Genomic DNA, 288,358 nt, shown 5'->3' with positions numbered 1-288,358 from the left:
CTTGAGACCAATCTAATTTTACTATTCGCACTGCAGATTTTTGAGGCTGAACATTTAACTTAGCACAAACTGTCCTAGGCAAAATGTTAGATGAAGCACCAGAATCAACTAAACAGTTGTGTAAGTTCTTATTAAAGACTTCAAAAGTAAGGAGAAACGACGGAGTATGGGATTTAGATCTTCCACCAATTAGAGCGATGTCGGTTGGATCAATTTTTCTTGAAGAAGTGCTAGGGGGTCTTCCCATTTCTTAAGCAGCCTGTGATATTACTGCGGCAGGAAGTGGTGTAGTGGGTACTACTTTGAGTTCTTTCAGAAGTAGCTTCTGCTGATGTTTTAATTTACTAAGCTCATGAAAGGTGACGTTTTCCCTAGTTTTCTTCATATCATCAATAATGTTGTATTCCACTTCATAAAAAACTATCAGAGTTTTAGATGAATGTGAAGAATCCAAATGGGTAGGGTTTGTTTGAGTGGATTTCGGTGAAGATTTCTTTCCGACGACTTTATCTCTGGGAGGTGGCATTGAAGTTTTTTGTTTTGAATTTGATTGGGGTGGGTCAAGTTGATTTCTACTTCTAGTAGCAACAGGGAGTGCTTCATGATTTTCCTCGTTGGGAAGGATAAAATCCCACATCCCTTGTAATTTTGCTACTTCTTCATCGTTCATTTGTTCTTCATTTGAAACCTCTTCCTCATCTTCATTTGATTCAGAGTTTGATATAGCATTCGGAGGTTTAGGATCGGTTGGGGAGTTCCTTTTAAATGGTCTAAAAGGTTTTTTGGAGGAAGTTTTTGCTACTTGTTTTTTTATGTCAACCATTTCATTAGACATGGTCTTGAGGACTTTCTGTAATCCTTCTAGATCAAAAGGATCCTTTGGTGGTTTCTTCCTAGAGTCATCTCTGAAGGTTACTTTCTTAGATTTTCTTTCTTCTAATGCATTTTTCTTTTCTATGGCTAGAATGTGTTTTTCCACAACTATTGCCTCTTTCATATTTTCTGCTAACGTTGGTTTGGCAGCTCTATCAACGAAGATGGTTGTGTTTGAAGGTAGAGCAGAAATGTACCATTCATTTTGGACCTCATCGCTAGGCTTGGATGCCGTAGGTATCTTATTTAATAACTTATTGAAGCGAGAGTTGAATTCCTTAATGGGTTCTTTAGGTTCGGCTTTCAAATTGGAGAGATCATTGATCAGAGTTGTTGTAGATCTATCATCTCCAAATTTAGTTAAAAATTGCTCTTGAAAAGCATCCCAGCTATTAATAGAGCCTGATGGTAACGAAAAGTACCATGATCCTGCTGCTCCTTGTAGAGTATATGGGAATAATCTTACAACTGCGTCTTCTTCTGCTACTCCATTCAAATTAATGGACAACATGAAATTATTTATATGTTCTTCAACTAGCAGGCCATTATCAGGATTGAATTTAGGTAACCATTTCTCTAGATGTGCTGGCAATTGGGATAAAGGTCTAGCCATTCTAACAACTCCTGGGTTGGTCCATGCCCTGGGAGGATTTTGTGCCATTGTTGGGATGTGAGCAAAAGAAGGTGTAGCAGTGGTTGAAGGTGATTGGGTAGAGGAAGGTGTAGCTCTTGTACTTGTGTGAATCATGATCTCGAGTTGGGAGGCGAATATGTGACCTTGTGATGTTATAGATGGAATGGACGTAGATGATGAAAGAACCTCGCCGTGAGATTCTGATGGTGTTTTCTTAGCTTTCTTACGACTTGGTAGAGGGAATTAAAATGGTGGGATTCTAAGTTTTTCCCTCTATGCTCTAGTTAGTCATTGAGATGGGGTAAATTGAGAAGTGACACTGCCTTGGGATAACTCAGATTCTTCTTGAGATACTGAAATCCCCTCCAATTTATGAATCAAAGATTGTACTTCAAGGGGTTCGAAAGAAGAATTGTCTGGCTTGTTTAGGATTTCAGCAGTGGGCTGTGTATTTTTCTTTGCAACTTCTCGCTTGGAATTAGGAGATTTAGAATGCGAACGAGAAGTTGGAGGTGATGGTGAGGGAAGTTTACTCTTAGAATGGCTTGTACATTTAGATTTACTTGCCATTCACAGTTAGGCCCTCCTTCTAGCGCCAAAAATGTTGAAGGCTCGAAAATTGTTGCCTCAACAATGGGGGATAACCACTCGGTCCGGACCTTGTTTGACAGCTCCTTTTCCATTTGGAGTAGTGGCTCCAACTAGGGATGATGGGACCAGTTTCCCAATCTATTTTTATGATTGTGCAAATGGGGTGATGTTTGAGATTTGGAATAATGCTTATCCTAAAACTAATATAATTTAAACTAACAAACATGTGCAGTTTATTCTAATCTAAAACATTATCTAAATATAACTATCCTCATGATATATACGATCTACAATAATGTTTGAAAGAAATTGATAATAAATATTATTCAATTGCGATGAGAAGTGAATCCATTTAACAATAATCGTTTCATATAAAAAGTTAGCCGAAACGAGTGTGAGAGATATATCGCATAAAAATTATTCATGTACTCAACATAAATTATAGATCATCATCATACAAAAGTGCAATAATGGCAATCAACAATTCAAATTTTCATATATAAACAACTTGAAGATAAGTTATTGCTTGACCCATAAGTAAAAAGAATTAAGAGATAAGAGTACCATTTATAACACGTCCTACTCATATGCTCCAGCAATATTGATCTACTTTCAAGTTACCCAACATCATCTAGGAGTACAGAAGTGAAATTTCAGTAGAAGATGTTAAATCAAGTAGAAAATAAATCATGTTCCATTAATTCAACCAGAACTTCCTCAAAGGGACATAAGTGCATGTTCTGAAGAATGTTTCTATTAAAATTTCTAAACCCCTCTCTAAATGCATGAGAGGGGTTTAAATACTAAAACTATAATGCTAAAAATAGATTATTACAAAAATAGTTGAGGAGGTTTAAACGACCTGCCTCAATTTATGCAAAAATAAAATCAAAATTAAAGAAAACAGGGTGACTAACTATGCTCCATTCGATCCTTCAGGTCACAGATATCCACCATAGGCTTCAGTTGTGTAGGCCGGCCGACTTCAGCTTTCAACTGTCCATCGAATACGGCATCGGTTAGTGTTGGCGCCATTTTCTCGGCAGAGGTGGTTAGGCATCGCAAGGTCATCCATTGGTTGTGAGGCTTGACCAAATGTTGCCAATATGCCTCCTAGTCTAGCCTGGTCATCTGCCTTATCACTTCTGCTTTGTCTTCTGTTGCCTATTTCCATTGTTGTTCGAGCTGTTTTGCATCTGGAAGGAACCCTGGAATGGACTCTGCTACTAGATTGGCACCATGCAAATTCTCATTTATATTTTCTATGATAATGTTTGTTGCTGCCGCCACGTCCGTTGTTGCCTTTCTGCTTCTTTTAGCTGAGAATCCCAGCTTGCAAACATAATTTCCTTATGTGATTCTTCTAGTTTGGGTAGGTCGGCTTTTCTCCCCTCCTCTGTATTTTGCTAGGCGATGTGATCAAAGACCTTTTTAAAGATCTCATCATATTCAAGTCGCATTTCTACGATTTGACTTGTCATTTTATCACTTGTTTCGCAATAAGATTTCTAGTGTGAAATCTTCTGGCACATTAATTCTTTCTTATGTGTCAACTAGGAATTAAGTGTGAGTGCTTCGGTGATAAATTGATCAAGTTTTGGATCGTCTTTATGAAGATCAGTTATCGCCTGCACTTATGCTTCCTTCTCGGCTAAGTTGATTCGATGTTCTATTTGCATCTTTTCAAATTCCTGTTGAAGCTTGGCCAACTATATCCCTGCCTGTTGGTCGGATTTAACTTGCTGTAACTATTGCTCGAGCGACATTATTTTATTTTCCTTTTCTCTGAGCAACGTTTGGACTTCTATTGCTTTGTCTATGGTTGTTGTAGCATAAGCGCCTACAAACTACGAGAGTCTAGTTAAGTTGGCGGATGGATCAACAGGCGAGCCCTTTCATAGAACATCCATTAGATCATTTTTGGGGGTAGTAGCAGCTATAGAGTCCAATTTTATTTTCTTTCTTTGCCTTTTCACCACGGCCTTATGCTGTGGGCTATAGAATACATCCAGGGGGGTATTTCTTCAATCTTCAGCATTATCTCGGAGGTGGGGGTAGCAGGGGTATGCTCTACTTCTGGTTCATTTGCAGTTTCTTCCACTGTAATTTCCAAAGTTGTCTTATGTTGTAGCGTTTGTAGCTCTGGCACCTATTCCTCTATATTAAGACTTTTATTAAAATTATCCCACTCTTCCTCTAAATCAATTACCGTGGGTTTTATTGGTTGTGAAGAGGTAGTAGGGATTTCAACTTGCTTGCTAGCTTAAGCTTGTTCAGCTATCTTCTGTGTAGATTGGGCTATATCCTCGATGCTCTTGCTTTTTCTGTTCTGTGATGAATGTCGTCATTCCCTGATATATTTTTCTTGAGACTCTGCTCCAGAATCGGATTTGGAGTTTTCTTTGGAGTCACCTTCTATAGTCACGCTGGGAGTAGGCTCCCTTATTGGTTCAATTAACAATTGGTCCAATGGGACCATTGCGAGCCTTCTTTCTCTATAACTGTAAAACTTTTCCAGATCTTCATGGTCAAAAAGTAGTTGGGCCATGTGTTTCCCCTATGAAAAGGTGTTTTTCTGCAAAAATATATCATCAAAAGCATCCTCCTCATTGGTGAATACTTTTATTTTCACCATGGTGGTGAAATTCTTGACTATTCCAAACGGGTCATAATGTCGTCCAGGGAATTTGGGTAATTGCAGAGATAGCATGTTCTCTGCGTCTTTTAACATGTGTCCCAGGTTGTGTAGTGCAAATGCTCCGCACTGTACAGGGAATGTAGGCTAAATGGCCTTCTTTGACTCTTTCAATGTATGGCTCATTCCTCCCTCACTACATGTCTGATAGGCTATTTCCCTAGCCATCAATTTATCTGGAACATAGTATGGAAGGATGTGGGGGGAGGTGACGCTGCCAAAAACTCTGATATATGTAAATGTCTCCTCCCCGAACCATCTAGCCACTGGGAGGATGTCTACTTCAGCTTCTTGAGAAAATTTGGGGGCGTCTCGATTATATAACCCCTTGTAAATAGGGAGCATAACTCCATGGCAAATCTTGAAAAAATGTGGTTGAAAATTGGATTCCCACATGACCTTGTGGTACACGTGAATGGGAAGTGGATTCTGAACAGTCCATTTCCATCCCATGATGGGGAACTTTGAACTATAACAAATAGCGTCCATAACATAGGCGCTCATAAAAAATGGAGCGTAAACCCTTGAATCAATGCTTCTTCTCCTTCTATACTCGATAATTGTTTTTGCTAAATTATCCGACAAGATTTGGGCCCAATTCATGATAGTTGCGTTAACGACTGCTTCTATTAACAACAACCAATCCGGGGAGAACTTAGTACTATTAGGTCTACTAAACAGTCGACATAACATAGTCGCACAAAACTATAAGGGGGACAAATAGATGCAGTAGTGTCATTTTTGTCTTTCTTGATCTTCTCTTCATTATTCGACCAGGCATGGGTGCAATCTGCTGGGTCATTGTTCTCTTTAATAAACTTTTCTACGAATTGTCTGTTGTAGATGACCTGTGGCTCTGGTAGGTGGTACATAAGTTGTAAATTGTCTGGGGTAAAAGATCACATGGCCCCTTGGCTTCTCGTCCTGAATTGTCTGTCTGAAATATTTGCTTCATCGATAACCCATTTTACCATATCGATATAAGGGATTATCTTCGGCTGAGTAGCTATGCGGTGCAAAAATGAGCAAGTCGTCTCTAGCATGGAAGCGTCTGAGGAATCTCAGCCATCCATTATAACATTTGTTTCCATAATCCTCGGTTGTTCCTCCTCCAAAATGTTGTACATAGTCTCCCATGTAGAGGTTCCTCCCTCTTTGCTGCATGTGGTGTCTATGAACAGGGGAGTCATCTTTGTCTTCTCAGAGGCTATAGCCTTGCCTTTCTTCCCCATTCTTCTCAACGCTCTGCTCTGTGGGTTTTTCCTGAAATGAAGAACAAAAGTTATCGGACACTCAAAGATGAACGTAAAAATGAAATAATGCCGATAGCTTGTAAAGGTGGTAAAAGATGCATTATTTGAATGCACGTAACAAGATATAGTATCAATCTTAATGGCTTTTCACACATGAATGTAGTTATTTCCCACTAATGCCCACTAATGATTCATTATCCCTTAGCTTTATTGCTCATAAATGTTTGCGTCGAAAAATGGGCTAAATGTTTTTAGGGTAGCGAGCCGCTATACTGCGACGATATTGATTGTGCGATTTGTGAAGCAATATCGCAAGGTGTGCCTTTTAGCATTCTTACCTCCTGCTATGTGTCTGCGAGATGCGAGATGCGAGTTGTCCATTAGTTGTTTCACGTATGGTTACTTACTAGGCTCATCTTAGGCAATAGACTTGACAGACTCGAAATATTTGCTTTTAATACTTTACGGTGTGGGTCCGGGCACAAATCGCATATCGCAATATCGACTTATGGTAAGTGAAAAGTGTTTGCTTGAATACCCGAAATGCGATGCAATAAAATCCAAAGTGCCATTGCGATTTCGCAACTCGCAAACCTTGCTATATCATATTTAAGAGTGAACTCTTCATGGGTCATGTTATGCAATGCGATACTTAAGCCTAAAAAGTTTAAGGACTTTCGTTTTTGTCGGATTTTATGATAATTTAGACCATGGAGCCCTTATTTTAAACGCTTTTCTTGATTTTGGAGGTTTTTTAGAAAGTTCCTTTAGTGGGTTTTTTAGACGTGCTATATATGAAAATGTGAGTTTTTAGTAGTTCCCAAAAAGGTCTTGATTGTTATTTTGCTTTATTCAAAAATAAAAGAAATGACTAAATGTCAAGTTTTATTTTTTTGAATAAAAATTTTAGAGGGTCCCCATTTAGTTAATGTAACATTAACTACTATTATTTCTAAATGGGGGGTTGTTGAATACCACAACAATTGGCAATTCACTTAGAAGAACCAGTTATCTCTGAGAGTTTTTTGAAATTTCTAAAACTTCCAAAATAAAGATAGTTTTGAAAATAAAATAGATTATATGAAATATAAGCTAAGAATTATTGCTTTCGTAATAAAACAATCATTTGCCTAACTACTATTCTTTTGACTATTCTTTTCGTAGAAAAAGTAACATTGTCTACATCAGTCTTGACTTGGTTTTTTAAAGATAAAGCCATGAGTCTCTCCCCAGATTGGTTTTTGGTTTACTCCATTGTCGTAGGTAGAGCCTCTGCTGCCAGTAGGTGTTCATAGCCTCGACAGGGTTACCTTTTAACCAGCAATGACCCAGTGTTCCACTTAAATCAGAATGCAAAAGATAAGTTTGTAAGTATACTTATTGCTTTCTTTATTTCCTGGAGTAATTCATTTGTTGCTTCAGCTTTTCATCTGTATTTCCTAAAGGACAATGTCTTGGTTTAGTGACCAATATTGACAATGCCATTCACTTGATTCGTAACTGAACTAAACAAGTTGGCTCGTGATGAGACCCCTTGTCTTTTGATTATTATAATCATAAGCTATTACCTTGTTTTGATATGCAGTTTTGGTAATGTCAGTTCAGTTATAATCTTATGATCATGGTAAGTCGGCTCTTGATGAGACCTCTTATCTCTTAAGTTTTAAGTATATTTTAGAATTACACTCTAAAAATGAAAATTGACTAAGTGGGGAGGATCATTGGCCCCTTAAGAGGTTCTGGACGATAGTTGTAGAGTTTTTTTGAGATGCCTTCCTGAGAGAGAGACTTTGCTTTGTATAGATACTTTTCTAAACTGATATAAAGGAGTAGTTTCTCTTTCAAAGTTAAGTTTCATCAAAATCAGATAATTTAAGGAGGAAGACAGTCAATTTAAAAGCAATCAAACTTAACTATACATTTCATATGTGAAGATTATTTTCATAAAAATCTTTACTTATACAAGCGAAAAGTCAAAATTAAGAAGAGAAACTTATTCTTTGTAAAACCAAAAGTAAATGTTTTCAACTTGTATTATTTTTTCAAAATAATATTAACTAAAGACTATAATATATAGTGAACAGAAGAGATCATCTTCTATGGAAAGTATTTCTTTTGGACCTGCCCATTAACAAGTAGAGATTCTCTCTTACCTACTAAATCTTGTAACAGAAAAGTTGATGGGCCTATTAACTCGACAATCTGGAATGGGCCAAGCCACATTCGTTGGAACTTGGTATGCTTGCCTTTCTCTTCGTGGGCTTTCTCCCATTTTAATACTAAGTCTCTGAGTTGGAAATTTTTTGAAGATACATAATTTGAATCAAAGGAGGCTTTGACTAATTGTTAATGATGTGCATGCGTGGTTCTAGCTTTTTCCCTTTCCTCATCAAGCTTAAGAATTTGCAATTTTCTAACGTGCATAGATGAGGAAGGGGTTTCTTCGATGAATTGAACTAAGGCAAATGAGGGAATAGCTACGTTTGTTGGTTAGACAACTTCTTTTGTTATGAAACCAGCTCAAGAAAATATAGAAAAGATAGATCAACGCCTTAGAATTCAACCTCTTCGAGGGGGCAACCTCCTTTACATTACATAAATGAACAATTCTTCGATGATACAAATGAAAAGACCTCCTTTCCATATATAGGAGTCTAAGGGGTCATAACATAATCAGAGTCGACATAACAATAATAATGTAAGGGCACAATAATAACAATAGTGGGCTTCTATAGGGCACAATAGTAACAATATGGGCACTACATGGGTACATCAATATAATAAGTGGGTTGTACTAATAACAATAAGGGGTTACACTAGTAGTATAGGGGCCTAACATGCCCCTCTCCTTCAAAAAGCATTGTCCTCAACGCTTGAGTAGTTCTTGATGCTTGTGTATAAAATTCTTGTCCTCCCATGTGGCATCCTCAGCAGGTAAGTTCTTCCACTTGATGAGATACTCTGAAATTGGTTGATTTCGTAGCTGTCAGGTTCTTGTTTCAGTGACTGCTCCAAGTTCCAATATGATTTTTCCTTCCTCTTCAATTTCTGGCAATATTGTTTGAATTGGGATCTTTTGCAACTTTTGAATAAGTGGCCATACTTCTTCGTCCTTCTTCCATTCATCCCTTGCTTCGTTTATCCAATCTGGTTGGATAATAGAAATGGCGCACAACAATGCTTCCACATCCTCATCCTTTCTTGAGAGTGCATCTGCCACCACATTTTGCTTCCCTTTTTTGTAGATGATTTCAAAGTCATAACCCAACATCTTTGTGACCCACTTTTGTTGCTCTTCAGAGGATAATCTTTGTTCTAAAAAGTATTTAAGGCTATCATGATGCGTTTTTACCTTGAAGTGTCTTCCCATTAGGTAGGGTCGCCATTTCTTAAGTGCATGGAGTATTGCCAACATTTCCATCTCATAAATAGCTTTGCTTAAAAACTTTCCCTTGATTGGACGACTTTCAAAAGCAATGGGTCTTTCATCTTGCATTAGAACAGCACCAATTCCATTTCCTGAAGCATCACATTCCACAATAAAGGTTTTTGTGAAGTTCGGTGTAGCTAAGACTGGTGCTTGGCACGTTGCCTCTTTAAGATGTTCAAAGGCCTTTGTTGCTTCCGAAGTCCATGAAAATGCATCTTTCTTCAATAATGTTGTTAGAGGTGCTGCTATTCTCCCATAATTCTTAACAAACTTGCGATAATACCCTGTCAACCCAAGAAATCCTCGCAGATGCTTTATGGATGTGGGGATTTTCCATTCCTTAATGGATTTAATTTTGCTAGGGTCTACCTTAACTCCTTCATGAGATACAATATGACCCAGATATTCCACCTCCTGGACTCCAAAGAAACATTTGGATCTTTTGGCATATAATTGTTTCTCCTCCAATAGTTGTAGCACCCTGTCAACATGTTCAATATGATCCTTCCAAGACTTGTTGTAGATTAGTATATCATCAAAAAATACTAACACAAATTTTCTAAGGAATGGTTTGAAAATTGAATTCATCAAACCTTGAAATGTTGAAGGTGCATTGGTAAGGGCAAAAGGCATGACCAAAAATTCATAATGACCCTCATGAGTTCTAAATGTTGTTTTCGGAATGTCTTCAGTCTTCATTCTGATTTGATGATATCCTGAACGAAGATCCAACTTGGTGAAGTAAATTGATCCATGCAATTCATCCAATAATTCCTCAATGACAAGAATGGGGAACTTATCTTTAATAGTGAGCTTATTGAGCTCCCTATAATCCGGACACATGTGCCATGATCCATCCTTCTTGTGCACCAATACTACTGGAGCAGAGAAAGAACTTTGACTTGGTTGAATTATACCAGCCTCTAGCATTTCTGCAACCATACGTTCAATTTCACTCTTTTGGACATAGGGATATATGTACGGCCTGATGTTTGGAGGAACACTTCCTGGAATCAGATGAATAGCATGATCATGATCACGAATAGGTGGGAGACCTTTGGGAGTCTCAAATACCTTGGAATGATTGTCCAGGACTTTTTGGAGATCTGGAGAAATAGATGATTCCGATGTGGAAACATCTAGCGAACATAATTATGCAATTACACCTCTTTGTTCCTTTTTTAGAAGCTTTGTCATACCATTAGAGCTGATTATCTTTCCTGGTTTCCCTGCAATACCCCTTAATTCAACTTCCTTTCCTTCTGTAGAAAATTTGATGAAAATTTCTTGAAAATTAAAAGCTATTGTACCCAAGGATTGTAGCCATTGGACTCCTAGTACAACATCAACACCTCCCATTGGAATGGAAAGCATTGGGCTAGTCAATACATATTCTCCCATGGATAGCTTGATATTATGGCACTTTCCAGAGCAATTTATTGTTCCTCCATTTGCAATCATCACTTGACACTCTGGTGCTGGATATAGGAAGCAATTCAATTCTTTTGCTACCTTACAATGAACAAAATTGTGGGTGCTTCCTGAATCAATCAACACTATTACCTTTTTCTTCTTGATTTGTCCTTCTATCTTGATGGTTTGAGGAGTGGTAATTCCCGCCAATGCATTACAAGATATGGTCGGATTTATTTGTTCTTCATCTAGGCTTTGTTCCTGGAGTATATCCTCTTCTTTTGACCTTTCTTGCTCCTTTTCTTCTTCCTCTTCACAATCTATGTAGAATAATTTATTCTCAGCACACTTATGACCTTTAGTGTATTTGCTATCACAACTGTAACAAAGCCCTTTTGCTATTTTTTCTTCCAATTGTTGTGGTGTCAACCTTATAGGTTGTGGAAGACTAGGGGCAACAACACTTCCGTCTTTATAGTTGTGAGTGGTATGCTTCCTGGTTGCCATAATTTTGCTTTCCATTTTTCTTGCTAACCTGAATGCCTTATCTAATGAATCAGGTTCCCAAAGGCGAACATCATGTTGGATATTATCCTTTAAAGACCCTATGAACACATCAATCCTATGCTCCTCTGGAATATCTTTTACCCTTATGTTCAATTTTTGGAACTCCTCAATGTGCTCCATTATTGAACCCTTTTGTTTGAGACTTATCAATTGGCTAAAAAAAGTGTTGCTTTTTGTATCCTCATAATGTGCTATCAATTCTTCCGTAAAAATTGCCCAAGTGATAAATTGTTTACGAGAGCAAAGCCATTGATACCATACAAACTGATTTGGTTCCAAATATAAAGTTTCCATACGTACCTTTTGTGTGTTTTTCACATTATTGAGATCGAAGAATTGCTCCATTTGTAATATCCATGTGGCGGGATCCTTGCCATCAAACTTCCTCATATCGATTTTTGGAATATGGTGAGCCTTCGATCCAACATTAGAGTCTATGGAATCATGATTAACATTTCTTTTGTTCTCATCATGAGTTTCCTTTAGTACCCTTTCACCCTTAGTGACCATTTCTTGTAGCAACTTATTCATATTTATCTTCAATTCTTCCATCTTATCATCCATGCCATCAATTTTAGCTTCTACGCCTTTCTTTAAACAATCCATCTTAGCTTCTACACCTTTCTTTAAACCATCCATCTTAGCTTCTACATCTTTCCTTAAACCATCCATCTTAGAGTCTGTTGCTTTTTGTGCAAGTGACACTTGTTGCACTTGTTCTTGTAATTTTGATATATCATATAGCATTTCTTCTTCTTCTTCATGAGTCATGCTAGAGCTTTCAGGTTCCTTACTAGGTGTTTGCATTTTCTTTCCTCAGGGCATCAGTTACTGATAATAATGCTCTATTATGCCCTTTGAATTCCTTCAAAATAAATTTTCAAACCAAGCTTAAGCAAAAATTTAAGAAAATCTACACACCTTTTTTCACTTTGTAGGAGCTCGATATTGCCTCTGATGTATCTCTGTACTTTCTGACCATCTAGTTCTGAATTTGTGACCTGCAGTAGCCCTCTGTGTCCTCTTTCCAATGCCACAAGTCTGACCCAAATTGGATTCTCCAAGGAAGAGTTATGCGAAATCTCCCACAGTGACTTGATTATAGACTAGTTCAGTAGAGCGAACTTGTACGACGTGCCACGAGTCACTGTTTCGACCTTTGGATCTGAAAAATGCATACAAGAAACTACAATCCATCCTCTTTTTGTACCTTCTTATGAAATTTCAATCTGATCCCCAGAGAGAACGTTATGACGATTTTCCCCAGGTCACCTGTTTGGAATGTAATTCAGAAGTCTGCGAAAATACCAAATTCCTCAGATCATATCTCCGCAAATATAGCACAAAAGCTCCGAAATTCGGACCCAAGGTTCAACGCGATTTCTTCTCAAATGGGTTTTTTTTGCAACTTCTGAAACGTCGCAGAAAAAACGTTATAGCGAAAATGCCACGATGACCTGTTTGGAGCAGCGAAACCCTAGAATCCAAAGCTCTGATACCAAATGTTATGAAACCAGCTCAAGAAAAGATAGAAAAGATAGATCAACGCCTTATAATTCAGCCTCTTCGAGGGAGAAACCTCCTTTACATTACATAAATGAACAATTCTTCCATGATACAAATGAAAAGACCTCCTTTCTATATATAGGAGTCTAAGGGGTCATAACATAATCAGAGCCGACATAACAATAATAATGTAAGGGCACAATAATAACAATAGTGGGCTTCTATGGGGCACAATAGTAACAATATGGGCACTACATGGGTACATCAATATAATAAGTGGGTTGTACTAATAACAATAAGGGGTTACACTAGTAGTATAGGGACCTAACATCTTTCCTATAAACCAAATTAAAAGGAGAAGTGCCAATGGAGGTTTTCTGAGTTATTCGATCTGCCCATAGAGCAAACACTAAAGATTTATGCCAGTTCTTTTGACTTTGATTGACGGTTCATTTAATAATCCTGACAAGGTTTTCATTTGTGGATTCGGCTAACCCATTTCCTTGCGGATAATAATTAGAAGAATATTTAAGTTTAAATCCTCTTTTAAGAGCAAACTCTATCATAGCATTGCCTGAAAAATAAGATGCATTATCAAACATTAAGGCAGAAGGTAAGCCAAACCTAGTGATGATAAATTGATCTATAAATTCAATAATGTTCTCGGAGTTGGCTACCTTGAGTGGAATTGCTTCTACCCATTTGGTGAAATAATCGGTGGCTGTAAGGATATATTTATGTTGCTTAGAAGAATGAGGAACGATCTCACCTATTATGTCCAATCCCCATTGTTTGAATGGCTGATCAATGTTGACTGGCTGTAACAGTAATGCTGGTTTCTTCTGTCTTCAGGCAGCTATCTGACAAATCTTACATTGCCTTACATAATTGTGTGCATCTTTAAATAGAGTTGACCAGTAATAGCTAGCACGCAGGATTTTATAATTGTAGCATCTCCTCCAAAGTGCCCACCGGCTGGTCCATCGTGAAGTTCCTACAATACTTTCTCTACTTTAGCATTTTCAAGACATCTAAGCAAAATAGAATCATAATTCATTCTAAACAGCACATCATTGACAATTTGATACTGTTTAGCTTTCAGTCTCAAGGCTCTTTTCTTTGTGTAATTCAACTGTGGAGGGGCATATCCATTTTTTAAGTAGAATATAATATCAGCATATCTTGATTTAGTGTCGTTAAGGCTTACCTCATAGACTTGTACCTCGTCACCTGAATGCTGTAATTCTGATATATTTGATGCTCTTGCCAACATCCTGCAAAAACCTTGACCTTTTACAATGTTTGTTGGTTTGATTTTGATGTCATATTCTTGCAGAGCTGTAATCCAATTTGCTCTCTTTTCCCCCACATCCCTTTGTATTAGAAGATTTTTTACTGCTGGGAATGGTACTATCACCTTGGTGTGGGTTTTAAGAAGAAAAGGTCTGAAGTGTTTTATTGATTTGAAAATAGCGTAAGCTTGTTTTTCAACATCTGAGTAGTTCAATTCAGCTCCCTGTAAATTTGAGCTAAAGAAAGAGATCGGGGCTTCAACTTTTTCTTGATTTACTTGTATCAATATGGCTGCATATGATTTCTCAGAGGCAAAAGTGTACAAAATGAAATGATTGGAAAAATTCGGCATTGCTAAAGATGGAGCATTTATGATTGCTTGTTTTATCAAGCTAAAAGCTTCATGTTCCAAATGACCCCATTTAAATAGAGAATTTTTCTTTATTAAGGCTTGAAGGGGTAATAAATTCTTGAGACGTCAGGGACAAATCTTTTGACAAAATTTATTTGACAAAGGAAATATTGCATTGATTTTTTTTTATGGGGTAAAGGTATTTCAGAAATTTCTCTAATTTTGTCTGGGTCAATATGAATTCCTGTTTTGGACACAATAAATCCAAGGAGATTTCCTTCACTTAATGTGAAAAAAGACTTCTTGAGGTTAAGATAAATTCCATACCTTCGACAATGTTCAAATATTTGTTTCAGATCTCTTATATGATTACTACGTTTTCTAGAATACACAGTTATATAATCTAAGTAGATTATCACTGACCTGTTTACTAAACCTTTGAAGGCAATGTCCATGGCTCTTTGGAAAGTGGCACCAGCATTGATTAGTCCAAATGGCATCTTTTGATAGGCATAAGTGCCCCATTTTGTTCTGAATGTAGTTTTCAGTTGATCATCTAGATGGACTAAGACTTGATTGTAACCTGAGAAGCCATCTAGAAAGGACATTAGTTCTGAGCCTGCAACTGATTGCAATATCTGTTCCATAGGAGGCAATGGAAAATTGTCCTTTTGGAAATTTTTGTTGAGATTGCGAAAGTCTATATAAATCTGAATATCATTGTTCTTCTTTCTGACTGGGACGAGATTGGAGACCCACCTGGAATGCCTGACAGGAAAAATAATCTTGGCTTTCAACAGTTTATTTAACTCAGACTTAATCTGGCTTTCCAAATTAGGATGAATTTTCCTCAATTTCTGTTGAACAAGTTTTTCATCAAAAGTTAAGGGAATAGTGTGTTGAATAATAGAAGTGTCGTAGGTTTTAAGATCGTCATAATTCCAAGCAAAGACATTCTTATATTGTTTCAACATACGTATAAAAGCTAATTTCTCTTCTGATGTAAGTCTGAGACCTAGATTAATGTTTTGTGGTTTTGTGTCAATTCCAAGATTAATCAATTCGTACTTCAGAGTTGAACTCTGAAGTTTTGAATTAGTAGATTGTTTAAATCTATCTTTGAGGTCATATAAATCTTCCAACTTAACTACGGATTTTCATATAGCATTATTGGTGGTTTCTTGTTTCAGTTGGTCATCATGCTAGTCTTCATCAACTATCTGGTCATCATAAGAGCCTTCCGAAGTAAGGAAGCTTACGATATCCAGATCGTTATTAAAGACTCTCCAATTGGTGATATTATCAAGAATAGAAGGCCTAAAAATTAATTCAATGGAAAATCGATCTGGGTTGTAATCTTCTGGTGGAATAAGCTTGGAAGCTACATTAGCTAGGAGATCGGCACTAGCATTTTGGAGTCTTGGAATAGGGGAAATATTAAACGCTGTAAAATGTGAGGTCAAGTCTTGGACTAATGATTGATAGTGTTTCAAATGTCCCAACAAACAGTGTATAGTATTTCTTACTTGCCTAATGACAATTTCAGAATCTCCAAACACTTGGAGGTATTTGATATTAAGACCAATAGCTTTGTACAAATCTTGAACCAACGCTTCATATTTAGCAGTGTTGTTTGTGCAATCAAATTCAAGTCTGCATGCTAACATAGTCTTTTCTCCCTCTGGGCTAACTAATATCCATCCTGCCCCTGCTCCATCACTGGATCGAGATCCATCAAAAAATAATTTCCAAAATAAAGATTTATTTACAGGTTTATCTACAAAATTCACACATTTAGAAGTGTTTGTTTGGGAATAATTTTCGATTTGAGATACAACAGAGTTTTCTAAGAAAGGTGAAGTACGAGCATGGAAATTCCCTAGGAATGGCTCAACAAAATAGTTTTCGATTATATTGTTGCTATATGCTACCAGCTCATTTTCTCCTTCTAGCTCTATTACTATATACTCTTGATGTTTCTCTTGGTCAACCCTTATTTGATTTGGCTTGCCATTATAGAGAAGCCACATGTGAAACCAATAAGTTGTGAAGTAACCATGAAGATTTTCTGACCAGTCCCTACTAAGGATTAAGCCATAGAATTCAGGACTATCAGCTACAAGTATATCAATGATTTGACAAACTTTTGGGTTTGATGAAAGTCTAATGGTTACTTGATTCAGTTCCCAACAACTTCGACTTGAGACAGATCTAATTGTACTATTTGCACTGCAGATTTTTGAGGCTGAACATTTAACTTAGCGCAGACTATCCTAGGAAAAATCTTAGATGAAGCACCAGAATCAACTAAACAATTGTGTAAGTTCTTATTAAAGACTTCAAAAGTAAGGAGAAACGACAGAGTATGGGATTTAGATCTTCCGCCAATTAGAGCGATGTCGGTTGGATCAATTTTGCTTGAAGGAGTGTTAGGGGTTCTTCCCATTTCCTGGTCAGTGTGTGATATTACTACGGGAGGAAGCGATGTAGTAGGTACTGCTTTGAGTTCTTTCAGAAGTAACTTCTGCTGATGTTTTAATTTACTAAGCTCATGAAAGGTGATGTTTGCCCTAGTTTTCTTCATATCATCAATAATATTGTATTCCATTTCGTCAGAAACTATCAGAGTTTTAGATGAAGGTGAAGAATCCAATTGGGTAGGGTTTGTTTGAGTGGATTTCGGTGAAGATTTCTTTCCTACGACTTTATCTTTGGGAGGTGGCATTGAAGTTTTCTATTTTGAATTTGATTGGGGTGGGTCAAGCTGATTTCTACTTCTAGTAGCAACAAGCAGTGCTTCTTGATTTTCCTCATTGGGAAGGATAAAATCCCGCATCCCTTATGATTCTACTACTTCTTCATCATTCGTTTGTTCTGCATTTGAAACATCTTCCTCATCTTCATCTCATTCAGTGTTTGATATAGCATTCAGAGGTTTAGGATCAGTTGGGGAATTCCTTTTAAATGGTCTAAAAGGTTTTTTGGAGGAAGTTTTTGCTACTTGTTTTTTTATGTCAACCATTTCGTTAGACATGGTCTTGAGGACTTTCTGTAATCCTTCCAGATCAAAAGGATCCTTTGGTGGTTTCTTCCTAGAGTCATCTCTGAAGGTTACTTTCTTAGATTTTCTTTCTTCTAATGCATTTTTCTTTTCTATGGCTAGAATGTGTTTTTCCATAGCTATTGCCTCTTTCATCTTTTCTGCTAACGTTGGTTTGGCAGCTCTATCAACGAAGATGGTTGTGTTTGATGGTAGAGTAGAAATGTAACATTTATTTTCGACCTCATCACTAGGCTTGGATGCCATAGGTATCTTATTTAATAACTTATTGAAGCAAGTGTTGAAGTCCTTAATGGGTTCTTTAGGTTCGAATTTCAAATTAGAAAGATCATTGATCAGAGTTGTTGTAGATCTATCATCTCCAAATTTAGTTAAAAATTTCTCTTGAAAAGCATCCCAACTATTATAGAGCCTGATGGTAACGAAAAGTACCATGATCCTGCTGCTCCTTGTAGAGTATATGGGAGTAATCTTAAAATTTCTACTTCTTCTGCTACTCCATTCAAATTAATGGACAACATGAAATTATTTATATGTTTTTCAGCTAGCAGGCCATTATCAGGATTGAATTTAGGTAACCATTTCTCTGGATGTGCTGGCAATTGGGATAAAGGTCCAGCCATTCTAACAGCTCTTGGGTTTGTCCATGGCCTGGGAGGATTTTGTGCCATTGTAGAGATGTGAGTAGAAGAGGGTGTAGCAGTGGTTGAAGGTGATTGGGTAGAGGAAGGTTTAGCTCATGTACCTATGTGAATCACGATCTGGAGTTGGGAGGCGGATGTGTGACCTTGTGATGTTATAGATGGAATGGATGTAGATGATGAAAGAACCTCCCTATGAGATTTTGTTGTTGTTTTCTTAGCTTTCTTACAACTTGGCAGAGGGAATTCAAATGGTGGGATTCCAAGTTTTTCACTCTGTGCTCTAGTTAGTCGTTGAGATGGGGTAAATTGAGAAGTGACACTACCTTGGGATAACTTATATTCTTCTTGAGATATTGAAATCCCCTGCAATTTATGAATCAAAGATTGTACTTCAGGGGGTTCAGAAGAAGAACTATCTGGCTTGTTTAGGATTTCAACAGTGGGCTGTGTATTTTTCTTTGTAACTTCTCACTTGGGATTAGGAGATTTAGAATGCGAATGAGAAGTTGGAGGTGATGGTGAGGGAGTTTTACTCTTAGAATGGCCTGTAGATTTAGACTTACTTGCCATTCACAATCAGGCCCTCCTCTAGCGCCAAAAATGTTGAAGGCTCAAAAATCATTGCCTCAACAATGCGGGATAACCACCCGATCTGGACCTTGGTTGACAGCTCCTTTTCCGTTTGGAGTAGTGACTAGGGATGATGGAACCAGTTTCCCAATCTATTTTATGATTGTGAAAATGGGGTGATGTTTGAGATTTGGAATAATGCTTATCCTAAAACTAATCTAATTTAAACTAACAATCATGTGCAGTTTATCCTAATCTAAAACATTATCTAAATATAATTATCCTGAGAGTAATGTGATATATGCGATCTACAATAATGTCTGAAAGCAATTGATAATAAAGATTATTCAATTGCGATGAGAAGTGAATGCATTTAACAATAATTGTTTCGTATAAAAAATTCACTTAAACGAGTGTGAGAGATATATCGCATAAAAATTATTCATGTACTCAACATAAACTATAGATCATCATCATACAAAAGTGTAATAATGGCAATCAGCAATTCAAATTTTCATGCATAAACAACTTGAAGATAAGTTATTGCTTGACCCATAAGTAAAAAGAATTAAGAGATAAAAGTACCATTTATAATACGTCCTACTCATATGCTCCAGCAATATTGATCTACTTTCAAGTCACCCAACATCATCTAAGAGTACAGAAGTGAAATTTCAGTAGAAGATGTTAAATCAAGTAGAAAATAAATCATGTTCCATTAATTCCACCAGAAATTCCTCAAAGGGACATGAGTGCATGTTCTGAAGAATGTTTCTAATAAAATTTCTGGACCCCTCTCTAAATGCATGAGAGGTGTTTAAATACTAAAACTATAATGCTAAAAATAGATTATTACAAAAATAGTTGAGGTTTAAACGAACTACCTCAATTTATGCAAAAATAAAATCAGAATTAAAGCAAGCAGGGTGACTAACTATGCTCCATTCGATCCTTTAGGTCGCAAATATCCACCATAGGCTTTCGTTGTGTAGGCTGTCCGACTTCAACTTTCAACTGTCCATCGAATACGGCATCGGTTAGTGTTGGCGCCATTTTCTTGGTAGAGGTGGTTAGGCATCGCATGGTCATCCGTTGGCTGTGAGGCTTGACAAAATTTTGCCAATATGCCTCCCAATCTAGCCTAGTTGTCTACCTTATCCCTTCTGCTTTGTCTTCCGTTGCCTGTTTCCATAGTTGTTCAAGTTGTTTTACATCTGGAAGGAACCTTGGAATGGATTCTGCTACTTGATTGGCACCATGCAAATTCTCATTTATATTTTCTATGATAATGTTTGTTGCTATCGTCAACTCCACTGTTGCCTTTTTTGCTTCTTTTAGCCGAGAATCCCAGCTTGCAAACAGAATTTCCTTATGTGATTCTTCTAGTTTGGGTAGGTCGGCTTTTCTCCCTCCTCTGTATTTTGCCAAGCGATGTGATCAGAGACCTTTTTAAAGATCTCATCATATTCAAGTCACATTTCTATGACTTGACTTGTCAGTTTATCACTTGTTTCGCAATAAGATTTCCAGTGTGAAATCTTCTGGCACAGTAATTCTTTCTGATGTGTCAACTGGGAATTAAGTGTGAGTGCTTCAGTGATAAATTGATCAAGTTTTGGATCGTCTTTATGAAGATCAGTTATCACCTGCACCTGTGCTTCTTTCTCGGCCAACTGTATCACTGCCTACTGGTCGGGTTTAACTTGCTGTAACTGTTGCTCGAGCGACGTTATTTTATTTTCCTTTTCTCTAAGCAATGTTTGGACTTTTGTTGCTTTGTCTATGGTCGTTGTAGCATAAGCGCCTGCAAACTGCGAGAGTCTAGTTAAGTTGGCGGATGGATCAACAGGCAAGTCCTTCCATAGAACATCCATTAATTCGTTTTCGGGGGTAGTAACAGTTATAGAGTCCAATTTTTTTTTCTTTCTTTGCCTTTTCACCATGGCCTTATGTTGTGGGCTATAGAATACATCTAGGGGGTATTTCTTCAATCTTCAAAATTATCTCAAAAGTGGGGTAACAGGGGTATGCTCTACTTCTGGTTCATTTGCAGTTTCTTCCACTGTAATTTCCAGAGCTGGCTTGTGTTGTAGTGTTTGTAGCTCTGGCACCTATTCCTCTATATTAATACTTTTATTAAGATTATCCCACTCTTCCTCTAAATAAATTACCGTGGGTTTATTGGTTGTGCAGAGGTAGTAGGGATTTCAAATTTCTTGCTAGCTAAAGCTTGTTCAGTTGTCTTCTGTGTAGATTGGGCCGTATCCTCGATGCTCTTTCTTTTGCCGTTCTGTGATGAATGTCGTGATTCCCCGATAGATTTTTCTTGAGACTCTGCTCCAGAATCAGATTTGGAGTTTTCTTTGGAGTCACCTTCTATAGTCACGCTAGGAGTAGGCTACCTTATTGGTTCAATTAACAATTGGTCCAATGGGACCATTGCGAGCCTTCTTTCTCTGCAACTGTAATACTTTTCCAGATCTTCGTGGTCAAAAAATAGTTGGGCCATGTGTTTCACCTCTTAAAAGGTGTTTTTCCACAAAAATATATCATTAAAAGCATCCTCCTCATTGGGGAATACTTTTATTTTCACCCTAGTGGTTAAATTTTTTACTGTTCCAAACAGGTCATACTGTCGTCCAGGGAATTTGGGTAATTGCAGAGATAGCATGTTCTCTGCTTCTTTTAACGCATGTCCGGGTTGTGTAGTGCAAATTCTCCGCATTGTACAAGGAATGTAGGCCAAATGGCCTTCTTTGACTCTTTCAATGTATGGCTCATTCCTCCCTCACTACATGTCTGATAGGCTAATTCCCTAGCCATCAATTTATCTGGAACATAATATGGAAGGATGTGGCAGGAGGTGATTCTGCCAAAAACTCTTATATGTGTAAATGTCTCCTCCTCGAATCATCTGGCCACTGGGAGGATGTCAACTTCAACTTCTTGAGAAAATTTGGGGGCGTCTCGATTATACAGCCGCTTGTAAATAGGGAGCATAACTCCATGGCAAATCTTGAAAAAATGTGGTTGAAAATTGGATTCCCACATGACCTTGTGGTGCACGTGAATGGGAAGTGGATTATGAACAGTCCATTTCTATCCCATGACGGGGAACTTTGAACTAAAACAAATAGCATCCATAACATAGGCACTCATAAAATATGGAGGGTAAACCTTCAAAGCAATGCTTCTTCTCCTTCTATACTCGATAATTGTTTTTGTTAAATTATCCGACAAGATTTGGGCCCAATTCATGATAGTTGCGTTAACGACTGCTTTTATTAACGATAACCAATCTGGGGAGAACTTGGTACTATCAGCTGTACCAAACAGTCGACGTAACATAGCAGCAACAAAACTATAAGGGGGAAAAATAAATGCAGTAGTGTACATACCATTTTTGTCTTTCTTGATCTTCTCTTCATTATTCGACCAGGTACGGGTGCAATCCGATGGTTGCTCATCTCTTTAACAAACTTTTCTACGAATTGCCTGTTGTAGATGGCATGTGGCTCTAGTAGGTGGTACTCAAGCCGTAAATTGTCCGGGGTAAAAGATTTGATGGCCCCTTGACTTCTCATCCTAAATTGTCTGTTTGAAATATTTTCTTCATCGATAACCCATTTTACCATATCGGTGTAAGGGATTATCTTCGGTCGAGCAGCTATGCAGTGCAAAAACGAGCAGGCCGTCTCTAGCATGGAAGCGTCTGAGGAATCTCGGACATCAACTGTAACATTTGTTTCCATAATACTTGGTTGCTCCTCCTCTAATATGTTGTACATAGTCTCCCATGTAGAGGTTCCCCCCTCTCTATTGCATGTGGTGTCTGTGAATAGGGGAGTCATCTTTGTCTTCTTAGAGGCTACAGCCTTTCCTTTCTCCCCCATTCTTCTCAACGCTTTTCTCTGCAGGTTTTTCATGAAATGAAGAACAAAAGCTATTGGACACTCAAAGATGAACGTAAAAATGAAATAATGTCGATAGCTTGTAAAGGTGGTAAAGAAGCATTATTTGAACGCACGTAACAAGATATCGTATCAAGCTAAATGGATTTTCACACATGAATACAATTATTTCCCACTAATTCCCACTAATGATTCGTTATACCTTAGCTTTATTGCTCATAAATGTTTGCGTCAAAAAACGGGCTAAATTGTTTTAGGGTAACGAGCCATTATACTGCGATGATATCGATTGTGCGATTTACGAAGAAATATCGCAGATCACAATATCGCAAGGTGTGCTTTTTAGCATTCTTACCTCCTGTTGTGTGTTTGCGAGATGCGAGTTGTCCATTAGTTGTTTCACGTATGGTTACTTACTAGGCTCATCTTAGGCAATAGACTTGACGGACTCGAAATATTTGCTTTTAATACTTTACAGTGTGGGTCTGGGCGCAAATCGCATATCGCAATATCGACTTATGGTAAGTGCAAAGTGTTTGCTTGAATACCCGAAATGCGATGTGATAAAATCCAAAGCGCCATCACGATTTCGCAACTCGCAAACCTTGCTATATCATATTTAAGAGAGAACTCTTCATGGGTCGTGTTATGCAATGCGAGACTTAAGCCTAAAAAGTTTAAGGACTTCCGTTTTTGTCGGATTTTATGATAATTTAGACCATGGAGCCCTTATTTTAAATGCTTTGCTTGATTTTGGAGGTTTTTTAGAAAGTTCCTTTAGTGGGTTTTTTAGACATGCTATATATGAAAACGTGAGGTTTTAGTAGTTCCCAAAAAGGTCTTGATTGTTATTTTGCTTTATTTAAAAATAAAAGAAATGACTAAATGCTAAGTTTTGTTTTTTTGAATAAAAATTTTAAAGGATCCCCATTTAGTTAATGTAACGTTAACTACTATTATTACTAAATGGGGGGTTGTTGAATACCACAACAAAAGCCTGAGGGCTTCCATATGTGTTGATTCCTTCGTAACATGAACAAAATTGGCTAAAGCAAAAGAACCAAATTTGACAGGGAAAATGGGCCATAATGACCTCTTGCTGTCTTTGAGAACTTTAGTCAGGCCCTTTCCCACAGTCTGGTAGGCAATCTCTCTTGCTCATAATTTATCAGAAACATATAAAGGAAGGACTTATGGATCAACTGTGCTACCAAAAACCATAATGTAGGTGAACCACTCTTCAATAAAATACTTGCCGACAGTAAGCAGGTCTGTTGCGGCTTCTTGGGAAAACCTAGGGGCTTTCTTATTGAAAATTATTTGATGTAGGGGCAACACAACAACATGGAATATCTTATAGAAGTGAGGTATGTAATGTGATTCCCATATTTTTTTATGACTGAGATGGATTGGGTAAGGATCTTGTAAGGTCCATTTCCAACCCATGGTTGGAAATGTCGTGCAAAAATAGATAGCATCCATAATGTAGGCACTAAAATAGAAGGGAGGGAGGTTATCTAAAAAGGAGGCTTTTTTATGTCCATATTCGGTAATGTAAGTGGCTAGGTTGTCACATAGGATGGAAGGCCAATTCATGGTATGGGAATTAACACACGCATCAATCAAAGGAATCCATTCTATTGAAAACTTAGTATTATTGGGTAGCCCATACAGTCTACATAACATGGCTATTGCATAGTTGTAGGGGTTTTCCAAAGAGGCTATAGCATACATACCCGATTTTTCATACTTGAATTTGTTGTCCAACACCCTCCAACCTAAATTAGCTTGAAGAGGTCTGGGTTCTTCTTCGCAAAGTTAGCCACAAATGTGTTGTCATAGATATCCTGCGGATCAGGTATGTGGTACATCTTCTTCCAATCCTCTGCTCTGAATGACCTATGAGCTCTGTCCTTGAATTCTTGAACTGCCTATCTTCAATGATCAGGTTTTCAATCACCCACCTGATCATATTTGTATAGGGGAGGATTTTAGCTCCTTCTCCTATCCTATGAAAGAATGAACAAGAAGCATCTCTACATTGAAGTTCTGAAGGCCTTTTTTAGTCAGTTGTTGCTCTCATAACAGTGATTTTAGGACGCTCATCCTCCAGCCTATTGTAAATTACTTCCCAAGCTGTTGCGCCTTCGGCAGCATCACAAACTATATCAGCGAAGATAGGAGCCATCTTTGTAAACTCAGCTTCAACAATGGTCTGTTTGCTCTGTTTCTACATCACCTTTCTTAGTGACATGTCTTATGTTGCTTGCCTGAAATAGACAAGATATATCAACGCAGACAATATCTAGTAATTAAGATTGAAAGCTTCATTAAAATGACTTTGGATCGTGAGAAAGGTTTTAATGAGTTACTCGATTATAACTACCCATAACCTGGAAAATGATTATCCTTCCTCAGGTTGCTAAATATTTATTAACATGTCAACTCATTTGTTTTGGTATTTAGAACGTAAGTATTCCACACGTTTTACTGCTCTTAATCGCGCATCGCAGTCTTAAAAGGGATACAATATAGTGCTACCGAATGCACCAAGCGAGATGCGATTGCGGATATCATAATATCGCATTTCACAAATCATTTGTGGTTGTTCTAATGGCATTGTTAAGTTTCTTGCGAACTATGCGAAGTGCGAATGCGATTGCGAAATGACAAGGTGGTGTTATTGCAGCGGAAGACTTAATCGCAAATCGCAATTTTCCGAAGGTGTTTTAACATAGTCATGCGAAATAGTGTGATTTGCGATATGGATTTCATCCTTAGTTAGTTTTGAAATGTTTTGCTAGGTATTTTCTTGGAGTTAGGTATTATTATCCTAAGCCTAAAAATTTAGAAGGGTCCCCATTTATAACTCTAATCCTAACTATTTTTCTTTATAAATGGGGGGGTTGTTTCGTAGTACAACAATTGGCGATTCACTTGGGAGAACCAGTTATCTCTGAGTAGTTTTTTGAAATTTCTAAAAACTTTCAAAGTAATTGGAGTTATAAGAACAATGATTACATGAATTATAAGGTAAACAACATTTTTTTGAGATCATCATTTCTTGTTGAGCTTATTTACTTAATTACTTTACCGTTATAATGATAGAAGTACAAATGTTCGCATCAGCCAATAAAGTTTAAAGTAATATAGCAGGTATCTTCTGCAGATTATTTTTTTGGTGTTTACTAATTTATCACGGATAGAGCCTTTGCTGCTAGCAGGTGTTCATAGCCTTGACCGGGTTATCTTTTAACCAACAATGATTCATTATCCAATCCATACAAATTTTCAAATTTCAAAATGATATTCAGGTGGATTGAATCTCACTTGGACCTTGTCCCTTTTTTCCCCTTTTGAATGTAATCTTTTTTCTTTTTTGATTTCTTAAAAGACATTGTCTAGGCGTGGTAACCTACTAGTGACAATGCCATTCACTGGTTGTAACTAAACTGAACAAGTTGGCTCTTGATGACACCCCTTTTCTTCTAATCGAGGAGATCATTAGCTATTACCCTATTTGATATGCAGTATTGGTAATATCAGCTTTAATCACTTCCCTATGAACATGGTAAACAAGCTCGTAATGAGACTTTTTATCTTTTAAGTTTATATATTTTAGAATTACACTCTGAAAAAGGAAAATTTTAACAGATGGGGTGGATCTTTGGCTCTTTTTAGAGTTTTGGGTGATAATGATAGAGCTTTTTAAGATACTGATCTGCAAAAAGTCCTTACTAGGTTAAAGATTATTTTATTGACTAATAACAAAACCTTCATATTCTATAAAGATAAGAGTTTGTTCGTAAAATAAATAGTTTAAGCAAGGTCAAGTTTTTCCAAAGAAATCAAGTTTACTCTAGTCCACAAATGTCCTAATTATTCCTTTTAACTCTTACTTTCTTATAAAAGCGAAAAACATAAATTTCATCAAAGATTTTATTTTGAAAAGCCAAAAATAAATACTAGTTAGTCATTATTTTCCTAGAAAGCAATATGTTACAAAATTGGAAGAGGTTATCTCCTAGGAGAAGTATTTTTTCAAAATTTTCCCATTGACGGGAAAAGAATCCTTCTTACCTGACAAGTCTTGTAAAAGAAACATTGATTGTCCAATTTTTTCAATGATCTGAAAAGGGCCAAGCCATAGTCTTTGGAATTTGGTATGTCTACCCTTTTCCTCATGTGCTTTGTCCCATTTCAGAACCAAGTCACCTACTTCAAGAGTTTTTTGACTGGCAGAAGTTGTGTCAAAAGAAGCTTTGACTAATTGTTGATGATGGAAGTGGGTTGCTTTAGCCTTTTCTCTTTCTTCTTCAAGCTTGAGAATTTGAAATTGTCTAGCCTGGAGAGAAGATGAAGGGTTTTCATTGATAAATTGTACTAGGGCAAGAGATGGGATTGCTACATTTGTGGGAAGAACAACTTCTTTTCCATAAACTAAAGCGAAAGGAGAAGAACCAATAGAGGCTTTCTAAGTAATCTTGTCTGCCCATAGAGCAAATGTTAATGCTTTGTGCCAATTCCTATGATTTTGATCAATAGTCCTTTTGATAATTCTAATGAGGTTCTTATTTATTGGTTCTGCTAACCCATTACCTTGAGGATAATAATTGGCTGAATATTTCAACTTGAAACCTCGCTTAAGAGCAAATTATACCCTTGTATTTCTAGAAAAGTAAGATGCATTGTCAAACATTAGAGTTGAGGGTAAGCCAAACCTGGTAATTAAGTACTGATCAATGAACTCTGTAATATTTTCCATATTATCTATCTTTAATGGGACGACTTCTACCCACTTAGTAAAGTAATCAGTAGCTGTAAGGATGTACCTATGCTATTTGGAAGAGTTAGGAACAATCTCACGGATTATGTCTAATCCCCATTGTTCAAATGGTTGTTGGATGTTAACTGGTTGTAAAGGGAATGCTGGGTTTCTTTCTCTTCCGGTTGTGGTTTGACAAGTTTTGCACTTCCTTGCATATTCATGTGCATCTTTAAATACCATTAGCCAATAATACCCTGCATGTAGGATTTTGTGAGCAGCGGTATTTCCTCCAAAATGTCCTCCAACTAGTCCATCATGTAATTCCTACATGACATTTTTGGCTTCAGGTTTCTCTAGGCATCTCAGCAACACTGAATCGTAATTATTTTAAACAATACATCATTGACTAGTTCATATTGATTTGATTTCAATCTTAAAGCTCGCTTTGTTTTATAATTAAGATGCATAAGAGCATATCCGTTTTTTAGATAAAATTTCAAATCAACATATTGTGATTGCGTATCATTGAGGCTTACCTCTGATATTTTCACTTCATTACCTTGATCTTCTTCTGGTGGTAACTGGGAAGCTCTTGTTAACATCCTGCAAAAACCTTGGCCCCTGACAATTTTAGTTGGTCGAATTTCTACATCATATTCTTGGAGTGCAGTTACCCAATTAGCTCTTTTCTCCCCTACTTCTCTTTGGATCAATAGTTGTCTTACTGCAGGGTAGGGTACAATTATCTTTGTATGGGTTTTAAGAAGAAAAGGTCTGAAATGTTTCAAAGTTTTAAAAACAACAAATGCTTGTTTCTCTACAGTTGAATAATTTAATTCGGCACCTTGCAAGTTAGAACTAAAAAAGGAGATGGGTGCCTCGATATTTTCATTGTTCAGTTGTGTCAAAACTGCTGCATATGATGTATCAAATGAAAACATATATAATACAAAATGTTTGAGAAAGTCTAGGGTTGTCAATTAGGGAGCATTAATAATGGCTTTTTTTAACAACTCAAATGACTCTATTTCATTCTTGTTCCATTTGAAAACTGCATTTTTTCTTATCATTGCTTGAAGGGGTAGAATAATTTGTGAAAAATCAGGGACACTTCTTTTCACAAAATTTATTTGGCCCAGGAATGATTGCATGTTTTTCTTGTTGTGTGGGAGGGGAATTTTTTCAATCTCTTGGACTCTATCAAGATCAATGTAAATTCCTTTCTTGGATACTATAAACCCAAGGAGTTTTCCTTCTGGTCAAGAAAAATAGGTTTTTTTGGGATTTAAGGAAATGCCATACTTCTTGCATCTTTCAAAAATGTGTTTCAGGTCACTTAAATGATTGTTCCTATCCTTGGAATAGGTTGTAATATCATCCAAGTAAATAACCACCGATTTATTGATTAGACCTCTGAAGGCAATGTCCATAGCATGTTGAAATGTGGCACCTGCATTAATGAGTTCGAAAGGCATCTTCTGATAGGCATATGTTCCCCACTTGGTCCTGAATGTTGTCTTTAATCTGTCATCTGGATGCACAAGTATTTGATTATATCTTGAGAATCCATCTAGGAAGGACATTAATTTGGAACCTGCAACTGATTGCAATATCTGTTCCATAGTAGGCAAGGGAAAATTATATTTTTGGCAAGCTTGATTCAGGTTTCTAAAATCAATATAAATCCTAATAACTTTGTTCTTTTTCCTTACGGGTACCATATTTGATACCCACTTAGAATGTTTAATAGGGAAGATTATTTTGGCGTTCAGAAGCTTGTTCAATTCCGATTTGATTTGACTTTCAAGGTTTGGTTGAATTTTGTGAAGCTTCTGCTGAAATGGCTTTTCATTTGAAGTCATGGGTATGGTATGTTGAATTATAGAGGCATCATAAGTCTTGATATATGCATAATCCCAAGAAAATACGCCTTTATATGTTTTCACTAACACAATGAATGATATTATTTCTTCATATGATAGGCCAAGACCTAGGTTGACATCTTGACGTTTTTCATTTGACCCTAGGTTTACTACTTCAAATCTCAAAGTAGAACTTTGAGTTTTGGAGTTAGTAATTTTCTTGAATCTATCCTTTAGATCATAAATATCTTCCATTTTAACCACAAACTTTGGGATTGGGTTATGATCATGATTATGCTTGATTTCTAGATCATGCTCATGTTCATCTATGATCTGTTCTTCATACGATCCCTCTGATGTAAGGAAATTAACTATATCCGCATCGTTGTTGAATACTCTCCAATTTGTTACATTGTCGGGAATAGATGGCCTAAATATTAATTCTATTGAAAATCTGTCTGGACTAAAGTCTTCTAAGGGTATAAGCCTGGATGCCACATTAGCAAGTAAGTCAACACTTGCGTTTTGTAGTCTAGGGACTGAAGATATGTTGAAAGCAGAAAAATGAGAAGTCAATTTCTGAGCTAAAGATTGATAGTGTTTAAGGTGCCCAGAGACACAATGGATTGTATTTCTCACCTGTTTCACAATTATTTCTGAATCACCGTAGACTTGCAGGTATTTGACATTAAGACCGATGGATTTATGCAATCCTTAGATCATTGTTTTATATTCAGCGATATTATTAGTGCACTAGAATTCAAGTCTGCAGGCCAACGTGGTTTTCTCTCCTTGTGGATTGATCAAAATGCATCCTGCGCCTGCGTCGTCTTCTAATTTAGAACCGTCAAAATAGAGAGTCCAAAATAGAGAGTTATTAGAAACTTTATCTATTAAATTTAGGCATTTGGAAGTATCTATTTGAGAAACTACAACGTTATCTAAAAAGGGAGACCTCTGAGCATTAAAGGATCTTAAAGAGGACTCGGCTGAGTAATTTCCAATGATATTATTAGTGAAGGCAACAGGTTTGTTGCTTCCCTCGAGGTCGGTCACTATATATTTCATGAATCTCTCGGTCTACCCTGATTTGGTTTGATTTATCGTTATGTGGCAACCACATGTGAGACCAATCAGTTGCGAAATAATCGTGCAACTTTTCAGACCAATCCCTACTGAGAATTAAACCATAAAATTTAGGGATATCGGCCACCAAAATATCAATTATTTGTGAAAATTTTGGATTAGAGGAAAGCCTAATTGAAACTGATGTTATTTCTCCAAGCACCTCGAATTTTGTCCTATCTAACTGAACTATGTGCACTGCAGATTTTTGAGGTGTAATGTTCAATTTGGTACACACAACTCTTGGCATTATATTTGAGGAGGCTCCTGAATCAACAAGGCAGTTGTGAACGTTCCTGTTGAAAATTTCATAAGTGAGCAGAAATGGAGGAACATGAGAAATAGACCTATCACCAATCAGAACTAGATTTGAAGGATCTACTTTGTTTGAGGATGAGGGAGGTTTTCCCATATTGTAGGTAGCTTGAGTAACTACAACAGATGGTAGAGGAGATACTGGAACTGCTTTCAACTCCCTTAATAAAATCTTCTGTTGTTGTTTGAGTTTAGTGAGCTCATGCAATGAGATGTTAGCTCTAGTCTTTTTCATGTCTTCTACTATATTGTATTCGACTGTATCTAAGATTACCAATGTTTTTGAGGCATTTGGGGAATCTGGAGGGAGAGGATCGGTTTGGCTAATCTTAGATTTCTTGGCTACTATTTTCTCCTTTACAGGAGTAGCAACTTTTTGCTTCTAATTTGTGATAAACATGTTAGGAGAATTTTTGCTTCTTGTAGTCACTGGCATTGCTCATGCCTCTTCTTCAGTTAAGAGGATAAAATCCCACATCCTGTGTAGTTTAATTTCTTCTTCCGTTTCAGCTTCCTCTTCATTTGGTGAATCTTCTTCTTCTTCTTGGTGAGATTCAGCATTTTAAATGGTGTTTGGGGGTTGTGATGCAGAAGAAGGGTTCCTTTTGAATGATCGAAAAGGTTTCTTAGGAGCAGAGGATTCTATGACTTGTTTTTTAATTTCGACCATTCGTTGGACATTGTTTTTAACACTTTCTAAAGGCCTTTAAGATCGAAAGGGTTCTTTGAATCTTTCTTCTTAGAGTCATCCTTAAATGTTACTTTTTTTGTCTTCCTTTTGTCTATTTGTGATCTCTTTTCCAAAGCTATGATTCTTCTTTCTACAGACAGGGCTTCTTTCATGTTTTCTACAAGGGTAGCCTTATTGGCTCTATCTACAAAAATTGCAATATTAGAAGGAAGAGATGATATATACCATTCTATTTGTACATCTACAGCAGGTTTAGAGGCAGCTGGGATTTTGTTTAGCAATTTGTTAAATTTGGAGTTGAAATCTTTGATCTTTTCATCTGGATTAGCTTTCAAATTAGAAAGATCATTGATCAAGGATGCTATGGTCCTATCATCACCAAATTTTGCAAGAAATACTTCTTGAAAAGTATCCCAATCTCTAATTGAACCTGCTGGGAGGGAAAAATACCAAGACCCAGCAGATCCTTGGAAAGTATAAGGAAATAGTCTGATTACAACATCTTCATGTGCAACCCCATTGAGATTCATGGCTAACATAAAATTATTTAGATGTTCTTCGGCCGGGAGAGCATCGTCAGGATTATACTTAGGCAACCATTTTTCTGGGTTTGTTGGGAGTGCATTTGGATTTGCAACTAGAACAACACCAGGATTTGTCCAAGGTTGATTGGCCATAACTTGAGTTGGGGACTGAGAAAATGGGAAGGTCGGTCCAGAAGTAGGTATAGATGGCAAAGAAATTACTACTGGATTAGTATTGATAATTGTACTAATTGGAGAAGTGGATATTTGAGAAGTTGTGGATTGAATAGAAGTGGATGGAGGAGTAAATGGATGGAAAGGTGATGTGATCTCGCTAGTATCTGATTCATATGTTGATGAAGTGACTTTCCTACGTCGTGGAGGAATGGGGAACTCGAAAGGGGTAACCCCGAGTCTCTCACTTTGTAGTCTATTCAATAAACCAGTTTGTTGTAATAAGGAGGTAACACTTTCTTTAGACACTTGGGGCCTCTCTGGTTTCTCTGCAGAAATGGATATCTGTTCCAATTTCTATATCAAAGAATGAACTTTGGGAGACTCAGGAGTGTAATCTAGAGAAGGTGGTTTCCTTACTACTTCAGGAGACAAGGGAGATGTTTCTACAACTTCAGACTTTCGATCAGGAGATTCTGAACAAGTTTCAGAAGGTGTAGAAATGGTGGAGGGGTTTTGACTCTTATGAATGCTTTTCGAATGATTTTTAGCTTCATCTACCATTCACAGTTGAATGCCCTCCTTCTAGTGCCAAAATGTTGCGGCCTCAAAATTTTGTTGCCGAAACATGGGGGATAACCACCCAGTCCGGACCTTAAGACAACTCCTTTTCCATTTAAAGTGGTGGCTCCAACTGGGGATAATGGGACCAGTTTCCCAGTGTGGGTTTTAAGATGAGAGTGGGTGGTTCATGAGTGCTTTGCAATAGAATAATGATAATCTAAGTGACCTATTCTATAATGCAATTTCTCTAACTAACTTATTCTAATATAAACCGGGTGTTCCTGTGTGGTATGCGATCTACAAAGATATATGTTTAACATGTGATAATAAATATTGAACACAACTAAATAGAGATGATAACATAAAAGATAATTCCTTTGACTAAATAGTTAGTAAAAGGAATTTATAAAATATATCACATATATGATGAGTTATATATGAAAATCACAACTTCAGCTAGGCATCATACAAAAGTGCAATTAACGCTTAACAAAAACAATAAATCTCACATATAATTCATGAAAGTAAAGTTTTTCCACTAATTAAATGTAAACATAATCAATCATACACAATAATAGTACCATATGTGTGAAGTCCTGCTCATTTGACAGATGACATAAACCAACTTCTTTCTTCAAATCAAATTGTCTCCAAACAATACAAAAGTGCATCAACAAAGGAAAGTAGTCCGATATCTAAAAGAAACAATCATGTTCCATAATTTCACTAAAGCATTCACAAACTTACAATAGTGCATTCTTTGCAAATGTTTTTGATAAAATTCTGGACCCTTCTTTAAATGCATGAGAAGGGTATAAATATTATTCTAACTAAATGTGCAAAAATAGATTATACAAAATTTGAGGAGGTTTCAAACAACCTTCCTCCTAACTAGGTAACTAACTCCAAAAATAAACAGAGGCTAAATAAACAAAACTAAGAGGATGACTTGATGTCTGCCAGCTTGTCCTTTAAATCGCAAATATTGGTCATCGGTTGAATTTGAGGAGGTGGCCTGAAATGAGTCCTGAGCTATCCTGTGAAGATCGCATCGGTGAGCAGTGGCAACATCCTTTGAGTCGTGTGAAGGGAACGGTTGAGAGTCATAATCTGGCTATGAGGCTTAACAAGATACTGCTAATACGACTCCCAATTGGTCATGATCATTTTTGTAATTGCCTCTCTTTGACTCCCCACCTTTTCTTGCCAGTCTTTGTACAAAGTAGTTAAATCGAGCATTTATTTCGTATTGCCTTCTTTGATGAGATTGGTAGCGAACAAGAGGTGATTCACTGCTTTGATGATATTCTTTGATACTCCAGCTGCTCTTGCGACTACTAGCTCTGCCTGTTTGATTCTCTCATCCCAATATGTGAAGAGGATGTCTTTATGAGTTTCTTCAATCTCAGGTATATTGGCTTTCCTTCCATCTTCTGTTTCCTGCCATTCGATGAACTCAGAGATTCTGGTGTTTAAATCATTAAACTTCATTCTCTGGTCAATTGCCTTATCTGTCAGTTGGTCGCTAGTAGCCAGATAGGGAGTAATTGGTTGTCATAGTTATTGACACCAAAAGCCTAGTTATATTCCTTGTATCAATGATTGGATGAGGGCCATGATCCCTAGTACGAGAGCCCTAGACATTTGTATTATATATTGATAATATAATGAAGTTGGGTTGTTAAAAAATGTAAAAAGTTGTTTATTTTGTGCACTAGTTGATTTACTATTGTTTATATTCCGTAGTACAAAGTAGTTTATTGTGGAATTTGAGATGGTAGTGTCATATATTTTAAGACCCTAACCTAGATTCTCCAATGTTGTGGAAAACAACTTGGTATCATAGCTACTTTAAAGGGCCAAAGAATCAGAGTGTGCACAAAAAAACAGCTCAAGAGGGAGTTGAGATGGTCTAGATCATGGAGCAGAGGATTCAGCTGAAGACATGGAGATGTGGTCTTGAATGGATTGGAAATGAGATAGTCTGGGAGTTATGGTGGATTGGTGGCCAACTTGGTGAACAAAATTTCATTGTAGGGTAGGTTGTTGATCATGGACTTCATTTGACTTGCCATGGATTGTAAGGACAACTCAAGGATTGCTTTGGCATGGATGGGATTGAGTATGATTGAGATTCCTTCATGTGATGGACAACATGTTGGAAAGATAGTTTCTTCATTGGATCGTGATGTTGCATATCCAGAGGGATGTGCATGTGTTGTGTTTAATCTAGGAGGATGAGTGCTTTTAAGACTGGGTTGCAGTGATAATGGTTTGTGTTCGACCGCAACTCGGATGAACCTTGTAGAGCACGAGATTAGTAGTAGATTGAGTCAGTTGAAATCATGTAGACCCGAAGGGAGTCTAGTTTCAAAGGGAGTGACCCTATGGAAGTGTTGAGATCTTCAAGCTTAGATGATATGAGGTAGAGGCACTACAAAGATAGGGTGGTTCATTCTAAAGAGTATGTTGCAATGGTGGACGCCAAATGGACTAGTGTCACCGGTAATGATGATGGAGACTTCCTAGTGTTGGAAGTACCTCCCTTGGTAAGATGGAGTGTTGATATTGGTAGCTTGGGAGGTACTCCAAACCCTATTCTTCATGGTTGTGGAGGAATTGGCACCACAAGGTCACTTGTGGGGTAAGAACCCAAGTGTGTGGGCTTTGCACCCAAAGTTGTGGGTGTGAATCCAAGAAGAGAATTGGTGACATGACACTTTGAGATGGAAGAGCACCCTTAGAGGAACGAGGGGAAACTTCTAGCACCAAGAGAGGAGTATAGAAAAGAAGATATTTTTTTTTTAATGTTTATGTGGTTGAATTTGTCTACAAGTTCAGGTCGGCCTTAGTAAAAGTGGCTCTTGTTGAAGGGATAGACATCACCCAAAGAAAATATATATATAGGAGTGAGGAGGAGCCTCATTCCTCATCCAATCAAGTCACTTATTCCTCATGTGAAGATAAAACAGGGAGGCCAAGTACACCTTAGGGATCCACAACCCTATATGACTGAGCAAAGGAGAGAATAGGGCATTCTTGTGACTATTTTAGTATGTGTTTGGGCAGGTACAACCAATGCAGCAAGGAGGAGAATAAGTTGAGTCTGTGAGGGATATTATGGGCATTAAATGTATGGATTTTCTCTGCATAGATAAAAAATTTATGTGGTGAATGTAGATGGATGGGAGAGTTGCTTAGGGAGGCCGAATAGCCTAGAAGGCAGCCAAAACTAGGACACATTCCTCTAATGAAAGAGCGCAGTAGTACCAGGTCTATGGGACAAAAATTCTATGGTTTTGGTGCAAGGATAATATGCCCTAAATAGGGTGGCATGCCTCAGAAAGTGTTGTTGCAGAAAAGAAGTGTTTCAGAGCGCTGGAAAGAAGTCTTCAACGAGAATATGTGAAGGATTGGTGTCCTAGTTTAGGACAATTGGTGTTGGGTATCTTAAGGTTGTTGGAGGGTAGTAGTAGGTGCCCAAGGAGGCCCTAACTGCAAAACAAAGAAGGAAATTTGGATTGTTAGAAGGGAAAAATAAATGAAGCTCAGAGACTGATATTTGAAGGAAGTCAAGGGGTCAGTTTGAAAGGCCTAAGTTCATTGTTGGAGAAGGAATTTTGACAATGATAGTGGGCAGTCATCCATGCACTAAGTTTTTCTTCATTGGGAAACATAGAATGGAAATAGTGGGAAGAAGTCCCTAAGAGTTGTATTCTTGAAGGACTAAGGAGCAGCTAGTGGACAAGAAGTCCCAAAGTGTTGACTACTTGAAGGACTAAGGAGCAACAAGTGGGAATTTGATGAAGACCCTGTGTTGAGACATTAAGATCTTAATAATAATCAAAAGTGGAGGGGCTTACCTTACAACAAAACCACCGATCTCAAGCCTTTTGTTATAATAGTCGTTGGAGCCAACACACAACCAATCTACTTCAACTTCATCGCGAGGAACTGACCCACATGACCTGACGTGTGACCATCGTGCTAAATCTTAGACCTCGCCAAAAACCCTAGCCATTGTGCCTTTGATCCAATCTTGAGATGATAGACTCCAAGATTCTTCCGTCAACTATCGCCCATTTTTTCATTACTCAACCCCTTCATCTATTGGAATCTCAACATATACTCAAAAAGGTTTCTCGACAATTTCTTCCAAGGAGTTTCCTTTGAGAAGTATGTTCTAAGACAAAAACTAATTACCGCCACGTGCCACTTTTTTTTTTGTCTCTTATTCCATTGCAATCTCAACAATCAAGTAAGGGGTTTTCTCCAAGGTTCTGTTCGCAGACAAAAACTTCCTAACAAATTGTATCCCGCCTTCTACTAGGTGTCGATTCTCGCAACCTAAGGAAAGGTGCTCCTCTGCAAATCCTACAAGATGGATTTCTTCTGAGATTTCAATCCTCTAACATAATCTCTTAACAAAACCCAGCTCCATATCCTTAGCACTAATTAGCAAATGAACTTTTATGAAAAGAGAAAAGGAAAAAAAAAAACTAAGTCCTTGTCTCTCTGTTTTATTCATGACTCTTGCCTCTCTCTATCACTCCTATATGCCTCCAACTCATACAAATCTTGGAAAAATTGGTTATTATAAACGAATCCACCATTGTCTCTGTTTATGGGGATTCAAATCAAGGCCTAGATGTAACGCAAGCCCCTGAAACTATATTCATATATATATATATATATATATATATATATATATATATATAGATATATAAGTATCTATATATATTATATCTTGCCTCTATCTATATATATGCCTCCAATATATAAATATTGGAAAAATTGGTTATTATAAACGAATATATATATATATATATTGAATATATATATATATGTATATATATATATATATATATATATGTATATATATATAGATATATGTATGTATATATATGTATATATATATATAGATATATGAAGTCTCTCTGCTTTATTCATGACTCTTGCCTATCTCTATCACTCCTATATGCCTCCAACTCATACAAATCTTGGAAAAATTGGTTATTATAAACGAATCCACCATTGTCTCTGTTTATGGGATTCAAATCAAGGCCTAGGTGTAACGCAAGCCCCTGAAACTATATTCATATATATATATATATATATATATATATATATATATATATATATATATATATATATCAATTAAAGAGAAGGGAAAAAAGATTACAGAAGGACTGGTTACAGTATCTTATCAAGAAATCATGTTCTCCACTTCGCTATGCTTATTTTTTATTAAATCAATATTTATATGAATATATTACAGGTTACCCTAGCTCCATGGAAATAGGATCGAATGGACCATTCTGGGCATAATAAAACACATTACAACAATTGACTAAATTTAATACATTACATGGGAATTAAAAAAAAAATCCATCTTAACATACCCACACATCGAGGAACCAACTCCTCTTGTAAAATATTTTGACCTCTCGGTCAATTGGATTTTGTGGATGCCCCTACATCATACTCCCAAGGAACAAAGAATTCATGGGCTCCTGCCCATGAGATCTTCAACAATTCTGCCACATTTTTGTAGTAATGTAGCGGAAGTTGCATCAACTACTGGATGGTCCTTCCACTTGACGAAATACTCGTAGTATTCCTTGCCCCTGATCTTCTTAATCAATCTTTTATGTAAAATGCTCTCAGGTTGCAAAGGGTCTGCTAACGACAACTATTTTTGCCATTGAATTTGCTGTTATCCATTGTCATATGTTGTCTGTACCTCTTCTCGTGGTATATAAGTGTATAGGTCTACAACATTGAATATGGGAGAGATCCCAATCCTTGGCGGAAACTCTATCTCATATTCATTTGTTGAAAATTTCCTAAGGATCTTATGAGGACCAATTTTCTTTAATTTTAGTTTATTGTATTCTCCTTTAGGAAAACTTTCCTTCCTCAAATGTGCCAATACTAAATCTCCCACTTCAAAAATTTGTTCTCTCCTCTTGAGATCTGCTCTAGTTTTATATTTGAGGTTGCTTTCGTGTAGTATTTGTTTCATTTGCTCATGGATTTCTTGTATAGCCGAAACATAATTTTCTCTTATTACACTTCTTTGTTTTTCTCTCCCCATGTTTCTAAGTTCATGCACTCCTCTTGGATGCATCCCATACATAATCTAAAAAGGACTCTAACCAATGCTTCTGTTTGGAGAATCATTGTAGGAAAATTCATCCTAGGCAAGCACCTCATCCCATTGTTGGGATGGTCTCCAACCAAGCTCCTCAAGATATTCCCCAAAATCCTATTAACTACTTCAGTCTGCCCATCAGTATGAGGCTAATAGGATAAACCAAAGCTCAACTCAGTTCCAAGCTTCTTCCATAAATTCCTCCAAAATGTTCCAAGAATTTGGTATCCCTATCTCAAACAATACTGTTGGGCACTCCATGCAGTCTCACCACTTCTTTAAATAACAAATTAGCAACATGAGTAGCATCACTGATTTTAAAACAAGCGATGAAATGGGCCATTTTTAAAAATCTTTCCACTATAACAAAGATTACATAATTTCCATTTCGAGTCTTTGGAAAAACCAATATGAAGTCCATGCTTACCAAATCCCATGGCCTATTTGCAATTGGTAATGGCATGTACAACCCTATGTTTTGGCTCTTCCCTTTGCATGCTGGCAAATTCTACAACTACTCACAGAATTCTACACATTACTCCTCATCTTTGGCCAATAGTAAAAGTGCTTTAGCTACTCATATGTCTTGTCATGGCCAAAGTGTCCACCAAGACCTCCACTATGCTTCTTTTTAATTAAATTCTCCCCATTGAGCACTTTGGAACACAAAGTTGATTATTCTTAAACAATAATCCTTCTTGAAGCAGGTAATCGAGCCACATGCTTCTATCTTGGATTTCTGAACTTTTACAAGTTTTGTAAGCTTCTTTAAAATCTGTATTTTCCTCACACAACTCTTTCATGAAGTCAAACCCCATAATATGGACTTGACTTTCGTACATAGTTAAATTCCTCCTACTCAAAGAATCAACAGTTTTATTAGCTTGGCCACTAATGTGCTTTAAAACAAAAGTGAAATTTTGGAGATATTCAATCCATTTAACATGCTTTTGGCTTAAGTTTGGATATTGCATAATGTATTGTATCACGATTATCTGTGTACAAAATAAACTCTTTAGAAATTAAATAATGCCTCCATTTCTTTGAAGCTTGAACCACAACGTAAAACTCATTATCATAAGAAGTATACTTTCTTCTAGATTCATTTAACTTCTCGTTGAAATAGGCTATGGGCTCATCCTCTTGACTCAACACAGCGCCAATCACTTCTCCACTGGCATCACACTTCACTCTAAAAGGTTTACTGAAATCTATAAACACTAGAACAAGTTATACTATAATCTTTTTCTTCAATAATTGAAACCCCTTGTCTACTTCAACAGTCCACTAGAATGATTGTTTGTCTTTCTTTATGGTCTCCATAATTGGGTCACTCATCCTGCTGAAATTCCTGATGAATTTCTTATAAAAACTAGCCAAACTGTGAAATATTCTAACTTCAAAAATAATTTTAGGAGAGTTCCAATCAACAATAGCTCTTACCTTCTTAGGATGCATCTTCAAACCAGCATTGGATATGAAAAACCCAAGTACACAAGCTTTTTTGTAAGAATCTAACCAGAATAAATTCTTTAAATCCTACTAGGTTTTAACAACTATAATTCACACAAGAATTTATCAATATAATTCACTATACATACCTGCTTTCCGTGTCTGGAATCGATCCTCAGCTATTGTAACTCCAATTTTCTCCCATTATCACAATGACAAAAACCTTCGTGCCAAACTGGGTACAACCTCAGTACCGAGTTCCAAATACTTCAGAATTTCAATACTCTGGCCCTCGTGCCCAGAAGCATCAAGAACAATCAAGACTCAGTGATCCTCACTCTGTCTATAACTCTCTGTTGGAAAAATTCCCCTTTTTGCACTACCACTCCTCGAGACTCCCAGATCCCTTTCATTAGCATCCCCTCCTCCTTATATTTCTCTAGACCACTGCCTTCCTCCCATCTCCGTGTCTCTGTTTCTGCTACGTGGAACTCCACATGAAATCAAATCTTATTTGATTTTCATAGATTTTATTGAGTACGTAGCATACCTTTAAAAAGGTGAACCTACGTAGGATTTAGTTTGATTTAAGATTTATATTATTTTAATAGATTAAATTATATTATTATTTTTTTATTAAATATAATTTGTAAATTAAAATTAAATTTTTCTTTTAATTAAGTATTTATCATATATATGTATATAAGGTGGTATATGTATCAAATATCTAACTTGATATACTCATTATATTCCAATGAGATAGGAATTTATTTCGATAATCAATTCATTACCTCAATTTAGATATTTCCCTGTATTAGCCAGTATATATATAGTGCGATACATGTAGGCCCATGCATATGTAGCTATCATATGGATGTCTCGTATGTATGCTAATATTCATATTTTGTTTGTAATTGTAGGTAGGCCATTACATACATCTCTCCTTCCAAAAAAATTGTCCTGAAGTTAAGGTTTACATAGTATATTGATATTTATTTAATGATTAGTATAATCACATAAGAATTGTATTTCAAAATTGAATTTGCTTGACATGTGGTATTTAAGTTTGTGTTTTTGAATATTTAAAATTTTACAACTATAATATTCATGTTCTGCCCCTGTCGAGTTCCCAAGCTACTCTCGAATCATCTTATCCTTCCTAATCTCTTCCGCTCCCATCTTATCCGTCCTCTACTGGAGTATGCCATGGCGTCATCTATATTGATCTAACCATTCATAGACCCTAAGGATGACAACATCGAATATGTCAACCCGACTTCCCAGTAGGCATCCGGCAATCATCATCACACATCTAGGGGAGCGTGACTCGCACAATCCTCCCATGACTTTAGGTTTTGGAGGATAAATGGTGGGTAATACCTCCACCCCTCCTAGTGGGACCACGGTCAACACCTTATCATGGAATCTCATTGAGCCTTAATTTTTCTTGGAGATTTTGTCATCACGTGGTCATTGTGGTAACGATGTTATCTGCAATGTAAACACTTGTCCATATATTATAACATATGCATCAATATATTTAAAATAAATTGTATTTAAATAACATTTTCTATGTATTCCACATATGTTGTTATTTATGATGTTGATGTTCACATATGGATTTGGCCTTGTCTAACCTATATATTTGTAAGTTAGCTTTCATATTAGAATGTGGTTATTCTTTTATTTCCATCTCATCAATCATATTGATTTGCAGAAATGAAATAAAATTATAAACATCTTCATTCATAACATAATTCATGATTTAGATTTCATAGCAATTTCAATCAAATACTAAGCTTCATATTGGTATCCACATTTCAGCATTGGTATCCACGTACCAGTAGAATTAAACAAATAACATATATCATGTTCCAGTAACATAAAAATTCATTTTTACATGTAATCATCCCAAAATAGTTTTAAGTATATGATTAAAATAGAGTAATTATATACCAAATATGGCTTTAAGTTCCTCAAACTTAACACAAGTTGGGGTATTTCTAACACATGATCTTTGTATCTGTTATGCTCTTAACCTGCAAAGTAATACCCAAACATAGAATATGCGAAGAAAAGATACCCAGAACACAGAATATTCGAAGAAAATATACCCAGAACATAGAATAGCAATGATTTTATTATTCAGAGAGAAATGTTCACAGGCCTCTTCGAGGGGGCAACCTCCAATAGAGCAGAGCTCGATTACAAAACAAGACACGATACTCCTCGCAGGGAGTCTCTATCCTTTATATATGACTCATACATGCAATACCACGGGCCAATACCGTGGGTTTTATTAATACCATCTATCTAATACTACCGCCCATTTGCAACTAACTGTGGTCCCGTCATTAATTGTGGGTTAACCACTTACAAATATTAATATGGGCTTTATTGACTCTTGACTATGACGTGATCCCATGACATAAATAAGGGGGTTAGGGTGGGACCCTAACAGTATCTTCCCAAGTAGCTGATCCAGGGCTATACTTGTCCCACTAGGCCTTAACTTGGTTTACCAGACGGTTCCTAGGTTGTCGAACCCTACGTTCCAGTATACGTAATTGTTCGACCAAAATGGTTTCCTCATCCGATAGTTGCAATTCCTTCCATCAAAGGTTATGAAATTTGTCATCTATGTAATGTCTTAATACAGATACATGAAATACATTATGAACATTATGCAAGTGAGGTGGCAATGCAAGACGATAGGCGAAAGGTTCAATTTTTTCCATGACTTTGAATGGTCCAATAAATCGAGGTGACAACTTTGTCCCTTTTCTGAATCGGATAGTGCTTTTATTTGTTCTGATGCAAATGAAAACTTGATATCCTACTTCATAATTCCTATATGTCCTATGCGCATCAGCATAGCTCTTTTTTTTATCTCGTGCCTCTTTCAACCATTGCCTAATTTGTTTTACCTGTTCTTCCATCTCTTGAATTAATTTTGGTCCCACTATTACCCGATCTTCTAACCTATCCCAACTTAACGATGTTCTGTAAGGACTGTTGTATAATGCTTCAAATGCAGACATCCCAATTGAATTGTGGTAACTATTATGGTATGCAAATTCAACTAAGGGAAAATACTTTTCCTAGTGTGATTGCTCTGATACCATAATGTAAGAATCTAACCAGAATAAATTCTTTAAATCCTACCAGGTTTTAAAAACTGTAATTTACACAAGAATTTATCAATATAATTCACTCATACATACCTACTTTCTGTGTCTAGATTCGATCCTCAGTTGTTGTAACTACAATTTTCTCCCTTTATCACAATGACCAAAACCTCCCTGCCAAATTGGGTACAACCTCGGTACCGAGTTCCAGAATACTTCAAAATTTCAGTACTTTGGCCCTCGTGCCCAAAAGCATCAAGAACAATCAAGGCTTAGTGATCCTCACTCTGTCTGTAACTCTTTGTTGGAAAAATTCCCCTTTCTACACTACCACTCCTCAAAACTCCTGGATCCCTTTCAGTAGCATCCCCTCCTCCTTATATTTCTCTGGACCATTGCCTTCCTCCCATCTTCGTGTCTTTGTTTCTGCTATGTGGAACTCCACATGAAATCAAATCTTATTTGACTTTCATAGATTTTATTGAGTACGTAACATACCTTTAAAAAGGTGAACCTACGTAGGAAAAGTTTGATTTAAGATTTATACTATTTTAATATATATATATATATAAGGTGGTATACGTATCAAATATCTAACTTGATATACTCATTATATTCCGATGAGATAGGAATTTATTTCGATAATCAATTAATTACCTTAATTTAAACATTTCCTTGTAATGGCCTGTATATATATATAATGTGATACATGTAGGCCCATGCATACGTAGCTATCATATGGATGTCCCGTATGTATGCTTATATTCGTATTTGGTTTGTAATTGTAGGTGGGCCATTACATTTGTCTTCAGGAATGAACAATTCTTCAAATTAATAAGAAATTTCTCTTGTTGCAACTTCTCCAATACATACCTCAAATGCCTCAAGTGCTCTTCTTTGGATTGGTTGTAAATCAAAATGTCATCTAAATATATAATAAAAAATTTCCCTATAAACTCCTTTAACACCTCATTCATCAATATCATAAAGGTGTTGGGTGCATTAGACAACCCAAATGGCATAACCAACCATTCATACAACCCATCATTGGTTTTAAAGGTTGTCTTCCACTCATCTCCCTCTCTAATCCTAATTTTATGGTACCCACTCTTTAGATCAATCTTAGAGAAACAATTAGTACCACTCAAACAATCCAATAAATCATCTATGTGAGGTAAAGGAAATCGATACCTGATTGTGATCTTGTTCAATGCTTTGGAGTTTGTACACATGTTCCAACCACCATCTTTCTTAGGGCTCAATGTTATATGCACTACGCATGGACTAAGGCTTTCTCTTATCAATCCTTTATCTAACAACTCCTACACTTGCTTCCTTATTTCTTCATTCTCCTAAGGGGTCATTCTATATGCAACTTTATTTGGTATACTTGCTCCCAATATCAAGTCAATATGGTGACTTATACTCCTCACAAGTGGAAACTCATTAGGCAAGTCATCCACTATGATATCACTATACTCATTCAACATATCTTGAATCTCAAAAGGCAAATCATTTACAGTAGTGGAAATAAGAATAACCCTAGGTTTACATACCAAAGCAAAGCTTACCTCATTATCTTCCATCTGCTGCAAAAATTATTTCCTACTCAACAACAATGCCTTGGAATCATTGCTCTCTAATGCCCCCTCTTCTTACAAAGGCAACAAAGTATGGTTGATGCCATCCTTATGGAATTTATAAATATTTTTCTTCCCATCATGCACAACACCTCTATTAAACTACCATGGTTTATCGAATAGAATGTGACACACATCCATGGGAATGATGTCACATAGGATTTTATCCAATAGCTGCATATCTACAACTCCATTTCACATTGTTCGTTCACCAACAATTAATGACCCTTTTGAAGCCATGACACCTTATAAGGTGTTGAATGCTTCATCTTTTTCAAATTCAGTTTCTCCACCACATCTATAAACACCAAGTTGTTCGTGCTACCACTATTTATCACCATCTTACATCATTTCCTTGGACTTTGCAAACAATCATGAAAATATTCTTCTTCTGAGCTGACTCAACAACTTCCTTATCTGGTTTCAACAACATTTTCTTGAGTAATAGAGACTCTTTTGTCTCTGTTACATTTTATGCTTCATGTACCTTCAATTCCCCTTCCTTAGTTAGGGAAACAACAACACTTATTTGGCCTACATCTATATTTTCTAGACATTCATATGCTATGTGTCCAAGCTTGCCACACATGTAGCAATGAATCTCTCTTCCTCTGCCTCTTCCTTGTCATCTAGAAAAGGATCTTAGACCTCTGAAGTCTCCCTCTTTCTATCGTGTTGGACTTGAGCTACTAGCTCATTTTTCTTGTGTTGTAGATCTTCCTCTACTTGACTATTGTCCTCTTCCTCTAGCGTTACTCTTTCCTCTACCAGACCACTTCCTTGCAAGCTTATCCTCAGCCTTCAAAGCTAGTTGGTACACTTCCTATAATGTTTTGGCTGATAGCACATTGATTTCGTCTTAGATTTCCAACTTGAGACCATTAATATATTTGGTTGTTTTCTCTGCGGACTCTTCTACATATCCAACCCTAATGTTCACCTTGTAAAATTCTTTTGTGTACTCCCTCACCATCATCAATCTCTTCTTGAAATTTTTCATCTACCTAGATAAAGTGAGTTGATAATACTTTAGTAAGAGCTTGTTTCTAAGTTTTGCAACCATTCCATCCCAACTTTTAATTTCCTCCTTATTTTTCCTTCTCCTCTTAGCATGTGCACTATCCCACCATAAAGTTGTGTGTCCCTTCAATTTGGTAATAATGAATTTGACCTTCTTCTCCTCATCCATCTCCTCGTATAAAAAAAACTTATCCATCTATGTAATCCAGTCTATGAGCTCCTCTGGATTTGATGCAGGAGCATGAGACTTGGAGGGAAAATCTTCAAACTTATTCCAAAAATCCAAAAAAATCTACAGGCAAAGGAGTGGGGTCCTTTAGCCAGCAATTTCCATGCTTTTCTAGTTTAAGATAAGGATAGAATTAAGAATAAATCATGTTGTAATAATCACTTATGGATAAGTTGTAACAAGCTTTATGCATAATTGCTTTAAATCACTCTATGTAAAAGGCATGCTTTTGTATGGGATAAGGACCGAGAGGGCTTATCTATTATTTATAAAAAGGAAATAACGGGACGCTCTGAGTTAGTCGATCCCGGAGACATTGTCATATTGAAAACTCTCTCTGTGCATCTGAATTTATGATTCTCTGTCAACTGGAATTTGTATGCGCTTATTTACTTCTGAACCCTTGTTAATGGTGATTCGGCTCAGTTCTACCTATTGATATTTGCTTTAAGCTTGTTAACGTGTTTTCCTTTATATTGGCACGCAAGGTTTCCATTATAAGCATTGTTGAGCTTCCAAGCGGAAACTATAGTTAACACAGGAAAATCGTGAATTACTTAGCTGGAACAGAGCTCCGGACTTGAATTTTTATTGCACAGAGACTATACCCTCGTCGAGCTCGAAACCTTTATCGCATCACTGGGTGGGAGCGGGACAAAGCTGAACCGTTGGAATGCCGAACTCCAATAGTGCGATACTACCAGAGCCGAAACATTATAGGGAAGCTTTAATAACATATCAGGTCCGCAATTATTATCGCATCGCAAGTTCGGAGTGGAGGAGCCTTGTATTGGGAGCACTGGAATTGCCGATTGCAATCTCATCGGAGAAAGGAACATTGGAAGGACCGATGGTGACCGCCGATAGTGTTAATTGCGTTAAACGCATTTCTTGAATTTAAAGTGCCGATAGTTAATTCTTTAGAATTAACAATATAGTGATAATAAGGTGCCGATAGTGTATTTCCGTTCCTTTGGAACGAAAGCCCTCCACCTGTGTGTATAGCGTTTTTAACGCATTTCCTTTGTTTTAAAGCAACGATAGTCTATCACTATAATTCCTATGGGATTATAGTTCCAATAGAGGAAAAATAGGCTTGTGATATTTTTTGCGCCGATAATGAAGGTTGGAGTGTATTAGAGGAAAACTCATGAAGCTGTCAATAGATGATTGATACACCTGTTGAAGCAGAAAGAGGAATTTAGCCAGAAATTGAAGAAATTATATCAGGCTTCGGCCATTTGACCATATCGCCTGCACCCAGGCCACCATTAGTGGTATCAGAGCAACTAGCTAACATTGAATTGAATCTCAGAAGCAGGAGAAGGAAAGTTACTATGGATTTCAGAGTTGGAAGAGGACGAGGACGTGGTGGAAGAGGACGGCCTGTTGCAAACGCTGAAGTAATGGAAGCTGTGCAAAAAATGCAAGCTAGATTGGATGCATTAACAATAGGCAAAAATATAGATGATGGATATGTGTGAGGTTGAAGCTGCAGAGGAGGAAGCTGTAGCAGTTAGCCTGAGATGAGATTCTTCTAGTCAGTGTTGAGATCCATAGCTAGGCCAAAGATCGAGGTTCCAATATATGAAGGAAGACTGAATCCAGAAGAATTAATAGACTGGATCAATGGCATGGAGAAATTCTTCGACTATGAAGAAACAAAAGATGAGAAGAAAGTAAAGTTTGTTGTTACCAAGCTAAAAGGCCATGCAGCGCTTTGGTGGGATGGTGTGCAGGCAGAAAGAAAGAGACTTGGCAAGCAACCTATCAAGAATTGGAGCAGGATGGTAACAAAGCTAAGAGGTAAGTTTTTACCAAGTAATTATCAACAAACCTTGTTCAGACAGATGCAGAATCTTAGACAGAGGTCTTTGACAGTGAAAGAATACACAAAGGAATTCTACAAGGTCAGCATAAGAGCTGGAGAAGCCCAGGATACAGATGAGAAGGTGGCTAGATATGTGAATGGCCTTAGGATGGACATTCAAGATGAGATAAGTCTACTGTCTCCTAAAACAGTAGAGGAAGCTTATCAGATAGCACTGAAAGCTGAAGAAAAACTCATGAGGAAGCAGTCTGCCAGAGGGAGAGGTACTTTCCGAGGAAGGGGAAGTCAAGGTGGTAGAGGGAGATCTACAGCACCTAAAGATGGAGCTAGCAGCAGCTCAACCCAGCATGCACCCACAGGAGGTGATGCAAGAGGCAAAGGGAGTTTTTCTAGAGGAAGAGGAGGCAGAGGAAGAGGAAGAGAAATAAGATGTTACAGATGTAACAAGCTGGGACACAGAGCTGTTGAATGCCTAGAGAATGTGGGAACAAGCCAAAGGAATGCAATTGTTGCTCCAGTTGAGGGAGAAGCACCAGCAAGTCTACCTAACAAAGCAGCTTATAGAATGACACCTACAAAAAAAGAAGAGGTTAGGAAGCAGGTGCATAATATGCTCTGATACCAACTGATTCATGCCTTGACTTTTTAATTTCTATGTTGGTAGACTTTAATCCTTTAAGCCCCAAATATTTCAAATCTAGAACCACCATCACTAAGATCTAATAATAATCAAAAGCAGAGGGGCTTACCTGACAACAAAACCACCAGGGTCAAGCCTTTTGTTATAATAGTTATCGAAGCTAACACACAACCAATCTACTTCAACTTCAGTGCAAGGAACCAGTCCACATGACCTAACACGTGGCCACCATGCTAAATCCCGGACCTCGCCAAAAAATCAAGTCCTTGTGCCTCTTCTCCAATCTTCTAAGATGATAGTTACCACGATTCTTTGCGTCAAATATTGCTCATATTTTTGTTACTCACCCCCATCACCTTTTAGAATCTCGACGTTTACTCAAAAAGGTTTCTCGAAAGTTTCTTCCTAGGAGTTCCTCAAGAAGTATGTTCCAAGATGAAAAATTATTCCCATCATGTGACACCTTTTTTTTCGTCTCTCGCTCCTCACGATCTCAACAATTAAGAAAAGGGTTTTCTCTGAGGTTCTATTTCGAGACAAAAACGTCCTAACAAACTATCTCTCACTTTCGGTTAGGTGCCAATTCTCGCAACTTAAGGAAAGTTCTCCTCTACTAATCCTTTGAGATGGATCTCTTCTGAGATTTTTGTCTTGTAACGTACTCTCTTAATAGAACCCACCAACGGTTGTCAACAAATGAAATTTTGTAAAAAGAGGAAGGAAACAAACTAAGTCCTCGCTTCTCTATTTTATTCATGACTCCTACCTCTCTCCCTCACTCCTAGAGACCTCCAACTCGTACAAATCTTGGAACAATTGGTTATTATAACTGAATCTTCCACTATGTCTAGTTACAGGGATTCAAATCAAGGCTTGGGCGTAACACAAACCCCTGCAACTCTCTTTCTCTCTCTCTCTTTATATGTGTGTGTGTGTGTTCAATTAAAGAAAAAAGAAAAGCAACTGCAAAAGGATTGGTTACAATATCTTATTAAGAAATCACATTCTTCACTCTGCTCTGCTTATTTTTATTAAATTAATATTTATATTAATACATTACAGGTCGCTCTAGATCCATGAAAATAAGATCGAGTGGACCATTCTTGGAATAATAGAAAAAATTACAACAATTGACTAAATTTAATACATTACATGGTAATTAAAAACAACTCCATCCTAACAAACCCACACTTTGAGGAACTAACTCCTCTGGTAAAAGTTTTTGACCTCTCAGTCAATTGGATTTTACGGATGCCCTTGCGTAACATGAGGTTCCACAAATCTCTTTGACTCGGGTCCTAATAATAGACTCACACGGTACTTTACTCATCAAATACCATAATAAGATTTGCTCCTTGAAAAAAAGACAAACATTATCACAATTGGAACCAAAAATATCAATAGAGATTTCCTTTGGTTCAAGATTACCTTGCAATACATTTTGGGCACAAGAGTTCTTGGTTCCTCTGGTGGTGTTATGAGAAGGGATCCTCTTGTTAGTGACTATAATAGTGGGAACAATATATCCCCTATTGGGTGAGGGGGGCATTTAATGCTTCACTAAAGCCTTGTGTAATGAAGTATAGCTCAAGTGAAGCATACGGACACTTAGTAAATGTGGCAGAGAGTGGGGAAGAATGAACGGAAGAAGAGGAGATTTTATAATTGCAGGAACCATCCCAAGATGTGACAAGATAAGGCCATCCCATTATGGTTTCACATATACACGTCCTACATAGGTGGAGGAGAAAACTAAGCAAACAAGCATACTCTCCTTACAATTGATCAACCATTATATTGATAGGAAGTGCCACTCTCTTATGGCTACACCCATTTGCATAAATATGATAATATGCTAAGAATTATATGATATCATAAACCAACCCTCACAACAATGTGAGATAAGACATTAGAAGACAAAAAAAATTTATAATCACAAAAACTATTCCACTCTAAGTACATTTCCCTAATATGTTATTATGTCATTGTTATGCAATACCATCTAGTATTGACTTGTATGTATTATTCATTGTCATACTAAAAATTAAACGATTTGTTTTTGCTTTGTCTAAAGTTAACATAAGGTTTTGATGTTTTCGATGCGAGGACATCATGGCGCCGCTGCATGCCCGGACCATACTCTAAGGGTTGACATCAAGATGAATTAAACACTACTTCATACCTGCATGTATGAACTGACAATACATTGAGAAGCTTGCTAACACCAAGACGAATTGTGATTAATGCCTGATAAACTTCATGGGAGACTTTGATAAGTTCAGGAACCAACAACCCATTTTCAGGAGGTTGTAGAACTCTTTGTTCCACTTCTCTATTAAGATTTTTTTCTCCTTAGCACTCCTAAAGAGAACCTTCAGTGGTGTAGGTAATGGCTTCCTCTGGCCCTTTGGCAATGGCTCTGGAAGATCCACGTGCTTTGGGGATGAGGGCTCTGAGGGTTTAGACGAGTAACTAGGCCCATCCAGTTATTTTCTAAGAATTTGGGAAGACGCGAAGGTTGAGAGACTGTTGCATTGAATTGATTTGTAAAAATTGTGCTCGTTCTGAAAATCCACAGAGGCGTTGAGAACGAGTCTTAAAGACATTTTTGTAGGATTGAGGGTATTACCTCACTCTTACTTCATGTCGCCTTCTTTGAACTTCAATTCACTGTGAAAATAGATATTTCATTCAATGGGCTCGAAGTTGTAAATTTATTTCTCGAGATGGGATTGATCCAAGCTTTACAGTTAACTTCATTTCGACTCACCATTTCCTTTGACTAGATTAGTTCTAAGTTGTAACTTGTTGCTTGTAATGGACCAATTGAAGGTGGAAGCTTGCTAGGCATTATTCCTTAGGTTTTCAACCTCCAAACTCGAAAACAAAAAACTTTGGGTTTTCCCATTTAAGTATAATTCAAGATTTATTGACATTCACTAAGTAATAGAACAACTTACACTAAAATTTGAAGCGTCAAGTATTTGTTAAGCCTCTTCAAAAGTTTTGGGCTTTTTAAGTTTTTATAAACTCCCAGGAAAATTAAACTGTAAAGAGAGATTACTTTGTGAGCTGTTAAGTTTGAGCTTAAAAGAGGCAGTAACTATAGATAGTCATTTCAGTTGAGAAGCTTGATCTTTATATCTATAAATGTAAGTCCACAATGAATATCAAACCCAGTGTTCCGTATTTTATTTAATTTTGCAAGCATTTTTCATGACTGTATCATTTCGTAGCCGCATCTTTTTATTTGAATAAAGATATAGCATGGCCAGGTTGCGAAGCTTTAATTTGAATCTTAGACTGTGTAATTGAAAATGCATGTCCACACCAAAGATCAAACCAGGTATTTCATGTTTACTTTGAAGGTTTCAGTAACACATAAGAATTTAAAGATACAGGTTTTTCGTAGAAAGTATGGAAAAATCCATATCTCGTTCTTGAAAGCCTTTTAATGCAAAGCATACAAATTTCTCACAAGGAAAAAAAATATTGATATCAAAACATGTCTGTATAATTTTTTAACATCATATTCCCTTTTGTTTTGACTTGATAGTTTTGTAGAAGTACATTTCTAACATTTTTCAAGGGTACAATAACTTATTGTGTTGAATTTTCAATCTACAAGCCTGAGCCTAAATTTTGCAAAAATGTAGTTCGCATATCAATTGTATTTCCTCTGCCACAAGATTAAGCCTGAATGGAGATAAATGTTCGTTAGGCCAACTATCAGACATAGGACAAACTGTGTTATGGGTCAAGGGAAGCCATGCTGAACAGTTCAAACTTTTGTTTATATGTCTTTTAAGTGATGGTAATGACGATGGATGGTTCAAGGTGATATGAAATATCATATATCATTCTTAATTTCTGATTAGATTGCAAATTAGCTATATTGCAATTTTGGCCATTGTTTGATCTTGAGAGATTTCTTCTGGGATGAAAAATAATGTTTTTTGTTAGTGATCATTGAATCATGTGTTTTTTTCAAGTATTAGTCTGTCTTCTTGGTTGTCTTGGTTTCTATTATCTGTTAGCAATATAAATAATCTGATCGTTTATGTGTAACATTTTTAAAAATTGCATTTATTTGTGAGATGCATTATTGTTTTTATACTTCTCTACATTTAGACAAAGGTTTCCTATTTTTTTAATATTTTTCAATGGATAATTCTATCTTATTAGTAATTACAAACAATAACTCCAGAGGTTTTGCATCTACCCTTATATTGATTTAAATAAAATGAATGATTTATTGTTTTTCTTAGATGAACTCTGTATCAGACATCGTTTCTGACAAAGTTTAGCTCTACATTGTTGAAACAATGTGAATTTGACTATATTACAAGAATGGATGGTGAAGAACTGACTATATTTTTTCTTGGTAAGATATTTAGTCTTCTCCCTGACCTTTATTAAGCCACATTGTTATTTTTTCTCTTCTCAAATTGGATATAGAATTTTTGAGCCCGTTGAAGGATTCAATCACAAGGCTATCGTGGTTGGGTTTGGGCAATCTAGAGATGAAAACATTAGCCATGGCCCTCTTGCAATGGTTGCATCTAGATCTTCTCTTACAAAACATTGAAAAGTCGGTTTCCTCAGCTATACAAACTACTTTTTAGCTGCCTTCATGGGGTTTGCAATACATGCAATGGTGGGCACCTACTTGTGGCACATAACTAAGTCACAAAAGGATTGTTGGGTGTGTGTTATATTCTTTCGATGACTAGCCCCATGTGCAAAGCGGGGGTTAGAGGGGGGTGGTACCCCTCCCTGTCAGCGGGTTTAAGGGGGGGCAGTATCCCCCTTCTATGAGGCCCGAGGAACAATCCCAGGATTTTATTTTTGGACCCTATATTAGGTGGGCAAACCTACCTATGGTTTTGTGCATGAGTTTTGCACATGGTTTTGGGCATGATGGTTTTCTGCCCATGGTATCTTGTAGATCCAGTTAAGGGAACTACATTTATGTTCTAATACAAGGTTAATGGATTAAGGTTTATGAATGCTTCGGTATGTATATATATGTGTTGTAACATTGAAAGGAATATTATAAAAACTTAATCTGGTAGTCCCGGTTTTGAGATCTAGGGGAAAATCTTTGTGTATATTTGTTTTATGTTTTATGTTCTCGTCGTTGTTTATTTTATATTTTTAAGAATTTGTTTGCAAGTAATTTCTGTACAGGGTTAAAACCTACATTTGATATCAGAGCGGTTTCGGCTTGAAGGGAATGCCTTTACTGTTGAGGGGTTTTTCTCGGGCCTATGGTAGACCCTGTTTAGTGGGAGATTTGCAGGATTGATTCTTGCGGTGAAAGAAGATTGCGAGCAGTGGAAAGGTAGAGATCGAGAAATTTAATGGTCAGAGTTTTGAGTTGTGGAAGCTCAAGATGGATAAAGATCAGTGGATCGCGGTAGATCCGGGTACTAAACCATGACAATGTTAGATGAAAACTGGGGGAAGTAGGATCAGAAAGCAAAGAGCACAATATAGTTGTGTATCTCGGATTTAGTATTGTTGAATGTATCAGGGGGAGCTACGACAAAGGTTTTGTGGGACAAGTTAGGGACTTTGTACCAATCTAAGTCTCTAGTGAATAAACTGTTCCTACAGAAAAAAGCTGTATAACATGAGGATGAAGGACGAGGACTCGGTGATAGAGCATCTAAACGCCTTCAATACTATGGTAAGTCAATTGTTATTTGTTGATATTAAAATTTCAGATGAAGATAAGTGCATCAGTTTGCTCTGTTGTTTACCAGATTCGTGGGATAGTTTGGTTGTTGCAATAGATGGCAATACAACTACCTTGAAGTTTGATGAAATAGTCTCATCCTTGCTGTTAGAGGAGATGAGACAAAATAATATGGAGGACCAAAATGGAGATGCCTTGTCTGTACGAGGATTATCTTCGAACATAAACAAAAATAAGTCCTCGAATGGGAGATCTAAATCTCCAGGAAAACCTGTAAAGGTGTGCTGGAAATGCAGAAATGAAGGGCACTTCAAAAAGGACTGTAGATCTAAATCTCTTGAGAAAGGAAAGGGATCTGATGATGCTCCTTCTGTAGAGACGAAAACCACCTCAGATGAAGGTAGGGATGTGTACGTGGCTTCTTCTTCAAGTACACATGTAGATCATGAAGCATGGTTGATTGGCTCGGGTGCATCCTTTCACTTCACTCCCCATAGAAAGTCGTTTTGAAAGTATGAGAAATATGATGGTGGTGATGTCTTATTAGGGGATGGCACGAAGGCTAGAATCGTCAGACGCGGAAAACTCAAGCTGAAGTTGCAAGGTGGAAGGATTAGAACACTTCCAAGTGTTTTGCATATTCCTGCACTGGCCAGAAATATGATTTTTATAAGCAAGATGGATGATGTAGGTGTAAAAACAGTGTTCGAGAAAGATACTTGCAAGATGGTTCGTGGAGCACTGTTATTGATGTGGGGAGTTCAAATTGGAGCTTTTTACAAGCTTCTGGGTAGTACTGTTATTGACGGGTGCAACTGTTCCGTGGTTCCTAGAAGTGGAGCATAAAATCTAGTGGTCTATGGAGAAAAGACCATGATATGGCATCAAAGGCTTGGACATATTGGAGAAAAGGGCCTTCAAATACCTCATGGTAATGGTATGGTAGAAGGTATGTCTAATTGCTTTCTGGATTTCGATTTATGTGAACATTGTGTATATGGGAAGCATAATCAGATGAGTTTCCCCTCTGGTGCTAAGAGGGAAAAAGGGATATTAGAGCTTGTGCACAGTGATGTGTTTGGACCTGTGTCGGTTCCATCACTAGGTAAGTTTGTGTACTATGTATAATTTATAGATGACTTCTTAAGGAATACATGTATATATTTTCTCAGAAAGAAATCTGAAGTCTTTGACAGGTTTAAAGAATTTAAGGCTTTGGTGGAAAACCAGATAGAGAAGAAGATAAAGGTGTTGATGAGAGATAATGGTGGAGAGATTTGCAAGAAGGAATCTAAAGAGTTTTGTAAGAAGTGTGGTATAACACAACAAAAGAATACTCCATACACACCTCAGCAAAATGGAGTTGCAGAAAGAATAAACATGACATTGATGGAAAAGGCAAGAAGCATGCTTCTTGGTGCTGGGTTAGGACATGAATTCCGGGTAGAGGCGGTGGAGACTGCATGTTACCTAGTCAACAAATCACCTTCATTAGCGTTGGAGGATAAGTCTCCACATGAGGTATGGATTGACAAAAAATCCTCTCTTTCACATCTGAGGGTATATGGATGTGATGCATATGTAAATGTTCCAAAGGAGAAAATAACCAAGTTGGATAGTAAATCTAAAAGGTGCATTTTTATTGGGTATAAGGATGGTTTAAAAAGTTATAAGCTTTGGAACCCATAAATAAGGAAGGTTGTGTACAATCGAGATGTGGTGTTTAGAGAGGTGAAATATGTTATTAAACATGAAGTCCTATCAAAGGAACCTGAGAAGATAGAGTTTGAGCTAAAAGAGGAAGAATCAAACTCTACAATAGAACAAGAATCATAAGATGAAGAGCCATAAACTCCAGTCGTGAGAAGATTAGTTCGAGAAAGAAGGCAACCAGAAAGGTATAGTCCATCTGCTTTCTGTTCAATTTTTTCTTTAGCTATTACTGATGATGATCCCATAACTGTCAGGGAGGCAGTAGATTCAGAGGATGACAAACTCTGGAAAGAGGCCATGGTTGATGAAATGGCATCTTTGCACAAAAATGAGGCTTGGGATCTGATGGAGTTGTCGGCTGGAAGGAAACCCATTGGAAACAAATGAGTGTTTAAGAAGAAGATGAATGCAGAAGGCAAGGTCTGGAAATACAAAGCTAGGTTGGTAGCAAAAGATTATTCCTGGGTGTTGAAAATTGATTTTGGTGATATTTTTTCTCTTGTTGCCAAGGTATCTTCTATTAGATTACTTTTATCTGTTGTTGCTACTTTGATTTTGAGGTAGAACAAATGGATGTGAAGACAACATTTCTTCACGGGGATTTGGAAGAAGAGATCTACATGAAGAAACCTGAAGGCTTTGCAGTGAAGGGAAAGAAAGAACTGGTATGTAGGTTAAAAAAGTCTCTATATGGGTTAAAACTGTCACCAAGGATGTGATATCAGAAATTTGATACATTTATACGGGGACTTGGCTTCACCAAAAGCAAAGCGGATCACTGTGTGTACTTTAAATTAATTGGTGACCGTGTTATTTATCTGGTCTTGTATGTGGATGGTATGTTTCTGTTTGGAAATGACAAAGAAATTATTTGGGATTTGAAGACTCAATTGTCCTCCAAATTCGACATGAAGGATCTTGGTGTTGCAAACTATATTTTGGGCATGGAAATTAAATGATATTGGGCAAAGAGGAAGCTTTGGTTAAACTAGAGGAAGTATGCCAAGACAATATTGCAGAGCTTTAATATGTAGGATAATAAACCGGTGAAGTTTCCTTTTCCTGTAGGTGTAAAGTTATCTGTTGAACAGTGTCCCAAGATGCAAGAAGAGGAAGATGACATGTACCATGTTCCATACGCAATTGCAATCGATAACCTGATGTATGCAATGATCTATACTAGACGAGACATTGCACATGCAGTGGGAGTGTTGAGCAGGTATATGCCAAAACTAGGGAAGGAGCATTGGACAACAATGAATCAGGTTTTCAGGTATTTGCATGGCACTAGTGATTATGGTTTGTGCTACCAAGGAAGACCAAGATTGGACAAAGTTTTGGACAACTATGGCTTTGTTGATGCAAACTAGGCTAGAGATCTGGATCAAAGAAGATCTACAAGTGGGTATGTGTTTAACCTATTTGGAGGTGCAGTCAATTGGATGAGCAAGAGACAATCTGTGGTGACACTTTCAACTACAGAGGCAGAATACATGGTCGCCACTCATGCAAGCAAGGAAGTAGTTTGGTTGCAGAGATTGTGTTCAAGTATGGAGTTAGTATAACGAGCTATAAGGATAGATTGTGGCAGCCAAAGTGCAATTTTCTTGGCAAAGAACCCTACTTATCATTAAAAAACTAAGCACATTGATGTTTAGTATCACTTTGTGAGGGATATGGTTGAGGACAAAAAGGTGTTGCTGGTAAATGTGGACACTTTGAAGAATGTTGCAGATGCATGGACGAAGACTGTGAGCACTGAGAAGTTTTCTTGGTGTAGAGAAACACTAGGCGTTGCAGGGCTAGACCAATAACTAAGCTCTCATGTGACCCCCTGTGTGGAAAGAAAGCAACAAGCGAGGGAATGGCGGGTGTGTGTTGTATTCTTTCCACGACTAGCCCCACACGTGAAGCGGGGGGTTAGAGCCCCCCTCTACCTGTTTGGGATAGTACCATAAGAATTTTTTTTGGATCCTATATTAGGTGGACGAACCTACCTATGGTTTTGTGCAAAGGTTTTGCACATGGTTTTGGGCATGATGATTTTCTGCCCATAGTATCTTGCAGATCCGGTCAAGGGAATTACAATTATGTTCTAATCCAGGGTTAATGGATTAAGGTTTATGAATGCTTCGACATGTATATATATATGTTGTAACATTGAAAGGAATATAATAAAAAATCAGTATGGTATCCCGTTTTGGGATCGAGGGGAAAATCTCTGTGTATATATGTTTTATGTTCTCGCCATTATTTATTTTCTGTTTTTAAGAATTCGTTTGTAGGTAATTTCTACACAAGGTTAAAACCTATAAGGACAAATAATTGTTGTAACCCAGGGAATTTACTGGTTGTTCAAATCATTACAATAATTATAGGCACAACTTGCTATTGTGGTTCATTGTTGGGTTGGCTATCATGGCAGACAACCTCATGCTAGTTTTCCTCGCATGGTGTATCTTTGTTCTCAAGCAATGACTTTGTCACTTTCGCTTCTTCTTATTAGTTTTGAAAAGAGGTCTACACCATCTTCACATCATTTTTTTTGAGATGTTGGTGGGTCTATAACTTCATCCTGTGGGTTTATGAAATGCTTTCACATATTGTTTCTTTCGTGAGTGACAACTCATTTATTACATAACATATTTGACTATAACATATTGCTTGTGACTCTTTCACTAATCTCAACACTTTTGGTGATTGCTATTAAAGGCTCTACAAAAGTAGCCATGATAGAACATTCTAATAGTCTTTTTAAACATCTATTACCTGATAAAATACCTTTCTCTCGACAACAAAATTCTGGAACCCAGGAAATTATGTTAGTGTAAAATTTATAACCACATTAACATTTTAACCAAAATTACAATAACAAAAATGTTATAATTTTTAATATTTTTTTTTTTTTTTTTAAATAGCTTCACCTTCACACATATCATTTCAACCAAAACTATTATAATGTGCTGTACACAAATATCATTTCAACCAAAACGATTATAATTTGCGGTACAGTTGCTCAATAATTTTTGACATCCCTCTCTTCTTTGAAATAATAATTCGTTTGTCCATACCTTCGACAATCTGAAAAGATAAACAGAAGGCTAAGATCTATGCAGGGACGGTAGAGATCACTTCTCTGTATAACTCATCTCTGTCCATCACCAAAAAAAGCGGGTGCGGGCTGGGGCATTTTCAAAGAAGGAAATTTACAGGTAAGTTCCCAAGAATGTAATGTATGGTCTTATAGGTTTGATCTGAAGTTATTCTAGAGAAACCCTCTCGTTTTCCCTTCCTAATTATAAAAAAGCCTATAGCTATAGATATTTACGCAAACGCTTTAGTACTCTCCCTCCCTAACTCTAACTCTAGAAAACATATAGCTATAGGTAGTTCAGATTCTTGTATGGACAATGGCCTTGACAACAAGAAAACTAGTGGATTACAGTACGATTCATTCAGGCAGTGCACAAACAATAAATGATATCGTTAAATTGCAGAGGGTTTGGACCAGTTATCAAACTCTTGTTATAAATTTTTAGAAAGTTGCCATTCTAGTAGCACATCTTTTGCTGCTTTAAAGAGAAAGTGAAGGAGGGGCTTCTCAATTTTCCCAGTCATCTGCTCAGAAGTTTATTATAGAAGTTTCTTATGAAGGCTTTGTGGTTGATTGTCATTGTCATGCTTTAAAGAGATAGTGGAGGAGGGGCTTCTCAATTTTCCCAGTCATCTGCTCAGAAGTTTATTATAAAAATTTCTTATGAAGCTTTGTGGTTGATTGTCATTGTCATGTTTGTGTTATTTCTTTTTTGGTGTTTCCAAGGATCTGTGTATTTATGCAGTTGCTTAGATTTTTTTCCGAAGAAAATTACATTCAGCAAAGTGCACCTCTGTGCATTCAAAAAACATTAAAAAAAACGGGGTAGGTCACCCCTAAAAGCATGCAGTTCTTAGATGGATCGAAACAGTCGGTTGCGTTTAAAAAACCTAAAATCAGCCTAGCGCCAAAATTTCTCCAAGTATTAGCCCGTGAAATGCATGTACAATAACCTCCAAACTCAAACCTTATCTTTTGAGAGGCATCGACCATTATTTCTTATTTTTTTGCCGTGGAAATTACAAGATGTTTAGTCGTAGTGCAGATATGGGTAAAATACAAGTCCTTTCAAAGAAAATGAAAAAAATTAGGGAATGAAATCGTTTTGTAGTGAACAAGCTTCATTGAATATTGTTCAAATCACGTTTATACATCCTTTGAAAAAATTAGGAAATGAAATCGTTTTGTAGCGAACAAGCCTCATTGAATATTGTTCAAATCACGTTTATACATCATGCAAACATGCCATGCAGTGCTGTTATGCCACGATTTGTCTCATTATTTTCTTGGGGTCATCGTTTCACTTTCCGGTTTTCGTATTCATATATAAAAATGTATGACACGTATTGTCATTGAGGGCTCCGAATAATTTATGGTCGTAAGTCTATACTCTTAACTTATTATTTTTATTTTCTAACATGGTAGCAGAGACATGGACCCAGAGAGGCTTGTGGTGAGTGATTAAGCTGGGAGAAAGGCAAGCTCATTTTTGAGAAAGAGAGTGAGAATGCCTTGTGCTGGAGAAGAAAGCAGAACTATTAGAAAGAGAAGTCCATAGGGAAAAGCTAAGGAAGAAGTCCATCCGTCACCTATTAGTAGGTGGGACACTGTACATTATACAACCACTTGGCTCGACTTAATTTCCCTTGGTTGGATTGATGGTCCCTTGGGTGTAGCGTGCCGACGACTTCTTATGAAGATCGAACCCCAGTGGGGGTATAACAATGCCCCACTTTCACTGACCTCGATTGCCTCGTGGCAATACATGAATATGCATGATTTGTGTTGTAATGAATGGGCCTTAAATAATGAATTTTGTAGCTACGTTTTGGGGTTCCTCTCTTTCATTGTGGTCGCAATTGTATTCTTTAACTTCTTTTTTTTCTATTTGCTACCAAATATTGGTAAACTGAACTTCCAAGAGGATAGAGAGAGAGTTTGAAGATTGAAACGCAATAATTGATCGATGCTTCAAGTAATTGCGAATTGTAAGCTTAAATGAAATGATGTCTCATATTCAATCACGTACTGTGTGGTAGGTGTCATAATTGTTAGCTTTTGGTTTTTCCAAGTGTTTTTACTTAGCTGGAAGAGAGCATTTCATGGCATGTGAAGGGTTCGTGGTTTAGAGAGCGTAAAGTGGGTGTATGCTTGCCTTGGGATTAGTATGACGTAGACACTTTTTCGATGTGGTAGTTAAACGCACATGGCATATTTAGCAACGTTTACAAGAAAGCAATTATTGGGGAACATGGGGCTTGGCATGTGTGGAGTAACCACTTTGGAGGGGGCATTAGGCACTTGGATGTCGGGGTGCTTGGCAGTAGGAGCATGTAACCTCTGTAAACTGTTTGAGGAAATGCTTGAGTAGATAGCTGTTGATTGGAGAGGGGTGCACCATCATAGAGAAGGAGCAGCGGACATGTGGACAACTATTTTTGACGGCACATCACCTCATGGTTGGACAAACCCTAGTAGGGCATGTGGACGGACACCTTGCTTTGAGGAGCACTTCATGTGGGGCTTTGTTTGGGGCTTTGTTTGTTGATTTAACCTGGGGTTACTTGTGGACTTAGTCCGTGTTTTATTGTTGGCCTTCCTCACCTCAATCCATATAGAGGAAGGGATCATCTTTGTTAAGAATAATTACTTTTTATTTTAGAGATTGATAGTTGGTGTGAGGTTATTTGAAGAATCTTGTAACATCATGTATTATTCTTGTAACCAGAATTAGTGCTTGTGGTATGTTAGTGCTACGCTTGTGGTATGCTAGTGCTGGAGTTCCTTGTCTTGTGAGATGCAAGTTGAGTATTGTAGCTTGTGGGATGCAAGTGTGTGCATCCCCTTCATAATCGCTTGATGCAAGCAAGAGATCTTGGGGTTTGACCGTTAGGTGTGATGCTGGCTTGTTTGTGTGAATCCCCTTCATAACTCGCTTGATGCAAGCTAGAGATCTTGGGGTTTGACCGTTGGTGTGATGCTGGCTTGTTTGGAAAATCCAAGGATCGGCTTTTAAAACTTGGTGGATACTTGCTTGACCTTTATATATATTGCTGGTTAGAGTTTGCAGTGATTGTGGATGCTCTAGTTACGGCTTGGGATGCATTGAAGAGTCCTTGCTTGGGATGAACTGAAAGGACTTGTTGTACCAGCTTGGGATGACGTGAGATATTGTACTTTATTTTCATTACTGCGATAATATGAAGTGTACCATTGCCTCCTAGATTTGTGATTGCATAATTGATTTTCTCACGTGTTGAGCAAGTTTCAGGTTGTTTTAGTATGCTGGTATATTAGGACAACGGGGCTGAATGCTGTGTTGTTTTAGCATGCTTGATGAAATTTTCAGATATGATTGGTTGCTGTTTTATTTCCATTGTAATTGAAGTAATTCTCATATCTGTTTGTTGAGACAGATCTTTCTCTAAGGACTGCTTTTTGTGGTGTCTACATTCTCGAGTTTGCCTACAATTAGTGCTGGGCAGGTTTGAAGTTTCTCGCTGGGCGGTTGAAGAAATTAGTTTCAGCACAAAGGCTTAAAACTCGACGAAATAGATTTGTGGCCTCATAGAAGTGAGGTGGAAACTTCAGACAGGGCAGATTTTCAAAAATTCTATAGTAACTAATACTATCCTATTAGCTTATTTTAAGTTACTTTAGTATCATCACATAAATATTACATTAGAAGAAAGAAAGAAATTAGAGAGAAGAAAGAAAGAAATTATTTTAATGTCTACGAGGTTAAAGATAGTTCATGGGATAGATTGCTTCTTCATTTGCTTGATGTATTCCGCCTTTTTCTGCCCTTTTTCTGTGAAGCTTCAAAATAAATGCTCCTAGCTTCTCGACAAACTCCTCGCTAAATAGATTATCCCAAGAGCTAGCCACCAACATATCTGCATTACTTTCCTTGTTGTCTTTGAAGGCCTCAGATTCTAAAATGAAATGTTTTTCTATTTTCACTTTTCCGGAAGAACAAAAAATGCATACTCTTTCTTCCCACACTTCTTTTGGCCTTTTCCAGCGCCCTGTTTCACAACGGAGTTGATGAGAACTAGTCCTTAACTAAGCAATAAGAATTTTGGCTCTCCAAGAGATATTGGCCTCTATGTATGCTTTTGGTTGATGACTATGAGTGGGATTAAACACTTCTATATAATATTTTTTCTTTTTTCCTAGCTCATTATCCCAAGTACGTTTCTGGAACATTTCCATAACAAAAACTTTTATCTCTTTGCTGTTTATGTGACACGCGTTCAAGCAAATACCCCATTTACTAAACCATTTGTCATTTTGCTGCATCCAAGTTTTTTTCTCTTGCACAATCTATTATTAAAGACAACCTTAGGCCATCTACCCTCTTCCATTTGCTCAATTTTTTTTAAATACCTTATGACTCGCACCATAGCAATTGCTGCAATAAGAGCAGTCCTTGTTTCACCTAACAAGATAGCATAAGGAACTTTACTTTTAATCTTGAATTTGTTTGTAATCAAAGGCTTTTGAATTTTTTCAATTTGTCTTCACTGCATGTCGGATGTACTGTTGGCCCATAGTTCAAAACCATAGAGAATCATTGGAATCACTAGCAGCCCAAAAAGAGTTTGAGTGGTTTTCCAGTCCCATAATTCTGCCTCTCTATACCTATTTTGAAAAGCATAAAATGCTTTCCAACCCCCCAAAGTTCTGTTCTTTCTACAACCATTCCAGCTTAGATCTTTGTTGAAGTCAATTTCGAGGTATTTGTAATTGCAACTTCTTCTAGAATGTTGCCTTCAAAGTAGAACTTATGCTGGTTATGTTTTCTTTTCTTAGAGAAAACCACTACTTTCGTTTTACTGATATTGACTTGCATCCCCACACTTCTACAAAAATGCTTAAGGGATAGTAAGTTCTCTTGCAAACCAAGAGCCGATTTAGCAATCAAAATAAGGTCATCTGCATACAAAAGAAGCCTTATAACAAACTTGCCCAAATAGATACCATCACCCCCTTGCGAATTTAACTACTCCTCAAGTTTGTTGATATATAAACCAAAAAGGGTAGGAGACAGTGGACAACCTTGCTTGACCCCAATATCGCTTCTAAAACTCTCTGAAATGCCTATTGAAGTTCTAATTTTGATTTTCACCTCTTCATATAGCCTATGCATAACTGCTCTCAAATGTTTAGGAACCCCAAGTTCCTCCATTCTGTGCCAAAGCTTATCCCTAGGAACCGAGTCAAACACTTTTCTGAAATCAACAAAGCAACAAAAGACTTGTTCCTTTTTCTCCTAAACTTTTTCAATGATGTGCCTTAAAGTTATACAATGATCAACTATGGAATGTTTAGGTCTAAAACCTACTTGCCCTTTAGCACGCTTATCCCTTTCTTCTACCCACTTGCTAATTTTGTTTTCTAGCATGTGTCCAAATAACTTTGCAAACAAAGGGTTTATCATGATGGTTCTATAATTGGAGAGATTATGTAACCTAAAAACATAACTTGTGACATTAAATGGTCATTATTCCTACGTTACATCATCATATAAATATTATGTAACCTAAACACATAACTTGTGACATTAAATGGTCATTAGTCCTACAACTCCCTTTAATGGCCATTTGGTTAGAGGTAATTGCAAAAGTTCTCCCTCGCAAATCGACTTAATGTTTGAAATTTGGTCATTAACTACTACAACAACTAACATCTGTCTGCCAAATTTCTAATCCTCGACATGCTGAAGCAAACCAAGATCTGCCATCTCAAAAGTTCCATTCAACTGATTTTTCACTTAATCAAATGTCGTTAACTGCCCATGACAATCGTTACATGCTATACACAACGAAAACAACAACGTCACTATCCTTTACGTTATGTACAATTCGAGTCTGAAGGGCTCCTTTAAACACCCTTCTGAAGATGTTGATCAATCTTGATATGCCAAGCTCTTGGACCATTGCTTCTTCCAACCAAATATTATTTTAATGAGCTTGCAAAAATGTATTCAACTATCTTTGGCAACAAAAGCTTATTTTAATGAGCTTGCAAAGCTGTATTCAACTATATTTGACAACAAAAGCTTCTTATCGCCGCACACAAATCCCTGTTCAACAAAATCTCCATTCAAGAAGGCACTCTTAACATCCATCTGATAGCTCTTTCAAGCAAATTGTGCTGTAAGAGATGGAACTAATTCGTTTGTGATCAGCTTGGCTGTTGGCATGATTATCTCCTCATAGTCAACTCCTTCATGTTGAGCATGCCCTTTGGCAACCAGTCTTGCCTTGTGCTTGTCAGTGCTATCATCAGCTCTAAATTTTGTTCTGTAAACCCATTTTCAGTCGACTACCTGCTTGCCTTTTGGCAATTCTACCGACTCCTAGGTCTTATGTCACATCAAGGCATTGTACTCCACCCGCATTGCATCTACCCACTACTGATTTTCATTTTCTACGGCAAAGGATGTGGATCTTCAGTATTCAAAATCTGGTTCATCAATTCAAGATTAAAGTGCAAAAATTATCTGAGCTTGGTAGACCTTTTGGCCCACCTCCAGAATGGTATCATGACACCATTTTGGCTCTTTATTGCTCTTGCTTGCTTCTCCAATACCCCATGAAGTGCCAGATCTTTTATCTACAGATCTCTTCTATCATCTATTCTTTGATAATGACTATAAGCAAACATTCCTTTCGATTCACACATTCCTATGCTAGCAGATTGATCTATAGGAGACTCATCTATAACATCCCAACTGGTCACAAGCTTCTTTGCTATAGGATCAAAATAATATACAGGCTTCTGATTCTTCACTATTGACAGTGAAGATACATTTTTTATTTATACTTTCCATTCTGCATTTTTCCTTAGAAAATATGGACATAAGCTGAACACCAAAATTCTCAAATGCCCTGCCCGTGTTTTTTTATCCAGACCACACATTCTCAGGTCTAATGAAATGGACCACTTTAGTTGAGTGTAGTCTACACGTTCTATGTTTTAAACCTTTTCTGGGCACATTTTCTTGAGCAGTTTTGCCCAAAATCCAACCAGATTTTAGAAGGATCTTTGGAATTGCAGATTTAGTTGTTAAGGCCCAAGGGTGCATAATCTGAGTGTTCTACCGGGTTTTCAGGGTGCTGAATTGATTTATGCATTCAAAAATGCAATTTAAGCAATGTAAAATGACAATTTTACCAACAATTGCACAGCCAGTTTCCAGTGATGGCTGCCAGTAAAAGTAAAAGATGTAGAACGTTTAGACTTGTTCCTTTAGTTGGGCTACAGTTCATGTACATAGTAATGCTGACAACTTCGGCCTAGAAAGAGTATTCCACACCTTTGGCATGCAACATGCACCTGGCGACTTCTAAAATCTGTCCATTTTTTCCTTGTGCAACTTTGTTTCACTGCAGGTTGTAAGCTACTCTCAACTAGCAGTGTATTATACTATTTTGTGAGCGTAACAAAACCTCTGAAACTTTTTAAGGCAAACTCTGCTCCATTGTCTACAAAATTTTCACCCTCTTTCCACATTGCTTCTCTGCCTTTTTTTTTTGTGTTTCAAAAGATTTTTATTTTTTTCCTCGAAACATAAACCATATTTTTTGTTTAAGATCATCCAGGAAAGTGAAAGTACTTGGATCCAACAATTGATTTTTTCTGCATTAGACCAGAGAAATTGTTGTGCACCAACTCTAGATGTTTTTCTTTACAGTCCATATTGTTCTCAAAACTTTCAAGATGCTGCTTCCTAGGCAAGCTCATCTTGCAAGTTTTCATTTCCTTCTGCACCTTTGGAAGACCTCTAACCATGTCCAATTTGAATAGCGGCTGCAAATACGAAAGCTATGATGCTCATAACTCTTGTGCTACAGCATGTTGTAATCTTCAACAGTTGTTGCTAGCATATGTCGCTTTTTCACTATCACTTCAAATTTTTATAAGCGTATCTTTCCTTTGCAACATCATGAAATTTATAATTATGCTTCACATGTCCAACGAGCCATTTGTCAGTTTTAAATTTAACCTTAATTTTGCTTGGTTATTTGACGGAAAGAAGATTTTCTCCAAACTTGGGATATACAGTACATCACATATCATTTGCATGTTAATGTTCGTCCATTGCATCAGGATGGTGCCATGTCCCTGAACTTCATACTATTTACTGTCACCAAGGGAAACAACTTCATTCTTACCATCATCTTCTGACAGTGACATAAACCAATCCTGTTGGAAGGACATGTTTTGACACCCCAGAAATTAAGTCCAACATTCCTTTAGACTTATCAACATCTTCTCATGAAGCAACAAACAGAAACTCTTTATCTTCTCTTTTCCTTTACTACCAACAAAGTTATTTGTGTCCTTCCTATTAATTTTACAAGAACAATCTCCACAATCCTGTGATTTATGTCTTGGTTTACCACGTTTGAAACAGATAATTTTCCTCTATCCAGATTCCATCGAAACACTCATTTACCTTTCCATATTCTTCTTTTTGTCCAAAACTTGGAGTAGATGTATTCCTGCAGTTAGCCTCTGCCTCCTCTGCTCTCTGGCTGTCATCCGCCTTTAGATATCACTGCAAAAAGCATTTTGCTTACTGGAATCCATCTCATTCTTCTTCCCATATTGTTCCTTCTGCATAAGATATCCTGTAAGCTTCTCAAAAGACCAACAATTGACCAATCATTTGCAAGAAGAGTCATTTTCTCAATAGTGTTTTAAATATTATGATTTTGGTGGATTATTTAGAACAAGGGAAATCAATTCTCATTCCACAATTCGAATGCCAACATTAGCTTGTTGATCCTTTGCGTCTTAATGTTAGTCAGGGGTGTTATTACTTGAAATTGTTTGGTTCCAAGGTATTTGGAAACAGTATACTGTCACCACATACTATTTCTTTGCACTTCAGGTCAGTGCTTGCTATCCACATGGGGGAAAGGCCTAGTGATCTTAGGAGTCATCTAGCAATCAAAATAACAATCAGTAACTTTTAAATTGAAATAGAAGCATGCTGTCTTAAAAACCTTTGCTAATAAATACAAAAAACAGCAAACAAAACATGACCTAATAACTGAAAAAATACATGAAAAACGATGTAAAAACGTATCCAAGTGTTAGGTACACAATCTAATGCAATTCTAGACTAACAATCGCTGAAGTTACTATCTATTTCTTTGCTAAAAATGAAATTGCAAGCTAATCTTGCTGTGATTTAAAAAAAAATTAATAGTGATTTAGAAGTGCCTCATTATATGCTTACAATGCCTAAGATGCATACTTTTTGATGTAGATATGATTTTTCACTTTTATACGAGGAGTTAAGTACTATATGTCATTCAACCAGTGCTTTTAATGGAGTTGAAAAAGATGGAAATAAGAAGAAAGCAAGTATGTTGGAAGAACAATCTAAATTCTACTGCTCAAGTTCAAGTGAAACCAAGATTGAAAGCATAGAAGTGTCTAAGGAAAGTCTTACACGTAAAATAGTTGATGAAGAATACCAAATGTTTTTACTACCAAGGGTTGTAGGACAAACAAAGCCTTGACAAGTTTGGACAAGGACTCCAAGATACCATCCATCTCCGCTCGATGGGACAGGTACAATTACAATCCATTAAAGCAAACTCCACTGTCATAGGTACTTTATAATAGCTCTCAAATTTACTCTCTCAAAAGAGAATAAGCAATGGAGAAAAGGGAAGAAAGATGACAAGGTCTAGTGCTTTGCATTTCAAAAGAATAATTTTATCCCTCCTGCATGCATGTACGTGTACAATATATAGAAGTAGAAAAAGATAAGAATATGTAAGATAAGATTGCAAAAGGGCAGTAAGATTAGTAGTCTCCAAATATAGCGCTACTCTTGAGAGTGAAAATAGCATGTGTATGAAGAAATTACTCCATCAAAAGATCACCCTCCTTCCATAATAACCACCTATAAGGGAAACTACACTTGTATATGGCTAATTTCTTCTCTTTATGCTCTTTTTTCATGCTTAAAATAGACCCGACGAATTTCGTAAGGGGATAATCCCCTAAATTAAGCCTTAAACTATGGAAAAAGTGAGGATAAAAACTAGTTTGGTGAGCTAGACTATTTTTAAGGAAGAGGAGCTTTAAAAATAGCAATGTAAGCTCTCTTGGGCCAAGCATTCGTTAAGACTCTGAGCTAGATGATGTTTATGTAACTTCTGCTAATGATCCCATTGCTAGTGGTGGTGATGAGTGATCATGTTGATCATGATTTGTAGTAGGCCAGTGGAACAATAGCTTTAGGATGATTTTTAGACTCTAGAGGCAATTTAGAAGCTCATTGATTATGTATTTTATTGCTGATATGTATTGCACTCAGGGCCATTTTGATATATTCACCCTTACATGGTCTATAGATCAATGTTGCGAAAATCGTTATCAGGATTAAATCAGTGAGGGGAAAAAATCGTAAAATACAAAAATATTCAATTTTTTTTAATATCTAAAGCATCTACAACATAAAATAAATACATTGACACATAAATATGATAAAAGAACTAACATATAAGATGTGTAATATCATTTCTAGTGCTACATCACACATAACAGTGAATCATGTCCTAAATAGTAAGCCCTGACTCTTGAGTCCCAAATCAGCCTCAAAATATCAACAAAAAATATAATAATGTATCTCATATCACGAGTCATAATGTCATATACAATGAAATGAACCATATAACTAATACTACTGATTTCCTTTGCCCCTCTTGCGAGAAAATGTAATAGCTTTCCCTTTCCCTTTAGATGTAGATGCAGGTGGAGTTGGTAGTGGACTCCGCTGTGCTCTAGAAGCTGAAGAAGTAGACCACGCCTTCTACTGGTGGCAGGGGTAGCCTGGGTAGGTGGTGTCACCTCCTCTTGCTGTTGCTCCTTTTCCACCTCGTCGTTGTCCTCCTCCTCTACGCCTTCCACTACCTCCTGCTCTAACCAATCATTGGTAGACTCCATGAGAGGCCTCTCGACCTCAACCCTTCATGCAACAGTGGTGTCAATCCCATCCAATGAGATGGCATTCATATTAGGTATTCTCTCAAGTTGCCTTACCCACAATCGAAGATTGTAGTAGACGTAGACCATGTCATTAAGTCGCTGGGACTCCAACCTGTACAAAAATCATAAATAATAATTATAAAAAATATTATTTAATGAATTGAAAAAATTAATTGGAAATTTGGAATATTTTAAGTTTTAAGTTTAACTTGTTGCGTTTCTTGTTGTGTATTTTTTCAAATACGCTCCAGTTGCGCTTGCATCCTGAGGAGCTACATGTTTGGTTGAGGATCCGAATGACAAGTTTTTGCAGATGGGGTACTCTGGCACCATAGCGAGTCCACCATGCATCTACAACAAAATTGCAAATATGATAAACATAAAAAAAAAAGAAATTTGAAAGTTGAAGCAAAGTATGGAGTTATGAACTTGAAGAGACAATGAAATTTGAAACAAACTAAAAAATCCCTGACATTTGAGTCTTCCTATCAACCACAGCCATCTCAAAGCCAAATGTGCCACTTGCCATCCTGTATATCTCTATTTCTTTGGAGATTTCTGCATGTTCTGCTGGAGATCGCACCATCCTCTGAACACAGGTTAAGAATCCATCCATGATCTCAGCATCAAATAAGAACCCACATGGTTAAGAAAATGCAGAATTCAGGTAGATCCCTACAGCATGAATGGAAAGATGGAGTGTGTTGTTCCATCGTTCATCGATCACTTCCCATAGGAGTTGTTTTTGAAACCCCTCATCTCCCTTATCATCATAGTAGGCCCGAACGGATTCTTTGGCTCTGTCCATGGCCTCATACAAATAGCCCATTGCAGACTTCTCACCATCAACTAATTGAAGAACTTTTACCAAAGGTTCAGTAACGATGCACACCTCCTGCACTCCCGCCTAGAAGTTTTCCTGGTATGAAACTAATCTGCATATGGCCTCCCTTTCTGGTTTGCGGTTAAATGTTAAAGCACGCCACTCCTCTGAAAGAAACATTCTCTTCATGTCCCACATAGAATTCAAGAGGGATTGAAGAGATATGAAACTGGTGGCAAACCGTGTAATGGCGGGGCGCACCAACTCCTTTTTGTTGGTGAATTTTCTCATCAAACTAAGCACAAATGCATGATTATATATAAATTTTGTAGTGCTTTTTGATGAGTCAACAATATATTTGACAAATTTTTTTTTTCCTATGTCCTCCAACATCAAATCAATACAATGTGCAACACAAGGTGTCCAAAATAAAGTAGGATGTCTCTCCATAAGCATCTTGCCAGCAACAACATAATTTGCAGCATTGTCCGTTGGACAACATGCTCTGCACCCGCCTCCAAAATAAACACATCCAACAAATCACATAATAATTTTGCATCTTTGATATGTGAAGATGCATCAACAGATTTCATAAACATTGTCCCTTTGGGACAACTAACCAAGAAGTTTATAAGGGTTCTCCTCTTTTGGTCGGTCCAACTATTTGACATCACAGTGCATCTTGTTCGTGCCCATGATACCCTAAAATCCTTCAATCTTTTGGTGCATTCAACCTTTTCATCTTGAAGAATGCGGCCTCTAAAGTCATCATAAGAAGGGATTTTGTACCCTGGGCCAACAACTGCAATAACATTAACAACAGGTTGGAAAAATGGATTATTCCTTGCAACGCTGAAAGGAATATCACTCCAAAGGAGAAATTTGCCTTACAACTTGTCAGCTTGTTCTTTCTCATTTTTTTTAAGCATTGAAGTGATAGATGGGTGTGAACTAGGCGTGGTTCTAGGAACAAAAAAACGATGAGGTAGCTATAGGGTTGGTTGTAGACATTGATGCTAAAGTAAAACCAGCGCCACTTCTATATTCACCTCCTAACACTCTCCCTACTAGTTGCTTCTTCAGATCTGCTTTGGTCACTTTGTCTTGCTCTAATTCTTCCAATGATCTCATGGCTCTTCGGATGATTTTTGCATTTGTATTGGTGCAAGGCCCTACATCATGTCTAGAGATTTGTGCAAGGTGATACTTCAATCTATAAACCCCCCTTGACATACGCTGCCCACACAACTTGCAAGACAAGTTCATTTTATCAAACCCTCCATTAGGTTCACCAAATTCCCACAGAGGGTCCAATTTCCTTGGCATGTTTGTAACTTGGTTGAACTCTTGAGTTTTAATGTAAGATGAAGTTTGAAGTTGAATCTATGGCACAATAAGAATTGCAAGTTAAAAAAAAAATTACATACATGACACAACACATTGAATTTATGACAAAAAAAAACCTCAACTCAATCCAAAGTGAACTCTCTCCACTCTATGCAACAAAAATGAAAAAAACACACCATCAAATCCACTTAAAAATCATTGATAATCAATGGGTTATAGAAACCCAAGCAAAAACAAGAAAAAAACCAAAACAAAATGGCTAAATTTGGTGCTCATACCTGAAAACCACGGTTTGCCGAAGAAATTTGATCCAAAGACAAAGTTCTCTTGCTTGGGATGCTAAAATCTACCATTTTTCTCCTCCTTTGCCCTAGTAGACGCCTTCCTCTCCTCCTCAGCTCTCAAACAACTCCACTGTCTGCTAAAAATGAAAAAAAACTATTTTTTCCCTTGTAAAATGCGCTGTACGGGAGTCTGGTGATTATTTCCTATCAAATCGTGATTATTTCGAAAAAATTGTGATTTTTTCAGCAATTTTTTTGAAAAAAAAAGTTCGTAATAATCGGGCAATATTATCGGGAAAATAAAAAAATAGCGATTTTTTGATGTTATCACGATTTTCACAACATTGCTATAGGTGAGAAAACTTTGAATATTTTGTCTCTAATGGCTTGGAATATATATATATATATATATATATAAAAATAATCATTTTATGTATTTCTTTTTAAAACTGGTTCATTGAATCCGGTTTGAAGACTGTTTGTGGTTTTTAAAATATTGATTTGAACAGCTAGTATAATCATGTAGACAACTGATTGATCCTACGTGCATGATCAACATAGTCATATCTCTAGTGAAGCCAACCATAAATTCTATTGAGATGGAAATAAATATTCACATACCGGATTGTCAAACAACCAAGTTCCTTTGCTAGTCAAAATCCAGAATGTGATTGTTCACTAGCGAATAAGAATAATGTAGAAAAGCTAAAGCTTTTTTGCACTACTTCCTAAAAATAGCTTTAGCATCCTTGGTTCAACCGGATCATGATATATCTAATACCTAAGCAATACTAAAGAACAAAAGTGAGCTGCTAGATCATTGCCATATGGTGAGGAAAATAATCTTTTGTTTGAACCAATAGATGTTCTTTTTGTATTAATATCTCAGTAAGATGTTCATCTTGAACTGATTCATCTATATAAACGAGAAAATAAATCTCATGCTGATCAAAGTCATCATTATCCACTCCTTGCTCCTCTCTAAATTTGCCTTGTACACTAGGAAGAGTCAACAAATTAGGATGGTAACTTAATTCCTCCTCCTCATGCCTAGTGTCAAAGATAGGATCCCTACAATGCTACCAACAATCATAAATGTAAGGTGGGTAAATTTCTCATAATCCTCACAATCATAAGATTGTTCGTCATAGATCTCTACATCTGGTTCTACTTGAGTTGGCAACATCATAGAAACAAGCAATGGATCCTTTAGTCAATTCAAGTCCTCCAATTTAACTAGTTGTACCTTTCTTCTTTCCCCTCTATTGCTCTTTCAATAGAATTAGAAATAATAAAAACATCTCTACTAAGCTCAGAGATTTCATTAAAATCTTCTAGATTTGAATCAGATATACTATTTGAAGCAAGGATCATATGTTCCTTAGGCTTAGAGTCCTCCATAACATTTTCAACGACGTCTTTTGATTCCTCATCATGCTCAATGAACAAAGGAGTGAAGGAAAACATACCAAAAATACTTTTACATATCATTTCTTCCATAGGATCAAAGGGCAAGGTTGCTCTATTATCATGCTCTTTGTTTGAATGATTCTCCTCAACTTCGGAAACTTTCTTACATGGTTCCTCTTCTATGCATTGAGAATCCCCTTAATTTGTAGAGACAACAGAATCAATCACCCTTCCTTGAAGAATAATCAATAGAATCGACATAATCTTGAGAAACATCATCATCTTCATTAGGGTCCTTGAACCTGTGTATGAACTATATTTACAGTTCTAATAAAGATATAATAGAAACTGGAGATAAGTTATAGCCAAGGACATTGGGAACCACTAAATCAACACATCATCATGTCTCACATCAAAATGGTCAACAAACCCATCAAAATGTTTGAGATGTCAATTAACTGATTAGCCCTGCAAACTTTCATGACATGGAACGTAATTCTGCCACTTTCTTTCATCACTGAGAAGAGGATTAGGATATCCATATATGGCATCAAAGTTTAATGGAAGAAACCTTTGATTATCTTTAGTCCGTCTTTCCTTTATTGATAGTGCAAACAATCCAAGTAATATGACCCCTTAATATGTATGGTCCATATACAACAATAACGTCAAACAAACTGGATCCTGAATACAATGGAGTCCTATACAACAATAACTGTCAAACACACTGGATCCTGAAACCAATGGAGTCATCGGGTGAGCACAAACTTTCTAATAATAAAATTTCAGCAATGTCATAGTATCATAATGCTACAAATACCCAAGAAGCTTGGTTTGCTCCTTAGCAACGACACCAAAATGTTTTATTACTTGAAACTGTCCAGTTCCAAGGTAACTGGAAATAGTACACTGTCACCACATACTCTTTTCTTGCACTTTGGGTTAGTGCTTGCTAACCTTAGGGGGAATCCCTAGTGACTTTAGGAGTCAATTAACAATTAAAAAAATGATCGGCACACTTAAATCAAAATAAAAGCTTTCTGTCCTGAATAACTCTGTTAATAAATATGAAAAAACAGCAAGCAAAACATGTCCTAATAACTGAAAACAAAGAAAACGATGTGAGACTTTATCTTAGTGTTGGGCATGCAACCCATTGCATTTTTAGACTAACAAACGTTGAAGTTTCTCTCTATTTCTGTGTTAAAAATGAAATTACAACGAGCTAATCTTCCTGTAATTTAAGAAAGAATGAATTAAAGTGATCTAAAATTGCCTTAGTATATGCCTAAATTGCCTAAGATGCACAATTTTTGATGTAGATATGATAGCTCCGCTTTAATATGAGAATTAAGTACTATTTATCATTGAACCAATGCATTTAATAGATTCAAAAAAGATGGAAAGAAGAAGAAAGTGAACAGGGCAGCAATCCAAATCCTATGACTCAAGTGAAATCGAGATAGAAAGCATATAAAAGTATAATAAACATAGAAGTCTTACCCACAAAACACATGTAATAGTTGTCGAAGAGTACTCAATGAACATGTTGATTTTTCAAGTGCAATAGATACAAGCACAATCCCTGAGACTGATATTTACTTTTAAAGATATTGAATATTATCTTAGCACTTCCGGATTATCATTAAGCAATTATACTTCAGAAATTCAACCATAAAATGCAGTAGGACAGTAGAGATCACAATAGAACAATGAAAAACCCAACAACTTTTTCTTAGATAAATTATCCAATTTAGCAAGTGATACAATCTGATCTTTCCAGTGAAAATACAGTCAAACTGAGTAGCAACAAGGCCCAGGTCAAACTTGATCAAACTGTCCACAAAATCCAGTCAAACTTCTGCTCAGAAATTTCTGTCAACTCTGGTTAACTAGGCTGAATTTTGGCCTCCTGCTCCACAGAATATTCAGTCTGCTACCAAACGAAATGCTCAGAAAAATTTTGGCCTTTCTCCACATGTGTGAAGTCAAACAGAGTCAAAACCAGTGTTGAAAATATCGGTATCGGCAAAATATCGGCGAGGGTCTAGAAAACATCTTATTGGCAATATCGGTGAAAATATTAGCAAAATATCAGCAAGCATAAAAAATGCATAATATATTCTTTTTTTTTTCAAATTTCTAAACATATAAAGCAATAACAACATGAACTAAACACATTGGCACATAAATATGAATAAAGAACTGATATATATGATGTCAAATAGAAATGATACATCAAACTTCAAAGGCGATACCAAATCTTGCTGATCCTTGATAATTATTCAATCAAGGACTCAAACAAAATAACATCACATATCCTGTTGATTCCTGATAATTGTCCAATCAAGGACTCAAACAAAATAACATCACATATATAAAACTTTAAAAATACTTCATCATTATGAGTTATAAACTTATATGTAGCAAAAGTTGCAAAACAAATAAAACTAGCAGCTATCTATCTGAGACCATTGGCCTCTCCCTAGCAGCTTTCTTTCTGTCTTGTTCAGCAATTGCTTCAAGAGCTTTTTGTATAACCTTCGCACTAGAAACCATACAAGGCATTACATCTACATCTTGTGCAGGGAGTCTAGCCAGATGGTATTTCAATCGTGTAACCCCTCCTGACATCTTGGTCCCACACAATTTGCATGATATATATGCCCGATTTGCCCCAGCAACAACCTCCCCATACTCCCAAAATGGGTCCAAGGCTTTTGGCATATTTGACATTTGTAGTGAACTAATTCAAACCTAGGGCACAAAAAAAACAAAAAATTGGCATTAAACCCCCCAACACAAAAAATAATAAGTAATAACCACTTCATTTAAAAAAAATCACTACATTATTTGCATTTTGCAATGTGAATGAAAAATGGCAATAAAAGGGTGCATAAGAAAGTTGAAAAAAAATGAAGCTTGCTGTCCAAATATGGAGAAAACCCTTGCATTGGCTCATGGGCATGAAAATCATAGCAAATGAAAAAAAACAAAGAAACAAAATGTTGGTAGGCAAAAAGGCAAGCAAGCATAACTCTAAATTTATGAAAAAATCATTAACATAGGGGTTTTTAAGAACATACCTGTTAATGGAAGAAATGAAGTTTGTCTCATTGTTCTTCTATCTTTGATCCACAAAAAAAGCTTAGTTGGTGGTGATAATCGTTGTTTGATCGTCAAACCCTCCTTGACAACCACTACAAAACTCTTCCCCTCCCTTCTCCAACACTCGGAAACAAAAATGAAGAAAAAAAAACGATTTTCCCTTTTTCTAGCCGCGGCATAACACACCCGACGATATTTTATGTTGTTTCGCGATATTTTGCCGAGATATCGGCGATATCTCAGAAATATCACGATATTTTTGGTAGCAAAAAATATCGTGATATTTTCTTGGCGATATTTCAACGATTTTTTCGGTATTTGGCGATATCTCGTCAATATTATCATCACTGACTCAAATAAGAGATAAGATGCTTGGTCAACACTTGGACTGGTCTGGTCAAACTTTGGATTGTTTCTCTTCTTTCTCCTTCGCATAGATGAACAAAAAATATGATGCTTGAGTGATTGAATTTGTGGTTTGAGGAGGAGGACGAGTAGCATATATATCATCTCATGAGCTTGAATAGGTGTGACAAGTAGGCTGGCTGACTTGATTTTGTGGAGACAAATAATTTAAATTTCAAAAATTTAGTTTTCCTCTTTTGAAGCCGACTTGACATACAATTCATATTTATCAGTTTTGTTTTTGTTTTTGGAGGGCTAAAATAAATTATGAAGACCAACCATAGCTACAAAGTTCAACAGAACAAAGCCTTGACAAGTCTAGATAACAAGGACTCCCAAGAGACAATCCAACTTCGCTAGATGGGTATAATCATGATGCGGTAAATCAAACTCCACTATCACATGCACTCTATGCTAGCTCTCAGCCTCACTGTCTCAAGAAAGAATAAACAATGGAGAAAAAAGAAAAAGGTCTCAAGGTTTGGTACTTAGCAACTCAAGTAAATAATTCTATTCCTCTTTTTCCATGCTTGTACAATATATAGTAGTAGATAAGGATAGATGAGATAGAAAATAGAAGAGAGTAAGAACAGTAATCTTCAAATATAGGATTACTTTTTGAGGGAAAAATAACTTGTATATAAAGAAACTGCTCTTCCAAAAGATCACTCTCCTTTCATAATAACCACCTATAAGAGAAATTGCACTTACATATGGCTAATTTCTTCTTTTAATGTATTGTTTTCATGCCTAAAATAGACCCTACGATTTTTCTAAGAAGAGAATCCCCTAAAATTAAAACTAAAATTATGGAATAAATGAGGATTGAAAATAGTATGATGAGTTAGGCCAATTTTAGGAAGAAGAAACTTAAAAAATGGCAATGTGAGCTTTTTTGGGCCAAGCACTCCTCTGCTAAGGTTACATGAAAAGACACTTTTGACCATCATACCAAAACACAACTTGTCACTAAAATTTCAAATTGCTCAAAATGGCCTGAAATTGGACACTCGTGTTGCTCTCCATCTCGGGTGCTCGAAAGTCTAGTCGCCTACTAAAAATAGCACTGCTAAAAATATAATCACCTTGGAATCCACTGAAGGTTAATCCATTGACAAACCTTCAGATTGGGTTCTCAAATATGTAATTATCTTGTTAATCAGACCACTCTCAAAAACCACTAAAAGTAGATGTTGCTAAAAACTTCTCATGTTTGCCTTGAAATTGGAACTCCATGCGCGTCTCTCCAAAGTTGCATTAGATCTTGAAAAGGATGATTTCCAAGAAATAAGAAAATTTAAAGCTTGTGAATCTTGACCATAACCTTTGGGGGTCTTTGACCTCCCATACCTGCTCCACTAAATCATCTATCCACATGTATCTTTGATATATCCTCTAATTGTACCTATATATGAATAACCTGTTCAATACCTATCCAACTATCTATCCTTGAGTAACAAAGCCATGCGACCTTGTGTCATGCTTGAAAAACACTTTATGAACTATTGATGTTGTTGTTAGAAAATCAAAAGGCATAAATTATTTTCTTATTTTGATAATAGCTTGTGATAGTTTTAATTATATTATCTTCTTTTGTCTTCTTTTTCATCAAGCAACTATCAAACCATAAAGAAGATGAAGATCACAAGGACAATAGAACACAGTATGTAGGCTCTCAGCCAGGGCAAAACCCCTCTCTTAGGAGAAAACTCAGTCAAACTCTTTTTCTTCTTATAGAACCAAATCAAAATGAGACAACCAAGACCCAAGAACAAAACCAAGACTTCCACCAAGCACCAAGTCAACCCTCCAAAGTATCTTCTCCAAAAGAGTCAAAGTCTATCCAAGTCAACGAAGGTCAAAGTTCTTTATTTCTACAATTTGACAAGGTTTCAACCCTCTTGATTAGGTCTGCAACTCAGCCTACAACTGCACCAAAAACCCTAAAAAATTTCGCATGTGTGAGTTGAAGTGGTTCAAATTTGTGTCTCTCCTTCTTCGCTTGGGTTCTTCCTTTGATTCCTTTACTTCACACTTGATTTTCCTTTTGTTCTAGGTGCAAATCGAACTTGCTTCAATTGGTGACTCATTAGGTTGAATTCTCTTCCAATATATACCCATATTGTGTGGTCGAATATGCCTCTTTCTAGGCCGAATTTATTGGTAGGTCCGACTTGGTCTTGGGAGTCCAAAAATGACACTTTAAAATCAAATTTAATATTTCTTTCTTGATACAATATGCCCATAAGGGTCTTATACATATGAAAAGGATATTATTGACTCAATAAACCCTAGGAGCATGAAGAACATGCTTGACCTAATTGACAAATAAAAGGAGCATGAAACCCATGCTTCAAAAATGATTTTCTTTTTCTCTTTTTCACTTTTACTATATATATATAAATGTACAATAACAATTATGAAGACCGAGCATAGTTACATTTGCCAACAGTTGTGTCAATGGACCGACTTACCAATGCATCCCATAATATTCTCATGAACTCGTTGATGTTGAATGGTGAACTTTGTAAAAGTGAGCTCCCCTTGAATGATCTCCACGAACATTTACTGGAGATTAACACTTAGATTTGTAAGGGTAAATCTGGTGTTAGCAAGGGTATTGGCCAGGGATCTACCCCCTTGCAAATGCTTTTCGTATGATTTGTTTTCCCTTGGAAAAATCTGCGCAGATCAAACCCGAAGGGAATCTTTTAAAGCCCGTTAGCCATACTAGTAGGGCCTAACCCAAGGGTGTCGAGGAGAATTGACCCTATGACCTCCCGATCGGCGAGGTACTTAACAACGGGGACTCGACCAGTTGAGCTAACCCTTGGGGCTTTTTTGTATGATTTGTTATTCAAACACAAGATTCTATTGTTATGAGTTTTCATACCAAGCCTATAATTTTTTTCCATGCCTTATTAGCATCCTCAACATATTGGACTCGTGGGATTACATCACTGGCCATAGACAACTTTATCATCATGAAAGCTCCTCATACTTTCCTCCTTTGGACACATATCTTGACCTTGTTTGAGTCTGAGTGACTATGTACTACAATTATTTAAACAAAACATAAAATTAGATATTGCATTTGATTTTTTGTTGACACAATTTTTTCATTCAGTCTTTGGGAATCTGTTATCAAGCATGTTCTTGATGAAGCAAACATTTTTCCAATTCTATCGAATACTCTATAACTACTTAAGATTGTTGGAAATATAACTAGTGTTGGTCTTCATAATGTAATTTAAATGTACTATTGATGTATTTATTATATTCATTATTATTTTTCTAGTCGAAGCTTGTTCTTCATGCTTATAGGGTCAATTGAGTCAAAAAGAAAATTTGTTGATTCAAAGTCCCATTTGGACTTCTTGTAAGAAAAAGAAAAAAATATTTTATCTTTAGTCAAAGAGTCAAAATGTCCTCCACATACGAAGTCGACCCTCCCTGGACAAGTCGACCTAAAGAGGCAGCTTTTCGACCTCCTGGACAAGGCAGTTCGACCTCATTCATCACTCACTCATACACATTGATTTTTGTGCCAAGATAAGAAAAACCAACAAAGTCAAGGGAGGGAGAAGACAATCAAAAGGAGAGAGAAGACGAGCTATTCTTGCCCTAGCTTTGCTCACACATGTGAGTTTTCCTAAGGTAAATTCATTGCTATTGCAGGTCCAAAATTTCAAGGGCTGAAATTTAAGGAGATGACCAAATTTCTTTTGATTTGACCAACATTGACTTTTGTTGATTATGACTTGTTGGAGATGGCTTGAAGGAGGGCTGACTTGGGTCTTTGTGGTTGTCTTGGTCTTGGTCTTGGGTCTTGGATATCTCACTTTGATCTGATTCTATAAGAAGAGGATTTCTTGGGTTTTCGCCCTTGTGGGGTTTTTGCCCTGGCTTGGAGCCCAATCTCTTGCATCCTTAGTCTCTTTGTGATCTTCATGTTTTGTATATTTTGGTAATTGCTTAATGAAGAGAATATAAATTTAATAAGAAGCCAACAAACATTCATAAGTAATTATCAAGTTAAGAGAAATCAAACATTACCTACTAGCATCTTGGTTTTTCAACATGGTATCATAGCCAAGGTGAAAGGAAGGTGGTCTAAATATCACATGTTGTTGATGTTGAAAAATGTAAATAGTGTCGGTCTTCATAATTGTATTTGAGTCATGATGTAATGTTATTTGTCAAAAGAAAGAAAAATAATTTTTTATTATAAAAGAAATTTACGTATTGAAGAATGGGTTTCATGCTTGGGTCAATGATTTTAGGTCAAAGCCTTCATTGTAGGCTTCTAGGGTTTATGTCAGGGGTCCTTGTCTTTGTCATTATGTAATAAACCCTTATTGGGCTTCTTGACTCAAGAAAGGAATTTTTTTTAGTGTGAAATAAGTCATTTAGGCCTCCTCTACCAAGTCGGCCTCAAAGAAGGACAAGTCGGCCTCATCAAGGGAATTCAACCTCATAGATTCACTATATAAAGGTAACAACTCGACCTCATTTGTAGCACACTCACTCAAGTTCGATTGAAGTAGCTGGAAGCAGTAAAAGAGTGCGAAATTCAAGGAAGGAGGAAAACTTAGCGAAGGAGAAGGAAGTGTTTATCAAGAAAAAAGGTCGAATTTTCTCTCTCTTTGTCTCACACATGCAAAGGAGTTGAAGCCATAGGAGGGTCAAAATTCTGGAATAGCTGGGCCAAAATTTTGGACTATTGCTGAGTTGTAGCTGCTAGAAAAGAGGAGACTATTAAAGTTTGCAGAATCATCTTGGAAGACTGACTTGGTGGAGGACGAAGGTCTTTTGGTTTGGTCTAAGGTCTTGGTCTATCTAAATTTGATTAGTGGAAGAGTTTGACTGGGTTTTTCCCTAGAGAGGGGTTTTAGCCCTAGTTGAGTGCCTACATCTGGTATCGTTGATCTTCATGTTTCGTTTGATGATTGCTTGATGAAAAGAAGATAAAAGAACATAAAGAAAGTTAATAAGAATACAAAAATATCATAAGTAATTATCAACATAAGAAAATCTTTTTGCCTTTCTGATTTTCTAACACATTATTAGAGCTAAGGTGAAGGAGGAAAGAAAAGGCAGCTTGAAGGTCTATTGAAAGAAGGGTTAAGAAGGAAGGAACAAAGGAAGATCATTGAAGAAAGGATCATATAAGAATAGAAACCTATTATCTATAGAGACTAGGAAGACATAAAACAATCTAGAAGGAGCCTCCAACTACAGGGCATGGAAGAAGAGGATAAATCTTATTCTTGCTATGCATAAAGTTTTGGATTTTGTTCAAGGAAAAGTTAAGAAATTGACAGATGATGCAAGAAAGGAAAAGTACAGGGAAAATGACATCTTGGCCATGAATCTGATAGTAGATGGAGTAAAGGACAATCTAATCCCATATATATATCCAATATAGACTCTGCACAAGAAATGTATGAAGCCCTCTCTGAGGTATTTACCATCATTGGTCGGATAACTAGTCTCAAGAATGAACTAAGAATGATAAAGATGACAAAAGATGATACTATGTCATCATATTTTGTAAGCATATCTAAAAGAAGAGATGAACTTCAAGCGATTGATGAAGTTGTACCAAAGAAAGAACTCATAATTGCTGCACTACTAGGTCTACCAAAATCTTGGAGCTCTTCTGCATCAGGATTTAACAGTAGGAAGGATACATCAACCTTTGAAAAAATGTGGAATGCATGTAGTCAAGAAGCAACCCGCATCTCTTTAGTAAGAAACAATGAGGAGGATGAAGAAGACAAATGTTTACTCTACTCATCACAAAAAGAGGGAGGATACAAGAAATTCAAAGGACCAAAGAAGAAAGTTGATCTATTTAAGATTGAATGCTACAATTGTCATAAGACAGGACACTACAGAAGTCAGTGTCTTGAAAATCCAAGAAACAAGAAGAGAGAAAGAGAACATGCAAATGTTGCCGATGAAGCTCCATCCAAGAAAAACAAGACTGAAGAATCTGAAGTCAAAGACTTATTTGCTAAAGTCTCTTAGGGATATTCTCCCTTGCATATCTTTCTACTTTAAAGTTTTGTAATGTTTTTCTTTTATGTTTCTAGAGTTTTTAGATCTAATATATCTTTTTAGAATTTTTTAAATTGTTTTGATAAGTTGTAGGTATCCCTCAAAAGGAGAGAAGATCGTGCGCGCTCCTCTGCTCCTGCCGCCGCCTGCAATACTAGGTTTGAATCGCTCTTTGGCCGCTCGGTATGGCCCCTCCGGAGGAGGCAGCTCTCCAACACGCCTTCTCTGCCTTGATCAAATCCATGCCTCCTCAGCGAGCTCGCCCAACAGTCTCAAAATTTGTGAGAAAACTTGATGGGTTACAGGAAGTCTCTCTCCCTCCAACGTTGCCCAAAATGGTTGCTCTTGCCTTGGCAGAAAAAGGACTTATTGGGCAATTTACAGGCCTCTGGCCCTCTCCAAAAACAGTTCAGAGGTGGGTGGAAAGGAATTGGACAGACAAAATTCAAGGGAAAATCTCTATCAGATTTTGTGGAAAGGGATACTTTACATTTCATTTTGAGACAAAGGAAGACAAGGATTTAATCTTCCGAAATGGGCCTTACTTCATGGATTCCAAAGGTTTATATTTAAATAAATGGACTCCGGATTTTGACCCGGAGCTCGATATTCCTAATGCGGTCCCTGTTTGGGTCCGGCTTCCTCACCTCCCCTTGCATTGCTGGGGAGATGAATCAGTGCGCGCTATTGGAATGCTGTTGGGAAATACATTGACCGGAGTGAACCGAAAGACAACATGCAGGCCTGCGCTCGCATCTGTGTAGAAGTCGATTTGGGTAAAGGCCTGCTAGAAGCCATCAAGCTAAAGGTCGACGATTGGACGCACATTCAGCAACTTGATTATGAACAGATCCCCTTCAAGTGCAAGGTATGTCACGAGTACGGTCACTTTGCTAATCGTTGCACTAAACTTTCTAATGTAGAAAATACTCCACAAGAAGAGCAATGGGAAACCATAAAAAAAAAGACAGCCCCTAACCCTAAACTATCCCATGAAGCTGGTCCTTCCTCTCGACCTCCCCCATCTCTCCTTCCTCCTCTCCCCCGCCCTCATTTCCTCCCCCTTCTTCTCCACAACCTCCCCTATCTTCTGATCGCCAGCTGGATCCCCTTCCTTCTTCCCCCTCCTCCAATCCCTTTCACATCCTCTCTCTTCCCGAGGAATCCCCTGCTCCCTTGATTCAATCTGATCCTCCCTCTTCTCCCCTACCCCAGGTCACTTCCTCTTCCCTCCTCTCTGATCCTCCCCCTCTCAGAATCACCAGAAGCAATTCTAAGGAGCATGGATCCACTCTTGACAACCAAAAGAAGCCTGGAAGAAAATCTGCCAAGCAGCACAGGGATGAAAATGCGCAAAAAGACATAGCATTGGGGCTCCAGAACCCCATTGAATCATATATTCAAGGATCAATAGACAAAGACACAGCAAACAAAGACAAGGGAGGGAGAGCAACTCCTCGCACTTCTCACCTGAAATGATTGAAATCCTCTCATGGAACAGCAGGGGACTAGGGCACCCCTCCAAATCAAATGTCTTAAAGGATCTTATTAACCAAGAGAAACCAACCATTGTTTTACTTCAAGAAACAAAGTAGAGACAGCCAAAAATGAACAAGATTATTGAACAACATAAGCACTACAAAGGATCTATATGTGATTCCAGAGGAGCATCAGGAGGAATTGCTACACTTTGGCTTCAAGATGAATGGAACAACACAACAGAAATAGTAGAACAACATTGGGTCAAGATTGTCTTGTAGAACATTATGAGCAGTCAACAGATTGTAATCTACAATGTTTATGCCCCGAATCATTATAGGGACAAAGAAGTTTGCTGGGATTCCCTCAGCAATAACATAGCAGAAGAAGACAACAGCAACATCATTTTAGGAGGTGACTTAAATCTCATTTTACATGCTAATGAAAAACGTGGAGGCAGCTTCACCTCAGATCCCTTTAGAAATCAGTTGGAAAATGTAATGCAACATGGTGATCTTGTCGATATCATTCCAAAGAATCGTAAATACACCTGGAGTAATCGCAGATTGGGGAGAAACAATATTATGGAAAGGCTCGATCGAATCCTGGTAAATGTATCCCTCCTCTCCACCTTTTCAGCTGTCAACGCTTCCATCCTTCCTTTTGCTGCTTCAGACCATTATCCCATTGCCTTAACCCTTGAATCTCACTGCCCCTGGGCCCTCTCCCTTTCAAATACAACCCTTTATGGAATGACATCGAAGCAGCCAAAGAGTTGGTCCAGCAAACTTGGTGTCAACATGTTGAAGGATCTCCAAGCTTTATTTGGGAAAGCAAACTCAAAAATGTAAAGAATGCTCTCAAGAATTGGGCAAAAACTCAGTATAAAGAGCCAGAAGCAAAGAAAAGAGAAGTGAAAGCCAAAATCGAAGAAATTCACTATGCAATAGAAAAACAAGAATATTATCAGGCTGAAAAAAATCAAGAAGAAAATCTTTATAGTCAGCTTTACAGTATCAGAAGAGAAGAGGAAGAAAAATGGCGAATAAAATCAAGGCAGACTTGGTTGAAGAGCGGAGACAGGAACACAACTTTCTTTCATAAGCAAGCCATTGTTCGGCAAATCAGAAATAATATAACAACTATCACAGATAACGCAGGCACTCAACATAATGATCAAACTGCCATCAAAAACGCTGCCTCAGACCATTTCAAAGAGCTCCTAACTAAATCAGGGGAGGACGAAAACTATGCTGACCTCCTACAACACTTGCAAAAAAAGATTGCAGCAGAAACAAATGAAAGGCTGACAGAAGAAATAAAGGAAGAAGAAGCCAAGGAAGCAATTTGGGGCCTCCAGCCAGACAAAGCACCGGGGCTGGACAACTTTCCTATTTGTTTCTATAGGGAGTATTGGGAAATGATAAAAAAGGACCTCATCAAATACTTTAAATGGATTCAGAGGAAAAATAAATTAGGAGGCTACACAAATTCAACACATCTGGCCCTCATTCCAAAGGAGAACCGCCCCTCAAATTTTTCTTGTTTCCGGCCCATATCCTTATGTAATTCTTCCTATAAGATCTTCACAAAAATTCTTGCTTCCCATCTCAAACCTCTATTGCCTATGTTAATCTCTGAAAATCAAGGTGGCTTTATGGCAAACAGGCAAATTTCAGATTCTATTCTCTTAATCCAGGAAGCCATTCATTCAAGCCATTCTAGAAATGAAAAGGGCTTCATCCTGAAATTGGATTTGGCTAATGCCTTTGACAGGGTTAAACACTCCTTTCTATTTGCTGTCCTTCAAAAAATGGGCTTCTCTTCCTCTTTTATTGATCTCATAAGAGCTTGTATCTCTGGTCCTTGGATAGCTCCCCTTATCAATGGCAGACCCGGCCCTGCCTTTCAATCTTCAAGAGGATTAAGGCAAGGCTGTCCTCTGTCCCCCTACCTTTTCCTCTTAATGGCTGAATCCTTCAGTTGCGCCCTTGACCATAAGCGGCAGACAGGCCTCATCACTGGTATTAAATTTGAAGATGGAGTGAAAAACATCAATCACTCCCAATTTGCTGATGATACCCTGCTGATTGGAGGGGCGTCCGCAATCATAGCTCGAAGATTCAAATCTTTACTAGACAAATTCATGAGATACTCAGGGGGAATGATTAATCATTTCAAAAGTTGTATTTATGGATGGAATGCCTCAGCTCAAACGCTTCAAAACATAGCCAACATCTTTGGTGTGCCTTGCAAGTTAAATTGGGACCACTTCAGCTATTTGGGAATGCCAGTGAGTATAGGAAACGCAAGAGCTGATGTTTGGGAAACAATTTTAGATAAAATGAAAAGAAAAGTTCAAAAGTGGGGAACCACTTGGCTCAACCCTGCTGGACGATTGGTGCTCCTCAAATCGGGCCTTTCCTCTCTTCCTCTTTACCAATTCTCCCTTGCCCAAGCTCCAGCTTCATTTCACCGCAAAATGGACAGTATTCTTAGATTTTTCCTTTGGCAGGGAGGGAAAATCAAAAAGAGAAAATTTGACTTGGTTGGATGGAAACAAGTCATTCAAAACCAAGAAAAAGGAGGTCTTGGAATTACATCGCCAACACTTGCAAATTCAGCCTTTGGCGGTAAGATAGTCTGGAGGCTTATTGAAGACCAATCAGCTTGGTGGAAAAAAGTTTTGGAGGCCAAATACCTTAGCCACCCAAGGCAGCAACTGCTAACAACTAAAATACCCAACAGAAACAGTACAAGGATTTGGAAACTCTGTAAAAAAGCCATCTCCTTTATGGCTCAAAATGTCTCCAAGGTGCCCAAAGGAGGCAGCAAAATCAACATTGGCACCGATAAAATTATGGGGAATCAACCAATTAACAGTCTTCCAGGTATGGCTCCAATAATTCTCTTCCTTCAAAGCAAAGGAATATACAGTTTAGACCAAATTTCACAATGGGATACAAATACCCAAGCTTGGAAGAGATGGAGCCTTCCTCCCATCCCTCAATGCCTCAAAGAGAATCTTGACAACTTCCAGATACAGCTTCACAACATTGCTCCTACAATTAAAAATGGAAAGGATGGATTCTGATGGGACCCCACTGGCACCAGCTACTCAATACAAGCAGGCTACAATTATTTATGCAACATGGACTACCCGGCACCAACATGGATACATTGGAAAACATTGTGGAAATCAGAAGCCATCCCTAAGGTGAAATTCTTTTTGTGGACCCTCTTAAAAGAGAAAACTCTCACTGCATAAAATTAAAAAAAAAAAAGGTATCGCTAGACCTTCCAGATGCCCTAATTGCCAAGAAGCAGAGGAGTCTATCCAACACCTCTTCATATCGTGCCCCTTTGCTTTTTCTTGTTGGAACAACATTACCCCAATCGTTCCTCTCACCTGGAACTCTCAGCTATCCATTGGGGAAGTCCTTAACAACTGGAAAAAAATACTACCCCTGGCAATCCAAGAAAAACAACATTGCCAAGAGGGTGTGGGATGCCCTCCCATTTGCCCTCTTATGGAGAATCTGGATTGCTAGGAACAACAAGATCTTTAAAGATAAAGAGACCTCAATCAGGCATCTTTGTAGCAAGGCTAAAAGCCTTGCGATAGAAACCATCGCAGCTAAGAGCGTAAAAAAAATTGACATGGCAAGTCTTTGGGTTGAAGAAAAAGATTTCATAAGGAGTCTGATAGATAAGATTAGTATCCTTCCAGCAGCGAAAATCTACAGCAACATGGACAACACTCGCAGCCACAACTGGAAAATTCGACTAAAGCAGGATGACTTCAGCAATTGGCTCCGCACTAGCAACACCCACTCCTTGTTCTTTGACGGTGCCTCCAAATCAAATCCGGGAGTGGCGGGAGCAGGGGGCGTTATCTACAAACCCAATGGTGAGCCCTTAGTCACCTTTGAGTGGGGATTAGGAAACCTTTCAAATAACAGAGCAGAGGCCCTGGCGCTCTACCAAGGAATACTCCAACTACAAATTCATGGAATCAAGAAAGCTATGATCTTCGGCGATTCTGCTATCATTATTAGTTTAATGACTAGCAAGCGAAAAGCCTCCAATCTATTCTTACAGCAAACCATCAGCAGGTGCCAAGTCATGATCAATCAAACCCAGGATTTCCAATTTTATCATATCCTTCGTACTATCAATCGAGAAGCTGATAAACGCGCCAGCCAAGCATGCATACGGCCAAAAGGAAATATCCTCTGTAACAATGAGGATCTGTTTCAAATTCTTCCATGATCCCCATGACTTGTGACAATTTATCATATCTAGTGACTCACTTTTTTCTCAGGGCGTACCCTGACCAAATCCAAAACAATCTCGAGGTCATCTGCTCCACGCCGTCGGAAATCCTCCCATTTCTCCCTGCAGAATCCTCTGGTTTTTTGAATCCATGTTGCCCCTTTGGAATCCGTGATCACCTCAGCTTTCACCACGTGATCCTGTCCTTCACGCCTTACAGCTCGCTTGCTTCTTATACCAGGGTGCATCCTCTTTATTTCCAGGCCTCCCTTCCCATCTTCGCTCGTCCCGCTGCTCTCGCGATCATCTTGGATCGCAGTTGTTTCCCAACGCTCATTTTCAGTGACATTTCCTTTCTTTCCCCCATTGCTTACTCCTCCTATAGCAGTCCCTTCCTTGCCCGATCCTATACTTCTGCTCTCCTTGAGAGTCGATGGCCTCTGTCCTTTAACCTCTATTTATATATCCCTCCTCTATTTACAGTGCTTCCATTCGAGCTAGTGTTGCCATGGACCGCCTCTTCCCTTCTTCATAATCTAATTACCTATAATCATCCCTCCTCCTTATCTGCTTTCGCATCAGACTTTATATTTTCTGGAATTCCTTGCCGCCCTGTTCTCGGTCTTCTGAACCTTCACTCCTCTCACTTCCCTGTTCTTCAAAACCTTTGTTTGGTCTTTACTGCCATGGCTGTTTCAGCTTGCTGGAGCAGTGTTTCAGCGTTTCTGTAGGACAGAGCCGAGGACCTCCAGATGGCCCGAAGTGAAGACTGTCTTCATTGCCGTGACTTGCAGGAAGAACTTGAGCAAATCAGAACGCATCAACGCCTCTTGGATGAGAAAATTGATTCTGCCACCAGGATAATCACTGCTAAATATGAAGCCGATCTAAACCTATTCCTTCATCGTATTTCCTCTCTGCAGGAGCAATTTAATGCCTTATCAAATACCTGCGCACATATCCAGGAATCTATGGACATTCTCAAATTCATGATGGAAAAGCTCAACGCCCCAAGTACCAGTACCTCTAGCATAAAGATCGCTGAAGCTGATAACCATCCGGAGGAATCCACTGCACGACAGATCAGTCATATAAGTATAGACTAGAATGTTTTGTAAAGTCTGTTTACTTCTTTTCCAGTTTGTCCGAATCTATTCCTGTGTTAGAACTCTTCAAGTTGAAAATGAAAGCAACCTAGCAGAATGTTTTAATGTAATTCAGTTGCAAGCTCATCCTGTGAGCTCTACTCTTGTAACACTGGAGCTTAGCCTCCCTACCCTTTTTTGAATACAATCAGCAACCGAATTTGTCAAAAAAAAGGGTATCCCTCAAAAGGATTGGATTAAGAGGGAGCGTTCACCATTTTACCAAAAGATAGGTATATTGTTCTTTGTTTCATCTTTCATGTTTGGTTTCCTCCTCATATCGAGATTTATTTGTACTACATACTCATAATCTTTTCTTTATATTTTCCTTGGTTAGAAAAGCTTGCAAAATATACAAAGGTTATGGAGGAGACTTCAAAGGAAAAACTTGAATCATGAAAGTAGTTCTGTTGCAAAGGAAGCCCTTCAAGAATTAATGTTCTACAAGGTTTGTTAAAGAACAACTCAAGGTATGTCTTAGATTACAAGTTTTCTTACAAGGTTCTCTCCATACAAAAAAGTATGATCATTCTCTTTTGAAATTTGCTTTACATTAATGGCATATTTATTTCTAGGGTTTTGAATCATAAAAAATCTTGATAGGGTGATTAATATTTAGATTGAATCTACCCTTGTTATACTATCTCTTGTCATTTGATCATTCTTGTGAAACCCTAACCCTTAGGGGTCATTCTAAAACCCTAGCCTCTTGATGCTAAGTGTATGAAACCCTAGTCTTCTTAGGGTTTGTTAATAAAGTCTAGAACATATGATGAAATCTTATTCTTTTGAAGTTTAGGGTTTTGGTAATGTCATGGTAAAAACCCTAGTCCTTTAGGGTTTACTTTTAATGTCTAGGTTATATAATGAAACCCTAGATTTTTAGGGTTTGGTGAATTAGGTTTTATAAACAAAACCCTTGTAATAGTTATAGTAAGATCATAGGAATGAAAACCTAGGTATATATTTTTCCATATGATCGAAACCCTAGCTTGGTCAAAATTGTTATCTAATTTTGGAATTTGATGTTTGCTTCTAGGGTTTTCATCATAAAAAGAAATTGATATAAGGAAATAACAATGAAACCCCTAGAGATGAAAAGCTGATATGCTAACTTGATAGTTGAAATTCACGATTTAGTTTTTGAAATCTAGGGTTTGTAACAAAACCCTAGTTGAGATTGATATTCTAGGGCATGATAATGAAACCCTCGAAGTATAATGTTTTCTGTTATTGATATGATTTAGTTTTGGTTTTGTAACAAACCCTAGTAGAATTTGACATGTATTTCTAAGAGCATATTGTTGAAACCTTAGATGTATAGTACTATGATTGGTTTGATATTTTGATTGAGTTGCTGATATCTAAGGCTTTATGTCTCAAAGATGGAGTCTAGGGTTTATGACAAAACCCTAGCAACATATTGAAGTATAATATGTAAAATGTAACCCTTGTTGATTATGAACCTAACGTGGTTTAAGTATTTGATGTCAAAAGCTTGAATGTTTTAATGCTTCCATTATAATGACATAATTTTGATGTAGTTAACTTCAAGCTTCTATATATTTATATTTGGTTGTACTTGCTATTCAGGTTTTGCAGGTACATAATCTTCAAGATGTTGAAGATGTTCGTAATTGAAGATGATAATATTGATGAGCATGATGAAGAAAGCTATAAGAACGATGATGATTAAAATGACCTTGATACCATGATAAAGAATGAAGCCTTGGAAGGATAAAGTTACTTTGATATTAAAAAAGAAAAAAGAAAAACAGAAGGGAAGCTGTTGATCTCCCTAAGTTGAGAGGGAGCTTGGATATAAGAAAGGGTATATCTCCCTAGTTAAGAGGGAGGACATATTATGATAGTCATAATGAATACCTTGAATGAATGAAACTGAAGACTGAATGAAAGAACTACAAGATGGATGTTCATGAAGTTGCAAACAAAAGACTTGAGAAGTTTTGAGGCTGTATTTGGTGCTACTGAAGAAATGAAAGAAGAAAGCTTCCGACAAGTTGTATTTGGATAACTTGATGATGATATAAGTAGCATCAGAATGATTGAGGACCTTGAAGGTTTGTGCTTACTTGTATATATATTGGAAGGTTTATCACTGATTGGGTTTGTGATTGTGCAAGATCTCTCCGTAAAAGGTTGAACGTTTGAAGCATGCTTGGATTGGTGGATATATATCTGGTTAAGTTGATTAGAAGAGATGAAGCATCTTGTGGCAACAAGATGCTCAGAAGGATATCTGGCCAACATATGTGTTAATGTTTAGATTCCGAAGTAGGGAGGGTGGCGTTGGTCTTGGAGCTCCGACGTTGGATACGCACATAGATCCCTGGGTTGGTGTTAGAGCTTAAAATCCTGATGATACCTAGAATGGCTAAAGCTTGAGTACACCTTAGCCCCACCCGATTAGATTACCCTGGTCAGGTATCTAATTTGTAGCACTGCGTGTGCTATGACTCTTCATAGAGTATGTCATTTTGAGATCTTCCATGTACCTCTATATATATGTAATTATGAATACCTCCCTAGTTAAGAGGGAGTGTTGAAAAATGTAACTAGTGTCGGTCTTCATAATTGTATTTGAGTCATGATGTACTTTTATTTGTCAAAAGAAAGAAAAAGGAATTCTTACTATAGAAGAAATTGACTTATTAAAGCATGGGTTTCATGCTTGGGTTAATGATTTTAGGTCAAAGCCTTCATTGTAGGCTTCTAGGGTTTATATCAAGAGTCCTTGTCTTTGTCATTATGTAATAGACCCTTCTTGGGCTTCTTGAGTCGAGAAAGAAATTTATTTTAGTGTGAAATAAGTCATTTAGGCCTCCTCCAACAAGCTGGCCTTAAAGACAGACAAGTTGGCCTCATCAAGGGAATTCAACCTCACAGATTCATTGTATAAAGGCAACAACTCGATCTCATTTGGAGCACACTCACTCAATGTAATGACTGTGCTAAGTTAAAGAGTCATTACCGAAACTGTAAAGATTACTGAAACTGTGAAACCGTATTAATGGATTTGATGAAGTACTTACCTGGTCTGCTACGGATGTTGCGGTGAGGATGCTTCAGAACTGCTCCAGCGCTCTCGTTATCGAATGACCAAAACCACCCAGCCAAATCGAATATACCTAGATACTCGATCCAGTATGCTTCTCAACCGATGCATACCGTTCCCCCGTGCCCAGAAACTTCCAAAACAAGCAAGGCTCAATAGTTCCGAATCATAACCAGTATGTATAAATTTCTCCTTCCTCCTCCAACAGCACCCGAATCAGTTTTTCCCCACTCACAGCAAATAGCCTCTCAGGCAAAGAACACGGACCCCCTCCCTCCCTTTCGGCCTCTCCTTATGTACCATTTATTAGCGGTGGTTGCTCTCTCCACCTATGAGCCCACCGCTTCCCTTCTCAACGACACCTCTCAACATGCAGAGTCGTATCTTTTCTTAAGGATATTTTGACATGTGCCATTTCACTTTGATTAAGATTTTTATATGTTTAATTAAAAAGTCCTAAGTTCATACATAGGGGCTTTATTTTGATTTAATTTATCTCTTTAATAATTCATTCACATACTTTATTTAAAAAATTGCTCAAATAGATAATTATATAACCTGATTTTTAAGAATTTACATAATTCTTTACATTTATTTTCTTTATAACCCTTTTACTTTATACTTTTAAACTTAATATCATCGCTCATTAATCATGAGGCATTAAGTAATATGTGTTAATGGGTGAATGCGACTTTTCTATATGAAAGGGTGTCAGGATATTTAATATTTTAGGTAATTTAGAATATAGCTACTAGTGCAGTGCATGCGATACATGCATATGTAGCTATCATATGCGTGCATCGTATGCATGCTAATATTCTCGTGCTCTCTATATTAATGATGGGTCACTACATACACCCCTCCTTCAGAAAACTTCGTCCCGAAGTTAGAGTTCAATACTTATAATAGTGATTAGTACATTCTTGTTCGGATTTGCGTATTGAGGTTAAATTTTTACTTAATGAGAGAACACTATAAAATTGGTGTTTTGAATACTTTTAGGTTTATAACTTAATGATCATGTCTTACTTCATCAGGCCCCCCAGGCTATCACTACATCATCCTATCCTTCCTAATCTCTTCCGCTCCCATCCTATCCGTCCTCTACTGGAGTATGCCATGGCGTCAGTTATACTGACCTTACCATTCATAAACTCCAAGGGTGACAGCGTTGGCTATACCGACCTGATCCCTAGTAGGCATCTGGCAGTCATCATCACACATCTAGGGGAGCGTGACTCGCACAGTCCTCCCATGACTCCAGGATTCGGAGGATAAACGGTGGGCAACACCTCCACCCCTCCCAGTAGAATCAGGGTTAATACCCTATCATGGAATCTTTTGAGCCTTAATTGTTCTGAAGTTTCTGTCATCACGTGGTCATTGGTAACGGATTTTATCTGCAATCATAAACACTTGACCATGCATTTATAACATGTGCATTACTATTTTCAAAAACACATAGCTTATGTATATTTCATACATGTCATCTAAAGTATAACATACCTTGCCATAATCTATGCATGTCATTTAGCTTTCATATTACACTATAATCATTCTTTCGTGTATTGTTTGTGCATAAAACTCATGACTTTAGATTGCTGACTGACACTTGATATTTGATCTTACGAGCACATATCGTTATGTTCCAAACATTCATTGATCTGTATGTGTTTGCTCCAGTAACAACTAACTGGGTGATTGTCTTACTTGGTAACAAAATGCATCATACCGACAGTCATTAGTAAAGACAAATCTCAATTCCTTATTTTTAACAATACTGTTATTTGTTGTGTTCTTTTATGTATAAATTGTTTGAAATACCTAGCTCAAAGTATGGTATGCAACACATTTTGGGAACATATTTTGTACTCAACATTTCCTTTAACAATAATACACCGAACACTGCTCTATGTTTAAATGGTAGTACTCTTTCAACACCTTGGCCCTATAGGTTGAATTTATGCTCATGGAACCTTTGCTCAGGTTGTATTCATCACTTATCTTATTGCTAAATTAGGTCTGAATGTTGCGTAGTATCCGTTCCTATAGACTGTTTCACTACCAAGGAGTTGATATTCATGCCAAGTGAACTACTGTTTCCAGATCTTTTGCCAGCGCACATTCCAGGGTCCGAACTTAAGTTCTTTGCATTATACCAGTTATTTATATGCCTCTATATGAATGAGTTAATGGCTGTTTGCAATTTTGAGTTAGTTCCTCATCACATGGCGTTTAATAGCAGTGTATTCCTTGTTGAATAATTGTGAATGGTATATATAACCGCTTGAGCTCAATTGTCTGGTTCTGTTATCATTTAACTGGAAGTATAGTGGAAAAACTGTTCATCAGAGTTCAATTGAAAGCTGAGACACGTCACTTTAGATTGTCTGAATGCAACAAATCAAAAATGGAAATAAAACCTGTTTGCATCCTAATATTCCTGATATTAACCTTCTATTATATATCTGACCACTGTGTTGCAAAATATTAAAATGCAGAATACAAAGGGCATGATATGGCTTTAACGTCTTTGAAAAATATTTGAATATCGATAGATATAGATATGACATTCTTCGAACCCACACCTCTGTCACAATCTGAACCTGATACAGAGGAAAAAGGACTAACCAGTCCGGTGAAACAGAATAACCATCAAAATTTGCAGAACATGCGCTTCCATCAACATTCCAAAATATGGCAATCGTTGCAAACATGACCATTGGAAGGCCAACAAGGTTTGCACGTTCTTGAGAAGCCTACTTTTATTTTACTGACAATATCTCTAGGAGCATCAGACACTTGTCAATGTCAGTTGACCAGATAAGCACATAATCATGTCCTGCTACAAAAAAAAAATTAATGCCAGTCCACTGTGCTCTACCATATCAAGAACCCTAGAAAATAATAACCTGACTCCTGCGGTTTAAGCACAATTCCTATTCTCAATTTTGTATAATTTACATCTCTGGACTTGGTATAAATAATTGGATCACAGTGCAAGTAGATTAGAATGTTATTTGGTTCGAGAATATCGTCAGCAGCACCTATGATTGTACTTGCTCATGACTTTACTTCAGATAAGATAGACTTTTTTTTTTTTTGGTAGGCCTGCTAACCAGATAGAAAACTTCATGTTTTGGCACACTCCTATGAAGGCATATGTCAACTCTGGACAAGTTACACAACACCATAATTCGCAAATTTTGTAATTTGGGGAGCTGATTCTACTTTCTTTCAAACAAAGCCACCTTTGACAAAGGCAGATCAAGAAATATGAAATTGGTGATTTTGCTTCATCTATCATAACATTAGATATATCTGGTATATTTTTTTTTTTTTTTCCAAACCCCATCCATATTCCAGTAGCTTTAACAGGGTTAAATGACTGGCCTTTGAAATTGTTTAAGGACTCAAACAGTTTAAAACGCAATAGGAACCAATATGGTTTTGTAACAAAGATTATCTTTATCAGCCTTTGTTTCCATTTTCGTTTCAAGCAATGCCATGATACACGAACTACAACTTACAGATAACAATCGATGTGCAAAAAGGGGATCACTGTCACCTTCACACAACTCAGAAATTTACCAGAAATTAAGAGAATATACAGGAGGGAATCCTACATCTTTTACTGTGGTATTGTGATAATAATATGGCTAAATTATGTATAACAGCTGGGGTAATTTTGAGTAAGGAAGATATTATATGTGACTCTTTAGAGGTTTAATTGTCTACTGAATATATATATTTTCTGAAGTAAAAACTATTTAAGAAAACACCTACAGAAGTTTTCATACTAACTTGAAGAAAGGTCTCATAGAAGAACTTTATACAAACTCAATTATCAAGGAGGGATATCTACGAGGTTGTAGTAGAGTAGAATTATCATCACATCTCAGCAAAATATCTTAGAGATTGAAATGTCCCGAACAATAACTACAGGGGCCAATAACAAAAGACTGTATTAACTGTAATCAAATGCACCAGCAGTAGAATGTGTGAGGTTTAAGGTTTATGAGATGGTTCTGTTCATGTATGAGGTAGGCATGTAACAACAGAACTAGCCTTCAAACAATTGTTAAAGATGTTCCTAAATTGCATCAATCCAACAGTGAAGAATATATCATTACAGAGCACTATTGATTATAAAAGGCAAGAGCAGATTCTAACCATTCAACAACTTGTGATTTCTATGCAAGATAGAAAAGACAGGTTGAGGAGTGAGTCCCCTAGTAATTATAAAGGAGGATGACTAAACAAAATGAATATCTAGAAGTTTGTAAGAATATAAACATCATTACCACTTGTTTGTTACTGGAGCATAAATAATAGTAAAACGAATCCATCCAAGCAAAATTTACAATTACAAGAGACTAATAATAATTAAAAGCATAATATCAAAACTATTCAAGAAAGTACTTATCTCTAGAGAATACGTCAACTCCTTTTCGTTCAACTCTTCAAGGAGTTAATCTCGTCCATATTATCATCATCAGGAAGTCCATATCATCAAGGAATTCACAGCATCAAGGAGTCCATATCATCATCGGCAGGAAAGGCCAGTTTGCATCATCAGGTGGAATATCCTTCAACCACTCTAGATCAATGCTGCCAATGTCTGTGTGAAGCATCCTCAAGAAACCGTTTTATTCTCCCTTCAAGAACATTGTTCATCCCTCGGTCCTTGATGGCATCTGCAGTATCTTCAAGATCAACATATCTGACTGCATCACAATTCACAGTATCCTTGGTATTTGAGTCCCTTTCTCTTTTTAATCTACAATCTTCTAAATTTGTATTCTTCGATATAGTTTCCCAATCAAATTTGTTCTTGCTTTCACAAGTAGGTTCACGCCTGATAGAACAGTTTTGACTGTCCCAGCGAGTTTATTGTCTGCAATCTCTTTAAGAATTTCTTTCACATGCTCTTTTCCAAAAAGGCTTTCACATGTTCTTCTCCAAAAAGGAAATAAGAACACCTTATGGCAAGTATCTTCATAAATTCATATTGAGGGTGCCTTTCGCCAACTTGCTTCAGCAAGCAATCAAAAGCTAATTGTGCTTGAACAAGAGACAAGTTGGAATCAAGTAAACTTGATAATGCTTTCCAAATAGTGTTGTCCTTTATCTCGGATAGTTTTATAAAGCTTTCCTCTGCTTTAGGAATATCGTTGAAGGACCTTGACATAGTTTTGGCGCAGCAAAGAATCTTATTTTTCAGCTCAGGTGTATCTTCTTCCTTTAATTTTTTTTTCCTGCATGATAGAAGGTTCTGCATTTGTACTTGTAACCTTTTCTTTTGATTCAAAACTTCCTCAAAAGCCTTAATCTCTGGTTTTTCAAACTCAGAAAACATTGCAATCCAATGTTTTACTCTTTCTGGAACTGGAAGGTCCGAAGGGAAAAGTGACTGGGAGAAAGCAACATCCACTACTTGAGATCTGCCCGCAGTCAACCAAATTAAATGGTTGGCCTTTTGTTGCAATTAATAATTGTCAAATATCCAAAGAAAAGTTGGGTGCATGGCTGAATTCCTTGTCATAACAACACACTAGAATTTTCCCAGGAATCCAATCGAGCTCAAAGTTACAAACTGAGCCATCCAAACATTTTGAACAATAGACTCTGTAAACTTCTACAGGTCTTTCCAATGTGTACTTTCGCACTGAGACCGTTTGGTCATGAAGGAAATCCACTACTTGTCTAATAGTCTCAGTGGGAATGCATTTTAGCGCATAATTTGCTACATCACAAATTGCTCCAATAACTCCCTTCCGAACAGCCTCATCAGAATCCAACAATTGATCGCTAAGAGCAGCATTTATAGCAGTTGACTCAGGCCTAAATGGATTTGACAACATACATTCTTTAGCATATCTCACAGCTACTAATCGAACCTCCACAGAAATTCCTCCCTGTAAAGCATCGGCTTCTGCATAGGCAAGTGGCTCAAATGAATCCACAAGAAGCTGAGATCTATGGACTACAATTTCATGCCGTTCATCATGATCTTCTTGAGGTTCTGGCAGCATAGCCAATACTAGATACCTCTTAGACTTGAAATCAAGAAGGGAACTATATTCAAGTAACCAAAAATGATCATCATGCAATGGTAACTGTTGACTAAGATTATTTAAAGCTAAACGGCGGGCACTTAGCATCGATAGAAAATCTTCCATGTCATCTTTGGAAAGCTTGGCAATGGCATGAAGGCCCTTCAGAATGAAGAGGAATGTTCACCACTGTTTACACGAGCACAAACAGAGACCAGGTCCAGATGAATTACACAATGTTTTGCATATGTAGCTAGTTTAGCAAACACTGTATCCTGTTATTGCAAAGGAGCAATTAAGGTTGAGAACGAATGCATAACAACAGATGGAATGATCTATCATGTTAGAACACAATCACTGTATAATAGGGTGAGGATTGCCCTGGTTCAACAACGATATTTGCCACTGCCTCCAGGCAACTATCAATCTTATGCAGAAGCTCCCTGAATACTGTGCAAAGCCACTTATGGGATCCAATGTCTGCTACCATCAAGGAATCTGTTCTAGAACAGTTTTCCATGGGTGGACCTTTACTTACAATTACGTGAGATGTTACAGTTCTATCAATTGCCTCCATGGCTTTGCACAAAGGTATTACAAAAGCAGTAAAATCCTGCGCCTCTTTATCATGCACCTCTTTAACATGTTGTATCATGTGAACGGGCTTATCCTTGGAAAGGGATGGCCTAGTTACGCAACATAAATTTGAAGAAAGCTTGATAGCAAGCTCGAGGACAAAAGGAGATAAATCTTGAACAATTGTCTCTGCCTTAGCTTCATTGAAATATTAACTTCCATGAGCAACACCAATAGTGTCCAGCAAAGAGGCAAGGGCATTGCGGCATACCGTGTATAAATCATGGCCATGTACACTCTTTACTAGCAGTTTACAGAACTCAAGTAGAATGGGCGCACAGTATATATGAATATGACTTGGCAGAAAATCTTCATTCGGTGACAAGAACAGTTTAATAGATTCCTCTGTACACTCACGGTTGCTCTATAATGGAGCAAGCAATAACATAATCAAAGCCGAAGTCACCCCGGCCAACTGAAATACCCGCATGTGTTCTGAAACAGTAACCGAAGCAGAAACAGAAATAGTCTTTGGAGCCATCTTAAGAAACTCTTTGACTTGATTGCCGGATGCTATCCTGCAGATGGTTCAGTTTTCTTTGCATATTGGACACTTGCTCACCCATCATGCACACAGATCTAACAGTAGACACGAAGTCATTTACAAGTTGCCAAGACTGAGGAAGAGCCGTGCTCCGCATGCGAGCCACCAAAGCTAAGATTACAGCAAAACCCTCCTCCCACTTGTGATCAAAGAATATAAAGCCCGCAAGCGCCAATTCAACCACGATTAACAGGACAACTAACACAGTATAACAACAGAGGCAGCATCCACGTCTGGTTGCTACTCGCCTTCATTCGTAGTAGCGGGAATCGCGGAATTAATGCTAACAGAATCCTGTTCCCACTTAACCATCATGTAAATGCCATAGCCGACCATCCCTAAGCCGGCCAATATCAGCAGAAAATTTAAAATCTTTAGAAGGCATTCAGCAAACCACGGCAAGCCATAATTTTCCCGAAATGAAGCTCAAGGAGGTCGTCTATGACGGCGGCTACGAAAAACAGACGTTTTGAACTTGCGACGTCCTCGCCACTATTTGCCGTCCTGAAGAGCTGCTGGGATTCGTATTACTTAGGTTCTGGCCTTAGATGTTTCTGAAGTCCACATTTCACCGCATCAGCTATGCGTAGTGGTGATTTCGCTCCGATTCATAAAGATTTGAAATCCAATACCTTTAAAAGTATTCTCTCTAACCGCTCAGCCTGATTATTAATGAATTATCGGCGTATAATGACTCATAAGAGCCCACGGGGCACGTAATTCTTTACGCGTCAAATAACTACCAAACTCACGCCTTAATTTAACACGCAATCGTTTAGCTAGGCAGGTGTCGAATATCATGCCTGTGTTATTAATGACTGTGCTATTGAATGAGCCGATTTCATCTCCATTAGAGGGCCTAAATATTCTCCGATGGAGGTATCAATTATCTGGCAGACAGCGAGTGCAATCATGGAGGTCTTTCCCGTCCCAGACTGTGCCTGCGCAATAACATCTCTGCCGTTGATGATGGGCATGACCGCTCTCTGCTGAATAGCTGAAGGTTTCTCGAAGCCATATTGGTATATACCTCGAAGAAGGTCGTCACGGATACCCATCTGATCAAAACTCGCGATTACTTCTACTCCGGGACTTGTTTCAAATACAAGGTTTCCATCACCATCCGCGTTCCGTCCATTGTTGCGGTTCCTACCGCCGACCGCAATGGCAGCCATTTTTGGTATAGAGGAAGAATCCTTCCCTGCCCTTTCTTTCCAGCGCCCGCAAACCTACTCTCAACACAAGACAGCTCGCCAGAGATCGATTGCTGTACCTAAGAACTGTGTGTTTCCCTTTTCCTGCGGCTCTGCATACGCATTTTCTGTTGCTCTCTTACATATTCCTCTTTGCGAAGGTCTTCGAGTTGTTGCTCTCTGGTCCGGGGATTGATGCCTTTACGCAGCTGATGCCATTCTTGTGGTGTGTTGGGCGGTTCCCCTAAATGGTTTTTATCAAGCTGTGATTTTACCCATTTAATATCTTCGTCAGATGGCCCTGTTGGATCATGTACGGCAACCTGAGTCTCATTTCGATCTGACCTATTTCTTACAATTTGAGTATCTTCGTTACTGTAACATACGCAGGGACTCTGACGATTATAAAAGAGTGCAGGAAGTAAAATAAGTAGAACGAGCACCACAGAACCTCCTGCGAGTACTGGAATGGTAATGCCGTTTGGAGCCATATGGTCGCCTCTGCTCTGATCTGCACACTGGATCTAATACTGCACTTAATGTGCGCAAGTTTAACCCTTTTCTATAGTTGTTGAACACACATCTTCAGATTGCAACTATCCCACAACTGTCTGTAGTTGTTCTGTCTGACTTTTAATACTTACACTTCTATTTTGGGGTCTAGAAACAGCATTTTCCACCAGCAAGAGAAGCAGAGATGCAAGGGAATGAAAGAAGATATAAATGAGGATGAATGGGCTTCCCAAAGAGCTGTCGGGACTCTGAAAGTATTGCAGAGTGCTAACAGTGCTAATAGAGTTTCAGTCAGATTTATTATTGAATGCATGATTTAAATGGCTTTACCACCACCTTATTTTGATAAATTTAAATCTTTTAACAACTTAACAGGTCCGAAAGTTGAACCAGCTCTGATACCATATGTAATGACTGTGCTAAGTTAAAGAGTCATTACCGAAACTGTAAAGATTACTTAAACTGTGAAACCGTATTAATGGATTTGATGAAGTACTTACCTGGTCTGCTACGGATGTTGCGGTGAGGATGCTTCAGAACTGCTCCAGCGCTCTCGTTACCGAATGACCAAAACCACCCAGCCAAATCGAATATACCTAGATACTCGATCCAGTATGCTTCTCAACCGATGCATACTGTTCCCCCGTGCCCAGAAACTTCCAAAACAAGCAAGGCTCAATAGTTCCGAATCATAACCAGTATGTATAAATTTCTCCTTCCTCCTCCAACAGCACCCGAATCAGTTTTTCCTCACTCACAGCAAATAGCCTCTCAGGCAAGGAACACGGACCCCCTCCCTTCCTTTCGGCCTCTCCTTATGTACCATTTATTAGCGGTGGTTGCTCTCTCCACCTATGAGCCCACCGCTTCCCTTCTCAATGACACCTCTCAACATGCAGAGTCGTATCTTTTCTTAAGGATATTTTGACATGTGCCATTTCACTTTGATTAAGATTTTTATATGTTTAATTAAAAGTCCTAAGTTCATACATAGGGGCTTTATTTTGATTTAATTTATCTCTTTAATAATTCATTCACATACTTTATTTAAAAAATTGCTCAAATAGATAATTATATAACCTGATTTTTAAGAATTTACATAATTCTTTACATTTATTTTCTTTATAACCCTTTTACTTTATATTTTTAAACTTAATATCATCGCTCATTAATCATGAGGCATTAAGTAATATGTGTTAATGGGTGAATGCGACTTTTCTATATGAAAGGGTGTCAGGATATTTAATATTTTAGGTAATTTAGAATATAGCTACTAGTGCAGTGCATGCGATACATGCATATGTAGCTATCATATGCGTGCATCGTATGCATGCTAATATTCTCGTGCTCTCTATATTAATGATGGGTCACTACACTCAAGTTCGATCTAAAGTAGTTGGAAATAGTAAAAGGGTGTGAAATTCAAGGAAGAATGAGGAAAACCTAGCGAAGGAGAAGGAAGTCTTTATCAAGCAAATTTCTCTCTCTTTGTCTCACACGTGTGAAGGAGATGAAGCTATAGGAGGGCCGAAATTTTGGAGTAGCTGGGTCGAAATTCTGGAATAGATGGGCCGAAATTTTAGACTGTTGTTGAGCTATAGCTGCTAGAAAAGAGGAGACTATTGAAGTTTGCAGAATCATCTTGGAAGGCTGACTTGGTGGAGGAGGAAGGTCTTTTGGTTTGGTCTAAAGCCTTGGTCTATCTCAATTTGATTAGTGGAAGAGTTTGGCTGGTTTTTTTCTCTAGAGTGGGGTTTTAGCCTTGGCTGAGTGCCTACATCTGGTGTCGTTGATTTTCATGTTTTGATTTGATGATTGCTTGATGAAAAAAAGATAAAAGAAGAACATAAAGAAAGTTAATAATATCACAAGTAATTATCAACATAAGAAAATCTTTTTGTCTTTTTGATTTTCTAACAGTTGGCATATATGAAGACACTCTTACAACAATTAACTCCTTCTCTAAACATACTTGCAATAGTTACATTTGAGAACACTATTACAATAGTTATCTATCCCTCTCAAAGCAAAGAAAGAAGACTTTATTTGATGACTCTTAGAAGCATCATCAAAGAAATAGATCCCAATGGAAGAATGAAAGGTGAAGCTTTCTCAAGCATCCCTGTGAACCGAGGTGTTGAAAATAGTAGCAAGAAAGATTCCTTGATTTGTGCCTTAATCAAAGGGACCAGAATGAGTTACTCCTTAGAATGCTTGAGTTCCCTATAAGTTAGGATGAATTCCTATAATTTAGATTCATTCCTAAAAGTTAGGATGAGTTATGAAGTAGTTAACTAATGTGCTAAAGTGAAAGGATGAGTTTCTTGTCTTCTTGTGTGAGTTAATTTGCAAAAAGGACAAGTGACTGAATCTCAAGTTCTAAAAGTTAAGATGAGACAAGGTGCATGAGTTAGCTCAACTCAGTTAACTCAATCCATCACAAAATCAATTTCCTAAAATATAATTTGCCAGATTTAGCCATTCAAGTTGTTTTAAAAGGAGGAATGAAGGTACAATTGTAATCATAATTGTATGGACTAGTTTGTGTATGAGTTTATGAGAGAAAGGTTGCCTAGAGGAGCTTGTGCGAATTATTAAAGGAGATGAATTTTTGCAGGGAATGCGCTAGGAAATAGGGAACATCCCTATTACTAGGAGCACCTATTGCGCTAGAAAATAGGGATTTTAGAGCAGAGTAATAGGCCTCCAGAAGTGTGCAAGAATTCAGGGAGCAAGATCAAGGTTACTTGTAGGTGCTTCAAGCTTAGTTCTAACAGAGAAATCAAATTTGTTATTATTGAGACAAAGTCGTATTGTAAACGATCCATTGCTCTAAATTTCATATCAATAAAATTCTCAAGCAAGCAGAGGGTTTTCCCAGTTGGGTTCCCTAGAAAAATTGTGTTGTTGAACTATGTGATTGTGTATTTATTTCAGTTCCTATTCTGCTACAAAATAAGTAGATAAACTTCTGTGTCCTAGGTTACAAGTTAGTTTCAGATTTGTTCATTCAAGTAGATCAAAAGTTTCATGGATTTTCTACATGGTATTAGAGCGTGGATCAAAATAAGGACCATCACATCATAAGTGTAACACATCCAGAGATAAAAAACATCAAAAGAAGATACCTTTGAGGCAATTGTAGATTAGGAGCCCTAGCGAAGGAGAGATATTGGACTGTTCTGGGTCCAATAATCTTGTGACAACAGGCCGAGTTTGTGGAGTTACAACTAGCATAGAGGAGACATCTTCTGAGGCAGTTCTGTGCCAAATTTGAGGGCTAAATCCTCAAGAACAGGTCCATATATTTATGTGTCTTTGGGATGACAATTGCGACAATTGCACTGCTGTAGGTGTCATTTTGGGAGGCCAAAAGGCTAGGAAAGTGGGCAGAAAAGTGTCCTAAAGGCCAATGAAGAAGAGGAGCTGTAGAAGAAGGGTAGCCACAGGTTTTGGGTGGACAGTTTCTCTAGAAATAGGTTCAAATATTTTCCGAGGATGCCCTAGTGTTGCCTATTTTTATAGGTGGTCTCTTTGAGTACCAAAAAGGCCAAACAATGGACTGTACAAAGGCAAGGACAACGAATAAGGGAGGACTGTTGGAGAAGCTAATCCGTAGTATTTGGAGGCATAGATGGCTGAGTTTGTGGGGCTGTAATTGTAGTTACAGTAAACCCTAACAGAGGGTCGAGAATTGCGGAGAAGGGCACAAAATCCGAGGTCAAGAGGAGCAACAATTGGCTAAGTAAACAAGGTATGTTTTGTCTTCTTGAATTTGATGTTTATTAGTGGATGAGGTGTCCAATTTGGACAAAGGTTGGAGGACATCTTGTGCATTGTGTGGAGGGAATTAAGAAGGTGTCTTTGGGAGCCCTAAGTGCAGACTTATAATGGGGCATAGGTTTGCTAGGAGTGGCAAAAGTTTGATGCTCAAGGGCTTGTTCTTTGAAGGGACAAAAGGGTAGCCAAGGGAGCAAGCCCTAGTTCACAATTGAAGAGAAGGAATTCTACAGTGAAAAGAGGGTAGTCTTCAAGCCCTTGACTTGTCTACAGTAGCAACGGAGGAAGACAAAAGTGGGCATCCTAGGAGTTGTTCACAAACAGAGTTGTGAACAACTCACAGAAGACCCTAAGAGTTAACGATCTTGGACGAGCAAGAGAGCAACTAGTGGGCCGATTTGTTTGAGACAGGTGCAACCTTGAGCAGCAAGGTAGGAAGTTCTCAGAAGGGAAAAGTGATAGTTGAGCGAGAGTAGGATAAAGCTCTCAAGTTGGAGCCTCAACCAGTATCTCAGTTTGAGTCCATAAGCTAGTTGGCAGTTGGGTTGACCAGTAGGATCATGAGGAGCATGGCCCAGGGTGAGTGGAGGTAGCCACTCAGTCAGAGACTCCTAGTATAGGGAGAGTTTGAGCTAAGTGGGCAGAGGATTTGGTTAAGGGAGATCATAAGAGAGTTGAATATTCTAGTATCACTTCCAACCAGAGGAAGCAGCCACAGTGGTACACAGGGTACATGGCACTTATGACTGAAGTGATGGACTCTCATAGAGCAGGGTGGGAAAGAACATGCCTTTAGATCAAGTTCCGCATAAGAAAGCAAGGACATCTTCTAGTTCAAAGGGAGCAGCTGTAGTAGCTGAGAACTTAGCAGTGTTGGAAACAAATCCAATTGGACGAGGTTCTTCCAGAAGTACCTTCCTCGCTAAGAGGCAGTGTTGAAAATAGTAGAGGGAAAGGTTCCTTGATTTGTGCCTTAATCAAAGGGACCATAATGAGTTTCTCCTTATACCTTAATCAAGGTATATAATGAAAGGAGACCTAAAGTACATCAGATATGAGGATTGGAGTTTACTCACTATATTGCGCTGATAGTTAAGGGATAGAAATAAGAACATTGAAATCGTTGTTAACTGTGGTAACCTTAAATCAAAGGCACCTTCTCCTATGAAGCACTTATGTCATCATCTTTTGGTCAATGTGAAATCTGTGTACTCCTCTATGACACTCAAGCTCACTGTGGCACTCATCTGAGATCAGTATAAGGCACCCAAACTTGCTGCCAATCCAAGCAATTGTGAATAAGCTCGAAGCAAGAACTTATTGGAATGATTCTTACTTGATCTACAATACATATATATGGATTTATACTTCTCCAACATGGACCAGGTCCTTTGGCACTTCTAGATTCATGCAAGTCACCTTTGGCAACATATATAATGATATCCAATGATTTAAAGGATTACAAGAGCTAAAGAGTTGAGATATATATTTTTGAAAGATGGACTATAATGCAAAGAAATTTGAAACCTATACCATATCGTGACCTCATTTCTGTTCAAGTGACATATGAATTTGTAATTAGTTTGAGCATCTCTATGACAATTCAAAATAAGACCATATGTAATATCCAAATTGTGTGGAAAAGTAACCAAACAAAACATGGAAGGTATCTATAATTTATTCAAGATCTACAGGCATCCAAAATTTTAGGTCATCAAAGGATCCGAGTTCAATGAAGGACACCACTCCATCTATATAAAAATTTATTATGAAGATATAAGGGCTATCTCTGTGATATGAAGCAACCATACTTTCGAAACCTCCTCCTATACATAAAGAGAGAAAGCGATGTAAATTCTTGCAACACATTTCTCAATGCCAATGCTAGTTCTAGTGATACATCTTCCTATGATAAAACATGCTTCTCATGGCATCTATATCTCCATGACATGGCAAATTATCTATTTATGGTTGCAAAATTCACTGTAGCAAGCCGTGACATACTTCTAAGAGCCAAAGCATCTATGATGACATTAAGAAAGACATGCATAATTGTTAAGTCCATAAATTCTTTTCTATATGCATTTATGAGGCACTAGGTTATATGCGAATTTCTGAAAAGTTGGTGACATGTACATAAGTCACCTTGATGTAGAAATTGAAACAATTAGAGACCGAAGCCTTGCAAATTCTATGAAGAACTGTAACAAGATATCTCAAATCTTATGAAGCATTAGTATGCGAAGCAACCACACTACCAAGACTCCTAGACACCTTGAAGCTGACCTATCTGACATTGAATCTTGAAAGCTTGAAGGACTGAGGACTGAGATCAATGTGAAGATCATATGAAGACCTGGTTGTAGAGGTGAATTGAATGAGAAGTTTCATTTTAGTGTAAGCAGGCTCAATAAGTTACAATATAGTACCATACTCGAAGGCAATAATGGAGAATAGGTAAAGTTAAAAGAGGTATGTATAAATTATGTTCAATCAATGATCTATGTCGAAAGGTACTAACGCTAAGATAATGATCTCTTGAAAGATAGTAATGAATCACAATAAGGGTTTGTGTAGATATATTTTAGAGATCATTGTTATGATAGCATTTGAAGTCTTCCTTGCTAGTTCTTTATGATCAAGGAATGAAATCTCTTGCACTGAAAGCATGTAAATAACATTTCTAGGGTTTTGTGACTAACTCAATAGCATGCTTATAGAATTTGCATTTCCTAAAATGGTAGATCTTGAAGACTTTGGCATTTAGGGTTTGTAAATAATAGCAAAGTTTGGACTAAGAAGAACCCCCGAAACAAAAATCCTATCTAATCGTTTCCGCTATAATAAGTAGATCTAACCCTTGATGATAACAGAAATGACCTTATGCTAATGTGGGAACAAGATTGGTGAACAGGTCCAAGATTAAGAGGGAGCTGACCTTCTTCAAAAGATAAGTACTCTACATCTTCTTAATTACTACTAATGCCATTGTCTTTGTACTTTGCCTTTTGTTATTTCTTGTTCTTCTAATAAAGTTTGTAGGTCAAGACAAGAACTATCTAAGCTTGACTAATAGATGGAAGAATTGAAAGAACGCAACAAAGCACAAAGACTTCTTTGAATCCTAATAGATGTAATTGAAGAAGGAGAAAGCAGTTTAAAATATGCATCAAAGAAGTTGATTAGATGGCAAGAAGTTCACTTACTTTGGCTGGAAAGAGGGAGCTATAAGATCTTGGATGAATACAATGTTAATTTTGACAGAAAACCCAGAGAAGCTTGTGATAAAAAAGAGAAGATGACTAATCTAGGGCAATATTTCGTAGCAAGAAGTTGAAGAGTTCTGATATTGTTGTACTGACAATTGATTAGTTCGATCTAGGAACACATTGATTGGGTTGACAATACTGATGTTGATAGAGATATTACTGTTGATTGGAAGCTGATATAATTTCCTAGAAGAGCATGAAAGCAGAAGAAAGAAGATGTCAAGGCTTGTGCAATCAACTATGAAGAAGTTTGGCTCGATAAGATATTTGATGAACTACTTGATGACATGTTGGATTCGAAGCTGCATGAAGATTGTCAGAGAGAACTAGGAAGGTCGAAGCTCGTTATGACATGATGCAGATAGGAGCCAAGAAGCTACAACAGATCTCCACGGAAGAACAATAACTGATGAATTGATGAGTATTTTTGACAAGCTTTGGCTCGTGGTTATTTCTCCTTGTTGAGAGGGAGTGAGGATCTCCTCCTTGGTTGAGAGGGAGTGAGGATGGGCATCGTATTCTTCATGTGTCATGCACTATGGCCAAGACCAACAACCGTAAGCCTACTGAAGGCACTGGTAGGGATAGTGGTGGATTGGATAAGCATTTGGGATCGATATTCTTTGAGGATTTGTATCCAAGATAAGAATAGTTCCGTGAGAACATACATAGTGAATAACCAGATGGGGTATGTGCCTAGAGAGGCGGTGGTGTCCAAATTTATGCCTCCCAACATTGTGCTCTAATCTAGTGGAGAGATAGAGCTTGTTAGTCAAGGCATTGCTATTTTTGACAATGCTAGTTATGATGATGGCCCTTCTTATATGAATATTTCAATTTGAGGGTATCTTGTTGTCTCATTATGAATAACTCCTAGTTAAGAGGGAGTGTTGGAAATGTAACTAATGCCGGTCTTTGTAATGTAATTCAAATGTGCAATTGATTTATTTATTATATTCATTATTATTATTTTTCTAGTCAAAGCTTGTTCTTCACGCTTATAGGGTCAATTGAGTCAAAAAGAAAATTTGTTATGAGTCAAATAAATGTAATTGAGTCAAAGTCCCATTTGGACTTTTTGTAAGAAAAATAAAAAAAAAATATTTTATCTTGAGTCAAAGAGTCAAAATGTCCTCCACAGACCAAGTGTGCCCTCCCTGGACAAATTGGCATAAAGAGGCAGCTTTTCGACCTCCTGGACTAGTATAAATACAAGGCAGTTTGACCTCATTCATCACTCGCTCATACACATTGATTTCTGTGCCAATATAAGAAGAAAAACCAGCAAAGTCAAGGGAGAGAGAATACAGTCAAAAGGAGAGAGAAGGCGAGCTATTTTTGCCCTAGTCTTGCTCACATGTGCGAGTTTTCTTGAGGAAAATTTTGTGCTACTGTAGGACCGAAATTTCAGGGGCCAAAATTTCAGGAGATGACCAAATTTCAAAGATTTGACCAGCATTGACTTCGGTTGACTATGACTTGTTGGAGATGGCTTGGCTTGGGTCTTTGTGGCAGTTTTGGTCTTGGTCTTGGGTCTAGGATATCTCACTTTGATCTGACTCTATAAGAAGAGGATTTCTTGGGTTTCCCCCTTTGTGGGGATTTTGCCCTGGCTTGGAGCCTAATCTCTTGTGTCCTTTGCCTCTTTGTGATCTTCATGTTTTTTTTATTTTGGTAGTTGCTTGATGAAGAGAATATAAATTTAATAAGAAGCCAACAAACATTCACAAATAACTATCAAGTTAAGAGAAATCAAACATTATCTACTAGCATCTTGGTTTCTTAACAGAAATATGTTTTCCGGTCAGCCTTCTGGGTGAGTGTGTTCAAGTTGGAAACCCATCAGGTAAATCGAGGTTGTACAAACTTCTTCTATTAGGACTCTTTTATGTATATAATATATATCATATTTTGTTATTTTGCCTTAAATCATCAAAGTTTTAGGATTGCCTTTAAAATCAGTTTTGATTGGACATTCACAGACTTCACTAGACAAAAATTCAAACTTCTTCTGCCTTCAGATAATTTTGAAACTTCTGACAGGTCTTTAATACCCTAGAGAACACTGATATTTGTCACAACTGAGCAAATTTTTTTTTGCTGTGCAACTTTTGTTGCATGGCCTTTTCACACATTCAAATATAATATCTGACATAAGCAGTTCCAAACAAAATCAAATGCCATAAATAGGAAATTTCATTTAACCAGACATGATCTCTTAATATCTCCTTTTTTCATGAAAAAAGCATCTTCATTTTTTTCCTTTTTCTATACAACCAACAATCAAATTACACAATTGATGCCTTTCGCAGTATCAGTTGCTTTACTTCACATAATTATTGTTGTGATGTCACAGAACCATGCCATCACTTAATGAAAAACATGCCGTAGAGTAGTAAATTTTCATCCCATGTTCAAAATCCAATATCATTGCCTTTGGGACATGCATTACTGGCATAGTCACGCTACTGCTGGGAAACATCAAACTTTGTTGTTCAATCTGTCTCGCTTGTACAATAAGAAACTGCAGGAATCATGTTGTTGAAATGTCACAGGTAAAATAACTATGTATCTATCACGCTCTAGAATCATGGCGCTGAAATGATGTTTGTAAAAGGGTATACTACCATTAAACTGTCATTTCCACATTAACTACTGCTAAGCTAGCAGTTTGTTGCTGCACTGACATAATCAATTTTTGTCATGCTGGTGTCAACTTCCGCTAATTGCCAATTTCCCATGTTGTCCATTCAATGTTTAATAATTTTTTTAGTGCTTTCACTGTTTAGAAATGAGGTTCACATCTCCGCCCACACTGCTAAAACTTGTAGGTTTCTCCCATGTCAGCAGATTCCATGGCTGGTTCACGCCATTGCTGTTGGGACATGCATTACTGGCATATTCATGTTACTGCTGGGATGATGCTTACAAAACATCAAACTGCACGAATCACACTGTTGAAATGTCATAGATAAAACAACTGTGTATTTGTCACTCTCTAAGCTAGCAGTTTGTTGCTATTTCTGCCCTAGTCTTTGGCTGACGTCATCCAATGAAAAGGCACCAAATGGCACATCCAAGGGTGATGAGGTATCCAGAGTGGTGTAGAAGCATGTCAAGTACATGATTTGAGGCTTGGTCCTCAAATCCACCTCATTGCCTCTTGTGGGGTTCCAAGATCCAGCTGGGGCACCACAAAGTGGTTTCCATGGCGCTCCCCAACTGCTCAAAGTAACCTCCTCTGATCCAACATTGAGGGCTTATGAGGTGCAACAAGCCCTCCCTAGTCTCTCATGGTGAGACCATCCTCATCTGGTCTTTGAATCAACTGCCCTCCATCAATTGGTGTCAAGGCTGACCTGGGGGCATGCAGGGTCCAATTGTGTCATCTTGAAGAATCATCAAATTTGGTACAAAGTGATTCAATGTCATCAGCGTAGGAGGTGTTTTGGGACATATGTCATCTGATGTTGTTGCTAGGAGGCCCAAGAGTCTCAATGCTTCACCTGTTTGTGCCAATATACTTCTTTGGAGGACCTGGGTACCTGTGGAGAAGGTGCCCAAGACTTGGGTTGTTGAACCACCTGACAAAAACAACATGAATTCTAGTGAAATAAACCAATCATTAGGGACAAAGATCATTAGTGCATCTAAGTGAACCAAACTTGAATGTCATGGGCTATTTAGTACTTCAAACAAGGATCCCCTTCCAAAATTAGGACCCTGATCTCATTGAAGAAATTGTATCATAATTTGAAAAGGGATATTTTCACAAATTCTCTATATTCTTTGCAATTTAATTTGCCGAGGGTTTACAAGAAAAAATCTTGAAGGAATTTGTCAGAAATAGTATTGAATATTTAAAGGGGAATATTATGGTGGTATCAAAGCTGGTGTTCCTGCCAGCCTGAAAGGGTTAACGGTGGATAATTCTAGGAGATAGGGTACATAATATACAAAAAGAAGAATGTGCGAGAAGAAGAAAATTACCGGATGAGGGATTGTGAAGATCAACCCTCGGAGAGCTTCAAATACATCTTGAATGATTTAGCCAGAGGACAACAAGAGTTACTTCAGGAATTAGACTGACCACTTGAAATGGCTTAGATGGTGAACAAAGGACAAAAAGAGGTGGCTCAAGCTCTAAAAGAAGTTGCCTAGTCCATGGCCAGTCTCTGCAAAAATCGATCCAACAATGGAGCAGAGGGATCAAATTCTACAACCTATTGGGAGGAGACGATAATCATCATGCTGAAGCTAGTAACTCTGCCAATCAGTACCCCCACCAATAAAACCAATCTCAAGACCTCTCATGCCGAAGTTTGTAGGTGAGCCAACAAAGAACCAATAGAAGAAGGAAGAAAGCTTCCTTGAATGTATAAGGGAGTATCGGGCCATGGGAGTAGAGATTCAAAATATTATGTCGCTCGAAGACTACTGTGCTATCAAGCATAGGAGCAAGCTGAGGGACCAGAACAAATGGTGGCATGATAGTGATATTTCGAAGAAGGTTAGGAAAATAAACATTCCATTGTCCAACCTTAGTGGATCCACCAGAGGGTTAGCGAGAGCATGGGTGCAGAAGTTGGATACATATTTCCAACTAAACCCCATGAGGGAATCTGAGGCCATTTAGTATGCCACACTACATTTGGATGGTGAGGCACATGAGTGGTGGTACCATGGGTTGATCACATTGGGTCACGTCCATATCACCTCTTACTTGGAGTTTATAGAGAGATTAATCTAGAGGTTTGATAAGAGGGACCTAGAACTACATTTTAGGGACCTTGCACAACTGAAGCAAACAGGGAGTCCAGACAGTTTTATTTTAGAATTCTAGAGATTATCTGTGATGGTTATAGATATATCTCAGGAACGGTTGGTGATGTTGTTCACGGAGGGGTTAGCTGAACCATTGCGTGGTTGGGTCAAGGCTTTTAAGCCTAGCACACTGCAAGAGGCCATTTCCAAGACGAGGGATATGGAGGATGCAGCACCTAAAAATAAAGCATCTCCTAAATCCCCCCCTCTTCAGCAGGCTAAAGATAAGTGAAATTCTAGGGAGGAGGAGATCATAAGAAGAAGGTAGGACCTTGGAACTCAAGATGAGTTACGAAGAAAGAAACTTTGTTATAGCTGCAAGGAGCCTTGGGAGCCAGGGCACATATGCAAGGGAAAGGGAAAAGTGCACTACATTGAGGTGCTCTCCGAAAGTGAGGGAGAAGAAGAAATAGGACCAGTGCAGAATGACGAGCATTCTAGTTTAGAGGAGTAGCCAAGGGAAGACACAATAGGTGGCACCATAGCCACACTTTCAGGAGTCCCTAGCTACAACACCTTCAGAGTCAAAGGTACCATATAGGGGCATTGGGTCACCTTCATGCCATTAATAGCTTGAAGGGGCATCCCAATAGAGGATTTTGGAGGCTTTAATGTGGAGATGGTCGACGATTTCATCATGGCATGCAATCAAACAATCCCAAAGGCAGAGTTAAAGATGGGAAACTACACTATGGTTGATGATTTCTACATGGTGAAGTTGTCGAATTTTGACGTAGTACTGGGTGTCCAAGGGCTTATCACTCAGGATGATTCAAGAACCTCAAAAGATTGATTCACTCAAACTAATGGTGGGTAGTAAGCAGGAGCACATGACGTCATCACAGGATACCCAAAATATTAGGCTCCAGTCCAATTTAGATGAAGGGGGGAATTTGCAGCCAAGGCCAGGTGTGATGACTCAAACAAAGCCTAACCATGTTGAGAGGCCAGTAGTAGTAAATCAAGAGTGCCCAGTAAGGTGGTGGTGGGACCAAATAGGAAAGGGCGTCCACAATTAAGAGGGGTCAACAATAGAGGCAAACAACAATAGTGGGACAAGGAGGATCATATGATAAGGGATGAACCAGTGGAGGAAGGGTATTGGGAGATGGATAGATCATCAAACCACCATGATCTCTGCAATACACTCATTCATCTCCACGAGGGCAGTTGGTTTCCCAAGACAACAAAGTCACTCTTTATAAAACAACAACAGGAGATCCAACAAAAATATAGCAAAATAGTGAAGCAGATAGGCCATCATGAAGAGTTATGCTCTTCAACCTTGCTAGGAGTTTTTATCAGAGTAGGGTCACCAGGGTTGCTTCATGGCATGATGACAGGTAATAGCACTATTAAATTGGAACCTTGAGATGACATAACAAATTGTTGCCAAAGCTTTCAACTGACTTGTTTGGGATCTTGGTATTAGATGGAATTTTCTTGAGGACAAGCAAATTTTGGGAAGGGAGGATTGTAATGTCCTTTTTTGACTCTTAGAAGCAAAAGGAGGTTGAGTCATAACCTATCTAGATCCCATGGGCTATTGATAGGGAAAATAAAGGGGTCACCATAATAAGATAAATAATAATTAAATAAAAGGGGTAAAAAGTCACTTTCGAGAAATTAAGTGACCAATGGTTTTCAAAGGAAGAAATTATTAGTAAAAGTGTGAAGGAGATTAAGGGAGGACATGAGAAGAAATTGTTGAGAAAATTGACAAGGAGCTCTAGGAGTTTTCGAGAAAGGAGGTGTTGAAAAGTGTATTGAGAGAAGGTCTACTTTGGTGCATGCCTTGGCCATAAAGACCTTGAGTTGTCCTCAGGAGATAAACTTCAGTTGTGGTGAGTTAATTTCTAGTTTATGGGAATAATCATCACGAGTTCATGTGTAGAGTTAGAGGTTCAGTTAAGTGGAAGTCTTTAACAGGTTTGACTACATGATTGGTTGGCAGTTCGAGTTTAGAAAAGGACAAGTTGGGAACTTCAGTCATTGATTCAAGTAAGGATAGATTGTGACTCTAGTTATGATTAAAGAGAGTAATAGTTTGAACTTAGTTAACTTGCTAGTTAGAGACTCGAGTTCTAAACTTGAACAAGGCCCACAATTAGCATGGATTGATTCTAGAAAGCAAGGATGGAGGCACAAGGAATTGATTGTAATTTTGTGCATGAAGGATTGTGACAAGACAACTCACGAGTTTGTGAGAAAGAGCACAAGTTTGTGTGAGATTATCTTTCTTTTTGAGTGCGTATTGTTGACCACTCTGTGTCAACTAACCTATAGCAATACACTTTTTCGCATAGGGATTCCATCATGTTCGAGCATTCAGATTATCCTGGATTCATCATCATTAGTCTATCAAAGTTGTAAACCTATTTTGCAAATTTTAATGTAAATGATGCTAGTAAGAACATATATGTATGTAACAACCTAGCTAAGCCTATTACTTTGGCGATGATTTTCATCTGAGGAGGTTTTTTGTCTCACTGATTCATTTGTGTTTCTAAACACAGATGATCGGCAAAGTTTTTCCTCCAGCGTCACCATAAAGCTAGGGTGGAATTTATATTCAAAGTCTTAGGTTAGTCCTAGTGTTTTAGTAGAGTCTTTTGTAAAGTGATTTGAGAATAATTTAAGCTAATTGGCTAAATTATTTTATTACAAATCACTTGGTCTACTAGATCATATTGAGTCATAAAATTGGGTAATGTATTGAGGGTCTATGACAAACGGGTGTTTTCCCTTTGAGGGTTGAGATGTAATTATATTATGTAAAAATTATTTTGGTGCATGGTCCCTCATACTTAGACACCATGGCTAAAATATTAGAAGGTGGAAAAATTATTAATCCCCTCAAGTGTTAATTAATTAAAATTTCTGGCAAAAATAAATTGAAATCCTAACCCAAAAATTTAATTAATTAGAGTTAAAATTAAAAATCCTAGAGAAATTAAATTCTCCAAGCGGAAAAATTCGTGGGTCCTAAAGAAATTAATTTTTGGAGGTCCCCCACCAAAGGAATATCGGAAATTTCAAGAAAGATTGGACCCTTGGACCTTAGTGGTTAAGTCAAAGTCATTTTTTTGAGTAAATTAGCTCAAAGTAATTAATTTTGAGCTAATAGAAAATGGATTCAATGAGAAATTCGAAAATTCCTCAAAAATAAAGATTTTCAACGGAGAAGATTAAAAGATTATCAAATATTTATCAATGGTCGAGATTATTTTGACGGGGATCAAGCCAACTAACTATTATTTTCCACTTGGAGGATTTATCTATAAATTAGAAGTCATTTGCTTCTCAAGACAATTTTTTTTTAGAAAACTCTGAGTGAAGCTCTGCTACTGTATTATTATTCATGGTGGCGTTCATCTTATGTCTACCGGTAATATTTTTTCTGAATCATGTGCCTAAATGCTCTATTGAATTAAATTTTATAAATTTTTTCGTTTCATTAGCCATGATGTGGATTATCTTTTTGCACAGGTATCTTGCCTTAGGTATTGAGTTTTAGAAAAACATTCTAATCTAATAGATCTAGCAGGTATCTTGCATTAGGTATTGAGTTTTAGAAAAACATTCTAATCTAATAGATCTAGCAGGTATCTCTAGATCATGAGAGTTTTAATGTGTATTTGGCTCCTTTTGAAGCTAAAAATTTAATCTTAAATGTGCAGAGATCTAATCGAGATTTAGATCTTGGGCGTGAGGGGAAGTCTTCGGTTGGACTAGCCAACTCCCAAGTCCAGAGACTTAAGAGTTCACTACACTATGTTAAATTTTTTAAAGTCTATCTAACGATTGTTTTGCCGAGATCTTGATCAAGGCCTACAATTAAAAATCATTATTTTACTCGTTTATCTCTAATAATATTGTGCTCATTTGATAGATTTGGCTAAGAAGAGCTTGTTTCCACTGATCTCGGATAGGAGTTGTACTCATATTCCTCAGATCCAGTAGATCTGTATATTATTTGTGTAGATCTGATTTATTTTGTACATATCTTGTATAAATCTAACGTCGGTTGTTTAGAACTAGGATTTAGTCGCTAGGATCTTGTACATAAAATTCCTTTACAGGAGAAAACCCCATCGATCTGGAGGAGAAGCAAGTTCATTTGAAGATCTGATTTATTCCACCATATTACAAGGGTTTCAGGGGTTTTTAAATCCTTTTTTGGGCAGCGTTTTCATTTGGGCAAGGATTTCGTGTGGCTTCAAAGCATTTAGGCCCTTATTGGGCCCCGATCTACAAAACCCACATCTTCAATCTTGGACACAGAGGCTGGAATGAAGAAAAATTTGTACCTTCTACATGTTGAGATAGGAGCAGCCTTGAGCAGTAAGGCAAGAAGTTCTCATAGGAGAGAAGTGATAGTTGAGGAGAGCAGAGCTCTGAGGGAGTCCTTAGAGTAAGAAGCTACTCAAGTTGAAGCCTCAACCTGTATCTCAATTTGAGACTCGGCTAGTTGGCAATTGGGTTGACCAGCAGGATGATGAGGAGCAAAGCCCAAGGCGAGAGGAGGAAACCTCTCAGTCAATGACTCCTAGTATAGGGAGAGTTCGAGCCAAGTGGGCATAAGAGTTGTTTAAGGGAGATTAGGATAGAGTTGGATATTCCAGTACCACCTTCAACTAGAGTAAGCAACCATAGAGGTACATGGGGTACATGGCACTTATGACTAAGGTGATAGACTTGCAGAGCATGGTTGGAGAGAACTTGTTTTCAGATCAGATCCTGCAGCAAGAAGATGGGAAATCTTCTAGTTCAGAGGTAGCAACTACAACAACAAAGAATGTGGTAGTGTTGAAGATAGATCCAGGTGGACGAGGTTCCTCCAGAAGTACCTTCCTCACTAAGAGGGAGTGCTAAAAAGTGTAGCGAGGGAAGGTCTTCTCTGGTGCATGCCTTAACCAAAAAGACCTCGAGTTGTCCTCAGGAGATAGACTTCAGTTGTGGTGAGTTAATTTCGAGTTTATGGGAATAATCATCATGAGTTCATGCGTAGAGTTGGAGCTTCAGTTAAGTGGAAGTCTTTAGTAGTTTGACTACAAGATTGGTTGGTAGTTTGAGTTGGGAACTTTAGTGATTGATTGAAATAAGGATTAATTGTGACTCTAGTTATGATTGGAGAGAGAAACAATTCAAACTCAGTTAGCTTGCCAGTTAGAGACTCGAGTTCTAAATTTGAACAAGGCCCAAAATTAGCATGGATTGAATCTATAAAGAAAGGACGAAGGCACAAAGAATTGATTGTAGTTTTGTGCACGAAGGATTGTGACAAGACACAACTCACGAGTCTTTGTTTTTCGGTGCGTACCTTAGAGGAGCTAGTGCACAGTATTGAGGAGGCTTCTCTGTGGCAGAATTGCGCTAGGAAGTAGGGGCCGAATCCTAAAGAATAGGAGGCCATCTACGTTAGGAAATAGGAGGCCTGTGCACAAGGAAATCAAGCCAGGTAGGCCGCAAGGAAGCAGGAGTAGGAATGACATGTTTTGCACGGTGTTTTAAGCTAGTATAACAGAGAACAAGTTTGTTCTCAGATTGCCTTGTAAGAGATTTAATTGCTCAAGTTTATCAATAAAATACTACAAACAAAGATGCAGGTTTTCCCAGTTGGGTTCCTGAGAAAAATAATTTTGTAAATCTGTTTTGTGTTTTTATCTCTGTATTTTATTCTGTTGCTGATCAATTAAGAAATTCTGTATCTTTGTGAAAGGAAGTTTGGTCTCATTGTTGGTTGCCTAGTTTTCATTTATTCACTAAGTAGTTGCAAAATTTCGTAGAAAATTGACACTGGGGAGTCCTAATATTTCTAGTTTTAGTGTTGAAAGACACACCCTTGTTTAAGATCATTGGTTTTGGTGTTGAAAGACACACCCTTGTTGAAGATAATTAGTTTCGGTGTTGAAAGACACTACCTAGCCAATTATTGTATTGTAGGTTAATTTTGTGGCTAAGGAGATTAATTCTAAGGATGATTCCACAACCTTTTGTGCAGGCCGAGCTCATAGTAACCAATGGTCGAGTTAATTATATTACAAGAGCTAAGCTAGTGGAGCCAATTTCGCGGAATTACTGGGTTGGATGCACATTATTTTGCAAGCCGAATTTATTAGCTTGCAAGGGCCAAATTTATCATAATTGTTGGGGTCGAATCGGTGGGTTGCAAGACCAAGTTTGAGTGTTTTTCATTGTGGTCTATATTTTTTCTAGGGTTGTGTTGCCACTTAAATCCACAGTTGGGTTAACATGGAGAAAATATTTCACTCCACTTGGTGTGTCCTTGGGGGCAAGTCTCCAGTTGAGTAACTATCACTCAAATTCTCAATTCCTTCGTCTAGGCAAACTCCTAGCGAAGCGAAGGGTGGTGGACGTTAAGAGACAAAAAAGACTAAGGCGGGTGGACGTTAAGAGACAAAAAAGACTAAGGCGGGTGGACGTTAAGAGACAAAAAAGACTAAGGCTTGATTTAAGCCAAGTTAAACTGAATAAATTTCTAGGATTTAAATGAGTTACCCAAGAAACATTTAATCATTAACAAATTACAGCATGTACCTCAAAGCATGTAAATGATTTCACAAATAAATAACCATAAACACCATGATCATTCATAAACAATAGATGTAACAATGATAAGCAAATTGAATGAAATGCTCACAAATGATGTAACCAAATAGAGACTATTACCAAGTAAGATAGCTTGGAAAGCAAATGATCAAATTGTGAGATAATACTTGAAAAGTAAAGACTTGAAAGTAAGATGTTGGAAAGTAAAGGTACTTGGAAAATAAAGTGCTTTGAATGTAAATGTACTTGAACTTGGAATGTAAAGTGCCAAAAGTAAATAAACTTGAAGGTAAATAACAATGAAATAATGATCCAAGTGTTGCAAAAGGAAATGTGATGGAGTCTACTTGGTTGATTTTAGTCAAAATTTGATTTTTACTTGGGTTTAGGTTAATTGGGTGTGTGGGTGTGCAACATTTAATGTGTGAATTGAAACTAATTGAAGGTTTGGGCCTCTTCCAGCCTTATCGTCACCGAGTTAAGGAAAACTGCAAGGGGATCCTATAAGGTGACGCTTAGCTTCAATGGGTACCTCAGAGAGCCCACAAGTCAACCTGTTTGCAAGGAGGTCCAACACTAAGGGAACAAACCCAAAGCCTTACTTCTCAAGTTGAACGTTTACCAATTTTCTCCAGTCTCAGAACAAGAAAATATAGAAGAAGTTGTTCCTAATCAATTTACGTTCAACCAACAAGCCTTCTCTGATCATGTAAGAGGATCAAGCTAAGCTTGCAACTTGCATGATCATGTCAAGGCTTGAAGGAGGTTCATTATTTTTTGCAAGAATCGAAATCTACGGAAATAACATAACATGAAATGAAAATTAATCTAAAAGAAGGACTAAAATTGAATCTAATATAGGAACATAAAGAAAATCTATTCTAGATTGCAATTAGATTGTCCTAATGAAATGAAAAGAAATGACAATAAATCTAATCTAGATTATGATGTGTGATTAAGCTAGTCTAAGGTTAATTTTTAGCCCACAATAAAAGAAAGCAAACCATGAAAATAGACACCACACACAAAGATCCCTGTTTGGGTAGGGGGGATGCTTAGGGGACTCCTCTAACTCCCAAGAAAGCTACAATGTTTGATGAGATCCCTTGTGAACAAAGGGATCAAAATCAAGAGAAGAAGAATTCCCTTGCGAATAAAGGGATGAAGAATGATGGATGGAGTTACAAATAGAATCGCTTATAAAAAAGGGATTTTAATGGCTCTTTATGAAGTTACAATGGTGGAATTCGATGGTTTTTACAAAAGGTTCAAGGTAGGTCTTTTTTAGGTGCTTGAGATCTTCAATCTTGGTTGAATTTCACCAATGCTTTCCATTGTAAAAGTGTGGACCTACTAAAAACCAAGAAGTAATTAGCATAGAAAAATGATGGAAATGGGTTTAAAATACTTGAAAAATATTAGCATGTGTTAGCCAAAATACCAAGTGAAAATTCTACAATTGAACTACTAAGTTCTTACACTAGTTGGTTAAGGAAGAACCAAGAAAACTTGGTCTTTTCTTAGTTAACACAACTACTGTTATAACAATTGTAAATAATAAGCCTTTAGATGCTATATATGTCAAAAGAAAGCTTGAAAAGGAACCAAGAAATATTTAGAGTTTCAATGAGGAAGAAAGAGAGAAATATGAGGGCCTTTGAAGTCCTTTGGAGTCACTTGATGTGAGAGGAACTAATGCTCCATAAAGTACTTGAAGATGGTTGGTTCAACCAAAAACTTCCCCAACTCCAATTTTGAGGCAACTTGTAAGTTGTAACACACTTAGAAATCTTGCAAAACAATATTAGTAGCATAGGTGATGACTCACACAATGACAAGATTAAACATGCTATTCACCTGAGAAATGCATGTACTAATCCTCAAGAAAACTCAGCGATAAACCATGTGTATTACGAGCTGTTGCATAGGTAGCTAGGTGGCTGTCTGTATTAGTCTTTAAAGAGTAGTGTATATCTCTAGAGGAGGCAACATAAGAGAGGTGACTGCCAAGTGTGAGAAAGGGGGAGTGAATTCTCTCTTCCCTGCTACCTTGACCAACCAAATAATAGCTAACTCGGGTTGCTTGAAGTGCTAAACTCGATCCCTCCACATGGACCAACTCAATCCCCAATATAGGAGAAACTCACCCCCCCATGTGGCAAACCAACTCAGACTTCTTTTGTGGCCTCCAAATCAGCGTTTGACTTGACTTTGAATGCCAAATCACTCCTCTTAAATGCCGGTGCATTTATTTGCTTAAGAACATGTTCCCCACATGCTCCTAGTCTATTATGTTTTGTTTTTCCTTGTCTTTTTCCTCACATTTTGAGTAAAAGTGGATTTTGGTGAGGAAACATCAATTATTTGCACGCCAAAGTGGGTACTTGGATAATGTTGGTACTCTGAGTATGAATTTTGAGTACTCACATGCCATACAACATACCCTAGTGCCACTTTTTAACTTATTACATACAATTTAATTAAAAATTCCCGTGTTGTGTTAAATTTTTAAAACCTAATGCAATTCCTTAAGACTGGATAATGCTCAACATGGTAATTTACGTTGACCCTATATACACACTCAAGCCCAATTATTAAGTGACATTCCAACTTTGGAGGTTATGAGCAAAAAAACTCAATTAGTTATTTGTCGCTAAAAAGCGAAAATAATTAATTAAGTGAAAAAAGCACTCTGAAGCAACTTAGTCACCAGGGTCCAAGGGTCTAAATCTACTACATAAGTTCATCACGCTAGTGTCATTTTATATAATTCCCCTATAGGGGTACAAAATTTGCATAGAAGGAAAGAGAGAAAATAAAGGGGCAAAATTGCCTTAATGCCTTTTTAATTTCAATAATTTTATTGGTGCCTTAGTGAAATTTTAAGAGTGTTGCAGTTAACTGGTTATTATTCTCATATCAATTGATCGTTTGTCTTCTGTAATTTCTTTGTGGCAAATAGTGAATAAAACACTACTGCAACTTCACAGAAAATAAATGAACCACAGGAACTGAGAAAATTATTGCACACACACATTAATAATGAACACCAATATTTTTGGACAAATGTCCCTGAAAAAACCCAGTGTGGGGAAAACTAGTTCTGCAGATGAGTATTTTTATTAATTCTTCAGCAAAATTTGTGATGGAGAAATTACAAATGTTTGCCGTAAATTAGCAAACCTTCGGAAAATTATTCCAGTCACTTCTGCAAGTTGATTTAGGTCCCTGGAAGCAATTCAGCCTCCCTTTGGGTCCTGAAGTGATCACATGTGCGGCCCTTGCACTCAGCCCCTCTCTGGCAAACTCACACTACTAGGAAAATAAACTCGACCTTTCTGGAATTCGACTACAACTGGCAAACTCAGTTTCCCTCTGCATATCAATCACTATAACAATTTTTTCTCCTTGCTTCGACAACTCGACCTCTCTAAAGCAACTCACACCACTAGGAAACTCAACCTCTTTGCAGGAAAATCAAACTCCTATAAAGTCTGGAAATTGCTGTGAAGAATCTCCTTCGACAATTCTATTTCCAATCACTGCTGATCTTGATCTGATGGTGCCCTCACACTATCACTATGCCCTTGCTATCATTATAAATTCGTGTCTCGATGTGTTCTCGAAATGCCCATCGATTTCCTCTTATAATCTCTCGTTGAGCAATCAATGACCACGATCTAATCTCAAGCAATGACTAAGGTTGTATTGACCCCATCACATGATTTTTCTAGAAGTCACTAGAGGAAAATCGGTTTACCTCAATTAATCCTGATTAATTAAGTCATTTCCCTTAGTTAGACTTAGGAAAATTAATACACTGGCTAATTAATTCTAATTAAGGTAATTTTCTTTAGAAACTTTTTGGGTATTGGAGAAAATTAATCCATTGTGTTCCTTAGCCTCATAGACACCATGTGAGACTAGAACACTTGTCTGAGCTACATAAACTAACAACTTTGCTATTGGGAAATGGAGTCTAGTTTCCTACTAGGTACATCTGAGCAGGTAGCAGACCGTATTGCCAAATTCTGAAGCCAATTGAATAGCATAATGGGTCGAGTAATTAGTGTGGAGGATGCTGAATTTATCTCATGTAAATGGCCTATTTCTGGGAGCAGAAGAAGGGAAGTCAAAGTGACAATGGATGGGGTGGAGTTCCACTCGCTGTAATGTTCCAAGGGGCTGAGTTCATCATTTCACGTAGGAAAAATTACCAGGCTGATTGGGGCTGAATTGTCTGAGCAAACTAGTGCACAATTGTAGGGTTAAAGCAGGCCGAATCATAGGCCGAATTGTTTCTTCAGGGCAAGCCGAATTTCTGGGTCGTATTGCCTAGTAGAGTTCTTAGTGAAATGGCCAAGTTGGTTCCACACTTGGGCAAGCATTTTTTTGAAGTATGTTTCCAAGTTTATCTCAAAATCTTATGTAAGTCCCCCCAAAGAATTCCATCAATAAAATAGTGTTGGACTTGCAACATTTTTATTTCCAGGCTTACACATTTATTTAATTATTGGTGTTTTCCATTTGTGAAATCTGTGTGGATCTATGGAGTTTTTGAGATAAAACACTGATGTCGTAAATTTCTGAATTAAAATCCTTGAAGATTCTTGCAAATTAAATAAAGAGTTATTACAGAAGAGTCCATTGGGAGATGAACATTCCCTTGGATCCCATGGAAAAGGGTTCCAATATGAAGATCATATCTCTCTCCTCCTTGCTACTAATAAAAAAAGGAAGGATCCTTGATTGCAAGGAAAGGTAAATATTTTGCCTTGATCCTTCCAGTGATTTAAAATCCATGCTTGGACTGATTGGGTAGGCCAAAGGCCGATGAACTTTCCTATTAAAGCTTGGTTTTTTCATGTAGAAAAAGGGATTTTCTCTTTGGCTTTGAAAACGAAATACCTGGCCAGGGAATGTCTTTAGCCTTCTTGAGGAACATGTTCTTCATTGGATGCATCACATTGTTTTGGCTTCAAGGATCTGATCAGAGAAATGAACACCTCTTCCTCAGAATTAGATTAGGTGTCCATAGTGAATATGCTAAGGGAGTCCACCTTGACCTTGGAAGTAGGATGGCATTGGCTCTACCAAGGTAGTGGCAATTGCAAGCTGTGGCTAGGGTAAACCTTAACTGTAGACGGACGACCTTGCGCTGCTCTAGAACTTCATTTCTTCCTTTTCAATTGCGACTCAAAACTCAAAGCAACTAAAATTAACTTTCTATACAAAACAATATATGCCCTTTTTTTCAGCGTTTTGTTTCTTTGACCATCACATATGTGCTGCCATATTTTTTTCTTTCTTAGAAAAGTCAGTAATTCCATAAACTTCTCTTTGTTATTTGTCTGGAAAAAGACTATCCTTCCACTTGCTTCTTCAACTGACTGCCTCATACTTCTTCAATTCTCCTAATGCACCTAATGTTTTCTCGAGAAAGAAAACACATCTTTTGTGAAGAAATCATTAGGATTCAGGAAGAAGCAAAATATATTTGGCACCTACAAATAATAATGTGATTATTGAAACACAAACGTTTGCAGTCACAAGCTCCAACACTCTACTTGCTCTCCAAGCTGTACCTGTATCCATAAAATTCTTGTGATGTTCCTATACCATACATGCTACAGAAATGCCTTCCTTCTATTGAATAGCAGAGGTAGAGAAACTACCTTGTCTTGAATAGCAGGGGTAGAGAAACTACCATCTCTAACATATTTAGAAGAGGAGATAAAATGATTTTATTAATGTCCAATAAATGACCACAAATGGATCAATGGGACTTCTAAGTTCTAAGTACACAAGTATTGTTACAAAGTGCGAGCGTGAAGGCTGCTCCTATAACAACAAATCTAACCTGTAAGATCTAAGATCTAGAATATACATTTTACTGCATCTTTTTGACGCCAAATAAATTCTTCTGTCTACAAATCTGTTTCCACATCAGACTATTATGTTTGTCAAAGAACAATCTTACATCGCTCTCTAATGGAGTTGCATTGCCAATTTTATCATGGATTTTCTGCCTTGATTATTTATATGACATTAGGTGAAGTTTTGAATTATTATATGGAATTTGGAGTGTGGCTCTTTCATTGTGTATAAAATTCTAATATAACGTCTACAAAATATGTTTCTAGTCCCGCGTGAACACCGTTACGACCGATAATGAAATCCACACTTTTTAATTTTATTAATTTTGAAATATTATTTGAGTCCAATTTGTCTCCTCTCAGCCTGTCAAATTTTTTCTTTCCCCTTCTGATCATCAGGAGTTCTTTGTACTGCCAATAATCCCTGTCAAAAAACAACATAATTTTCTTCTTGTTAGTACTTAGCAAGTAGGTTTGTCATGCGGGCATGACATAGCCGTTAATTTATATTTTCTCTGCGGAAATCTATCTTAGTACTCAAGAAATTCTCACCTGCTTGCCATCGTTGTAGCCACTTACCCATTCACCTGATTTGAACACTCGCTTCTGTTAAATTATGGTATGTTCTATGCTTAAGAGCAATTTACTTCAAATCTTCTTATCAGCCCAATATCGATTTCCAGAATTGCAATCACATTAACATGATAGTAAAATGCAGATAGAACATAAATGTAAATAGTAGAAGACAAGCCAAGACAAGAGACACAAGATGTGGCACCAGCGAGGGACAAACCCCAATTCGGGGAAACCCTTTGATCAATTCTTCTTATTTTCTTCAATAATTCAGCAGAGAAAGAGAGAGTACATTTACACAATTCTGTAATTTTATGACAGCAACAACTAAACCCTAACCAGCAAAGTCAAAGCTGGTCAAACAGCTCACAAATGACCTCAAGTCAACCTTGGTCAACTCGGCCTCCAACAACAATGATAGGCAGCCCAAAACAGTCCTGAAATGAAGGTCAAACAACAGTCAACGAAAGTCAAAGTCTGCGGTCAACCCTCAACAGTCAACGCTGGTCAAATATATGGTCAAACAGGTCAATGCTTTGCTGCCCAGAAATGCGGCTAGCCTAGGAGAGGCTGCCCAACCCAAACCACAGTCAAACAGTCCTCTTTGCTGGTCAACGCAGTCAAAATACAACCCTGCTGCTCCACGGTCAACCCTAGTCAACGCTGCCCTAGATCAGACTTGCGTCCTTCCTTCTTCCCACGTGTGAGTGTCTTCCTCCTCCTACGCATACCCAATCAGACTAGGAGAGAGAGGAATGAGATGATGAGATGAGTGTCATAATGCCACAAGGTCTCCTCCTTTTATATGCCACGTTGAGGATGAGTTGGGGGTGTGAAACACTGTTTTGCTTGCTGGCTGACCTTGACAAATTGTTAAGAAATACAAATAAATTCATATCTCCATGAATACATGTCGGAATCGGATGATCATTAGATCAATCCTACACCTCTCGATGAGAGGAATCCAAGAAAAATATCAGCTGCCATAAATAAGGTGACTCACATGGAGTTTGGCCCTAGCTGCCAATTTTAACAGCTTCTGAGGGGGTTGTGAGACCACTGCTTTTTAATTGTCGAATTCGTCCTCTAATTTGGTCTTTTGTCATACTTCAAATGTATGTTTTAGTGATTACAAGCAATTGAACACTTTTTTCTGAATATATGAATTTTAATATGTGAATTTTATTATAATGAAGTGCGTTCTAGGATTTTAAAATAATTACTTTTCGGTTAAGAATTTGGTATTTGGAGATATATATTTACGAAATATACTTGACATTTTCACCTAAACCTAGCTGTATGATAAATAATCTACCTATATGAGAGGTAAACATGTTTTTTGGAGATTTGACTTTTGATAGAGAAACAATCATACTTTTTTTTTTGTAAGTTAGAACATTCTATTAACTGCAGAAGTAAATATTTACAGGTCTATTGCTGAAAAGTCTGTCAGTCTAACCTTGGTTGGGTTTGTTGACCATTGCCATCAACCCAAAATAAATAGTCCAAAAAAGACAAGCTAACCGACCATAACCGTAAAGGCAAGGTATGCCAAAAGACTGATAAAATGAACATAAAACCAAAACACATACTCAATCATTAGAGTTGATAGAAGCTGGGTTATCTGGACCTGTCCCAGGTGGAGGAGGAGGGCAAAATGAGCAGCTAACGTGTTGCTCCAGGTGAGCCAGCCAAGCTTCCAACTACTCTAGCTTGTCTAGAATGTGCATATGCTTGTGCTAGACCCACCACCACCGGCTCCCGAGGTTGATAATGGAAATATTGGAGTTGTGCCAAGGCTGCCATGACTGCCTCATGTTCTTCTCGACGAGTTTTCTTGTAAGCTTCCAACTACATTTTCACCAATTGGCGCGATTGACCTTTGGTGGCGTAAGAGAGATTGTTTCTCTTCCTTGGCGGTGGTTGGCGTTCACAGCAGGGTCCCCGCAGGCTTCTAGTTGCATCTGAGCTCGGCCCCACCTCCGCCCATTTCTGGTATTGGCCTCGAGGTTTGGGTTCCATAGCCGACCCACTTCCACCTCCACCCAAGCGGGGGCTATGTCTCGATGCCATGTGCATGCCGCAACACAATACCCCTCCGACAACCTTAGCTGTTTTCACGTTTTTCCTGGGCCACCAACACCACTGCAACATCCGTTAGGGTCACCAAATTGTCACTCGTTTGCGATAGTGATAAAATTTCCCCCTCGAGCTTGATGACCCGCACCTCCAGAGCCCCTTCCTACTCTGTACTAGTCACCCCACCTTGGTTCGACCCCTGCAAAGAACACCACCCCCAACTGAGGCGCTGCAGAAGTCCACCCAAAACTGTGCACTTCTGCACCCTTAACTGAGAAGCCACCTAACACCACAGGCCCAAAACAACGAGAGACAATTGGGGTAAGAACTTCCCCAATTCCCCTCTGAAATTCCACTCAGCTCCTCCAACACCTACAAAAATGGACCCAACAATAAAACCCGCACTAGACCACAATTTAGTCAAGTCACCAATGGAGGGGTGCCGACGTGTTGGGCTTTGGAAGCTCGCTCGATCAGGGGGCACCATAGAGAAAACCAGAAGATATACAAGATTAGAGGGTCGACGACTCCCTTCTGCCGCCAGATTCCACCTCCATTAAAATCCAAGGAGCAGCGAGTCGCCTTATCCCCCCTCCAAAACTCATCAACAAGGCATCGCTCTAAGTCACACGCCCCAAACTGCCATCTCCAGAATATCATTACAATGCCCATCGAGTTCCGTAGAATTCCCATATCCCATTGACCTCCGTTTAAATGCACACGAGCGCAACTAGATGGGTTCACATGGATCGACTGTGGTGTACCTTGCCATGCATACCTCTTGCATTTCATGTGCATGGGAAGTTTGGGGGGAGGCCAAGCTCAGCCTCTAATATCCTCTGTTTTGCCACTCCCATTGGGGTAATCATGCTCCTTTTTACCAAGCAACAAATTCCCTATTCTCTTACTTTACCAAGCAAACAATTCCCCATGGATTCTCCTTTTTTATTTTTAATTTACGCTCATTTCGAACTTAAATATTCTAATTTATTATATTCTTAATAAATTAAATACCATATCAAACGAATAACGTAACTTATTTGAAGTTTGTTGTTCCTTGCAGAATTCAAGTCATTTTATGTGCCTCTTCTTTTTTCTTTTGCACGAAAATTTTTAAGGATGGAAATTTATTTTGAAGTTTAGAATCTTTGACGAGTCATACTAGTTCCTAATATGAAAATTATAAAATGTTTGGCAATATTTTTGTAAAAATAGTCAACTTTACAATAATTTTATAGTCTCTAATTTTTTTTTGTCATTTTCAAGGTAAATTAATTTTGTACTATAAAATTTGGGCGAATCATTCTTCAAAGACAATGGAAATTGGTAGATCTTTTTTAGGGAAAAAGCATGGAAAATTAGTCCACCTACCAATATTAGCTCCTAAAATTTCCATCCTTTCCTTCTCATGTGGCAAACTCCTTGGCCATGTTCAACTGTGTTTATCGGCCCACGATAATATTTTTTCTCACAATTCCTTAGTTAACACGTGTTGTTAGTGTCGTATTGTTGCTTTGATGCCATATTAAATATGCACATACACATGTAGAAGCACTGTAAAGAGGACAGGGAGAGATTCAATGTTATTCAATGCGTATGAAAGTCAATACACATATCTTATGAGAGAAATGTAAGTTAATAAACCACTTAGACAACTACGAAGTGACATGTGACAAAAGTATCATTTAAGTAAACGAAATAGCCATTTTTAAATATTTGTAATTTAAAAGCAGTGTTTTTAAACTGAGATTTAGACTTGGAATCGGTTGAGGTTCAGTGTAGATTCTAAGTGGGAGTTGTATTGATTTAGATTGCTCTGATTTCAATTATTTAGTCTATTAAAAGTATATACAAAACAGTGTTGCAAACATCGTGATTAAATCACGATTTCTTCGCAGCGCCGATTTAATTGCCGATTTTTTCGACGATTTTTATTTTATTTTCAAAAAATTGTGAAAAATTCGTGATGGGCGGAAACAACGAGTTTTAAAGTGCGATTTCGAGTTTTTTTTGTCATTTTTTTTCAAACAGAGGGCAAGAGTGAGAACTGAGGAGGAGGAGAAGTCATCTACAAGGGCAAGAGAGGAGAAAAGTGAAGGAATTTAGCATCCCAAGCAAGAAAAATTCAAGTTTGGACCCAGTTTCTTCAACAAAGCGTGGTTTCCAGGTATGGAAATCAAAATATGGCCCTTTTTTTGTTTTTTGTTTTTGTTTTTCCTTAGGTTTCTATAACCCATTTATGTTCAATGATTTTTGAGTGGATTTGATTGTGTTTTTTTTTTCATTTTTGTTGCATATTGTGGGGAGGGTTTATTTTGGTCAAAAATGCAAAAACTTGATTATTAGATTTATAAGTTTAATTTCTTCTTGTGCCCTAGTTTTTTTTCCATCATTTTTGCTTGGGTTTGAATGTGTATTGTATTTTTTCCATTATTGTTGCATTGAGTTGAGGCTTTTTTTGTTGTTCTAAAAAATTCAATGTGTTGTATGTAAATTTTAATTTTATTTTTGTTACTTGCAATTCTTCTTGTGCCCTAGGTTCGACTTCAAACTTAATCTTACATTAAAATTCAAGAGTTCAACAAAGTTACAAACATGCCAGGGAAATTGGACCCTCTGTGGGAATTTGGTGAACTTGATGGAGGGTTTGACAAATCAAACTTGATTTGCAAGTTATTTGGGCATCATATGACAGCAGGGGTATACAGATTGGAGTATCACCTTGCACAAGTCCCTGGACATGAGGTAGGGCCTTGCACAAATACAAATCCATAAATCATCCGAAGAGCCGTCGGATCATTGGAAGAGATAGAGAAAACCAAATTGTTCAATTCAGCTGTGAAGAGTCAACTAGCAGGGAGTAGAGTGTTAGGAGGTGAACATGAGAGTGTTACTGGTTCTACTTTAGCATCAATATCTACAACCAACCTTGTAGCTGCCTCATCATATTTTGTTCCTAGAACCACACCTGGTTCACAACCATCTATCTCTTCAATTATTAAAAAGAAGGAGAAAGAAGAAGATGACAAGTTGTTGGGCAAGTTTATTTTTTGGAGTGATATTCCTTTCAATATTGCAAGAAACAATCCATTTTTCCAGCTTGCGGCTGATGCTATTACAGTTGTTGGCCCAGGGTACAAAGCCCCTTCTTATGATGACTTTAGAGGGCGCATGTTTCAAATGAAAAGGTTGATTGCACCAAGAGATTGGAGGAATTTAGGGCATCATGGGCACACACAGGATGCACTGTGATGTTAGATGTTTGGACCGATCAAAAGGGTAGAAGCCTTATAAACTTTTTGGTTAATTGTACCAAGGGGAGAATGTTTATGAAATCTGTTGATGCATTTGCACATATCAAAGATGCAAGGTTATTATGTGATTTGTTGGATGTGTTTATTCTGGAGGTGGGTCCATAACATGTTGTCCAAGTCATAACGAACAATGCTGCAAATTATGTCGCTGCTGGCAAGATGCTTATGGAGAGACATCCTACCGTATTTTGGACACCTTGTGCTGCACACTGCATTGATTTGATGTTGAAGTACGTAGGAAAAATTCCTTTTGTCAAGGATATTGTTGACTCATAAAAAAAATTACAAAATTTACATATAATCATGCATCTATGCTTCATTTGATGAGAACATTCATCAACAACAAGGAGTTGGTGCGCCCTGCCATTACACAGTTTGCCACCAGTTTCATATCTCTTCAATCCCTCTTGAATTCTATGTGGGATGTGAAGAGAATGTTTCTTTCAGATGAGTGACGTGCTTTGGCATTTAGCTGCAAACCAGAGGGAGAGGCCATATGCAGATTAGTTTCATACCAGGAAAGCTTCTGGGCGAGAGTGCAAGAGGTGTGCAACATTACTGAACCTTTGGTAAAGGTTTTTGATTAGTAGATGGAGACAAGCTTGCAATGGGCTACTTGTATGAAGCCATGGATAGGGCCAAGAATCCATTCGGACCTATTATGATGATAAGGGGGATGAGGGGTTTCATAAACAACTCCTCCTATGGGAAGTGATTCATGAACGATGAAACAATACACTTCATCGTCCCATTCATTCTGCAGAGATCTACCTGAACCCTGCATTTTCTTACTCTTGTGGTTTCTTATTTGATGCTGAGGTCATGGATGGATTTTTCACTTGTGTTCAAAGGATGGTGCCATCTCCAACAGAACGTGCAAAGATCTCCAAAGAAATGGAGATATACAGGATGGCAAGTGGCACATTTAGCTTTGACATGGCTGTGGTTGATAGGAAAACTAAAATGCCAAGTATGTTTTAGTTTGTTTCAAACTTCATTCTCTTCAAGTTCATAATTTCATACTTTGCTTCAACTTTCAAATTTCATTTTTTTTCTTATGTTTATCTTATTTGTTGTAGATGCATGGTGGAGAAGCTATGGTGGCGGAGTACCCAATCTACAAAGGCTTGCCATTCGAGTGCTTAACCAAACATTTTGCTCCTCAGGATGCGAGCGCAACTAGAGTGTATTTGAAAAAATACACACCAAGAAGCGCAACAGGTTAAAACTTAAAATATTCTAAATTTCCAATTAATTTTTTGAATTCATTAAATAATATTTTTTATAATTATTATTTTATTATTTATAATTTATTAATTTATGACCTTTGTATAGGTTGGAGTCCCAACAACTTAGTGACATGGTTTACGTCTATTACAATCTTCGATTGTGGGTGAGGCAACTTGAGAGGACATATGATGTGGAGGCGATCTCATTGGATGGGATTGACACCATTGCTGCATGGAGGGTTGAGGCTGAGAGGCCTCTCATGGAGTCGACCGCTGATTGGTTAGAGAAGGAGGTAGTGGAGGGGGTAGAGGAGGAGGAGGAGGAGTCGGAGCAGGAGCAATAGGAGGAGGAGGTGACACCACCTACCCAGGCTACCCCTGTCACTTGTAGAGCATGTGGTCTTCTTCTTGTAGCTCCTAGTTCTTTAGCCTCTAGAGCACAATAAAGTGCACCGCCATCTACATCTAGAGGGAAAGTAATTGCATTTTCTCGCAAGAGGGGCAGAGGAAATCAATAGTATTAGTTATTTAGTTTATTTCATTGTATATGACATTATGACTCATGATATGAGATACATTATTATACTTTTTGTTGATATTTTGAGGCTAAGTTGGGACTCAGGACTTACTATTCAGGACATGATTCACTGTTATGTGTGATGTAGCACTAGAAATGATTTCACACATCTTATATATTAGTTCTTTTATCATATTTATGTGTCAATGCATTTATTTTATGTTGTAGATCATTTAGATATTAAAAAAATTGAATATTTTTGTATTTGCCAATTTTTTTCCCGATTTTTCCGATTCTTTCCAATTTTTTCCCCTCGCCGATTTAATCCCGATCACGATGTTCGCGACATTGATATAAAATACTTCAATTTAATTAAAAAATATAATCTAAAATTTCAAATTATTAGAGATAAAATATGTAAACTCTGTTCATGCATATATTAAGTAAGGGTGAATATATCAAAAGATTTCAAAATAATATTGAGTAGAATATATCTCAACAACAAAGTACATTATTAATCAATAAGGCTTTAAATGGTCTTTAAACTCTAGAATTTGAAAAACATGTTACAACCATCTCTTTTTGCTTAGCCTTGTCTTTTTCAAATTTCGTAAGTTAATTTTGCAATTCCAATTTAATCTGTCCAATCTCCTTTTATGGGGCCATGCAGGGGGCAACTTGGCTTCTACCAATGAAGTGTTCTTTCACGCTCCCCCCCCAACTTCAATTTAATTAAAAAATATATTTTAAAAATTTTAAATTATTAGAGACAAAATATGTAAAGTCTGTTCATGCATATATCATGTAAGGGTGAATATATCAAAAGATTTCAAAATAATGTTGAGTAGAATATATCTCAACAACAAAGTACATTATTAATCAATATGGCTTTCAATGGTCTTTAAACTCTAGAATTTGAAAAGCCTGTTAAAACCATCTCTTTTTGCTTCGCCTTGTCTTTTCAAATTTTGTAAGTTAATTTTGCAATTCCAATTTAATCTGTCCAATCTCCTTTTATGGGGCCATGCAGGGGGCAACTTGGCTTCTACCAATCAAGTGTTCTTTCACGCTGACCCCCTCCCCCCCTTATGCATTTCTTGCAATATTTGCAATAAATATGCTCATCAGCGAGATCAACATGGAGCCATGCAGGCTCTTTGAGTTCTAGCGCTATGGAAAATTCCAAATTGCAAATTCAAATGTGCAACATTGAAAACTTATCTTAACTTCTTATATGCAATGTTCATACTTCAAATTTGAAAGTTCAAACTGGTAGCGAGCAGAAAGTACAAAACTTTAAAGGCATATAGTATACTTGGTTGGGACAGATCATCGCTTTTCAAGGCTTGCTCTAAAACCCCAAAAGCTCACAAATGCTCAATAATGGAGGTGCGAGGCAAATGAAGGGATCTCTTTATAGCATTTTGGTAGGGTCTAGAAGTTAAATTTTTTGTTTTTTAATTAAAATATTTGAATCTTGCAAGCTGAGTCCGCCACTATGTGGTCTAGTACAGACTTCAGCTGAGTAGGATCAGTTTGGTACTGAGCTGGCCAAATCATGTTCTGACTCAACCGGTTCAATACCAACTGGCCCTCCAAACTGAGTAAATGGCCAAGTCAATACAGCTGGCAATCAACCCAATTGAATTAACCAAATGCAAGTTGACTTGAATCGATTTTAAAAACTAAGCTTCAAAGTCCTAAGCTATGCAATGAAAGATATGGCCATTCGTGTGCCTTTTCTTTTTACTTAAAGACATTTTCTACCAAATACTAATTTCGACATTTCATATCCTTGAAATGTTAACACTAAGCTTCAAAGTCCTAAGCTATGCAATACAAGATATGGCCATTCGTGTGCCTTTTCTTCTTACTTGAAGACATTTTCTACCAAATACTAATTTTGAGATTTCATATCCTTAAATAACATTACATTTCGGAACAGGCTAGTTTTCAATTTCAAGTTACTGATGCTGTTTTTTCATTTCTGTTACTTCGTTTTTTTTTCCATTAACCCTGTATTCTTTTACGTATTATTTTTTTATTTTTCATATTTTTTCATGCAATAAATGTAAAGGGTTTGACATGGCAAACCATTATCTTTATTTTAAGTTGTATGCGCTTGAGGTGTTTGTTTAATGACAAATTAGCCGCATTGTGAACAAATAAATAAAAACCACTGTAATTCACATAATAACAAGCTCGTTGGTGTCCTCCACTTGTAGGAACATTGATAAATGTCATGAAGAGCATGTTTTGAGTTAGACGATATGGAGGAATCAATTCAGCCTTATGGCCTTGTCTTGAAGAGCAATCTTGCCATTCGGGAGTTTCTGGAATTGGCAGTGTCACTGGCAAATACAGATTCTGCCAAAATTCTCTCGTCTGCAGGAAAATATGTCTTTTCCGACGAAGTTCCTTACACGGCAATCAGAGATATATGGTTTCAAATAGAACCTTCTCGAAGACCAAAGTTTTCTCGTCTGCTGACCGGTGCCAGCTTTGTACTTCCAAGCCCAAAGCCGAGGGAGAAGGTTGTATATAGCTAGCTTAGTTTAAAAAAGTGAAATTGTATTACTATTTGATGATTTTTAATTCACAGATTTAATTTAATTGCTGATGAGTTGTCAAAATTGATATTTTTTGCAGAGTAAAGAACTTAAGGATCGCCTAGAAAGGCTTCAGGAAATGGCAGATAGGAAGGAATATGATGCACTAGTTAGAGATGTCAGCTTAAAGAAGCAAGATCAGCAATATTTTTCCTCTTTCAAAGACCAACTTGGATATGGTAATATCCTCTTGAAATTGTTTTTCTCTTTTAGCAGCAACTTGGTTTCGGTTCTAAAGACTAGATAAATTATTTTAGATACCGATCCATTTGGCTGCTTGAATTTTTTAACAGGCCATGCATAAGTTCCTTATGTGAGAGTTGCCTCTTGTTGACACCTAATCTTTGGGATCTGGTAAACTGATGTAAATATTGTAAATTGTAAAAATAAAAGGAAGTTGGAAGACGAAAAGACATTGGGAGATGAAACCCAATAGTCTCCCTGTCCTTGCATATATTCATATTCTCCCTTAATGAAAATCAATTCAAATTCGTGAAGTTACTCCTGGCTTGACATGGTGTCAAAGCCAGCCCCCAATTTTAGCATTTTCTGCCCAGTAAATCCTACGTTCTCTGCTATTTTTCTGTCCCAATCAGTTATTCCTTTGCCTCAAGTTTGTAGGACTGTACAGAGACTGTCAACTGGTATCCAAAGCTCTGTGCGTTGGTTTTAGATGAGTGTTTCCCTGTATTTTTTGATGAGCGTATCTTGGTCCTCCATGAAAACTGGTCAATGTCATATTTCTGCTGGAGTCCATGTGACTCAGCCCACTCCTAGTTGAGTCATTTGCAATCATTGACATCTGTAATCAATCCACATGGAAGTCCACGGCTCGGAATGCAGCGATCTGAGAATGCACACTCATAATCTGCCTCTGGTTTGAGAGGATTGAAACATTGTGGGATTTTCTGAGAGATGATTTGGTTGATGTGGATGATTGAAGCGCTGGATGCGATTTGAGTGGAAGCAAATGCCTCTGGTCTGACTGTTGGTTCGTGAGGTGTGACCAGTTTCAGGCCCAAGTTTCATCGCTGTCTCAATACTACATTCGACACAACGGTTTTAACAGCCTTCAATAATTTTTTTGCTGCGCTGGAGGATGACAAGGCCAGAAGACACTGTCCATGTAATCTGTGGTATATGATGGTGCTCCTGCGATATGCTAACAGCGATAGTCCTTTTGCTCGGAGTTCTGTGCGAATTGTTGCAGTGAATGGTATGTCATAATTAATGTGATGTGCATGGTTTGTTGGATGTGATAAGTGAATATGCATTGAATTCCTTTTTCATTTGGTGCATTGAAGTTTTAAATATGACATATGCTTGGCTCATATTAAGTAACATGGCATAAAGTGATAAAATACATATGGTATGTGCGTTGAGTTGATTATGGGTTGAGTTTTTATGAAGCCTTTAAGGAGTATTGTATGTGGTATTTGTTTTTTATATAGCCATATATTATATTGTAATAAAATTGTATGGTGTATAGAGGAATATGGAGAGGCTAAACTTTTAGTTGAAGATATCTTTGAAGACAACCAATTATTATTATTACAAAGACTCGCAATTGTTGTAATTATTTTGAGGCCATATTAGACTATATGATGCATTCACTCATCTCCATTGTGGGTATAGTTCTCTTTGGAAAAGAGAACTATCATAAGTGGTCCCGGAAGATAAAACACACCTTGATTTTTAATGAGTTGTGGAAAGAAATTTATGAAGGAGGAGACAATGCACCAGAGAATCCCACTTCTGACAAGGAGCTTGCCATTTGGGAACACAAGAGGTGAGTTGATATATTTCGAAATTGTTGTAATTATGTTTTGGGTTGATGCAGTTCTATGTGCTGTGTATATAAAGAATAGGTGTCCATTAATGTGTTAATGAGGCATTATGGATATCTTAATTCAATTTTAGTTAGTTGCAAGGTTGCGGGGGAGCGCCCCCCCCCCCCCCTCTCGCTCCTGCTCCCAATTCGCGCTCCGAGCGGGAGCAGCTTCGGAGCGCGCTCCCTAAAAAAAATGCTCCCTGCCTTTTCGGGAGCGTTTAGCCTTTTTTGCAAAAAGATTTGCAGTAATGTTCCAAATGCAATTTGTTTTGAAAGAAGAAAATAATCTTTGAGTGGGGCAGCTTAATGATCAAGCCTATGGCCTAGTATTGATATGTGATTCATGGTAATGTTAAATTCTTAAAGTAAAAGTGACATTCTCCTTAATCTTAATTTTCATCATTTTACATAAATTTTTAACGTTACCATGAAATGATTCGGAATGTTTGAGAGTGGTTCCGACCTCATTAGATTTCATATGGAGAAAGTAGAATTTTAGATTTCATTCAAAATCTAGCAGACTTATCAATTTTTCAGGATTGAGGGATTGCAATGTTTCCAATAAATTTGGTCATGTATTAGGGTATGGAACTCGTATTTAATCAAGAGCACCAATCCCTCTATGTACCATGTGTTATAGCTGCTACAACCACCTTCCAAAATTTTGCCTTAGCCTCGTTTTGGAGCCTACCTACCAACCTTTCACAGCACCTTGTCTTGCTTCGTCAAATACACAAGCTTCAGTGTTTTGCTTGCACAAAGACAACCTGTCGATCACAGATTGATGCATTCCCCTCACAGGCTGATCACCTGGACTTGGTCCAATTGCAGGGTGAGCAGCTCCCCCAAGAAATTGCGCATTTCTGGAGGGCAAATAGCCTTCGCTCCAGAAATTGCGCAATCCTATCTGGCAGCCCGTTGGGCTCCAGAATTGCGCAATTCTGTCGGTTAGCACTCACAGTGAAAATTGTGCAATTTTCCCCAGCAGCGTTGCTCAACCCAGAATTTGCACAAATTTGGGCAGTAGTCAGCTGCTCTGCCCAAAAATTGCGCAAATCTCCTGGGCAGCCAACCCAACTCCCAGCCAAAAATGCACATTTTCCTCAAGCAATTGAGCAGCTTCATGCATGAGTAGTTCGGTTGACCAGTTCCACCTGGGACCAAGGAAACTTGACTTGTATGCATAGCTTGCTTTTCCCGAAATAGCAAAAGGCATCCCATGATTCAGGGAGCTGTTTTTAGCAGCTGGAAGTTACATGCAAAGTTGTTTTAGAAACTTTCTTCCAAGTGTCGCTTTTTCCTAGGTTTGTGGCATGCGCATCATGAGCCCAAACTTATTTATTCGATGCATCAGAGCTCATTCTTTCACATCGATGTTGGATCTCTGATGTCACACAACACATCCAGGATTCTTTGACACATCTGGCTCAACTATTCACGGGTAAGTGGCCTCAATTTGTCTTTTTTCAGCATTTATGTCGCTTTTTGTGTATTTTCTTGTGTGAGTGCTATTTGCTTGATTTATTTGAACGCTTGTTGTCGTTTACATGTATACTAGCTTGTCCTAGCTCTGTTTCAGTTTTCGTTGCTATCTCATTGCTGTCGCATGCATGAAACTGTTTTGCACAAACGTTCGCCGAATCAGCAAATCACTTCATCCACATGCATGTTGATCTGTTTGTTGAATCTTTCATTCATGTTTGCATGCACTGTCAATCACTTCTACTTTCACTTAGTGTCGACGTGCATTCACTGTCTTATTTGCTTTTAGTTGCCCATCGGCGAGTCGGGCGAACCTCGGCTCGGACTCTACCTTCACTGAGATAGCATCACACAATCTGGGGAAGGAAGGCTCTGTCTTCCTCTCCAGAAATGCGGATTTCTGCCTAGCACTGTCCTTCACGACTGTTCTGCGCATTTCTGAGGGATAGTGACCGTTGCCCCAGAAAATTGCGCAATATAGTCCCTAAGCCTGCAGTTACTCCCAGTTGGAATTGCGCATTGCGCAATCCCAGCAGCCAGTTTGGATTGCGCATTGCGCAAGTCTAGCAGTCAGTCTTGTCTCCCAGACAGCCTAGACTGCCTTTTGCGCAGTTCTGGCAGCCAGTCACCCAACCTCCCAGAAGAAATTGCGTAATCTTGCCCATCAGTTTCCCAGGTATGTGTTGTGTCATTCCTCAAATTTGCTTTGGTTTTCACTAATAGATTTCTTGCCATGCATGTTGCTTGTCTCTAGATCTTTCAGGTGTTCATCTGTCTCAATGGCTTCCAAGAGAACAGGATCACAGGACACTGATGGAAATGCAGCTGGAGCAACAGTTGAGCGAGTGTCCTCTAGTCTGCCGATCTATGAAGATACAAAGTTGTATCTAGACAAGGACATCAAATTGAAGTGGCAAGAGGTCAATGAAACATTTGCAGGCACTTTTGAGGAAGGCCTCGAAGACCGTCAGGTGTACATGAATATTCACAAGTCCGGCTTGTACCGGATTGCATGCAGATATCCCGCGTTCCCATGCGCGGACATGATACACTGGATCATCTCTCACACTGATCCCGAGACGATGACCTTGAGCAGTGTCAGTGGGACGAAGCTTGCGACCTTTTGAGCACGGGATTATCATGAGATGTATCAGATTTCAGAGCCCGTGACTGTCATGAAGACTCCATTCAACTTACCTAACAGCAGTGCTAACTCCAGAGACATTCTGAAGAATTGGGTAAAGGAGCCAGCTCGATTCAGGTTGACACCCAACCACACTGAAGAAGGTGTACCAATACTTGGTCATATTTGCATGTCGACTGTATGGCCAAGCAACCACAAAAACCTTCCCACAGAGTTGGGTGGCTGCACTGGACCAATTGGCTAGAGAAGGAAAACCATGTAACTAGTTCGGCATATTGGCTCATCAGTTGAAGGAACACGTAACAAAGGCTCGACAGTCACCCGGAGGTATGCATGGAAAGATTTACATGTCTACCTACATCTTAGATGCAGTCTGTGCCCGATAGGAGTTCCCGGGCTTGGAGTGGGCATGGTCACTAGCGGAGACTGTTGTGAACATGTATTTCAAGTTGTTGTCCGAATGCAGCTTCAAAGGAGTAATCACACGATTGTCTGATCATTTTGTCACCCTAGTGTACAAGATGATATTCGAACAGGATCCACCCTGCATGTCAAAGGAAGCAATGGAGGCATTGATAGGCATTGCAGATTGGTATGCCTCACCATCTGACACTTTCATCCGAATGTTCAGAGCGGAGAAGCCTCTGCATGTTCTTTCGAAGTTTGCCTTGGAAGTAGCATATCACATCTCGGCAGGATTGACAGCTAGACCGCATCAGAAGAAGAAGGCACCTTGGTCCGCTCTTCCGTTGTGGATTGTGTTGTATGAGATTCGGAGTATCAAGCAAGCGGATGTTGAAGCAGAACTGATGAAGAAGTACCCATTCGACCTCTGAAGCTACAATCCATATGACCCACATTGCATTGTGAAAGATCACTGCACGAGAGTTCAGTTCAACTAGATCCACGGGGCATGTCATTGGGTCAAGGAGGACCCATGGAGATATTGCTACAGTTTCTCCAGACCCAATGAATCGGTTGACTTCGTTGTGGAGTGGTTATCGAAGCAACATGAAGCAACATCATGAAGAGCACTAGCAGTAGCAGTAACAACAGAGGCAAGCATACTGGTGCACGACAAAGGTAAGAGGAAGATTGTCGATCGCATGGAGGAGGAGCAAAGCTGCAAGTTTCGAGCAGATCCAGTTGTAGAGAAAGTAGCTATGGCTATAGAGGCAGCAGCGCGACAAGCGAATCGCGCAAAGGCAGAGCGATAAGAAGAGAATGGAAGAAGCAGAGAAGGGGTTGCATGAGTTGAGGGAGCAACTCCGAAAGGAACAAGAGCTGCGCAAACAGGAGAGGGAAGCGCAACAACAATAGATACAGTAGGGGGCACAACATGTGCAAACAGACAAAGCAACGCCCATACAAGTAGATTCATCTGAATAGCTGGCATTAGGCGGACAGGGTGAATCGTCGCAAGGGCAAGACTTTGCTCATGAGATAGAACAAGCACTTCAACAGTTGGATGCAGACATGGAGTAGCAGGAGTTGGAACATGACACCGACCTCATGCCTCACCACAAAGAGGTTGACTCACTCGCTTCAATGCATCTAGATGATGAGCAAGTCTTGAATGATCAAGGAGGCATTGAGATCCTTGGTGATCAGTCGGAGGAAGAAATGCACAACATCTCGTTGGATGAATCCCAACATAGAGTCGTGTAGTCTCGCAAATTGTCAACTCCGGAGGATCATACGTCTCTTGCAAGTTGAGGAACAAGTGATCGTGATTTATGTGCGCAAACATCCAACTGCCTTGGCTGATGCAACCAGAGTGTATGCCGAAGCCACTAGCTCAAGTGTTCGCTTCCTAATAGCTGAGAATGAGCGAATGGCAAAGGAATTACAAACGACCAAGCAAGGAGGAGACTTGGTGACAATGTCTGCTCGAGCTGAACTGAAGAAGGCAATACTAGATGAAGTATTGTCCCTTGACACAATTATGTGAGCATTGTACTCCAAGTTTGGTATCGTGCACAAGGCAGTCGTCCATCTCAACAGATGGCAGTAGCGATGTGCTAGAAGAGCACGTATCTTGATGAACTTTCATGCTGCTGTTGATGACATGCAAACATGGACGATGAAATACAAAGGAGCCCCACTTCACTTGCCTAAGATGATGAGGGGCAATGCAGTCGAGCTGAAAGCATGTATTCGGAGTCAGATCCAGAATTATGAAGAGCTCCCATAGTTCATCACTAGCATACATGCTTCCCATGAGTATGGATGTTGTGGTGCGCACACATGCGATCCCATCACTTGGGACTCTCACCCATGAGAAGACAAAGAAACAGGTCCGACTCAAGCTTGATTCGTACTTCGACGAGTTGTTGCGCATTGCCACCAACCCAGACTTGCCCATCAGTGCAGACATCATTCACAAGTATGTTGCTGGTTCGGCCACATTGAAGACAATGATGCGCATGCTTTCAGACAAGTTGGACAAAGGAGCCCGAGCAGTGTACCCGAATGCTATGGAGGCAAGAGTCAAGTTTCAGACGAATGTCACCGTGGAACACACGGACACCATCAAGGACTACAGATCTTGGCATCAATATGTTACTGTTGATCAGCATGAGGATGTTGAGGAGTTGGACTTCCATGGTTGTCTAAGTCAAAGTGATGTCTAGCTTGGCTTGCTCAAGCCATTTTGTTCACATGGGTACATGTGCATTGTAATGTTAAGTCATGTCAAGTGTAAGTCAAGTGTCAATAGTTGGATGTAACAGTCATAGAGTAGGTGAAGAGTCATGAGGGTAGTTGAACGGTCACAAAGGGGAATGTCAAGGGCCACCCCACCCTTTGCTATAAATAGTCCCTCATAACTCATTGTATAGGCTTTTGGTCAGCCAAGCTTCCGATAAGACTATCTTGGAGAGAGCTTGGACAATATTGTAACGCGCCTTGGCTTCTCCATTACATGGAGCTAGTACATCTCTTTTGAGGAGTAGGCGGATGTGGCTGTAACGTTCCACTATTGGAGCTAGCGGGTTTACATGGATGTATTGTATGACTGGAACTTACACTTCTTAATAAAAAAAAGCCAACACGTTTTCATGCATATGTTGTTATTGTAGTTGGACTATTCCGGTTGCTGTAGCAATGTATGTTGTTTAACTTACGTAGTTGTGTATAAACTGTTCTGTATGCAATTGTATGAATCTTGTTGCAGATGTGTTGTTGGTTTAACCATCACTTTGGATTGCCGGCTGACTTGCTTTCCAACTTGTGATGCATCTTCGCTCTTGTGTTCCCTTCCTATCCGAGTACTGTTACAGGTTGCCAAGGGGCACACTCATCTCAACCCACGTGTTAGAACCTCTCATGCACCTTCCTTGACTCACTACAGCGGTCACACCCTTGCTACCAACAGAGTTATCTCACTTGCCTCTGTGCGAAATCGCGGTCAAGGCATTACCATATGACTCACTGCTGGGACTCCTACACCAAATGGTTTGAGGACTAATTGGGACTTCTTACTGGGGAGATCCCCTTGACATGATGGCAGGTCCAACACTGTCAACATTTGTGGCGCTAGAAGGAGGTCCAGCTGACAAGTTGTGTCCTCTCATCCAGTTTTGAACCTTTGCTTACCTTTCATGGATTCTTGCACTCTTCTCCCCCCACAATGTTTTTTGAATCATGAAGATGTCACCATAATGGGGGAATTCTTCGATCTCTTGTCCACTTACACGTATGATGGTGAAGGCGAAGTGGCCTGGCCTGAGTACTTACATGACTTTCTTTCCATGCTTCATGAGGAAGATGGGTGTTCTGACGAATAGGCCAGCTTGCTGCTTGCACACACACTTTGCGAATCTCCACGTCGATGGCTGCTCATCCTACTGGTTGACAACATGCACTCACTTGAGCACTTTTCTGATCTCATTGAAGACACTTTCTATCATTTTGATCCAAACCATCTTGACCGAAAACTGTTATAGCAACAGAAGGCTCCGCATGAATCGGTTATGGATTTTTGGCAGCGCTTTCATGACTTGCAGTTTCAAGCTCCGAGGAGCCAGATGAAATTTGCCTATCTTTGGGACTGGTTCGAGTATTGCCTTAAGAAATCTACCCGTCCCAAGAAGAAGCTTGAGATCAAGCCTCGCTCAACATTCTTCATTGAGGGAGCTGTGCAATCTCATGTGGATGCGGTCACTGTTTCGACTGATTGTCTGCTTCCCCCCCATTCAACAGCTCCACCACTATTGAGTGATGTTGAGGATCATGCACATACACTTGTTCAGTTTTCACACCCTCCCAACATCACTTCACTCAATTTTCGCGCAGATTTGGTTGTGAGTCCTTCGAGTTCTCATATGCATTCTGTTCTACGACCTCCGTCTTTGCACTCGGGTGTTCCTCCGGATGATACTGTCTTGTGTTCATCCATTCCGGACTCTTCACTTGTTGTGAACAAGGAAAAATCCACTGACGGAGTTGGTGTTGCACAACCAACATGCGTTGTTATTCACGAAGAGTATGAGTGGGAGCTTGAGCATCAACATTCGGCGAAGGATGACTTCCTTCCATCTGAGCACCCTCCGTTCTTTCCTAACATCTCTGGTGAACCTGCCATCCATGATTTTGCATGTGTCTTCATCCATGGATGCACCCATTGTTGATCACCCGCCGAGCTCGCTGGATGTTGGTCCATCATTCGACAATGGAGAGGATAAGTTATTTGTTGAAAATCCACTTGATCTTTCATCTATCTTTTTCGGAAACACAGAGGATGAGTTTGTCCACTTTTCATCTACCCCTCTGTTTGATTCATCTGATCATGAGGATGCCGATGCAATCATTGATTTTTCAGATCGTGGCGGTCGTGATCCGTTTGTTTCCATATTTGATCACGATCATGGCTTTATTGCAGTTGATTTTTCAAAGCACCGGTTCTTGATGATCTATCTGATGAAGAAGTTGAAACACCCAAGACTGTCGAGGCACTTCAACCCAAGCTGATGGTTATGTCAGGCCCTCGCTCTCTTGGGGTTAGTCTCACTTCCGATCATGAAATTGTTCAATCACCCAAGGCTCCTCACCACTCATCTGTATGCATTGACGATCCATCTCACACAGATCATATTTCCTCCACTCGAATTGCACGATCCCATCGCTCATGCATTGGAGGAATCTTACATTGCAAGCGCACGTGTACAACACAAGTTATCTTTGTTTCTTTCGTTTGCTTGTATGTCTCAGTCAAGAGTGTGCTTATGCTTCAAAGTTGAACGCAGTGTCTCACAACACTATGATAAGTCCACGGGCTGCTCGTCATGTACTTGCACCCACTTATGTCCTGTGGGCACTGTCAAACACGAAGTGTGGTTGTCTTCATTGTTATATCTTTCTTGCTTGCTGGTTCGTAGAACAGGGTTGTTCACAGACCAAGCCTTCACCAACATGGGTCAACCAATGCGGCAGTGGCTGCATTGGAAATATCACTTCACGTGATCAAACCCATGCACTGTTAGTGTAGGAGTAGTAGTGTTTGTTTTCAGTCAGTTTGCTTGCATGCTTGTTTGCTTTCTCGCTTTGTTTATTTGTCTGTTTGTCTGCTTGCTTGTTTGCTTACTTGCTTTGCTTTCACTTTTACTTCTGCTCTTGCTTTGCTTGGTTGTTTGTTAGTCTGCTTGTTTCGTTCGTAGGTTAGTTTCGGATGAAACCATGTATGACTCTTGAAACGAGCTGGGTGAAGTACAAGAGGGCTTGTACAACTATCACTACTTGGTTATCTGTCATCTTGCCTCTGTATGAAGAACTTGTTACTTTTAGTCTGTGATACGTCGAAGGAAAAACCTTCTGACTCTTTCATTCGAATGTTCAGTGTGGAGAAGCCTCCACATGTTCTTCCAAAGTTTGCCTTGGACATACTTGTCATGCAGGAAGTAGCATATCACATCTCGGCAGGATTGACAGCTAGACTGCATTGGAAGAAGAAGGCACCTTGGCCCGCTCTTCCGTTGCAGATTGGGTTATATGAGATCCAGAGTATCAAGCAAGTGGATGTTCGAAGTAGAATTGATGAAGAAGTACCCATTCGACCTTCGAAGCTACAATTTGTATGACCCACATTGCATTGTGAAATATCACTGCACAAGAGTTCAGTTCAACTAGATCCATGGGGTATGTCATTGGGCCGAGGAGGACCCATGGAGATATTGCTACAGTTTCTCTAGACCCAATGAACTGGTCGGCTTCGCTGTGGAGTGGTTATCGAAGCAACATGAAGCAACATCACGAAGAGCACCAGCAGTAGCAATAACAGCAGAGGCAAGCATACCAGTGTGCGACAAAGGTAAGAGGAAGATTGTCGATTGCATGGAGGAGGAGCAAAGCTGCAAGTTTCGAGCAGATCCACTTGTAGAGAAAGTAGCTATGGCTATAGAGGCAAAGAGGCAGCAATGTGACAAGTGAATCGCGCGAAGGCAGAGGGATAAGAAGAGAATGGAAGAAGTAGAGAAGGAGTTGCATGAGCTGAGGGAGCAACTCCGAAAGGAACAAGAGCTGCGCAAACAGGAGAGGGAAGTGCAACAACAACAGATACAGCAGGGGGCGCAACATGTGCAAACAGACAAAGCAACGCCTGTACAAGTAGTTGATTCATCTGAATAGTTGGCATCAGGCGAATAGGGTGAACCATCGCAGGGGCAAGACTTCACTCATGAGATAGAACAAGCACTTCAACAATTGGATGCAGACATGGAGCAACAGGAGTTGGAACAGGACATCGACCTCATGCCTCACCACAAAGAGGTCGACTCACCCACTTCAATGCATCCAGATGATGAGCAAGTCTCGAATGACCAAGGAGGCACTAAGATCCTTGGTGATCAGCCAGAAGAAGAGATGCACAACATCTCGTTTGATGAATCCCAACATAGAGTTGTGCAGTCTCGCAGAGTGTCAACTCCGGAGGATCATACGTCTCCTGCGCAAGTTGAGGAACAAGTGATCGTGACTGATGTGCGCAAACATCCAGCTGCCTTGGCCGATGCAACTAGAGTGTATGCCGAAGCCACTAGCTCAAGTGTTCGCTTCCTAATAGCTGAGAATGAGCGAATGGAAAAGGAACTACAAACGACCAAGCAAGGAGGAGACTTGGTGACAATGTCCGCTCGAGCTGAACTGAAGAAGGCAATACTAGATGAAGTATTGTCCCTTGACATAGTTATGCGAGCATTGTACTCCAAGTTTGGTACCGTGCACAAGGCAGTCGTCCATCTCAATGGATGGCAGTAGCGATGTGCTAGAAGAGCACGTATCTTGATGAACTTGCATGCTGTTGTTGATGACATGCAAACATGGATGATGAAATACAAGGGAGCCCCACTTCACTTGCCTAAGATGATGAGGGTCAATGCAGTCGAGCTGAAAGCACGTATCCAGAGTTAGATCCAGAATTATGAAGAGCTCCCATAGTTCATCACTAGCATACAAGCTTCCCATGCATGAGTATTCAAGAGTATGGATGTTGTGGTGTGCACACATGCAATCCCATCACTTGGGACTCTCACCCAGGCGAAGACAAAGAAACAGGTCCGACTAGAGCTTGACTCGTACTTCGACGAGTTGATGCGCATTGCCACCAGCCTAGACTTGCCCATTAGTGCAGACATCATGCACAAGTATGTTGCTGGTTCGACCACATTGAAGACAATGATGCGCATGCTTTCAGATGAGTTGGACAGAGGAGCCCGAGCAGTGTACCCGGATGCTATGGAGGCAAGAGTCAGGTTTCAAATGGATGTCACTGCAGAACACACAGACACCATCAAGGACTACAGATCTTGGCATCAATATGTTACTATTGATCAGCATGAGGATGTTGAGGAGTTGGATTTCCATGGTTGTCTAAGTCAAAGTGATGTCTAGCTTGGCTTGCTCAAGCCATTTTGTTCACATGGGTACATGTGCATTGTAATGTTAAGTCATGTCAAGTGTAAGTCAAGTGTCAATAGTTGGATGTAACAGTCATAGAGTAGGTGAAAAGTCATGAGGGTAGTTGAACGGTCAAAAAGGGGAATGCCAAGGGCCACCCCACCCTTTGCTATAAATAGTCCTTCATAACTCATTGTATAGGCTTTTGGTCAGCCAAGCTTCTGATAAGACTATCTTGGAGAGAGCTTGGACAATATTGTAACGCGCCTTGGCTTCTCCATTGCATGGAGCTAGTACATCTCTTTTGAGGAGTAGGCGGATGTGGCTGTAACGTTCCACTATTGGAGCTAGCGGGTTTACATGGATGTATTGTATGATTGGAACTTACACTTCTTAATAAAACAAAGCCAACACGTTTTCATGCATATGTTGTTATTGTAGTTGGACTATTTCGGTTGCTGTAGCAATGTATGTTGTTTAACTTACGTAGTTGTGTATAAACTGTTCTGTATGCAATTGTATGAATCTTGTTGCAGATGTGTTGTTGGTTTAACCATCACTTTGGATTGCCGGCTGACTTGCTTTCCAACTTGTGATGCATCTTCGCTCTTGTGTTCCCTTCCCATCCGAGTACGTTACAGGTTGCCAAGGGGCGCACTCATCTCAACCCACATGTGTTAGAACCTCTCATGCACCTTCCTTGACTTACTGCAACAGTCACACCCTTGCTACCAACAGAGTTATCTCACTTGCCTTTGTGTAAAATCACGGTCAAGTGATTAACATACGACCCACTGCTGGGACTCTTACACCAAACGGTTTGAGGTCTAATTGGGACTTCTTACCGGGGAGATCCCCTTGACATGTTGGCAGGTCCAACACCGTCAACACCACATTGGTTGTCAAACTCCTCTATCATGACCCTCCTAAAAATGTAGGCATCACTCAAACAAAATCTTGACTTGACATGCTGTGCATTTTCTATCTTATGTTAATGCGTAGAGGGTGATATTAATGACAAAGATCCCTATACAGATCCAGAGGTAATGACAAAGGTACCTTTGGATATTAATGCTTAGAGGGTGATATTAATGACAAAGATCCTGATTTTCCAACAAGACTAAAAAATTAGACATTTCTCATGGTGGCAAGAGGCCTAAGCATAAGCAATAGATAATAGATTTACTTGTCTTTTCTAGTTTCTAGTAGATTTTATAACTATTGACTCTTTCATATTTATTATGATATTTTTTTAAACAATATATGACAATTTAAGTTTGAAGTTTGAAGTTGGCAGTTATAACTCATTAGTAATGAATTATGAATATGATGCTTCATGAAAGTTGAAAGTTGTTTCATTTCATTTCATTTTATAACATTTCATTTCATGTTAGATATTATTTGTTGTAATGGTTACACTTAGCTTACATGTACAACTTTGGTGATCAATGATGATAAATGTTATATATTGAATATCGAAAGCTTGAAACTTTAAGATTGATGAATCATGAGACTCAATATGTTGTATGTTACTATGTTACTAACTTGAGGACGTGGTTGATGAAGATTATAACTTCTAGATGATTGTTGTTATATGGTTCAATCTATGTTTTTAATGTTTTTTTTTTTTATATCTAATTCATCATTCTACATGTTTTTGTTGACATATATGCATCAAAATATAAAAAATATATATTATATAAAAACGCTCCGAGATTTGCTCCCAAACCGGGAGCTTCTGAAAATGTCGCTCCCGCTCCCTGTTTTCGCTCTCGCTCCCAAGTAACTTTGGTTAGTTGTATTGTTTGTTGTCGCCCTTGAAACGACTGTGATGTATGCCTTTCTTTCATGATTCCGCCTTGAAGGGAAAGTGAAATCAACAAAACCAGTAGTGCAAAAAGCAATAAAAGCCAACAACCAATACAGGGAAATATTTTGGTGGGAATAAGAAAAACCGATCTCACAGCCCATTTTTTAAGCACCGACGTTACAATGAAGGAAAACTGTGAGGAATTCATCAAGGCCATAAATCTCAGCCTAGTTAAAAATGGAAATCGAAGTAGGGAAAATAAAGTGCAAATCATATCAATTCCCTGTTAACTCTTGGTTCAACAAGGTATCCGAGGAAGCAAAATGAAACTACATAATTGCCCCAACTAGCGTATAGGCATACAAGCAGGTTGTAAAGAACCAAAAAGGAATATTTGTGAAAGAAAGGTAGGAGGTGTTGCTAGTCATGGTGGGAAACAACCTTAAGGTATTTGGGAAGAAATTTCAAGCCAAAAATAAGAGGCAGGAAAGTGATATATTGAATGCCCAGTGGTTGTTGGCACATGTAAATCAACTTGGCGAGAAGAAAGCAGCTTGAGGAAATGCCTTGGAAATCGCCAACGAAGTGGAGGTAGTCACGAATAAATAGGTAGAAGAGGGCATCAAAAAGATGGTGGAGGGAAGGCTAAGGACATTGAAGGCCTTCAGGCAGAGCATCTCAAATGGGGACAAGAATACATTAGTCAACACATAGCAACAATATCTAATGCTCTTGGAAGGTTTTCCAAACTGCTGGGCAACCACTCACATCCTTCCTATTTTTGAAAAGAAGCGAAAACAACGACCCGAGTAACTACTAAACTTTAATGATGAGCTTAGTTTTCACTAAAAGAATTGGGAATTGTTACTGCTTGGAAATGCATGGTTTAATTTTCATTCTAGAGGCATTCTTTTAGCACCATTGAACTAGGTGAAAGAGGAGACCATCCCTAGGATGGATATGCTCTTGCGGAAAGAATTGCAGCTCATCAATATGTATCTTGAAATTTTTTGTTGAGGAAGGACACTCCTACTTCACCTCAATGATGCCATTGTTAACATATGATAGTCTATGTAGTGTGCGGAGATGATCAAGAACAAATTCATATAGATGCATGGTGGTAGTGAGTAGAGTCCCTAAAGTTCTAATTTGTGCAAGTCTCTAGAATAGAGCCTCTTTTGAGACTGAGTCAGATGCCACTTAAAGGTCGACGAAGCAGCAAAAGAGTTTTAAAGTGCTTGTCAGAGCTAAGTCACAGGGTTTGCTGAACCTAAAACTTCAGGTCAGAATTTGACGAATCAGAAAAAAAATGAAATTTGTTGAGGTTCGACGAACCTCATATTCGAACCCGAATCCAAGTCGAACTGCATCATAGGACGAACTTGAACCCAACCGAATTGAACTTGAACCAAAACTTAAATTTTAAGGAAAAAAGATGAGGTTCGACCAAGTTCGAATTAGGTATAAGGTGGACCCATTAGCTGTTACAACGTGAAATTCCTTTTTCTAAAGCTTGAGCCTAATGTCGTATTTGCATTCATGTTCTGGAGAGTCGCGACTGGAGTCTATTTATTGCCCTGGTGAGTCGTGAGTCGTGGCTGGAGTTTGGACGAGTTCAAAGTGCGCACTAGTTCAAAACTTTGGAGGAACACAACAATGAAGAGTGCACTGTGCCTGAGAATTTGTAATCTTCCATGCTTAAACAACTACTGCCTGCGATCTAAATGGTGGAGTCTTTATCGCTGATTGTTGAGTCATGCCACTAGCCTAAAACAAATTTCGCAACTGATATGTATTGTCAATTGGCAAATGAAATAGGATTAGACCCTATCCTTCATTGACATATAGTTCAACCAGTTTTATATGTAATTTTTAGTTGCACTCTCATAAGTGATTCCATCGAGAATAATTCAACTATCCTAAAGTTCCTACTTTCTTGAGGAACTAGTTATGTCTCTGCAAGAAAATAATCTCTCTCTTAATCAAAGATACCACTCAAGTTAGAGCAAGTCTTTTTCATCTTTTTGTAATTCATTGATGTCATCGTACATCATTCCTTTCTTTGTTCTTTGTGGAGTTATAGAGTGTAATGTTTGTATTGTATTGTTGTATTTCATCATGTCTTATATTTTGTAAATTTACTTTAACGGTTACAAGTGTTTTACATTTTGAACATTTATATCTTTTTAAATTTTGAAGTTGATGAATATGTTCTATTGCTTTATGCATTTCTTATTTCTTTGTGTATTGATACTCATTATATATATCTATATCTATATCTATATCTATATATAGATATAAATTCTTCTATATATATATATATAGATATATTGTCGAAATGTATATAGATGAACCCCATTTGAACCTTATCAGAAAATTTGAACCTGAGTTGAACTTAATAGTTGTCGAAGCTAAACTCGAAACCAAACCATGTGACTTAGGGTGAGAATATGATCAATGGTTGTGTGCTAAGTTTGAGAATCTACTTGACCTTTATCTTTGATAATTGTTGATGGAGGTCAGTAGTTACAACTTGGTGAATGTGTCACCCACCATAACTATCAATAGTTATTCAGATGAAAACTAGACTTGGATTTGTGGATTAGGTGGATTGCATGGTGAGAACCCTAAACAAACAACATGGTTGAATAGATAAACAATATAGTGAATTAGTGAATGGATATCACATTTGAAAAAAATCTAATCGAAAACCCTCTTTATCTACTTCTATGTTGTTCATCTCCGAAGTTGCTTATTGTATGACTAAATCCCAGGAAATGTGGCATGAATATGGGGGAGAGGTGACAAGGATTTGGGATTTGCTTAGAATGTCATAAAGGGTGACTCTGTGGGTTAAGATGGACTTGGGATCAATGTTGGAAGCAAGCCTAGGATGTCGAGGGAAACTGTTAAAGGACAACATACATTTCTTCTTTCCAATGAAAGATGAAATATGTGTTTCTTGTGGTGGAGGAAACAAGAGTAAGATTTTTGGAATTGGTGTTTTGATGCTGGGTGAAGAAAGATGTGATGACATTGTCTATGGTAAGCTTTGCACTCTTCATCGTACCTTTGGCTCATAGGGCTAGATCCAAATGTTTGGGAGGGAATGGCGAATTTGTTCATATGGGGCTAGTGGTTATGGGTTGCCCCCCAAATTGCTAAAGAAAGGCATATTTGGAGGAAGCTAACTTGGAGGACGAGAAGCAGGGAAATGAGGTACTTGGCAGAGACAAGTAAAGTAGGCATTGAGATCCCCATCATCAAACAAAATGGTGGTTTGAGGGGGGCTTCGATGGGGACAATATTGGGGGGGGGAGGATTGGCATGTAGGGAAAAGAAAAGAAGGGCATGGATTGCTATAGGAATGTGGGAGACTAAGAATTGGGAGATACACAAAAGTAGGCCTTGGTTGTCCAAGTCATAATTGATGATGCTAGCCCCTTGCTATGAGAAAACCATGTATATCTATTGGACCCTAGGAAATATGGCAGGCCATTAAGGATCAATAAGTTACGAGACACCCAAATATAGGTGCATATCATATGTTGAGATGGGTCTCGATTCTCAACACATTGTCCAATACCTTATGGAGATCTATGGAGTTAGGATCTATCTCATGAAGATAAAGAGCATTCTTAGATTAATTGTGGAGCAGAATCTGTAAGTCTGTGGTTCAAGCATTAATGTCTTGGAGAAGGATGACATCACCCTATTTCACATACTGGACAATGTCAACATACAAGTCTATGTAGGGATCCCTACCAGAATCTCCATGGAGAGCATAATTTGATGAAGTATGAGGGAAGTAACAAACAATAATCTTGATATTTGGAGGAAGGGGAGATATGACAATTAGTAGGACCCATATGAAGTGAGGAACATTGTCAATGCCATCCATGGTGAGTTTGCATTGGAGAGAATCACAAGTATAACAAGCAACAACTTCAAATTCCTGAACCCATTTAGAAATTTGGGTTTCCTATTTGCCAATCGAAAAGGAATGATAGCTTAGGTAATTTGATATAACTTGAATAGGACTCACGCGAGTCCTGGTCACAATGAACATATTTGGTGGATTGAGTGCATTGTAAAGGGAGCTTGGGGTGGACTAGCAGGCCTTGTTACAATCTGACAATTTTGACATTCTATAGATATACCCAAGACTTGGATAATGCCTTGTTCAGGGTGCCATTTGGTAGGTCCACATCATTGATTGGGGGGGGCGGGAGTGGGGAAAAATCTCAAATGATTGCATTGAGGTCATGAATCATTGCCCATTTCCCTACCCATTGTTCTTTTTCTACTTGTTCCTTGAATTTTTGAATTTGAACAAGCTAGGAACATATAAGGAGTTTAGGACAACATTTAGAAATATATTATGGGGAAGCGAGAAGAGTCTTCACTTGGCTCGGAGAGACCGCATTCTATCCAATGGAGTTTGGATACAAAGAAGAGGGTGGAGTCTAAACCAAACCATGAATTTTTTAGATTGAGGTTAGGGAGGCTTAGGGCGTCTTGTTTGGATGAGGTTTGCATATGTGGAAGGTGAAGGGGGGATGCGCTTGTATCTTCAAATTGAAATCCAACACCTTATTGGTCCATTCCTTAATAAGCTTATCCTGTACTATGTCTTTGACCTTTGCATGGGGTGGGGCTTGGTCTCTCCCACAGACTACCTAGACCCAAGAACTAAGTTGAGTTTTAGTTTCTTGTTTGAATTGTGCCCAATGATATCTAATTTCATATTGTTTATTTTTCAGATTGAGGATTTCAACATTAAGGGAATCACTTGGAGATTGAAATTTCACCTTAATTTTGGTGTCATTAACTAGTTTGAGGATGTGATTTTCAAACTATTTTTGAAACCCTATTAGAGAGGACTTGCACTTTTGCTTGCAATTTGTAATTGATGATTTGAGTTGCTCCAAACACTTCACTAATCCATGCAATTTGAATTATGGATCTGTTTGGGGGCTGTCCATAATATGCAATGTTACCATGTTGCCAATACTTGGCTCCACCATTAAAATCTCTATTGGTTGTACCTATTGTTCATGCGGAGCATATTCTATATTTGTGGTTATTGTCTTGGAGTTTGGGTCCAAGTTGGGTGAGCCTATTGTGGAGACAAAGAAGAGGGATTGAGAGTAAGGGGGGTGGGATGCTTGAGAAATGTGGGCAGCTAAGACGAGGTGGTTGTGGGAGTGAGGAAGGGTGAATAGAGGGACAAGGATTTGAGGTCATAAGGGATGGGGGTCCATTGAAGCAAAAATGGACATGAGGTCAGGGAGTAAGGTCACGGGGAAAGGAATATAGATGAGCATGTGAGAGTAGAGGACGAGGTCATAGAGATTAGAGTTGGGGGTTCATAAAGTGGAATGGGGTACCATAGTAGCTAGAGTGTCGCCATGACTAGAGGGTGCTCGTGGTATTTTGTTCGCCTGTGGCATGCCACCCTGACTGGAGGGTGTACACAAGCTAATGCTTATGGGTTGGGTGCTCACACATTGGATATGCTACCATATATGAGTTTCCTAATGAACAACCTTCTAGCCCAACACCCATAGCCCAACACCATTCAAGCTTTTCAAAGGCGTTTTCATGGCATTGTAATTTTTTGTGGTGGATTCACAAAGGATTCAAGGGGATATTTGCACCAATGGCTTGGTGTATGGAAGTACAAGTATTCCAATGGAGGGTGACAATGTAAAGAAGTTTTGAAATGTTGAAGAAGATGATGGAGTCACCAATGCGAAGGTTTTTTAGGTGGAGTGTGTTGCATGTGCAATAACTACTGACATAGTATTGGGCTAGGAAGGAGGGCTTGTAAAATTATTTTGGGTGACATTGAATGAAAGCATGACACAAGTATTCTAGTTATGATCTTGAGTTTTATGTTACTGTGCAAATGTTGAAGCATTGAAGACATTACCTATTATTGAAGGATTGATTTTACACACTGGTATTCAAGGTTCTAGGCTGACTAGAATCTAGGTGAAGTGGAATAAAATTCATGCAAAATGGTTGAGGTTTTGTAGAGCTCCACATTTATGTTGAAGTAGAAGTTTGGAAAATAAAATAGAGTGATAAATGCATTGAGTGGGAGAGTGTTGATGTTGGCAACGATGAATAACGAGACAATTGGTTTCAAGCATGTTAAGGACTTATACGAGTGCAATAGAGATTTTGGATTGGTCATGGAGATGTGCTAGAACATGATGATGCATGATGGAAGTGTTTAGTTAGATGATTTCATCCATGATGGATATCTATTTAGAGGGAAGCAATTATGTATTCCAAAATGTTCAATGCAAGAGAGTTTGATACATGAGTTACTCAACAATTGTTCAGGAGGAAATTTTTGTTGCAATAAAACACAACCTTTCTTGGAAGAAAGCTATTACTAGCCAAGCATGAAGGAGGTTAAATGATTTGTGGTGGTGTGGAATTTTGCATATAACGAAGGGAGTGAGTAAGAACACATGGTTTTTATCCATTACAAACATAAATTGTGAGCATAAATCCATGGATTTTATTCTTGGATTGTTGAGAACACAACATGAATTTTGGTGTTTGTTGTGGTCGACAAATTTTCGAACATGGTGCACATCATTTCTTGTAAGAAGTCTAATTATGTGGCATATTGCATAGATCTTTTCTCGAAGGAAGCAATGCAATTTCATTGATTGTGGAAGACAATCACAATTGATAGAGATATGAGGTTTCTTAGTGATTTTTGGAGGATGTTGTGGAAGAAAATGACAAGTAAACTGCCATATAATTAAACATATCACTCTCAACAAATGGAAAAGCAATGGTAGTATATCAAAGTTTGGGAAATCTTCTAAGATGCTTATTGGGGGCAAGCTGAAATAGTGGGATTAGGTTTTAGCACATGCTAAGTTGCATATAACATGTTCAATAGGTCGACATGATTTTTTCCTTTCAAGATTGTGTATGAAGCAAATTTTAGTGGAGTAGTAGTGTTTAGCGAATATCCTATGCAATGAAGCGATGAGGCATGGCATTTGCAAAGCAAATGAAGCAAGTGTATTCAAAGGTCCAAGACAAATTGGAAGACTAAATTGCAAAGTTTAAAGAGCATGCTAATGCACAAAGGAGGTATAGGTCTTTTGAAGTTGATCATATGATACTGGTACATCTTAGAAAGCTAAATACTCGAAATCTGTGCACATCAAGTTGATGTGAAGATCTTATTGTGTAGGATCAAGATCAAGAGAAATTTTGGCAACAATGTAGATGCTATCGAGTTGCAAGGGAAGTTTGATATATCACCCATTTTCAAGATTGCATATTTGTATGAGTACAAAGGAGATAAGATACAATAATTTTATTAATGTCCAAGACATGACCATAAATAGGTCAATGGGACTACTAAGTACATCAATATGAGAATAGAATGTGGGAATGAAAACATTGTTCCTAGAAAATCATGATATAATCAAATCTACCCTATTTTGAGAAGATCCAAAATCTGAAATATAAAATGGAGTGGGGAAACAAAGTGAAAATCTATATACATGCAAATATTGTAGAAATGAAGACCAAAAGCATCACTCCAAGGTGGGATGTGTCACTTAGGGGGTGATCAACATTTGTGATGCTTCCTCTCCCCACTGTTGAGGTTGAAGGGAAGAAGCTCCTGATAGATGATTGGTTGAAGGATTTGGGAGAGTGGGGAGATATGATATGCGATATATCTCACTGTTTAGATGATATAATCCATAGTCGAGACTTGGAGGAGGTATCCTCACTATTGGTGTGTTTTGATTTGACTTGGCATTTGAGGCGAGAAGTCTACAAGGGTCTCGTTGGTTGAGCAATGATGGCCTCTCACATACTCACTTATTTGATAGTTGATGTCGTGTTGTTTTCCACCTACCTCTTGGTACCACTTTTTGCTAGAAGTGTTGAGAAGAAATTTGTAATTTGATATGATGAGGCCTAGTTTGGGTTGTAGTGGGCAGAGCGAGTGATATTTAAGTTTGTGGGTCTTTCTCATGTAAGGTGCCAAGCGTCTCTAGTTTGGGAAACAAAAGAATGTGGATAGAAAGTCTCGAGACTCCTTGAAAAGGCAGTGAAACCATCCTCTAATCTCATAGTAGATAGGGCACGTGTTGCTTTGTCTCGATCTCATGAAGATGGTAAAGTTAGCAAATTCCCCCCCCTTGGGTTATGTATGTGGTGGTCAGTTTGGACTTGAAGATGGTGATAATGAACTTGAAACTGCCCAAGGGATATTTGGATAGCATACATCATAGAATTTGATGATGCAATTTTGGAAGAAAATGCAAAGATATAGTAACACATATATATGCCAAGAATGATGTTGGATGACATAGAGAAGGTGTTGAATGGGAAGGTATTTGAGACAAGAGGTGTTGGATATGAACAATATTTGGTTAAGTGAAGAAAGTTGGATGTAGAGAGTACATGGATATTTGAATTAGTCTATTGGAAACTTTGCAAGGGTAGGCAATTTTTGGAGAATTTGAGAATGAAGGATCGATGGAAGGATAAACGTTAGATTATTCATGTGGGGAAGTTGATGTAGCAACATACTTGAAAAGATAAAGTCTAGAAGCATGTTAGGTAAGCATGCCAAAGGTAAGTGAGAAGAAGCTAAGTGTGACAAGTGAAATTGTGAAGAATAAAACATAGATGTGTTAAGAGGAAAATAAGCCACAAATTTCAAATGTTGGTGTGGAAAGTGCATATTAGGAAAAAAATGCAAGGGTTGGATGATGTCAATAGGAACATACTAAAGGTACGCAAGGGTTGGATGATGTGAATAGGAACATACTAAAGGTTGCACACAATAAAGTGCATAATTATGTGGAAATACATGGCATCTTGGACAAGGCATGATAGGAAGCTTATGTGTTGGGCATGACAAAGCATGGAGAGAAGTTCAAGTGTCACAAATGAATGTGAATTAATAGGTGTAGATTTGAAGGCATTGAAGGGAGATGAAAGCTTAGAAAGCGAAATTGAAGGGATGTGAAGGTAGTTAAGGAGATTTATTTAGATGGACATTTATTGTGCATAGGAAGAAAATCTGATAGCAATGACTAGAGAGGTTGGCCAATGTTGTATCAAATTCAATAGATATAAAGAGTCGGTCAAGTGCCATATTAGAGTAGTGAGGTGCAAATTGCATTTTGTAAATATTTTTATATTCTAAGTAATGAGGATGACTAGACCTATTCTCCTACATGCATAATTTGGTTGTGTATGTTGTTTGATGATAACTTTAGTTCTAGCAAGTGTGTTTTCATTCTAATTTGTTTATTGTAGGTTGTTGCACATAGTTTGCAAAATAAAGTTGGTTTAAAGGGCCCGTTACACCCTCGATTGTGCTAATTGGAGTCTACAAGATGGTTATATGAGGTTAATATTGTTTGAGAGTAGGTACAAAACTTTACTTTCCTTTCAATAGGAGAAGATACTAACACTAATGGACTATGGTTGAGGGATAGTTTACAGTTCTTTGTATAGGTGCACACACATGTGCACTAAAGGAATAAAGGGGAAAAATAAAGAAAAAAACAAGAAAGAAAAAATATCATGTCTAAATGTGACTACCTTAATTGTGGGGTGGCCTGGTCAAGATATTTATGATTCAAGTCAAGGAATCAAAATTCAAAGTGGGCATCAGAGTCAAAGTCGTGTTGTCGTTCTGTTATTGAATTTTGAGAACAATCCAACCAGAAAGGGCAACAACGCTTTCATCATCAACATGAGGACAATAATCTTGAAATTTTCAAGGCTTTGGAATGCCATCATCAAAAAACCGTTGAATTGGACTAATACTTGATGACTATTTGTTCAGTGGAAATTGTTGAAGGTTAATGGGGAATTGGCTAGGTCACGACCAAGGCTAGTAAATATCTTCCCAACTCTCCAAACCCTAGGTAGGGAAAATCAACAAAACCCTAACAACCAAGAAGATCCAATATGCAAGAATCATTCCAACTCATCCTTAAAGGCAAGATGCCCTCTCCTATTCTTCACAACTCCACCCCAAGGTTTTATTATGAAACACCATTCTCCAATCTCTAGGGGATAAACCCTAACCTTGCATCTGCAAGAGGCTCCAAGAGACTCCAACAAGACTAACAAATCCTAGAGACTTTGAGAGAGATAGATCAAGCACATGTGAATAATGTAAAGAGAGAGAAAGGTTAGTACACACTCTTCTCTAGGTCACATCTCATCACAAAAGTCAATACAAGTGAGCGAATGGACATATATGAATGCAAAGACTTTCCCCTTGGTTTGTTTATATTAGTGGTAAGGGAGGAAAACAATACAATGTTGTCTTTAGCTCTTACAAGCAACCTACATTGAGCACTTGTAGATGAACACAAGTGAGATGCTACACTCTAAAGTGCATGTGTTCCAAGGTGGTATTGTACACAATAATGTCTCCAAGGTTATGTAACTATAGAAGGTATGCCCAAATCCCTCCATTAGAAGCCTTCGTAGACTCCATTGATCCTCCTAAGCAAGGTAACCTAGTGGGTTTGTTACCCTTGCAAGAACACTGTTGAAGCCCCTAGCGTCCTTGAGCCATCTCTAATCCTTTGAATAGGACTCCAAACTATCACATTCCAACTGGGGCTTGATGCCTTCCTCCAAAATGTCCAATGCCCTCGTCCCATGTAGGATGCTTTACAAGCAATTATACCCTTTATGGGGGTGCATCTACTAAACTGCTAAATTGTTAAGAGAGCTCCAATTTCTAACAGAAGAACATTATGCCAACAACCATCTAATGTCAAACATCCATTGAGAAAGCTATCGCAATTGTGCAAATCCATCATGGACTATCTCTGATGTGCCAATCCATCTTGAACCATCTAGGAGCTAAACATACACCATGCACCCCAATTTCATGGATCACCCCAATTATGATGTGAACACTTTTAGAGTAAGCCTGAAAATGAACACTCTCACTTTATGAGGAAGGTGTTTACATTGATACTTGTCGACTCCCTTTGTAGCTCCACCATATCTGCTAACTGAAAATTTGTACTTGTTGTTCTCACATAATCAACCACTATCATCTATAAAGAATCTGTCACGTATGTTATTTGTTACCCTTATTTTTTTGCACGAGGCCTACACTAGTGAATTTTTTCAGTATGGTTGTGATTTTTTTACAAAGGAAAGTTTACAGGTTGTTGGAGCATTGGATGGCCTAGGGGTTGTGAATCCACTTGATGATGCTTTGATTGATAGTTGAAGATGATATAGTGATGGGTGTCTTGATGGTGTTTTGCTTGGTATACTTGGTCGTATGATAATCTAGCCTTCATTATTGATATGAGGATATAAGACCCTCTTGATGGAGCATCGTAATATGTTTGGGCTAATTTGACATTGTATTGGCATATTCATTCAATTGACTTCTTGATGGCATAGAGCATATGACTTTTTCCCCTTTGCTTTCACTTATTATCACATTTTTTGGGGATGATTTGACATGGTCTAGCATGATTGGAGACTTGGTATAAGAATGCCCTAACACTTTGGGGTTCATCTACTGTATGAATTACATCTTATCTTAGTTCATCACTTGATTATGTAGAGCATTCGCCTTCTCTCGCTCATATGTGGAGGCTTGTACTTGCTTGTCATCATGTTTTTGTTTGAATGATGAGATTGTTCCCCATCTTTGATCACTTGGATGACTTGGCATATGGATTGATGGTAATACATGGCTTGTTTTGACCCTCTCCTCCATGGATCTAGTACATTGCGCATTACGTTGTGATGGATTGATCCCTTACTTTAACACTTTGGCACAATTATGGAGGCTTGTGCATCTTGGACATTGGGCTTGAGCGATTTGTAGCACACTTTTCTATGCCTTTTTGTTGAGATTTCTAGCTTATGAGGCCACCTTTCACACTTTATCATTTGCATTATTGTTCACATGTGCCACCTTGGGAAGAGTATCTTTTGCACATATTGGGGGTGGTCTTATTTTATTAGTTGATTAGGGGTTGTCCCATTTTTCATGGAGTTAGTTGAACATTGATGACATTGCACGTGTTCTTCATATGCCTTGTTTCATGGATCCACCTGCTTGGCACTTGATTTGAGGAGGACATCCACTATTCTAGGCCACATTGTACACTCTTCCATGCCTTATTGATAGGAAGTTTCTCTTGGATACCTCATGCGTGCTACCTTTGGAGGTTTGACTTCATTCAAACACTAGAAGAAAGATGTTGTCCATTTGAGGAGGTTGCTTGCACTTACAACTATGCATTATTGTTGATCATTGATTGATCTTTGCACCTATACTATGCATTATTGTTGATCATTGATTGATCTTTGCACCTATTGGTGCCTCTTTTTATACCTTCACACATATTTATTAGAGGATGTCCCACTCATGATGCATGTCACTTTATGAGGGTTTTTTTTTTGGTCTTTGGACTTTCTTTCATTATTTGAGGAGGATGTCTCACCTTCAAGAGCTACATATCCAACTTGAAGGGTTTTAACTTAGTCATTGCACTTTTTGCATGGCATTGATGAGGATGTTCCACATTGGAGGAGATCTAGGAGGTTTCAAACCTTAGATCTAGGGTTTCATTACATATTTTGGGGATATTTTATGGAGGTACTACACTTGGAGGCCTTTGGAGGCTACATGTTTCCCTTTTTGATGGAGACATCCTACTTTCATAAAGCATTCTTTATTGAAGATTTGTACATGTGGCTTTACCACCTCTATTTTATGTATTTTTGTCATATTAGTTGGTGGATATTGTTTCTTTACTCTTCCCTAGGATAGATCTAGGGTTTGGGTAGTGGATATTATTATTTTATTATCAATGAAATGGAGCTAAAACCTATATAAGGGTTAACTCTTCATTATGTCTTATGGTTGGATTTCTACCCTATCGGAAGTGTTTCATGTGAGAAATTTCTCCCTCTTGAATCCTTTGTTGTCTTTTACATGGTGGCATTCTTTTGTATCTAATATCTTTTTGAGTGGGTGTTAGACTGATACTTCATTATGTACAATATGGCACCTTCAAGGCCTTCCTAGTATTTATTTATTTCCATTTTTAGCATTGTTAAGTTCTTATCACGACATGCATATGTAGGCCTTATAGCCTTAACCTTTTATTGAATTTCCCTCTTGGATCGACCTTTTGACTCCGTTTTCCCTTGTTGGATTGGCACCATTCTCTTGATCCTTCAGTCTCTTTATTTTAATTGTACTACAAAAAACATTGTTTTGTTAGAGGTATCTATGCATGTCACCGTTGAGCTTCATTGTTATAACTTTAGTAATCCTAATACCTAAGGATACCCCCCTTTAGTTGGAGAAGATCCAACCTAAAATGATAGGATAGGTTTGCTTAGGTCATAGTAGTGATTGTGCTAGCAATTCCCTGCTATGTTGCACCTTGTGGATTAGGGTTTTATCATTAAGTGTGAGATGGGGAGGTAACACTATCAAAACATTTCCATCCTCCAATCAATAATGACCACTTGTGATTATGAAAGAATATCTCTTTGGAAAAAAAGCAACATGCCAAATTCCATCATTCGCTAAGTCAACGACATAGGCCAAAATCACTAGACACCACATCATTAACTGTCCAGGACACCTTGTAGAGAAGATCACATCTCCATACAAGATCAAGAGAAGTGTCTCCCATCTATTAAAGTCACAAAGATAGATATCCATGCAAGTCAACTCCTTGATCTTGGAATACAAAGCTTGTCATATAGGCAACAATCTATTCAAGGTCATCATCTTGTGAATGAGAGTCCCTCTCCTGATCCTCAAATCCTCTGCCAACTAAACCAACTTGAACAAGGTCAACTCCCTCATCCTAAGAGATTCTCGAAGTAAGAGTAATATCATGGTCAACTCCCTCATCCTAAGAGAACCCATGATCTCTTACAAGAGTATCATCATGGGCAACTACTTTATGAGGGAATCCATGATCGTTGGCTTTATGCTCTATAGTACTCCATTAATTGCAACTTTGGAATTTGTCTCAGCATCTTCCCTCATCAAGGTATCACACCTCTCCTTCAATGAACAACTAGAAGGCTTATTGATAATGTCAATATCAATGTTACTTGGGAGCAGGAGCGGGAGCGGGGAGCGGGAGCGAAAACGGGAGCGGGAGCGACCATTTTCAGAAGCTCCCGGTTTGGGAGCGAATCCAGGAGCGATTTTTTAAAAATATATATATATATTTATATATTTTAATTTTTGATACATATATGTCAACAAAAACATGTAGAATGATGAAATAGAGATAAAAAGCATAAAAAAACATAAATTGATCATTGAACCATATCACATCAATCATCTAGAAATTATAATCGTCATCAACCATGTCCACAAGTTAGTAAAATACATATTACAACTGCAACATATTGAGTCTTATAAATCATGATTCATCAAATTCAATATTAAAGTTTCAACTTCAAGCTTTCAGAATTGAAAATTCAATAACATTTATCATCATTGATCACCAAAGTTGTACTTGTAAGCTAAGTTTAACCATTACAAGAAGTAATATCGAAGATATTTCTAAGTCCTAACTTCTAACTGTTAACATGATATGAAATGTTAAAAATTTATAAAATGAAACATGAATAATGAGATGAAATGAAACAACTTTAGTCTTTCACAAAGCATCATATTCATAATTCACAATCATTACCAATGAGTTATAATTGCCAAGGCCCAACTTCAAACTTCAATTTTTCATTGTCACAGTGATATAATGTTTACAAAAAATATCATAATGATATGAAAGAGTCAAGAGTCAAGAGTCAAGGACTCAAAACTCAACAGTTATGAAAACTAAAGTCTAATAGAAACTAAAAAAGACAAGTAAACTGTAAATCTACATGTGGCCCTTGCCACGAGAGTCTCCAGGAGTATAAGCAGGTCGTGGTGGTCTTCTAGGAGTCTCCCGCACAGACCGACGACCAGAACTAGAACCTCCACGCGAGGGTGTAGATGGAGGTGGCGACAGCAAAGGAACAAGACTCAGACCTCGAGCACTGCTACTGGATGGTGGAGGTGGAGGTGGAGGTGGCATGGCTGCTGCTTCATTTTCATCCCTTACAAGTTCCTCTTCTAGTTCTTCAATATGTACAATGCCATCCTCCAAATTGTCATCCTCTGGGTGATTGTCCCAAATTTTATATGTGGGATCCTCATTAGCCCGATCACAGTAATGACTCAACAACCTCAAGTTGTAGTGCACATAAACCAAGCTTTCTGCTCGGTTTTCATTGAGTCTGTTTCTTTTCACATTATGTATATAACTGTAGGTGCTCCAACACCTCTCTGCAGAAGAAGAATTTACAACCCGTGAAAGAACTTTTTTTGCCAATTTTGGCAAAAGTCCGTGGCCGCCATATGTTTCCCACCATGTGAGAGAATCAAATTTATCTTTGTCGTCCATTGCATGGAAGTTACCATACAAACCAGTGCCACTGAAGTATTTGCCTATTTCAAGGCGCACAGCTGCACATTCCTCCCTGTCAGGTACCAACGTTTCTAATGCTTCCAGATATCCTTTAGTTACCTCTTGATCTAAATGGGGTTTGGTCCTAACCCCACCCCCTGCTGCAGGTTGGCCCAACCAAGATGTAGAGTAGTATTTTGGCGTAAGGATATACGCCAAGCAATGTAGTGGAAGGTTAAGCCTATTCCACCGTTCACACACACAATCATGAATCAGTTTGTACAAGTTGGGATCTCTATTATGAACAATGTCTTTTATTTCCCCCAACATGGTATCCATTTGCTCATACACCTCGCCAATCACTGGTTTGTTTGTATCTGCAAACCGAATCATGTGATAAATTGGCTTGGTGAAATCCAATACCTGCCTCACACTTGTCCAAAACTGCCCATCAAGAGCGGCCTCCTCCACCATTTCAAAACCTGCCATGTCAGCTACATTTGTAGCCCTTTCCTTTAACACCTGCCAATGTGGACTTGATACCATGCTAGCTAATGCCTCTCTTACCTTCAAAAGGCGCCTGAAGGTGAGGTAATAGCTACCAAATCTAGTCCTCGCAATCTTCAACAACTCCAATCTCGAGTGACTGCGGAAAAGGCCATGGGTATTGCTATGATTTGTAATAAATTTTATCATTTGTTTTCCTTTCTTGTACAAATTACCAATCCATTGGTATTGTTCATTTTTGTTTTTGACAATATCATGCAACAGAAGGTTCAATGTGTGAACCAAACATCCAGACCAAAATATGTTCGGGTATTTATCCTCAATAATTGCTCCCGCTGCCTTACAATTAGGAGCATTATCAGTGATGACTTGGATGACATTGTATGGGCCAATACACTCAATTGTTTCAAGTAATGCTTCTGCAATGTTGATGGCGGTCTTGAACTTGTCTGAGTAATCATGTGCAGCTAGAAAGATGGGACCACTAACAGACATAGCAAGAACACTTATCAATGGCTTGCCTTTTACATTTGTCCATCCATCAGATACAATGGACACCCCATTGTTAGTCCAAGAACTTGTCATTTTATTCAAAGAATGTGATATTTTTGCTTTTTCATGATCAAGGCCAACAGTTCTTGCCTTGTCATACCCAGGGCTCTTGTATCCTTTAGGGGCATCATTTATGGCAAAAACCATTTCGTGCCAATAAGGTGAGCGTAGAACATTGAATGGTATCCCACATGCATAGAGAAACCTGTAAACTTTTGAATCCACATCATTCCTACACCCCTCATCAAGGAAATCTGATATGGTTCTACGCCTTAAAGATGATGACCCTGTGCCTTCATGTCCATATCCACTGCCTTGGGAGGATGCTGAAGGAGTTCTTTGTGATTGTGAGCTTGGTTCAAATAAACCCCTTGAACTTTTTGTTTTGTATTGGGCTTCCTCCTCTTCCCTTATGTATTTGGCTCTATCTGCTGTTGACACCGCTACACAAGTTTTGATTCCTATTTGTTTCTCTCCATCCCATGGCCTTTTCCCGCAGAGGTGTCTTCTAGCACAGGTGTATGAACCTGTGTAATCAGTGTTGCAATGGGGGCAATGAAATTTAGTGGTTCCACCCCCTCTCCCTGTTTCAGCCTTGTGAACATATTTTCACAATGGAGTTTGGTCTTGTTTAGTTTTTTGAGGGTCATGTTCACCCTCCTCCACCTCCTCCTCACTGGGGTTTTCACCCATTTGACTTTCTCCGGCTTCTTCATCACCCTCTTCAGTTTGGGGCCCCCTCCGTTTCCTACTCTCCAGCACCATAATAACCATAAAAGGGACCAGGAAGAGGAAAATGCCAATAAATATCGCCAGGTCCATGGTGTTTGATGTTTGTAGGGTTTTGATTCTTGAATCTGCAAATTAATTTAATTTATTGGGATTAATTAATTTAATTTATTAATTTAATTTAAATACATGATCTTTAAACAGTTAAACTCAAACAACTAAATTAAATTAACTAAATTAACTACCTAACCAGCTAAACTAACTAGATTACTAAGTTACTTACCTCTGCAGGCTTGCTCCTCGCTCCTTGGCACTTGCTCCTCGCTCCTCAGCACTTGCTCTTCGCTCCTTTGCTCTTGCTCTAGCTCCAAACTCAAGCTCAATGTATTTATAATGAATTTCTTTTGGCCCATTGGGCTTATAAAACTAAAATTTTTTTCTATTTTTTTTTTATTTTTTCGGGTCCGACGGATTTTTTTTCCGCAGAACCGCTCCCGGCCCGGCTCGAATCGCTCCCGGAGCGATTTTTAATGTCCGGGAGCGATCAGGGAGCGATCGCTCCCCGATCGCTCCCGGGCATTAAAAATCGCTCCGGGAGCGCCGGAGCGATCGCTCCCTGTGTCGCTCCCTAACAGACCAGGGAGCGCAAATTTTTTTAAGGGAGCGCGCTCCCGAGCCGCTCCTGCCCGGAGCGCGCTTCGGGAGCGGGTTCGAGGGGGGGGGGGGCGCTCCCCCGCAACATGGGTCAATATTATCATAACATCTCTCCTTCTCTATACAACTTGAAGCCTTGCAAAATGGAAGAAACCAATGCAACATGACCAACAATCCTCCTAGGAGTTATAGCTCCCCTCATTGAAGATTTGGGTGCTCCTACATGCTCTCAAGCCTCTAAATATGGAACAACAACCTTCTGATTCCTCTCAACTATTAAAGGAGCATCTTGCAAACCGAAAGATCTCATTTTCTAATCAACACAAGATACTTTTAAAGCATTTGCAACTAGTGTTGAACCTTTCTCTATGACCTCTCCCCATGCATGTGCCTCATCAAAGCTAGAAGGCTCTTCCAACCTCTCACTGGAATGTACAAATGCGACTGGATCAAAAAGTAACTTGTAAAGGCCACCCTCTATCACCCCTCTAGCCAAAGTCATTGAACTAGCTAAATCATTGATGGTGCACTGTTGTTCCTCAAAGGCACTCTCTAATGTATATCTGTCATACAAGAAATTGAAAGGAGGTTCTTCTTCAAACCTGAAACAATAAAATGTGATCTAGCTCAAAAATATTACTTGAGGGCATCTGAAATGAAATGGAGCCAACTCCTTTCATAGTGTAGGTGTCATCGTTGCCCAACTCCATAGTCATGCTTCCCTCTTGCTCTTGAGTCTTGTGTCTTGGAGCTCCATTGTATACATACCAACCAACACTAGACATAGGCTTAGAAGATAAATAAGAAGTCATGGAAAATGTAGTCTCAAACTGAGAGTTCATCTCCTCTACACCTGTAACAATTTTAGTTGCAACTTGTCTCACATCCTTTCTGTAGTTTATTTAACCCCAAATATAGTGCAAAACCTAAGAACACAAGATAAAATAGATAAATCATAAGAAATATATCTTGATATTAAAAATAGAGAGTTATGTTCACTTGCCTCTTCAAGGGAGTAACCTTGAAGGCTTGAAGAGCAAAGCTCAAATATAGTGACAATTCTTGTCAAAACATTACATAACCTTCTACTCAATATATATCTACCTATAGAGAATCATAACTATCTATGGGCTCACTTATAATAAGCATCCACTAACTAATTTGGGTGTTATTAATAAAGAGGACTTCTTTTACAGTGAGTGATATTAACCAACTATTTAGTGAGCCTTGTTACCTTGCATGTCAGCTGAGGTAAATACAAAAAATTTTGCAGCCTTAATCACCACCATTGTGAGCCCATGGTTCACAAGTCAAAGCATTGCAACAACTGTGTTGGGTTTTGTATTAGGCATCCTAGGTCTGTGTCTTGTTCTCGTTATGTGTATCTTGTTGTCTTGGTTGGTCCCTTGTAGTTCACTTCGGGTTCCTCTCATCCTGTATAGGATTGGAGGGCCTTAAGTGAACTTACTTGAGGATTCATGGATTTATGAGAGTCTACTTTTGTAGGCATGATTGCTAGTGTATGGGCTAGTCTAGTTCACGTCAAGGTGCACCTATGTCTTTACCACATGGTCATTGTCTATAGAGTTTATAGGTGGCCTTGGCTTTGGTGCAATATTCCTTAGACTACTCTCATGCATGGCAGTGTCATTTTTGACAACTTTCATGTTTCCCAAGGTAATACACGATTCCCAATGCTAAGTGGTATCGGTGGTAAAAAAGTCAACTTGGTCTCAGATTGCTCAACTTAATGAGAGGAGTCCATGCCATGTTTCGGTTTTACAATCAAAGATGGCGGTGGCTAGTTATAGCTTGGTCAAACTTGGTCGATAGGTCAAACGAGTTTCTTAGTGGCAAAACAAGGGAAACATTGTAGTAAGTAAAAAATGATCAATAGATCGGGAGAAGCAATGCCCATGTGTTAGATTCTTAGGATTCCTACCAGAAATTATGGGACTTGCATAGGTGGCAGTTGACGTGTCATGGCAGGTGATGACGTGGCAACACTAGGCAGAGTTTGGTGATTCTGAGAAAGGCCTAGTTTAAAGCATGGTTAGTTTAGCAATACCCAAGTGCTAGATTTGTCAGATAATCAAGGATGTTGGAGAACCAGGTTCAAGGTGGCTAAGTTGAGTTAGTGAAGGGAGAAAGTAAATTCAAACTAGCCATTGGACAATTCAACTAGCCATTAGAAGGTTTAACTAGTCATTGGAGACTTCACGGATCAAGTAGTTGGGAATCGGACCAAGAAAATAGTTGTTTGAAGATGAAATATTTCTCCATTGTATCAAGTCAAACCTCCAATTCAAGTCACACTCTCTCGTGGAACAAGTCAAACTTCCTCAAAGGCAACTAGTGGAATAGTGAGCTACTTTAGTCTACTATTCTTCATAGTTGACCATAGTGAGCCATTAGAAGAGGGATTTATGGACCAAATTGGGAGATTTGACCCGAGTCGACCCCTTAGTGGGCAAATATTGAAAATATAAGATCAACTTAAAAAGGTGCAAGTTTTACACCCTAGCAAAGGTGAGGTAAGTTAGACACAATATTAATCCAACAACCATGTTACTCTTATTTAGAAAATCCATTTTTTTTTTTTTTAGTTTTTGCGTTAATTTAGGATTTTATTTATTTGTTGATTTTTAATTGATTTATGTTATTAGCAAGTTAAAACCCTTGGAGAAATTGAATTTATTGTTATGTCTAGTCCAAGGATATATACATATTTTATATGTCATATTTTACACTTGTTTCTAGTTAATAATTTTTAGATATGAGCTTGTTTTCTTGGTTGTACGTATGTAAATCTGCAACAAAAACTAGAGACTTCAAGTTCGTAAACAATTAAGTACATTTCTAAAGTCCTCTTGGTGACTCTATGTTAAATGCTTGCTGAGTCAAAAGTTTACATTTCTAGCTATAATTAAATAACATCTTAAAACTAGAAGTCATATATGCTCTTTTGCTTAAGGGCACATATTCCCATTTCTTAGAAAAAGAAAAATTTAGCTTGGCGGAAATTAAAATTTTCTACTATTACATGTTGGTAAGTGAGTTCTAAGGGCTCATTTACCATCCTTTAACTGCCCCACCCTTAGAACTGTGATCTAGGAGTGCTTAGGCACTCATTGGGTGGTTATTCTAAGCCTAATAGATTGTTGTCCCTATGATTTACGCAAAATTTTACAATCTGATTTTACAGTAGAACAAGTTGTTTTGTGTTGAAATATGTAACTAGGTTCGATCTTCATAATGTCTTGTGTAAATTTGATGTAAAGAGAAAAATAAAATTTATTATTGTTATTTTGTAGCATGGGTTTCATGCTCAAGGTCATTTTATTTATAGGTCAAACACCCATTGAGTGCTTCTAGGGCTTTGTCATAAAGTCTAGCAGTCAAAGAGTCATTGTCATATGTAAAAGACCCTATTGGGAACTTTGTATCATGTAAAGAGAATTTATGTAAGTCAAAAAGTGTCAAATGTCCTCCTCCAAGACCAAGTCAACCTACTAGAAGACAAGTCGGCCTACAAGCAATGAAGTCGGCCTCTTAAGGTTGTTCGAGCCTCATATAAGTGTGCCATCGACCTCATTTGGAAAACAAATTCGATCAAGCAAGAAGCAAGTTCGATCACCAAGAAAAGAAGCATAATAGCCAACAAAAAGAGGAGAACAAAAGAAGTGAAATCGAAGTTTTGGACTTGTTTTAGGGCTACATTCTCCCACATGTGTGAAGGGTCTAGGGCATCATTTGTTGCAGAAATTACAGTCATAAAAGGAGCTGAAATCAAGTGTCATAAAGATCAAGTTTGAAGGCCGAGTTGCTAAGGAGAAAGGAGATCCCCAAGTGAAGAAGGAAGGAGACACATCTCACCATATTCCATCCACACGTGCGAGCTAGGGTTTTTGCAGTTAGGCCGAAATTGCAGTCAAGGAATTGTAGGTTCGAATTTGTGAAATTACAGCAGTTCTGAAGCAGGTTGACTTTGTAAGAAGCAAGCTCATCAAGAAGAGGTTTGAATTTGTCTTGGAGGAGTTTTTGTCAAGGGTCTTAGGTCTAGGAATTTGTCATTTGAAGATTCTATAAGAAGAGAAGAATTCTTGTGGGTTTTCCTCACAAGAGGAGAGGTTTTGGCCCTGGCTATCAGCCTACATTTTGTGTCCTCTTGTCTCATTAATCTTCATAGTTTGGTAGCTATTTGATGATAATAACACAAGAATAATCAAGTGAAAGAAGAAATTAATTACAAGTACATCAAGTTAAGTAAAAGAACATCATGAGCAGTTATCATAGCAAGAGAAATCACCCTAATCTAGCTGCCCTTGATTTCTCAGCATGGTATCAAAGCTAAGGTGACAACAACAAGGAAAGGCAGCTTGAAGATCTGAAAAAGGATACATAAGGGCCGAGCATAAGAGGAGCATCAAGTCCAATCATCAAGGAGAGCTAAGTGCAGCAAGAAGGACTAGTCTACACATCACCTTGAAGGAAAATAACTCTTGGAAGAAGAAGAAGACCTGAAAGACCCTACCTCCATTGAAAGGACTCTACACACTTGAAGTATTTTTGGAAGCTTACACATTCAATAATCATCAATCAAAGGAAGCAAGAACACTTCATCATCAAATCAAAGTTATTTCCTTCTCATTGAAGAAATGATCACATCTCGATTATCCTTCAAGAAGATCATATAGCAATCATCTTCAAGAAGGCATCTTCAATTGTCAAAGAAATAATGGAAGTCAACATTATCAAGAAGGCATCGAGTTGAAGATATCATCATCAAAGGAGCATCTTCAATTGACAAGTAAGTATTCTATATTTTATGTCTCAATCTACAATGACTTCTTTCCGAATAGAGAACAACAAACTTGTTGGGTCATTGAATTACCTTCCATGGAAGAAGAGAATAGATTTGATCCTCATAGAAAATGAAGTTAGTGAATATGTCACGGGCTCAATCACCAAACCTCCTCAAGAGCAATCTCAAGCACTATCAAAGTATATGAAAGGAGAAATAAGAGCTCAAAGAATCCTTATTGAGTCAATCAAGGATTCTCTCATTCCTTATGTAGCAAAGTTGAAGACATCGAAAGAGATCTATGAAAAATTGGTGGAATTGTTCTCTGTAAGTACTGTAGGAGAAATTATATCGTTAAGAACCAAACTATACAAGATGAAGGTATCAAAGGAAGAAGGGGTAGCCTCATACCTTATGAGGGTATCTCAAATAAGAGATCAACTACAAGAGCTAGGAGAAGTAATGTCTGATTGAGAGATGACCACCATTGTGCTCAATGCACTACCAGATGAATGGGGCAACTTTGTATCTAGTATCTATGGAAAGAAGGAAACTACCCCATTCAATGATCTATGGTCATTATGCAAAATTGAAGAAACTAGATTGAAGGCAAAGAATGATGTTGGATCAAGTGAACAAACTCAAGCATATGCAACTATGGCAAGGAAGAAAGGAAAGTCTCAGAAAAGATTTCAAAAGAAAATTGACATGTCTAAGATTCAATGCTATGAATGTAATGAATATGGGCATTTCAAAAGGAATTGTCCTAAACTCAAGAAGGACAACAAGAAGAGAAAGGAAATAAATGAAGCCCATGTCACTGAAGAAGTAGAAGAACCTGAAAAGAAGAAGTCAAAGAAGGAAGAAGTGAAAGACCTTTACTATGACTGAGATAACATCATATACTTAGTTCTTTTCAGTTTGTAGAAGATAACAATCATGATGAAAACCATCACAAGTATGATAAGATGCATTATAGCAGAGATTGAGATGACATCATCATAGAGGCATGGAAGGACAATCGGAGTAGAAGTTTATATGGTTGAAGCAATCATAATACATGATAGAAAGGAAGCAACTCATGGCATCTTCATTGGAGGCATAGAAAGATAACTGAAGTAATAGTTTGAATGATTGAAGCAAGTCATCTAGCAAGATAGGAAGATACAAGTTTGTCACACCTCAACTCCACTTAGAAGAAACAAGCGTCACATAGATGGTCTACATTCCACATAATGTGGGATCCACAGTTTAGAAGGATGATGGTATGATGACAAAGATGTGTAGCATGTCAAGTTGGTTGAAGTTTTTTCATCTTCAATCAAGGAAAGGAAGTTGCTAGAAGGAAATCTAGATGACCACAAGAAGGAAGAGGTATGTATATATTTGGTAATAGATAGATAAAGTCATGTCATCACATAGTTGCAGATGAAATGGTTAGAATGCTCTGTCTAATGAGCATGATGAAAGAAAAGGGAACTCTTCCTTAAAAAAAGATTTAGAAGAGGGGTAGGAGCCAAATGGACCCTACCCCACTAGGGAAATTGGTGGGTAGGAGCAAAATGGACCCTATGTCATCAAGTTCTAGTAGGTTATATACTTTGCAATTTTATCCCACAACTTTCTTCAAACAAGACACATGAATGACTAGATGAATCTTGGAGTTGGGTTGGGAGAGCCAATTTGTAAGCCACCTGTCCAATTCATTGTGTGATTTAATAGGGACCATAGAACTTGGGAGCTAGCTTTTGGGGAGCTTTATCTTTGAGTGATGTTTGTTTATAAGGTTGCAGGCAAAGTAACATTTGATCCCCTTTAATAGAAGAATATTTTGATGTATGTTGGTCTACTTGTTTCATTTGATTTTACATTAAAACCTAGTTTTCCTTGAGAATATAGATAACGTCTTTGTTGGTGTGAAGCGTTCTCTTTGTTGCACGAATGTTGGAGGTTCTTGGTGCATAGGTGCCACTGAGAAGGGATTTTGGCCATAAATAGCTTCACAAGGTGTCATTTTGGTAGCTTGGTAAGTGGTATTATACCACGATTTGGCGAGTGGAAGCCACTATGCCCATTTGTGTGCCTTTTCAAAATCAAAGCATCTAAAATAAGTTTCTAAGCACTTGTTGACTACTTTTGTTTGGCCATTAGTTTGGGGATGATATGTAGTGCTCATATTAGATTGTGTACCTTGAAGTTGAAATAACTCCTGCTAATTTCTGTTGGTGAATGTGGGGTCCCAATCCTAGACAATGGACGTGGGCATACCATGGAGCTTAAAGATATGATATATGATGACTTGGGCAACTAAGGAAGGAGTGAAAGTTTGACCCAAGGTACCAAAATGAACCCTTTCAAAAGATAGTTTCTAACCACCATTATGATTGATTTGTTACCTGCTTTTAGGAGTCCCACAATCAAATTCTCTAAGATTTTGTAGAAACTTGTGTTGGGATTGGTAGTGGTTGCAATGTCAGACTTCAGTGCATTCCTACAACAAAGCAGACAACAGACATATTAACCAAATCTTTGCATAGAGGGAGCTTTATCCATTTCAGGGACAAACTGGGTGTAGTTCATAACACCTTCCTCTCTAAGAGGGAATGTTGAATGGAGTTAGAGGAGGAAGGGTTCAACTATATTTAGCAGGTGCACTAAATTTGTCCAAGGGACCCACAAGTGGGGCCAAGGCGTAGATCTACTTTTTTCTATTATTCCTTCACTTAGGAGAAATTCAAATTTTCCTATAATCAAGAATTAGAGCGATCTCAACCATCCAAGGAGATTTAATCTCAACTCTTCGTGGCAGTGGCGGGCCCAGGTAGATTTCTTAGAGGAAAAAGGGCGCAAACTTGGTCATTATGCATCATATCAATGTGTTCTCTCTTTGGCAATAAAGTAGAGCGAATTCCAACACTAGGGTTTTCTACTCAGTGCACACTAGCAAGAGAAAGGAGGTTGTACAACCATCATTACTTTAAGAATTGTGTTTCTAACAATTGAGCGAGTGTGCTTGCACAAAATGCTGTACGAGACTGTATGGAACTTGTGCTGTGCAGAAGAGGGAGGCCAAGTTGGGTTGGTAGAGTCTAACTGGTGCACAAAAGTGCGTTGGTCATTTTCCGAGTGAAGGGAAGTCTTATCCCTCATGTAATTTTCTGAATGCACTATTGCTGAAGAAAAATAAAGAGAACACATAGTTGCAAATTTTCCCCAATGGGGGTTTCCTGGGTAAATTTGTTATGTATGGTTTTATCATGTGCTTGTCTTCATTTGTTCCTTCCTTCCATTGCATAAACTCAATATATTTGTGGGTTAAAGTTAAAGTTCAGTTTCCAGCTCTTTGCTTAGTATAGTTCATAGATTAGATAACTGAGTTTTAAGAAAACTAACAATAAATACACCACCTCCCTCATTGAGTCATTTGTAATTTTATCTTATTCAAGTGAACTGATCTATTCTTTTCCTTACAGTACATACAAATAATTTACTCCTTTTGTTCTGTTTCTCACTCTTGGTAATCGCTGATCAATCTTGGTGAACTTATGGTATGTGAACATCTTCTTGTTTATCATTTAGGTGTTGTGATAAAGCTGCATTTTTCTTTATTTGAATTAAGGTTTGGTAAAGAGATCACCTTAGATATGTTGTCTCCTATGACTTGGACATAAAGGAGGGGCTATATATTAGCCCTTAAATGGTCATTACTATGAGTAATGTAGTTATGTACATGTAATAAGAGATGATTTATTATGAGGGTCATGTAGTAGTAGTTATGTTGCTTTAGGTAATTAGTGCACATGTATGTGTCGTTATTGTACATGTGCTTTAATGCATGACATGTTCTTAATAAACAATCCCTGATTGTTGTTGATCCTAATATAGCGGGCACAAAGTGCCGCTTCATGTGGTGTAAAAATAGTTCCTATAAAGACTGAATTTTATCATTACCACCAACACTTAATACAAATGAGCATTTTGTTGAGTACATTTTTTGGGATTATGTTGCATTCATGTGTATGGGTCGGTTATGACTGTCATATGCATGTACACCTTACAACTAACTCTGTTCTTGTCTTTCCAAATTGTGCAACTTGGGTGGAGAAATTGCGTGCAACATTTTTTGGTTGGGAACTATTTCAGCACAAGAGGAGACTAATCGTTAATTGACATAGTTCTAGATTGATTATCCATTGATGTGAGAGACTAGAACCATCACCACTAAGTAGATCTAAGCAGATTGCTAGTTCTAATATTATTACTTCCTTCTTCCTACTGATTATAGCATCTGCAAGAGATTATTTTGACATTGGATCAGATAAAGATGTTAGAGCAGGGTTGTGTGGGAGTGCCCCCCTCATGTCCTCGCTCCCCCGACAAAAAAAAAACACTCCCTGTTTTTTCAGGAGCGTTTAGGGGAACGGTCAAGAGCATTCACTCCTTGACTGCTCCTGTACGTTTCGGGAGCATTTTTTCAGAGGAGGAAGTGGTCAAGGAGCAATCGATCCCGAACACTCCCTCCTCTAAAAAAACGCTCCCGTCCAAAAAAGGCGCACGATCGAGAGGGAGGGCAACGATTGACGACGGAGGAGGAGAGGGAAAAGGGAGGGAAAGGGGAGGGGGAAAAACATAAATAGACCCTTCCCCCTCCCCATTATTCACTTCATCCATTGAGAGCAAGAGGAGCAAGAGAGAGTTTGGAGTAGTGTTGCAGGGGAGTGCCCCCCCCCCCCCTTGATCCCGCTCCCAATCCGCGCTCTGGGCGGGAGCGACTCGGGAGCGCACTCCTGAAATCGCTCCCTAAAACAAATTTGTGCTCCTTGCCTTTTTCTGAATCGATTTAGGGAGCGTCGCTCCGGGAGCGATTTTTACAACCCGGGCGCTGTCAGGGAGTGATCGCTCCCGATCACTCCCGGCGGCGGTGAGCAATGCTCGAAAAAAAATTGCGTGGAAAAAAAAATACGTCAGAAAAAATAAAGCGACGGGTAGGAAAATAAAGGGAGGGAGGGAAGGGAGGGAATATAAATAAACCCTCCTTCAAATGAATTTCATTATTTGAGAGTGAGAGCAAGAGAGAGTGAGGGGCAAGAGAGAACAAGTGAGAGTGAGAGCAAGAGAGGGCAAGGAGCAAGGAGCAAGGAGAGAGCGAGAGAGAGCAAGGAGCAAGATAAAGCAAGGAGCTAGGAGAGATTGAAGAGCTTGCAAGGGGAGATTGGAGGCCAAAGAGGTAGGCTCTACACACTATTCTAGCAATTTTTTTTTAATGTTCATTCCTAAATAAATAAATATTTTTTTTCTCGATTTCCCATTCCCATTCGCATTCCATTTTTTTGCAGATTCAAAACTTCAAATTTCAAACATCATGGTTATGTTTCCTGGCATTTTCTTCTTCTTGGTTCCTTTTTTGGTTATTATGGTGTTGGAGAATAGAAAAAGGAGGGTTGAAAATGAAGAAGGGGATGAAGAAGTGGGTCATAGTGGATTTGATGAAAACCCCAGAGAGGAGTACCTTGGTGAGGAGGAGCTGGAGGAGAGTGAACATGAGTCACCTCAGAAAACTAAACAAGACCAAACCCCATTGTGGAAATATGTTAATAGGCCTGAAGCAGGGAAAGGGGGTGGAACCACTAAATTTCATTGCCTCCATTGCAACAATAATTACACAGGTTCATACACCCATGCCAAAAAGCACCTTTGCGTGAAAAGGCCATGGGGTGGAGATAAACAAATAGGAATCAAAACTTATACAGGTGTGTCAGCAGCAGATAGAGCCAAATACACAAGGGAAGAGGAGGAAGCCCAATACAAATCTTAAATCAAAGGGTTTCTTTGAACCAAGCTCACAATCACATGCACAAAGAACTCCTTCAGCATCCTCCCATGGCAGTGGATATGGAGGCACAGGGTCACCAAGTTTTAGGTGTAGAAGCATATTAGATTTCCTTGATGAAGGGTGTAGGAATGATGTGGATTCAAAAATTTACAGGTTTCTTTATGCATGTGGGATACCATTCAATGTTCTTCGCTCACCTTATTGGCATGAAATGGTTTCTACCATAAATGATGCCCGTAAAGGATACAAGAGCCCTGGGTATGAAAAGGCTAGAACCATTGGACTTGATCATGAAAAAGCAAAAATATCACATTCTTTGAGTAGAATGACAAGGTCTTGGACTGACCATGGGGTGCCCATTGTATCTGATGGATGGACAAATGTAAAAGGCAAAACATTGATAAGTGTTCTTGCTATGTTTGTTAGTGGTGCCATCTTTCTTTCAGCATATGATTACTCAAGCAAGTTCAAGGTCGGCATCAACATTGCAGAACCATTACTTGAAACAATTGACCGTATTGGGCCATACAATGTCATCCAAGTCATCACTGATAATGCTCCTAATTGTGAGGTAGCGGATCAATTATTGAGGATAAATACCCCAACATATTTTGGTCTCGGTGTTTGGTTCACACAATGAACCTTTTGATGCATGATATTGTTAAGAACAAAAACCAACAACACAAATGGATTGGTGATTTGTACAAGAGAGGCAAAGAAATGATAAAATTTATTACAAATCATAGCAATACCCATGGCCTTTTCCGAAGTCACTCAAGATTGGAATTATTGAAGATTGCGAGGACTAGATTTGGTAGCTATTACCTCACCTTCAGGTGCCTTTTGAAGGTAAGAGAGTCATTGGCTAGCATGGTATCAAGTCCACACTGGCAGGTATTAAAGGAAAGGGCTACAAATGCAGCTGACAGGCAAGGTTTTGAATAGGTGGAGGAGACCGCTCTTGATGGTATATTTTGGGCACGTGTGAGGCAAGTATTGGATTTCACCAAGCCCGTTTATCACATGATTCGGTTTACAGGTACAATAAACCACTGATTGGGGAGGTGTATGAGCAGATGGATACCATGTTGGGGCAAATAAAAGATATTGTTCATAAAAATGATCTCAACTTGTATACATTGATTCTCAATTGTGTGTGTACACAATGGGATAAAATTAATGTTCCACTACATGCCTTGGCATATATCCTTACGCCAAAATACTATGCATCTTGGTTGGGCCAACTTGCACCAGGGGGTGGGGTTCAAGTCAAACCGCATATAGATGAAGAGGTATCTATAAGATTTTTGCAAGCATTAGACAAGTTGATACCTGATAGGGAGGAATGTGCTAGTCTATGTCTTGAATTAGGCAGATACTTCAGTTGCACTGGTTTGTTTGGTACCTTCCATGCAATGGAAGATAAAGACAGATTTGATGCTCACATGGTGGGAAGCATATGGCGGCCAGGGACTTTTGCCAAAATTGGCAAAAAAAGTTCTCTCACAGGTTGTAAATACTTCTTCTGCAGAGAGGTGTTGGAGCACCTACAACTTCATACATAATGTGAAAAGAAACAGACTCAATGAAAACCAGGCAGAAAGCTTGGTTTATGTGCACTACAGCTTGAGGTTGTTGAGTCATTACTGTGATCGGGCTTATGAGGATCCAACATATAAAATTTGGGACAACCACCCAGAGGATGATAATTTGGAGGATGGCACTATACATCTTGAAGAATTGGAAGTGAAACTTATGAGAGATGAAGATGAAGCAACAACCATGCCACCTCCACCATCCAGTAGTAGTGCTCGAGTTCCGAGTCTTGTTTCTTTGCTGTCGCCGCCTCCATCTACACCCTCACGTGGAGGGCATGTGCCTTCTGGTTCTGGTTGTCGGTCTGTGCGGGAGGAGACTCCTAGAAGACTACAATGACTTGCTCATAAATCAGACATTTCTCATGGCAAGGGCCACATGAAGTAGTAGATAATAGATTTACTTGTCTTTTCTAGTTTCCAGTAGTTTTCATAACTGTTGACAGTTGGCTCTTTCATATTTATTATGATATTTTTTGTAAACAATATATGACAATTTAAATTGAAGTTTGAAGTTGTCAATTATAACTCATTGGTAATGAATTGAGAATGTGATGCTTCGTGAAAGTTGTTTCATTTCATTTCATGTTAGATATTATTTGTTGTAATGGTTAAACTTAGCTTACAAGTACAACTTTGGTGATCAATGATGATAAATGTTATATATTGAAATTTTCAATTTTCAATTTTGAAAGCTTGAAGTTGAAACTTTAATATTGATGAATCATGATTCATGAGACTCAATATGTTGTATGTTACTAACTTGTGGACGTGGTTTATGAAGATTATAACTTCTAGATGATTGATGTTATATGGTTCAATGATCAATCTATGTTTTTTTATGTTTTTTATATCTAATTCATCATTCTACATTTTTTTGTTGACATATATGTATCAAAATATACTATATATATATATATATATATAATATAAAAAACGCTTCGGCATTCGCTCCCAAACCGGGAGCTTTTGAAAATGTCGCTCTCGCACCCGTTTTCGCTCCCGCTCCCAAGTAACACTGGTTTGGAGCTTGGAGAGAGGAGCTTGGTGAGACTCAATATGTTGTATGTTACTAACTTGTGGGCATGGTTGATGAAGATTATAATTTGTAGATGATTGTTGCTATATGGTTCAATGATCAATCTATGTTTTTTTTATGTTTTTTATATCTAATTCATCATTCTACATGTTTTTGTTGACATATATGTATCAAAATATAAAATAAATAAATAAATAAATAAATATATATATATATATATATATATAAAAAACTCTTCGACATTCGTCCCCAAACTAGGAGCTTTTGAAAATGTCGCTCCCGCTCCCAAGTAACACTGGTTTGGAGCTTGGAGAGAGGAGCTTGGTGAGAGAGGAGCTTGAGGAGCTTGCAAGGGTAGATTGGAGCTTGGGATTGAAAGCCAAAGAGGTAGGATCTACACTCTAATCTAGCATTTTTTTTTAATTTTTTTAATTTTTTTTATTATGTTCATTGCTAAATAAATAAATAAAAATCTCTATTTCCCATTCCCATTCCTCTATTTTTTTGCAGACTCAAAAATTCGAACTTCAGACATCATGGTTATTATATGGCTTGGCATTTTCTTCTTCTTGGTTCACTTTTTGGTTATTATGGTATTGGAGATTAGAAGGGTTGATCAAGAAGAAGATGAAGAAGTGGGTTATAGTGGATTTGATGAAAACCCCGGAGAGGAGTACCTTGGTGAGGAGAAAGAGAGTGAAAATGATTCAGCCCAAAAAACTAAACAAGACCAAACCCCTTGTGGAAATATGTTTTTAGGCTTGAAGGAGGGAAAGGGGGTTGGACCAATAAATTTGAATGCCCCCATTGCAACAAAACTTACACAGGTTCATACGCCCGTGCCAGAAGGTACCTTTGTGGGAAAAGGTCATGGGATGAAGATAAACCAATAGGAATTAAAACTTGTGCAAGTGTGTCAGCAGCAGATAGAGCCAAATACATAAAGGGAATAGGATGAAGCTCAATACAAATCTAAAAGTTCAAAGGGTTTCTTTGAACATAGCTCACAATCACATCAACATGCACAAAGAACTCCTTCAGCATCCTCCCATGGCAGTGGATATGGAGGCACAAGACCAAACATCTCTTTAAGGCATAGAACCATATCAAATTTCCTTGATGAAGGGTGTAGGAATGATGTGGATTAAAAAATTTACCAATTTCTCTATGCACGATACCATTCAATGTTCTTCGCTCACCTTATTGGCATGAAATGGCTTCTGCCTTAAATGATGCCCCTAAAGGATAGAAGAGCTCTAGGTATGACAAGGCTAGAACCGTTGGACTCGATCATGAAAAAGCAAAGATATCACATTCTTTGAGTAGAATGACAAATTTTTGGACTGAGCATGTGGTGTCCATTGTATCTGATGGATGGACAAATGTAAAAGGCAAGCCATTGAGAAGTTTTCTTGCTGTGTCTGTTAGTGGTGCCATCTTTCTTTCAGCATATGATTACTCAGAGGAGTTCAAGGCCGACATCAACATTGCAAAACCATTACTTGAAACAATTGAACGTATTGGGCCATACAATGTCATCCAAGTGATCACTGATAACGCTGCTAATTATAAGGCAACGGGAGCAATTATCAAGGATAAATATCCCAACTTATTTTGGTCTGGGTGTTTGGTTCACACAATGAACCTTTTGATGCATGATATTATTAAGAACAAAAACCAACACTACTAATGGATTGGTGATTTATACAAGAGAGGCAAACAAATGATAAAATTTATTACAAATCATAGCAATACCCATGGGCTTTTCTGCAGTCACTCGAGATTGGAGTTGTTGAAGATTGCGAAGACTAGATTTGCTAGCTATTACCTCACCTTCAGGTGCCTTTTGAAGGTAAGAGAGTCATTGGCTAGCATGGTATCAAGTCCACACTGGCTGGTGTTAAAGGAAGGGGCTACAAATGCAGCTGACAAGCAAGGTTTTGAACAGGTGGAGGAGATTGCTCTTGATGGTCAGTTTTGGGCACGTGTGAGGCAAGTATTGGAATTCACCAAGCCCATTTATAACATGAATCTTTTTACAGATACAGATGAACCAGTGATTGGGGAGGTGTATGAGCAGATGGATACCATGTTGGGGCAAATAAAAGATATTGTTTAGAAAGATGATCCCAACTTGTATACATTGATTCACAATTGTGTGTGTACACAGTGGAATAAACTTAATGTTCCACTACATGCCTTGGCATATATCCTTATGCCAAAATACTACTCTCCATCTTGGTTGGGGCCAACCTACACCCGAGGCAAAATACTACTCTCCATCTTGGTTGGGCCAAACTGCACCCGGGGGTGGGTTAGGGTCAAATCCCATACAGATCCAGAGGTATCTACAAGATATATGCAAGCATTAGACAAGTTGGTACCTGACAGGGAGGAGTGTGCTAATCTGCGTCTTGAATTAGGCAGATACTTCAGTTGCACTGGTTTGTTTGGTTCTTTGCATGCAATGGAAGATAGCGACAGATTTGATGCTCTCACATGGTGGGAAGCATATGGTGGCATGGGACATTTTCCAAAATTGGCAAAAAAAGTTCTCTCACAGGTTGTAAATACTTCTGCAGAGAGTTGTTGGAGCACCTACAGCTTCATACATAATGTGAGAAGAAACAGACTGAATGAAAACCAGACAGAAAGCTTGGTTTATGTGCACTACAACTTGAGGTTGTTGAGTCATTATTGTGATCAGGCTTATGGGGATCCAACATATAAAATTTGGGACAACCACCCAGAGGATGATAATTTGGAGGATGGCACTATACATCTTGAAGAATTGGAAGCAGATATTATGAGAGATGAAGATGAAGCAACAACAACCATGCCACCCCCACCATCTAGTAGCAGTGCCAGTGCTCGAGTTCCAAGTCTTGTTCCTTTGCTGCCGCCGCCTCCATGTACATCCTCACGTGGAGGGCATGTGCCTTCTGGTTCTGGTCGTGGGAGATTCCTAGAAGACCACCACGACTTGCTCAAAAATTAGAAATTTCTCGTGGCAAGAGGAAGCTGTAGATAATAGATTTACTTGTCTTTTCTAGTTTCTAGTAGTTTTAATAACTGTTGACTCTTTCATATTTATTATGATATTTTTTGTAAACAATATATGACAATTTAAGTTTGAAGTTGGCAATTATAACTCATTGGTAATGAATTATGGATATGATGCTTTGTGAAAGTTGAAAGTTGTTTCATTTCATGTTAGATATTCTTTGTTGTAATAGTTACACTTAGCTTACAAGTACAACTTTGGTGATCAATTATGATAAATATTATATATTGAATTTTGAAAGCTTGAAACTTTAAGATTGATGAATCATGAGACTCAATATGTTATATGTTACTAACTTGTGGACGTGGTTGATGAAGATTATAAGTTCTAGATGATTGTTGTTATATGGTTCAATCTATGTTTTTTTATATCTATTTCATCATTCTATATGGTTTTGTTGACATATAGGCATCAAAATATAAAAAATATAAAACAAAATATGTTATATAAAAAAACGCTCCCGGATTTACTCCCAAACCGCGAGCTTCTGAAAATGTCGCTCCCGCTCCCAAGTAACCTTGTGCTAGAGTACTACTCCAACTAATTCAATTGCCAAGTTGTTTGAGTGCAATAAAAAATGTGTTGATGACTATCTGTTATATCTTGTCAAGCTTACAACTTTTAGCTTTTATTTTTCTCATGTTGTTTGAGGAACACTACTCTCTTTTTTTGACCTCACACAACTTTTGTGCTATTATTTTATTCACTGACACTGCATTTTGAGTTGTATTAGAAACTAACTTGAGACTTCACCTTTTGCCAGATATCATTCTATTGTTCACAGGGTTTCAAAATTTATAATTGTTTAGATGTGAAGGTTCAAATGGTTTTTGTGATTTCATGTATTGTGGCAATCCTTGATTCAGTGGTATTTGCAGGTTTACATGTTATTGTAATAATGTTCACTGGCTACTTGGTTGGGTATGCATCATTCCGAGCTTTGTTTGGACACAACCCAGTTATGGTAATATATGATGTGGATACTCTTTCTATATTTCCTGTGGATCAACTTGCTCAATATTTCATTTTCTTGTGTTATCGATTTTGCTGGTTGAAGTAGAAATCCAAGGTTAAGAGTATTTTGCCAAGAAAAGTCGTTACATGAACAAAATTTTGAATCTGACTGAATATTGGTTGGTAACTGGTAAGAGTTGTACAGAATGCTGCAGGAGGAATTTGTGGACTGGTGTCAGCTATGTTGCTTGAGACTTTACTATTTATCATTAGAAGTTCTAGTTACCAGATGTAACCAGCGTCAACTACACTATAACAAAAAGGAAGAAATGTTTCAACCTTGAAGAAATGGTAATCAAAGGTAGTATAATAGTTGGTATACTTTTTTTTTATTTGCTGGAACTCATATAGCATTTTGTACACCAACATTAATCTCCATAATGATTTACAGGTCAAGTGTTCCTCTATTAGGCCACGTTTTCCAGATTTGAGGATTAGTTAGGAGATCAATTTCTTGCATGATTGAGATTTAGCATGTTTTGAAAATAAGGACTGATATTTCCATGGTATTATTTTATCTCACTCTAATGGATGCATGTCTTAATATTGATCATACAAAATCTGTCATTATGCAGTAAAAACCTTGGATATTGGAAAGCGAAGGTAATATTGATTAAAAAATCATCCAGATTTTGGACCTTCCTCTGTTTCCTTTGCAAACTTGTGTGCCATAGCCAAGCTCTGGCCATGTCTCGTATGGCAGAAAGTTTTTCCTATTCCACTTATGTAATTTGTAGACTTTTTGGTGTCTAGAATATCTAAAATCTTAGCCCTGGTCTATTTCTGTTTGCACTCTATTTCTGGTGGTAAAACCAAGTGTTCCATGGAAATGTGCCCCCTAGGGCCGGGGCCACGCCCTCCACACTTTGCACACTTCCCACTGAACCCAATTTTTTTGTCAACAATCTCTTAAAAAAAAATATTTCATTTTCAAAGTGATTTTGTCTTTTGCATGAGAATAGTGAGCTGCCATGAGCTAGCTGCAGCTTCCCTTTTGGTGATTTAGCTATTCAATGGGAGTGATTTAGATCTATCTTGGTATTAGTATTTACATTGCATAATGATGAATTGTTATTATTGAAATTGTTATTTTTATATTTATGATCTGAGACACTGCCTCTCTAGGCTAGGGATTCCAATGCCCCCTGCCCCCATTAATTTCCTTGAAAATTTAGGGGTGTCTTCATATATTCTAATGTGCGTTTCCTCCTCCTACCAATGTTTTAAAACTCCGACTCCTACTCCGACTTGGCCGAGGGTCAACTCCGACTCGGTATCGACTTAGTCGGCTCAATTTCAATGACTCGGTCATTGTAAAAAATACATTAAATATTTTTTTTTATAAAAACACATAATTTTAAAGATTTTCATTCATGTTTCCAAATGCACAACATTAGAATATAGATAGAAGAGAACATATGATCAAAGTAGACTCATGAATATATCCATTATATCAAAATGACACCCAGTGGACTGTCCAATACATACACGATGATGATATAGAGATCAAAACAAAAATGCATAACCAAGGAGGCTATAAATGGTCTCTACAATAGAAGTTTGTGACCAGTACTACTAGCTACTACTAGAGTTGCCAACATCATCTGGCTCAATGTTACTTGGGAGCGGAAGCGAAAGTGGAGAGCGAGAGTGAAAATGGAAGCGGGAGCGACATTTTCAAAAGCTCTTGGTTTGGGAGCGAATCCCAGAGGAGTTCGACAACCAATGTCACTAACATCAAGGTACATAGAGGGATTGGTGCTCTTGATTAAATACGAGTTCCATACCCTAATACATGACAAAATTCAATGGAAACATTGCAATCCTCCAATCTTGAAATCCTGAAAAACTGATAAGTCTGCTGGATTTTGAATGAAATCTAAAATTCTACTTTCTCCATATGAAATCCAATGACGTCGGAACCACTCTCAAACATCCTGAGTCATTTCATGGTAATGTTAAAAATTTAAGTAAAAGGATGAAAATGAAGATTAAGGAGAATGTCAGTGACATTCTCCTTAATCTTCATTTTCATCCTTTTACTTTAAGAATTTAACATTACCATGAAATTTGAATAGCATATCAATACTAGGAGAGGGGAATGGACCCCAAATAGCACTTAACCAATTTAGAAAACACCTTGGAGTCCCCAACAATCAGCTAAATGTTAAAAAGTTAAAAAAAATTAGAAAAATCCCTGTTTTTTGGGTGACTGGCCGGATTTAGTGACTCGACCGAGTAGATGTGGAAACGCCCGGGTTGACCGTGTCATGACTAATTCGGTCGAGTCATGCAATAACTCGGCCGAGTCAGTCATGACTCGGCCTCCCGAACTGGTTTTTCTGTCAGGTCATAAAATTCTTCAATGACTCGGATCAACTCGGCCGTTTTGGATTTGATTCGACTGAATTTTAAAACAGTGGATCCTACACTCCTGTGTTCTGGAAACTTGTTGGAACATTGGGTAAAACCATAATTTTTACACATAGGAGAAATTAAATTAAACGAGTAACTTGAAGTCACATCCATAGTGGGATCGTCTAATATTATTCAGTCATAAAAAAGGCACTTTTAAAAATATTAACTCTTGATCAAAATTGGGATATCGAGGAATAAACGTCAGCTGCATTTCGTAATTTTTTTGTTAATTATGCTAAAAATTTGAAATTACTAAAATCATTTGCAATTATTCAAGTTGCCATATTAAGGAAATTCTGATCATGTACTCTTGATTTGGAGGTTGGGTAGAATCAAATAAATTTCTAATTCTGCCATTGCAACTTTTATTTCGAGTTATAATTTGCCCTTTTATATACAGGCTCAAATGGCTGATTAGAAATGTTCATGCAATTTTATTTGTTGGGAATTTTCTTCCCCTCTAAATTACTGGTGCTGCCGGTGCATTTTTAATTGCAAGTTGAAATTTGCCCTTTTTTAAACAGGCTCTAATAAATCAGATGTTTGCCAAGACTCGTTCATGGAAGCTTTATTTGTTGGGCATTTCCTTATCTCTGAATTTATGGGGAGCACACATGTTTCTAATTGGTGTGCTTCAACCCATGTACATAAACTACAGGATGGTTGATGACTTGCTAATTTATATTAGGACCATAGTGTTGTTTTTTTTTAAACACATGGTGAATCGGTAACTGCCAGGCCTAATCTATGGGAGACCCAGGATCAACTAGGACCATAGTGTTGTTAATCAGTACTAAATGTATAAAATAGGGTCAACTGAGGTTGAGATGGAACTGTATGGATACCCGAGTGACTTTGAAATGAATGCGCTGTGGGGTGCTCTCTCCACTTCAGTGTGAAAGAGATGTCACCATGTAAGCATTAGCAGTTTTCAAACTTACGGTTTTGACAACCCATGGTTTTTCTTATGGTATTCTTATTTAATGTAGCCTATTTAAAGGCATAAAATTCCAATGAATTTTCCATTTTTCCAAAGAGGAGGATTTGGTTGGGGCCTTGAGTGATATTTATCTTCTCTGTATCCCTACCCAAAATGAGTTTTGTAAAATTTATACCCTATTTACTTGGTACCAGGATCAAATTCGATTGGTGGTTTTTTTATAAAACACAAAGCTTAGGCCACATCGTGTATCACTAACAATCTCAACAAATCTGAATGTTACTTTCCGCTAAAAACCAAACCTCCACTCCACATAGCATTGGTGTATTCAACAAATCTCAGTGGAGTTAACAATTCAGGGACAAAAAACCAGGCAACATTGATATATTCAACCAATCTTAGTTGAGTTATTAATCTAGGGACAAAAAAATTGGCGATCAAATAAGGCCTATAATTTATAATATTTCACTTAATTCATATTTTATGAGATTTTTTTCCAATTCTTTGGAGTATTTTTTTTAAGAATTCACTCTCGTCAATAATGCAAAGATGGTGAATTCCCATTACACTTGCATTTTGTTAATTTTATTATTAGAAGTAGTTATTTTAATGTCCACGCGGCTAAAGAGAGCCTATGGGACAAATTGCTTCTCTATCTGGCTCTTGTATTCGACCTTTTTCCTGTGAAGTTTCACAATAAACACTCCGAGCTTCTCAACAAACCCCTCGCTGAATAGATTATCCCAAGAGCTAGCTACCAAAATATCTGCATAACTTTCCCTGTTGTCTTTGAAGGCCTCACATTTTAAACTGAAATTCTTTTCTGTTTCCACTTTTCCGAAAGAGCTAAAAAGACGTACTCTTTCCTCCCACATTTCTTTTTCCCTTTTCCAGTGCCCTGTTTCACAATGGAGTTGATGAAAATTAGTCCTTAATTGCGCAATAAGAATTTTGGCTCTCTAAGAAATATTGGCCCTTATGTACGCTTTTTGTTGATGATTATGAGTGGGATTAAACTCTTCAATATAATAATTTTTTTTTCTCCCAAGTACGTTTGTGGAACTTATCCATAACAAAAACTTTTATCTCTTTACTGTTTGTGGGACACATGCTCAAGCAAATACCCCATTTACTAAACCATTTGTTATTTTGCCGCATCCAAGTCTTCTTTCTTTTGAACAATATGTCATTAAATGCAATGTTAGGCAATCTTCCCTCTTCCATTTGTTCAATTTTTTAAAATACCTTATGACCCGCACCATAACAATTGCTTCAATAGGAGCAGCCCCTGTTTCACTTAACAAGATAGCATGAGGAACTGCACTTTTAATTTTGAATTTGTTTGTCATCAAACGCTTCTGAATTTTTTCAATTTATTTCCATTGCATGTTGGATGTATTGCTGGCCCACAGTTCATAGCCATAAAGAATCACCAAAATCACTAAAAGCCCAAAAAGAGTTGGAGTGGTTTTCCAATCCCATAACTCTGCCTCTCTACACCTATTTTGAAAAGCATAAAATGCTTTCCAACCCCCCAAAGCTCTTTTCTTTCTACATCCATCCCAGCTTAGATTTTTGTTGAAGTCAATTCCGAGGTATTTGTAATTCGCAACTTCTTCCAGAATGTTGTCTTCAAAGTAGAACTTATGCTGGTTATGTTTCCTTTTGTTAGAGAAAACCACTACTTTTGTTTTGCTAATATTGACTTGCATCCCCACTCTTCTACAAAAATGCTCAAGTGAAAGTAAGTGCTCTTGCAAACCATGAGAAAATCTAGCAATCAGAATAGGGTCATCTGCATACAAAAGAAGCCTTATAACAAACTTGCCCAAATGGATACCATTACCCCCTTGCAAATTTAGCCACTCTCCAAGCTTGTCAATATATAAGCCAAAGAGGGTAGGAGACAATGGGAAACCTTGTTTGTCCCCAATATCACTTCTAAAACTTTTAGAAATGCCTACTGAAGTTATACTTTTGACTTTCACCTCTTCATACAACCTATGCACAATTGCTCTCAAATCCCTAGGAACCCCAAGTTCCTCCATTCTGAGCCAAAGCTTATCCCTAGGAACCGTGTCAAAGGCTTTTCTGAAATCAAGAAAGGAACAAAAGACTTATTCGTTTTTCTCCCAAACTTTTTCAATGATGTGCCTCAAAGTTATACCATGATCAACTGTGGAATGTTTAGGTCTAAAACCTACTTGTCCTTTAGAACGTTTATCTCTTTCTTCTGCCCACTTGCTGATTTTATTTTCTAACATGCTTCCAAATAACTTTGCAAACAAGGGGTTTATCATATGGTCCTATAATTGGTGGGATTGTTGACATCACCACTCTTGAAAAGAGGTATTGCCAGACTAGTTGTTCAATCTGTGGGGAACCCATGTTGTATGATGCTGTTGAAAATTTTTGTAATGTGATGTGCAAGAATTTTTAAGCCCCACTTTAGATATTATGCTTGGAGTTCAGCTAAGTCTTTTGTTTTTCCAACACCCAACTTCTTGATACCCATCTCTACCTCTTGCACCGTGAAGAGTTTTGTATCAGTGTTGACCAAGGGAGGAGGGTCAACCTTGAGATCCTGCTCATAAAGTTGTATTGCATAGTCAAACCATTTAGAAGCTGTAATACTGTTTTCAGTTTGCATCTTTCTCGGTTGGAGCTCCTTCCAAAATAATTTGGGGTTATTTTTCCCAAGGAAGATTAGTTCTTCTCTCCTCGAAACCATGAAATCAACCTTTTTCTTTCTTAATATTTGCTTGTAAGCTTTGAGCTTTATGTTATCCTTGTTTGACTCTTTCCACATTCTCCTTGCCTTTTTGCATTCCTCGTCAAACCAAGCATTAACTGGAAAGCAATTTGTTTTAGACTTCTTAATTTTTGCTCTTTTGCACTCTGCAAGTGCGCTTTGAATTAAATGTGTTAATTTGTGACTATGAAGGTCGTGAAATGAGATTTTCTCCTTCTCGAAGAGCCTCTCTAACACTATTTTGAAGGTATTACAATTTTATGGAGTTAAAAGAATTCTGCCCTTTGGGAGATTTTGTTGAACACATTGAGTTTTTGACCCTAACTGCTTCTTTCTGGTCCAAGAGAAACTTAAATAAATTGGTTTGTGATCTGAATTTAAGTCCTAAAGTTGATCTCCAATTAAAACTTCCTCCATTTTCTCACACAAACTATGTGAGAAAATTATAGTCTAATACACTTGTGCCATTATAAGTATTGCAAGTGAAATAACCAGATTTTTCCCATATAGTCAAACCATTACAAATGACTAAATCGAAAGCCCCACATAGAGTAAGCAATTGTTCACCAAAGAGGCTGCAACCCTTGTCTGCTGAAATTCTTTCCCACTAATGATTACTCTCTTCTGTAAGCCAGATGGGGTCGTAGTCTTCTTTACAACAAAGAATGCTAGCTTGCTCACTTGTGGTCCTAACATTGAAATTACCCACTATAATGACTTCACCTAGCTGAGAATATGTTGCAATATCTACCTTTAAGACTACAAAGGGATCTTTGTGGTCAAGCCCTCTACTTTTGTAGATTTTTGAAACTTGCGGCGCAAAATAGCACACTACAATTCTAATATGATTTTCATTTTCTGATACTTTAAACCAAACGAATTGTTTATATGAGTCTTCTTTTTCTAGCTGAATGAAACAACCTTTTTCTCTCACTAATACCATGATTACCCCGTGTCATTTTCCATTCCCTGCTGCTTTGTTCCACATTTCCATCTTCTAGTACCCTTCAAACAAAGGTGTCTTGCACCCTTCATGCTCATGTATTTTTATGAGGCAAACTATGTCTCTATCTTCCGGAATAGGCCCTAATCCAGGTCCTCGTCTCCATGGGTAACTTTTGCAGTTCCAACAAAATAATCTGAAGGAAACCTAGGTATGACTTGATTGCTATTTGCTTTGACATGCAAGACTCATAGTTGAGTCTTTGTCCTTGCTTCCCCATACTAACCTTTCTTTTTGATTTCCTGCCTAAGAGTTTGTTGCCTCTTCTTTATTGTCATCTTGTTGCCTTGTTTTGGAAGGAGGTCCAAATCGCACTATCACAACTTTACCCTTATAAGTCCATGCTCTCTTGTCCTCATCTTTTGCTGCCCTAACCTTTGACATTTCCTCCCTTCTTTCTCTTGTTGTCTTATAGTTAAATTTTCTTCTAGAATAAACGAGAACCCTTCAAGATCTGCTTCTTCATAGTGCAAAATTGTTATGTTTTTTTTCTTATTTGATTTTTAAATTTGGGCAACATTGCATTTTGTTATGAAAAATAATTTTTAATATATATTTATAATATTTGGATAAAAATATAAAGTTTTCGAAAGTATTAGATAATTATAATATATAAATTTAAAGACAATTTTTTTAATATTTTGTTTATAGCAATTTTAATTATTATTATTTTTTGGGTTAGATTTGAATTTGAATTTAAATGGGTGGTCTCTAATAATTAATTATTGTATGTATGGAATATTTTGCTCGAGTCTAAATATATAATTATTAATGAGATTGACTATATAAATGAATTCAACATCTTAATAAATTTGTTGAACATTTAAATTGTGTAGATTATATAATAAAATTTGTAATTTTAACAATAAGTAAAATTAGTTAAATAATTTACTCAAAAAATGTTTTAAAATGTAGAAGAGTTAAATTAACACTTTAAATTCAATTACAACACAAATACATACTACACAAATACATAGGATAATATGTTCCACATTTTAAATCAATAAAAAAATTTAAAACATTTTTGAATATATAAATATATATTTTAATTTTTGTTTTGTTTTGTTTTAGATACTTCTAAAAATAAAATGGAGAGCAATTTATGCACACATATCATATTAGTTTTAATAAAAACTAATAATTAAACCAACTTAGATCCATCTTAACTTTGGATCTAGAAAGCGCCGAGAGGGATCAAATCTCTTTTCACTCTAAAAGAGGTCTGCACCTCAATATATTTGATCCCTCTCGGCACTTGGTAGATCTAGAGTTAATATGGATCTATGCTGGTCTATTTTGCAGATAGTTCTCACATCATTTAAAGAGAATGACATTTCAATCATTTATCATTTTGTCTTTTTGCTACTTCTCATTCAACATTCAATTGACTCCAACGATTTGCTAGCCTTTGGAGATTATAGTGCGTTGCTTGTTTACATATGGTCTCTTTTGCTTCTTAATTGCTGTGTTTGTTGTGAACACACGTATATCTGCGACATACACTGACATTGTATTACTTTAAGTGGATTTTAGGGCATGTAGACTTCTAAGATTAGATACATAATGCATTGCACTTTGTAACTTTGTAACTATTATACTATAACTTTGGGTAACTAGTTGCTTTAAACATGCTTGAGAGGTATAGGTAACTAGCCCCTCCACCCATTCTTGATAGCATCAGATCACTGTTTAAGGGAACATCCATATGTCACTTTCATCTCTACTATTTTAACTATTGACACTTCAATATTTGTTATAGCCTTTTAACATTCCCCTTTAAGAGCGTATCACGAGCTTCATGCTCAAAGATTTTGCCAACCATTGATCAAGCCACTACAATTGGCACACTTATATCAACCCTAGTGGTATCTTTCACAAATTGGTCCAATAGTCCAATATATCTAGTCTTGACCCTATTCATGTAGTTATATTGGTCAATTAGGCATCAAACTTGGTGGTCTCTTCCAAAAAATGGGGGCATAGGATTGTAGAGAAACAAGTGAATCACCCACAAACTAAAATCTATATGAAATTATGAAGTATCATTTATTGCTTTAGACATACCACATGTTCTGTAAGCATTGCAACTCCAACATTTTCAAGTACTAGATGGCAACATGAAAAGAAACATCGTTTGTGTTTACAACCAAACATTGTCTTTAAACTAATAAGCTTCATTCAAACACGAGTGTCAGTGCTTTTCCTATTGATGTCCACAATGCTTTGATTAACTTTCTTTATCTCGTAGGGTAGTAATCACTTACTGTGTTCTCATCAACTTCTTTACTAGTTTCCTCAACTTGATATGTAGGATGATTTTGGAATCAACTGAATGTGCTACAACTTACAACCATCTTTGGTGCTCCAAGTTTCTTTCAATATTTGCAAACCTTGAAAGGCCATTTACTCCATTTGCTTCCTTAGACATGCATGGAGTTGATGATCTACTCCTATTTGCATGGAACCTTTTCGATCTATTGTGTTTTCATCATTTTATATATTAAGCTCCCATAACCAAGGGTTAATCGTCTTTTGTTACCTCTTTCCATCAAATTTAATTGGACCTTGTTGGATAATGAGGAGTTTATCCATGTTGATGCTAAAGTAAAGGTGTTAGAACTCATTCCTTTGGTTGAACCAATCAAGAAGGTACTTGTTTACTTATTAACAAATGTTTGTTGTAAAGCCATGAATAACATTATTTGGTTTAAAGCTCCTTTATGACAAATTGGAGCTTCTTTAGGACTGATACTAATCGAGATAGCCTTCTTTTTATGGAGGTTGAGCTTCCTATATCCTATATTTTGTTATTTGCCATGTTTGTCTTATGTTTTCAAGCTATTGGATCTTATGTAACTTCTCTTTGTTTTATATTGGTGTGTCATCCTAAATTGCAAGTAGGTTTATCGATTTTTCACATATATTCATCTAATGTCATTTGATGAACTTCGATGTTATATGATCAAAAAATTGTGAAACACTAATTTATTAATTTCTCACTAGATTCATTAATGATGCTATTATACCACAACCTAATGATATTGTAATTATAGTTTGTATTCTAGGTTTTCACTTTGTATGTATGAACCAAATAATGATTGATAGAGATTCAATAAGACAACCATGTCAACTTGTAATTTACACAAGAATGCAAGAGGATTGAGGCATTTTGAAACACACAAAAGGATTGTTTCAAACCATTAAATTGAAGTTCTATATTGAAACCATTAAACCTTAGAATGTCCATTAAATAGTAGTTTGAAAATAGTTTATGAGATTCTCACTAACACTCCTAACAATGCTCTCAAATATTGCTAATGATTCACACAATTTCCTATGACACTTTTAACAACTTGTGATATGTAACTAATGACTTTAAATATACCTAACCATTCTATGACATCTTATGGCATGTGTCAAATGTCTCCATCTTATTCTAGGAGCGTATTTCAAGATATTTATATGAGACAAATATGTTCTAAGCATTATTACAAGACTCTATAATATCAAATGAACTGGTTTCTTAGTCACACAATTGCAAAACTCTCTCTCTCTCTCTCTGGATCATATAACACAAACACACCCTAAACAATTTAACATTAATACCTCTAAATATTACACTAGGACACAAGGTATAATAAAACTAGACATTTTGTATATTACTTGTCACATGCCTCTACATGATCATGTCTATGTTTAAAGATTTAAGCATCCTACAAATTATTGTTGAATGTAGCTAATTTATATGTATCCCATTCATTTTAGATTTTGATGTCCACATACTTTTTCCATGCAACTTGCTTTACCTTAAAAGTTTACTTTATGATTAATGTAGAGAATATGACACTTTTTAAATGTTGCTTGTTTGATGGAGAGGAAGAGTTATTGATGTTGTCTATAATGTAGAAGGCTTGATATTGGAAGTTCACACTAAGTTGGAACTTGACATTATATTTCAAAGAAAGCTTCGGGAGACTCGTAGAGGTATGCAAATGTTGAGAGTTGATATAAAAGGCTAGGTTCTACAAAGGCTACATGGCATCAATTTTAAGAGGTAGAGTACATGTTTTCTCAAATTGATGAGTTTTGAGGGACCAAATACCTCCAAAATTGAGAGGTTTGGATTTAGATTAGAGTGCGATGGTCAACCAAGGAAAGACTTGAAAAAAGAATCTACTAAATAGTGTCAACTAAAAATAATCTATTACATCAAGTGGACTAGGTGGGTTAACCAAAATAGGCACATTGCCGATCAAAGCATAAGGTGATGAGTAGAGTTCATTATAGCATTTTGTGATAAAAAGCCTTGTTGATTACACACAAGGGTCAATATAATAGTTATTGACATAGGCTTTCAAGGTTACTAAGAAGACGAAGGGTATTGTGATTGAAAATCAAAGGTAGAACCTAAACTGTCTAGGTAACTGGCAATTTGATGGAAATAGAAAGAGACCACCTTTGATTCTTAGAGGTCTATTTGAAGGTGGCTACGAGTAGATTTTGATTAGTTGGCTGGTTGTTTGGTTGACTGAATTATTGGATGGTTTGTTGATTGATGGTTCATGAATGAAGTTTGTGGAGAAGAAGCATGAGAGAGTCACGGCAACAAAAAGCTTCCACCTCCTTTGGGAGAAGTGTTGAGCACTATAATCGTAACCCCGTGAATTGAAAATCGAAAGCAAAAATGTCAATATATAGTCACAAGCATTTTGACTGCTTGAAAATTGTTAAAATTGGCAACCAGGGCAAAACTTCATGTGGGTCATCTTATTCATGGCTAATAATATTTTTATTAGATTCCTCTCGTCGAGAGGTGTAGGATTGATATAAAGATCATCCAATTTCGATAAGTATTCATGGAGATATGAATTTATTTTGATTATGGAATTATTATCAAGCCGACCTACAACTCATGTAGGCTCAGAAGCCCAACAGTCGCATCTATTCACCCACCAACGTTGTGTATAAATATAAGAGGACTTTTCCTCATTTACACTCACTCATCTCATCACATCTCTCTCTCTCTACTGCGCAGATATGAGTCTCTTCTCTACTGCGCTGAAATGGGTCTCTCTCTCTCACACATGTGAAGCCGGAAGCTGTTGAATTTGAAGCTGCAACTGCAGAAGTAAAGATTGACTTGCGTGGCCTAGAAGATCTCCTCTTTGGAACTGCGCTGTAAGGTTCATCTGAACCTCGTTTGAAAGCACAACTTTTGGTGGAGGAATGAAGTCAATCCGACGAACGGTTTGCAAGATATCAACTGCCCTAGTTTGAAGCCGGAAACTGTTGAAACTGAAGCTGCAACTGCAGAAGTAAAGATTGACTTGCATGGCCTAGAAGATCTCCTCATCTGAACTGCGCTGTAGGTTCATCTGAACCTCCTCTGGAAGCCGAAACTTTTGGTGGTGGAATGAAGTCGATCCGACTGTCGGTTTGTGAGATATGGTTTGCCCTAGTTTGATAATGAAGCCGCTAATGCTGATGCTACTGATCTAGGGTTTTCTACTGCTGATATGAATCAGATTTATTGTACCATTTCTCTCTGCTGAATTATTGAAGATAAAAGAAGATTTGATCAAAGGGTTTCCCCACACATTGTGGGGTTTGTCCCTGGCTAGCCACCACATCTTGTGTCTCTTGTCTTGGCTTGTTTTCTGTCGATCGTTTAATGTTCTATCTGCACCTCACTTTATGTACATGTGATTGCTAATTGGTGGAATATAATAAGAAAAATAAGTAAACTGTTATAAGCATAGAACATACCATAACTTAACACAAATCTTTTTAATTTGAATGTGGAGTTTCTTCTCAAAGAGAGTTCCTAATGAAAAAATTGGTGTAATTTGTGTTGAATTTTGTATGTACAATTTCCTTTTCTTAATTATGTTTGAAAGAGTATTTGAAATAAAATTTATAAGCACAATGTTTACAAGTATGGTCAAAACAATTTAAATTTAAATTTATAGAATTGATAGCTTAGAGACATTAGGCTCATTTGACTTGCCCACTAGAATATGGATTAATTTAGTATTAGAGAAAGGGTTTTTCTTTTGGAGGAGTGTAAAATGAAAAATAGATTGGAGTATTCATTGAGTGTAGAGGCATTGTCCCATGGATTAACCCATAGTCGAGTTGGAAGTCGACTTGAAATGGGAGGGGGATTGTGAAATAGATGAAAGAGAAGCAATATTCAAGAAATATAGTCATGAATAGAAGGTATTATTGTTGGAAATACTCAGAGGGGGGTGAATAAGTATTTCTTATCAATTAGTATATTTTTAACTTCACAGAGCATTAATTGTTATTAACATCAAATAAATATAAATGTTCATCAACAATATTCAACAATGCACAATAATAAAGAAAGTGGACACATATTTTTAGGTGGAATCCCCTTCAGGACAAAAACCACCAAATGCTTTTTAATATTTGTCTTTCAATAAAATGTACATCAATATTTTCAGCTCCCATTGAGGGAGGCTCCAACCCCCTGGTTTACAGGCTCCAACCTATAGGATGCTTCTAACACTATTTACTAATTGTAACTGAGAGGATGCTCCAATGCCCTAGTTTATAGGCTCCAATTTGAGGGATGCTCCAAAACCTTGTTTACCAATTGCAATTGGACAGATGCTTTAATGCCCTGCTCTAGCACCACCTTGTTACCCTGAAGTGTTCTAAGGGTCCAACTTGAAGGAGACTCCACTCTCCTTCCTTGCATCACTGTTATGTACCTAGGGGGGATAATATGGGGTACCAAGGGAGGTACCCAAGGTAATAATGTAATAATGGGATGGGCCATAGTAAGGTGGTTAACCCATGTCATGTAAGGGACCACAAGTAATTAATAATAATGTAAGGGGCCCATGGTATTAGTTGATGGTATGAGGAAACCATGGTAATGATACATGGTATTGTATGTATGAGGCCTATATAAAGGCTAGAGACTCCACATGGAGGGATATGAAGAGGAAGAGAAATATTCTTGTATGAATAGGCATATGGCTTGTGGAGTGTTTTCCTTCCTTAAAGAGTGAATGTATGGTGTTGCCCTACCTTAAGGGTTTTGATAATAAAGAAGTATCTTCTATCTATTTCTATCTTGTTATTCTTGGGTTATTTCTATTCTCATATATCTTTTGGATCAGATCTACAACAATTGGTATCAGAGCTACAACAATTGGTATCGGAGCACTTTCTTGGGCAAATAGTGGAGAATTTTTTTTTTTTTTTTTTTGCAGGGATTTTTGGGTGGTGAAATTGCAGATCAGATCTGTACGTTTTGGTGCCAGATCTGTAGAATCTAATTGCAGATCTGTATTCCTTGTAAAAAAATAGCCGATTTCAAAAAAAAAATCGGTTGAATCGGAGTCTGGATAAAGGAGATATCGCTGATTTAAAAATCAGTGGGGTTGCAGACAATTTTCAGGGCAGCGATTTTGCGGCGCAGATCTAGACGTCCTGGTACAAGATCTGCAAAATCTAATTGCAGATCTGGATTCTTTGGGAAAAAATACCCAATTTCAAAAAAAAAATCAGTCGAATCGGAGTCTGGATGAGGGAGATATTGCTGATTTAAAATCAGCTCTTTTTGCAGAAATTTTGGGTGATGGCGGGAGAGTAGCAGCGCAGATCTGGAATTCTAGTGCGTGGATCATGATTTCTATCACATGGGCAGATGCAGAATGATTGCTCCATTTCTAAAAACAAGTCATAATAAGGATTCTGAGCAATATTGACGAAACTGTGACAATTACACATTTTCGCCAAGTAAGTGAATTTTTTCCAAACCATTCATGGCTTCTAGCAAGGATCTATATTTTACAGGAAAAGATGATGGTCCTACTATTGAAGAATTCATACAAATATACAAGTCCAAATTTGGGACACCAAGTTGTGGGACATTTTGGAAGTTTCAAATGCTGTCTAACTTTAGAGGTGAGGCTCAAAAATGGAAATTATTACTTGACTACGACTGGTTGAACAAAATTTCAGATGCAGAATTTGAAAAAGTCTTTTTGGACAAATGGTCTCGGGCTAGGAAAAAGGAGAATGAGACACATAAGGGGTTAATTCCTACAGGTATATCCTTATTGCAGATTCATGGATTGCTTCAGAAAGAGAATATCATGGTTTCTATCAATCCTAGTTGTAAACATAATTTTATCAGTGTTAATTTGGTAAAAAAATTGCAAGTCCCAGCAAAACAAATTGAACATACACAGGTTGATGATAAGGATGTTCAAGTGTACAAGGATTTGAAGATTTCTATGGATAAATATGTGTTGCATGGTGATTTTTATGCTTCAGAGATGGATAATATGGATGTTGTTTTGGGATATCCTTGGATGGAATCCGTGGGTACTATCAATATTAATGTGCAGAAGAAATTCCTGAAGCTATGGTATAAAAAGAAAAAAATTACATTACAAGATATTTCCATCCATAAACAGGTAGAGCACATGGAGGCTGAAGCAGAAGAGGTTCAAGGGACTGACATATCAGATGATGAGCCTTTGATGATCGACAATCAAACACAAACAGAGGCTGCAGAAGAAAAGGTTCCACGTGATGATACATCAGACGAGAGCTCAGTGGTTGAGTCATATTGGAAAAGAAGACACCACAACGGGCACCACAGCAGGGTGAAGTAAAGAAAAAGCCATCATGGGTTAAAACTTCAACATATCATCACCCACATCACCCCGCAAGACAACCATCAAGATGGCAACCAACTAGCCACATGGACATCAACCCCCGCATGACAGATCGAGAGGAGCGAAGATCCACCTACTACACATCCACACAAAAGAGCTACCATAGTCAACTTCCATCTCAAGCGAGCGAGGCACCAGCGAGATCGAGGGTTCACCTTTCTCTTGGATGGCTAGATGCACGTGCATGGTATCAGTGGACTACTCTCTTGAGTAGATCTTATTATTTATGTTCTTCCCATGTTTCGGGGACGAAACATGTTTAGGGGGGTGGAATGTTATGTACCTAGGGGGGATAATATGGGGTACCAAGGGAGGTACCCAAGGTAATAATGTAATAATGGGATGGGCCATAGTAATAAATAAGGTGGTTAACCCATGTCATGTAAGGGACCACAAGTAATTAATAATAATGTAAGGGGCCCATGGTATTAGTTGATGGTATGAGGAAACCATGGTAATGATACATGGTATTGTATGTATGAGGCCTATATAAAGGTTAGAGACTCCACATGGAGGGATATGAAGATGAAGAGAAGTATTCTTGTATGAACAAGCATATGGCTTGTGGAGTGTTCTCCTTCCTTAAGGAGTGAATGTATGGTGTTGCCCTACCTTAAGGGTTTGATTAATAAGAAGTATTTTCTATCTATTTTTATCTTGTTATTCTTGGGTTATTTCTCTTATCATAATATTTCTGGGTCAGATCTACAACAATCACCTTGCCACCCTAATCAGCTAGCGGACCACGTCTCACAATTTCATATTGGATACACCTATGTTTGAGATTTATAGGAAACTGAAAAAATATTTTTGCAAAACGATCTATGTCAATTAAATCTGTCTTTTCTCTTGTCCCTTCTACTGCCATTACTACCATTGCTGCCACTCACTGCCGCCACACACAATGTCACAAATATCACACATCAAAGTCACTGTTCATAAGGGATTGTCACAATCATGACTGTCACAACATATGTCACTGTCATACTAGATCACTTTCAACGTTACCATTACTACACACACTATTAGGTCACTCTCATGATACTTCATAAGGGTTAATGCCATACAGGGGTTTGTCTTGATTGCCATCTAAGGTACTGCCATTGGTTTAATCAATAATCATACATCAAGAATCTTGCCATTTAAGAATAAGTGTCATATATCACTCACTGTTGTCCCTGTCACATATCAAGGGTTAATACAGCGATCTAACTTTGCATGTATGCACCTATGTCTTGTAACAACTTGAATACTCAAGTCAATGATATTTCTTATACAACCTTCCTTAACACAATGTAAGCAATCAATACTGTTACTTATTGAAGGCAACATTATGCAACTACAGGTTGCATTGTGCTATTGTATGAAGACACTCTTCCAGATTTGATTCCTTTCTTAGGGCTGCAACCTTTATGCAAAGAAACTTCAATATAGTTTGCTTCAAAAATGAAATATTCCTACGCTTGTCCCTTATGACTAGCGTTGTCTTGATGAATGATAAGTCATACCAAGAAACATGGCAATGTAGAACACTCCAAAAGTAGTAAACCAAAAAGAACCTACTTATGAAAAGGAGATTAATCGCATAATATTGCTGATTAGGAAAATGCCCTAATTGATGCCAAAACAAAAATTTCAAGCCTCAAAAATCACCACAGTGCGTGGCCTTTTCATGACAGATAGTTTTATGCCAAAACACAAGCCTGAGAATAACCTTATGTTTAGAACTTGGTGTCTCAAAAATTCAAAACTACAGGCTTGAGTAGAGTCAATCCAAACTACAAAGTTACCAAACTGAGTGTCGCAATTTTAGTTGATTATTGTTCTATCTTCGTTGCTCTTGGAAGGCCCATTTATGAATTTTGACAAGAAAATCACACAATACCTAGTAGTTCCTTAGAGCTGCAATCCACAAAGGTGATTTAAACACATTTAGGAGAATGCATTACTTCTAGGATCAATGCAATGAATCTTTCTTCAGAGCTCGGTCTTTTTAGAAACAAGGCCAAATGGCCTAGCAGTAATGCATCAAACAAAAGACAATATTTTGTTGGCATGTTCAAGAATTATAATGATAAATATTCTCTCAGAATTTAATGCCCTAGAGCGCTGAAGACCTTCAATAGAAAACAATGAAACCCAAACCAAATACTAAAACAAGAACCAAAATCCTTAAGGCTTCTCGTGTGATCTTATCAATTCTCCACAAGGCAAAAATATTAATTTCAGAGCTCAATCACAAAGAATAAGTGTTGAATTGCATGCAATTTGAGGTAAGATGTATCTTCCTTTTATAGATTTTGGATGGTTCAAATTAGGAAGCTGACTTGATACCTTAGGAGGAAAAAGTCAAAATTCAATTTTTATTGGAATTTTGAGCCAAATCATTATTTTAATTAAAAACCCCTTCATGACCCTTAATAATTATCCTCTTTGTGATAGTTTCAAATTTTCCTTCCCTCTCATTTAGGACCATAATAAAATAAAATTTATCCTTGTTAAGAATTAAATAAAGAATACCCTTTGGATGAAGATCCCATGTATATGTGCCATAATTTTCTGCCACATCATCCATGCTTTAGGGTTTTTACCTACAATTGGGTCCTTCATCTTCAAACAAGGATATGTCTGAAACCGTGAGTCATGGCTCTCCACATATCAACAAAATCAACATGACAAGGAGAATCAAATGACGAGGGTCTCCGAGGTAAATTCAGTGACCTACATCTTCAAAATTCTCAACCAATGCAGGGCTTCTAGGGTTTTCCAGGGGCTTTAACCAATGGAGCTTCCAATTGATGAAAAATTAGAAAAATATTAAGAGAATTTGATAGCGTACATTGACATCAATGACCACACCATTCAACAATTATATGCATATTACATGATTTCATTTGAGCAATGATTGATAAGAGTAAGAACTAAGATGCAAAGCCTTTAGGGGGTGAAAAGGAGAAAACACGAAGTCCCAGGTGAATAAAGAAAGATATTTGGCTGATAAGATGATCCCTGGAGTTCCAAGAACATGTTCAAGGTTAAGGCTAAGGTGGACATTAGTCCTTATGATGGATATATAAGTCCTTAGGAAAAACAATTTGTTAAGGAAATTGACAGTCTATTTTAGTGGTTCTAGGTTCACAAGCGCTGAGAAGATGGAGGGCTATGCACTAATATTGTAGGAGAGATTATGCCAAGGGAGACATCTTTCAAAAAATTAGCATGACAAAAATTGGGAGGGTTTCATGAATCTAGTTAAGAACCAGTTCAACCTAATGGAGCACAAATAAGAGTAGGAATTCAAATATCATTTTATTAGACATACATAATGACAAGGAGTTTAGAATACATGAAAAAGTTCTAGAAAAAATGCTTTCATTTTGGTATTGATTGGTTTGACATGATGGTGATGGCCAAGTACATTAGAAGTTTGCATAGTCATATAAGAGATGAGGTGATTCTCTTTGATGTCAAATCTCTTGATGAGTTTGGAAAGAAAGTGATGTACAAAAAAGGAAAACATTATAGGAAGCTTGCTGAAGTTGCAACTGCTTCTAAAAGAATGAGGAAAAATTCTTAGGTGGAAAAAGGAAGTAGGAAGGTAAACAAATGTTTGCTAATGTCACATAAAAGAAGAGTCACATGCACTGTGAACATTGCAAATAGAATGTTCATGGCAAATAATTTATTTTTATTGAATCTTGGCCTCATTTCCAAGATTAAATCTAGTGATGGGTTCTTGAACATTCAACCCAAGAAGGTTGAAGGTCAAGGTCTTGAAGGGGCATCAAATGTTGATAACAATTTTGTCGATAGTTCAACATAAAGTGGTGAATGTGGATAAAAGTATGATTATATAAAACAAGGCCTTAACATCTCAACAAAAGTGAAGAATTATGTTGTTGTTGTTGAAAAAATATTTCTAGATGTGATGAGGGAGTAGTGTTCCATGTGCAGACACGGATTAAGAAAAAGCATCATCTTTGATTTCAGTAATGACAATAACATTACTTTTGAGTCTATGGTGCAACCACTTAGTTTGAATATCGTTGTAATTGCTTGCCATATCCTCTATGATGGTTGTGGAAAGATGTATTGCAAGTCACATGTTGGTATTTCAAGATTTTTGTATTTCAAGGTAACTTGTTGATGTCTCCATGAGTTGGGGTGTCCGTTAATTACCTTAAATGATTGTGAGGTTGTCAAGCCCATATTTGTGGGATAGAGATGTTATTATTTTGGAGAGATAACAAGGGGATACTGGTGAAGAAAGGGGGGCCTTACCACATTAATAACTACAAGGTCAAGAGGACAATTTATTTGATTTATGCTAATCAAGCCAAGAGATTGATTCACAACAATATGAAATTCATGATGCTAGTTGTACCATTGAAAGAGGATACACTTGTAGAGACCAAACATAAGGACGTTGATATCATAACTAAATATAAGAAATATTTGAGTCGACTTGTAAGCAAACATGAAGTAGTTTTCCCAAAACCAAGAGGGTCACTTCAGAGACTAATTGAGCATGAGTTACAACTATTGCTAGAGCCTCCTTTTCTAAATCTTAGTTTGCATCAAAATTTTAATATGGAAGTGAGAAGATAAAGAAGAAAATCCATGATATGTTGGATCAAGAGGTTATTAAACCTAGTTTGTCCCCTTGTGGATCTTTGATTGTGTTGGTGGAAAAAAAGGATGGGACTTTGTTAATTTGTGTGAATTTTCAAGCACTAATAATATCACAATCAAGAACCATTATCATTTACTATTGAATACTTTCTAGATCAACTGCAAGGAGTAAAGTCCCCTAAGTAGCACCTCAAATTTGGTTGTTATCAAGTGAGAATCAAGGAATATGGCACTTAGAAGGCAACTTTCAGAAGCAAATAAAGATTTGTTTGAATGGTTGGTAATGTCTTGTGGGATTCCCAATGCACTAACCACATTCATGTGGTTGATTAATAAGTTTTTTGACCCTTCATTGATTCTATTATAGTTGTGTATTTGGTTGACATGATTACTTTCAATAAGGCATGCAAGAGGCACTTAAACCATTTGAAACAAGATGTGGTTGTAGTTGATCACGAAGGTGTGTGATTACTACTCTACTTACGGTTTACAGTTGGTGGATATTAGTTGGATATAGACTCAACCAAGGTGTTGTAGGCTTAAACTTGTATAGTCAATTATTGATAAAGAAAAAGATGCGGTGACACACACACACACACACACAAACATTAACATCGATATTTTACCTTGGAAACTCAAAATTGTGAAAACCAGAAATATGTTTTAGTATATTTATCTTTACAATATTACAATACAATATGTATATCCCGCAAAATATATAAACCAAAAACCCATTTATCTTGGATTAGAACTAAACAGTAGTTCCTTAACTGAAACTACAAACCCATGGGTTAAATCACCATGCTCCAGAAAACCCACTAAAAGAAAACTTTGTGTGGAAAATCGCTAAAAACAGATGCAAAAAATTGTTCATTTTTTTGTTTTATTTTTTGAGTTGGAACCCTTGCGTAAAGAGGCTTGCGACCCTCCGTTGCACCCAATATGACATATAACACATGGAGATAGTCGTGCAAAGAATATAATACATACCCAAAATTCTCCCACTTGTTTTCTTTGCAAATAGTGGGGTGTATAAGTACATGATCAACAATCCATGGTGATTGTTATCACCCCAAGAAATTCTCCTAGGTTGTATCTCGGAGATGCTAGGGAACATTACAAACTCAACAAAAATGTTGGAAATGGGTGGATGAATGGAAGGAATGATGCATATTCAAGCCAGATAACCACTTCTATTATGCTTAACTCCAGACCTGGGTGAACACCCCCAGACTACAAGGCTTTAGACCACCAATCACTCACACTTTAAGAAATAGGTGAAGATGGAGAACACTGACCACACCAGTAGATGCACAAGACCATGTGATGGCCGACTGCAACCAGTAAAAAGGTCTGCAAATCTATTTTCTAATGCACAGACAGGATGACAGTGCTCTGGCACTAAAATAACAGAAACCTGCATAACACATTCAATGATACATACTAGATTCTAACACAGAGGTGGGATGACAACTCCTCAAATGCTAAATATCAAGAGCACATGAAAAATGCATAATAGGCACAGCCTAGAACAGAGCAGAAATGGAAAGTGAGCAATTAATAGCAAAAGAAGCTTGTATTAGCTGAAAATGAAGACTAAACGCTGCAAGTATCACAGTAGTTACAGTCTTCAGAAGTTGAACCTTACATCAAAACAACAACCATCAACACTCATTACATCTGTGTTCTGGGTATATATAGATTTTGTTTACAAAGATATTCTGTTGTTCCAGGCGTGGAGGGGTCATAATCGACCACCAACCACCTTAACTATCTAAAATGGGCCTCTGCAATGATCTGCTGCTTTAATGAATGAATTTGACATTCTCTGGTACTTTGTTGTCCTTCTTGAGCAGGTGGAGTGCAATATGGAAGACATTCCATAACTGATAAATGCATTTAACTGCTCAAGGCTGCCCTTTTCTTTTCGGTTCTTCCTTGTTGAATGCGGTGGTTGAAAATTTGATACAAATAGTACCGGGACTTTATGCTCGTCCTTCGGATGCATAGAGAAATTAAGGAGCTTGGACTTCTTGGCGGGCGGACGAACTGAATGGAGGAACGAGGCTGACCGTCGGATTGCGTAATTGAATGACGGAGATTGGTTCGCGGAAGCTATCAGGAGACATGAGATCGGGATGGACGAGGGCCGTTGGATCTCATATGGTCAGATCCAACGGTGATCGGGGGCGGAAGCTGCGCGGGAGATAATGAGCGGGAAGGGCGGTTTTGGCGGCGAGCGGTAATTATCGCACCGCCTTTGGAGCTACGGCGGTATTCGTACATGGGCTCACGATCCACTAGAATTGCGACACATGGTGGATGCGACAGGAGGGAAACCGCTTTCCCCGCGAGTTAACGTGCGGGCGGTTTGTGGGGGTGGAACGAGCGAATGCCGTTGGAGCTTGCGGTAAGTGATCGGACGACAGGGAACAAGCGAGCGGGTTATGTGCGGCGTGGGACCGTCAGATCGGGGCGCAACAAATCGATGGTTGCGAATGTGGTAGAGGGTTATATGGGTGCGGTTTCGTGGGTTAAGTGCCCGGGGACTAAGGAAAAGGGTTTATGCTGAGTTTTGTAGGAGAACAGGGAAAGCGGGGAATGAAGAGGTTTTAGGAGGAAAAACAGAGATAGCGGGGCTTATGCAAGCGTAAGCAGAGTGAAGGAGAGTGAGAAAGGTGGCTGATGCGAGTCCCTTTTTAAGCACAAACAACACCGCCAGAGCCGAATTTGACCTCCAAAAGTTGAAGTTTGTAGCAGAGCTAACACTGGTTCCTTCTGGGGATGAGGTCCTCCCTGTGAGGTCTCAAAAACTACAGACCAATGCCTTCATACAAAACCAGCTTTAAAACATTGCCTAGTATTCGATTGGGCATGGAGTCTAATTAAGTCTATGCTAAAACTTGTAGAGAAAATGCTTACAATCATTAAGGCCTAAGAAATTTAAACAACATAAATCTTCAAAAACTGGCCATCTGATGGGCCATCAAAACTGTTTCTCCTCCTCTTGATTGGTTCATCATAGATCTGCAAAATTGGGTTTACTTGATCCTCTACCTCAAAGAGTTTAGGGCATTTGACCTTATCTGGTAGATATGGATCAGATTTCATCCCCTTTCTGTATACTCTCATCCTCGGATGTTCTTCATGGGAGCCTTTGTACACCTGATGAATAACAATGGTAGCTGTGTACTTGTCTGTGTCATCTGTGGCCTGAACAATTAATATGAATGGCAAACCAAAGTATTCTTGTGTGGAGGACACACAAACATCACCTGCTCCATCATCTTTTTTAGAACAGTCCACATCCAAGGAGTCCCAAAACTGTGTATGCTCTTCCTCTGTGATCTGACAAACTGTCCTTTCAAGTTGTGTGGAAACCACCTGGGCAAGCATCAGAATATCAAGACCGAGATGATCAATATCAACCTTGGGCTTTGAATCATGGCCTGCCTCAGTGCCCAGGAGGCAACTATGAGGGATTGTCACTTGAGTAGACAGAGGGACAGAAGATGATGGGGAGCTTTCCTCTCCCTTTTTGATCACCGTGTTGGGGATAATAGCAGGCTGGTGAATTTGCAGATCTGCATAGTCATTAGAAGATGTGCTGACTTTAGGCTCGGATTCTTGGATGATGGTAGGACCTGCTGTTAGCTGCTTCTGCTGATCAGCTTGTTGTTCTGCAGGTACAACAAACTGGTGAGCAATGCCTAAATATAATGACCTCTCATAGGCAGCTCTGGTTAGGAAAGGGGCACTGCCCTTATCTTCCAAACCATGGACCTCCTCCTCTTCTTCAGGTTGCTCTTCTTCCATGACTATATTCTGAAAAAGGGTCTTCACCCTTTTATCTTCGTTTGCATCTTTGCTCTTCTGCAAAATCTGCAACTGCTCCTGAGAATACTGCTCAGCCTCCAATCTGGAAACTTCAGAGGCCAATAGCTCTATCATCCTAGCCAATTTATCGATCTTAGGATCAGAGGATGATGAGGACTCACCTCCCTGTCTTCTCCTTTCAGCATCACCTTCGAGTCTTTCTGCAGCAATGATGTTTGCTTCTACTTCAAAGGCTGCATTTTGCATATCAGCCAAAGAAGCACATCTTCTTTCTCTTAACAGCAGGCAAAACTGAGAATCGAAGGCATTGGCATAAGTAATCATAGCAGAAGTAGGGGTAGGCTTTATTTCACATGGTATTCTGCTGTACATATGGTTGAATCTCTTGTTAAAATCAGACATCAACTCACCATCTTCTCTCTGCAAGTTCCCAAATTCAGTATGATAATAGAGCAAATCCTTCTTATCCCCCCAATACTTTAGGAACACGTCATCTAAAGCCTCAATGTCTGCAATGGACCTAGGGGGTAATTCTCTGAACCATTTTCTAGCCTCCCTATCTAGGCTTTGGACAAAACCCCTCATCCACACATCCTCTTCATTGATATCCAGGTTATCAGCATAACAATAAAAAGACTCTAGATGCTCTTCAGTTGTTACTCCTTCTGCACCAGTAAACCTAGGCATATATTCCTAATAATCTCCTGTAGGCATGGCATTTAAAGGAACAGGCAAGACCAAGGGTCCATACCTATAAGCAACTATTCTTTCTATCTTTGTGAGGGCTTGCTAGCTTGCCATGACTAGAATTAGGTGTAAGGATACTGGTAGACTGAGTGCTATGGATCAATGAAATGGATAGCAGAGACAGAGGAACATGATGGACAACATGGGATGCTTTCTTTGGACTGAAATTCAGAGGGGAACAAAATGAACAAGGAGCTGCGTGAATCTTTGAAGGTATTTCTACACTAGCAGAGATGCATAAGAATTCTTGGGATTAACTGATCCTGATGCTCCTTCCCACAAAATTTTCTTCTGCTTAACGATATTTTCAAGGTCATGCACTGGGACAGCTGGTGATTTCTGAGGATTTCTTCGAGCATGTCTCACAAACTGAGCCAGGACTGTAATGTGGAGTCGCCAAAGGTTGGCCTTCCTCCAGTGGAGTTGCCAGATAGATGATTACAACCAGAATATGTGTCCAAACCTTGTTTATCATCAAAGCTTGGAACTGTGTCGTCTCCTAGGGAAGCTGAGCTTCAATCTCCTCTCCTCGGCAACGGTGCCATTTAATGTTATCACCCCAAGAAACTCTCCTAGGTTGTATCTCGGAGATGCTCGGGAACATTACAAAATCAACAAAAATGTTGGAAATGGGTGGATGAATGGAAGGAATGATGCATATTCAAGCCAGATAACCACTTCTATTATGCTTAACTCCAGACCTGGGTGAACACCCCCAGGCTACAAGGCTTTAGACCACCAATCACTCACAGTTTAAGGAATAGGTGAAGATGGAGAACACTGACCACACCAGCAGATGCACAAGACCATGTGATGGCCAACTGCAACCAGTAAAAAGGTCTGCAAATCTATTTTCTAATGCACACACAGGATGACAGTGCTCTGGCACTAAAATAACAGAAACCTGCATAACACATTCAATGATACATACTATATTCTAACACAGAGGTGGGATGACAGCCCCTCAAATGCTAAATATCAAGAGCACATGAAAAATGCATAACAGGCACAACCTAGAACATAGCAGAAATGGAAAGTGAGCAATTAACAACAAAATAAGCTTGTATTAGCTGAAAATGAAGACCAGACGTTGCAAGTATCACAATAGTTATAGTCTTTAGAAGTTGAACCTTACATCAAAACAACAACCATCAAAACTCATTACATTTGTGTTCTGGGTATATATAGAGTTTGTTTACAAAGATATTATGTTGTTCCAGGCGTGGAGGGGTCATAATCGACCACCAACCACCTTAACTATCTAAAATGGGCCTCTGCTACGATCTGCTGCTTCAATGAATGAATTTGACATTCTCTGGTACTCTGCTGTCCTTCTTGAGTAGGTGGAGTGCAATATGGAAGACATTCCATAACTGATAAATGCGTTTAATTGCTCAAGGCTGTCCTTTTCTTCTTGGCCATTCTTCTTGTTGAATGCGGTGGTTGAAAATTTGATACAAACAGTACCGGGACTGGTTATGCTCGTCCTTCAGATACATAGAGAAATTAAGGAGCTTGGACTTCTTGGCGGGCGGACGAATTGAACGGAGGAACGAGGTTGACCATCGGATTGCGTAATTGAACGGCGGAGATTGGTTCGCGGAATCTATCGGGAGACATGAGATTGGGATGGACGAGGGCCGTTGGATCTCATATGATCAGATCCAACAGTGATCGGGGGTGGAAGCTGCGCGGGAGATAACGAGCGGGAAGGGCGGTTTGGCGGCGAGCGGTAATTATCGCACCGCCTTTGGAGCTACAACGGTAATTATCGCACCGCCTTTATGCTGAGTTTTGTAGGAGAACAGGGAAAGCAGGGAATGAAGAGGTTTTAAGAGGAAAAACAGAGATAGCGGGGCTTATGCGAGCGTAAGCAGAGTGAAGGAGAGTGAGAAAGGTGGCTGATGCGAGTCCCTTTTTAAGCACAAACAACACCGCTAGACCCGAATTTGACCTTCAAATGTTGAAGTTTGTAGCAGAGCTAACAGTGATAAGGCCCACTGTTTCTCTAGCCAAGAGAAATTCTTAGTGCTCACAAATTTTGTTATGCAATTTACAACATTCTTCATTATTAAGGTCAACCCTCAGGGGTTTGCTCAATTGGAAATCATCATGTTATGTTAACTATGTAAATAATGAGATTCAAGGTTCAAATCTCCTTATTATTTCATGTTTGTGGGAGGGGCATATGTAGGCACCTAGACTTTATAGTGGTAGCGATTGGAATAGACCTTGTGTCACATGAGTATGAAACTAGTTTTATTGTTGATTCCTCTAGATATAATAATAATGATGATGAAAGGACATGGCCCATGGGGGGAAGCTCAATTGACTATCACCATGTTATGAAGTATTATGTAAACCATGAGATTCAAGGTTCAAATCCCCTGTGGATCAAACAAATAAAAATAATAATTATGAAAGAACATGTCTCAAAGGACACAACCCTTAATGAAAAGGCACTCATGCCTAAGCAAATATATGGAACCTTGATTTGTAAATCATATCATATAATATTTTTCTCATACATTGATATATATTATTATTTTATCTTAATGGATATTTTTATATTCCAAGTATTTTGGATATTATATTCACGAGCCATTTTTTGTTGTTGCATATATTGTGAGCCCTTGATCTTATTAGAGCATGGTGAATTTGGGCCATTCATGATGTTTCAACTTTTCCCATTCCCTAATTATTCTTTCCTTCATGATGACGTGCTAGTTTTTGATTTATTTAGTTTTAAATATGGGCATTCACATAATTCTTGTCCTCTTTATTCCCTAATGGACACATCTCTCATGTTGTGATGTGGGCCTTTGATATCAAAAGGTTAGTAAAGTCTTGTTCGTTCATGACATTTTATTTTCACTCCTTGATGGACTCACCCTCTCATGATGGAATATCAACCATTAATATTAGTTGATAGGGTGAAGATCCATTTTTCACAACTCCTGGAACTTTCTCACTTCTCGACAAACCTCTACTTTGCAATGCAAAGTGAATAATTAATCATATCTCGTTGGGGTAGATCCGTGTTGTTTGTAACATTTTTCACCACACTAAACTTTTCTTGGGATACACCTTGTTATGAAATAGGACCCTTTAATTTGATCATAGCAATGTGAATCTAGGTTGTTTGTGGTGCTTCATTGTCTTTCATTTCTTGACAAATCTATGCCATGTGATAGAATTTATAATACTATTTATCTAACTCTAGTGGGAGGAACCTCAACCATCAATGATAATCAAGGCTTAATGTAAACATATATAGGTCAATCTCATGATGTTTATGTAGAAATGGATCACCGGGGCCTAGTAATTTTTGGGTTTGTCTTAGGGAGGCCAACAAAGGTGGTAGGGATTACCTTGAAGGGGCGAGTATTCAAGCTAGGATATTAGATTTTGGGGTGTAGTAGTGAAATGATTTTTTGAGTAGGGGTCTCTAAGAGTGAAAAAATTGGCTCCTTCTATGGATGGATCCTCTTTGTGAGGTGCCAAGAGCCATATCTCTTGGATGAAGTAGACTAGTGTCTTATTTGTTCAGTTATGGAGTCAAAATGGCAATCACGATCTTGTTTAAAAAAGATAGAGGAAACTTAAAGAAATAAAAAATAGTAAGAAATGAAAATTGCAAAATGGAAAATGATTCAAGAACCTTAATTACTATAGCACATGTTGGGTTTCCTCATACTCTCTCTTCAATTGATGAAGAACTTGAAGTTCCTACCATTGATAGGGAAATCTAGGAGTTCCCCCTCTATATTTTTGGAATGGAAAGAATTAGGAAGCTTTCCACATACTTCTTTAATCATGTATAGCCCAAGCCAAAGGCTATCAAACTTTCCTCTTAGCTCACGATATTACCATGACCCCTTCTTGGTATTTTATAGGCATGGTCTTTTTTATCTAAAACATCATCCATCTTGTGCTGATAATATTTGAACTTGTGATATACTTGATCTCTTTACTTTTTCAACTTTGCTAGTTGATTTTCTCTTTGTTTTATCTGGCTTCACCATTGTACCTTGCAAATAGTTTCACTATAGGAAACCCTAGCTAGATAAATAGTACCACCTCCCTACCGTAAACTAACTAAAAATGAACTTTACTTGAGCTCTCTTTGTGCCAATTCTCTCTACCTGCAATGCATCCCTGAGTTGGGAGTCCCAAGCCACTTTATTGTTTTTCAAGGTCTTCGTGATGATATTCATGATATTTTTGTTAGAAGATTAAAGTTAATCATTGCCTTCTCAATAATACTAGGAGGAATGCCCTGGGATGATATGGTATTTTGGATAGAAATCTACCAATCTTAGTGAATTGAAGGCTTCACTAAGGTATTCAATCATTCATAACTTTATTGGGTAGCCAAATTGGGTCATGGTATTTTTCTCTAGGAACCTAATAACAACTTAATTAGTGGCTTGCTTAGTGGAGATGCTTTTACTTGTTTGTTAAAGTAATATATGGTAGTTAAGATCAACCAATGGTGGCCACTAGAGGGACGATGTATTTCATTGATGAAATCAAGGCCCCATTTCTAGAAATAAACTTTTACTTGTACATGCTTCAGGGGTAAGGTAGGGACCCTTTGTCCACCAAAAAAGAAATGACATTCATGGTAGGCTCTAATAAAATTATAGACATTAGGGAATAAAGTAGGCTAATAGTGTGCTAAAATCATAACATTTTGTGCGCTCTTTCCCTAGTTGCAAAGTGACCCTATATATTTTTTGGTGCATGTGTTCAACAAGTCAGTCCATTTCATCTTCCAACATGCATTTTAGTGGCGATCCATTGAGGTGTTTCAAATATAGTGCTCCCTAAAATGTGTAATACTGTGTCAATTCAAGTTTTAGAGACCTCATTTGTGACTTGTCCATCATTTGGGGGCATTGGTCTATGGTCAAAAGGTAATAAATGTCACAATACTAAAGGGATTAGTGGTAGATGTTCCTTACATCGACCTTCCCTTCTTCTCCCAATATATTCCTCAAGTAGCCTTCAATTGTATTAATACCTACAACCACTAGGTTTGCTTTTTCCATCAACTTGGCTAGGCCTTGTTAGGATATTCCGACACATAGGAAATAGTTAAGTATAACTTGGTCTAGTGTAGAGTTAGGTGAAGTGTGTTTCTTTACTATGTACTTTTGTAACTTACAATTTGACGGTCATGATATGTTCTAGACATGAAGTGATCCAACCATTCATTCTCGTCTCGGTATTACCGACACTTGATTTGTGGCTTAACACTTGATTGGTCCATGATCTCTATTTAAAGAGCATGGAGGGTCATTTGTAAGGTGACTGTTCATGAGAGAAGCTTATGTACATTTTCCTTCTTTTATTAATAAATTACATGAAGTAGCCGCGTTGTCTTAGACCGTGGACTGTTTCCCTCTTTGAGGGTTTTAACCACGTCAAGAATACTAGTGTATTGATCTGTGATCTATTTGTGAGTGGTGTCCTTTGGTGTTATATCTGAAGAACTTACCCTATAAATTCCTACATGGTATCAGAGCTATTTGAGGGCTGCATCTCTTGGTGATCCAAATCCGAAGCCGGTACAACTGCATTCGGCTGTCGTTTCCTAGATCTACTATTTCTGATCGCTTTCGGGTTGAGAGGACTACTCTATTGTGTTAGGAGCATCTGTTCCAGTGAGGAACCCCTTTCATTTCAGGGGAAAAGGTTTCCGGTAGCCTTAGCTATGTCAATTTTAAGATATGGAGGTATACAATCTTTATTTGCAGTTTTAGTTATTTATCTCTCTGTTTTGTATTACCGGATCTATACCTTTCATTTTTGTGTATGCTATTTTCCCCACGACTCTGTGCGATCTGCGCAAATCAGAAACAAAAGGAATTATTTTTCTCATGCGTATGCTCTTTTCCGTCGCGCCTTAGTGTGATCTCGGAAAATCAGAAACATTGAAGAAAATAGTTAGTTTCCGGCAAAAGCTAACTTCAAGCCATAAGGTTTGTTTTTTGTTTGCATGTCCATGTTGGGTTGTGTGGTTCTTTTGTTTTGTAGGCAAAAAATGGGTTTTTCAAATAAGCACGCACCCCAAAGCTTTAGTGACTAACCAAAAAAAAAATCCGTTCTTCTTTTCCAAAAATCACTAACTTTTAAAATAGCTCACTAGGTCCAAAGTTACTTTATGAGAATAGAGTTCTTGGGTTCAAGTCTTTCTTTTTGTTGAGTTATCTTTTCAAAAAACACATGTAACTTATGTTTTAAAGTTACTTTATGTAAAAGTGTTCTCACCCATTATAAAAAGTGAGTCACTTATAATTCTAAAGTCTCTTTATCTTTTATTTAAGTTACAATTTAGTGGGTAGCTCATAAAGTACCATTGTAAAAGTGACTCTCACTTATTTATAAAAGTGAGTCACATATTTTTTTATTTTTATTTTTAAAGTGAGCTATTTAGATTAAGTTTGGAAAGAGGGGGTATTTTTTTTTAAATATAGCATTATCATTCACTTCCGCACATTCACATACTTCGCTGACATCTTCAACAACTTTTCTTCAAAAGGTCATAACTTCTTCATCCGGAAGCCGTTTTCAGAGTCGTTTTTTTTAATCAGCCTAATTTTTCGAGATATTTCCATTGGAACACTTAGTTTCAGCATCTATAGTTTCAATTTATGTTAAAATGGAAATTCCATGCCAAGTTATTCTTGATAGCACCAACTACTTCCAATGGGTGTCCTACATGGAAGATTTACTTAGAAGTAAAGGTCTTTGTAGAATAGCCTCAGGTCAAGAGTCTAAACCTAAAGATGAAGATAAGCAAGCCAAATGGGAAAATAGGCAAGATCAAGCACATGGGTTGATAGGGATGTCTATTTCTCCAGACCTTAGATTCCATATCGCAGAACTTGATACCCCTGATGAAGCAATGAAACAACTCAATAAATCTTTTGGAATTAAAAATGAAATTAGTTGCTTACGTTGGACCCCAATAATTTTTCTTCCATTGAAGATTTTTTGTCCAAGTTCAAGACCCTTAGACTTCTCTTGGAAGGTGTTAAGGTTAAGAAAGAAGATGGTAGCCTTATCTATTCCATTCTTACTAAGTTGGGACCAGCCTACTTTGTGTTTGTTTCCACCTTCCATTCTACTAGAGAAGCCTTTATTTCTCAAGGACAAGACTACAAGTCCCCCTCTTTTGATGCCTTTTGTGATTCTTTAATAAGAGAACAAGAAAAACTCTTACATTTTGGTCTTCTTAATCTTGGAAACTCTTCTAAGAAAGCCTTAGCCGCCCAGTAGCAACCAAGTTCAAAGAATCCTAAGAAGCATCATCCTAAAAAGAATCGTCATAAACCAATCAAGGGTCCTAAGAAATTTCAGTCTCAAAATGAAAAATCAATTCAACAAAATGATAAGTCAAATAAAAACAAAGGGAAGAAGACTGATAGACATTGCAACTTTTGTAATCGAGATGGCCACTTAGAATCCAAATGCTTTAAGATGATGGAAGCCTTGGAAGCAACAATGAAGGAGCATAACAACCATTTGGAGCACTCTTTAACTTCAACTTCATCTCCAGGAATAACACTTTCTGCATGTGTTTGTCAAGCATCTCGGTCTGGTTATGCACTAAATGTATCTTCTTCTTCTCATTCTCATGAGTTGCTCATTGATTCTGGAGCTTCTTATCGCATGGAAAAAAACAAAGCCATGTTTTCTTCTTTAAATGATTGTAACACCAAAAATATATATGTTGGTGATGATAAATCTCTTAGTGTTGTAGGGACTAGAACTATTCATCTAGACAATGGTCAATTTAATGATGTATTATGTGTTCCAACCTTATCCTGCAACCATCTATTTGTATATCAGATAACTCATTCAGGTGAAGGTAAAACCGTTGAATTTTCATCTCCTTATGTTGTAATTAAGGACCTAAGAGATCCTAGACAGATTTTAGCTACTGGCATTGCTGATGATTCTACAAGGTTGTATAAGTTTAATAACTCTGGGTCATCAACTCTTCCCTCGGTCTTTGTTGCTCATAATGATGAAGTGAGCAAACTTTGGCATGAGCGATTTTGTCACTTAAACTATCGCTCCCTTCAAAATCTATGTAAGGAAAATATGGTGACAGGTCTTCCTATGGTATCTTGCAGAGATGGTGTTTTTTCTGGATGTGTACTCGGAAAACATCATGGGGATAGTTTTGAAAAACGTTCCTCTTGGCATGCCTCAACCCCTTTACACCTTGTGCACAATGATTTATGTGGTCCACTTCTAGTTGTTTCATTCTCTGGATACAAGTATTTCTTAACTTTCATTGATGATTTCTCCAGACGCACTTGGGTATACCTCTTAAAACTCAAGAATGAAGTCTTTAACATGTTCTTGCCCTTTAAGGCCTTTACTGAGAAACAATATGGACATCAAATTCTTAAGCTAAGATCTGATAATGGTGGAGAATATGTTAACAAAAAATTCATCAACTTTTTCACTGAGCATGGAATTCAAATGAAACATACTGTTCCATATACTCCACAACAAAATGGTGTAGCTGAAAGGAAGAATCACACCTTAAAAGAAATGGCTAGTTGTATGCTTCAATCTAAAGGACTTAGTATTAATTTTTGGGTAGAAGAAATTAATTGGCAAATTACATATTAAATCACACTCCTACTAAGGTTTTAAAGAATATCATTCCAGAAGAAGCGTGGAGCTCAATTAAACCAGATGTAAGTCACTTTCGTGTTTTTGGAAGTGAAGCATGGCCCATATTCCAGATGAGAAACATAAAGCCTTAGAACCTAATAGTGAAAAATGTATTTTTGTTGGATATCATGAAGATGTCAAAGGATATAGACTTCTTTCACCTAAATCCAAAAATGTTATCATTAGAAGAGATGTAAAATTTGATGAAAATATATTGGCCTACGAGCCTAGTTCAACGGATGTGCCACCTCTCTCTATCCCTTCTACCTCTGAAAATATTTCTTCTTCAGATGATGACCGCGAGGATGAAAATCCCCCCCACCTTCTCAGGATCCTCCTTCAGCTCCTTAGCTTCCAAAATGAGCCTGTGTTGCTCGAGATGCAGCAGGTGCTCTTGCAGGTGATCCTATAGATTAGTGACATACACGTTCTTAGTTCGATAGAGCCTCTTCTTTAGTGGCTCAAGCTTTAGCGAATTATGATCCTGACACCTTTGCAGAAGCTCTAGGCCATCTAGATTGGGACGCAGCTATGAATGAAGAATATCGTTCATTATTGGCAAATGATAGATGGGATCTTGTTCCTCTTTCAAAGGGAAGAAAAATTGTTAGATGTAAATGGGTTTACAGAACCAAGTTTGGACTAGATGGAAAAGTTGATAAACATAAATCTTGTCTTGTTGCTAACGGATTTTCACAAGTTGAAGGCATTGACTATACTAAAACCTTCTCCCCTGTTGCTGAACTCAACTCTATTCGCCTTGTTTTTTCCCTTGCTGCCTTTTTCAAATGGGAAGTCCATCAGATGGATGTTAAATCTGCCTTCTTGCATGGGGACTTGCATGAAGAATCTATATGGAACAACCTCCTGACTTTATACAAATAGAATCCAGCCTTGTATGCTGGCTTAAGAAATCCCATTATGGTCTCAAGCAAGCCCCGCGAGCTTGGTATGCCAAAATGGATAGATTTCTTTTAGATACTGGCTTTTCTAGGTGTCATTCTGAAAATACTGTCTACACCAAGAAAGTGGGTAAGTCTCTTATCATTCTTATTCTTTATGTTGATGATATTATCCTTACTGGTAGTGATCCCAACCTTATAAACCATGTGAAGTCCAGCCTTAAAAAGAAGTTTGAAATGACAGAATTATGACACTTGCATTATTTTCTTGGTCTTCAAGTCTTGCAATCCAAGGAAGGTATTTCCCTTTCCCAGTCCAAGTATGCCTGTGATCTTCTACGCTACTTTCACATGGAAGACTGTAAGCCAACCCCTTCTCCCTTTCAGTCTGGAGCCAAGCTTTCAGTAACTTGTACTTCCCCTGAAGTTGATTCTACCTTATACCGTCAGCTTGTAGGAAAAATTTTGTATCTGACCCATACCCGTCGCCCTCACCTTTCCTTTGTTGTTGGCCTTTTTGCTCGGTTTATGAAAAACCCACATGAAAGTCATTGGAAAGAAGCTAAAAGAATACTTCATTATGTTCGAGGTATAGTTTAGTTTGGGATTCATTATAGTGCAGAAGCATCTCCTCTATTGGTTGGTTTCATTGGTTCCGATTGGGTAGGTGACCCTTATGATCAGAAGTCTACTGCAGGTTATGTCTTCACTCTTGGTTCTGGATCTATTTCATGGGCTTGCAAGAAGCAAAGTGCCATTTCTCTTTTTTCAGCAGAAGCAGAGTATCGTGGCGCGGTAGAAGCTAGTAAGGAAGCCCTGTGGCTTTGTTAGATCCTGTCAGAGTTTGGCTTTCAGCAAAAGCATCCGACTACACTTTGGTGTGATAATCAAAGTGCCATTCAACTATGCAAAGATCCAGTGCAACATCAATGCAAAAAACACACTGAACTACACATTCACTTCATCAGAAAGCTCATTCATGACCATGTTCTTGAAGTACAATATTGTTCAACCAATGATCAAGTTGTAGACATCTTTGCAAAGGCTCTCACAGAGGAGAAGTTTACTAAATTTCAATTTATGGTTGGAGTTCAGGAAGTTGTCACTAAGGGGGGAATAGGCTTAAATGCCTCCTTCCTTCTCCTATTGTGTCATATTTGTACATCCTTCATTCCTATCCCAAGTTGTTCAAAAGGGGGGATGTTAGGATATTCCGACACATTGGAAATAGTTAAGTATAACTTGGTCTAGTGTAGAGTTAGGTAAAGTGTGTTTCTTTACTATGTACTTTTGTAACTTACAATCCGACGGTCACGATATGTTCTAGACATGAAGGGATTCGATGTTCATTCTCTCCTCGGTATTACCGACACTTGATTCGTGGCTTAACACCTGATTGGTCCATGATCTCTATTTAAAGAGCATGGAGGGTCATTTGTAAGGTGACCGATCGTGAGAGAAGCTTATGCAAATTTTCTTTCTTTTATTAATAAATTGCCTGTTGACTTAGGCCATGGATTGTTTCCCTCTTTGAGGGTTTTAACCATGTCAAGAACACTGGTGTATTGATCCATGATCTATTTGTGAGCGGTGTCCTTTGGTGTTTTATCTAAGGAACTTACCCTGTAAATTCGTACATGCCTTACACCTTTATCAAATTGTTAGACATTATTAATAGGTCATATTTTTGGATCTCAATAATCCACTTTCCCTCTATCCATCATCATTTGTTTGGCATAGAATGTTTATTGAAATTTGAGGTACATAAGTAATTATGCGAGCCTATAAAAATGCTCCCTGATTGACTTCAGATCCTAAACAAGGTTTTAGGTTTGTTGCTACATAATATTGTAGTTCATGTCAACATATTTGAGGGCCTTGTTGGAATATGAATTGGACTACTCATAACCCCTGTCATTTTTCTACAATAAGACAATAACTATGGTGTCCTTTAAGGAAAAGGGGAAAATCATGAAATTTTTGTTGTAGTATGGCTTTGGCAACACATGAACCTACACCAAGGTTTTCCTTATTACTGCAAAATATTCTTTGGCCATGTCATCTCATTGGATCTCACTATCCTTCTTCAACATTTTGGTCATATACTTGATGATCTTGATAGGGTTGGGGATAAAATTTCAAAGGAAGTTAATTTTCCCAAGAAAATAAAATATTGTATGGCCTTCCTATGTCTTATCAAGTAGATAATATTTATAGCTTCCACCCTCTTTAGATCAATCTTTACACCTTGGGAAGGGACAATGTGCCCCAATGATTTACCTTCCACCATTCCAAAGAAAGACTTCTTTGAATTGAGGGATATGCCAAACTTATTACATATCTAAAAGGCTTGCCTCATATGACTAAGATTCTTAATTGATTTATTGGAGAAAATATTATTATCATCTAAGGAAAATCAAAATAAATAGATCCTTGACATTAGAAAATCCATAATCCCATGAATTTCAGGAAAGTGGCTTCAACATTCATTAACACAAAGGGCATTCTTATGTAGGAAAAGGTACCCCACATGCTTTTGAAGGCTATGTTCGACACATTTTATGGGGTCCATCCTAATTTGATTGTATCTTGAGAAATCATCTAGCATGGAGATCCTCTTAGATTTGACCACTTTTGGTAAAGTTTGATCCATATTAGGCAATGGGTAGCTATCTTTTAAGGATGATTTGTTTAAATTTTTAAAGTTAACACAAAGTCTTATCTCTCCATTCTATTTTTTATAGGTACCAATTTTCCCACCCATGTGGAGTACCTTATTGGTATGATAATTTTTGTATCACACAACTTCTTGACCTCCTTTTGGATGAGAGGACATAGTAAGGGATTTAATTTCCTCAACTTCTACATAAATTGACACTATCTTTGAGGGAATTCTAATGTTGAAAGATGTATGGATCTAGGTCTTCATATCTTCTTATCTCCATGTGAAAACATCTTTGAATTCTCTGAACAACTTGACATAGTTTTCTTTCTCAATAAGAGATAGGGTCTTTGACAACTTGACAAACAAGGGTTCTTTATGGTGCTTAGATTTCAATCTTCCACTTTGAGTATTTTCAATTTGATAGAAGGTTTTGCAAGCGCATCATTATTGTCAAACAATGTCTCCAAAGGCACTAGGCCTCTAGAGATAAGTTTGTTTTTGGTTGAATAATCCTCTACACTCCAATCATGTAAGGAGTAGTGTGGTGGGGTGGTTGGCTTGTGTCTATTTCATGTTCCTTCTCTCCCTCACCTATATCATTCTTCATATTTGTGTTATGAAGGTAAGCACACTTGGGATAAGTTCCCTTGTCACCTCAACATAGTTTCCCCTTCTCTTTAGACCAACTCCTTGAAGCAACGAGGGTTACCAAATTTCTGAAATGAACTTATAAAATATATCATCGTAGGCACTAAATAGTTCAATTCATCAACAAACACCTCAATTCAATTAGATGTTATTTTTGGGATTAACTGCATAGGGTAAGCCATGAAACTATGATCATATCCATGGGTATTAGTCTCAATTGACCAATTTCTCATGATTTTGAATAGTCTACATAGAACTCATTGCATCAATTGATGCTCACAGGGGTGAAGTGGTGGGATTTATACTAACAAAATAAATTGCATAACATTAGTCATCACCTTTGAGGTCGATCACCCAGTAATCAAGACTTCCCAAGCGGTCATCCATCCTTCTCTCCACCATCTTAATCAGTCTTCATATTTTTGTATGTTACCAATCAAACTAGAAACCTTTGTGAAAGTCCTGACAATGACCTTATGAGGGAAAGTACACTTGGGAAAAGTGCAATTGTTACCTCAACATAGTTTTCCCTTCCCTTTATACCAATTCCATGAAGCCATGTGGAATACCCAATATATGAAATGAACTTGTAAAATATATCATTATAGGCACTTAATAGTTCACTTTAAACACCTCAATACAATTAGATATAATTTTTGGGATCAACTGCATAGAGTAAGTCATTAAACTATGATCTTATCCATGAGTATAAGTCTCAACTAAATAATTTATCGTGATTTTGTATAGCCCACATAACACTCATTGCATCAGGTGATGCTCCTAGGGGTGATGTGGTGGGATTGATATTAGAGAAATAAATTGCATAACATTAATCATCACCTCTGAGGCTTGCAACCAATAACTTGGACTTCCTAAAAGGTCACCCATCCCAAGCCTCCTTTGGCAAACATGCTTAATTGTGGATTTTTCCCCATAATTAATCCCACTTAGCTTGTTAGCCCATTTCCAAAACCTTAGCTAGTATTATGCCAATATGAATTTTCATTTAGAGCTCCCTTCACTCTTTTCATTTAAGCATGGAGCTTTCACAGTGAAACATATTAGCGAAACATACATACAAAACATCACACTTTAGGGGCATCAACATAGTCACATCTCATGAAAAAAAATGTGGGGTACATTGCAGAGGGTATAAGGTGTAACAATGTACTCATCCATCATGTTCATGAATGTTTAACTTTGAGTACCATATTCTATGATTTCCACCTTTGGACATTTTCAGGAATAACAACCTTACGCATAACCTTGATGGAATAAGACATGATCTAGATTTGGAGAAATGAATTGAACAACAAACCTAAAAAATTTAAATGCTATGTGGCTAAATTCTATTAGGACAACAATAATATTTGCAACATCAATGAAAATATCAAATATGACCCAGACCTCATGTTTATATTATTTGAACCTTAGATGTCTTGTATGATATGCTTCTTCAATGTGGTTCACTTCCAAGTTTGAGTATCCAAAAAATATTTTGGGTTTTGATGGCCATGTTTCCTTCCATGTGCAATCCTAAAATTAGAGCCTTATATTATGCCAATTTTTTATGCAATTGAATTCCAACTTGATACCATAGTGAAATTCCTTCCCCTTTGAGGAGACTAAGAGGTGCTTTGCTCCATTTCCACCTCCATTGCATGCTCCATTAAATTTCAAGGTCCAAAGGCGTAAGGGGTCAAACTTTTCCTATTTGAATATTAGTTTCACATCTTTCCATAAGAACTACCTCATAAGTGAGGAGGAAACTTTTGATATTGCCATAGGTGTAAGAAGGCAATTTTGATAGATTTTGTGGATCTGGAGTTGTGTAGGTCATCATGAGTTCTTTATATAGGTGCCAAGTTTCACCCCTAAATGTGTATAGTATAAAATGATAGGTCAAATTGGATATTACACCCTACAAAAATTCCTGAGTATTTTGATAGCAACATGCCATAAGTGGGAGGGACATCAACAATCACCACATCCATCATGGAAAATTTTCTTGGGATTTGGACCATCCTTACCATCAATTCTTCATCATTCCTAGATGTTGGACCCTCCCTGAGTCAAATGAATACATGCCTTGTAGAGTCTCTGATATTTGATCCCAACTTCACAATATGTAGGGGCATCAAGGAATGTGACACTCCATAGTCATATCAGTAGTTATGCCAAAATGAAGATCATAACACTTTGAAGTTATATAGAATGGAAATATCAGTTCATCACTTCCATCTAATAGATTTCAAGAAAAATATTAGGGGAATGATATTGTAGGTTAATTAAATCATATTGAAGGGAGATTCCATCTTGAAGAACCATGTTTTTGTAGGTGGACTTGCAATTTTACTCTACCAGGATTGGTGTTAGATAGACTAACCCTATGATTGTTCTCTAACTCATAGGAAATCTATTACTTTGCTTTTATGGGAAATATTTTTGACAACATCAAACAAATACATGGTAATCTTAAGTTTAATAAACTCTTATTTGATATCAAAAGCAGGTGGTCCCACATACCTTACATCTAGGGAATTTTTGTTAAGATTGGGCTTGGCCAGGATAGGATTTAGTTCATAAGCTATAAGGGTTTTCCCATCGTTTATAACAACATGTGTCCCACTGGGCTATGTGGCATCTTGAGTTTCTTCTTTGATAGGGGTTATTGGCTCTTTGAAAATAATAACATTAAATGCTACCCCTTTCTTTGGAGCCTCAACAAGCCTTTCTTAATTTCTTATTTCATTTCCATTCCCTTTAAAATTATCATTTCCTATGAAATTTTGGGATGTAGGTCTTGATAATGAATCTTACTTCCTTCTTGTTTCAAACATTATTTTATCAAACATAATCCTGGGTTGGATAGGAGTTCAATTAAAAGGTTTCTCATAATTGATAAAAAGATCCTCACCTAACACTTCTCCCTCTTCTTCCATTGAGGATTCATTCATTGGGGTGTTGAAGGAAGGGTCATTATCATCCATAATATTGTCTTCATGGTGGAATAACATGTTTATCTCCATGGTTTGGTTAGCTTAATTATCATCCATTAGCTCATAGTAATCATAATAAAATGGAGAGGAAGGCATAACCATATTGGCTTGAATTTTGGAAGTGTGTGGGGGATCTGATACCACAAATTATATGAGAGCTGGTTGCGTATTAGAGCAAGGGGCAGTGTATATACGGGAAACTGAATTCGGTTAGATGGGCAGGTGTGAATTCTGCAAAATAGGTAGAACATAGGCAGAAACTAACACCAGGAGTTACATAAAACCTAATTTTGGGAGCTGGCTCTGATACCATGTCGGACCAGGCAGTAACTCCTCAAAAACATTTCGTTGATATTCATTCAGGTTGGTCTTTATTATATACATGAGGGAGAGACTGTTCATTTCATCTCCCTGTGACTATTCATATTCTCTATTATTTATTTACATCAATTTCAGTTATTCACCCAATCCTGATGATTAGGTGTCAACAGGAAATTTGAAGGTCTTCTAAATAGAGGTTGGTGTGGACAAGGATAAATGACCCAACAACAGTGATGAGGGTTCTCTCCGATATGAGGTCCCAATTAGACTTCACACCATTAGGATAAGAGACTCATCTGGATTTTGGCTTGGTAACCATGCTTGGTGTTTTTTGGATGTTGTGAGATATTGGATGATCGTCGCAGTGAAGGGGATATGCAAACTAATCTAGGAATATATAATTGTAGAAATGAAACTAAGCTAAACTAATTGAGAGTTGAATGATAGATGAGAAGAGGAAGCGATGGGTGAATAAACATCACAAAGTCAAGGAAACAATTTGATGATATCCAGGACAACAATGAATGTTTATTTTACTAGAGAAAATACATAATAGTCAGTCTCTGGTCTAACAAGTTCTCATTAAAGAAAGCTTAAATGCAACAATAATAACCATGTGGGACAAAGCTATTTAGTCCATGGAATAGTCCATTAATTAGCAACAATAAATATCACAAAGTGTTATATAAATTAATTTGCTAAATAATAGTATGAGTTAAAAAAGAAATGCATGCCAAGTTATAATTTTAGTAGTGGCCTTCGAGGCTTCTCAATATTATATATCGAGGAATACAAGATACAACAACTTCCTATCTTTGGTTTGCAAGGATATCTAAAAGTTGCAAAAGTCCTTCTCTTCTAGAGTTTTACAATATTTATAGGTTGGATTACTAACTTCTTCTTGGGACCGTTGGGCTTGCTTGAAGCAGTTAGAAATCTTCATATTTTCATGAAATTCAAGTACAAAAAGGAAAAAAAAATGTAAAACTCTTGGGAAACAAGCTAATAACTGCTACAATGGGATTAAATTCTCAACTAAAACCCCAATGATTTCTTGAAGATAGATTAGCCAAATTTCATATTATGATGTGATCATTTTAATTCTATTAGGTAATGGACTCTCCATGATGACATGGTACTCTCAAGTGTTCTGAGGGAGAGTCGATACTTCTTTCTTCAAGGAGAATAAGAAATAATTTAGTATTTCCTTCTACTTGGTAGGTGCCACAAGGTGTTTCCTGAGATTGTATTTAGTATATTTTCTTGTGAAAATGCTAAAGGTCAATTTTTAAACATTCAACGCTCATCCTGTTGGGTTGTGTTATATTCTTTCCACGACTAGCTTCCCTAGTTAACCGGGGGGTTATAGGGGGGCGTAGCCCCCCCTTCATTGCGCCAATTGCGCATTGGGGGGTTTGAGGGGGGTGCGACAACGCCCAGGGGAAATTTTTTTTGGACCCTATATTAGGTGGGACGAACCTACCTATGGTTTTGTGCATGGTTTTCGCACATGGTTTTGGGCGTGATGGTTTTGAGTCCATGGTATTGGATGCTTCGACATGTATATATATGTATTGTAACATTGAAAGGAATATAATGAAAAATCAAGCTAGTAGTCCTAGTTTTGGGATCCGGGGGAAAATCTTTGTGTATATGTGCTTTATGTGTTATGCTCTCACATTGTTTATTTTCTGTTCTTAGAATTCGTATGCACTTTCTGTACGGGGTTAATTCCTACATTTGGTATCAGCGTTGTTTTGGCTTCAAGGGGATGCCTTTGTTGCTGAGGGGTTTCACTCGAGCCTGTGGTAGACCCTGTTCAGTGGGAGATCTGGGGGATCGATTCTATTGGTGAATGAAGATGGCGAGCAGTGGAAAGATAGAGATTGAGAAATTTAATGGTCAAAGGTTTGAGTTATGGAAACTCAAGATGGAAGATCTGTTGGTAGACAAAGATCAGTGGATCATGGTAGATACGGGTACTAAACCAATGGGATTGTTCGATGAAGAATGGAAGAAGTTGGATCGAAAGGCAAAGAGCACAATACGATTGTGTGTCTCAGATTCAGTATTGTTGAATGTATAAGGGGAAGCTACGGCTAAGGATTTGTGGGACAAGTTAGGGACTTTGTACCAATCTAAGTCTCTGGTGAATAAACTGTTCCTACAGAAAAAGTTGTATAACCTGAGGATGAAAGATGGAGACTCCGTGACAGAGCATCTGAACGCATTTAATACTGTGGTAAGTCAGTTATTATATGTTGATATTAAAATTTTAGATGAAGATAAGTGTATCAGTTTGTTGTGTTCTCTACCAGATTCGTGGCATAGTCTGGTTATTGCAATAGGTAGCAATGCAACTGCCTTGCAATTTGATGAAATAGTCGCATCCTTACTAACGGAGGAGATGAGACGGAAAAATATGGAGAGCCAGAATGGTGATGTCTTGTCTGTACAAGGATGGTCCCAGAATAGAAACAAAAATAAGTCATCGAGTGGGAGATCTAAATCTCCAAGAAAACCTGTAAAGCTATGCTGGAAATGCGGAAAGGTAGGGCACCACAAAAGGGATTGTAAATCTAAAGCTCCTCACAAAAGAAAGGGATTGGATGATGCTCCTTCTACAGAGGCGAAAACCACCTCAGATGAAGGTGGGGATGTGTACTTGGCTTCTACAAGTACACATGTAGATCATGAGGCATGGTTGATTGACTCAGGTGCATCCTTTCACTTCACTCTCCATAGAGAGTGGTTCTGCGAGTATTAGAAATATGATGGTGGTGATGTATTCTTGGGGAATGACAAGAAGGATAGAATCATTGGTCACAGAAAAGTCAAGTTGAAGTTGCAAGGTGGAAGGATTAGAACACTTTCGGGTGTTCTTCATATTCCTGCATTAGCTAGAAATCTGATTTCTGTAAGCAAGCTGGATGATGCAGGTGTAAAAACAGTGTTCGAGAAAGATACCTGCAAGATGGTTCAGGGAGCACTAGTATTGATGTGGAGAGTTTGGATTGGAACTCTGTACAAGCTGCAAGGTAGCACTGTTATTGATGGGTGCAATAGTTCTGTGGTTCCTGAAAGTGGAGCAGAAAATCTAATGGTCTCTGGAGGAAAGACCATGCTATGGCATCAAAGGCTTGGACATATTGGAGAGAAGGGCCTTCGAATACTTCATGGTAAAGGTATGACTAATAGCTCTCTGGATTTTGGTTTTTGTGAAAATTGTGTATATGGGAAGCAGAATCGGGTGAGTTTCTGCTCTGGTGGTAAGAGGGCGAAACAAATATTAGAGCTTGTGCACAGTGATGTGTTTGGACCTGTGAAGGTTCCATCATTGGGTAAGTCTATGTACTATGTATCATTTATAGATGATTCTCAAGGAATACATGGATATATTTCTTTAAGAAGAAATTTGAAGTCTTTGACAAATTTAAAGAATTTAAGGCTCTGGTAGAAAACCAGAGAGAGAAGAAGATAAAGGTGTTGAAGACAGATAATGGTGGAGAGTTTTTCAAGAAGGAATTTGAAGAATTCTGTAAGAAGTGCGGTATAGTAGAACAAAAGACTACTCCATACACACCTGAGAAAAATGAAGTTGCAGAAAGAATGAACAAGATGTTGATGGAAAGAGCAAGAAGAATGCTTAGTGCTGCTGAGTTAGGATTCTGGGCAGAGGCGGTTGACACTGCATGTTATTTGGTCAACATATAACCTTCATCAGTGTTGGAGGATAAGAATCCACAAGAGGTATGGACTGGTAAGAAACCCTCTCTTTCACATCTGAGGGTATTTGGGTGTGATGCATATGTACATGTTCCAAAGGAGAAAAGAACAAAGTTGGATAGTAAATCTAAAAAGTGCATCTTTATTGGATATAAGGATGGTTTAAAGGGTTATAAAATTTGGAACTCAGTAACAAGGAAGGTTGTGTACAACTGAGATGTGGTGTTCAGAGAGGTGAAAGATGTTATTAAACATGAAGTCCTGAGAAGATAGAGTTTGAGCTTAAGGAGGAAGAATTAGACTCTACAGCAGAAGGGGAATTAGAAGATGGAGAGCCACAAACTCTGGTTGTGAGAAGATCAGTTTGAGAAAGAAGGCAACCAGAAAGGTATAGTCCATCTACTTTCTGTTCAAATTTTTCTTTATATATTACTGATGATGATCCCAGAACTGTGAAGGAATTAGAAGAGTCAGAGGATGGAAAACTCTAGAAAGAGGTTATGCTTGATGAAATGGCATCTTTGCACAAAAATGAGGCTTGGGATCTGGTGGAGTTGTCGGTTGGAAGGAAACCCATTGGCAGCAAATGGGTGTTCAAGAAGAAGACAAATATAGAAGGAAAGGTGGAGAAATACAAAGCTCGGTTAGTAGAAAAAGGTTATTCCCAGGCACTAGGAATTGATTTTGGTGATATTTTTTCTCCTATTGCAAGGTAGCTTCTATTAGACTGCTTTTATATGTTGCTGTTGGTTTTGATTTTGAGGTAGAACAAATGGATGTGAAGACAACATTTCTTCACGGGGATTTGGAAGAAGAGATCTACATGAAGCAACTTGAAGGCTTTGCGGTGAAGGGTAAAAAAAAACTGGTATGCAAGTTAAAAAAGTCTCTGTATGGGTTAAAACAGTCACCAAGGATGTGGTATCAGAAATTTGATACATTTATACAGGGACTTGGCTTCACTAGAAGCAAAGAAGATCACTGTGTGTATTTTAAATTAATTGATGATCGTGTTATGTATCTAGTCTTGTATGTGAATGATATGTTGCTGGTTGGAAATGACAAAGAAATTATCCATGATTTGAAGACCCAATTGTCCCAAATTCAACATGAAAGATCTTGGTGCTGCAAACTATAATTTCGGCATGGAAATTAAAAGAGATCGGGAAAAGAGGAAGCTCTCGTTAAACTAGAGGAAGTATGTTGAGACAATACTGTAGAGGTTTAATATGCAGGATAGTAAACCGGTGAAGGTTCCTATTCTTGTAAGTGTGAAGTTATCTGCTGAACAGTGTCCCAAGACACAAGAAGAGGAAGAGGACATGTCCCGTGTTCCATATGCAAGTGTAGTTAGTAGCCTAATGTATGCGATGGTCTGTACTAGACCAGAGATTGCACATGCAATGGGAGTATTGAGCAGGTTTATGTCAAAACCAAGGAAGGAGCACTGGACAACAGTGAAGCGGGTTTTCAGGTATGTGCGTGGCATTAGTGATTATGATTTGTGCTACCAAGGAAGACCAAGATTGGACAGAGTGTTGGATATTCATGGCTGTAATGATGCAGATTGGGCTGGAGATATAGATCAGAGAAGATCTACAAGTGGGTATGTGTTTAACCTATTTGGAGGTGCAATCAGTTGGATGAGTAAGAAACAATCTATAGTGGCACTATGAACTACAAAGGCAGAATACATGGCAGCCACTCATGCAAGCAAGGAATTAGTTTGGTTGAAGAGATTGTGTTCAAATATGGGGTTAGTACAGGGAGCTATAAGGATAGACTGTGACAGCCAAAGTGAAATTTTCTTGGTGAGGGATATGATAGAAGACAAAAAGGTGTTGGTGGTAAAGGTGGACACTTTGAAGAATACTGCAGATGCATTAACAAAATTTGTGAGCTCTGAGAAGTTCTCTTGGTGTAGAGAAACAATGGGTGTTGCAGGGCTGGATAAATGACTAAGCTCTCCTGTGGCCCCCTATGGAAAGAAAACAACAAGTGGGAGAATGTTGGGTTGTGTTATATTCCACGACTAGCTCCTTTAGTTAACCAGGGAGTTAGAGGGGGGGTAAAGCCCCCCCTTCATTGCGTCGATTGTGCAGCGGGGGGGGGGGGGGGGGGGGGTCACAGGGGGTTTGAGGGGGGCGGTTAGCCCCCCTCTATGGGGTCCGGGGCAGCAATTCTTTGTTCACTTCATCTAGTCTAACCTCTCCTTGGGCCTCAATGGATGGTAGCTTGTTCATCTTGATTATTCTCTTAGTTAAGGAGTAATCTTGCTGGTACAGTTACAAAAATCTGGAGATGTATTTCTCAAGTTTCTCATGTATATTAAAATCTCGGTTGACAACAATGGAATTATATGTCAATTCTTGCACACTAATTCTAGGGATTTCTAGCTGGGATGGAGATATTCCTTAAGCCATTACTCCAACTGGTTTACATCATTCAATACTCCTTGAATTTGAGTACCTCGTTCCTTGGCCAATTTGCAAGTGGCAACAACTTGGCTAAAATATTATGCAATTTCTAGAGCATGAGTACCTTTCCTCTTTCTTTACTCTAGGAGATGTTGTACATATCTCTTATTGGCTTAAGAGAACCTTGTGCCTGCTAAGGCCATAACAAGTGGGTATTTTCTAGTGTCAAGCATGATGGGCCTCTTAGTAGTGTTATGTACTAGTGGCAGATATTAAGTGGCATATGTCTTATGTGTATGATCCACAATCATGTTTAAGTTGCGGTGAAACCTGAATCTATTTAGATTGATCAATTTCATCCTTTTCGCTAGTGTGATGCCCATTTTTGTTATTGGAAAGTGGCCTCTTGTGATCATGAGAGAATTTGGTTGGATTAGGTCAAAATCCATGATATCTAAATCTGACTGTGCAGTTGGATCTTGTTCCTCTTATTGAACCTAGAGAGCCTCTTCTTTGGCTTTAGCCTTTGCTTCATCTTCTTGTCTATTTTCTTCTTCCTCTTGCTTTCTTCTCTCTTTCTCTCCTCGACCTTTTTTCCTCCTACACTTTAAGCTAAATTTAGTGGGCTATATTTGTTGCTTCTTGGTCATGTTTTAGATTTTTCTCTCAATTGATTCTTGCTACGTCTTGTTGAGTAGCTAATTTTTGGGCGAATGCTTCTTTTTCAGCTCGGGCCTTTAGTTTTTTAGTTTGAGCATGATTATGACCTATTCTTGAAATAACCTCTAAGAAATTTAAGGCATTCCTTTTTGTCTCATGTTTTTTCCAAATCTCTAACTGGTAATCCCACTTGTACTTGCATGACTTGATATCATCTTTCATCGCATATCATGGATCATACTTGTGGAATGTCATGTCCCCAAAACTGAAATGTGTAAGTGCATCAAAATCTTCTTTGGAATTCTTGATATCTTTTAACTAATATGTCCCCATGTGTAAAAGAATGTGTGGCGAGGGAGCCTTCTTTATCTGTGAGAGTGCTCCACCTATCCCTATGTAAACTCAATATGTTATTTCTTGAAGTACCACTCAGTCGATTACAAACTTGGGTAGTAGGTGGCAAGGTTTGCTTGTTCCAAATATTTTATAAGAAGTTCCATCTTGGTCCACAAACCAGTCACCTATTGAGGGTACTACATGTCTAGCCCTTTTACATACATGGAGTAGGTTCATTGAATAAGGTCTCATACAATGGCACCAAAAAGTATTTGCAAATATTTATGTATGCCTATATGTAGTGGTCCTCCCAAAGAAATTTGCAATATATATGGATTGACTTCTCATGACTTATCAATATGTAGCTCATTGTTGGGAAGGCCTACTTTGTATAAAAAATGTCTAGGAGAAAGGAGGACATGAAAATTTGAGGGTGTTGACCTTATCTAGGGTTCTAAGCCTGGTGAATGTTGCCCCTCATAGAGCATGCCAAGATTTCTTCCCAGTTAAATATCCTTCCCTTAATTGTTGCAGTTGACATGAGAAGGACCTATCGTTTAAGGAAGGTCTCATTATTAGACCAACTAGCTAACCTACACAACCTGGCAACTACTAGCGGGAATGGGGATTTCAACATGTTTACTAGATACTCCTTGTTTTGTTGGGTCCTGAAAGTTGTTTTGCTAGCCCACTAGGTCTTCAACAACTATCTAGGAAAAGTCATAAATCCTAGATATCATTTTTTGGGATTCAACTGCGTTAAGTAAGTCATTCATCTATGACCATTTCCATGAGAGGTAGTCGTAATTGACTAATTTCTCATGATTTTTGAATAGTCCACTTAGAACTGATTGCATCAGGTGATGCTCACAGGGGTGAAGAAGTGAGATTGAAACTAGTGAAATAAATCACATGGCATCAATCATCACTTCCGGGGCTTGCACTCGGTAACCAGGACTTCTCAGGAGGTCACCTATCCCAGATTGCCTCTGGCTCAAGCACGCTTAACTATGGAGTTTTCCCCACCATCAAGTGCACTTAGCTTGCTACCCCATTTGCAAAACCTTAGCAAGTATTGTGCCTCATGAACCATTCAAGTAGAGTTCTCTTCACTCTTTTGAATTAAGTATTGGGGGTTTTCACAGTGCATTATATTAGATCATTTTTTGGGATTCAATTGTGTTAAGTAAGTCATACATCTATGACCATTTCCATGAGAGGTAGTCGTAACTGACTAATTTCCCATGATTTTTGAATAGTCCACTTAGCACTCATTGCATCGGGTGATGCTCATAGGCGTGAAGAAGTGGGATTGAAACTAGTGAAATAAATCACATAGCGTCAATCAACACTTCCGGGGCTTGCAGCTGGTAACCAGGACTTCCTGGGAGGTCACCCATCCCAGATTGCCTCTGGTTCAAGCGCGATTAACTGTGGAGTTTTCCCCACAATCAAGCCCACTTAGCTTGCTACCCCATTTGCAAAAACTTAGCAAGTATTGTGCCTCATGAACCATTCAAGTATAGTTCCCTTCACTCTTTTGAATTAAGTATTGGGGGTTTTTGCAGTGCATTCTATTAGATATCATTTTTTGGGATTCAACTACGTTAAGTAAGTCATTCATCTATGATCGTTTCCATGAGAGGTAATCGTAACTGACTAATTTCTCATGATTTTTGAATAGTCCACTTAGCACTCATTGCATCGGGTGATTCTCATAGGGGTGAAGAAGTGGGATTGATACTAGTGAAATAAATCACATAGCATCAATCATCACTTTTGGGGCTTGCACCTGGTAACTGGGACTTCCCAGGAGGTCACCCATCCCAGATCGCCTCTGGCTCAAGCACGTTTAACTGTGGAATTTTCCCCACAATCAAGATCACTTAGCTTGCTACCCCATTTGCAAGACCTTAGCAAGTATTGTGCCTCATGAACCATTCAAGTAGAGTTCCCTTCACTCTTTTGAATTAAGTATTGGGGTTTTTCGCAGTGCATTATATTAGATATCATTTTTTGGGATTCAATTGTGTTAAGTAAGTCATTCATCTATGACCGTTTTCATGAGAGGTAGTCGTAACTGACTAATTTCTCATGATTTTTGAATAGTCCACTTATCGCTCATTGCATCGGGTGATGCTCACAGGGGTGAAGAAGTGGGATTGAAACTAGTGAAATAAATCTCATAGAGTCAATCATCACTTCCGAGGCTTGCACCTGGTAACCAAGACATCTTGGGAGGTCACCCATCCCAGATCGCCTCTGGCTCAAACCAGGTTGACAATATATATGATTTATGGAATTTGAAGGAAATCATTTTCAAAAAGCACATTGAACCAGGTTGACAATATATATGATCCATACCATATGAATGGTGATGAAAGGGTAAAATCTAGAAATAAAGGCAAAGAAACAACAATTGAGTGAAAAATATGCTTAATTTAAATGTTGGGGTCAACTGAAAATTAGAATCCCGCAAAGGTTATGAATTGTAAAAGTTAAAAAAAAAAAGTTAGAAAGGGAGGAAAGACATTCAAGCAAAGTAAAAAAATAAAAAATTCAAAAAAAGATGAAATAAATTGAAGAGTTTAAGGAGATGATTAGAGGGATTGAGTTGGAAATTATGGCCAATCCCAAAATTTCACTCCAAGGTTAGTGGAAGAAGGGATCAATTTGACAATTTGGAATGGTTACAAAATTGGGGAGATTGAAGGTTTGAGGCAGAAGACAGGTTTTAAGCAAAAGAAAAATCAAAAGGAAGGTTTGAACAAAGAAAAGGTGAAAGAAGGACTCAACTTGGAAATCTGGGTAATGTCAACTAATCAAAGTGGAAAGAGGACCCAATTTGAGAATAAAGAACCATATGTGTTATAAAAAAATAAGATTAAGGAAAAACTTGAGAACAATATGAAACAAAGCCAATGAGAAAAAATATTGAAGAAAATAACTAATTCGAAACACAAAATTGAAACCTAAAGGTCTATGTAGCTTAACCACTTGAAAGGATTAAGAAATTTAGCAACACAATGATGCATTGATGTCAATGCATTGTCTAAAAGAAGGAAGCATATCCAAGGCAATAAAAAATTGAAGATGGGGCTCCAAGTTTTACCCAAAACTAACGAGGGTTGTTGCAAGCACAACACTAGGGAATAATGTTTAGGAGCACTTTCTTGTGCCACTTTAGGCCTTCAAGGAAGTCTTTGGGCCAGGGGGGGTACCTCATTGATCGTAAAGTTATCTCTTTAATCTATTACAATAGTTTTTTTTTTTTTCCCATGGAGCTTAGATTAAATTTATTACATGGACAATGGTGCATGAAGATATGTGCTACAACTATGATGATTTATGTTTGCTTTGTAAGTGGTGAAAGTGAAAAATACTTACAAATTTATAAAAGTTAATTAACCATATGTAGGAGGGTGCCTCCGTCATAATTCTATATTCACACGACGCAATATAATAAAATCAACATGCATCATAAGAAGAAGCAAGTCATCATTTTCTTATTCAACATGTTCATTTAACATTAAAAATAAAATGAGCAAGACAAGCATAGATCCACTGATTCTTTTAAACATCAAATACAAGATAAAGAATGGAGCAAATCATGCATCACTTATTTGGTTATTATTATTTCACTAATGGAAATATGTCTTGCTCCTTTTACATAATAAAATCAATAGTTTTATCCCTCAGGGGGCAGCTCAATTGACAATGGATATGAAAATGAAGTGTTATGTGTGAAGAGGTTCGAGTTTCAAATCCCCCAATTCAACTGTGTATGTGGAGGGGGCATACAGAGGCACCTAGGGGTTATAGTGGTGTCCGTTGGAATCCACCTCATGTCATGCGAATACAAGACCAACTAGTTGTCAATTCCTTTAGCTAAATAAATAAAATAAAATCAATAGTTTTTTAAATTACAATTAGGGCACCAGATAGGAACTATAAAATCTCAGCCTTGGGCCTACATTGTTTCATTCCTAGCTTCTAGAGATTACAATTGAGTCTATAGAGGATATGAGAACAAGAATAAAAAGAATACATAATCAATATGACAGATCCCAACATGGGATTCCTGGCACAATATAAAATGAGAGGCTTTGTTCTCTCAAAATTTCAGCAACCTAGTGGTATCCAAAATCCCAATATTTTTTTCTAATGGAGAAGGTGATTATGCCTTCACAATGTATTTTAACATAAGTGAATGGTTGTAAGAGTTAGTACCTATGAGTGAAATTGGATAACTAATGAAGGTTAGATAAATCATAAAGGACAACTCAAGTATTCCAAAGAAAAAAAATTTAACAAAAAAAAAAGTGAAGGAGAAATGAAAAAGAGAAAAAAGAGAAAAAAGAGAGAGGAATGAGAAATGAAAGGTTAGTCTCTTGACATTTCCATTATCCCCCATATATCCTATATCTTCTTATGACTTGATTCTCAAATGGTCTTTTGGAAATAAGTAGTTACTGCAAAGGAAGGAGTTGTGTATATTGTTGAATGGCCATAAAGCCATGAATTGTGTTATAACCTAAGATAGTTAAGATAGAGACTAAGCAACCATTCAAACCTAATTTTCTTTTTTGGCTTTCTAAGGTCAACAATGTGTCAATTATGTCATGAATTTCTCTAAATTTGTTGTGTGGTCATGTGATATTGATGTTTCTCTCTTTTGTGTTAACTTAATAGTGATGATTAGTTTCAGAAGGTTCAAATATTCCTTTTGTTTAGAATTAACTCTAGTCTCTTCATTTGATAATACAAACAATAAAATCACTTATCCCATTCATTTTGTGAAGTCCATGACATCTAGAGCTATAATAAAGTGATCTTTGTAATTTCCCAGTTGAATTTCTATCCGCAATATTTTAGATTTAGTCATTAAATCTCCCTCAAGATCACTGGGAAAACAATTTAAGCCATATGTCTTCCCTTTGCTACTTTGTTTATCCACAAAGGATAAGAAAATCAAAGTTTAGGGTTGGTCCAATAAATGTTGAAATTGAATGGAAATTAAGGGTTCCTCTTTATGTTGGCAGTGTAACTTATATACTTAGTAATACATTATGGTTTGTAATTGCACCAAATTTAGTTTGCCATCCCTTTGTTGGAAGCTTGCATATTCATATTAATGGTGGAGAATACACACTAATGTGTATTCTTCATTAACTATATTAAATCTTTGTTGGCTATATATTTGTTAATGTTTTGAAGGTTGGCATTGAGAAAAACAATTTGATAATTCTTGGCGTGAATGTGCATTTGGTCATGTCTCAATGTTGGTTGATGGAATCATTGAGAAAAACACCTTTGATTTTCATTAATTCCATAGCCATAGGCTATTAAAGCATTTATATTTATCATTACTAGAGTGATCCCTATTTTGTGATATTGACCAACAACAACTAACCATAAATTGTTCTCCTATTGTATTGTTAGGACGATCCCTCTTATAATACTTTGTTTGTTGTTGTCTTGTCCATAAAAGTTTCTATGTAAATTTTTTTGGGGTAAGAAACATTTGTGATTAGAAGCCATCATTCAGAAGTGAATACTTATATTCCACTTTCATTTATCTACCTACTAAAATCTTAGATGACAAATTATTGGAAGCAATGTCACTTAAAATACCATATTGATAAATATAATTAATTTCCTATTGGCCTCTTAATTGGGAATAATGACAAGCTAAAGGTGATTTTGGTCTTGATAGTCATTTTCTTGAATGAATTCACTTGAAGAATAGGATACTAACATTCAATAGGTATGGTTAATTCTTAGCATTACTTTGTATGTTGAGCTATGAAATAAACTATAGAAACACATTGAATCATACAATTACCAATTATGTTTTCATTGGTTTATGTTTTGCACACTTGGAGAGTAGAGTATAAAGAGAGATGGAAAGTGCTTTGGTTTTACATTGGTGAAAATTAAACAAAGATCCTAATCTTTTAGTTTTGATATAGTCATTTTCCATGGAAAACCATTTCCAAAATTTTTGCAACAACATGCCATAGCTCTTACTAGTTGTCAACATTTTGACTACTATTGATGACATTTGAAATTGGTGGATTGAAAAGACAAGTTAATATTGTTCTTATTCTCTCTATAAAATGTAGTATTCATTCTTGCATAGAAGTTATATGTAGTCATTCAATCCATAGAAATTTGGTGGTTTTCTATTCAATTTTTTTTACATTGAGCCTTGAAATCCATTTTGAAGATAGGAAACTTTGAATAAGGAAAATAACATAGACAAAATTTCAATTTTTGTGTAGTTGGTGAAGCATATGGGCTCTAAGAATTGTGTTTATAGGTCATAAGGTATTGGGACAATTGAATTTTTCATTGTGACACAATTGCCATAACTTTGAAGACGAAGCAAACTCAACATGGGTAAAATAAAAAAAGAATGGTTGGAAAAACTATAGGCCATAAAATTTCAATTTCAAGAAGAGAAAAAGCGCTTAATGAGAAGGTATGTGTTAACTTATGAATACCATATTTGATCTATCACACACAAGAATTATTTTATACCCAAAATTTTATTTAACTAGTAAATTAATTTTCTAGATTGTTGAAAATAAATGCATTGGTAGTTTTAATTTTTCACAATAAATTTGTAGCAAAAAATACTTATAAAAATAAGTCACAAATAGCACAAAAATATTCCCAATCAAATATTCCTTCACTTTTATTTATCTGGAAAAGTTAGGGCCTTGACCCATAAAGAAATACACAGAAATTATAACAATAATTGAACCTTGAAATGACACATTGTATTTTTAGCCTTAGGAAGAATCCGACCCTTGAAAGCAACTACTAGAAGATGACACGATCTTGGAAAAATATCGACCTCCGCATGTACTTAATTCGACCTCCTTGTACATCTGCGCTCTAGAATTTTGACCCCCCTTAGCTGAGGTTTTGGCCTGTCCTTTGCTCCATGTGGCTTGCTTAAATTCTCAGCCTCCTTTCTATGTTTTGACCTATACAAATTTCTCACCCCCTCTCCTCCAAGTCTGAGCCTCTCTCTCCTTAAATCGACCCTCAAAAATTCCCCTTCCAAAAAATCCTTGTTACACACTTTCTTCTTCTCTTCAGTCACTGAGCCTCTCACTTCTTGAGAAAATCTCTCTCAATCACAATGTTGTGTCTTCATCCTCTTCCTTCGGTTCCCTTTATAATTTCTTATTGAGCCAAACCCTAATCTCCAAAGTGATAAATGACTATGATAAATTCTAATCCACTTATATCAATGGTGGATATTAGATCTAAGTCACTTAAATAATTAAATTATTTATCCTTATAAACTTTGGCCCAACAACCAATATTAATCAATAAATTAATTAATGTGCTTTTACTAAGTTAAAACTTAGAAACAAATTCATAATACTTGCTCCTCTTGAACAAGCACCCAAAGAGGACTCACTCCTTTATGCTAGACATTTAGCCTATGAAAATAACCTTTCGATGCTACAACAATCCCTCTTAGAATGTAAAGGATTAACCACCATTGTCCCTATAGAACATGAAATTTCTCTTCACCAAGGGTTTGGTGAGGATATATACCGCCTATTCCTATGTGGAAATGTACTGAAAACTCACAACAATGCTTCGGACCTTGTCTCTAATATATGGTACTTGATCTCTATATCCAAACCTTTCGTGAAACACTAGATTCTCTAAGAATTTAATGCAACTAATATTATTGGAATGAATAAGTGGACCCCATATTAAGAATAAATAAACTTGTGAGCATTTTTTGAATCCATATGGCCTCATAACTCACCAAACCTACAACCATGTACTCGAACTTTACTGAGCTAAGTGTTATGGAATGTTCCTTCTTGTTGAACCATGAGATCATAGTTGACCCCAACTTGAGCTAGGAACTTGAAGTACTCTTCCTATCCACTGAACTCCCAGCCTAATCTAAATCTATGTATCCTTAGAATTGCACTCCACCAATCCTAACATCCTTGAGTCCATATTCCACTATAAAGTACTTGAGCACATGTTTCGCTGCCGCCCAATATATCCTCCAAGTATCCACATAAACTAGCTTAGGGTGTTCACAACGAAACAAATATTTTACCTAGTGCTGACTAAATACATCAAGAACCTTATTAGTTTCCTGTATAATGTGGGATCCACCAACTCAAACACAAAAGCATTAAGCTTCCTCAAGTTTGTAATCATTTGTTTTGACTTAGGCATGCAATCCTCCATCATGAATCTCTTTAGGATATCAACTGCATACTTGCCTTGTCCAAGCAATATTTCTTCGAGATGTTGCCACACCTCCAATCCCAAAAAATAGTACATAATCTTTGTATACTTCATCTCAAACTCCAAAGCAAGGTCCTATTGCACATATCTATAACCTTCTCAAAACTTGTTAGAAAGAGATCATCCACATAGAGCACTAACATAATTGGATCATTGCCGATAAGTATATAATACAAGTAATCTGTCGCAATCTTGGTGAAGCACAAACCTAGAAGATACCCATAAATCCTTGAGTACCATGCTCTAGGTGTCTGCTTAAGCCTGTATAATGCCTTCTTCACCCTGCATACATGGGACTCCCTCTTATGCACCTCAAAATCCTGAGGCTACTCAACATACACCTTATCCTCAATGACCCTATTGAGGAAGGTTGTATTCACATCCATATGACGTATCCTCCACTCCATCTCTGAATTAATGGAAATAAGAGCCCTAATGCATATCCGGTGATAGGAGAAAATTTCTCCTCAAATCCCACTCCTTGCTTCTGTGAGAAACCTCTTGCCATGAACCTTGCCTTATACTTCTCAACACTACCATCAACAATAAGTATGATCTTATGTATATAGTGAGAAGTGACCACTGATTTCCCCTCAGGCCTCGACACAATCTCTTGTACATCATTCTTCATGATGGATTTGTACTCCTTACACATGGCATCCGCCAAACCTACCAGTTTGTGGCCTCCTCAAAAATGCAAGGTTCAAACTCACTAATGTTACTCATCAAGTCTATATAGTTGAAAAATATTCTTAGTGATCTACTCTCCTTGAAAGTGTTTCTAGGAGCCTCCACATGCTTCTCAACATCTCTTAAGGTATGTTTGACCCATCTCAGCCTCATCCTGATAGAGCTTGAAAAACCTCTTGCCTCTCCTCTTGATTAGAATACTGAGTCCCAGCTGCTGGTGTTGTTGACCCGTATTCAGCCATTGGATCCTCTTGTTCACAATCCTCTGCCACTGTTGGATCTATGCCATGTGACCTCCTAAAGGTCCTACAATCCTCGAATATGATATACCTACTTGCAATAATCTCCCTTTATGCTAGAATGTAGACCTTGTATGCCTTTGAAGTTTCATTATATCCAACAAATATTCCCTTCTCTACTGAGGGCTCCAACTTAGTCCTCTTCTCTAAAGGTATGTGCACATAAATTGGACTACCAAAGATGCAGAAGTGCCTCACCTTTTATTTCACTCTTGTGAAATCCTCCTTAGGAGTCTTGTCCTCCAAAATATTGTGAGGAATCATGTTTTACTAATGGACAATCTTGTTGTAGGCCTCTTCCCACAAAAACATAGGTAGATCCTAGTCAACAGATTATAGACTTAGTTTCCCTAATGATGCCTCTTGTTTTCCTCTCTACCACTCCATTATGTTGTGGATTATATGGCACTTCCATCTCATTAATCCCTACCTCCTTGCATAAAATTTTGAAGACGTTGGAGGTATATTTCCCCCCATTATCCGACCTCAATATCTTTATCTTTCTCCCCATATGGTTTTAAGCAAGATCCTTAAACTCCTGAAACTAACTAATGACCTTATCCTTGGTCTTCAAGAAGTATATCAAAGTCCTCTTAGATAAATTGTATATGAATATCACATAATGGAAATACCTCATCACAAACTCCATTGACATAGAACCACACACGTTTGAATGCATCATATCCAACACACCCTTAGACCTACTCTCACTGCTTCGAAAAACATCATTGGCTCTACTTTACAAGTGTACATCTTTTTCACGCCCCATCTTGATCTATACTGAACTCTATAAGATCAATGACCATTTCATGTAACAATGGTAAGGCTCTATAGCTCAAGTGACCCATCCTTTTGTGCCACAAATCACACAAGTTATCACTATCATACAACATGTCTCATACTGATTTCTCTCTCAATGAGTACATGTTACGATCTCTATAGCCAATCACTGTACTTGAGATAAGATTAGATCCCCTCAACCTGATAAGTACCTATCCACCTGTAAAGTCAACCTCAAAAATATTTTCCTCCATAGTTGATACTGAGTAAATTCTTCACAAGCCCTGGTACATACATCACCTCATTCACCTCCATTGGATTCCCAAAATCCAACTAAAATTGTATGGTCCCCACTCCCTCTATTGCATACTTGGAATTCTCACCAAGCTCCACATGTAGGTTTTTGTGCTCCTTTTCCATAATGGTGAAGAGATCTTGAGATCATGTCATGTGACGAGATGCTCCATTATCAACGAACCACACCCCCGTGTAATGGTGCCAAAAAAGCAAGACACCAATGAGAACTCTTTCTCAAACTTGGTGGCTAACATATCCATATGTGTAGATGCTACCGTAGGTGTCTTTCCCTTACCCTTCTTCTTGTTCAGACATTAACCTACAAAGTGGAAAAACTTGTGACATGCAAAGCATTTCACTTTCTTCATGTCCCTCTTCTTGTCATCTTGTGATTTAACTCCTTCTTGATGGAAAAAAACGGCTTTCATCAACATTTGGGAGACCACCCAGTTAGAGCCCCAAATTAGAATCCTTTCCATTTGTGCTGGTGGTTCTGACTAGTTAAATGGTTCCAATTACCCTTTTATTAAAACCAACCTAAACTAATGTTAACATAATCTAAACTAATCTATATGTACAAACCTAATTCTAACAATTCCCTGTGTCGACAAATGTGAGATTTCATTAGCTATTACGAGCAGACAGAGGATACAGAATTACTTTCTTACAACTGCTTGAAGAAAGTAATCCTTTTCTGAAACAAGGGATCAACAAAGCCATGTTGGGGTTTGCTCCTATGAAAGCAGAATTTGCTAAAAATGTCCTAAATGAAAATGTATACTTAATCTATGATGAAAATAGTTAAATACAATTAATCTATCTTGATCAGGACACAATATATACCCTCATCCCAATCAAGAGCAAGATGAAAAAGGATAAGGGGAAATGAATGCAATTGAGTTCAAGATTAAGGTGTGCCTAAAAAATTACAAAAATATTTCATATTGATTGCAAAAGTTCATACATATATGCAATGATGATGATCTCACTTCATGCATATACTTAAACTCAATTATTAACAAAATGGATTCGATTTAAGATCAAGTACGGTATTAAAGAAATAGTTATTCTAATGTGATAGAAATTGGAAAAAAACAAGACTGTAATTAAATTGATAAATAGTTACTAGCAACAACAAATAAGTTTCCTTGAACCTGTGATCAAATTCTGATTCACAATTTGTTATGCTCTGCAAAGATAGCTTTACAAAGTTTCAAATAATATAAATAATTAATATTTTTTTTTTCTACGTAAAAGCTATCTAATTCATATATTAACTGTACAAGTGAAAATTACAAACTGTGAGGCGAGTCTTCCAGGGCTTCTGATAGCTCGCTGGGAACCAAAAACCAAATTCTGAGGTCTCCCTCCCGGGAAAGCCTTCACAAAACAAAACAGACCAAGCACTGATATAACGCTCCCACGCAGGGGCAGCACCAGACCATATAAGCAGAACCAGAAATAAACATCAGCGGGCTCCCATTGGAGCCTCAGGAGGAGGATTCAAAACATTACTGCCCACGCAGGGGCGAATCGCCAGATGGGATTGACTTAATAACCAGGGGCGAATTACCAGATGGGATTGATTGAGCAACCCGACAAAATTGAAATTGAGAATTGACCCATTGAAAATGAGACCCGACCAGCTTCCAAACAAAATTACAGCAGGCGAATAGGTAGGCAACCACTTCCAGCCATCAAAACGAAAGCGCAAGAGAGAATTACCCGTGTCAATTTTGATCCTCTCGATGTGTTGAGGAAGAAGGAAGGGACGCGAAGAAGGCATCAGCTTCTTCGGCAAGGCTGTTGTCCTCCACGATGTACGCCCAGCCTTCTCCCTCTGGTTTACCCTTCCACATCTTGCGCCCTGTCTCGTCATCAATACCCTGAGGAGCAGGCCCCATCGGAGGAGACGATTCGTGCTGACCAGCCTCAGACGCTGGTGGCTCCAAAGCGGAGCTATGTTCCCCTGCCTCCGGTAATCCATGGACAATTTCTTTGCCTTTGCCCTCCGCTTGCTTCTTCTGCGGGTCTTGAGGGGCAGATTCCCCATTTCCTTCCGGAGTTCTGGTAAACATAATTGAGATGTGGGCACTGAGCCCTGGGAAGCTCTCAGCCCTCGGCAATGTGAAAACCACTGAGCCAAAGGAGGGAAGTTCTGATTTGTCCTCATCAGCACTTCCAACCTCCAAAAACTGGCTGATTGGAAGTGGAGTGGCTTTGGCTCTTCGAAGGCAGTAGCAGCAACAACAGTGGTGATGTTCATCCACTGCTGGAGCTCGCGAGGAAGAGCCTCTAGCTGGACCTCTTCTACACGGCTGTCGCTGACGGAGTTTAGCCATGGTGAAACTGATTCTGCTCTTGTGTGTGTGCAGGTGAGCTTGGAGTCGAAGACTGAACCAATTACCTCCCAAATCTTTCTCTGGTGCCCAATTTCCTCTCTGAGACCCGTTCCTTGGTGGCGAGGTGGACCAATTCCGGTTCTCACCCAGCAATTGAGCCAAGTGCTTCCGGCTACAGGACCAGCAACCAGAGAGGCTATGGCAGCGATAGTAACCACCAGACACCCGACGATGAAGTGGATGGAGCTGCCACCGCCTCGGCTCTCTGCAATTCCCTCTTTCCCCAAATTCGCCCGACATACATTCCCTGCACCCTCCATTGCTCTTGTTATGCTCTGCCTCCTGCTCTCGATACAGGCGCGCATTAAGTGCTCTGTACAGCCCCATAAACCTACCGCCCTCACCATTAACTCCATTAAACGCAGCAATGGGTTCAGGTTCTGGTTGACGGCCTTCATATGGAGGCCGTATTGTCTACACGGGGCAGCCCATGCATAGCATGTGGCATGCCCATTGTTGCCGTCCCGCCACCCGCATCCGGGGATATAAATAATTAATATTAATAGTAGTGTTAAAATCAATTAATAATACATCAATTCGAAACAAAAATTGAATAAAAAATAGAATAAATATAAAAGAAATAAGAACAAGTCTGCAAATTGTATAGTAATGCATGGAAGTGAATACATGCTATTAGCTTTGAATATCTTTGTTTTAGTAGAGTCTTGTTAAATTCCAAATCCATTCAAGAAATAGTTTTTCAATAGTGCATACCCACTTCTCTCATAATTCCAGAGCTCTTTTTAATCCTACGGAAAGAAAATATCTCTTATACAATAGTGTAATTAACAATCCCTCTCCATGCAAAATCCACCCTCTATAATGCCCAAATCTAGAACGCATTCTCTTTCTTCCAACACCTATTTACAATTTACAAAATAAAATCTACAAAAGTAGAACTATTGCAAAATAGTTTGGATTCTAATTTCCAGCTGAGAAAGATCCCTCTTTTTTCTTTGTTGGTCCAATTCCATTGATCAAATATTTTTAGGTATCATCCTTGTTGGATCTGTCACTATGGTTGGTCTTCATAATGTAAATTTGGTCACTTTATGTAATTTTGTTTATCATTGTAAATCATATTTATAAATGTTTGAGTCAAAGGAAAAATTATTTTGAGTCAAAGTCCCATTGTGATTTTTTAAGATGAAAATTTGAATTTTTGAAATGTAAATATTGGCTCCAAAAGTGACAAGTCGGCTTCCCTCCAAGTCAAGTCGGCCTTGGCCAAGAGACATGTCCATTCACCAAAGATAGACTACTATATAAAGGCAACTTTGCCTCCTCCATTTGGGAAGTCACATTCTCTCACTCAAGACAGTTTTTGGCAAGCAAGTGAAGAACAAGAAGGATGAAGTAGGATGAAGGAGGCAATATATATATATATATATATATATATATATATATATATATATATATATATATATATATTATCTCTGTCAACTTGCATGTGTGGGTTAGTCTCTCTCTCTGTGGTTCTCATTTTTCTGGGGCAATTGTTGTAGGGGGACAAAATTTCTGGGTTATTGGAGCAACTATTGCAGGGCTGAAGTTTCTAGGGTAACTAGCTATTGCACAGACAGGCAACACGAAGTGTAGGATCATATTGGCTGAAGTCCAGGTTTGACCATAGGTCTAGGTGTGTCTCTCATTGAACAAGAATAATTTCTCTATTGAAAAAGGTCGTTGGGTTTTCCCCTTTGTGGGTTTTCCTAGGGTAAATCTTGTCTTCTTTTTTGTGTTGTGATCTCTACTGTTCCACAATTCTTTATTGTTAAATTTCTGAAATATAATTTCTAAATGATATATTTGAATAAGTTAAAAGAAGATCTACATCAAAAGTAATTATCAAAATTTCAGAAATATTATGGTAACTCTAATTGCAATAAGAAAATCAACATGGTATCATAGATTTGGTGAATGAAGAAGGCAACGTTGGTATCAGCTTGAAAAAACCCTAGAGATAATTTAATTCAAGCCCTTCTTTCATATCGGTTTCTATGGCTTCTTCCATGAAATCTGAAAACAAGATAGAGGGAGCATCAAATTCCACATTTTGGAAAGTTAGAATATATATTCTTCTTGCCAAGAACAAGGTTTTGAACATTGTGAAAGGAAAGATTATTGAACCAAAAGATGATGCAGGAAAAGAATAGTTTAAAGAGGATAATATCAATGTTATAAGACTTATAGTAGACTCAATTAGGGATTATTTGGTTCCCTACATTGCAAAACTTGATACTTCAAAGAAGATGTACGATGCCCCAAATGAATCTCTACACTATCAAGAATGTTGGTCAATCAATGAGCTTGAAGAATGAATTTTGAAATAAAAGGATGATAATGACAACATTGTGGCTTCTTACTTCATAATGATTTCTCAAATAAGAGATCAGATCCAAGCAATTGGAGAATCCATTCTTAACCAAGAAATAGTGATTACATCACTCAATGGTCTTCCTAGATCATGGGATGCTTTTGTAGCAGGTATAAGCAGTTGGAAGGAAGCTCCTACATTTGAAAAAATATGGACATCATGTGATCAAGAAGAAACAACACTGATGATTAGAGATTGTCAATATGAGGGAGTTCAAGCCCTTGTAGCTTGTTTCAAGAACAAGGGAAATAAGAAGTTTGTAACTCAACACAAGAAGTTAGGACAATGATCTTCTTCCTTTAGGAATAAGACAAAATTATCAAAGATTCAATGTTATGGTTGTAAGGAATGTGGACATTTCAAGAGATATTGTCCTAACATGGCTAATAAAAGGAAGAGAAAAGGGAAGCAACATGCTTGCACACCAAATGTTGAAGACGAAAAACCAATGAATATCAAAGGTGAAAAGGATTTATTTTACTATTTTGCTTTGACAGGTTCATTTGAAAATCATGATGACATGTGGTTTGTAGATAATGGAGCATCAAGGCACATGACCAGAGAGCATGGAAATCTTTCAAGCATGATAGAAAATAACTTGTCTCAAAGGGTTGAACTAGGAGACAATAACAACTATGAAGTCAAAGGATTTGGAAAGGCATCCATAGAATTGGAATCTAGTAACAATGTACATCTCAACAATGTTCTTTATGCACAAGGTTTGAAAAATAATATTGTCTATTTTTCTTGTTTAGAGGATAAAGGACGTATAGTTGATTTTTTGGATGGAAAAGTACTCGTTTGGTCGCAGGGCTCTAGTATAGATGATGCTAGGGTTATTAGGATTTGTGATGGAAGATTGTATAGACTTGTAGGTCAACCAATTCAAGCATTAGCACATGAAGAAGTAAATCCAAGTGAGTTATGGCACAAAAAGTCTGGAAATATTCATTTTAGAGCATTTCCCGAGTTGAGTCAAATTGTGTCAGGGGTTCCTAAACTACAAATAAACAATGATGGTGTATGAAAAGGTTCTTCTCTTGGGAAGAACATCAAGAAACCATTTCCAAACAATGACAACAGATCTAAGGAAGCTTTGGACTTGATTCATCTGATGTATGTGGTCTGATGCCTGTGAAATTGCTTGGTGGTTCATTGTACTATGTGACATTTATTGATGGCTTCTCCCTTAAGACAGGGATATATGTCTTGAAGACTAAGGATGAGGTATTCAACAAGTTCCAAGAATTCAAAGCTAAAGTGGAAAACTTGATAGGCAGGAAGATTAAGATACTAATATCTGACAATGGAGGAGAATACACATCAAAGGAGCTAATTGTTTCTTTTTGCAAGCAGGATGGATTCAAGAGGGAACTAATTGTCCCCTATAATCCATAATAGAATGGTGTAGTATAATGAAAGAAGGAGTCCATTGAAAATTCTGTCAAGGCCATGATGCATGATTTGGACTTGCCATTGTTCTTATTGGGGGGGGGGCATCACAAACAACTATGTACATTCAAAATAGAAATCCTTGTGAAGTTTTGGAAGGTATGACTCCCAAAGAAGTTTTTTTCTAAAAGGAAGCTAGAGGATCGTCACATGAGGATCTTTGGTTCTCATGTATATATTCATGTTACTAAGGATAAGAGTAACAAACTTGAGCCTTCAAGAAATAAAGGCATATTTCTTGGATGTAACAAATTGTTAAAGGATTATAGAGTATACATTCCAGAGCAATGAGAAATTGATGTCAACCGAGATGTCACGTTCAATGATAAAGTGGCATATTGGAAGTTTAAGGACGTATTTGTAGATTCCTTGGATAAAAGGAGCCCTCAAGGGAGGTGAATCCAAGATCTACAGAATGTACCAGAAGGCTAGAAGGGCCTCAAGATCCAACATAACCATCCATAGTTCTAAAGATCAAGAAGAGACCAATGCGACTTAGATCCACATTGGAAGAGGCATAAGGACATGCAACTGTGTAGCTCTCATGAAAAAACTCATTGATGCAAAACCTTCCACATATCAAGAAACAACTAACCAAGATGTATGAAAGGAAGAGATGAATGAAAAGTATCAATCAATCATGAAAAATAATGTTTGGGAGATTGTGCCAAGGCCTTAAGGGAAGTCAGTGGTGGCTTCCAAGTGGATATACAAGATTAAGCATGTTGCAGATGGTAGTATTGACAAATACAATGTGTGGTTCATGGATAAATGATTCTCTTATAAATATGGAGAAGACTATGATGAGACATTTACTCCATTTGTTAGATACACCTCTATTAGATTGACCATCATTTCTCTTGCTACTTTGTTGGGATGGAAATTGCACCAGATGGATGTGAAGACTGTGTTCCTCAATGGTGTGATTGAGGAATAGGTGTACATAGAGAAATATCAAGGCTATGAGGTATATGGAAAAGAATCTCATGTTTGTAGGTTGTTAGGGTCCAACCCTAACCCCCTTATTTATGTAATAAGGTCGAGTCATAGTTATAGTTAGTTAAAGAGTCAATAAAGCCCATATTAATAATTGTAAGTGGTTGACCTGCATTTAAATAAGGGACCAAAATTAGTTGCAAATGGGCCATGGTATTAGATAGATGGTATTAATAAGAACCATGGTACTGACCAATGGTATTGCATGTATGAATCCTATATAAATGAGCGTTGCGTCTTATTTTGCAATCGAGCCCTTCTCTATTGGAGGTTGCCCCCTCGAAGAGGCAAGTGAACATTGCTTTCCATTTTGAATAATAAAATACATGTTGTTATTTCTCATTGTTCTATGTTTTGGGTTATATTTCTTCGCATATTTGGTATTCTAGTATCTTATTGCAGGTAAAGAGCATAAAAAGTGGTATCAGAGCACTTTCCAAGGTCGGTGGGATCTCCATTTTTAGCATATATTGTTTTTTGGTTAGAGACGTGTTCTGGTGTCTTTAAACCATGGGATATGTCGTTGAGCGTATAAACTTGCGGATTTGGGGAGGCATGCATGCAAGAAATACAAGAGGTGGTCACGCTTGTTGGACTCCCTTGTAATCCTTGTGGGTACCCCTTCGAGTAGTAGCGCATCAGACAAAACTGCTCATGGACTGTCTTCCATGTACCCTCTGGGTATATCGGAAGCCCCCTAGGCTCACCTAAAACCTCTCCGTAGATAAATAGTTGTCCGTCTTGTTGCTATAGTACACCGAGAACAAAACTCGGGGAGATTACTTGTGTGTACGATAGGGTAGTCGGGTAGTATGGCTGAGGGTACGGTTGATCCTCCTTAGTTAGTGCCCTGAAATATTGGGCCGAGTACCACTGTTGGACCCTTATGTATATTGCGATCTGTAGCACCTAACACTCCCTGAGACCATAGTTCCCTTGTCTCTCTATAGATCACCCATCATCTTCTTTTCCAGATTAGATCTAGCAGGTTGGGTTCTGTCGCAGCTACAACAATCAGATCCGCCATTTAGATCTAGTAGCGAGGGTTCAGTCACTGCCACATTCCTACTCACACTCTGTAGTTGAGGGTTTCACAGACAGATCTAACTATTTGTGCAGGGAGGCTTGAGGGTTTCGCAGACAGATTTGACAAGTCTGAGGCCCTCTCGAGACACTTATAGGAGACTTAGCCCATAAGAATCAGGACGACTGGCTGAGCAAGGTGGTACCATTCACTTGTCAGCTTCAAATTTTCGGGTGGTCCCAATTTTCTTTCACAGTAACGATAAGTGCACCGGATCTATGCATGGTACAAACCAGAGCTCAAGCCATGGCCAATGAGAAGATAGACACCCTTGAACAAAAGTTGGAGGAATTAACGAAGTAGATCTAGTCCTTAAATGATGCAACCACAAAGGGCAAGTTGGGGTTACAATCAAAGGCATATGCTTTTAATGAAAACCATGAGGGCGAATCTAGCCATTCTCTTCACTTCTATGGAAACCACCAATAGTCCCACCCTCGACCACCCAAGCTGGACATGTATAAATTTGATGGCTCTCATTCGGCCATATGGCTATAAAAAATGGAGCAATATTTCACATTAAATCACATCAGAGATGATGAGACTAAGCTAAGTGTGGGAAGCCTTTACTTGGACCAAGAAAGATGGAAATGGTGGTAGTGGCATCAACGATTCTATGCAAGGCCACTGACTTGGCAGATATTCTCAAAAGCCCTTTCTGATCACTTTGAACATGAATCTAACTTTTTGGGTCGTCTTACTAAGCTCAGACAGACAAGCACAATACAAGAATATATTAAAGCCTTTGAAGCATTAGCCTTCTGCATAGGAGGTCTAACAGATGAATTCTACTTGGAATGTTTTATCAGTGGTCTCAAAGACGCCATACAAGCCCACGCCCGGATGCACCGCCCAACCACATGGCTGGCAGCTTGCACGATGGCTCGTGAAGTGGAACGTGAGTTAGCGGCCCAGTCGCCTCGTCCAAATTTCATAGCCAAGGGACGCCCCACCTAGGCTCCAAGCACTACCCAAACACTTAAGGTTCAAAAGGTGTCACCAACAAAAATGGCGGAAAGAAGAAAGCAAGGATTGTGTTACTACTGTGATGACAAATAATCCCCTGGGCATAAATGCAAGGAACCCAAATTCTTCAAATTGATGCTATTGAGGAAGCCCCACCCTTTGAGGGACCAGAGGAGGAAGATGAGGACAACCAGCCGGACAATGAGCTCCCAACTACACTAGAAGAACCAATTATTTCGCTCCATGCATTGGTAGGCATTTCTTCTCCCCAAACTCTCAAAATCAGAGGTTTTGTTAAACATCGCCCTGTAGTAGTCTTGATTGATAGTGGCAGCATGCATAACTTTATCCATCAAAGAGTCACAGAAGCAGTGCATTGTTTTGTCAGAGCAGTCTCTAATTTCCAGGTCCAGATTGCTGATGGGGGGACAATGAAATGTGACGGCCGCTGTGAAAATGTCAAACTTCAGATGGGGGATTACCACCTAAAGACCCACATGTTTGCCATCAACATGGGTGGGTGTGACATTGTCTTGGGGGCTGAATGGCTTCGCACACTCGGGCCAATCACAATGGATTTCCAAGAGTTATATATGAGCTTTAAGCAGAATGACCACACACATACCCTTTTCAAACTCTAGGCAGGTGCTCCTTCTATCATCAGCTCGCATCGGATGGAAAAGTTGTTAAAAAAGGGCCACCGTGGAGTTATCACCCAATTTAATGCCATCCAGGTCTTCGAGCCCACTTCTCTTCATATTCATCCTGAGATGCAATAGGTTTTAAACAACCATCTGCAGGTCTTTGACAAACCTCATGAGCTTCCACCCTCGAGAGGGGAACATGATCATAACATTATTTTGGTCCCAGGGGCACAACCACCAAATGTGTGCCCATATAGATACCCTTTCACCCAAAATAATGAAATTGAAAAAATCATCAAGGAACTCTTGGAAGCCGGTGTCATTCGTCCTAGCATTAGTCCTTATTCATCACCTGTGGTCATGGTGCTTAAGAAAGATGGGGAATGGCGTATGTGTCTATACTTCAGGGTCCTCAACAAGCTGACGGTCAAAGATAAATTTCCCATCCCGGTTGTTGATGATTTGCTGGATGAACTAAATGGGGCTCAATTCTTTACTAAGATAGACCTTTTCTCGGACTATCACCAAATTCGAATGAAAGAAGTAGACATTCCAAAGACTACTTTCCGAACTCATGAAGGCCATTATGAATTCCTGGTAATGCCATTTGGTCTCTGTAATACCCCATCGACTTTTTAGAGCCTCATGAATCACCTGCTCAAACCATATCTCAGAAAATTTGTCCTTGTTTTCTTTGATGACATCCTCATCTACAACCTCACCTGGGAAAAACATCTTCAGCATGTAGACCTGCTCTTGCAACTGCTCTGGAAGCATAAATTATTTGTCAAATTGTCCAAGTTCTCTTTTGGCATGAAAGAAGTCGAGTATTTGGGCCACATTGTGGGGCGTGAAGGTGTCAGGGTGGATCCCAAAAAGATCTAGGAAATGCATGATTGGTCCCAACCAAATACCTTGAAGAGTTTGAGAGGATTTTTGGGTCTCACTAGCTACTATCACAAATTTGTTTGCAATTATGGTCGCATTGCTAGACCCCTCACTCACCTTCTCAAGAAAAATTCATTCCTCTGGAATGATGAAGCGCAACAGGCATTTATATCTCTCAAACATGCCACGTGTTCCACTCCCATATTAGCACTACCTGACTTCACCAAATCTTTTGTGATTGAATGTGATGCTTTAGATACGGGTATTGGGGCTGTCTTAATGCAGGAAGGTCAACCCTTAGCCTTCACTAGCCAACAACTAAGTGGGACAAATTTTGGACAATTTACCTATGAGAAGGAGATGATGGCCATCTTACATGCAGTGGATACCTGACGACCATACTTATTGGGGCGGCGTTTCCAAATCTGCACAGACCATCAAAGCCTTAAATATTTTTTGGAGCAACACCTATCCTCGCCACAACAAAATAAATGGCTAGACAAAATGTTGGGATATGATTATGAGATAATTTATAAGAAAGGGCGCGAAAATGTCGTAGCGGATGATTTATCACACCAATTTGAGGAGGAAAGAACCCTGCTAGCAATCTCTCTTCCCATTCCAGAGTGGATTGAAGAGGCTTGCAACGAATGGTTTTCACATCCTTCGCTCTCCCAACTCATTAATAAATTGCAAGCAGATCCAAATTCCACAACAGGCTACTCTTGGCAGGATGGGATTCTTCGCTACAAGGACAAAGTAGTGATATCACCAACATCTACCCTCAAAAGTAGCATTTTGGCAGAGTTGCACTCATCTCCCACTGCAAGCCATTCAGGCTTTCAGAAGACTTATGCTCGCACTCGGAATTCATTCTTTTGGACAGGCATGAAAAAGGACATTCTTACTTTTGTAGCTGAATGTGATGTGTGTCAGTGCCACAAAGGAGAAACAATGAAATCCCCAGGCACTTTACAACCATTGCCCATCCCTGCCTCAATCTGGACAAATGTTTCTATGGATTTCATTACTGGTCTTTCGAAGTCAGGCAACAAGTCAGTCATCATGGTGGTTGTGGATAGACTTTCTAAGTATGCTCATTTTTGCGCCCTACCCTACCCTTTTACACCCGCTTTGGTGGCTTATCTTTCATGGATCAGATCTTCAAATTTCATGGCATTCCCACTTCCATTGTGTCTTATCGTGATCCGATCTTCACCAGTAACTTTTGGTAGGAACTCTTCAAGCTATAAGATACCCAACTCCAACTCAGTACTTCCTATCATCCCCAAACTGATGGTCAAATTGAAGCAGTCAACGAATGTCTGGAGACCTATGTTAGGTGTTTCACTTCAGAAAAGCAACATCTATGGGTAGAGTGGTTACCTCTAGCTGAATGGTGGTATAATACTAACTATCATGCCACCACCAAGATGACTCCATATGAAGCAGTTTATGGTCAACTTCCCCCTTCACCTACTTCTTATATCCCGGGATGTTCTAAGGTTCAAGCAGTGGATCAACTCCTATAGAATTGTGCAACCATGCTTGCCCACCTCAAAGATAATCTCCATCAAGCTCAAAATCGCATGAAGCAAAAGGCAGACGAACATCGTTTAGAGCGCACATTTCAAGAAGGGGATCAGGTATTCTTGAGGCTGCAACCATATAAGCAAACATCACTCAAAGACAAGGGTTGTCATAAATTATCTCCAAATTTCTACGGACTGTATCAAATACTTTAGCACATCGGAAAAGTAGCCTACAAGCTAGCCTTGCCACCCACTGCAAAAATCCATCCCGTCTTCCATGTCTCATGCCTCAAGAAAGTGGTTGGGAACAATTGCAGAATTCAAACTAGTCTACCCAAATTGGATGAAGAAGGTTCAATCTAGCTCCAACCTAAACAGGTTCTTGACACGCGAGAACGACACCTGTGCAGCCGCACGATCAAGGAAGTCCTTGTCAAATGGAAAGACACCTCTCCAAAAGATGTGACTTGGGAACCAACTACTGTTCTTTAGCAATTTCCGCAGCTTTAGCCTTGAGGACAAGGTCGTTTTTATGGGGGAGGGCATGTTAGGGTCCAACCCTAACCCCCTTATTTATGTAATAGGGTTGAGTCATAGTTATAGTTGGTGAAAGGGTCAATAAAGCCCATATTAATAATTGTAAGTGGTTGACCCGCATTTAAAGAAGGGACCGCAGTTAGTTGCGAATGGGCCATGGTATTAGATAGATGTTATTAATAAGAACCATGGTATTGACCCATGGTACTGCATGTATGAATCCTATATAAAGGATCGAGACTCCCCATTGAGGAGCGTCGTGTCTTATTTTGTAATCGAGCCCTGCTCTATTGGAGGTTGCCCCCTCGAAGAGGCAAGTGAACATTGCTTTCCTTTCTGAATAATAAAATACATGTTGTTATTTCTCATTGTTTTGTGTTCTGGGTTATATTTCTTCACATATTTGGTATTCTAGTATCTTCTCACAGGTCAAGAGCATAACGTAGGTTGAAGAAGGCCTTTTACGGACTCAAGCAAGCTCCAAGAGCTTGGTATGCTCATATTGACAACTATCTGATGAGACTAGGATTTACCAAGAGAAAAGCCTATCCAAACCTTTACTTTAAGGTTGTGAAGAATGCACATGTGATATTATTATTATATGTTGATGACTTCTTTTTGATATGTACTGATCCTCTTATCATTTAGTGCAAGCAGTAGTTGGATTATGAGTTCAATATGAAGGATCTTGGGTTGATTCACTACTACTTGGGATTAGAAGTATGGAAAAAGCCCAACGAAGTCTTCCTTGGTCAAGGAAAATATGTGTTAGAGATCCTTTAAGATTTGGTATGATGGATTGAAAGTCCATGATGACTACCATGGTGAATAACTTGAAGAAGTTAAGAGGCTCTAACTCCATATTATAAGATCCATATATGTACTAACGGTTGATTGGTTCATTGATGTATTTGGTTAACACCAGGCCATGTTGAAGAAAATATAACTAGGTTCGGTTTTCATTATGAATTTTAATTATAATGTTATGTAAAAGAAGAAAAAAAAATAGTATTCCTTGCATCATGGGTTTCATGAGCAAGATGTGTATAACATAGGTTAAAGACTTCTTCCTGATGTCTTTAGGATTTTATGTTTCATTATAAGTATCATAAAAGTCATAATGTCAAAGGTTTACGTTCCAAGAACAGTGTCACTACCCTTGTGCAAGTCGGCTCTACAAAAATACATTGATATCCTTGATGATATGTTGGCCCAGCTTTAAGGCACTCACATCGGCTCAATGCACCATCGTTGACCCATATATATAAGGAGTGAGGTTGAGTCAAATGAAACAAGTCTTCAGATCATTCTTCATACAATCAACGAAGAAAAGATACACATACATATTAATCTCAGGTAATATCTCAAGAAGTTTTCCTACTATACATATATCGTGTAAAGGTCTCAGAAGTCTTATCTATATGCTGTGATATCTCTTGGAAGTCATCAAAGGACTTTGTATATATACAGAGTGTCTACGTTCTGCTTTCGGTGGTGGATTGTATAAGATATATACAACGACAATGTTCTGCTTTCGGTGGTGGACCATATAAGATATATACAATGACAATGTTCAACTCTCGGTGGTGACATGTATTATCAATGTCATAACTAGCAAAGAGCATGAAGGATTGTATTAGGACAACAACATAAATGAAGAACTATGGTAGCAAAGAAAAGAAGGAATCGAAAACAATGATTGGACAACAAAGACATAAGGTGAAGGAGTACAGTGAATTGTGGACCAAATAGAGTAGAGGATAGTGACAAACATCTTGGAGGTAATCTTGTGTCTATTTTGTCAAGGTCTTGGTATTCATCATCTAAACATCTATAAGAAGAGATTCAAGGATTTTACTCTCAGGAGGAGAGGTTTTCCCTGGCTTGGAGTCAACATCTTGTGTTCTTCTCTCTTTGTTATGATCGTTATTTAATGAGCTAAAGAAGACACACTAACGTTAAAGAATATGCTAATAAGCTAAACATTAATAGTTATCATGTTAAGAAGAATCTCATGAAATCAATTCCCTAGATTCTTCAACATGGAATCAGATCTATGGTTATAGTCTAAGGAAGGGCAGAAAAGAGACATTCAAAGAACAAGTCTACAACAAGAAATCTACCAACAAAACTTTGGATCGCTCTAATCAGATGGTACAGGATCTCAGTGACACAGAATAGTGACATGTTCAAACTCCTCATCGTCTTGATGAGCATGACAAAGTATAATACCTCAGTATATGAACTTGATGGATACTCTGTTTCGGTAAAAGAGGAGAATACCCTGTCCCGACAGTCTTATGATTTCAGTACTGTCTTGGCATCAATACAATCACTGTTTCATAATCACAGTCCTCAACATACGAAACATTGTCACTACATGCTCATGATGGAGAGATACACTAACAAGTCTCAACACATCTCTATCTCGGTAATCTCTCGGCATAATAATGATGGTCTCAAACGTCCTACAACACCACTTGGTTTCGATGGAAAGAATCATAGTGATCCAAATTCTACTTATGATGCTTAGATATCAAGGATCTTTGGTAAAAATAAATCGTTTGAGTAATTCCATACAAGTCCTTGATACAAGGAGAAATTTTTGTCTGGACATAAATTATAATCTCAGGAAAACAAAGTATTGTTAGTGCTCAGAAGCTCAGGAAAATAAGGCAGGTTCGGTGATCACAGTCACATCCTCGGTAAATATTTATGTGCAATCATGATAAACACAACTTACATTCTCGGTCAAGGTGCATAAGTTATGATGTCAGTAAAAACTATGAAGAGACAACCATTATCTCGATAGATCAAAAGGCATGTCTCCAATACATATCTCAATTAAAACACAATCATGAATTCAGTGATAAGTTTGGGCTCACAACACAGTGCACAATTCAAACGAACAACACTCATGGACATCACTGTCTTGGTACAATATCAATATACTTGTCACCGATTTGAATCTGGTTTATAAACATGATCTCAATAGCATGATGCTCGAATTAGAGCATGAATTTGCTGATGCTGAGTGTAATAAGGTCCACTTGTGGGATGGCAGTATCACTAGCATGTCAAATATAGGAGTCAAAAACACCTTGAAGATAATTAGAAGTCAAGATGATCTCAAGATAACAAAGTAGTTTCGATGATGACAAAATCACAAATGTCATGATGCTAGAAGGTCTCCGTGGTAAAAGGATATAGTTCATGATTAACAGCTCAAGCAAAGGAAGCATCAAGGTGAAGATCTCCTCTTCACATGCCAAGTAAGTAGCTCTCATGTGTAATCAATTTTTGGTTTAATGACTTCGGTTTGCAAGGTAATGGAAATACTAGAGGATAGTCATAATCCTCATGAAAAGGTCCTTGCATGAAATAAGGATGATAGTTATGGTCCTCATAGATGAGTGAAGTCATTGAAGAAGGTCTCCTTTGAATTCATAATGGTAGACATTAGGAAAGCTGGTAGAGAAACTATGAACATTATGCGAAAATTCATGTCACCGGATAGGATGAATGCCCATGGTAAGAGGGAGTAGAATTCCTTGAATTAGTCTCTCTATAAGTCTCTTTTTGGGATCCTAGATCCTACATAGAAAGTGACTACAATATATTATAGGATGTGGTGTAACATCATGGAAATAATAGAAACAAGATCTCATGAAGGATAAGTTAGATACCTCAACAATTTAGGGTTTCTATGAAAGAAGGCGAGTTATATATTACAACTTTGCAAAACTGAAACATTTGAAGAAGGCTCATCATGCAAAAGGGAAATATTGACTGAATAGGGATCTTTAAGATCTTTAAGATTATCTGATGGAATCTTCACTAGAATATTCATTGACCCAGGGATGAAGCCGCAATGTTTCAATAGATAATCCAACTTGGGAAGTTCATGAATATGATGACGTAAGAGCAGTTCAAGGAGTTAAAAGTATTTTCAATCAAGGAAGCTGCCGAATGAAACTTGGACAACCTAAAGGTAAAATGATATATGTATACTTGAATTTAAGTTTTATTATGTCATGTCATATGGTTGCAGATCAATACTTCTATCTTGAAAAACATGATCAAATACAAAAGGATCTCTTTCACCAAAGACATACTCAAGAGCATGTACTACATCTAATAAAGGTCAACAAGAAGAAATGATCACATAAGGAGTATAAGGTTGTTGACTAGTCCAAGAAGCAAGTGAAGAAGAAATACTCTATTAAGGAGTATAAGGTTGCTAACTAAGAAGCAAATGAAGAAGAAATGCTGACTAGTCCAAGAAGCAGGTAAAGAAGAAAGTGCTATGATGAGGAAGTATAAGGTTGTTATTTAAAAAATTCAAGAAGAAGCAAATGAAGAAATCAAGCATGTGAAGAACACCATGGTCATAAAGAATCACTATCTAACAAGATCCATTAAATACTTCTCCCGAAAGAAGGCATGACAACTCTGACAAAGGAAGAAAAATATCAAAGGACCCTTGACACCTATGAAGGCCTTGGAGATATTAAGGATGAAGTCATTAAGGGCTACCAAATCGAAGAATGGGAACAAGCAAGTACAACTAAGAATCTATGTAATAAGTATTTTGAAGCATAGATAAATGACAGAGGAGTAGCCAGATGACGAAAGAACTTGACATACATCAAGAAGGTCACATTCCACAAAGGAGAAATGACATGAAAAGCCAGGAAGGAAAGTGATCGATGACCAGTGCCCTAACAAGAATAAGTTCAAACAAAGACTTTATGATATTAAAGGAAAGAAGGATATCAAGCAGATGAAGGACCCACGAAGAAGAAGTTGCCGATGAATGGACAAGTCCCTAGCTAATAGGGAGTTATGACAAGTTCCCAATTACAAAGGAGCTTAGACAAGTTTCTTGTTTGAGGAAACTTAGGCATGTCTTCCTCAATTAAGAGGAAGAGATAGACACAACATTCTTGTCTTCGCTTGGGAATAAATAACGGGTAATCATATGGAATCTAATACTCTTTGATGATGTGTAGGGCATCCAAGACAAGAGTAGGCAAGAGGATCGATATTCTTTGAGGGCTGGGAACCCAAGACAAGAATAGTCCTAGAAGGTCATACTCAGTGAACTCCATGGTGGGTATGTACCTTGAGAGACAATGATAAAGGTGTCTATAAATCATTGGTCTCGCCAGCATTGTGCTATGATCTATGAAGAGATAGAGTTGTTAGTCAAGGCATTTCTATATGACAATGTTGGTTATAACGATGCTACACAGATGGATTACTAGTCTGACTCTTTTTATGAGATCTCTTTAGTGTTGAATAGCCTTGTACCATTTAATGAATACCTCCCTAGTTAAGAGGGAGTAATGAAGAAAATGTAACTAGGTTTAATTTTCATTATGACTTGTAATTATAATGCTATGTAAAAGAAGAAAAACAAATTATTATTCCTTGCATCATGGGTTTCATGAGAAATATGTGTTTACCTTAGGTCAAAGACTTCTTCTTGATGTATTTAGGATTTTATGTTTCATTATAAGTATTATAAAAGTCATAAGGTCAAAGGTTTACGCTCCAAGAACAGTGTCACTATCCTTTTCCAAGTCGGCTCTACAAAAAGACACTGATATCCTTGATGATATGTCAGCCCAGCTTTAAGGCACTCATGTCGGCTCAATGCACCATCATTGATCCATATATATAAGGAGTGATGTTGAGTCAAATGAAACAAGTATTCAGATCATTCTTCATACAGTCAACGAAGAAAAGAGACACATACACAGTAAGCTCGGGTAATATCTCCGGAAGTCTGCCTACTATACATATCTCGTGTAAAGGTCTCGAAAGTCTCTAGGAAGTATGCATCTATACACTGTGATAGATCTCAAAAGTCATCAAAGGAATATGTATATATACACAATGTCTACGTTCTGCTTGCGGTGGTGGATTGTATAAGATATATATAACGAAAAATTCCTTCTTTCAGTGGTGGACCATATAAGATATATACAATGACAACATTCAAATCTCGGTGGTGGCATGTCTTATCAGTTTCATAACCAACAAAGAGCATGAAGGATTGTCTCAGGACAACAACGTAAACGAGGAATTGTGGCAGCCAAGAAAAGAAGGAATCGAAAACAATGACTGGACAACGAAGACATAAGGTGAAGGAGTACAATGAATTGTGGGCCAAATAGAGTAGAGGATAGTGACAAACATCTTGGAGGTAATCTTGTGTCTGTTTTGTCAAGGTCTTGAATTTCATCATCTAAACATCTATAAGAAGAGATTCAAGGGTTTTACTCTTAGGAGGAGAGGTTTTGCCCTGGCTTGGAGCCAACATCTTGTGTTCTTGTCTCTTTGTTATGATAGCTATTTAATGAGCTAAAGAAGACACACTAACGTTAAAGAATATGCTAATAAGCTAAACATTAATAGCTATCATGCTAAGAATAATCCTATGAAATCAATGCCCTAGATTCTTCAATAGGCCAAACATATGCTTTATTATGAACACATGGAGCCAACTCTAGGTTGAACCGAGACATGAGTATTGGATTGCAACAAAGCACATTTTGTTGGGTTGTGTTATATTCTTTCCACGACTAGCCTACATAGTTAACTGGGCGGTTAGAGGGGGGCGGGTAGCCCCCCTCTACAGGGTCTAGGGTAGCGCCCCGGGAATTTTTTACCTTATATTAGGTTGGGTGGACCTACCTATGGTTTTGTGAATGGTTTTCGCACATGGTTTTGGATGCGATGGTTTTTGGTCCATGGTTTTGGACGTGATAGTTTTTGGTCCATGGTATTGGATGCTTCGGCATGTATAAATATGCATTGTAACATTGAAAGGAACATAATGAAAAATCAAGTTGGTAGTCTCAGTTTTGGGATCCAGGGGAAAATATCTGTGTATATGTGTTTTATGTGTTATGCTCTCGCATTGTTTATTTTCTGTTCTTAGAATTCGTATGTAAGTAATTTCTATATGGGGTTAAAACCTACACATTTTGAGATATTTTCATGGTACAATGAATTATGGATTGAGATTTGTTGCAAAAAAGGATGTACAACTTCAGGGATATACAGATATTGATTGGGTAGAAAGTGTTGAAGATAGGAAGAGTACCTCCAGAATATGCTTCAGTTTGGGATCCACTATGATATCGTAGATGAGAAGGAAGTAGAGGTTTATTTCTCTCAATGCTGCTAAATAAGAGTACATTGTAGTCAATGAGGCTTGTATCGAAGCAATATGGCTTCAAAATTTATTTGCAGGATTGTTCGGTGAAGAGTTGGAACCGATATTGATACACTGCGATAATCAGAGTTGTGTGAATATTTAAGAGAATCTCATGTTCCATTATAGGTCAAACCATATTGAGATTAAGTACCACTACATATGTGACATGGTGCAAAAGAAAGTAATAAGGCTCAAGTACATATCCATCGATGAGTAGACAACTAATGTTCTCACAAATCCATTGTTAATTTTTGCATCCAGGGAGAGAAATTCCCTAGCACTCAATCAACTTCAAAATGTTATTAAAGTGACCTTAATAGTGATCTTCAATTCAGCTCAAATTATTGGAGGGAATAATTTGAAATTCAAATCAAAGAACACAAGGTCAGATTCAATCAGTTTAAGAGTTAAATTATTAATTTGAAAAAATAATTCAAATTTGCATGTCAGCCTCAAGATTATATGGTCGACTCCATCCAAGGGTTGTGACCCTTTGTGAAGTTGATCAACTATATAAAGCCAATTAAGTTTATCTCTAAATTTAAGTTTGTATGGCATTTAGATCTTTTTGTTTTCATAAGAATTATGACTTGGTTCACATCTCTATTGAAGGCTTTTCTCATCTTTGTGAAAAGGCTTCTCGCAATATTGTCATGGTTCATATTTCTTTGGTATTGGTTCCTCACATAGTTTATGGCATCAATATTTTGTTCCTCTGCGTTGGTATGTTTTATGGCATCGATATTTTGTTCCTCTGAGTTAGCATGGTTTATGACATCGATACTTTATTCCTATATATTAACATCTACGCTAGCTCTATTCCCTACGATTGGTTTGATATAAATACCCAACATGGTTGAGCACAACAATAGGCATGATATTTCTTGTTGGCATCACAATGATGCATGGTATGGTTCGCCTTTGTATGAATTCTCTATGATCTTGTTAATGTCTTTGCAAGTACAATATTGAAACTACAATATTGTCACTACAGTTCATTTTATATATGACAATTTTAACAGTTCAAAATAGTATAATGTTTGGTATGTTGAGTAGTATAAGCACAATGTATGTGTAGTACTGATATGGCATCACCGTATATATGACACCATAATTATGTTGGCATAACCATATATATGACACCATAATTATGTTGGCATCACAGTTTATTTGGGTATTATAGTTAGCTCTATAGTTTAGCACTACAATTGGAACTACACTTGGTATTACAGTCGTATCATTTCAGTTGAATCATTACACTTAACACTCTTGTTGTGGATGGAAAAATTTGATATTCTCTGACATCTTCAAGTGATATGCAGAAACCCTATCTCCAACATTACATATACATTGTTATCATTACAGTAAGTATTGGTATATGTATGACATACTTAAAATCTAGAGGCAATGATGGTTTTTTGGCAAGGTATATATGTTAGCATTGTATGGAAATTTTGGTGATCAGACTTGTTCATAAACAAATTTGTGAACAAGTCATGCCATGGGTATTATGTTGTCATTTGTTTCATTGTACCTCTTTGTTTAACTTTCAATGACAATCTAATAGCAGAAGATGAATTTGGAAAGGTTTTCCCACTTATGAGGTTTTGCCCTAGTCTTTGACCAAAATCTCGGTGTCCCTTGTCTATACTTTTTCTTCATGTATTATTTTATGTTTTGCTGCTATGATGATGTCATTATTATTTCTATATAATTTCTAGTGATGTTTAAATGATATGAGGTGAATATAAAGTAAAATAAAGAAAAGAGATTATCTAAAGCAAAGAACAATGTAGCCATTATAAAAATTAATAGTATTTGTTGAGATATAAGTTTGTTTACTTTAGAGACAAGTTGGGGCTTTTGGAAATTATCCCTCTTGTTGAGAGCGAGTGTTGATATGTTTGCAATAGGGATGGCTATTCTCCCGAAAGCGAGAATGGGTCCAAGGGACCCAAAGGGATCAATAAGAAGTGTTAAGTGAGTGTCTCTTGGAGGAGGATCCTAATCACACACCAAGAATGGTGGAGTGAGGTCCTAGACCCTGATCACACACCAAGCATGGTGGAGTGAGGCCCTTTAGCATTTGGATGTTGATCACACATTGAGAAGGTTGGAGGAAGTGTTGGAAATACTGAGAGGGGGGGTGAATCTGTATTTCTTTTCAATTGTTACTTTTACCAGTTAGATCACTTATATTTAGAACACAAAATGAACAATAAGAATACATGCTTTTATTATTTTCTTCTTTACAATAAATTAAGTACAATATATGTAGGGCTCCAACCCTATATGAAGACACTGATCTTCAATCTCCTAGGCTCCAACCTATATTTTCCAAGCACTGACTTGGACTTCCAAGGCTCCAACCTTGTCAATTATGAGGCACCAACCCTATATCTGGTTTAGGCTTCGACCTGGTTCCTTGAGGACTCTGATCCTCTAGGGCTCCAACCCTATCCTCCAAGGCACCACCTTTGTCTCCAACCTCTTGGGCTCCAACCCTTAGCTTTACTTCGTCAAGATATGTTTGGTTATACTTCACGGATCCCTATGTCTTCTTCAACGAGCCCTATCAATCTTCACTTAGTCTTCACTTTGGTCTCCTTATTACATCATCAATGACAACCTTATTCTCTTAGAAGGTGTCATCACTGCTCTTCGTCATACCCAAGTAATTTCGTTAAGTCACGTCATGATGGCTTCAATGCATCATGGTATCCAAGGGTGTCTCCAGGAATTCAAGGTATCTTCAACTAGTTGTCCCAAGAAATGAAGGCTTTTCCAAGGTGTGCTCCAAATATTTAAGAATGCTCAAAAGTCCAAGAGATAGACTTCCAAGGATATCTTTGATAGTTCTTCCAAAAGACCCTTTACTAGTGCTCCAAGATGCTTCTAAATTAACTTCAATAATCCTTTCAAGACTATCTCCAATAGTGTTCCAAATGTAGACAGATATGTCTACTCTATATCAGCTCAATAAGTATTCAACAAATCTACTCCAACACAGTCTTCAAGTCAACACAAAAATTCTTCAATGAGGCTGCTCCAGATCTGCTACAAGATTGCTTTAGATATGCCTCAAAAATTTGTTCCAAGAGTTTGCTTCAAGTCCCCAAACATATTCCCAAGGCAGCTTCAAAAATGTCTTCAATGGAGGCTCCAAAGAAACCTTCTATGTTAGCTCCAATTGCAAGGATGTATGCTCTAAATATGATGCCCAAAACAAGTCCAAAGAGTGTGATGCTACTACTGTAATCTGAGCTTCAACAAGTCTGAGCCTTTTTTTTCAAGATGGTTGTCCTTGAGTTAACTCCTAAGTTCTCAACAATGCTCCAGAACCTATGCCCTTACTGTTGTTGTCTCCTTATTTCAGTGAGGTGACAACTTGGATGTGGCTGTCATATGATGCCACAAACACACAAAGCAGTCCTTAAAAATTTGTCTTCCACAGATATACACACAGGTCCAAGATAGAACTGTTCTGAGGTCTTCACTTCTTCAACCAAGATGTCCATTGCTCTTGAGCTTGAAGCCTTGAACAAATATGAGCTTGTAAGTGACACTGGTCTTCTTAGACAACTTCAAATTATCACAAAGATGTGAATTGGAGGGAAGTCTTTATTGGCCCGAGTTCTAGTTTTGACTGTCCAAGCATATTCACAGTTCCGGCCTCTCCCAAGACTATGTCACAAGTTTTACTGCAATGAAGATTGTCCTAGATCTGAGCTTGAGGCAAATAAAACAAGTTTGAGTTATGTATATTTAGCTTTGAGTGATAAACCAACAAAAAAATTAGCCCAAACATTAAACTTTTATGTCCTCTCGGCCTCCTGTAATTTATGTGCCATTTCTCTGTGTTTTCACCGAAATTACTTTAGGAAAATAGAGGTCCGAGCCTCTATTTATATACCTTTCCATCCTTGAAATGACCATTCACGTCCTTTGTTTGGAGGCCGACTTGTGTAGGCTGCTTAGGTCGGCTCCATGTCGAGATTTAATAAATAACTTCAAAAATTCATAACTTTGAAACCGCTTGGAGTTTTGGGCTGTGTAATAGCTCATTGGAAAGGAAACATTATGCTCTAAAAGATGGTCTAGGTCTCATAATGAGATTATGCCTTTACGGAGGTGAAAAATATTTTTTAATGTGACTGGTTGTTATTTAGTGCATAAATGATTAGGACAATATGGGCTTCTTCTTTGTCACCAAGTTTTTTTAAGTGAGGTCTCCACTTGTTATGTCTTTAATCATCATGTCATCAAGTGATCTCTAATTCCTTCATTTTCCATGTCATAAAATGTAATGTCACCATATGTGTCATCATGATAGTGCAGTGCTCCATTATGAACAATAGACATCTAGGACAAGACTTCTTCTTAATGGCTTGACATCTTCATTCATGGTATCCGTGTCAAAAAAGAGTCTTGACTATCATTATCCATCTCAGAAATGTTGACATCTCGGTCAATGACATATTGACATCAATGAGAACCTAGATTAACAATCTCCCCCTTTGTCATTAATGATAATATTCTTGTGCTTCCAACATTCTCTCCCCCTTTGACATCAATGGAAAATGGGGTGCCCAAGTATTCCCCCTGTCAAGATGCTTCTTTTCTTCATAAAAAGTAGTTCTTCATAGGTATGTTACTCCCCCTATCATGGTGATTTTCTTTCTAGCAATGTGACCCATGATAGATGTGATTACATTTATTCATGTGATGAGCCAACTCCTCCTGTTTCCATAACCTACTCTAGCTCAGGAAATATTACCTACTTAGTGATCAAGTGGAAGACATCTTCAACAACAGCTCATTGGATAGATAAGAGATCATGTTCTTCAATGGAGTGTTCCTGAGAAATGATCTATCAAAGAATGATTGTCAATATAGCTCATCGAGGATTTCATGAGGCTCATTCACGGATGACTTCTACAAGAATGCTTAATCATCATAAGCTCCCCCTATCTATATGCATGGTATTCTTTTTGCAAGTCTCCCATAAAATACTTGCAATATCGAGGATGACATCATCAAGTCAACAACATGTGTTGTTGGCTAGTGAGTTCAAGAGACTTCTGGATTGTGTTTGCTTCCTTCTCCATACTTGTGTAGCTTTCTTCTCTGGCATAGTTCTAGCTTGTGTAGGGGCCCAAGTCAAGTTACAATCACGTGCCATATGTCCAATATTATGACACTTGAAGCATTCTATGTTGTTCATGAATAAAAATTCATGACTTCTTGCAAAATTTCTTCTCGAAGATTGACAGGGATCATTAAATATGTCTTTGTGATATGCCCTAAAATATTTTTCCATGTGCCCAAAGTTTGTACAAGAATAGAAATAACCAAGAAATATACTTTGGTACCTGAGAGAAGAAGGTCTTCTTGATGTAATTCTGAAGTCTTTTTGCCTTGGGATCCTTTGATGATAACCAATGCTTCTTGCATCCTTGACACCATTTTCATTTCTTCTTGGAGTAGGATTTCTTCCAATGTCAACTTGACTCTTGCCTTTGCTAGGAGCATCAACATTTCTTCCTGGCTACCTCACATCCTTGTTGTTTGAAGCATTTTACTTATTTCTTGAGGATTCACCTATATAGCCAAGGCCTGATTTATCAAGGGGAGACCTTTGATGACTTAGAATGTCATCTAGGATTTGAGAACTTTTCAAGTTATTATTCAGCAAGTCAACTTCCTTTTTAAGAAAGACAATTTCTTCTTTCAACTGTTCACAATTTTCATCTTTCATAACTAGTTTCTTCTTCATTTCTTCCATCTTATTGGTTTGTTCACATGATTGGGCCTTAAGTGAAGTGCTTTCTGATTTTAACTTGGTGATGTCATCATCATTTTATTCTAGTTGGCATATCATGGTGTTTCTCTCCTTTTTTGCTTCATCAACTTGTCCTTCTATGAATATCAAATCTTCCATCACCTTCTCAGCTCCTTGTGCTTTTTTCCTTTCTTCTTCTAGTTGAGATATAAGGAAGGAGACCTCTTCCTTGTATTGACCAATCTCTGCTTCAAGTTTGTTCGAGATTTTGTGCCTTCTTTCAAGGTGGCTTGACAAGGTATCTTCCCGTTTCTTTGCCTTATCAAATTTATTTATCATGGATATGACTTCTTCATGATGCTTTCTCTTGTTTTGATGAAATTATTCCTTGATCTTGGTGAGCTCCTCATCTGTTTCTTGTACTTGAAGCTTGACAAGCTCAACTTCCTTCCTTGTCTTGTCCTGGTCACCAACTTGCGCTTTCTTCTTAAGTTCCTCATTTCCATTTTTCAAATTGTTAATCTGTTGCATTGTAGCCATAAGTTTAGTGAGGAGATCTTCTTGAAAATTAATCTTTTCCATTCTCTTCATCTTTTAGGTCTTCTTTAGGCTTGATGTTATCACTCTTATCTTCACCTTCCTTGATGGGCTCTAGATTTCCTTCTTGTTTTCCATCATTTTCTTGAATAGATATCATTGTGAACGCTCCTTTTGAGTGAAGATCATGAATTTTATCCCATATGCCTTTTGCTGATGAACATTTTTCAAAATTGGCCTTCATAGAATTAGGTAGCCCATTCAAGATTGATTTCATTGCTCTTGTATTATGTTCCTTGGATTATCCATCCATCGTGCTATCAACATTCACTGATTTCCAGACGTCAATGCATTAAGTCTTTAAGAAATTCCTCATTCTTGCCTCCATATATCAAAGTCTCCATTGAACAATGGAGCCTTCACAAATTGATTGACTTCAATTTCGGTGTTGAGGGAGACACATATTTAGGAGGATTGGAGACTTTCTTCCTTGGCTTCGCGATTTGTTTTCTAATGATCAAGCTTCAAGCAATTAGGTTTTCAGTGAAGGTACTGGCTCTAATACCAATTGGTGGAAATACTTAGAGGGGGGTGAATGAGTATTTCTTTTTAATTGTTACTTTTACCAGTTAGATCACTTATATTTAGAACACAAAATGAACAATAAGAATAAATGATTTTATTAAATTATTCTTTACAATAAACCAAGTACAATATATGTAGGGCTCCAACCCTAGATGAAGACACTGATCTTCAATCTCCCAGGCTCCAACCTATATTTTCCAAGCACCGACTTGGACTTCCAAGGCTCCAACCTTGTCAATTTTGAGGCACCAACCCTATATCTAGTTCAGGCTCTGACCTGGTTTCTTGAGGACTCTGATCCTCTAGGGATCCAACCCTATCCTCCAAGGCACCAACCTTGTCTTTTCGAGGTTGCAACCTCTTAGGCTCTAGCCCTTAGCTTTACTTCATCAAGATATGTTTGGTTATACTTCACGACTCGCTATCTCTTCTTCAATGAGCCTTGTCAATATTAACTTAGTATTCACTTTGGTCTCCTCATTACATCATCAATTACAACCTTGTTCTCTTAGAAGGTGTCACCACTGCTCTTCATTTTACCTAAGTAATTTCTTTAAGTCACCTCATGATGGCTTCAATGCATCATGGTCTCCAAGACTTCAAGGGATCTTGACTAGTTGTCCCAAGGAATGAAGGCTTTTCCAAGGCATGCTCCAAATATTTAAGAATGCTCAAAAGTCCAAGAGGTAGATTTCCAAGGATATCTTTGATAGTGCTTCCAAAACACCCTTTACTAGTGCTCCAAGCTGCTTCCAAAGTAACTCCAATAATCCTTTCAAGACTGTATCCAATAATGTTCTAAATGTATACAAAGATGCCTGCCCTATATTAGCTCAATAAGTATTCAACAAATCTACACCTACACAGTCTTCAAGTCAACAAAAAAATTCTTCAATGAGGCTGTTCGAAATCTGCTACAATATTACTTTAGATATGCCTCAAAAATTGTTCCAAGAGTCTGTTAATCTAGGTTGTCATTGATGTCAATATGGCACTAGTCGAGATGGAAAATATTGTTGAGATGCCTAGTTCCAAATGATGATGTCATAACTCTTGTTTCATAAGAATGTCATCAATTAATATGTCAAGTCACTAATGAAGAAGTCTTAAGAAGTGCCAAGGGCCAAGTATTTATAAGCCCTTGATGACATATGGAGGACTACATTTGATGATGTCATATTCTTGATGAATGACCACAATTGATGATGACACTTGATGAGGCCTTAATAACATGGTTGGAGATCATTTGATGGTTGAAGACTATTTTGGAGTTCTCCTAATGATGTTACACTATGGATGCACTAGTATGTGATGACATAGTTGATGCGTCATGCTACATGGATGCTGCACTCCTACATAATGACTATATGATCCTATGATGGCATTGATAATAATGAATAAGCCAAAGAATGAAGAAGCCACACTGTCCCAAACATTCCTCAAGTTGTCCCAAACTTTTTTATGCATAAAATTTAAGGACAATCACCAAGAAAATATATTTTGGACACCTTGGAGGCATCCTTTCAATATGGATCCTAGACCATCTTAAAGAGGATTTTTCCTCTTTCTAACGAGCCTTTATTTGCCCCAAAACTCCCAATAGTTTATGAGATATTGAATTTTTAAGTTAAGGAAATTATTCCTAGCATACAAGTCGACCTCACTTCAAATAGACGTGTCCCTTTAGTTATAAACAAAATCTCTATAAATAGATGTCTAAACATTTCATTTTGATAAGAAATTCAGGCAAGAATTTAGAGATACGAAGTAGAAGAGAAGACAAAAGGCCAAGGAGAATAGGGAGACTATTGTTTAGGACGAAAAAAAGGATAATTTTGTTTGGGCATAAAATCTTGGCCGAAGCTGCCGTATTTTCCATGGTCGAAGCTGCCATAGTTGCCATGGTCGAAGCTACTGTAGTTTCCGTGGTCGAAACTACTGTAGTTTCTGTGGTCAAAGCTGTCATAGTCGCCGTAGTCGAAGCTGCCATAGTTGTTGTGGTTGAAGTTGTTGTAGTTGCCATGGTCGAAGCTACCATAGTTGTTGTGGTTGAAGCTGTCGTAGTTGCCATGGTTGGAGCTGTCGTAGTTGCCATGGTTGAAGCTACTATGGTCGAAGTTGTCATAGTTATTGTGGTTGAAGTGTTGATTTATTGGGATTGGACAAGTAGATATTGTTGAAGTCTTCTCTTGAGAACATAATAGGGCATTGTTTGAGAACTTTGTGAAGCAACATATTGAAGATTTGTGGAGATCATTGAAGACCATGATGCATTGAAGCCATCATGAGGTGACCTTGAAGAAGTTTTGTTTGGGTAACATGAAGAGCAGTGGTGACACCTTCATGTGAAGAACAAGGTTGTCATTGATGATGTGACGTGGAGACTAAGTGAAGGCGTAGCTGAATATTGATAGGGTTTGTTGAAGAAGACATTGGGAGCCGTGAAGTATAACCAAACATATCTTGATGAAGTAAAGCTAAGGGTTGGATCCCTAGAGGTTGGAGCCTCAAAGAGACAAGATTAGTGCCTTAGAAGATAGGGTTGGAGCTCTAGAGGATAGGAGTCCTCAAGAGACCAGGTTGGTGCCTATACCAGTGATAGGGTTGGAGCCCTAGAGGTTGGTGCCTCAAAGTGACAAGGTTGGAGCCTTGGGAAGTCCAAGTTGGTGCTTGGCAGAATACAGGTTGGAGCCTGGGGAATTGAAGATCAGTGTCTTCATCTAGGGTTGGAGCCCTACATATATTGTACTTAATTTATTATAAAGAAGAAATTAATAAAAACATTTATTCTTATTGTTCATTTTGTGTTCTAAATATAAGTGATCTAACTGGTAAAAGTAACAATTGAAAAGAAACACTAACTCACCCCCCCTCAGTATTTCCAGAAATTAGTATCAGAGCCAGTGCCTTCAATCAAAACCTAACAACTTGAAGGTTTATCATTAGAACACAAATGTCAAAGCCAAGGAAGAAAGTATCTAATCCTCCTAAAAATGTGTCTCCCTCAACCTTTGAAATTGAAGTCAACCAATTTGTGAAGGCTCCATTTTTCAATGGCAACTTTGATATATGGGAAGCAAGAATGAGGAATTTCTTAAAGTCTCAAGGCATTGAATTCTAGAAATCAGTGATTGCTAATAACATGATGGATGGAGAATCCAAGGAATATAATACAAGAGAAATGAAAGCAATCTTGAATAGGCTCCCTGATTCTATGAAGGCCAATTTTGAAAAATGTTCGTCAGCTAAAGGCATATGGGATAAACTTCATGATCTTCACTCAAAAGGAGCATTGACAATGATCTCTAGTCAAGAAAATGATGGAAAACAAGAAGGAAATCCAGATCCCATCAAGGAAGCTGAAGATAAGAGTGATAACGTCAAGGCTAAAGAAGATCCAGGAGATGAAGAAAATGAAGAAGATTGTGAAGAAAATCTCCTCACTAAACTTATGGCTACCATAGAAGAGATTAACAATTTGAAAAAGGAAAATGAGGAACTTAAGAAGAAAGCACAAGTTGTTGACCAGGACAAGACAAGGAAGGAAGTTGACCTTGTCAAGCTTCAATTACAAGAAAGAGATGAGGATCTTGCCAAGATTAAGGAAGAATTTCATCAAAACAAAAGAAATCATCATGAAGAAGTCATTTCTATGACAAATCAATTGGATAAGGCAAAGAAATGGGAAGATGCCTTGTCAAGCCACCTTGAACAAAGGCACAAGAGTTTGAAGAAACTTAAAGCAGAGATTGGTCAATACAAGGGAGAGGTATCCTCCCTTAGATCTCAAATAGAAGAAGCAAGGAAACAAGCACAAGGAGCTGAGAAGATGATGGAAGCTTTGACATTCATAGAAGGACAAGTTGATGAAGAAGAAAAGGAGAGAAACACCATGATATGCCAACTAGAAGAAAAGGATGATGACATCACCAAGTTAAAATCAGAAATCACTTCGCTTAAGGCCATATTGTGTGAAGTAACCAAGATGAAGGAAGAAATGGAGATCATTTTATCAAAGAAGGATGAAGAATGCAAGAAAATGAAGGAAGAAATTGTCTTTCTTAAAAAGGAAGTTGACTTGCTGAATAAAAACTTGAAAAGTTCTCAAATCCTAGATGACATCCTAAGTCATCAAAGGTCTCCCCTTGATAAATCAGGTCTTGGCTATGCAGATGAATCATCAAGAAAGAATGATAATGCTTCAAACAACAAGGATGTGAGGAAGCCTGGAAGAAATGTTGATGCCCCCAGCAAAGGCAAGAGTCAAGTTGACATTGGAATAAATCCTACTCCAAGAAGAAATGTAGATGGTGTCACGGATGTAAAAAGAAATGGTTATCATCAAAGGATCCCAAGGCAAAAAGACTTCAGAAGTACATCAAGGAAACCTTCTTCTCCCAGGTACCAAAGTATATTTCCTAGTTATTTCTATTCTTGTACAAACTTTGGGCACATGGACAAAGATTGTCGGGCATATCACAAAGATAATTATAATGGTCCTCGTCAATCTTCGAGAAGCAATTTTGCAAGAAGAAGTCATGAATTTTTATACATGAACAATATAGAGTGCTTCAAGTGTCATAACATTGGACATATGGCACGTGATTATAACTTGATTTGGGCCCCTACACAAGCTAGAACTATGTCAGGAAAGAAATTTACACAGGTATGGAGAAGGAAGCAATTACAATCCTAAAATCTCTTGAACTCTCTAGCCAACAACACATGTTGTTGACCTGATCTTCGAAAATCTAAGCATTTGATGGGGAAACTCTGCCAAAAGGAAGACCATGCATACAGTTAGGGGGAGCTTATGATGATTAGGAATTCTTATAGAAGCCATCCGTGAATGAGTCTTATGAAATCCTTGATGAGCTATATGGACAATCATTCTTTGATAGATCATCTCTCAGGAACACTCCTTGAAGAACATAATCCTTATTCATCTGATGGATTACTATTGAAGATCTCTTCCACGTGATCATTAGTGGGCAATATTTCATGAGGGGGAGTTGGTTCATCACATGAAGGAATTTAAGCACATCTATCATGGACCACATTGCCAGAAAGAAGATCACCATGACAGGGGGAGTAACATACCTATGAAGAACTACTATTCATAAAGAAAAGAAGCAGCTTGACAGGGGAGTACTTGGGCACCCCGTTTTCCATTGATGTCAAAGTGGGAGAGAATGTTGAAAGGGCAAGAATATTTCCATCAATGACAAAGGGGGAGATTGTTAATATAGGTTGTCATTGATGTTAATATGGCACTAACCGAGTTGGAAAATATTGTTGAGATGCCTAGTTCCAAATGATGAAGACATAACTCTTGTTTCATAAGAATGTCATAAATTAATATGTCATGTCACTAATGAAGAAGTCTTAAGAAGTGCCAAGGGCCAAGTATTTAGAAGCCCTTGATGACATATGGAGGACTACATTTGATGATGTCATATTCTTGATGAATGACCACAATTGATGATGGCACTTGATGAGGTCTTGATAACATGGTTGGAGATCATTGGATGGTTGGAAGACTATTTTTTATCCTAATGATGTTGCACTATGGATGCACTAGTATGTGATGACATAGTTGATGCATCATGCTACATGGATGTTGCACTCCTACATAATGACTCTATGATCCTATGATGACATTGATAATAGTGAATAATCCAAAGAATGAAGAAGCCACACTGTCCCAAACATTCCTCATGTTGTCCCAAACTTTTGTACGAATAAAATTTAAGGACAATCACAAATAAAATATATTTTGGACACCTTGGAGGCATCCTTTCAAAATGGATGCTAGACCATCTTAAAGAGGATTTTTTCCTCTTTCTAACGAGCCTTTTTTTGCCCCAAAACTCTCAATAGTTTGTGAGATATTGAATTTTTAAGTTAAGGAAATTATTCCTAGTAGTGAGCCGACCTACACTCAGTCATACAAGTCAACCTCACTTCAAAAGATGTGTCCCTTCAGTTATTAACGAAATATCTATAAATATATGTCTAAACACTTCATTTTGATAAGAAATTCAAGCAAGAATTCAGAGATACGAAGTATAAGAGAAGACAGAAGGCTGAGGAGAACAAGGAGACTATTGTTTAGGACGAAAAAAAGGTATAATTCTGTTTGGGCATAAAATCTTGGTCGAAGTTGCTGTATTTTTTGTGGTCGAAGTTTCCGTAGTTGCGGTGGTTTAAGCTGTCATAGTTGCCGTGGTTGAAACTGCCGTAGTTGCCGTGGTCGAAGTTGTCGTAGTTTCTGTGGTCGAAGCTGCCGTAGTTGTTGTGGTTGAAGTTACTGTATTTGTCATGGTCGAAGCTACCATAGTTGTTGTGGTTGAAGCTACCATAGTTGCCATGGTTGAAGCTACGTAGTTGTCGTGGTTGAAGCTTCCGTGGTCGAAGTTGTCGTGGTTGAAGTGTTGATTTATTGGGATTGGACAAATAGAGCTTGTTGAAGTCTTCTCTTGAGAACAGAATAGGCAGTGTTTGAGAACTTTGTGAAGCAACATATTGAAGATTTGTGGAGATCATTGAAGACCATGATGCATTGAGGCCATCATGAGGTGACCTTGAAGAAGTTTTGTTTGGGTAACATGAAGAGCAGTGGTGACACCTTCATGTGAAGAACAAGGTTGTCATTAATGATGTGATGTGGAGACTAAGTGAAGGCGTAGCTGAAGATTGATAGGGTTTGTTGAAGAAGACATTGGGAGCTGTGAAGTATAACCAAACATATCTTGATGAAGTAAAGCTAAGGGTTGGATCCCTAGAGGTTGGAGCCTCAAAGAGACAAGGTTAGTGCCTTAGAAGATAGGGTTGGAGCTCTAGAGGATAGGAGTCCTCAAGAGACCAGGTTGGTGCCTGTACTAGTGATAGGGTTGGAGCCCTAGAGGTTGGTGCCTCAAAGTGACAAGGTTGGAGCCTTGGGAAGTCCAAGTCGGTGCTTGGCAGAATACAGGTTGGAGCTTGGGGAATTGAAGATCGGTGTCTTCATCTAGGGTTGGAGCCCTACATATATTGTACTTGATTTATTGTAAATAAGAAATTAATAAAAGAATTTATTCTTATTGTTCATTTTGCGTTCTAAATATAAGTGATCTAACTGTTCAAAGTAATAATTGAAAAGAAATACCGATTCACACCCCCCCCCAGTATTTCCCACAAAGTCTTCTTCAATTCCCCAAACATATTCCCAAGGCAACTTCAAAAATGTCTTCAATGGATGCTCCAAAGAAACCTTCTATGTCAGCTCCAAGCACAAGGATGCATGCTATAAATATGATTCCCAAAACAAGTCCAAGGAGTGTGATGCTACTACTATAATCTGAGCTTCAACAAGTCAGAGCCTTTTTTTTCAAGATGGTTGTCCTTGAGTTAACTCCTAAGTTCTCAACAATACTTGGATGTGAGGTGACAACTAATCATATGATGCCACAAACACACAAAGCAGTCCTTAAAACTTTGGCTTCCACAGATATATACACATGTCCGAGATAGAACTGTTCTGAGGTCTTCACTTCTTCAACCGAGCTATCCAATGTTCCTATGCTTGAAGCCTTGAACAAATTTGAGTTTGTAAGTGACACTGGTCTTCTTATACAACTTCAAATGATCATAGAGATGTGAATTGAAGGGCAATCTTTACTGGCCATAGTTCTAGATTTGACTGTCCAAGCCTCTTCACAGTTTCGACCTCTCAGAAGAGTTTGTCACAGGTTTTTCTGCAATGAAGACTGTCCTAGATCTGATCTCGAGGCAAATAAAACAGGTCTGAGTTATGTATATTTAGCTTTGAGTGATAACCCAACACAAAATTAGCCCAAACATTAAACTTTTATGTCCTCTCGGTCTCTTGTAATTTATGTGCCTTTTCTCTGTGTTTCAACTGAAATTACTCTAGGAAAACAGAGGTTCGAGCCTCTCTTTATATACCTTTCTGTCCTTGAAATGAACAGTCACATCCTCTGCTTGGAGGCCAACTTGTGTAGGCTAATCAAGTCGGCTGCATGTCCATATTTAATAAATTAACTTCAAAAATTCATAACTTTCAAACCACTTGGAGTTTCGGGCTGTGTAATAGCTCATTGGAAAGGCAAAATTATGCTATAAAAGATGGTCTAGGTATCATAATTAGACTCTTCCTCTAAGGAGGTGAAACATATTTTTTAATGTGTTTGGTCATTATTTAGTGCAGAAATGATTAGGACAGAATTGGCTTCTTCTTTGTCACCAAGTTTTTTTAAGTGAGGTCTCCACTTGTTATGTCTTTAATCATCATGTCATCAAGTGATCTCCAATTCCTTCATTTTCCATACCATCAAATGTAATGTCACCATATATGTCATCATGACAGTGTAGTGATCCATTATGAACAATAAGCATCTAGGACAAGACTTCTTCTTAGTGGATTGACATCTTCATTCGTGGTATCCTTTTCAAACAAGAGTCTTGACTATCATTAGCCATCTTAGGAATATTGACATCTCGATCAATGCCATATTGACATCAATGACAACCTATATTAACAGGAAGGTCCTGGAACCTAATCACACACTGGGTAGGGTGGAGTGAGGCCATTTTAGCATCTATAGACAATCATCAACTAGGAAGGAGTTGAGTGAGGTCTTGGCACAGAGTGCTCACCAAAAAAGGTGAGTGAGTGCTTGCTAGTTGAGGGTCTCAACATTTTCACCTAGGTAGAGGCCATGTGATTTAAGGACCAATCTCTCTCGAGGAGTGAGTCCTAATATGTTGATGACATTGCGATGGGTTTCATACCGCCCCATATATGGCCACCAGCTGATGTTGATGATAAATGTTGATGCTAGTAATGATCGATAACCTTTTTCTTTACATAAATTTGTTCAATCCAAGAATGCTGATAATAATGATTATGAATACCTTCCTAGTTAAGAGGGAGTGTTTAATTTATAAATATGGTCTGTCAACATAATGTACATTTGGTCACTTGATGTAATTGTATTTTTCACTAGAAAACATATTTATAAATGTTTGAGTTGAAGGAAAACTTATTTGAATCAAAGTCCCAATGCAACTTTTTAAAGATGAAAATTAAAATTTTTAAAATGTAAATTTTAGTTCCAAAAGTGACAAGTTGACTTCCCTCAAAGTCAAGTTGGCCTTGGCCAAGAGACACGTTCATTCACCTAATACATACTACTATATAAAGGAAGCTCAACCTCCTCCATTTGGGCATTCACATTCTCTCACACAAGACAATTTCCGGGCAAGCAAGCGAAGAACAAGAAGGACAAAATATGATGAAGGAGGCAGAAATGTCTCCTTTCTCTCTCTCTTGCAACTCACATGTTTGGATTAGTCTCTCCCTGTGGTTCACATTTTTCTGGGGAAACTATTGTAGGGGGTGAATTTTTGGGGTTATTTGGGAAATTAAAGGCCAAAATTTATAGGGCAACTTCCTATTGCAGGAGGGTCAAAATTCTAGGTTAGACAAGCAAAGAGAAGTGCAAGATCAGATTGGGTGACTTGACTTGGAGGAGAAGACTAGGTTTGACCATAGGTCTAGGTGTGTCTCTCATTGAACAAGAAGAATTTCTCTATTGAAAAAGGTTGTTGGATTTTTCCCCTTTGTGGGTTTTCCTAGGGTAAATCTCATCTTCTTTTGTATGTTGTGATCTCTATTGTTCCATTGTTCTTTATGGTTGAATTTTTGAGGTATAATTTCTAAATGATATATTGGAACAATTTAAAAGAAGATCTAAATCAAAAGTAATTATCATAATTTCATAAATATTGTGTTATGCCTAATTTCACTAAGAAAATCAACAATCCTTTCCAACAAGCTCTCTGCAAAAAAAAATTCAAAAATATAATTATAGACCAATTAAACTTTCACACAAAATCCCAATCTAAAACTATAAAAAACAAATTCCCCAAATTCAAATAAAAATTAATAAACTAGATACGAGAAGGTTCATGCTTTTGATTGCTCCATATGGAGGTTTCTCTATTAAAATTGATGATGTGTAATGAATTTTCAACAATAAGATATTTTGTCCAATGAAATTCCCAAAAAAAACTTACAAATTGATTTTTGATTGCAAATTTGTAGTTATATCTTTTGCTATTTTTTTGGAGTAGTTAATGGATGAATATGATCATGAAATCACTTCCAGATCCTTCTCCATGAAGGTAGTTTTCCAATGAGTCATTACTTACCTCATTTGGATGAGTAAATTGAAGTTATGTTCTTCCAAGGTTTAGTCATAAAAAAGGTCAAAGTGGTGGAAAATAAATAGTATTGGGCATATTTAATTTTTAATTTTTTGTTATTTTTAACTTTTTAGTTTAATAAAAATAAAATTTCAAATATTAAAAATGAATTTTAATTAAATAAAATAATATATATGTTTTTAAAACATAAAACAAAATTCAACTAAAACAAACAAACAAACAAACAAACTAGAGAAAAATATGAAGTAAAAAGAGTCAAGGGACTAAATTCATCAAATAACGAGTTCCAAGCAAGTTTTCAAACAACAACAGTTTCAAGCAGCATTTTGGGGTTTCTAGATAGCGATCAAGCAATGTTTTAGACAATGTTCCCGAAGTTCTAGACAATAGTCAAGCACAACGTTCAACTCAAGGTTTGGTTTCTAGAGGGAAGAACAGGTCAGGCCCAAAACTCTCTCTTTTTCATATTATTTTCACTATACATTTCTTTTGTTTCAAAGAAGCAAACAAAAATGAGAACCTTCTCAAGTTGGGTCACTTAAACCTTCATTAAACCTCATGTAACCGACAACTAACTTGTTAATGTTGGAAAATTCGAAGACTTGAATACTATAAATGATTTTTCTTATCTTGATAATTACATATGATGTCAATTGGCCTTTAATTAATTCTATAGTTATATTCATCAAGCAATTACCAAAAACATTGAAGATCACAAAGAGACAAAGTACACAAGATATAGGCTCTAAGCCAAGAAAAACCCCTCCAAGGGGAAAACCCAAAAATAAATGATTCTCTTCTTATAGAATCTTCTTACAAAGAGACTTCCATGACCAAAAGACCAAAGCCAATAAACCCTCCAAGCCCCAAATCATCCCCCAACAATATCTTCTTCAAGGAATCTTCCTGAACTTCGATAATACAAATTTTCCATTACAACTGCTTTACAAAATTTTGACCTTGCAACTTTGACCTCCTGCAACTGGCAGCTTCACAAACCCTCATAGCAAGATAAGAAAATATAATATTCAAACTTCTACATCTTCTCTTCTTCTGCTTCGCTATTGCAAATCAAAATTGTGCTTGAATGTGTGTTCTAAATCTCTTGAGCTCATCTCCTTTTATAGCATTTCTTGAGGGACAAATTCCCTCCATACGACTGACTTGATCTACTCCTTAGGTTGACTTGGTCTTGGGCTTATAAGTGGAATTTTCTTAAAAAAATAAATATTTTTCTTTATTACAATGAGTCCAAACGGGACTATGACACATGACCAATATTATTCTTTATCCTAGAAATACCTATAAAAACTAAAAGCATGAAGAGCATGATTTTGAATCAAACTTGAGTATGAAACCCATAATCCTATTGAAGAAAGTGTAACTAGGTTCAGTCTTCATAAATATAATTTTTATATTTGTACTTGTAAACTAAAAGAATTATTATTTTTTTCATTATCAAGAATGGGTTTCTTGCCCTTTTGATAGGTCAAGCACATGTTTAAGTGTTTCTAGGAAAGTCAAAGAGTTAATGTAATTGTTGAAGATCCATGTGGGCATGTTACATTATGTAAATATATGTATTAGAGTCAAAGAAATATGTCAAAATAGATCCTCCAAAGCAAAGACAAGTCTCGTCTTGAAGTCGGCTCAAAGAAATGAATTTTTTGGTGCACTTAAGGACATGTCGGCCTCACTAGCTCAAGTCAGCCCAAATAGGAGGGAAAAACTCCTATATATAGGGCAGTTCAACCTCACCAATAGATAATCAAGCTATCTCTGAAGTCAGCGAAGAAGAGGGTCAAGAAGGAGGTGTGAAGAAGAGAAAAATGTTGCTTCTAGGCCAGCGAAGAAGAGAAGAGAAATCCAATTTTTTGGGACTGTTTTAGGGCTCTTTTCTATCACACGTGCAAAGGAGAAAAGACTCATTCTGTTCCATATCAGATCTACATTGCAGTCATAAGAAGTAGCTCGGTTGGGCTAGAAGAGATCAACGATTTGTTGACGGTGTTGAACCTGCCAACATTCAGGAGATCACCTCGGTATGAAGTCCCAACTAGACCTCACACCATTTGGTGTGGGAGTCCCCCGGTGGAGTCACACAGGAACACACACATTGCTCCACTGCCAGTGAGCTTGGTCAGTACCCCGGTGGAGTTGCATGCTTCACCTATCTGCACAAGAAGCCTTTCTCTTCTTTCTCCTTTGTATTTTTCAAGAGAACTATGCATAGGCACTTGTTTATTTTTGGGGCGGAAGAGGGATCCCAACTTATTAGGAGCAGAAGAGGTTGTTCCTTCAGAGAAGCATGTAAGACCTCTGACATAGGTTTCCTCATTTAGAATTTCCCCTTCTCCATTTCTACTAGTTGGATGAGCTTAAACACACAGAGCAGAAGGCTGAGTACAGGCATGGGGTTTCCCAATGTGGACACAGGTTCACGATTGGACCGAAACATCCCTTGGAGACAATTCGTATTTTTTGTCAGAACTTCATCGACCGAAGGTACAAAGCACAAAGAAGGCAGACACAAGACTGGCCAAGTGCTGCAGTGTCACAAGTCTCTACAAATTTCATCCACATACTCTATTCAAAAGCTAGAACGTAATAGTTGGCAACACTTATTTCCAGAAACAAAAATAGTAATATACCAAACAAACAAAACAAACGTAAACAAAAATAGTAAGAAGAAGCAGAAGTAAAAGTGAAAGCAAAGTGAGTAAGCAAACACACAAGCAAGCAAACAAACAAACATGCAAAGCAAGAAAGAAAACAAGCATGCAAGCAAGCAAATTGAAAGAAAACACTACTCCTACTCCTAAGCTAATGGTGCATGGGCCTGATCACGTAAAGTGATATTTCCAATGTAGCCACTGGTGCATTGGTTGACCCATGTTGGTGAAGGCTTGGTCCGCGAGAAACCTAGTTGTGCGAACCAGCAAATGTGAAAGATACAACAATGAAAACAGACACACTCCAAACTTACAAGCGTCCATAGAACAAAAATGAGTGAAAGCACATGTCATGCACTCTGTGGACTTTCCATGGTGTTGTGCTACACTACGTGCAGATGTTGAGTGTATGCATTCCCTTGACCGTGATATGCAAGAAAACATGAGAAAGGTAGACCACTTGTGTTGCACAAGTGTGCTTGTTGTGTAAGATTCCTCCAATGCATGAGCGATGGGATCATGTAATTCACATGGAAGAAGTAAAATCTGAGTGTTAGACTGATATTGAGTGCATACAGATGAGTGATGAGGATCCTTGAGTGTTTGAACAATTTTCTGATCAGAATTGAAACCAACCTCAGGAGAGCGAGGGCCTGACATAACCATCAGCTCGGGCTAAAGTGCCTTGATAGTCTGTGGGGTTTTGACTTCGTTGACAGATGGATCTTCGTAGACCAGTGGCTTAGACAAATTAACAACGAGTGAATCAACATTGTGATCAGATGATGAGGTGAAGAGATCATGACAACCAAGATCAAAAAATTCAGGATGTTGGTTGGCATCCTCATGGTTTGATGAGTGACACAGAGGGGTAGATGAGAAGGAAGAATGTTCACCCTCTGTGTTTCCAAAAAGAGCAGATGAAAGATGGAGTGGATTTTCAATGAATGATTGGTCCTCTCCGTTGTTGTATGATGGGCCAACATTCGGCTAGTCATGCGAGTGCTCAATAGTGGGTGCATCTTTGGATGAAGACACACATGCGAAATCATGGATGGTAGGTTCACCAAAGATGTTAGGAAAGAATGGAGGGGGCTCAGACGAAAGGGAATCATCCTTCATTGAGTGTTGACACTCAAGCTCCCACTCATACTCTTCATGAATGACAATGCATGTTGGTTGTGCAACACCAACTTCGTCAATGGCTTGTTCCTCATTCAAAACAAGTGAAGAGTCCGGAATGGACAAACACAAGACAACATCATCTAGAGGAACACCCGGGTGCAAAGACGGAGGTCATAGAACATAATGCATATGAGAACTCGAAGGAATCACAACCAAATCTACACGAAAATTAAGTGAAGTGATGTTGGGAGGATGTGAAAGATGAACAAGTGAGTGAGCATGATCCTCAACATCACTCGGTAGTGGTGGAGCTGTTGGATGAAGGGATGGCAGACAGTCAATCGAGACAATGACTGCATCAACATGAGATTGTGCAGCTCCATCAATGAAGAATGTTGAGTGAGGCTTGATCTCAAGCTTCTTCTTGGGACGGGTAGATTTCTTAAGGCAATTCTCAAATCAGTCCCAAAGATAGGAAAATTTCATCTGGCTCCTCGGAGCTTGAAACTGTAAGTAACGGAAGCGCTGCAAAATATCAATAACCAATTCATGCAGAGCCTTCTGTTGCTGCAACAATTTCCGGTCAAGATAGTCTAGATCAAAATGATAGAAAGTGTCTTCAACAAGATCACAGAAGTGTTCAAATGAGTTCACACTGTCAGCCGGTAGGCTGTTCAGCCAACGAAATGAGGATTCGTGAAGTGCGTATGCAAGCAAAAAACTGGTCTGTTCGTCAGAAAACTCATCTTCCTCATGAAGAATGGAATTAAAGTCGTGTAAGTACTCAAGCCAGGCCACTTTGGCTTCACCATCATACGTGTAAGTGGACACTTGATCCAACAACTCCCCTGTGATGGAGACATCTTCACGATTCGAAAAACATCACGGAGGGAGAAGAGTGCAAGATTCCATGAAAGATATGTAAAGGTTCAAAACTAGATGAGAGGACAAAACTTTTGAATTAAATATTGGGGGTTTTTGCAGTGCATTATATTAGATATCATTTTGGGATTCAACTACGTTAAGTAATTCATTCATCTATGACCATTTTCATGAGAGGTATTCAAAACTGACTAATTTCTCATGATTTTTGAATAGTCCACTTAGCACTCATTACATTGGGTGATGCTCACAGGGGTGAAGAAGTGGGATTGAAACTAGTGAAATTAATCACATATCATCAATCATCACTTCGGGGCTTGCACCTAGTAACCAGGACTTCCTGGGAGGTCACCCATCCGAGATCGCCTCTGGCTCAAGCGTGTTTAACTGTGGAGTTTTCCCCACAATCAAGACCAATTAGCTTGCTACCCCATTTGCAAAAACTTAGCAAGTATTGTGCCTCATGAACCATTCAAGTAGAGTTCCCTTCACTCTTTTGAATTAAGTATTAGGGGTTTTCGCATTGCATTATATTAGATATCATTTTGAGATTCAACTGCGTTAAGTAAGTCATTCATCTATGACCATTTTCATGAGAGGTAGTCACAACTAACTAATTTCTCATGATTTTTGAATAGTCCACTTAGCACTCATTGCATTGGGTGATGCTCACAGGGGTGAAGAAGTGGGATTGAAACTAGTGAAATGAATCACATAGTGTCAATCATCACTTCTGAGGCTTGCACCCGGTAACCAGGACTTCCCGGGAGGTCACC

General features: G+C 38.0%; 1 protein-coding gene and 1 pseudogene across 10 annotated transcripts; one reads left to right on the top strand and one right to left on the bottom strand.

Moving 5' to 3' along the window:
• The first annotated feature begins 59,297 nt into the window (after window positions 1-59,297).
• On the top strand, window positions 59,298-187,815 carry LOC149205493 (ER-based factor for assembly of V-ATPase). 10 transcript variants are annotated; one of them, XR_016252463.1, is made up of 6 exons: window positions 59,298-59,536; window positions 137,054-137,362; window positions 137,478-137,616; window positions 186,741-186,826; window positions 187,012-187,167; window positions 187,452-187,815. XR_016252463.1 is itself a non-coding variant. In XM_089395081.1 (5 exons), exons 2-5 carry the CDS (start codon window positions 137,099-137,101, stop codon window positions 187,066-187,068), a joined length of 546 nt encoding a protein of 181 aa, XP_089251207.1. In that variant the 5' UTR covers window positions 59,298-59,536; window positions 137,054-137,098; the 3' UTR covers window positions 187,069-187,393. The 10 variants fall into 10 exon arrangements, 2 of the variants coding, with proteins under 2 accessions (XP_089251207.1, XP_089251206.1); XR_016252461.1 differs by having other exon boundaries at window positions 187,012-187,177; XR_016252464.1 differs by lacking the exon at window positions 187,452-187,815 and adding an exon at window positions 187,268-187,393.
• LOC149205494 (eukaryotic initiation factor 4A-III homolog A pseudogene) lies at window positions 101,886-102,263 on the bottom strand (annotated as a pseudogene).
• Window positions 187,816-288,358: the final 100,543 nt, after the last annotated feature.

This window comes from Pinus tabuliformis, chromosome 1_2 (genome assembly GCF_031772625.1).
Source record: "Pinus tabuliformis cultivar Carrire ecotype Pingquan chromosome 1_2, CPIR1, whole genome shotgun sequence".
Taxonomy (NCBI): Eukaryota; Viridiplantae; Streptophyta; class Pinopsida; order Pinales; family Pinaceae; genus Pinus; species Pinus tabuliformis.
The sequence above is the reverse complement of the archived record's forward strand: the minus strand, read 5'-3'. Positions and strand labels throughout refer to the sequence as shown.

Excerpts from the sequence above, each read along its gene's own strand:
- LOC149205493 (XM_089395080.1), top strand. The coding sequence starts at position 137,099 with ATGGAGGAATCAATTCAGCCTTATGGCCTTGTCTTGAAGAGCAATCTT. Across the intron at positions 137,363-137,477 it reads GCCCAAAGCCGAGGGAGAAG|AGTAAAGAACTTAAGGATCG; the intron begins GTTGTATATAGC and ends TATTTTTTGCAG. Across the intron at positions 137,617-186,740 it reads CAAAGACCAACTTGGATATG|GTTTACATGTTATTGTAATA; the intron begins GTAATATCCTCT and ends TGGTATTTGCAG.